Source organism: Macaca mulatta, chromosome 14 (assembly GCF_049350105.2).
Source record: "Macaca mulatta isolate MMU2019108-1 chromosome 14, T2T-MMU8v2.0, whole genome shotgun sequence".
Taxonomy (NCBI): Eukaryota; Metazoa; Chordata; class Mammalia; order Primates; family Cercopithecidae; genus Macaca; species Macaca mulatta.
This window is the reverse complement of record NC_133419.1, coordinates 6,821,319-7,041,903: the sequence shown is the minus strand read 5'-3', so window position 1 is coordinate 7,041,903 and position 220,585 is coordinate 6,821,319. Positions and strand designations below refer to the sequence as shown.

General features: G+C 55.5%; 16 protein-coding genes and 2 long non-coding RNA genes across 147 annotated transcripts; 7 read left to right on the top strand and 11 right to left on the bottom strand.

Annotated features, from left to right (window-relative positions):
* Positions 1 to 7,911: 7,911 nt before the first annotated feature.
* On the bottom strand, positions 7,912 to 9,922 carry POLD4 (DNA polymerase delta 4, accessory subunit). Of its 4 annotated transcripts, none has more exons than XR_013403244.1 (5): positions 9,669 to 9,922; positions 9,362 to 9,451; positions 9,060 to 9,171; positions 8,578 to 8,730; positions 7,912 to 8,383 (listed from the first exon to the last, which is right to left on the bottom strand). XR_013403244.1 is itself a non-coding variant. In NM_001266109.1 (4 exon segments), coding segments are annotated over 4 exon segments (324 nt in total). In that variant the 5' UTR covers positions 9,766 to 9,887; the 3' UTR covers positions 7,918 to 8,358.
* Positions 9,923 to 20,752: 10,830 nt separating this feature from the next.
* On the bottom strand, positions 20,753 to 30,765 carry CLCF1 (cardiotrophin like cytokine factor 1). Of its 4 annotated transcripts, none has more exons than XM_077962078.1 (3): positions 30,635 to 30,765; positions 24,060 to 24,226; positions 20,753 to 22,223 (listed from the first exon to the last, which is right to left on the bottom strand). In XM_077962078.1, exons 2-3 carry the CDS (start codon positions 24,210 to 24,212, stop codon positions 21,729 to 21,731), a joined length of 648 nt encoding a protein of 215 aa, XP_077818204.1. In that variant the 5' UTR covers positions 24,213 to 24,226; positions 30,635 to 30,765; the 3' UTR covers positions 20,753 to 21,728. The 4 variants fall into 4 exon arrangements, with proteins under 4 accessions (XP_077818204.1, XP_001106809.1, XP_077818203.1 ...); XM_001106809.5 differs by having other exon boundaries at positions 30,114 to 30,743; XM_077962077.1 differs by lacking the exon at positions 30,635 to 30,765 and adding an exon at positions 29,475 to 29,663.
* Positions 30,766 to 47,786: 17,021 nt separating this feature from the next.
* Positions 47,787 to 55,135, top strand: RAD9A (RAD9 checkpoint clamp component A). Of its 11 annotated transcripts, none has more exons than XM_015113587.3 (11): positions 47,787 to 48,462; positions 48,545 to 48,615; positions 49,035 to 49,163; positions 49,879 to 49,993; positions 50,074 to 50,173; positions 52,425 to 52,534; positions 52,623 to 52,732; positions 52,823 to 52,887; positions 52,977 to 53,114; positions 53,900 to 54,104; positions 54,182 to 55,135. In XM_015113587.3, the coding sequence occupies exons 1-11, from the start codon at positions 48,429 to 48,431 to the stop codon at positions 54,275 to 54,277; spliced, it is 1,173 nt and encodes a 390-aa protein (XP_014969073.2). In that variant the 5' UTR covers positions 47,787 to 48,428; the 3' UTR covers positions 54,278 to 55,135. The 11 variants fall into 11 exon arrangements, 5 of the variants coding, with proteins under 5 accessions (XP_014969073.2, XP_028689007.1, XP_028689005.1 ...); XR_013403507.1 differs by having other exon boundaries at positions 48,306 to 48,462; positions 49,921 to 49,993; positions 53,250 to 54,104; XR_013403506.1 differs by having other exon boundaries at positions 48,306 to 48,462; positions 53,250 to 54,104.
* Positions 54,905 to 58,533, bottom strand: PPP1CA (protein phosphatase 1 catalytic subunit alpha). 2 transcript variants are annotated; one of them, XM_002799468.4, is made up of 7 exons: positions 58,403 to 58,533; positions 57,745 to 57,876; positions 57,365 to 57,595; positions 56,233 to 56,337; positions 55,665 to 55,888; positions 55,447 to 55,581; positions 54,905 to 55,370 (listed from the first exon to the last, which is right to left on the bottom strand). In XM_002799468.4, exons 1-7 carry the CDS (start codon positions 58,455 to 58,457, stop codon positions 55,260 to 55,262), a joined length of 993 nt encoding a protein of 330 aa, XP_002799514.1. In that variant the 5' UTR covers positions 58,458 to 58,533; the 3' UTR covers positions 54,905 to 55,259. The 2 variants fall into 2 exon arrangements, with proteins under 2 accessions (XP_002799514.1, XP_077818190.1); XM_077962064.1 differs by lacking the exon at positions 57,745 to 57,876.
* A 287-nt stretch (positions 58,534 to 58,820) lies between these two features.
* On the top strand, positions 58,821 to 66,819 carry TBC1D10C (TBC1 domain family member 10C). Of its 12 annotated transcripts, none has more exons than XM_077960765.1 (10): positions 58,821 to 58,948; positions 60,827 to 61,062; positions 61,789 to 61,888; positions 62,152 to 62,259; positions 62,348 to 62,454; positions 62,656 to 62,770; positions 63,381 to 63,446; positions 63,581 to 63,770; positions 65,713 to 65,867; positions 66,143 to 66,819. In XM_077960765.1, exons 2-10 carry the CDS (start codon positions 60,911 to 60,913, stop codon positions 66,488 to 66,490), a joined length of 1,341 nt encoding a protein of 446 aa, XP_077816891.1. In that variant the 5' UTR covers positions 58,821 to 58,948; positions 60,827 to 60,910; the 3' UTR covers positions 66,491 to 66,819.
* Positions 66,820 to 71,984: 5,165 nt separating this feature from the next.
* CARNS1 (carnosine synthase 1) lies at positions 71,985 to 82,133 on the top strand. Of its 42 annotated transcripts, none has more exons than XM_028833166.2 (10): positions 71,985 to 72,373; positions 72,783 to 72,809; positions 74,143 to 74,284; positions 75,038 to 75,127; positions 75,363 to 75,850; positions 76,089 to 76,263; positions 76,355 to 76,440; positions 77,183 to 77,414; positions 77,519 to 77,799; positions 79,917 to 82,133. In XM_028833166.2, the coding sequence occupies exons 2-10, from the start codon at positions 72,807 to 72,809 to the stop codon at positions 81,141 to 81,143; spliced, it is 2,724 nt and encodes a 907-aa protein (XP_028688999.2). In that variant the 5' UTR covers positions 71,985 to 72,373; positions 72,783 to 72,806; the 3' UTR covers positions 81,144 to 82,133. The 42 variants fall into 42 exon arrangements, with proteins under 42 accessions (XP_028688999.2, XP_014969056.2, XP_077818142.1 ...); XM_015113570.3 differs by having other exon boundaries at positions 74,014 to 74,284; XM_077962016.1 differs by having other exon boundaries at positions 73,874 to 74,284.
* A 3,468-nt stretch (positions 82,134 to 85,601) lies between these two features.
* On the top strand, positions 85,602 to 92,883 carry RPS6KB2 (ribosomal protein S6 kinase B2). 2 transcript variants are annotated; one of them, XM_001117937.5, is made up of 15 exons: positions 85,602 to 85,736; positions 86,072 to 86,112; positions 86,210 to 86,330; positions 86,615 to 86,683; positions 88,812 to 88,959; positions 90,040 to 90,097; positions 90,177 to 90,277; positions 90,390 to 90,480; positions 90,564 to 90,654; positions 90,778 to 90,885; positions 91,432 to 91,494; positions 91,635 to 91,712; positions 91,814 to 91,921; positions 92,018 to 92,130; positions 92,425 to 92,883. In XM_001117937.5, the coding sequence occupies exons 1-15, from the start codon at positions 85,653 to 85,655 to the stop codon at positions 92,612 to 92,614; spliced, it is 1,464 nt and encodes a 487-aa protein (XP_001117937.3). In that variant the 5' UTR covers positions 85,602 to 85,652; the 3' UTR covers positions 92,615 to 92,883. The 2 variants fall into 2 exon arrangements, with proteins under 2 accessions (XP_001117937.3, XP_014969064.3); XM_015113578.3 differs by lacking the exon at positions 91,432 to 91,494.
* A 107-nt stretch (positions 92,884 to 92,990) lies between these two features.
* On the bottom strand, positions 92,991 to 95,385 carry PTPRCAP (protein tyrosine phosphatase receptor type C associated protein). Its single transcript, XM_002799466.4, has 2 exons — positions 95,125 to 95,385; positions 92,991 to 93,853 (listed from the first exon to the last, which is right to left on the bottom strand). Exons 1-2 carry the CDS (start codon positions 95,383 to 95,385, stop codon positions 93,236 to 93,238), a joined length of 879 nt encoding a protein of 292 aa, XP_002799512.3. The 3' UTR covers positions 92,991 to 93,235.
* CABP4 (calcium binding protein 4) lies at positions 95,348 to 118,170 on the top strand. 8 transcript variants are annotated; one of them, XM_077962066.1, is made up of 8 exons: positions 95,348 to 95,544; positions 110,411 to 110,443; positions 113,188 to 113,543; positions 113,942 to 113,972; positions 114,052 to 114,195; positions 115,639 to 115,748; positions 116,432 to 116,579; positions 116,692 to 118,170. In XM_077962066.1, exons 1-8 carry the CDS (start codon positions 95,475 to 95,477, stop codon positions 116,718 to 116,720), a joined length of 921 nt encoding a protein of 306 aa, XP_077818192.1. In that variant the 5' UTR covers positions 95,348 to 95,474; the 3' UTR covers positions 116,721 to 118,170. The 8 variants fall into 8 exon arrangements, with proteins under 8 accessions (XP_077818192.1, XP_077818191.1, XP_077818197.1 ...); XM_077962069.1 differs by lacking the exon at positions 95,348 to 95,544 and adding an exon at positions 109,881 to 110,174 and having other exon boundaries at positions 110,300 to 110,443; XM_077962072.1 differs by lacking the exon at positions 95,348 to 95,544 and adding an exon at positions 109,903 to 110,174 and having other exon boundaries at positions 110,300 to 110,443; positions 113,463 to 113,543.
* Positions 95,556 to 101,036, bottom strand: CORO1B (coronin 1B). Of its 8 annotated transcripts, none has more exons than XM_077962058.1 (12): positions 100,942 to 101,036; positions 100,362 to 100,566; positions 99,981 to 100,183; positions 99,518 to 99,640; positions 99,285 to 99,414; positions 98,891 to 99,072; positions 98,683 to 98,802; positions 97,859 to 97,963; positions 97,642 to 97,787; positions 97,307 to 97,364; positions 96,156 to 96,454; positions 95,556 to 96,048 (listed from the first exon to the last, which is right to left on the bottom strand). In XM_077962058.1, exons 3-12 carry the CDS (start codon positions 100,179 to 100,181, stop codon positions 96,042 to 96,044), a joined length of 1,371 nt encoding a protein of 456 aa, XP_077818184.1. In that variant the 5' UTR covers positions 100,182 to 100,183; positions 100,362 to 100,566; positions 100,942 to 101,036; the 3' UTR covers positions 95,556 to 96,041. The 8 variants fall into 8 exon arrangements, with proteins under 8 accessions (XP_077818184.1, XP_014969065.1, XP_014969066.1 ...); XM_015113579.3 differs by having other exon boundaries at positions 95,556 to 96,006; positions 96,176 to 96,454; XM_015113580.3 differs by having other exon boundaries at positions 95,556 to 96,006; positions 96,176 to 96,454; positions 100,362 to 100,551.
* GPR152 (G protein-coupled receptor 152) lies at positions 106,734 to 110,198 on the bottom strand. The gene has a single exon (XM_077962062.1). It carries the CDS (start codon positions 110,196 to 110,198, stop codon positions 108,741 to 108,743), a length of 1,458 nt encoding a protein of 485 aa, XP_077818188.1. The 3' UTR covers positions 106,734 to 108,740.
* A 228-nt stretch (positions 118,171 to 118,398) lies between the features above and the next one.
* On the bottom strand, positions 118,399 to 119,342 carry LOC144334093 (uncharacterized). The gene is made up of 2 exons (XR_013403516.1): positions 119,139 to 119,342; positions 118,399 to 118,817 (listed from the first exon to the last, which is right to left on the bottom strand). It is a non-coding gene; the product is annotated as an uncharacterized LOC144334093 (long non-coding RNA).
* Positions 119,343 to 123,062: 3,720 nt separating this feature from the next.
* TMEM134 (transmembrane protein 134) lies at positions 123,063 to 128,597 on the bottom strand. Of its 6 annotated transcripts, none has more exons than XR_003722456.2 (7): positions 128,362 to 128,597; positions 127,376 to 127,440; positions 126,854 to 126,943; positions 126,665 to 126,741; positions 123,789 to 124,517; positions 123,536 to 123,589; positions 123,063 to 123,407 (listed from the first exon to the last, which is right to left on the bottom strand). XR_003722456.2 is itself a non-coding variant. In XM_077962074.1 (7 exons), exons 1-7 carry the CDS (start codon positions 128,533 to 128,535, stop codon positions 123,325 to 123,327), a joined length of 774 nt encoding a protein of 257 aa, XP_077818200.1. In that variant the 5' UTR covers positions 128,536 to 128,597; the 3' UTR covers positions 123,063 to 123,324. The 6 variants fall into 6 exon arrangements, 5 of the variants coding, with proteins under 5 accessions (XP_077818200.1, XP_077818199.1, XP_014969052.2 ...); XM_077962074.1 differs by having other exon boundaries at positions 123,789 to 124,019; XM_077962073.1 differs by having other exon boundaries at positions 123,063 to 123,372; positions 123,789 to 124,019.
* Positions 128,598 to 141,514: 12,917 nt separating this feature from the next.
* AIP (aryl hydrocarbon receptor interacting protein) lies at positions 141,515 to 150,184 on the top strand. Of its 3 annotated transcripts, none has more exons than XM_015113521.3 (6): positions 141,515 to 141,746; positions 145,798 to 145,977; positions 148,349 to 148,537; positions 149,113 to 149,289; positions 149,387 to 149,520; positions 149,863 to 150,180. In XM_015113521.3, exons 1-6 carry the CDS (start codon positions 141,648 to 141,650, stop codon positions 149,933 to 149,935), a joined length of 852 nt encoding a protein of 283 aa, XP_014969007.2. In that variant the 5' UTR covers positions 141,515 to 141,647; the 3' UTR covers positions 149,936 to 150,180.
* PITPNM1 (phosphatidylinositol transfer protein membrane associated 1) lies at positions 150,151 to 165,507 on the bottom strand. Of its 33 annotated transcripts, none has more exons than XM_077961983.1 (25): positions 165,407 to 165,507; positions 163,331 to 163,449; positions 161,756 to 161,970; positions 161,544 to 161,665; positions 161,114 to 161,338; positions 159,347 to 159,673; positions 159,174 to 159,269; positions 158,983 to 159,090; positions 158,007 to 158,068; positions 157,663 to 157,913; positions 157,196 to 157,385; positions 156,980 to 157,087; positions 156,585 to 156,742; positions 156,294 to 156,499; positions 155,241 to 155,411; positions 154,485 to 154,649; positions 154,124 to 154,272; positions 153,893 to 154,003; positions 153,299 to 153,415; positions 152,977 to 153,125; positions 152,743 to 152,892; positions 152,465 to 152,648; positions 151,993 to 152,121; positions 151,092 to 151,351; positions 150,151 to 150,249 (listed from the first exon to the last, which is right to left on the bottom strand). In XM_077961983.1, the coding sequence occupies exons 2-25, from the start codon at positions 163,406 to 163,408 to the stop codon at positions 150,168 to 150,170; spliced, it is 3,813 nt and encodes a 1,270-aa protein (XP_077818109.1). In that variant the 5' UTR covers positions 163,409 to 163,449; positions 165,407 to 165,507; the 3' UTR covers positions 150,151 to 150,167. The 33 variants fall into 33 exon arrangements, 29 of the variants coding, with proteins under 29 accessions (XP_077818109.1, XP_077818108.1, XP_077818107.1 ...); XM_077961982.1 differs by lacking the exon at positions 165,407 to 165,507 and adding an exon at positions 164,427 to 164,602 and having other exon boundaries at positions 163,331 to 163,506; XM_077961981.1 differs by lacking the exon at positions 165,407 to 165,507 and adding an exon at positions 164,427 to 164,602.
* Positions 165,508 to 165,727: 220 nt separating this feature from the next.
* Positions 165,728 to 167,872, bottom strand: CDK2AP2 (cyclin dependent kinase 2 associated protein 2). Of its 5 annotated transcripts, none has more exons than XM_077960720.1 (4): positions 167,084 to 167,872; positions 166,826 to 166,923; positions 166,599 to 166,731; positions 165,728 to 166,245 (listed from the first exon to the last, which is right to left on the bottom strand). In XM_077960720.1, the coding sequence occupies exons 2-4, from the start codon at positions 166,838 to 166,840 to the stop codon at positions 166,178 to 166,180; spliced, it is 216 nt and encodes a 71-aa protein (XP_077816846.1). In that variant the 5' UTR covers positions 166,841 to 166,923; positions 167,084 to 167,872; the 3' UTR covers positions 165,728 to 166,177. The 5 variants fall into 5 exon arrangements, with proteins under 5 accessions (XP_077816846.1, XP_014969006.1, XP_077816845.1 ...); XM_015113520.3 differs by having other exon boundaries at positions 167,094 to 167,872; NM_001266586.1 differs by having other exon boundaries at positions 165,750 to 166,245; positions 167,235 to 167,781.
* An 11,333-nt stretch (positions 167,873 to 179,205) lies between these two features.
* Positions 179,206 to 183,796, bottom strand: CABP2 (calcium binding protein 2). Of its 3 annotated transcripts, none has more exons than XM_015113559.3 (7): positions 183,584 to 183,796; positions 182,840 to 183,014; positions 182,252 to 182,282; positions 181,351 to 181,485; positions 180,339 to 180,448; positions 180,081 to 180,228; positions 179,206 to 179,458 (listed from the first exon to the last, which is right to left on the bottom strand). In XM_015113559.3, the coding sequence occupies exons 1-7, from the start codon at positions 183,637 to 183,639 to the stop codon at positions 179,433 to 179,435; spliced, it is 681 nt and encodes a 226-aa protein (XP_014969045.3). In that variant the 5' UTR covers positions 183,640 to 183,796; the 3' UTR covers positions 179,206 to 179,432. The 3 variants fall into 3 exon arrangements, with proteins under 3 accessions (XP_014969045.3, XP_014969046.3, XP_077818102.1); XM_015113560.3 differs by having other exon boundaries at positions 182,844 to 183,014; XM_077961976.1 differs by lacking the exons at positions 182,252 to 182,282; positions 182,840 to 183,014; positions 183,584 to 183,796 and having other exon boundaries at positions 179,263 to 179,458; positions 181,321 to 181,615.
* Positions 183,797 to 205,493: 21,697 nt separating this feature from the next.
* Positions 205,494 to 208,916, top strand: LOC144334088 (uncharacterized). Its single transcript, XR_013403501.1, has 2 exons — positions 205,494 to 206,864; positions 208,299 to 208,916. It is a non-coding gene; the product is annotated as an uncharacterized LOC144334088 (long non-coding RNA).
* Positions 208,917 to 220,585: the final 11,669 nt, after the last annotated feature.

Genomic DNA, 220,585 nt, shown 5'->3' with positions numbered 1-220,585 from the left:
GGTGCATTTATAATTTTGATAAATAGTGCCAAATTAGCGTCCTTAGAGTTGTACAAGTGTATACTACAGCATTACGGGACTGGAATAGTCAGATCCTGGCCAGCCATTCTCCCGAGAGCATGTGGAGAAATGGGCTGGATGGCTCACTGCAATGATGAGCGTCTCTACTCTGCACCTCGGAGGACCTTGACTGAGCACTGCATGGCCAGCCCAGTGGAGGCACAGGCTTCAAAACAGGATATAAAAAGGGCCTGCTTCTGCAGTTGACAGCTTTGATGCCTTCCTCACTGAGAAGACCTTAGGAAAAGATGGCTCCTGCCATTAAGACCACACAACCCCTATGGAGAAGTGACTTAGAGCCCAAAGAGTTGCATTTACAACTCTCATACAAATGATTCTCATGCACTAGACAGGATCAAAAAGTAGGTGTGAGCAGGCTGGGCACGGTGGCTGACGCCTATAATGCCAGCACTTTGGGAGGCCGAGGTGGGCAGATCACCTGAGGTCAGGAGTTCGAGACCAGTCTGGCCAACATGGTGAAACCTTGTCTCTACTAAAAATATAAAATTAGCCGGGCATGGTGGCGCGTGCCTGTGATCCCAGCTACTCGGGAGGCTGAGGCAAGAGAATTGCTTGAACCCGGTAGGCAGAGGTTTCTGTGAACCAAGATGATGCCACTACACTCCAGCCTGGGTGACAGAGCAAGACTTCATCTCAAAGAAAAAAGAAAAAACAAAGTAGGTGTGAGTGAAGTGGGAAGGTTTGGTCAGCTTTTTTTTTTTTTTTTTTTTGACAGGGTCTTGGTGTGTTGCTCAGGCTGGAGTGCTGTGGTGGGAATATAGCTCACTGCAATTCAACTTTACGGGCTCAAGCGATCCTCCTGCCTCAGCCCCACTGAGTAGCTGGAGCCACAGGCGTGTGCCACCCCCAGCTAATTTTTATTTATTTATTTATTTATTTTTTGTAGAGACAGAATACCCCTTTGTTGCCCAGGCTGCTCTCAAACTCTTGGGCTCAAGTGATCCTCCTGCCTCAGCCTCCCAAAGTGCTAGGATTACAGGGGTGAGCCACTGTGACCAACCTCAGCCAGCTTTGAGGCTTACTATGTAGCCAACGTTGTGTTAGGTATACACCAACAGAGATAAAATATTCTCTAGCATTGGAAACAATGAAGCGTATTGTTGTGGCAATGTGACATGCTGTAATAAAACAAATAGGTTACCATGGGAAGCAGAGGGGAAATCCTTAACTCTTCAGGGAAGGCTGCACAGAGGGAAAAACATCCTTCAGTCAAGGGCAAGGCCTGCAGGCATAGGAACCATTGGTGCCTCTAGGTGAGGTGAAGGGGCATCCACGAGGTCAGGATGGAGGCTCACATCCCAGAGGGAGTTCCTAGGAGATGCCTTTTCCTTCAAGAGACAAAGGACCAAAGTTGGGCTCAAGAAGGACTCAGACCCCAACACATAGTCTACCATCACTTGTCCACCTTGTGACACCACTACTCATCCTTATATACTCAGCTGAAGGGTTGTCATAGGCCAGGCCCATTCCTGTCTTGCAGCATTGTTTGAAGTTCACCTCCGTGTCTGTTTTTTGTCTCCCTACTACAGTGAGCTCTTGGGGCTTAGGGCCTGGGGTTCTAATCATTTGCATCTGCCATGACTAGCACAAAGTTATGGTTTTCTAGCTTAGGACTCAGGTGGATAAACTGGAGACCTACCTGTGTGGAAAACTAGGAATCATTTTGAGAATCTCTCGAGTCCCAGAGGTGGCAGTAACCCAAATTGGCCTCAAGCTGGCACTGTTGTAGTTTTCTTCTGTTTCTAGACCAATTCAGAAACTATTCTTTCCTGTGTTGACTTTAGTTTCTTGGTAAATTAGCTCCTTAAACCTTCAAGCTACTAGTGAGTTTGTCTGAGGGTGGATAAATGTTGCCACACCTGAGTCAATAAAGAATGAATCAGCGTGGCCTTCATAGAGGGGTGTGGTACTGGTAGTTACCATGACAGCCAAAGACACTAGAGAGAACTACAAAACGGAGATAGAGGGAAGTGGGAAATGGAGGAATGGAATGAGGTCTAGTCCCCTCCATGCTTCCTGACAGTATCTTCCTTGATGTCTCTGCAGCATCGCACCAGTGACCTCTGGGACACTTGCTCTGCCTTGGTTCTCCTGCCACTCTGAGCACTCTTCCCCACTGGTTTGCTGGATCTTCTTCCACCATTTTCTAGAGCGAATTTTCCCAAGTGTGATGCTTGGTCTTCTCTTTGCCTGTCTCTCTTGAATCTTTCATCTGTGCGCATAGGTCAGTTCTATGCAGGTAATTTCCTTGTCCCCCAGATACCGCCCCTCCCATGATCTCTCTGCTGGACTTGAGCTCTGTTTCCATTTCCTACCAGGTGTTTCCATTTGGGTGTCCTGTAGTCATCTGAAACCAAGCATGTATAAAATTGAGCCTGTCTTCCCCCTCCCAGTTTCCATTTTTCTTCCCATGGCATCAGTATTCTCTCACCCACCCAAGCTCAAAACCTGAGTCATGGCCGGGCGTGGTGGCTCAAGCCTGTAATCCCAGCACTTTGGGAGGCCGAGGCGGGCGGATCACAAGGTCAGGAGATCGAGACCACGGTGAAACCCCGTCTCTACTAAAAATACAAAAAATTAGCCGGGCGCGGTTGTGGGCGCCTGTAGTCCCAGCTACTCGGGAGGCTGAGGCAGGAGAATGGCGTGAACCCGGGAGGCGGAGCTTGCAGTGAGCCGAGATCGCGCCACTGCACTCCAGCCTGGGCGACAGAGCGAGACTCCGTCTCAAAAAAAAAAAACAAAAAAAAAACCTGAGTCATATTTGACACGTCCTCCCCATTCTTCCCTTCCCAAATGCAAGTTTTGCAAACTTCCTTTGCAACATCTCTTATAGTTCTTTGTCCTTTTTTTTTTTTTTTTTTTTTTTTTTTGAGACGGAGTCTCGCTCTGTCACCCAGGCTGGAGTGCAGTGGCCGGATCTCAGCTCACTGCAAGCTCCGCCTCCCGGGTTCATGCCATTCTCCTGCCTCAGCCTCCCGAGTAGCTGGGACTACAGGCGCCTGCCACCTCGCCCGGCTAGTTTTTTGTATTTTTTAGTAGAGACGGGGTTTCACCGTGTTAACCAGGATGGTCTCGATCTCCTGACCTCGTGATCCGCCCGTCTCGGCCTCCCAAAGTGCTGGGATTACAGGCTTGAGCCACCGCGCCCGGCCTATTTTTTTATTTTTTTATTTTTTTTGAGATGGAGCTTCACTCTTGTTGCCCAGGCTGGAGTACAGTGGTATGATCTTGGCTTACTGCATCACTGCAACCTCCACCTCCTGGGTTCAAGTGATTCTCCTGCCTCAGCCTCCTGAGTAGCTGGGATTACAGGCATGTACCTCTATGCCTGGCTAATTTTGCATTTTTAATAGAGACAGGGTTTCACCATGTTGGTCAGGCTGATCTCAAACACCCAACCTCAGATGATCTGCCCACCTTGGCCTCCCAAAGTGCTGGGATTACAGGCGTGAACCATCGCTCCCAGCCAAATGCTAGTTTTGTATGAGTTTATGTGGAAACCTCTGTGGTATATACTTCACAGCTCTGCACATCTAGCCTGTGGCACACACATGATTCCCTCCTGCTTGCCTTTGTTCAGCTCATTCCCTTAGTCTAGAACACTATTCTCTGGCTGAGTGTGGCAGTTCACTCCTGTAAGCCCAGTACTTTAGCAGGCCAAGGCAGGAGGATTGTTTGGCCTCAGGAGTGTGAGACCAGCCTGGGCAACATAACAGGACTATCTCAGTGTATGACACGTGCCTGTAGTCCCAGCTACTTGGGAGACCAAGGCAGGAGGATAGCTTGAGCCTGGGAGTTTGAGGCTGCAGTGAGCCATGATTGCACCACTGTGCTCCAGCTTGGGCAACAGAGCAAGACCCTTTCTCAAAAATTATATATATATGTGTGTGTGTGTGTGTGTGTGTGTGTGTATATATATATATAATATATAATATATTATATATTATATATATTTTTTTACATATATAAAATATTATATATATATGCTTTTTAGTATTTCTGATGTGCCGTTCAAACTGAGTGAGGTGGTGGTAGATGTATCAGGGGTACTTGAAAGCAGCCATAGGCCACACGTGGCACATCTTCCTGGAGACTTCATTTTATTTAATTATAAATAATTTCACCTACTTTTAGCTACTCCAGGCTGGGCACAGTGTTTCACGCCTGTAATCCCAGCATTTTGGGAGGCTGAGGCGAGTGAATCACTTAAGGTCAGGAGTTCAAGACCAGCCTGACCAATGTGATGAAACCCCATCTCTACCAAAAATACAAAAATTAGCCAGGCATGGTGGTGGGTACCTCTAATCCCAGCTACTTGGGAGGCTGAGGCACGAGAATTGCTTGAACCCTGGAGGCAGAGGTTGCAGTGAGCCAAGATCATCCCACTACACTTCAGCCTGAGTGACAGAGTGAGACTCTGTGTACAAAAGAAGTACAGCTACTCCAGACATATGGAGTAGAATGCAAATTGGTGAAAGAAATGACTAAGAACATTCCGTGTGGTGCTGTCCCCTGCAGTGGGAAGTCTGCATTCGCCCTGCGGTGGAAGGTGGGAAGGTGAGAAACAGGGACCCCTGATTAGAAGGGGCTAGGTGCAGATGAGGTGCGGCAAGGGGAATACAATGCAGCGGGAGGGAAGTGGCAGTCCCTGTGCTCGAGGCTCCTGCAGCGGGTCCCTGTCACCTGTGGTGCTCTTTCCTTTCTGAGAACTCAGACAATTCAGTCTCTATACCACTCCTATGTTGCCTCAGGAAAGTACTTGTATTACATGGTTTTCTAACTTGCCACATATGTAGTCCTTATCTCCTCAACAACATTCTTATCCTCCAACATCTGGAGTGCAGGTGTGGGGTGAATTCAGGCCCTGGTGTTTACTGATTGAGCAAGGCACTTTTCCTCTCAGCCTTGGTTTCCTTATCTGTAAAACATGGATAGTACTTCCCTAATGAGATTGTTCTCAGGATTCAACTAGATAACATGTGTGCAGCATTTCACTTAGCAGATGGCATGGATAGGCACTTAGTAAACATCAGAGCCCTCCCAGCAGCGCCAGGCTCTTAGTAAATATCTGATTCTTGAATATTCCCATCCCCAAATATATCCCCCTACCTGAGACTCCTCTCATGTTCTCTGTCTCCCTTCCTGTCACAGTGCATGTGTCTACAGAAGGCCACCCTCTTTGCGTATCCTGGTTCCTGGCCCTCCTCACCCTCACAAAGATCTCACTCACACAACTGCCTTCTCATCTCCTGTAACCTCAGGTTCTCTCCCTACTGGATCTCTCAGACTACTTCTCTCTCTACACTCACTCCGGGGATCTCATCCACTGTTGCGGCTTTCAAGGCCATCTAAAAGATTCCCAAGTTTATATTTTAAACCTAGAATGCCTCAGAATCCGAGACTTACATATCCACTGCCTATACCCCGTGTCCCCTTGGAAGTGGCACAGATACTTCAGCATGTCTAAGATGGATCTCCAGATTCCCACCCCACCCTTCCCACAAGTTTTCCCATCTTAGTAATGAGAACTCTGTCCTTCCAGTCACCCAAACCAAAACCTTTGGAGTTATCCTTGGCTCCTGCCTCTTAAATCCCACAGTCCTATAGGCAAGTCCTGCCAGTCAGCTCTTCCTTCAAAATACAGAGTATACCTGGCCACTTCACCTCCTCATGCTGGTCCAGATCAAGCTCAACTCTCATGAGGCCAACTTCAGAGGCCTCCTGAGTGGTTTTGCTACCTCTGTTTTCCCCAGCTCCACAATCTTGTTTTCCACCAACAGAGTAATGTTTTCTAAACATCAGCTGACTCTGTCATTTATTGACCTCAAGCCCTCCAGTATCTTCCCCTCTCACTCAGAATCAAATCCAGATTTCTTATCATGGCCCTAGGGACCAGCCTGTTGCCTGTCTTCTCTCAATTCCCACTACCCTTCCTTGCTCCCTGGCCCCCAGCCTCACTGGCCTCCTCAGTGCCTTTCCTGGAACAGGCTGGAAACACTCCTCCCTCAGGGAGCTTCTCCTTGTTGCTCCTTCTGTCTGGAACACTCAGGTGCAGACCTTGCTCCCTTCCTTTCTTCAGGTCTCTGCTCAAATGCCACCTTAGCAGAGGGCCTTCCCTGACCAGTCTCTCTAACATAGCGCCCTGGCATCCTTGGACCCTTTCTGATCTCAACTCTGATTTTGCTTACTACTGACTGCTACCTGACATAATTAACTTACGTGTTTGTTTTTGTCCATCTCCTGACCATTAGTAACACCCCAAGGGGACCTTTGGTGCCTGGCACATAGTGAGTGCTCAGCAGCTGGGTGGGAGCTGTGGCATAGACTGGAAGAGCTTAATGCAAGTGGCCCCTGGTCACTGCACTGCCTCTTGCCTGCTGTGTGCTTTTGGACAACTTTACTTAACCTTTCTTAGTTTCAGTTCCCCTCTCGGTAAAACTTACCTGGAAGGTTTTTTAGGAGGATTCGAGATAATACATTTAAAGTACCCGAAACGTGATCAGTGCTCAGTAAGACAGGGGCTACACAGGCCACTTAGCTGCTCTCTAGGCCTGTTTCCAACAAGTTACTAGTGCTGCCTCCATCTGCCCCCAGGATGGAGGGCTGCTACAGTAGATGAAGGTAATGCTACAGAAGCAGTTACTGACTCTATTCTCCATGTCATACCCTGACCCCGGGTCTCCTGAGCATTGTTTCTGGCTCCAGCCAGTTCTCCATCCTCCAGCACCGTCAGTTTCTTTTTTCTTTTTTTTTTAAACAGAGTCTTGCTTAGTTGCCCAGGCTGGAGTGCAGTGGTGTGATCTCGGCTCACTGCAAGCTCCGCTTCCTGGGTTCATGCCATTCTTCTGCCTCAGCCTCTCAAGTAGCTGGGACTACAGGCGCCCGCCACCATGCCCGGCTAATTTTTTGTATTTTTAGTAGAGATGGGGTTTCACCGTGTTAGCCAGGATAGTCTCGATCTCTTGACCTCGTGATCCATCCGCCTTGGCCTCCCAAAGTGCTGGGATTACAGGCGTGAGCCACTGTGCCCAGCCTTTTTTTTTTTTTTTTTTTTTTTTTTTTTGAGGAGTCTCCCTCTGTCACCCAGGCTGGAGTGCAGTGGCACAGTATCAGCTCACTGCCAGCTCTGCCTCCCGGGTTCACACCATTCTCCTGCCTCAGCCTTCTGAGTAGCTGGAACTACAGGCGCTTGTCACCACACCCGGCTAATTTTTTGTATTTTTAGTAGAGACAGGGTTTCACCTTGTTAGCCATGATGGTCTCCATCTCTTGACCTCGTGATCCGCCCGCCTGGGCCTCCCAAAGTGCTGGAATTACAGGCGTGAGCCACCACGCCCAGCCATCAATTTCTTACCAAAGCCCCTCAGATGATGGCCATGTCTGAGCAGGTCCTGCAAGTTGAGACCCTCCCCAGCCCTGCTTTGATCAAGGTGGTCCCTGATGTGGGAAGCCAGAGGTGCTTGCTGGGAATGTATAGATATGTTTGGACTTCATGCGCCATGGACCCCAAAGGTCCTTCTCTGGCAAAGCACCCATGTTTGTGAAGTGGGCACTGCTTAGCAAGCCAGGTGGCTGGCGGGTCAGGTAGGTTTTCCCTGGCTGCTCCAGGAAGGTGAGTCGTGAGTAGTTTCCCTGTGGGCCACCAGGGGGCACCAGAGGTCGCTCAGCTCTTAGAGGACTTGATCCGTCTCTTAAGCTGTCTATGTCTTCTCCCTCTCAGGCCTAGGACTTTCTTGAAGGAAAAGAACTGTGGTGGTGGTTCTCCCATCTCCTAACTTGCTAGGGACTGCCAGTCAAAGCAGGGCCACAGTAAAGGACTGAAGGTCAGGATTCCAGGCTTAATATTCTTTATTGGTAAGCATTAGTGAACCCCTTGCCCTGGGAGCTCAGCCAGTCCTGCTCTGATTCCTAGCCATAGGTGGGACAGCATCTTTGCCTCATGGATCAACTGTCCACGTCTGGCTGTGCCTAACTTGCCACACCATGGGTCAGGGAGACAGGCAGCAGGTACTGGAAGGTGATGGCCAGGTCCTTTTCCCCAGTGACCACTCTCCATCTAGAAGCACTCTGCTTCAGCTGCACAGGCTCTTCCAGGGGGGCTCTGAGAGCCTGCTGGTTAGATGGAGGAGTTGAGCCTCTGACACCTCCAGGTTCTGCCTGCCAAGGGTTCCTCCGCAGCGGGGCTGAGCTGAGCAGGAGCAATGGGCTCTTGCTTCTGTCCTGAGATTCTTGGGTGAGGAGCAAGAGAGCCAAGGGCAGGAGGTCATACGTGGTGCCTCATAGGGGATAGAGATGCCAGAGGCTGTAGAAGATGGGGTGGGAGGGAGGGATATCCCAGAGAGAGAGAGAGAGAGAGAGAGAGAGAGAGAGAGAGAGAGGGAAAGGGTCAGTTGTTGAGTCCCTGGATCTGATTTCACCAGCTATTCTTGGCCATGCCCATAGTCCTTGGGAAACCCCTTGGTTCTAAATAGATAGTTCCTTGGTTCCTGGGTGTACCTTTGCCCCCGACTAGCTTGTGGAGGTAAGAATTATTGGCCGGGTGCGGTGGCTCATGCCTGTAATCCCAGCACTTTGGGAGGTCGAGGCGGGTGGATCACGAGGTCAGGAGATCAAGACCATCCTGGCTAACACAGTGAAACCCCATCTCTACTAAAAATACAAAAACAAAATTAGCCGGGCGTGGTGGCGGGCGCCTGTAGTCCCAGCTACTCGGGAGGCTGAGGCAGGAGAATGGCGTGAACCCGGGAGGCGGAGCTTGCAGTGAGCCAAGATCGCGCCACTACACTCCAGCCTGGGCGACAGAGCAAGACTCTGTGTCAAAAAAAAAAAGAATTATTACAGTAGCGTGTCCTCCTTCTTGCCTGTTCAGCAAGGCCCTTCAACCCTCCATCCATTTCTCCCTCAGGTCAGGACAGCAGGGTGACGGTGCCTGGAGAAGGCCCTGGCTCCCCTGAAAGCCCTCCCGGCCTGTCTCTGACCTGCACTGGAAGCGGGGGTCTCCGGGGTGGGTCTTCAGCACCTCCCACACCTCTGGGGGAGGCTCCAAGCCCATCTGCTTGGCCCGACACCAGCGCTGCAGCCGTGTGATCCCTGCCAGGGTAGGAAGAAGACTCTGGAGCCTTGTTGGGGATGGGGTAGAGTCTGAGCTGGAGAATGTGTGTGTTCAGGGGAGACAGTGCCTGAGGGTCAGAGTCACGCAAGCGCTTGGGTGACTTCAGAGACGTGTGGGTGACGGGACTGGCTGGGAGAGGCACCTCCGTGGGGCTGGGTGGGTTCTCACCGGTGCAGGGCCCGTACTGCCAGGCCAGGTCAAACTGCCTCAGCAGCTCCAGCTCCGCTTCCTCCTCGTCGCGGGGCTGGGGCTCCTCCCCTGCAATGACAGCTGCTCTTCAGTGCGAGGCTGGCCTCAGTCTCCTGCCCCTCACCTCCCAGCCTTCCTCACCACCCCTTTGCCTCTGCCACCCCGCAGCTAGACCTGGTGTCGGGAGGGGAGGACAGGCCACCTTTCCCCTTCCATCTGCCCCTCTGCCCACGTCCTCTAGGCCCCTCCGTGTCCACTCCTCCTGCCTCCCTCACACGTCAGAGACCTAGCTCGGATGCCAGCTCCCCCTTGCTGTGCCCAGCGGGCCCCTCCCTCCTCTTCACAACCGGGTAGGAATCAGTGATGAGCCGCTTCCGGCCCATGGCGGCCACCCAGGCAGGCAGAGGAAGGAGGCGACTGCGGGGAAGAGGAGAGACCGGCCAGTGGGCGCGAGAAAGACAGCTGCTGAGAGAGACAGACGGGGCCAGGCCAGCGGCAGGCAGACAAGATGACCCAGACAAACCGAGAGAGGAAGTCGCTGGGGTCCAGGGAGGGACGCCTCCCCCACCCCAACAAGGGCGCAAACAGGAAAGACTTCAGCCAATGGCAGGCCGCCTCTGTGGGGCGGGGCCCTGGCGCTAGCCAATGGTAGGCAGTGTAGGGTGAGGGGTGGGGCGGTGCCACAGCTGTGGGCTGCGGGAGGAGGGGCAGGCTGGGGCGGGGGACCTGTCAGGATGCCCCTACTTCACCACCTCCCCCGGCCCCCATTGGTCTGCTGTGGGTCCCGAGAGACTTGAAGAGAGTTATCCTCAGCCTCTCACTTCCCGTTTTCCCTTCCTAGGCAAATGTTCTTTTCAGCTTCGCTAATCCCCGTGGCCAGTTTGTAACTCCCTAGAGCCCAGCTGGAGCCTTCACTCGGTCCTTTGGCCCGCCCAGCGTTGTGGGGGCAGGTTTGGAGGTCTGAAGAGAGTTTGGTCTAATCCAGGCCCCTTCCCTGCTCCCACCCAACCCCCACCGGCCCCAGGAGACCTGGCTGGAGAAGCCCATGGGTTCTGAAACCTCCTTTCTCACAGTCTGTGCCCAAAGATGCTGCCCACTCTTAGTCCGAGTAAGTGTTTGCTGTTTTGGCTCTCCTGGGGTCCCAAGTCCTGCCTCACCCGCCCCACCAGTCAGGAAGATTCCATACTGGAAGGCAGAGCAAGGGTCTGGTTCCCCCACCACAATGGGTTTTGATCCCCAGTTCTTCATTGGCAAAATCTGCCCTCTCACAATAATGTTAATCTGAGCAGAAAATATTAACAGTAAACCTAACACTCATGTTGCACATACCATGTGCCAAGTACTGTTCTAAGCACTTTCCCACATATTAATTAAAAGAGATGTCAAAAAGTTTTTGAAAGTAGGAAGTATAGCTCAATGATTATCACTGCCGAGAGTCACAGGCATTGCAGGGCCCCAGTCGAACCACAGTCTGTCTTGGGCCCAGGAGCTCACTGTCACAAGGCAGACAGATGTACAGTTGTCAGTAAGAGGCTATAATTCCTACCAGAAGAGGAAAAGGGTGGGTCAGAGATTGGTTAGGACCACAGGGATGATTAGCATTGGAAGGCCTCCTGGAGGAGGTGGACTGCTGTAAACAATGTCTCTCAATTCTCCACCCATGACCTTTGTCCCTTGGGCTCCTGTCATCACTGACTCATCCATACTGCTGCCTCCCCCTCATCAACTTCCTGGCAGGAGGCAAAAGTACTGGCCAGTGGGAGTCTGGGAACCAGCACAGGGACCAGCCCAGCTCTAATCACCCTCCAGAGATCCCATCCGGTTCTTCCTTCCAGGGATACTGGGAGGGTGGGGCACAGACTCCTGGGCTGCCGCCTGCTCAGAAGCCTCTGCCGCCTCCTTTCCCTGCTCTGGGGTCTGGGTGCTCTGCACTGGAAGAGGGCTAAGCCACTGGTACTTGTGGGCACAAGGGAGGAAGCTGCTCTGGAGAGGAGACCACCAAAGGGGAAGTACAGGAGCAGGCCATGTCTTCAGGGTCCACGTCCTGCCTGGCTCCCCCCATCGGCGTCCTGGAGGAGGGCTGGTGGAGGAGGGAGCTTGTCAGGGCACTGCATGGAGCTGGAGGGCCCTTTCTGCTGTATTGTTTGGGCTGGGCCTATTCTAATCCCCCCATCTGCCTTGTGGACTAAGTGGGGCCCACATTCAGGGAGACAGTGTCCTTGCGGAGTTGGGGATGGAAGCAGGGAGGCCCTCTCTACCAGGGCTGGGGAGGGCCTAGGTGCTGAGTCCAGTCAGGCGCTGAGTATGCTAGGTAGGGATGGCATATAGGCTCTGGGGGATTGATTACCCCCTCCCCAGAGGGCCTCAGCAAGGGTTCCTGGGCTGTTTCTAGAGGTGTGTGGCACCCACCTCCTGAGTCCAAGCCCTGAGGGATAGGGAGCCATGGGTGGGGCAGACCCCTCCTCATTCCCAAGTCCCTCCTACCCCTGAAAGCTGATAGCCGTGGGGCCCTGCCACCGCCCAGGGAGCGTGAAATGGGGTGTGCTGCTGGGCAGCCACAGCAGCTCCTGCCGCCGCCTGGGACTATTGCCTTTTCTCCTTGGGTAGCCTCTGGCATCCTGAGCTACTCTGTAGATGTTGGCTGGGCTGTCCCCGCCAGCTTCCCCAGCTTTGCCTGGCTCAGGCACCCACCCAGCCTGGAAGATGTCTCCCTCAGCCTTCAGCTACCCCCAGACCCAATAAAAAGATTCAGAGTGGTCAGCTCAAGTGCAGGCACCCTAGGCCTGGCTTTCTGGCTTGGAGTTGAGGGAACTCTCTGCAAGCAGCATTGCTGTTCTCTCCTAAATGGCAGTGGGGTTGGGCCCCCAGGGAAGAGTTGGCACCTAGGGATTTTGGAACCATCCCTGTCCAACTGGCATTCCCTGACTCAGCACCTGGATTCCTAAGGTGCACAGCTGACTAGGCTGGACCTTGGCCTTTCCATCCTCAGGTCTTTTTCCTTCTTTGCTCTCCAACCCTATCCACCTTCTGTACCTTCTTGCCTAGAATCCCTTCCCCTACTCAGGCAGCATCCTGGCCTCATTCCCTAAACTGCTGTCCTGGAGCCTGTTCAGGCTTCAGGCTGGATGGCCAGGCCAGAGGTCTGGGTTGGGTGCTGAGTTCTCTCTCCCTGTGGGAATGTCCTGAGACCCTTATGTCAGCCCCGACACCCAGAGGCTGGTGATGAGACTAGTAGGAGTGACCTTTGCACCTCAGCCTGGTAATAATACCCAACACCCTTGCTTCAGGGCCAAGTCCAGAGTCCTGGGGGTCCAGGAGAGAAAAGAACTGAAACAGGAACCCAGCACCTTCCCAGGGAATGAGGCCCACCGCTGACTGCACTCAAGGGAAGAAGGATTAGGTCCGGCTTAGCTCAGACAATGTGGCAGGATGGGGGCCTCAGCACTGTGCCTGCATTCCCTTCCCCCTCCTCACCATGAGGTTTGTGGGGAGAGCAAGGTAGAGCTGGGAAGGTGGAGGCAGGTGGAGAGAGGGGAGCAGCTGCCTGGGGCCCAGTGGGCTGTGGGATGGATCCAGCTCTTCTTCCCTCTCGCCGGTACCCTCCTTCCTCAGGCCCTTGGGCTCTGCCACCTACCCTGAGCTGGAAGTCAGTCCCACTCAGGAGATTCTGGGCAGCCAGAATACCCCTGGCCCCGCCCCCAACATACTCACACCCCGTGGGCCCCATTCCTCACCCTGTGGGCCAGAATTCTTTTAGGCAGTCATTCCTGGCCCCTCACTACCCTCCCAGACACTCCCTCTTCTCCTGGTCCAGGTTCTCTGGCCTAATGTGCTTCCATGGCAGCAGCTTGAGGGCAGAGGAAGGAGTCTCTGGGTTTTTTTTTGTCACTGCTGTCTTCTGTCCTGCTCCTACCACCCTCCACACATCCTTCTGTAGTCACCTCCTCTTTCACTTTGGCCATCCAGGCTCTGGAGCAGTTCTGGGAAGACTTGAAAAGGGGCCTTCTGGCCATTCCTCACCTTGGCCACCAGGTGTCAGACTTTGCCCAGTTGGGTGGGAGGAAGGTTCTAGTTAACCATTTCCACCCCATCAGCCTGGCCTCAGAGAGAGATCTGGGCAAGTTGGGGAGGAGCCTAGAGCTGACTGCTGAACTGGCAAGGCTGAGGCACCCTGAAAGTTGAGACTGGAAAAAGAACTGGAACTCGGGCCCTACAGCTTTCTGCCAGATCGGCCTCACTGCCACTGCCCCCACACCACCCCATTGACAAGGGCTTTGTCCCCTGCTGGGAAGTTCAGGGGAGGCTGAGTCAGGGAGCTTGAGAATTGAGGGAACAAAGGCAGGGACAGTTGTAGCTCCACAGCAGAGGGGAAGCTGAGAGGGAGCTGCCCGTCGGAGTGCCCAGCCAGGACTGAGTCACTAGTCCTTGCCCTCTAGGTTAAGGGGAACAGAGGGCCTCCCTTTGCCTTTCCCCATTTGGGGTGGCTGTGGCAAGTGAGAGTGTGTGTGTACATGTGTGTGTAAGCTCAGTGCTTGAATGAGTCTCTCATATCATGAGGCAGCCTATAAGTCTTGGATGGTGGGTCAGTCTTTGCAAAAGTGGAAAACTGGCAAGGTCTGAGTATTTTACCATCTCCCATCAGAGCTTCCTCTAGCCCCACTTCCCCCAGAGGTTGCCCCTGCCCCAAGTGATAGTTCTCCATTTTATGCTCATTCTTTCAAACATAGGTGTGTTTCCAAGCACCCAAGATGATGACGAGATTTCTAATCCTTACATGCTATCTGGAGATGACGGAGAGGAGGGTCTTCTCTCGCCCACTCCCCCTATCCTTGTGGGGACATAAGGACTACTAGAGATAACGCACCCTCCACCCCTTGACATTTCAAGGTCTTAGAGTCTCATGTTAGCCTCTGGATACATGGGCCTCTGACTCTAAGGCCATACTTATGAGGTAGAACCTCGATAACTAACAAAACTCATCAAATCTCCTGAAGCAGTTCTGGATGGAAAACCAATGACTCACTCACAGAAAATGCTAATGCCCTATGATCTGCCAGGTGCTCCCTGTGCCATGGTGCTGGCGTTTTCACAAGATGCCTGTGGGACACAGTGCCAAAACACGAAGGAGCAGCTCACATCCCCTGTCACCATCATTAGGGGCTGTTTGAGAGAGTTCAAGAACTCACACTCTGAAGTGCCCTCTCATGGTGCTCTCGTCCCCCTCTCCCTCCACCACCAAGGGAGCCTTCTGCATCCTCAGCATTTGGGAACCCCAGCGCTGCCCGTTCAGGATTCTTCTCCTGGCCTATTCCCCTCCTCTGTTTCCCTCCACTGACCACTCTGCTCACACTGCCTGGCTCTGGCTCCCAGCCAATTCCAGTAGTTTCCAGCAGCCTAGAATCCCCCTTGATTCTCTGCCGTTCCTGCTTTGCCAATCCTCCGCCTTGGAAAATGCCCTCTTCTCCAGTCTGTCCCTCTCTCTGAAATGCTAAGGAATGTCACCGCCCATGGTGACAGGTCCACGGCAAAGGTGCCTGCTGATATCACCGGGTTCTATTTGGCTGCCCAGACACCCTTTGGCTCTCCTCTGGTTGTCTCCTTACTCCATTTGCCAAACCTCCCCATTTTTCTCCACCCGCCCCCTACTCAGCAATAACATGTTTAGATCACAACAACAACAAAACAAACAAAAGCTTTCTGTGATCTTGCTAACCTTTCTAGATGTTTTTGTTTGTTTGTTTGTTTGTTTGTTTGTTTTTGAGATGAAGGAAGTCTCGCTCTTGTCGCCCAGGCTGGAGTGCAGTGGTGGGATCTTGGCTCACTGCAGCCAGCTCTTCTGGGGCATCTGAGACTATTGATCAGCTCCTTCCTTCACCCAGGCTGGAGTGCAGTGGTGTGATCACAGCTCATTGCAGCCTCGACCTCCCAGGCTCAAGCGATACTCCTGCCTCAGCCTCCCTTGTAGCTGGGACCACAGGTGCGCCACCATGCCTGGCTAATTTTGTTTTGTTTTGTTTTTTGTTTGCTTGGGGTTTTTTGAGACAGAGTCTTGCTCTGTCAGCAGGCTGGAGTGCAATGGCGCAATCTCGGCTCACTGCAACCTCCGCCTCCTGGGTTCAAGCGATTCTCCTGCCTCACCTCCCTAGTAGCTGGGACTACAGGCGTGCGCCATCACATCCAACTGATTTTTGTAGTTTTAGTAGAGATGGGATTTCACCATGTTGGCCAGGATGGTCTCAATCTCCTGACCTCATGATCCGCCCACCTCGGCCTCCCAAAGTGCGCTGGAATTACAGGCCTGAGCCACTGCTCCTGGCCAATTTTTGTGTTTTTTATAGAGATAGGATTTCACCATTTTGACCAGGCTGGTCTTGAACTCCTGGGCTCAAGCGAGCCTCCTGCCTCACCTTCCCAAAGTGCTGGGATTATAGGTGTGAGCCACTGTGCCTGGCCTTTTCTGTCAATTTCCAAAACACTATTGTCTTGACACACTTTTAAAATTTTTCTCTAATATAGCAACCCTATTAACTGATGTCTTGACACTCTTTAAATCAGTTTAAGTCAAATTATCAAGGTTTGGCTGGGTGCAGTGGCTCACACCTATAATCCCAGCACTTTGGGAGGCCGAGGCAGGCAGATCACTTGAGATCAGGAGTTCAAGACCAGCCTGGACAACATGGTGAAACCCCATCTCTACTAAAAAAAATAAAAAAAATAAAAAGTCGGATGTGGCGATGCATGCCTATAATTCCAGCTACTCAGGAGGCTGAGGTGGGAGGATTGCTGGAACTGGGAAGCGGAGGTTGCAGTGAGCCAAGATCACACCACTGCACTCCAGCCTGGAGACAGAGCGGGACTCTGTCTCAAAAAAAAGAAAAAAAAATTATCAAGGTTTTACTGTGCCAGGCATTACACCAAAATGCTGTAGGGCTGGGCACAGTGGCTCACACCTATAATCCAAGCACTTTGGGAGCCCACATTGGGCAGATCAGATTGAGGTCAGGAGTTCAAGACCAGCATGGCCAATGTGGTGAAACCCCGTCTCTACTAAAAATCCAAAAATTAGCCAGGCATGGTGGTGGATGCATGTAATCCCAGCTACTTGATTGGCTGAGGCAGAAGAGTTTCTTTTTTTTTTTTTTTTTTTTTTTTTTTTTTTTTTTTTTTGAGACGGAGTCTCGCTCTGTCGCCCAGGCTGGAGTGCAGTGGCCGGATCTCAGCTCACTGCAAGCTCCGCCTCCCGGGTTCACGCCATTCTCCGGCCTCAGCCTCCCGAGTAGCTGGGACTACAGGCGCCCGCCACCTCGCCCGGCTAGTTTTTTGTATTTCTTAATAGAGACGGGGTTTCACCGTGTTAGCCAGGATGGTTTCGATCTCCTGACCTCGTGATCCGCCCGTCTCGGCCTCCCAAAGTGCTGGGATTACAGGCTTGAGCCACCGCGCCCGGCCGAAGAGTTTCTTGAACTTGGGAGGCGGAGATTGCAGTAAGCTGAGATGGTGCCACTGCACTCCAGCCTCGGTGACAGAACGAGACTCTGTCTCAAAAGAAAAAAACAATAAAACACTAAAATGCCGTAGTGATGCAAAGATGAATAAATCATGGGCCTTACCCTCAAGATGTTATTTGCTTGAAAAAGACAAATATGCCGGGCATAGTGGCTTACGCCTGTAATCCCAGAACTTTGGGAGGCCGAGGCGGGCAGATCACGAGATCAGGAGATTGAGACCACCCTGGCTAACATGGTGAAACCCTGTCTATACAAAAAATTAGCCGGGCACGATGGCGGGCACCTGTAGTCCTAGCTACTCGGGAGGCTGAGGCAGGAGAATGGCGTGAACCCGGGAGGCAGAGCTTGCAGTGAGCCAAGATCACGCCACTGCACTCCAGCCTGGGCGACAGAGTGAGACTCCATCTCAAAAAAACAAACAACAACAAAAAAGAAAAAGACAAATACACTTAACTATTTTTTTTTTTTTTTGAGACGGAGTCTCGCTCTGTCCCCGGGCTGGAGTGCAGTGGCCGGATCTCAGCTCACTGCAAGCTCCGCCTCCCGGGTTTACGCCATTCTCCTGCCTCAGCCTCCCGAGTAGCTGGGACTACAGGCGCCCGCCACGTCGCCCGGCTAGCTTTTTGTATTTTTTAGTAGAGACGGGGTTTCACCCTGTTAGCCAGGATGGTCTCGATCTCCTGACCTAGTGATCCGCCGGTCTCGGCCTCCCAAAGTGCTGGGATTACAGGCTTGAGCCACCGCGCCCGGCCTATTTTTTTTTTTTTTTGAGACAGTTCACTCTTGTTGCCCAGGCTGGAGTGCAATGGCACGATCTCGGCTTACCGCAACCTCTGCCTCCCAGGTTCAAGTGATTCTCCTGACTCAGTCTCCCTAGTAGCTGGGATTATAGGCATGTACCATCTCGCCTGGCTAATTTTGTATTTTTAGTAGAGACAGGGTTTCTCCATGTTGGTCATGCTGGTCTCGAACTCCCGATCTCAGGTGATCAGCCCGCCTTGGCCTCCCAAAGTGCTAGGATTACAGACATGAGCCACCACACCCGGCCACACTTAACTAACTCTTATTCTGCCCCATCTCCATCTATCTGAATTCTGCCCATCCTCCAAGATTGGTGTCAAATCCCACCGCATGCCTTTATGGAAAAGGTAACTATTGAGCACTTGCTGTGTGCTCTGCACTGGAAATACAGCTGTGGAAGTCAGCAAGAACTTCAGATGCCGTTTTCTCCCCTAATAGGGCTCACAGCCTAGAGGGCCTTCACCTAACTAGATGCAGTCTGTCTTTCCTAGTCTTCTGTAGTATTTTGCCTGGATCTTTCTGCATTTAATCGAATTCTGCCTTATATTCTACCATTTGCAGGGAAGGGTTTCTATTCGTTTTTCTAGATTGTTTTGTCCAACACACTCATTGAGCACCTTCTTTAGGATGGAGTCTAAGTTGGGTGCTGGTATAGTGAGACGAAGACTCAAAAGCTGCCCCCAAGAAACTCAACAGGATAGCACTGTGTAAGTTCTCTGATGATAGGACCTCCTCCTTACTTACCTCTGTATTCCTTATAGCCCCTACTTAATGCTTTGCATATCACAGGCCACAGCTTATTTCGACTATGTATGGAGACAGCCCTGATACCCTCTCCTTTCTATCTTGTTATACAGGGGGCAGGGCCTGCAGGTGCCCCTGGCCATGCCTGGGCAGATGTCTCGACCTGAGGAGCCTGGACCCCTCAGGGTGGGGCATGTTGCCTCTAACTTAGGCCAGATGACTCAGGGACATTTAGCAGAGCTGGCTTGCCTCACCCACAAGCAAGTCAGTAGCTCTTGCACCTACATTCTGACCTCTCCCTTTTCTAGTGGTTCTTGCACTTGCCGGCAGCTCTGTGTCTGCATCGCACAGATATGCCTGTGGCCCTTATTATTTCAGGTACATTGACCTTTTCTTCCCTAGTAGATTATAAGCTCTGTAAGGGCAGGAGCCAAATTAGGTTTTAGGCTTCTTTTGGCTTTTCTACACCAGTTAGCACAGTGACAGGCAGGTAATTAGGTCTTTAAAATATTTGTCAACTGATTGACATTGCCATCATTTCTTACTTTCTTCACTTAAGGTATTGTCTCCAGGAGGCCCTTATAAAATACTCATGTAGGATGTGAGGACGATCTGGCTGTGACATCTGTCACCCCATTGATCACCAGGGTTGATTCGGCTGATCTGGCTGGCTAGGCGGGTGTCCCCTTCCTCCCTCACCGCTCCATGTGCGTCCCTCCCAAAGCTGTGCGCTCGATCGAAGAGGACAACCATCCCTAATAGAGGAGGATCAGTCTTTAGTCAAGGGTATACTAGTAGCCTCACTCCCCTGCTAGAACCTCCAAACAAGCTCTCAAAGTTCATAAAATATCCATGTATTACCTGGGAGCTGTTCATCCATTGACTTACCCAGTGGTTCCTAACTAAAGTGTCATGACATGCTGCTACAGCCTAAGTAATCTGTAAGGACTACAGCTGCTGCTGCTACAGCCAAGCATCTGCCCTTTGTTGCTCCTGTTATCCTTTCCAGCATTCTTAGAAGGGCGTTTAATTATCCCCGCTTTACTGACAGGGAAACTGGTCACTCATAGGTTATGAGTCTGACGTTTGAGCTTAGGGCATCCTTTGAATAGCACCTATCCCATTCTCTCACAATCTGAGTTTTTCTTTTCTGGAATATGCTGTCTTACATTGGAGAGAAAGGAGTGGAGTTATAGCTAAGGACTGTGACTTGGTCACAGTCTGTTTCCCTCCTAAAGAGAGGAAGGGTGTTGAAGTGAGGGTCACTGCTCCTGAAGCCCCAGTGGACAGAGACAGGCAGGAGTCCTGGGGAAGCTGGGGAGTGAAGCCCAGGGGCTGACTGCTCAGGGTAGAGCACCAGAGAGGCAGATAAATAGCTTTGCTCATCACAAGGAGGCTGGGCCAGAGGGCAGAAATAGAAATTCAAGGTGGGAAGACAGACCTTTGATACCGTTAATGCAATCCAGGAAGGTAAGGTTGGCTGGGTGAGTGGCTCATGCCTGTAATCCCAGCACTTTGGGAAGCTGAGGCAGGTAGATCACCTGAGGTCAGGGATTCGAGACCAGCATGGCCAACATGGTGAAACCCCATCTCTACTAAAAAAAAAAAAATATCCTGGCATGGTGGCGCACCCCTGTAATCCCAGCAACTCAAGAATCACTTGAACCCAGGAGGTGGAGGTTGCAGTGAGCCAAGATCATGCCACTGCACTCCAGCCTGGACAACAGAGTGAGACTCTCAAAGAAAAACTGAGGCCAGGCGCGGTGGCTCACACCTGTAATCCCAGCACTTTGGGAGGCCGAGGCGGGCGGATCACGAGGTCAGGAGATCGAGACCATCCTGGCTAACACGGTGGTCTCTACTTAGCCAGGCGTGGTGGCAGGCGCTTGTAGTCACAGCTACTCGGGAGGCTGAGGCAGGAGAATGGCATGAACCTGGGAGGCAGAGCTTACAGTGAGCAGAGATTGTGCCACTGCACTCTAGCCTGGGCGACAGAACGAGACTCCGTCTCAAAAAAAAAAAAAAAAAAAAAAAAAAACCAACGAATCCCAGAAAGGTGAGGAAGACTGAGCAAAGGCTGGGTGAGGGAAACCTGGAGTAGACACAAGCTGTGTGGGAGGACTGAGGATCAAGGAGTTGGTGGTGGGAGCAGGAGTGGACAAGTCTGAGGTGCGCCCATCACCCCAGTGCGGGGAGGAAGAGCGCCTCTTCTCAGAGCTCTGTGCAGCTTCACCAGAGGCAAGCAGGGAGTGGGAGCCGGGGCGGCAAGAGAGTCTGATGAGCACCAGGAGGGTTGAGGCCGGGCAAAGAGACTAAGTTCTGGGGCAAGCATTTTATTTGTTAATACAAGAATAGAAATTCTGCAATAAATATCGTCTAATAAATAACATCTCCAAATAAATAAATATTAATACAACACACTTAGAGTCATGAGTGGGTGGGGCTGGGGGGGCAGGGCCTGGGGGAGCTGCCACCCCACACCCCAAAATGCTACTGCAATGTAAACTTTCAGGAAATCCTGTGGTGTGGCTATGGTTGCCCTCCCCAGCCTGGGCAACCCACAGATACCCTGGGAAAGGGGGCAGAGAGGAGGCACTGTAAAGCTGGAAGACAATTCGAGGCAAGGTCCTGATGCTCAGCTTGGCTTTTGTTTGCCACTCTGTGCTTTGGAGACTCCTGGGTCTGTTATGGTCTGTCCCTGCCCCTCTGCTTTCAGTATTTTCTCTTCTGGTTTATAGGGAACCTCCAATGCAGACCCCACCCCTGCACTGTTAATCTTATCTCTTTTTGTGTAGAATTGCCACCATGTTTGTTTCCTGAATTGGATGTATAGAGTGATTTGGGGGTAAGGGAGCAACACCCATTCAAGGAGAGTGGGGCAGCCAAAGGGCTTCACCCCAGAAAGTCATGTGTGGTGGTGGCCCCTCAACTCCTGCCTTCCAGGTGTGCCACCTGAGGGGCTGGGTGGGCATTGGCCAAGTGGTAAGCAAGAAGCAGGAGGCTATGAGAGCCTCTGCACCAACTTGAACCACTTCAGACTCCCTCGAGCATGACTTCCTGTAGAAACAGGACAGGGCAGGGCCTATTGCACCTCCTCCCCAGCTCAGTAGACCTTTGGGAGGTGGGGAGGAGACAAGGCTGATCACATCACACGCCCAGCCGGTCCAGGAGAGGGCCAGAAGCTCACAGCTTCTGTCTCCTGGCTCAACAGGTGTTGGCATACAGGGCTGGCTCTCCCAAAGTGGGTGCAGGGTTTGAAGGGGGAGCGAAGAGGAGGCGGCAAAGGTCAGAAGTCAGAAGCCGTGAGCCCCCAGGTGCAGGGTGACTGCAGCTGCTGGAGGCTGCATCTTCTTCTTGAGCCGGTTGAAGTCCTTGGCCGAGCGCCACAGCCAGGTCTGCAGCTCCTTCAGCAGCCAGAAGTCATCCATCTTTTGGAGGAAGTCACTGTGGGCAGGGCCAGGAGTCCAAGTGGGTTCAGTCCCAGGCAGCGGCTGGGGCAGTGGGTAGCCCAGAGCTGCCATGACGCCTGCAATGCTGCCCAGCAGGCCCTGGAGGCTGGTGCAGAAGTGGGCCAGGCTGCGGCGCAGCTCAGCAGTGGCAGCCTGACGGTTGAGGCCACGCAAGTAACACAGAAGGTGGCTGTAAGCCTCGTAGTTTTGGGTCAGCCGCAGTTTGTCATTGAGGCTTTGCCACACCTCCAAGTTAACAGTGGCCCTGGGCAGAGTCTCTGCCCCCAGGCGGGGAGGGTTGAAGTCAGGCTCGTTGAAAGGAGGGCCCAGGTAGTTCAGCTGTGAAAAGGAGAGGGTGATGGGGAAGGAGGAGGGCAGAGCAGCTGTCTCATCACCGAGGAGATACCTGCTCCCAAAGTTTCTATTTTTTGTGTCCCCTGACACTGGCCCTGTCTCCATGCTAGGCTTCTCTGTTCATGGCCTCCCTGAGTTTCTCCAATAAGGATATCATTTGTATGCAGATGACAGCTGAAGCAGTGGCGGTGATGAGCTCTCCAATGGAGAGGCGTAGAAAGAGGAGGAGGAGACGCAGGAGACGCTCAGGAAGGACGTGCTGATTGGCTTGGTGGGCAAACCTTGGGAAAGTGCCCGCTGTGGGGGCAGGACAGAGAAGAAGAGGAGCCTGGAGGAGCCAGGGGGCGAGGCTGGAGAGGTAGAAGGTGGCCCAGGAGAGTGCAGAGGCCAAGGAAGAGTTCGAGAAGGCAGCAGTGCTCAGCAGTGTGGCTGCAAAACAGACAGCAAGGAGAATGAGCCTTCAAAACACTGTCGGGCTTGGCAAGGAGGTGCCTGACGACCTTGGAGAGAACCACTGCTGGGGCCTGGAAGCCAGATTGCAGGGGGTTAAGAAGTGAGTGGGTGGAGAGGAAGTGGAGGCAGAGGGTGTAGACCACTCCTTCGAGAAATTTGGCAGAGAAAGCCAGGAGAGAAAAAGGGTCGGGAACTAGAGGGGGCAGTGGAATGAAGCAAAGGTTTTCTGCACAAGGAACAAGAGAGAGATGAGAGGGGCCCATTGGCACCAGAGTCCCATTTGCCACTGACATACCCGGGCCCACCAGCTGAGGGGCTGGGGAGAGACGGGTACTCACTAACACTCCGAAGGAAGGGTTCAGTTGAAAGGAGCTAGGCTGCAGAAGGAAGAAATGGAGGCAGTCTCATGAGTAGGACAGGAGGAAGGCTATGGAAGACAGCATGGTATAGGGAAGAAGGCAGAGCCCTTGCCAACCCTCGGGGGAGCGGCTGGGGCCCAGGGAAAGGGATGAGGGCGATGTGTAACTGGGAAAGAAGGGAGAAGCAAGGGGAGAGGCCTGGGATAGGCAAGGGCCCAGGGGGAGGTTCACACGCTGACAAGCACAGAGACAAACTAATTTCCTCGGTGTATCCTGGGGCTGGAGCCAGCTCCCCCGCCACCCTCCTCCCTTTTCTTTCCCTGGCTCCAGAGTAGAGTCTGGGATGTGGAAGAGGAACACGGGAAGAGGGGGCCGGTTCCCCATGGTCCTCGGCTCCTCCGACCCTCCTTCCTTCTCTCCTGGGCTCTCTGAACACCTCTGGACCACCCCCAAATCCTTATAGCATCACCTCCATCCACACCCTAAACCCCCTGCCACTACTGCCTGGGTTCCCTACAGTCCCCTTCCCCCATGACCCTCGTAGGAGGCCCAGCTAGAATGGGAGAGGCAGACGGAAGGGAGGCCCCTGGGTCCAGAGCAGCAGGGCCCCAGGTCTGGGGGTAGAGGCGAGCTGGAACGCAGGCATGGGAGGTGGGGCCCCTCCATCCCCACCCAACCCCGCCCGCGCAAGAGACACCACAACACGGTGTAAACAGAGGAGACTTCCCCGGCCCCCAGGGGGAGGCGGGCGGCTGGGCTGGCAGCCAGTGGGGCAATGGGCCAAGGCGGGTGCGAGGCCTGCCCACATGCCTAGTCCTGGGGCGAGGGATGGGGAGATGGGGGGGCCACCTAAGAGGGAAGGGCAGTAGATAAGCCAGACAGGGGGACTGGTGGGAGCCAAAGAGCCCCTCCTCACCCCATCATTTACCAGGACCCTCCACGATTAGGACTGTCTTCCCCCAACTCCTCACTCCTCCCCAACTCCCAGACTCCTACTCTGGATACTCACATAGGTCCCAGCCAAGCTGCGGAGTTGGTGCTCCAGGTAGCGGGTGAGGTCATAGGTTTTCTGGATGGAGGGGCCAGGCCCTGGGTCCCCTGTGCGATTGAGAGCTGGCACTGCAGGGAGGTGCCAGAGCACCGTGCACAGGCACGCTAACATCCCCCACGAGTCCCCTGTGGGCAGGATGGACGAGAAGCATGAGTGCGGCCCAGGCCCACACGGGGAAGCATCTGGCAGCCCCTCAGGTGTCTGTCCCCACCTTGGGCTGGAAGGTGGGTGAGGGTGGGACACCAGATGGGAGGCAGAGGGGATGGAGGAGGGAAAACACCCCTGGCAAGAGGGGAGAGAAAGAGAGGCGTGTGTGTGTTTGAGGATGAGGACTTGGCACGCCTAAGTATCTATCAGTAGATACTTGAGAGTATATCTGTGTGTCAGCTGAGAGAGTCTTTGGCATGTGTGCCACTGTGTGTGTGCCAACATATATGTGTGTGTACATGGAGGGACAGGGCCAGGCCTAGGGACTACAGGTCGACCTGCCTGTGTTCCAGTTGTACCATAGCTTCCTGCCACTCTCCCAGTCCCACTGCAGCTTGAGGGGAGTCACAGGGTGGGAGATAGCACATGTCAGAGCTGGCAGGCTGAGCAGTCAGCCCCAAGGGAGGAAGCAGGAGAGAGGCAGCCGCCAAGAACACAGTCGTCCATAAGAGGCAAGGTATAGGGTTAGACCACCAGGGTCGGGCTGCCTTATGGGGCTAGTTTTGGGTATATTCTAGGATGTGATTCCTGAGTGTGGGAAGCATAGGGTGGGGTTAGATTGAAGATTTAGTGCTCACTCTCAGGGAATGGTGGCAGTGTGGAGGTTCACACCATTCTTGGTGTTAGGTGGGGAAAAGTTGGACTTCAATGAGCCCTTTCCATCAGCCTGTGAGGGTGGGGACAGGAAGGGAGAGAGGTGCATTTGACGAGTCAGGCTTGTTGGCTGATGGCACTGCAGAGTTTGGACATCCCAGGATACCAGGAGTCCAGAGGCCAGGATTGGGTGCTGTAAAGAGTGACATGGATAGTGGGGAAATACGCTTTTCTGGGATTTTAAGTGAGGACCAAGGTGAGGATTGAGTGGACACTTTGGACTGGCAAAGGCAGTTAGGGTTTGGCTAGGATAGATATAATTGGCATTGGGCTAGGTTAGATTTAAGGACTGGGTTACTTTAAAAGTTTCAGATTAGTTTAGACTTGGGATTTGGTTGATTTAGTGTGGTTGAGGTTTGAGTCCAGCAGGGGATGTGGTGAGGTCTGGGCAGGCAGAAGGTGAGCTGGAGGGCTGTGACTTGGTCGGTTTAGATACCAGATGGGGCGCTGCTTATGTCATGAAGAGCAGGGCTAGTTTGGGTTTTCAGCTTGAATAGGTGTGAGGTCACGAGTGGTTTCTTTCCTTTATTTTTTTTTTTCCTTTTTTTTTTTTTTTTTTTGCTGCCACCTTCCCACCACTCCTATAGTTCATATTTTATACTCTCAGATTTTTCTATAATGACATAGGTTGCTTTGATAGGTAGAAATAACTTAAATAGATATAACACTTTGCCCATGGTTAGAATGGGATTTGAAGAAAGAATGAAGACTAGGTTAGGTTTAATCACAGCGCTGGGGCAGTTTTGGAGAAGGCTACTAACTAGGAAGGATGCAAGACTCCATTTGTATAAAACATCTCTTATGGAGGACAGGGGTCAGTGAGGACTTTGGCAGTGGCCCCCTGGTCAGTATGGACTCTTTCAGATGTGTGGCTGGCCAGCTTTACTGAGGGAGCATGGGGGTGGGGTACCACCAGTCACAGGGTCTTGGTTTGAGGCAAGTGTGAGTGTGTGTACACACGTGTATTTTAGGACAGAGAGTAGGGTCAGGCACTCAACTCCTCCCTAGGGAGACTGGCTCCCCCTTTCCTGTGCCCTCTGAGCCTGTGGCTTCCCCCTGGATGCTGCTTTCCTCACTCTTCCTTTCTATCCCCAGCTCTTGCCTGACTCAGTTCCTTTCTCCTCCCTGTTCCTCACATTCCAACACAACTCCAAGCCTGGGGATCTGGCAGTCACCTCTAGGATCCTATGGGTACAGAGTAGAATTAGTTTTGGAGATTGGAGACCTGCTGAATTGGGCAGCGGCCCTCCCAGCCTTGAGGTTGCTTTCAGCATCGAGTCTGGCTTCATTCAAAGTTAGCGGCAAGGCTGAGGGTCCCAACTGAAGCAGGAGCTGGGAGCTAGGCGTCCCTCTTTACCCACATGTTGACTGGAGTTCTAGGTTCTGCCTATGTCACGGCCAAGAGGTATAGTCAGGAACCCAGCTCGGGACTTATCCCTCTCCCATTCTGAGCCCTGTGGGACATCCCTAGGGGAGATCAGCTCCCTACACAGGGACAGCAGGGGGAGAAGCCTTTGGATAGACAAGAACTAAGTCATCTGGGCAGAAAAAACGGCTCATGAAATTAACCAGACGAGGCCGGTGTTTCCAGGAATATTTCAGTTCTGAGGTAACTGTCGTTGAGGCTGGGGGTGGGGGGAGCGGGCAGGGGAGAACAGAAGGATCCGACGGCCCACAGAGAGAACTAGAAAGAGGGAAGGGCTCTCAGGAATCCAGAGGGAGAAGAGGTTAGGAGAGGAGAAAGGGGGGTAGAAGGACAGGGCTCTGCCCCTGCTATGACAGCTTTCACTCTGGGCAAGCCGTGCCCATACCCGTGTCTCAGGCAGCAGGAGGAAAGCAGTGTGGGGTGAACACTTGTGGTGTAGTTGTGAGCTCAGGAACCCAGCACAGCTCGCCTGCCTCCTGAGGAGAGTGCATGGTGGGCTTCCTGGAGCCCTCATCCATCCTCCCTTAGGCTCATGGTGTGCAGGTAGACCCTGACCACTGGGGCTGTGTCCTGGGTCCCCCTCTCCCCCTCCCCACCAGTCCTGGCCCCCAGCCCGCCCCCGCCTCAGCTCTGCCTCTGGCTGCTGCCCACTGATTGTTTACATCCCCTCTTCTCTGTGTGTTTATAAATCTGGCTGAGCACGTGAGGAGCTAATGAGTGCAGCTCACGTTTCCTGCAGCAGCCCCCCACCCCCTATCCTGGCCCCCACCCGGCCAGCCCCTAATTCCATCCAGATCCCTGGGCCCTGGGAACCAAGGCCCTCCTCATGAAAACACACACACACACACACACACACTCTCTCTCTCTCTTTCTCTCTCTCTCTCTCTCTCTCTGCCCAAGGAAGTGACCAGCCACCCAGACAGCTGCACAGGCAGGCGCACCCGTGTGCACGTCTTTAGCCACTTTAGCCAGCTGCCCCTCAGTCCCTGGCCTGGACGCCCCCGGGCTGAGCTTTCCCAGTGAGGGTGAGAGTTCAGCCGTGCAGATGTACCAGGGTGGTTAGGGTGGTAGGACAAGTCAACGGGAGTCTTTGCACCTGGGACTATAAGAGCTAGGCTAAGAACTGTGAGCCCTAAATGTTGTAGCCAGGGAGGCACTGCAGGGCTCCAGAGGTGGGGCATAGTGGCCTCAGGCTGGACTGAATATGGGAGCCAGGAGGAAAGGCCAGACCAGGACCAGCGCTGGCTGCTGCGGTTGGAGGGGTCTGTTGAGAGGAATTGAGGGATGGAGTGGGTTAGGCAGAATAGGTGAGGAGTGGGTGAGGGATGGAGTAGGTGAGGTCCAGGCATTGTGACTGTAGGAAACTGCCCTAGGGGCGTGTCCTGACCTGCCTTCACAGGCAAAGGCCCACAGAAACCCATCATCCTTCTACCCTGTGGTCTGCTGCCTTCCCCTCTCTTACTTCCCTCCCTTCTGCCTTTTCCTTGGTTCCCTTTCCCCCAGGCCACTGAGAAGTGGCTTGGTGAGTGGGGACACATGGGCCTGGGAATTGGGAGACCTAGTTTTGCCACCAACCCCTTTGGTGACTGTGGGCTTGCACAGAGAGGTCACACTATGCATGCTCAGTTCCTCCCAGAGGAAACATGCAGGGCTTCATCTCTCCTCTCCTCTCCAGCATCCCCCTTCCTGCCCTTCTCTTCCAGCCTAAATGACAGAAGTCACTGAGGCCCAGGGGAAGAAGCTGAGGGTGGGCCAGCCCCCCTGCCTTATGAAGTCAGTAACCAAGCAAGCGAGACAGGAGTTGGGCTTTGGCTGGAGCGAGAGGGTTCCTGATTGTGCCGCAAGAGGGCCCTGGGTGTGCTCAGGGAGGCCAGTGAGGAGCCAGGGGGTAGCCCAGCAGCCCACTGAGAGCCAGAGGCAGGGGGAGCAGTGAAGGAGGAGTCCAGGGCAGTGGTGGGTGAGTTAGAAAGGGTGTTGTTATCAAGAGGGGTGCGGGAGGGGCTGGGGGAGAGTGCAGGAGCCAGGTGTGCACAAGAGGTGGGACGTGGGGAGGAATGTGAAGTGTCAGCCAGTGGCTGGTGTGCAGGGGTGGCACGCAGAAGTGTGACGGACAAGAGTGTGGGACTGTGAATGAAGGGGACAGGGAGCCATTGCACCCATCAGCAGTGTCACTTCTGGGGCTGCTGGGTGACAACTGCCATCTCTGCTTCCTCCCCTGGTGGAGTGTGTGGCTCCAGGGTAGTGAGGGTGTCTGAGCTGGCTGGAGTGCGTCTGGTCTGTTAGGGGAATATGTACTCCCGTCCTGTCCGGTGTGAGGGGCAACGTGTGCTCCCGAGCGGTAGCGGAGGTCAGTTGGGGGCAGTGAGAGCACAGAGGTGTCCCTGGATCAGGGTCAGAGAAGGAGGACCCGGCAGAGCAGTGTGCCCAGTGCCCCCCACCCCCAGCCTCTCTCCAGGGCTTAGCCTGTACCCGCCCGTCTCCCCTCCTCTCCTGGCAGCCCCTCACACCCCGGGGGGAGGGCCAGGCTGGGACCTGGGGGAACAGAGGTCCTCTGGGATTGGCAGGGGTCTGTAGGGAGGGCTCCAGCAGCCCTGCGCGGAGTTGTGGAAAGGAAAGCGGGTGGGGAGAGCAAGCATGAGAGGACTCTGGCGAGCCCCGGGGACTCCTTCGAAGGTTTCCTTCGAGGGGCTCGGCCGGAAAGCTGCACGGCGGCGGTCGCCAGCTGGCCCTCCCTCCCGGCGGTGACCTCTCGCTCCGGGACCCCTCCCGGCGCTGCGCCTTCCCTCTGTGTGGCCCCGGCGCCCCCGGCCCCGCCCCCTCCCGCTCCCGCCCGGTCGCTCCTTCCAGGCGGCGGGGGCGGGGGCGGGGTCCGGGGCACCCGGCTCCGGGCTCTGTCCGGCGCTGCCCTTTCCCGCGCGTCAATTCCCCTCCTGCCCGGGCTGAGCGGCTGCTCCCGCCGCTCCCTGGCCGGTGACAGACTTTTTCCTGCCGGGTCCGGCCCGGCTGCGCCCGCCCCCCGCCCAACAATAATCACTCCCAGGCCACGGTGGCCCGGGGGACTCGCAGCCGCCGTCCGCCGCCCCTACCTGCCGCCGGCTCCCCGGCCGTGGGCACCATGGAGGGTTCCGGCCGCGCGGCGCGCAGCTAGGAAGCCGCGAGTCCCGCGGCGCGGCTCGGCCTGTCCGGTCCGGCCCGGCCCAGCCAGGCTCGGCGCTGCCCTCCGCCCTCCTCTCCGCCGCCCGCCCTTCCTCCCGCCCGCTCTCCTACCCCTCCCGGCGGGCCGGGGAGGGAGAGCGGCGCGGCCCGAGGTGTCGGCCTCCCCTCGCCTCCCGCCGCCCGGCCTCGGGCTTCCCCGGCCTCCCTCCCTCTTCTTCTCCCAGCCCCTCCTCCCACCCGCAGCCTCGCTCCCCGCCTCGGACTCTCTGGCCCCAACTTGTGCGCGGGGCTCTGGGGCTGGGGCTCCAGGTTGCCGCCTCCCCAGGTCTGCTATCGTCCGGGCTCCCCGCCGCTCCCGGCTATCTCCTGGCCCCGCCGTGCGGACTCCAGGAATGCGGCGTCCCCGCCTGGCCCCTCTCGAGGGCGCCCAGCCGCGCCTCCCCCGGCTGGAGCCCAGCTCTGTGGCCCGGCCCCGGCGCGGGGCTCCCGGGGGTCAAGGCAGGACGGGAACCGGATCTCGTGGCTGCTCGGCGGGGCGGGGGCCGGGGCCTCGGCCGCCTGGCTCCTACCTGCTCGGAGGTCCATGGGGCTGGGGCCAGGCCGGCCGGGTGCGGCTCCTCTCCCGGAGGCTGGCGGAGTGGGAGGGCGAGCCGCGGCTCCGGCGAAGCTTTAATAATCCCATCCGCCAGGCCCACTCGCAGGTTTTTTTCGCTCGGTTTCGGGTTTTTTTTTTTTTTTTTTTTTTTTTCGGTGTGGGACATTCTGCAAACTTTTTTTTTTTTCTGACGTGTAAAGCTGTAACCACAAATTGTAGCGGCCCTCCCCGGGGTGGGGGTAGGAGGGGGGAGGAGGGAAGGGAGGGCTTCTGGGGCTCCCTCTCCCTCCCACAGCACCGAGGGGGGGGTGAGGTGAGGCGAGGCTGTGGCGGTACCACCCTGGGCCTCCTGGGGGAGGGGGCGGGGAGGCCATCAGTCCGTCTGAGGACTCCCGGGAGCCAGTGGACAGCGCCGACTTCGGGTGGGCTTCTCCCCTGGCGTTGGCCTGGGGACACTGCCCCCTGCCCGGTGCGGGGTCCCAGCTCCCACCCTACCTCTGCCTGTGCGGGGTCCCTGCTCCCACCCTACCTCTGCCTCCTCATCTCTAACCTTCCCTCCTCCTCACCCTTGAGTAAATGCAATGACACATTCTCCCAAATGCCAGCAAGCTGGCCTGGGAGCAAGTGATGGTGTTTTTCCTGCTGCCCTTTGTCTGGGCTGACCGCCCCCCTTGCCTATTGTCCCGCCGCTTGTCCCATTTCCAAAAGCTAGAGCTAAGCGAGGCGCTGGGGCTGGGGCAGGTGACTAACCAGCTCACAATGCCCCCTGCGGGGGAGGAAGAGGGCACCACAGGCCCACTGCCCGGCCCAGAGGCGAGAAGAGGCCACTTGGCGGGACTTTTTCCCTCAAGTTCACAAGGTTCTTCATTCTTCCTCCAGTGACCAGGGAGAATGCACATGGGTGGGGGATTTGTAATTCATTAATCAGCACGAGGCACCGGACCAGTTTCAACACCACAGGCTTCTTGGGTGACTCAGCGGGAATGCTCCGATTCAAGGCGATGGACCGCCTGAGCGTCCCCATTTGTGAAATGCTTCCCCATGAAGACGCCTGGCAATCTCCTTCCTTTGGGGTTTCGGGTTGTTGGTTTTTCCGGTGGTGAGGTGGGGGTGGCTTGGCAGTGAGGGCTCCCCCTCCTTCCCGCAGGCCTGGGTTGGGACTTGCTGGGCAGGATACCTGGGGGTATGCCTGGACCCTCCCAGAGGGGTCCGCTCCTCCCTCTCCAAGGGTGCCAGGGAGAACATGCTCAGTGAAGGCAGCTCTCACCCAGGGCTGGGGACTGCCCTGCTTCATGATTTTCCTGGGGGACAGTCATGTGGTCCCCAAGGCTTGGGTGCCCTATAACCACACCACCAATTAAATCACTGGGTAATAAGTTGCTTTTGTTGTTGTTTATTTATTGTTTCAAAGTGGGAGAGGCCAGTGGTGGGCCAGACCTGGAAGGTGATGCCTCTGCCTGGAGTGGCATCCGAGATTTGTCCCCCACTACTTCCTGGTGCCCCTGGAAGAAAGGGAGGGCACTCTGCCAGTCCAGCCCCCGCGCCTCCAGCCTGTGGCCTGGGCAGGCATCCTGATCATGGCCAGTGCTGGGTCCCGGGGCAGCTCTTCCCTTCTCTGTACTGTGAGCACTGAGCTGGGGGTGCGGGGGGGTGGGGAAGAAGTTTGTTTTCAATTACCTCACTGGAGTGGGACAGACTTTGTTGTTGGGTTTTTTTTCCCCTCTCTCTCCTTTCTTCCTTTTTTTCCCTAAACAAGGAGAAAAAGAGCTGGGAAAGGAGAGCTGGCTTGGGTTGGGGGGCAGGGGACTTTGAGGGACCTCAGTAGCAGCACTGATGAAAACTGCCTGGAGGGACCCTTGTGAAAAGTGCTTAGGGCCTCCCTCCGCCCCCTACCCCCAACCACTCTACCTCCTCCCTGCCCCCACCAGCCAGGACTCTGGAGTTTCAGTGACATTCCTGGTGGGTGAGCCCAGTGATTTCTTGATGCCCATGCCAAGGTCAAGAAGGCAGATGCCCATGGGTGCATGGCACTGAGGCCAGCCAGGAGGTCCCCCTAGCTCCTACCCTTTCAGAGGGAGGGGGCCAAGAAGGAGGGAGAAGGGGAGCAGCTTCAGCCTCTCCCTCCACCTCGCAGCCGCTCCTTGTGGAGTCTGCACAATGTGGTTTGGATTTGACTGAGCCCCTCAGCACCTTATAAAGCACCTTGCTGAGTCAGGGAGAAAGCAGCCCCAGTGTGGGGGGAGCGGAGGGGAGGGGTGCTGAAGAAAGAGGCGGGGGCAAGAGAAGAGGGGTGAGACCAGAGAAGGGACAAGACTGGGAAGGAAAGAGGAGACACAAAGAGGCAAATGGGTGGGAGTGGGAAAGAGGGGAGGAGGGAGCTGGGAGGAAGAGGGGGAAGCAGCAGATGGGGGAGAGGAAGAGACTGAAGCAGAAGGTGGGAGTGGACAACACCACCCCCAGCAGACATCCACCTGGGGCCGCCAGAAAGCACTGGTTTGCAGGAACTGAGGGCTGCAGCTCTGAAACAGGGACCCAGGCCAGGTGGGTACAGGGACAATTGACTTTACACACAGCCCCCCAGCCCCCAGTTTGTCTTTGAATCTTAATGTAGTGACCCCACGAGCTGGGAAAGTTGTGTTCTCCCTCTGCCTCTTGTCTGGACTTGCCTCCCTGCCCTCTCCCCTCACCTAGTGGGGGCCAAGCCTCTCCCTTCCCCTCCCCCACCTTCTGCACTGCCAAAGGAAAAGCAGCTCCATCTCCAAGCTGCCAGTGCCCCTCTGCCATGCCTGGGCAAAGGCAGCAGGCTGGGAGCTGCCAGTTGGGTTGGGTCGGGGGCTGGAATAAAGACGGTGCCTTTATCCTGCCAAGTCCCTAAATGGGGGTAGCTGCTAGGGTTTGGGGAAGAAGGAAGAGAGGAAAGAGCAGGAGTGGCCCCTCCAGGGTTTCCGTAGGATGGGGCAGGACAGGTGGCTGCCCTCTGATTTCCAGCTGGGGGACCTCGGGAAAGTTCCTGCTCCCCTGTGACTCTCAGAGAATCTTGTTAGGGGCCCTTCCAGTGCTGACAATCTGGGGTTGCTGGTGGGAGGGCAGAGCTTAGAGGAGACGCCAGTCCCCCCAGCTCCAGACAAGCATGGGAAAGAGAAGCGCTCCGTCTGCTCCAGGGGCACATTGTGCAGGCACTTTCTCAGTCTCTGCCAGGTCCTGTTAAGGACAGAGAGAGAGCAAGGAAAACCCATCCCTGCCTTTAGGAATTTCACAGTTGGGGCTTACATCTGTAATCCCAGCACTTTGGGAGGCCCAGGCAGGAGGATTGCTTGAGGAATTTGAGATGAACCTGGGCAACATAGAGACCCCCATCTCTACCAAAAATTTAAAACTTAGCCGGACATGGTGGTGCGTGCCTGTAGTCCCAGCTAATCAGGTGGCTGAGGCTGGAGGATTGCTTGAGCCCAAGAGTTTGAGGCTGCAGTGAGCTATGACCACTACACATGGTCTTTGTTGCCTGGGGCAACAGAGCAAGACCCTCTCTCAAAAGAAAAGGAAAGAATTCCAGTCTAGGGACACTCATTAAACTGTCTGACATCAGCCATAGGTGGCAGTGGGTACATTTAGGGCAAGGAGGATGGTGGGAGGAGAGCTTCCTGGAGGAGGTAGAGCTTTGGGGCAGAAATGTGGATGGACTGAGCTAGAAGGGCAGTGGCAACCACAGGCAAAGTGCCAAGGTAGCACCAGGTGCAGTCCAGGATTCCCTGCAGCGGGCACAGAGCTGCTCTGAGAGTCAGGAAACCTCCATTCCAATTGGCCAGTGTGACCTTGGGACAAGCCTGTCACCTCTCTGTGTGATGGGGTCTGACCACCTCTGCCCTCCTCTCCACAGGATGGTGGGAGTAGTCTGTGAGCTGATGAGGGGCCACTGGCTTGCTGCCTTCTCTGGCCTTTTAAAGATTCCAGGCCTCACCATCCACAGGGGGGTGTCAGGTCAGGCCCTCAAGAAATGTGGCTGGCTGGGGGCCAGAGCTGGCACCAGGTGATGACTGAGCTGCCCTCCAAGGGGTGAGGGTGAGTCAGTGTAGGCTCAGGGACTGGCCAGGGTCCCACCCTTCCTCCCCACATGGTGACATCCCCAAGGAAGGCTCTCCAGGTACCCAAAACACCATGTTGCACACAGCTGCACAGTTGGCACTGATGGGACCCTGGCCCAGGGAGTGTCCAGGTTCCTGAACTAGGGGAGTCTCTAGCTGGTCCCCTCTTGACAGTTGTGTTGGAGAAACCCACAGAGGTGAGTAGGGACACTCATTTATTCATTTGTTCACCAAACGTTCCCTAAGTTTTGGTGCTGGAGACACAGAGAGGAGCCCTAGGGGGTGGGTGGAGGGGCGGAGGCTGACCTGGGTGTTGGGAGGAGAGGCAGATGCCTGCTACAGTGACTCCTCCAGCCTACTGTGATGCTGGTATTTCTTACTAACATTTACTTTGCTGAAATACTAACAATAGTTTACGTGCACGCAGCTGTTCCCCACATCAGGCACAGTGCTAATGCTTTGCGTGGGCTATTTTATTTATTTATTTATTTATTTATTTATTTATTTATTTTTTTTTTTGAGATAGAGTCTCACTCTGTCGCCCAGGCTGGAGTACAGTGGCGCGATCTCAGCTCACTACAAGCTCTGCCTCCCGGGTTCACGCCATTCTCCTGCCTCAGCCTCCGGAGTAGCTGGAACTACAGGCGCCCGCCACCACGCCCGGCTAATTTTTTTTTTTTTTTTTTTTTTTGTATTTTTAGTAGAGATGGGGTTTCACCGTGTTAGCCAGGATGGTCTCGATCTCCTGACCTCATGATCCACCCACCTCGGCCTCCCAAAGTGCAGCGATTACAGGCGTGAGCCACTGCGCCCGGCCTAGTTTATTTCACCTTTGCAGTAACTCCGAGACAGGAGCTATCATTTCCCTATTTATACATGAGGAACCTGAGGCTTCATGAGACAAAGTCACTTGTCTGAGGTCACACAAGCCTGGAAGTGGTAGAACCAGGACTGGAACCCAGTACAATCCAACTTCAGCAACATGCTCTTTTAACTCCACCATGCAGGTGCCAGCCTGAGGAAGGGGGCCAGAGGCACATCTTGAAAAGAGAAGTCTGGGTGCTGGGAACAGACTTCAGCAATAGCAGGACTTGGCTGAGTGCCCCTGCCTATGAGGCGTCTAGCCTGGCACAGCTGGTCTCTTCAGGTCACTCAGATGTTGCTTGGGGTATAAAGAGAGTCATCCAGTGCCTGGAGAATCCTGGCCTGGAGCACAGGGAGACCTGGGTTTCCTCCCCACCACCGACCCCTTACATGAACTGGCAATGTGCAGCTGAGCCAGGCACTTCGCATCACCTTCCCACACTAGAGGGCTCAGCTAGAACTCTGGATTCCATTAGCAGGGAGTTGGGAATCCCGGAATGAGCATTAAACTGGGAGTTAGATGATCACCCCTGTCCCCGCCCCACCGCCACAGCAGAACAAGAGCAAGGGCTACCCTTTGCTTCCTGAGGGCAAAGTGAGCCCTAGATAGGTTCAGAGGTCCCACCCAGGACATCCCCTGGGATTCGGTGTCCCCAGGAGGAGGCCTTCCTTTCCGCTGCCTCGTGTGCACACCCTCCAGTGTACGTGTGCAGGCACCACTGGGGCCCCAAGGGCAGGAGGGGGAAGGAAAGGCAGGGTGTGTGTGTGTGTGTGTGTGTGTATGCACACACTTTCCCTTGCCCTCCAGTAGGCAGGAGCCCAGAGGCCCTGCCTCACCCTAAGCTGGCTGTGATGTCAGCGGAAACCCGGAGGCAGAGGGCCTCTTCTGACCTCAGCAATGGCCCTACCCTGCCCTGGGTCCCCACCCACACCTGACCCAGCTCAGGCTTCCCAAAGGACTCCCCCCAATACTTCCTGCTTCCCGGGGAAGCCAGAGAGAAGCTGAGAGGAACAGGGCCTTCTGCCTGTCCCTCTCCTGCCCTAGCTGGGCTCTGCCTCCTGATCTGCCAGGGTGTCTGGGTGATGGGTGTGTGGAGGGCAGGGCAGAAGGGATACCCCCAGGTGCTCCACTCCTCCCTCGCCCGCCAGGAGCTTTCCCCGCCGTTCTCCCAGGATGTTCCATTGCCCTGGCCAGCCCATGCCGCGGGCTCTGTGACTCCGTCTCCCCTGGCAGAGGAGTGGGGTTGCCTCTCCCTGGGCTGGAAGATCTTTATCCTGCCCTGCTGAGTCATGCCGGCTCCTCCCGAACTCTCCTCCCTCCTACCCCGCTGTCCTCCCCTCCGTCAGGCTTCTCCCAGCTTTCTCCAGACTGCCTGGGCTCCCCAGGGTCAAAGGATGGACACCACCTTCCCTGGGGCCATCCCAGTGATGGGAAGCCCCATCTCATGGGCCTGCCATTCCAGTACCACTGAGAGAGTGCCTGCTCTGCCTCCACCAGCTGTGTGACCCCCACCAAGTCTCTAACCCTCCACACCTCTGTTTTCTCCATGTAAAACTGAGTAAGGGACAACTGAGTGAATATAGGTCAAATTGCTGGCACTTAGAAGCAATCAATGACGTTTTATTTATTTACTTATTTATTTATTTATTTTTGAGACAGTCCAGGCTGGAGTGCAGTGGCATAATCATGGCTCACTACAGCCTTGACTTCCGAGGCTCAAGCGATCCTCCCACCTCAACCTCCTGCGTAGCTACAGATGGATGTCACCATGCCTGGCTAATTTTTTGTATTTCTTTTTTTTTTGAGACAGAGTCTTGCTCCGTTACCCAGGCTGGAGTGCAGTGGTGCAATCTCAGCTCACTGCAACCTCCACCTCCCAGGTTCAAGCGATTCTCCTGCCTCACCTTCCTGACTAGCTGGGATTACAGGCGCCTGCTAATTTTTGTATTTTTGATAGAGACGGGGTTTCCTCATGCTGGCCAGGCTGGTCACGAACTTCTGACCTCAAGTGATCTGCCTGCCTCGGCCTCCCAAAGTGCTGGGGTTATGGGCATGAGCCACCACTCCTGGCCAATGTTTTTGTATTTCCTTGTAGAAATAGGGTTTTGCCATGTAGCTCAGGCTGGTCTCAAACTCCTGATCTCAAGCAATCTGTCTGCTTCAGCCTCCCAAAGTGCTGGGATTACAGGTGTGAGTCACCTTGCCCAGCCAATAATGTTAAAGAATCTTGTTACCTGCCCCTCATACCGTATCCCTCTGTCTTTGCTAATGGTGTCCTCTCTATCCAAAATGCAGCTGCCCCTGGCGAACTCCCCATGGCTACTCATGTAGACCCTTTGTTCTTCTGCCTTCTTCCTGAAGCCTGTCACTATCACCCCCGCTCTGCTCCCCACCAGACTTCACTCTCCAGGGCCCTTGCTGCTCTCTACTTTGTGTTATGCGTGCTCTCTAGGGACCCGTCTCATCTCTCTCCTCTTTTGTTCCTGAGAGATTCTTGTGGGACTTCAGTGGGTTGAAGAGGGCTGGAGGTGGGAGGGTGGAATCTCAGGGCACAGTCAGCTCTGAAGGCATGAGAAAAACCAACCAGTCATGACCCAGCCCCGTGCTAGACTTTCAGGGTGTCTAGAAGACATGGGTGGTTTAGGTCTATGGAGAGTTCAACCACTTTTTTTTTTTTTTTTTTGAGACAGAGTCTTTTTCTGTCACCCAGGCTGGAATCCAGTGGCATGATCTCGGCTCAATGCAACCTCCCCCTCCCAGGTTCAAGCTATTCTCCCGCCTCAGCCTCCCAAGTAGCTGGGATATAGGCACCTGCCATCGTGCCCGGCTAATTTGAGCTCACCTCGCTTTCTAGCACCCCCAGCCATCTTTCTGAGGCCCACCTTATGGTCCTTAACAGAGCACTCTGTACATATTTCCATTTCAGCCTTTGGCTGTTGCAGAATTTCAAAATGAAACAGGAACTTAAGGAGATATACAAAGGGCTATAATGCAGAGAAAGGAGAGGTCAGAAGAGGGAGACGTTAGGGGAGACTTTGGAGATGTGGGAGGGAGAATTTGAGCGGCAAAAAAAGGGGGGCCACACCTGGCCTGGAACCAGGACAAGAGTTGGGGAGGAGCTGGCATTCAGACCCACGGAATCCCATCACCTCCCAAAAGCTTTTGGAAGTCCCTGCTATAATATGCCTTGCTGAACAGTGTGGACCTACAGAGAAACACAGCCTGCCTGCCAGGGACTCGGGAGCTGGTGGGAAAGAGGGCAACATAACTTTAATACCAACTAGAGATACGGGCGGCCTGCAGGAGGCTCAGTGCAGACAAGGGCACCTGAAGCAGGCCTCCTCCAGCTTCCAGCTCAGCAGGGAACTTGAGAAAGATCCCTTGATTCTTTAGTATCAGAAAGTCCAGATCTACCACTTATAAGTGACCTGCGTGGGCAACATAGCAAGATCCCCCCCAACTTCCCCCAAAAATTAGCCAGGCATGGTGGCACACACCTGTAGTCCTATCTACTCAGGAGGCTGAGGCGAGAGGATTGCTTGAGCCCAGGAGTTCAAGACTGCAGTGAGCTATTGAGCCACTGCACTCCAGCCTGGTTGACAGAGTGAGACCCTGTCTCCAAAAAAAAAAAAAAAGTGAGCCTCTTAGCCTCACCAGACCTCCAGGGTTCAGTGAGGCCCAGATGAGATAATAAAGCAAAAGGGCTTTGCAAGCTGCAGAGCTTAAGGAGATGGGAGAGACCTCTGATCTCCCCACAGTGTAGGCTGTCACTCCTGTTTACTGAGCTCTTCCCAATTCCCTGTCTCTGCAGTGAAGCATTTGAATATGGCACGCAATCTCACGTGGCCCTCCTGAGGCTGGTGCTGTTGTAGTTGCCATTTTACCATGGGTAAACTGAGGCACAGAGTTATATAACTTGTCCAAAGCACACAGGCAGGCAGCCTGGCTCTGGAGTACCCGGTTCTTAATTAGTAGCTCCCTCCCCACCTTGCCCCTAGTTCCCAAAAATCTCCTCCCTGCCCCTATCTCCCCTGTAATAGGCCTGTCTCAGCCTGGGAGTATGCCCTCTCTGTCCCCTTCTGTCCCACCCAGCAAAACATGAGCACAAAACTGCCTCCACAGAGGCCTGCCCCAGGTGGATCATCAAGGTTTCTGTTCCCGGAGCTGGCACTGGACATGGTGTCTGTCTCCCTCTGCTGGTCTCTTAGGGGACAGCCCAGCCAGGATGCTTTCCCTGAAGCTGGTGGCGCCTTTTCTCTCCCAAACAGTGGATTCTGAGTGTTGGAGAGGTTGAGGAAAGGCCAGGGACACAGGCCAGGCTCTAACTTATGGGACTCCACATTGCCTCTTGGGGTCCGTGTTGCCAGAAGCCTGCCTCCAACAGGAGTGCAAAGGGGGGTGCTAGGGAGACCAAGCCACCTCCCTGATGCCTGCCCTGGGGGACAGGCCTCAAAGAGCCTCCTTCCCCTTCTAACCCATGAATGGAGCCATCATCCATGGATGTATCTAAATCTTTTGTGAAGCTGTTTCTATTTCCAGCTGAGACGACATCTTGGGGTAATGAGTTCCATCAGTGTCCTCCCCTGCTGGGTGAAGCACACTGCCTTTGATTTGTCCTAAACTTACCTCACTTGCGCTCCAAGGGGGCCTGTAATTCCAGTGTGCCAGGTTTTGGTGAACACGCCTGAACTTCTCCCTTCCCATCCTCACTGTGGGTTTAAAAAAATTCATCCCATCTCCCCTCCACCTCCAGCCCTGCAGACTCAAAAGACCTGGTCCCTCATCTGTGCACAGTGCCTGGTAGTGTGGGCACATCCATTATCTCATGCCAGGCTCTAGCAGCTTGGGAGGAAGGCAAAGGCTCATATTCTCCTCTCGAGGCAGAGGCGCCGGAGGGCCCAGAATCATGGGGCCAGCACTTGGTGCTGCTGGAGGCAGCAGCAGTACCAGCAGCCTCTCTCCGGAGCCTCTTCCCAATGGGCTGACTCTTCTGATCATAACCAAGAGTCTTTTTTTTTTTTTTTTTTTTGAGACGGAGTCTCGCGCTGTGTCACCCAGGCTGGAGTGCAGTGGCGCGATCTCGGCTCACTGCAAGCTCCGCCTCCCAGGTTCACGCCATTCTCCTGCCTCAGCCTCCGAGTAGCTGGGACTACAGGCGCCCGCCACCGCGCCCGGCTAGTTTTTTGTATTTTTAGTAGAGACGGGGTTTCACCATGTTAGCCAGGATGGTCTCGATCTCCTGACCTCGTGATCCACCCGCCTCGGCCTCCCAAAGTGCTGGGATTACAGGCTTGAGCCACCGCGCCCGGCTTTTTTTTTTTTTTTTAGATGGAATCTTGCCCTGTTGCCCAGGCTGGGGAGTGCAGTGGTGAGATCTCTGCTCACTGTAGTCTCCATCTCCCGGGTTAAAGTGATTCTCCTGCTTCAGCCTCCTGAGTAGCTGGAATTACAGGTGTGTGCCACCACGCCCGGCTAATTTTTGTATTTTTTTTAGTAGAGACAGGGTTTTGCCATGTTGGCCAGGCTGTTCTTCAACTCCTGACCTCAAGCGATCCACCTACCTTGGCCTCCCAATGTGCTGGGATTACAGGTGTGAGCCACCATGCCCAGCCAAGAGTCTTCTGAATATTTTCCAGTTTCTGGACACCAGGCCTTTTCTCTGTAAGATTTCCTAGGGAGACTTTCCTCCTGGGTTCCTTGTGTAGATTCACCCTGGCTTTGTCCAAGCTGATGGTTTGTTTTGTCTCCAGTCCTGGCCCAAGGATACTGTGAGGATGACCCGAGCTGGAGGGGCAGGATGTAGCAATCATAGTCACAGCAGTGCTCACGGCAGATTCTAAGAGCTGCATAAACATTAAGTTACTCCTCACAACAGCCCTTTGAGGTGGAAGCAGGCTTGGAGAACATAAGCAACTTGTCCATGTTTGCACAACTTGTTTTTAAGTGATAGAGATTGCGGCTAGGCTGGATTCAGACCTACTCAGGCTGGCATCCACAACTGCATTCTCAGCCTCAACAGACAATCATGGGTTCAAGTCCTGAAACCTCTCTGAATTCCGTAATCTTCAGCCATTCAGAACAGACTTATTACACCACTGCTGTGTGCCAAACATCATTCTGATTTCCAGGAGAAATGCCAGGGAACAAGAAAGGCAGGAGCAGAGCTTGACTGGGGGGCTGGCAGCACTTGGAATGCCACAAACTCATTACAAGCAGGGCAGGTGCCCTGCCAGCTCAGTGTCCCCACAGCTCAGAGCTGCCTTGCCTGCCTGGTTACCCCCCAGTAACCATACAAATGCCAGTCCCTGTGTGTGCATGATGAGATGAAGACAAGCCCGAGTAAACTCCCAAACCCGAAATTCCTCTGCCCCTTCTGACTTTTAGTTACCCCGATCTGGCAAAATGCCAGCCATGAGTAATCCCGTCTGTGCTCCTGTGTCTGTAAGGAGGGCTGCATGGGGCATCCCATGGTGGGACGGAGCAGTGCCTGGTAAATGAGCCCCACCAATGGCTCCTCAGTAACTGTGCTTTCCTGGCCAACCCATGCTCTAACCTCACCCCTCTCAGACTGTTTCTTCCTCCAGGAAGCTCTCCCTCATGCCCTGACCAGGTCTTCCCAGGGATATATTCACATAGCCCACGTCATCATCATTCCTGATGCTTCTCAAAGGTGTAATTTCATATTTACTTTGATGATTCTTTGGCTAATCTCAGTCTTCCCCCACTAGACCCCAGTCCTCCCCAGCTCAGGAGACTGGACTCTGCAGAAGGTGCAGCTCCTCCAGCCACCCATACTTCTGCTCAGAGCCTTGGCACTGACCCTTCCCTCTACCACAGCGCTCCTTCCCAGACGTCTGCACTGTTCACTTCCTTGCCTCCTGCAGGTCTTTGTTCAAATGGCGACTTCTCAGTGAGGCCAACCTGTCCATGCTAGTTAGAATCGAAGCCCTTCTCCCCTGACACTCCTCTCTCCCTCTCTGGGTTTTCTTTTTTTCCATAACACCCACCACCTTCTTGCATACTATAGGGTTTTACTCTGTGCCCAGGCTGGAGTGCAGTGGTACGATCGCAGCTCACTGCAACCTCTGCCTCCCAGGTTCAAGGGATCCTCCCACCTCAGCCTCCTGAATAGCTGGGATTGCAGGCATATGCCACCATGCCTGGCTAATTTTTATATTTTTGGTAGAAACCTTGTTGCCTAGGCTGGTCTTGAACTCCTGGACTCAACCGATCTGCCCACACTGGTGTCTCAAAAGTGCTGGGATTATAAGTGTGAGCTACCGCATCTGGCCAGCATTTTTGTCCTGTACTCTCTTTCCTATAGTTAAAAAAGTGCATCCAGGATGTGTTGAATGAATATATGTTGAGTGAATGAATGAGCACCAGGGTCTCAAGCTTCTATTCCATATCTGCCCCCACACATTCGCACACACTTACATGCCCACCTGCTTATAGGAGGCCACCTCTAATGGGGTATGCCAAAGACCAAAAATTTGGTGTTTTTAAAAATTATTTTATTTTCTTCATTATAGTGACAGGGTCTCACTACATTGCCCAGGCTCATCTCTAACTCCTGGGTTCAAGCAATCCTCCCTCCTCAGCCTCCCAAAATGCTGAGATTACAGGTATGAGCCAGCATGCCCAACTAAAAATCTGGGGTTTGAAAGAATTCTGACTAAAAAATTAGCTGGGCATGGTGGCATACACCTGTAGTCCCAGCTACTCGGGAGGCTGAGGTAGGAGGATCACTGAGCCCAGGAGGTTGAGGCTGCAGGGCTGCAGTGAGCCAGGATCATGCCACTGCACTCCACCCCGGGTGACAGAATAAGGCCCTGTCACAAAAAAAGAAAGAAAGAAAGAAAGGAACGAAGAAAGGAGGGAGGGAGGGAGGGAGGGAGGGAAGGAGGGAGGGAGGGAGGGAGGGAGGGAGGGAGGGAGGGAGGAAGGGAGGAAGGAAGGAAGGAAGGAAGGAAGGAAGGAAGGAAGGAAGGAGAAAGCTCCTGAGAGAGCATCTCATTGAATGGCCCTCATTTTATTCAGGAAAAAACTGAGGCTCAGACAAGGGCCTGATGCCATCTGAGTGGGGCTGAAGCTGCATCCAGGTCCCTGACTTTGAGCACAGACCCCAGGTCCTCATACCTATCTCTCACCCACACACAGGGTTCCTGGTTCCTGGTTGCTCCCAGCTCCTTATCCCGCTGTGTGCCCCCTCTTCTGCACCTGAAGTGGGTTACTGGATATGCCAAATGTAGGCCTGGAAGGGATTCCTGGCCTCAGATTGGAAAGCTACCTTCCAGGGGCCAGAGGGTCGGGGGAGGTGCGACAGCCAATTATAGCTTCTCCCCCAAGCTGGGATGGATGAGAGGCGTAGGGGAGTCACGGGGCCCCTTCAGGATCACAGCATGTCAAGGTTAGAAGGGACCTCAGTGAGTACCTCCTACTCTCCCCAGCCCCCACCAACACATCATACAGATGAGGAAGCAGCCGAGACAGGGAGGGATTTGCACAAATCACACAGCGGGACAGGAACACATCCTACCACGGCTCCTGGCTTCCCACTCTAGCCTTCTTTCTCTTCTAAGCCTTTCAGAAAGTTCCGAGTTCTGACTTTTGGCAAGGGAGTGGGAGGGTAACTGAAAAATGCTCAATATGAGTCGAAAGACTGTATGTCGACCGGGGGCAGTGGCTCACACCTGCCCCTGGCTGATACAAAGGGCCGACATGGTTCCTGCCCTTGTGAGGTGGACAGACCAGTGGAGAAGACAGATGTAAAACGTATGAAAAAAAGCATATGTCTCCCTTCTCTTCTGCCTAGGGTCCTCAAGGCCATAGGACTCCATAACTCTACAGGTGTCAGGGGCAGAAACAGGACTATGTGAAGATTCACAGCCTCCCATTTCCTTGCCTTCAGGGAGCTTCAGCATCTACCCTTGTTCCAGGCGGCTGCTCAGGTAATGAGTACGAGGCAGAGGTGGGAAGGCTGTGCTGGTTTACACGTGGTGGGGGAGGGGTCCAGAGCACAGGATGAGGCTGAAACATGGGGACAACTATCAAGCAGGGAGAGATGGGACTGTGGGTGGAGTGCTAGAAGTTGAGTGTTTCTTTCAGCACTGTGCTAAGAGTGACTTAGAGACAGCTCAGCTGCACTTGGCTCATGCTAATTTATTTGTTTATTTTTCCATGCCCTTTGTCAACAGGAACGGTTTATAGATATTCACTCATTCATTTTTTGAGACGCAGCCTCACTCTGTCGCCCAGGCTGGAGTGCAGTGGTGTGATCTTGGCTCACTGCAAACTCCACCTCCTGGGTTCTAGCGATTCTCCTGCCTCAGCCTCCTGAGTAGCTGGGACTACAGGCACGTGCCACCATGCCTGGCTAATTTTTGTGTTATTAGTAGAGATGGGGTTTCACCATGTCAGCCAAGCTGGTCTTGAACTCCTGGTCTCAGGTGATCTACCTGCCCCGGCCTTCCAAAGTGCTGGGATTACAGGCATGAGCCATCGCACTTGGCCTTTTTTTTTTTTTTTTTTTTTTTTTTTTTTTTTTTGAGAAAGGGTCTGGCTCTCTTACCCAGGCGCTATCTTGGCTCACTGCAACCTCTACCTCCTGGGCTCAAGTGATCCACCCACCTCCGCCTCCCAAAGTGCTGGGATTAAAGGTATGTGCTGCTGCACCCAGCTGGTTTACACATTTTAAAATGTAACATCTATTTATTCATTTACTGAGTGCCAGACCCTGTGTGAGGTACATACAGCAACAAACAAAACAGATATGGATGCTGGGCACGGTGGCTCACGCCTATAATCCCAGCACTTTGGGAGGCTAAAGAAGGAGGACTGCCTGAGCCCAGGAGTTCAAGACCAGCCCGGGCAACAGAAGGAGACCTTGTCTCTAACAAAAATACAAAAAAAAAAAAAATTAGCTGGCTGTAGTGGCACGCGCCGGTAGCCCTGAGCTACTCGGGAGGTTGAGGTGGAAGGATCGCTTGAGCCTGGGAAGTTGAGGCTGCCGTGAACCATGATCGTGCCACTGCACTCCAGCCTGGGTGACAAAGCAAGACCCCATCTTAACAAACAAAACAAAACAGAACAAAACAAAACAAAGCCAAGGCCGGGTGCAGTGGCTCACGCCTGTAATCCCAGCACTTTGGAAGGCTGAGACGGGCAGATCAGTTAAGGTCAGGAGTTTGAGACCAGCCTGGCCAACATGGCTAAACCCCATCTCTAATAAAAATACAAAAATTAGCCAGGCGTGGTGGCACACGCCTGTATTCCCAGGTACTCGGGAGGCTGAGGCACAATAATTGCTTGAACCCCAGAGGCGGAGATTACAGTGAGCCAAGATCGCGCCACTGCACTCCAGCCTGGGTGACAGAGCGAGACTCTGTCTTCAGGAAAAAAAAAAAAAAAAACAAAACTAGATATAGTTCCTGCCCTTATGAGGCAGACACACTAGTGAGGAGGACACATGTTAAATAGGAAAACACAGGTACGAAATAATGTGATAAGTGCTGTGGCTAAAACAGGGCCTAGCTAGAGCGTACTGGGGTGCTGGTGGGGACAGAAAAGGCCTCACTGAGCCCGGAGGAAGAGAAGCACCACCACATTAGAAGGGGTAAGATGATGCCAAGTGGTGGGGACAGCTAAGGATGTGCTAAGATCCCCAGGTGGAAGAGGAAGTGGGGGGTTCAGGGAGCCCACACGGTTGGCATGGCTGTGCAGGTGATCAAGGGGAGGCAACAGGTGCAGAAATGGGTAGGGACGGCTCCTGCAGGTTCAGGGCAGAGTTTGGATTTTATGGCAACCACTTGGAGTGTGCAAACACAGGAGAGGCATGACACAATGGACATTTTAGGAGGGTCACTTTGCTGCTGTATGGAGAGTGGCCTGGTGGGGGCAGGGTGGAGGCAGGAGACCATTGAGAGCTGTTACAGTCATCCAGGTGAGAGGATGGTGACCTAGGCCCTGGAGATGGAAGAGGAGGGCAAAGCTGCCACCTGTTAAGTTACCACCTGTTTGGGAGGCAGAGTGGTCAGGACTTAACTGAAAGATTGTGTAGGGGTGAGGGCGAGCATGAGGTCAAGGATGACTCCCAGCATACTGAGCCGGATGCCCAGGGACAGGGGGCACTATTTCTATGGATCCCCTGGGAAGGGGAAGGGAAGAGTTACCTCCTCCCCCAGGACTCCACGGAAAGGGCCAGGGCTGGAGACCAGGGGAGCGGAAAGAGAGGGAGAAACAAAGTGTATGCATGTATCCAAATGTCAGCTGTACTCTCTCTATGTGTACAATTATTATGTATCAATTCAACTCATTTGAAAGTGGGTCTGGAGAGCAAGGGGTGCAGAGACAAATAAATCTTCTCCACTACCACAGGATCTGAGGGGCAAGGCACAGACAGGCCCTACGGGAACACAGGGATGCCCTGGGCCCTTCAAAGAACCACCAGAGCCTTGGTACTGTGGGGAGAATAGGGGTCAGTGAGTTTCTCTAGGACTCCCTTACATTTTACTCACCTGGACCTGGAGGCCCAGGAGAAGGGGAAGACCTTCCAGCTGATGCATCCCCACCTGGCACACAGTCTGGTTTTTTTTTTTTTGAGATGGAGTCTCGCTCTGTCGCCAGGCTGGAGTGCAGTGGCACGATCTCGGCTTACTGCAACCTCCACCTCCCGGGTTCAAGCAATTCTCCTGCCTCAGCCTCCAGAGTAGCTGGGACTACAGATGCTCGCCAACACGCCCGGCTAATTTTTGTACTTTTAGTAGAGAAGGGGTTTCACAATGTTGGCCAGAATGGTCTGGATCTCTTGACCTGGTGATCCGCCCGCCTCAGCCTCCCAAAGTGGTAGGATTATAGGCATAAGCCACCACGCCCGGCCAGTCTGAGGTCTTTTAAAAACACAGGCCCGGGCTGGGCGTGGTGGCCCATGCCTGTAATCCCAGCACTTTGGGAGGCCAAGGCGGGCAGATCACTTGAGGTCAGGAGTTCAAGACCAGCCTGGCCAACATGGCGAAACCCGTCTCTACTAAAAGTACACAAATTAGCTAGGCCTTGTGGCAGGCGCCTGTAATCCCAGCTACTTGGGAGGCTGAGGCAAGAGAATCGCTTGAACCTGGGAGGCGTGATCGTGCCACTGTACTCCAGCCTGGGCGACAGAACGAGACTCTATCTCAAAACAAACAAAAAAACCCCCCACACAAAAAAAGACCAAAAAAAAAAAAAAAAACCCAAAAAAAACCAGGCCGGATGCAGCGGCTCACGCCACTTTGAGAGGCCAAGGCGGAAAGATATCTTGAACCCTAGAGTTGAGACGGGCCTGAGCAACATGGCAAGACTCCGTCTCTACAAAAAAAAAAAAAAAAAGCCGGGCGTGGTGGGTGTGCCTGTGGTCCCAGATACTCAGGAGACTGAGGTGGGAGGATACCTTGAGCCCAGGAGTTCCAGGCGACAGTGAGCCGTGTTCGCGCCACTGCACTCCAGCCTGGGTGACAGAGCAAGAATATGTCTCGGGGAAAAAAAAAAAAAAAAAAAAAGGCACATAACCACGATCTACCCTCGTAAAACATTTCTAGAGCGTCCCAGCGGTGCCCCTCATCATCTGGCGGCCCCTAAGCCTCTCTGAGACTCACAGACCTACTCCCCTCTCCAGGGGGCGGAGCCCACACCGCTGAGCATTTACTCTTGTTCCTCCCTCTGCCAGGAGCACCGTTCTACCCCTTTCTGCCTGGAGAAGCTGCCGTTTTTCCTTCAAGGATCCTCGAAGCCAGAAGGAGCAGCCACCTCCCACTCCCAGCTGCTGCAAGCAAGCTGCTTTGACCTCTTTCTAGAGTTGGGGATTGCTGCTGGAGTTCGAGTCTCCGGCCCAGAGTGGGTGCGATGGTCTTGCTTGCACCGTGTATCCTCCGACAGACGCCCGGGAACTCTACTCAGTGGGTGACCCCAGAGAGCTCGCACCCACATTCGGACTCCGAGTCTAGCGCTCGGTCCACTGCACAGGAACCTCGCGCCCCAGAGCTGCGTCCTCTCTGCCCTTCGCGATCCGATGCGCGGCCCGCGGGACGCCCCGATCTCCAAGGGCGCTGAAGGCCGAGGCGTGCCTGGAGAGCCAGGAGCAGCTGACGGGCGCCGCGGGCCTCCCGGGTCACGTGACACCCGGGGCAACGTGCGCCGTCACGTGACGGCGGAGCCTGTGAACGTTTTTCTCACGTGACGGAGGCGCCTGCGTGTGGACCAATGGGGAGGCGGGGGAGGGGCTGGCAGGGGCGGTGCGCGGGAAGGACCCCGGGCTCTGAGGTCGCGGAGTGTGGGGTAGTGCTGGCCGCTGGCTGGGCGCTGGGGCAGCATGAAGTGCCTGGTCACGGGCGGCAACGTGAAGGGTGAGTGCGGGTCGGCCTGGCAGCGGCGGTGCAGGAGCCGCGGAGCCGCCAGCCTAACCCCCTTCCGCTCTCCTCCCCGCAGTGCTCGGCAAGGCCGTCCACTCCCTGTCCCGCATCGGGGACGAGCTCTACCTGGAACCCTTGGAGGACGGGGTGAGGGGCTGGGGTGTGGGGGGGCGGGTGGGACTCCAGCCGGGAGCGGGTAACCCGGACTCGAGTCTCGCCCCCACTAGGCGGGATGACCGCTGGCAGATTTGTCGGCAGAGTTTCAGTTTCTCAGCCTAGCGCCTGTCATCTTCCCAGGCCGGTGTGTGAATTGCAAGCTGGCCTCCTGTGAGCTCCCAGGGGGTAACGTGCCCTTAGAGAAACTCGGGGTAGGCCTGGGTGTGCGACCGCTCCTCTGCGGCAGCAGCCCCGAGGCCGACTCTGAAGGCTTCATGTGGAAGGAGGGTTTCAGCAGGTGGTGGCAGAGCGGGAGGACGATAGAGCAAGTGTGTGAGCAGAAGCAGCCGGAGGGCTGGGTCTGTGGCTGCCCCCTGACCACGTCCCTCTCCCTGCTCTTCGTGGCCCAGCTCTCCCTCCGGACGGTGAACTCCTCCCGCTCTGCCTATGCCTGCTTTCTCTTTGCTCCGCTCTTCTTCCAGCAATACCAGGCAGCAACCCCTGGTCAGGACCTGCTGCGCTGTAAGATCCTGATGAAGGTGAGGCCCTTCCCTCAGCAGTGGCACTGCCCCATCCCAGGAATCTCCACTAGCTGTGCCTCTGCCCTGGGGTACTCAGTAGATGCTAAGTGGGGAGAGAGACACGTGCAAGTCCAATCCATGCAAAACACAGGGAGGGCCTTGGTAAAAGCATCACAGCGGGGACCTGAGAGGGTGGTGAGGCTCAAGTTCGTCAAGAAAGGTAAGCAGGTCTTTTGGCCGGGTGCGGTGGCTCACACCTGTAATCCCAGCACTTTGGGAGGCTGAGGTGGGCAGATCATGAGGTCAGGAGTTCAAGACTACCCTGGCCAACATGGTGAAACCCCGTCTCTACTAAAAATACAAAAATTAGCCGGGTGTGGTGGTGGGGGCCTATAATCCCAGTTACTTGGGAGGCTGAGGCAGGAGAATTGCTTGAACCCGGGAGGCGGAGGTTGCAGTGAGCCAAGATCGCACCACTGCACTCCAGCCTGGGTGACAGAGCGAGACTCCATCTCAAATAAAAAAAAAAGAGAAAGGTAAGCAGGTCTTTCAAGGCATTGCAAGCATAAGGAAGAGCATGAATGAGGCCTAGAAGGATGCCAGTGTCCCGTGTGATGTGGGAGCCCTTTTCCCAGAGTTACAGGCTGGGCCCATGATTGGTGTGGGCCTACACGGGACAGGAGAGCTTGTTGCAGAGATGCGGTGCTAGGCTGAGGTGTCTTATCCCATTTAGTCCTTCCTGTCTGTCTTCCGCTCACTGGCGATGCTGGAGAAGACGGTGGAAAAATGCTGCATCTCCCTGAACGGCCGGAGCAGCCGCCTGGTGGTCCAGCTGCACTGCAAGTTCGGTGAGTGGGCAGCCGGACAGCCAAGGGGTGCCTCAGCAGGGAGGTCGGCGAGGCCCACTGAGACCCTATCGCCCATCCAGGGGTGCGGAAGACTCACAACCTGTCCTTCCAGGACTGTGAGTCCCTGCAGGCCGTCTTCGACCCAGCCTCGTGCCCCCACATGCTCCGCGCCCCAGCACGGTGAGCACACCCCTGCCCTCAGCTCAGCTCCAGGTCTCTCTCTTCCTTCTTTGGGGCCTCAAGGGTTGATTTAAGAAGGTATGTCCTTCATTTCCCTACAGAGTTTCTGTGAACCTCAAAGACATCCCATGGCCCGCTATGTGCTCAGGTCCTTACCTGGCTCTTTAAAGGCAGACGGTGGCATGGAGGAGGGGCAGGCGCCTCCTTGCTCCATTCTCCTCACTGTTAGGAGCCTTCGTTCTCCATCCCAAAGGTCTGACTTGACTTTCTGGCTGCTCAGACCCATTCCAATTCCTCCTCTAGGAAGCAGATTTCTGGCCTGCCACCAAATCTCTTGTCTGGCTTGAGTAACCTTGAAGGTCTTCCCTTAACCTGTGGCTCAGAGGCTCACACCCCTTCTCCGGCCTGGGCATCCTTCCAGAGGTGCTCCCCACTCAAGGGCAGCCTCTTTTCCTGACTGCCCAGGATCAAGGAGTCCCCAAGGCCAGGGCAGGAGGCTGGAGGGAAGGTTGTGGTTCAGGAGGGCTGCCTGAGTAATCAGCTGTGGGTGGAGCCATTCTGGGCAGTCCGAGCACTGGGGGCTGTCTGGGGCCAGGGAAACAGGGACTCCAGTGGAAGCAAAGGTCCCTGGCAAGGACCAGTTCAGAGAGGAGTGGGCTCTCCCCCTGTCCCTGTCCCACGCTGGACACTGCTTGTATTCAAGTGGCCCAAGGTCCTGCTTATTTCTCAGGGTGACTGAATGTCCCTTTGGGTCCTGACATCTGTTTCCCTAGGTTCTCTTGAGCCAGCACTGCTCAGAGCTCTTTTGGGTAGAGAGGGGGGCCAATTCCTTGGGCTGCATTTAGGGTTTTTTGGTTGGTTTTTTTTTGAGATGGAGTTTTGCTCTTGTTGCCCAGGCAGTGGCACGATCTAGGCTCACCACAACCTCCGCCTCCCGATTCAAGTGATTCTCCTGCCTCAGCCTACCAAGTAGCTGGGATTGTAGGCATGCGCCACCATGCCTGGCTAATTTTTTGTATTTTTAGTAGAGACAGGGTTTCTCTTTGTTGGTCAGGCTGGTCTTGAATTCCCAACCTCAGGTGATCTGCCCGCCTCAGCCTCCCAAAGTGCTGAGATTATGGGCGTGAGCCACCGCGCCCTTTTGTGTGTGTGTGTGTGAGATGGAGTCTCGCTCTGTCGCCCAGGCTGGAGTGCAGTGGCGGGATCTCGGCTCACTGCAAGCTCCGCCTCCCGGGTTCACGCCATTCTCCTGCCTCAGCCTCCCGAGTAGCTGGGAGTACAGGCGCCTGCCATCACGCCTGGCTAATTTTTTGTATTTTTAGTAGATGGGGTTTCACCATGTTAGCCAGGATGGTCTTGATCTCCTGACCTCGTGATCCGCCCGCCTCAGCCTCCCAAAGTGCTGGAATTACAGGCATGAGCCACCACACCTGGCCCCCAGTCTCTTTTTTTAAAAAATGAGCAGTCGTTTCTCTCATTTTGTTTGTTCTGAGACGGAGTCTTGCTCTGTCGCCCAGGCTGGAGTGCAGTGGTGCAATCTCAGCTCACTGCAATCTCCCCCTCCCAGGTTGAAGCAATTCTCCTGCCTCAGCCTCCCGAGTAGCTGGGATTACAGTTATGCACCACCATGCCTGGATAATTTTTGTATTTTTAGTAGAGACGAGGTTTCACCATGTTGGCCAAGCTGGTCTCGAACTCCTGACCTCAAATGATCCACTGCTTCGGCCTCCCAAAGTGCTCGGATTGCAGGCATGAGCCACTGCACCCAGCTACTCTGTTTTTTTTTTAATCCTTGTGCAGGAGCCTCGCTAATCTTTTGCATGCTGCAGTTTTAGCGGCTGAAGCGAGCGCTGTCTCATGAATGATTTCAAATATATGTAAAAGCAGAGGCAGCTCCCGTCCCCACTTGACTTGAAGCAAATTCCAGATGTGATCTCATCTGTATAGCAATGGGCATCCCTAGAGGATAAGGATTTCAGGGCTCTTTCTGAAGGCCGGGTTTGTAGGGCGGCATGAGTGCCATGTCCTGCCTCTGGGCCCTCTCCCTGCTCTGCATGGTCGGTACCACCTGCCAGGTTGGAGCAATCACTGCAACCAGCCCCTTCCTGCCACCTTATCTGGGCCTCGTCCACCGTGTGCTAGGCCTGCGCATATCCATGCGTGTGCATGTGTGACCCCCGCCTCAGGTCCTCTGCGAGCAAAGCCCTGGGCAGGGCCAAGCATTGGGGGTAATGCTCCGCCCCGTTCACAGGGTCTTGGGGGAGGCTGTTCTGCCCTTCCCTCCTGCGCTGGCTGAAGTGACGCTGGGCATTGGTCGTGGCCGCAGGGTCATCCTGCGCAGCTACCATGAGGAGGAGGCAGGTGAGGGAGCTGGACGTGACCTGGGACAGAGCAGAGCGGCAGGTGGGAGAGGGGTGGGGCCCAGGTTCCTCCTATTCTTCCCCAACAGACAGCACTGCCAAAGCCATGGTGACTGAGATGTGCCTTGGAGAGGAGGATTTCCAGCAGCTGCAGGCCCAGGAAGGGGTGGCCATCACTTTCTGCCTCAAGGAATTCCGGGTGAGGTTCCCCCCACGCACTTGCCGGTCCTGTCCTGCCTGCCCAGCTCAGCCCAACCCGGGGCCTCACCTGCTACCTCTTTCCTCTCAGGGGCTCCTGAGCTTTGCAGAGTCAGCAAACTTGAATCTTAGCATTCATTTTGATGCTCCAGGCAGGTAATTCCCAGCCTTGGGACAGGGAAGGGCTCTGGGATGCCAGGAGCTGAATGGGATGACCTAGCTTGGGACCCCCATCCCCTGCCCAGGCCTGCCATCTTCACCATCAAGGACTCTTTGCTGGATGGCCACTTTGTCTTGGCCACACTCTCAGACACCGACTCGCACTCCCAGGACCTGGGCTCCCCAGAGCGTCACCAGCCAGTGCCTCAGCTCCAGGCTCACAGGTGAGGGCACCTCCCCCAACTCCTCCTCTCCCCATGTCTGTGCACTCCAGCCTGAGACTGCAATTCCTAGCTTCTGCACCTCCCTGCAATGTGTTCTCTCCCGCTTCCCTCCTGTTCCTCCTCTCTCTCCATCAGGCCCCAGTCCCTACCCCTACAGTGCTCACAGCTGCCAGCCCTGCAGACTCAGCCTTCTTGGTCAGCTGTACTGAGACTCCTCCCACCCAGGGAAGCATCCCCAAGGCCCTGCCGGCTTCCTTCTCTGGCTGAGGCCTCCCCTCTGAGCCTCCTCCCAGGCCAAGGAGGGAAAGGGCTGCTGGGAGGCAGAAGCTGCCTGGGCTGGGGGAAGCAGGTGGCTGGAAGAGCAGGTGGGCTGGGGAGGATGGCCCAGTGCACTTTCAGCACAGGAAGCTGGGGCTGGCCCCCAGCCCAGCCTGTCCCCGGCCTCCTGTGCTCTCCAGCTCCTGTCCCCTGGGAAGGCGGGGGCTTGGGCCCCATGTGGCCCAGTTCACAGGGCTTGCTGTTCCTCTCCCCTAGCTGAGCTAAAGCAGCCGCCAGGATGCCTTCCTCAGGCCCCTACCTGAATTCTGATCAGACATTCCTGGCCCACCCCTTCCAGGAAGCCACCACTTAACCCCTGCATCCTCTCCTCTCCAGCCAAATCAGGAAGTCATAAAACCAAGAGATCTTCAGTGGTCAGGGGGCCCCGGAGCTCCCTTGGAGCCCTCTACGGTGGGGCCCTGCCTCTGCTCCCCATTTCCTCCCTGATACTCCGATTCTGCCTGCAGCATACCCCACCCAGACGACTTTGCCAATGACGACATTGACTCTTACATGATCGCCATGGAAACCACTATAGGCAATGAGGGCTCGCGGGTGCTGCCCTCCATTTCCCTTTCACCTGGCCCCCAGCACCCCGAGAGCCCTGGTCTCCACTCCGAGGAAGATGAGGCTGAGCCCAGTACAGTGCCTGGGACTCCCCCGCCCAAGAAGGTAGGGACTGGAGGTGGAGGCAGGGGCAGGAGGTGGGGAAGGCAGCAGCCTCCAGAACTCACTTGTTCTCTTTGCAGTTCCGCTCACTGTTCTTCGGCTCCATCCTGGCCCCTGTACGCTCCCCCCAGGGCCCCAGCCCTGTGCTGGCTGAAGACAGTGAGGGCGAAGGCTGAACCAAGAACCTGAAGCCTGTACCCAGAGGCCTTGGACTAGATGAAACCCCAGCCAGTAGAAGAGCTGGGTCTCAGCCCTGGGGATCAGAAAGGTGGGCTTGCTGGAGCTGAGCTGTTTCACTGCCTCTCGCAGGCCCCAGCTGGCTGTCACTGTAAAGCTGTCCCGCAGCAGTCAGGCCTGGGCCCTGTTATCTCCCCACAACCCCCAGCCAATCATGACTTTCCAGACCTGGCCCTGAACTACTGACGTTCCTACCTCTTATTTCCCATTGAGTCTCAGGCTATACTCCAGCTGGCCAAGGCTGGAAACCTGTCTCCCTCAGGCTCACCTTCCTAAGGAAAACATCACAGCAGGTGCTGCCGGCCCCTGATGATCCAGCTTCTCTGCCAATCATGACCTGACCTGTTCCTTCCTGAAGTCCTGGGCATGCATCTGGGACGCCCGTGGAGCTGACAGTTTTTCTTGCTTTCCTGATACTCTTTGGTGCCGACCTGGAATTCTAAGAGCCTCGGACCTGCGTGTGTGGCTAGGGTTGCCCTTGCTGGGGCCTGGTGCCCAGCCTCCCAAGTAGCTCTGTGCAGAAGAGCTGCCAGGCAGCGTCTTAGACGCGAGACGGAGGCCATGGCGAGAATCCAGCTTTGACCTTTATTCAAGAGACCAGATGGGTTGCCCCAGGATCCGGCTGCCAGCCCTGAGGCCAAGCACGGCTGGAGACCCACGACCTGGTCTGCCGTTGCCCTGAGCTGCAGCCTCAGCCCCAGGATCCTGCTCACAGCCACCGCTGATGCAGGCAGGAAGCAGCCCTGGGGGATTGGACGCTGCTATTGATTCATTAAAAAAAAAAAAAAAGAAAAATACACCAAGGCTCCATGTTCCCCGTGACAGGTGGGCCTGAGGGGCCGGGGTGACCCCCCCCAGCATGGCAGCATGATTTCTGTACAATCCATCCATCATCTGGGGCACAGGCGCGGGGCGTAGGGGCTATTTCTTGGCTTTGGCGGAATTGCGGGGTGGGGTGATGGGCCGGCCTCCAGGGTTCAGGCCACTGAACTGCCCGTACTTCCCCTTGTTCTTGTCGGCGGGCTTGAGGATCTAAAAGAGACAGGGTTGGTCAGGCTCATGGGGCTGAGCCACGGGGCCTAGTAGCTCCTTTCTTCCCCATACTCACCTGGAAGGAGCACATGAGGGTCTCGTCCACGCTCATCATGGCGCCAGCATTGTCAAACTCGCCACAGTAGTTGGGAGCTGAGAAAAGTGTCACCAGCTGCCGCTTGGCAAAGAACTCATAGCCATCTTCTACCACCTGGGTGAGGATCGGAGCAGTCAGTCCCAAGTGCAGGCAAGTCCCTCCCCTTCCCCCGCCACAGACGGGAGCCACCAGCCCACCTGGTGTGCTCGGCAGATGAGGTCCAAGTCATGCTTGTGGAGGAACTTGGCCACCACCTCGGCTCCAAAGGTAAAAGAGACGCCACGGTCGTTCTCGCCCCAGCCCTGCACGTCCTTGTCAGGGTCAGACCACAGCAGGTCACACAGCAGGCCCTGGTCAGGCACGTCTGTGGGCCGCATGATCCGCCGAATCTGCTCCATGGACTGCAGGTCCGGGGAGAGGCCTGGAGGGCCAGAAGGAAGGTCACTTCCTCAAACAAGGACATCCTTCCTCCAGGAAGCCTTGGCCAGTGAGCCTCACCTTTTCCACCACCCTCCTGGTCCCTCCACTGGTCTCCTGGGTGCCTAGGCAGGCAGAAGCCATCCCCTTCCCCTCAGCTTTTTCAAGTTCCCAAACAGGCACAAAGGCGCCCCTGGCCTCCGGAGCACAGAGCTCCTGGGAGAAAGGAGACAAGCCCGCCCCATGTAGGATGCACATCAAGGAAGTGAGTGCAGCCCAGCACAGGGGGGTATGGGAGACACTTCCTGAAAGGAGTGACTTCCCAGATGACAACTAAGGAGAGCTCACCTCCGTGGCAGCAAAAGATCTTTTCGTCCACTATGGCCGCAATGGGCAGGCAGTTGAAGCAGTCAGTGAACGTTTTCCACAGTTTGATGTTGTAGCGTCTCTTGCCTGCCCAGAGGGAGGTAGCTGTGAGGGGTCTGCCTGCTCCACCCTTAGCCGGGGTCTCTGGGCTATTCAGCCGCAGATGGGAGAGAGTCAGGCACCAATGCAAACCACCCCCACCCCTGCCGCCTGTCAGCCTTCCAGGAGTAATTCTAGTTACTTTTTATTTTAATTTGTAATTTAAACAAACAGGATCTGGGCAGGGCATGGTGGCTCACACCTGTAATCCCAGCACTTTGGGAGGCTGAAGCAGGCAGATCACCTGAGGTCAGAAGTTCAAGACCAGCCTGACCAACATGGAGAAACCCTGTCTCTACTAAAATACAAAAAAATTAGCCAGGCGTGGTGTCGCATGCCTGTAATCCCAGCTACTCGGGAGGCTGAGGCAGGAGAATCGCTTGAACCCGGGAGATGGAGGTTGTAGTGAACTGAGATCACACCACTGCACTCCAGCCTGGGCAACAAGAGCGAAACTCCGTCTCAAAAAAGTAAAGAAACAGGGTCTTGTTCAGTCACCCAGGCTGGAGTGCAGTGGCAAGATCATAGCTCACTGTAACTTGGAGCTTCTGAGTCCAAGTGATCTTCCCGCCTCAGCCTCCCACCAGAAGTAATTCTAAAGCACCCGAGTCCACTGGAAACTGAGTTCCAATCTGGACCAGCCTCAGGGTTGGCACTCCTTGCACGCCCCGGCCCACGAGCCGGGCCAAGTACAGGTCTGGTTTATCTCAGCTTCTGGACAGCAGAGCTCATCTGCAAACATCCTAAATGCTTAGTAGCAAATGTAGAGGGAACGTCACCAGGCAGGGCCCTGGGGGAAAGCACTAGAATACGGACAGTCCTTCAGTCAGCAACCATTCCCCAGACCCCATGCCAGGAGGGGCAGGGCAGGCACAAGAACGGACCTGGGCCCTGCCTTCGTGGAGTGCACAGTCTAGCAAGTGTCTGTCAGATATCAGGCCAATGTGAAGGTCCCACTGAATGACAAGGAGTGTGGTTCAGGACCCGGGCAGCCCCAGACGCTCAGACCACTCACACTCATCGTAGAAACCGTAGATGCGGTTGATGCTGGCGCACTCGTGGTTCCCACGGAGCAGGAAGAAGTTCTCGGGGTACTTGATCTTATAGGCCAGCAGCAGGCAGATGGTCTCCAAGGACTGCTTGCCCCTGTCCACATAGTCCCCCAGAAAGAGGTAGTTGCTCTCCGGAGGGAAACCGCCATACTCAAATAGTCGCAGAAGGTCATAGTACTGGCCGTGTATATCACCTGTGACCCAGGGAATCGGGTAAGCTAGATGCAGGGTCTAGACCTGAACCCAGGACCAGGACTGGGCTCAAGGGAGGAGGACTCCAGGAACTCTGTGGGGGCCAGTGCCACTTTCAGGAAAGCAAGGGGACCTGGGTCGGGGGGCTCACCGCAGATCTTGAGGGGTGCCTCCAGCTCCAGAAGAATGGGCTGGCTCAGGAAAATCTCCCGGGATTTCAGGCACAGGCCGCGGATCTCGTTCTCTGTCAGCTGTACATTCTTGCCAGGCCGCGAGCCCTGCACTGGGGGCGCAATGGGGTGTCAAGACCCGGGACCCTGACAGGTGGAGGGTGGGCGACACGGGTGGCCCCATGGATACCTCCGGGGGCGCCTAGGCCTCCTCGGCCGCTCCTTGCCCGCAGGCAGCTGTTGCTGCTGAGCCTCCCGGGACCTCGGCCTCAAGCCTCCCAAGGGAAGCCCCCAACTACCCTCAGCGCCTCGGGAGGCGACTGTCGTGCGCAGGGGGCTGCCACCCAAACACCTCACAGCGCAGGACCCCTTCCTGGACCGGGCTTCCCGGGTTTCTCCCTCGCCTCAAGAACCCAGGCAACCCGTGCGCCCCCGGCCCGGGAGAGGGGGCTGCTCCGCGCGTCGGAGCGGGCCCAGGACCTCTCAGGCGCGTCCGCGGGGGGGCGGCTGCGGCCACCGAACCTCGCGGCCCGTCCCCGCCCAGTCTAAGCTGGCCCCGGGGGCCCGCCCGCGCGCCACTTCCGGGCCCGGCAGGGGGCCCGGGAGCGGCGGACGCAGGCCTCCCCCGCCGCGACCAACCTTCTAGCAGGCGCCCGATGATCGAGTCAAGGTTGAGCTTCTCGCTATCGGACATGGCGGCGCCGCCGCTCCAGCCCAGCAGCTCCGGGCCCGCTCCTGCCTCCCGCCCTCCGGCAGCCTCCTTCCGGCCTGGCTCTCCTTCCGCCCGCCCCAGTCCGCCCCCGGCCCGCGGCCCCGCCTCCGGGCCTCCCGGGCCCGCCCCGCCCGGTCCCCCGCGCTCTAGCGCCCCCGCTGGACGTGAAGCGCCGCGGCCTGGGGGGCGGGGCCTTGGCGGCGGGGTCTGTCGGGGGCGCGTCCAACTGGTTACGCCCCAGAGGAGGCGCCCAGCCCGGTTCAGAGGATGTGGGGCCGGAAGAACTGTGGAAGTTGTTTTTCTCTTTCAAAAGCAGAACAGCCGTTCCCACCCCTGCCCTGGGTGGAGGGTGTTGTGAATATATTAATAACCGGCTGCTAGGCACTGAGGGTTAACTGCTCGAAGTGCAGGAAAGGAAACTGAGGCTCAAGAGATATGAACAGACTGGTGCAAGACCTGGACCTCGCATTCACGTACGACCCCCTTTTTCGTGGGTCTCCGTGGCCCCCAGGCGGCTGACCACACTCAAAGACAGCTACGGCTGAACTTCCAGCGCACTTTGGTCCTTGGGGCATGATAAATTAATATTTTCTTACAAGTCCCATAATTAGCTTTTATTTATTTATTTTTTTTGAGACAGAGTTTTGCTCTGTCGCCTAAGCTGGAGTGCAGTGGCGCGACTTTGGCTCACTGCAACATTCGCTTCCCAGGTTCAAGGGGTTCTCCTGCCTCAGCCTCTGGAGTAGCTGGGATTGCAGGCGCGCGCCACTGCGCCTGGTTTTTGTGTGTTTAGCAGAGGTGGGGTTTCGCCATATTGGCCCGGCTGGTCTTGAACTCCTAACCTCAAGTGATCCACTGGCCTCGACCTCCCAAAGTCCTGGGGGGGTTACAGGCGTGAGCCAACAAGCCTGGCCCCATAATTAGCTTTTGAGTAGCACAGTAATATTGCAGGGTGTGCACGTAAAAAGAATTACTATATGAGCAGACATGGCTGGGTGCAGTGGCTCACGCCTGTAATTCCAGCGCTTTGGGAGGCTGAGGTGGGAGGATCGTTTGAGGTCAGGAGTTCAAGACCAGCCTGGCCAACATGGTGAAACCCCATCTCTCTAAAAATACAAAAAGTTAGCTGGGCATGATGGCAGCCGCCTGTAATCTCAGCTATTGGGGAGGCTGAGGCAGGAGAATCACTTGAACCTGGGAGGCGGAGGTTGCAGTGGGCCAAGGCCCATTGCACCCCCTAGCCGAGGTGACAGTGTGAGACTCTGTCTCAAAGGAGCAGACGATAAATTAACCTTAATTCTTGTTGGAACCCTGAGTTGGGTGCTTTACATGCCAGTAACCTCAGAACTGGAGGTGGGCCTGCTGTGGCGGCTTAGGCCTGTAATTCCAGCACTTTGGGAGGCTGAGGTGGGATGGTCTCTTGCGTCCAGCCTGGGCAACACGGCGAAACCTCATCTCAACAAAAAAATACAAAAATTAGCTGGGCATGGTGGTGCACGCCTGCAGTCCCAGCTACTAGGGAGGCTGAGGCAGGAGGATCTCTTGAGACCAGGAGGTGGGGGTTGCAGTGAGCCCAGATCCTGCCATTACACTCCAGCCTGGGTGACAGAGCATGACCCTCAAGAAACAAACACAAAGGCCAGGCGCGGTGGTTCATGCCTGTAATCCCAGCACTTTGGGAGGCAGAGGTGGGTAGATCACCTGAGGTCAGGAGTTTGAGACCAGCCTGGCCAATGTGGCAAAACCCTGTCTCTACTAAAAATACAAAAAGTAGCCGGGCATGGTAGTGCATGTCTGTAGTTCCAGCTACTTGGAAGACTGAGGCAGGAGAATCACTTGAATCTGGGAGGTGGAGGTTGCAGTGAGCTGAGACCGTGCCACTGCACTCTAGCCTGGGCAACAGAGCAAGACTCTGTCTCAAAAGAAACAAACAAAAGAATTGGAGGTGGCCTGGCCTCTGTGTCTAAGAGGCCTGGGCCCTCCACACCCAGCACAGGAACTCAAGCCTTCAGTCACTGGGGCCATGGGGAGGGTGGGAGGAGCCCACAGCTCAGGGGCACTGGGGCAGGCAGGAAGAGCCTCAGAGAGGAAGGGGTGACACCCCCCACCCTTGGGAGGGGCCCCCAGCGGTTGCTGAAGCTGTGTGAGGAGGAGGAGGAAGTGAGAGGAGGAGGTGAGGTGCTGCAGGAGGTGAGCTGGGCTGGTGGAGACAGAGGCTGGGCCTGGGGCTGGGTCTCCGGACAGAGGCCTGGCTTTTCTGTCAGGGCAGGGCCTAGCCCCCGCCCCCATAAAAGAGGAGACATAGTTGGCTTGGTGAGATACCCTGAAACCTCCCCACTCTCACCCCGCAGCCAGGCCCCAGGCTGGCCGGGAGTGGCCCCTCACACTGGTTCTCCCCACTTTCTCTGCCTGTGGCATTGAAGGCCCCGGGCACCATGGCCCAGGCCCTGGGGGAGGACCTGGTGCAGCCTCCCGAGCTGCAGGATGACTCCAGCTCTTTGGGGTCCGACTCAGAGCTCAGTGGGCCTGGCCCATATCGCCAGGCCGACCGCTATGGATTCATTGGGGGCAGCTCGGCAGAGCCAGGGTAAGGGGGCAGGGTGAGGGATGGTGGGATGCTGGGACAGAGGACGGGGGCTGAGGGCTGAATTCTGGAGGGAGGCCGGGAGGGTCTGGTGGTAGGGATTGGGAGGGGGACTCAGCCAGTAGCACCCGTCCGCAGGCGCCAGGTGGAACACTAAGGTGGGAAGGGTCGGGGAGGCCTCTGTACATCTCTTACCCCCAGCCTCCGAGGGTTCGCACCCACCACTGGGGCAGAACATCCTTCCCCTTTGAACCTCTGGCTCAGGAATCCCAGATCCGAATCACAGACCCATACCTCCTCCTTCCCCCTTTCCCCAAGCTACAGACAGAAACACAAGTCCAGATATAGACAGAAACTTGCCCCAGGTCACACAGGAGATCAGACACAGACCCAGATTCAAACTCGGGACTCCGGGCTTCCAGTCCAGGGCTCTCTCCAGCCAGCTTCCCCTATGAATTGTGTCCCTGTCCTGGGTGACAGCCAATCAGCACCTCCCCCAACACACACCCACTCACCCCTTCAATCTCCTGCTTCTGCCCACATTGGGGCCACATCCTTTCCTGTCCCCATGACAAGCATTGGTGGCTCCTGGGTCACAGGTCACCCGACAGGGCTCCCAGAGATCCCTAGGGCCAGGAGCTGGGTTCACCTGGGTAGCCTGGAGGGTGGCAGTGTGGGCCCTGGGTAACAGCTGCCCAGCGCCTGGATACCTGTGCCATGCCTTCCCAGGCCGGGCCACCCGCCTGCAGACCTCATCCGCCAGCGGGAGATGAAGTGGGTGGAGATGACCTTGCACTGGGAGAAAACCATGTCCCGGCGGTACAAGAAGGTGAGGGGCAGGGCAGGGGCACTACTGGCCCCCAGCAGTACAAGAAGGTGAGGGGCAGGGCAGGGACCCCGTTGGCCTCCGTGGCTCATTCCTGTCTGCCTTGGCCCACATCTTGGCAAAATGTACTCACCCTGTGTCCCAGCACCTCCTGCCTTTGCTCCCTGCCACCCAAAGTGGGCCTCTGCCTGCTGATGAGTTGTGCCTGGGGCCTGCCAGTGGGAGCTATGGAGGCTGCCTAGTGGAGCCCTTGGCCTTGCCCACAGGTAAAGATGCAGTGCCGGAAAGGCATCCCGTCTGCCCTGCGTGCCCGGTGCTGGCCCCTGTTGTGCGGGGCCCATGTGTGCCAGAAGAACAGCCCTGGCACCTATCAGGTGAGGGAGTGGGCAGGGGCCCCAACTCCCCTACCCAGAGCCCCTCACCACACCAAACCCTCACACCCACCTTCCTGGCTACCCACAGGAGCTGGCAGAGGCCCCTGGAGACCCACAGTGGATGGAGACCATTGGCAGGGACCTGCACCGCCAGTTCCCCCTGCACGAGATGTTTGTGTCACCTCAGGGCCACGGGTACGAGGCCGGTGATACCCAGGGACCCCCAGCCCCACAAGCCCTGGGTGCTCCAGCCCACTTTCCCCAGCCCAGCTGTACAGTCTTGCATCTCAGGGGACCCAGCAAGGCCCAGGGAGGCTGAGACCTGGGCAGAGACCCCCAGAGGGTGGAGAAGGGGGTGCCTGCAGGACTGGCCCCTTATGGGGTCTTCCGGCACAGGCAGCAAGGGCTCCTGCAGGTGCTCAAGGCCTACACCCTGTATCGACCGGAGCAGGGCTACTGCCAGGCGCAGGGGCCTGTGGCTGCTGTGCTGCTCATGCACCTGCCCCCGGAGGTGAGTGACCTTGACCCCGCTCTGGGAACCCTAGTGACCTAGGCCCAGGGAACCCCATCCCCAGGAACTGCGGCCTCAGAAACCTGCGATCCTTGATTCCTGGACCCCGTCCTAGTGACCCAGGGCCTCATGACTGCCAGCCTCACAGACCTTCAAGCCTAATGACCTTGACTCCAGGAACCTGGGACCCTTGATCCCAACCTTGACCCCAGTCATCTAGGAATCTGGATATTATCACCTTGACCTCATGACTCCTGATTCTGAACTTGGGGACTGTGACCCCAACCCCAATGACCCCAGAAACCCAGGACTTGAACTTTGGGACACTCCCAATCCTTGGCCAGTGAACCCCAACCCTGTGACCTTCAAATCTAACACCATGAGCCCTGTGATTTCCAACACCCTAAACCCCTCAGCAGGCCCTGTCTTGGGCAGAGGGGGGTGCTTTTGGGAAGGGCTCCCAGGAACTGAGCAGGTTAGGAGTGGCCCTGAGTCCAGGCTCCTGTGGTGCCCAGGCCCTCCCCTTCACTCCTTTCCCCTGTCCTGACTTCCCCTCTGCGGTCCCTTCCTTGGTGGGCACTTACAGGCCTGTGCCCTGCCCCTTCCCCAGGAGGCCTTCTGGTGCCTGGTGCAGATCTGTGAGGTCTACCTCCCCGGCTACTACGGGCCCCACATGGTGAGGGGCTGGCATGGGGAATGGAGGAGGGAGGAGCAGGGGCCCGGTGAGTGGGTGGGGGTCTGGGGACTGAGGGAGGTTGAGCCTGAGCTCTGGGGGTGGCGGTGCTGGCCTGCTGACGGACGTGGCCACAGGAGGCTGTGCGGCTGGATGCCGAGGTGTTCATGGCCCTGCTGCGGCGGCTGCTCCCGCACGTACACAAGCACCTGCAGCAGGTGGGCGTCGGGCCCCTGCTCTACCTGCCCGAGTGGTTCCTGTGCCTCTTCGCCCGCTCCCTGCCCTTCCCCACAGTGCTGCGTGTCTGGGATGCCTTCCTCAGTGAGGGTGAGTGGGGCAGCCAGTGGCTGGGGCAGGAGCCTTGGGGTATGGGTGGGTAGGTAGCTCACCAGCCCCGGGGTTCCCTTTTTGAGCCTCAAATCACAGGACTGGGTGTACCAAAGGTGATGGCCTGGTGCCTGGTGGTACATCACCTATCACCCATCACCCAGGCACCGCCTGGTGCAGAGCTGGGCCAGAGAGGCTTCCAGGGGAGGCAGATGGGGCAGGAGCTGGGTGATCACAGCACATGGAGGCCTGAGTGTCTCAGGGACAGTAGGAGGCGTTTCTCCCCGGAGCCCGCAGGCACCTGCTGCGTGCTCACTGGCTCCGGACGTGGATCTGCAGCTGGGAATCAAGTGATCGAGACCTTCATTCTGGCGGGGGTGGGGATGGGTGGCGACAGTAACCAAATTCACACAAGATATTTATAGATTGTCAGAAGTGCCATGAAGAAAATAAAACTAGGGATGTGACAGAGTGTCAGGGGAGCGCAGGGGCGATGGGTGCATTTAAGCTCCTTCTGGCTGCTCTGTGCAGGAGAAGGACTCCCAGGGGTGCCTGTGGAGGCCTGGGGCCAGAGAGGCCACTGTCCCCAGGGGCCAGGCTACAGTCCATGAAGGAGGGAGGGCTTGGAGCCATGAAGCCAGAGAAGTGGAGGCTGGGGGCCAGGCCAAGAACAGGAGGGGAGTCGGAGCAGGGCCAAGCTGGACTCCCTGTGTCTTTGGGACTCCGCCTTGATACTGCCATCGGTAACCCACCTGCATTCTGTTCTATATGTGAGATCTGGAGGTTGCACCTTAAAACGTGGTAGAAATCAATCAGCATGCATACTGAATGCCTGTCGTGTGCTCGGCCGGCTTCCTGCCCTCCGCACAGTGGAGGACCATTGGCTGGCTTAGAGTTCTGGTCACAGGTGTCCAAGTCGCTATTCATGCGGTCACCTCCCAACCAGCCTCAGACCTCGAGAGCAGGGCTGGGCAGAGCTGGGCAGGGCCTGACCTGCCCGCCTGAGAGCAAACACTACACAGGCTCCCTTTATCAGAAGGACGATAGCATGAGTAGTGATTGTTTCTTGACAGTCACCATCATCACTCAACCTTGCCGGTCCCCTGGTGTCTCTTCTCAGATCAGAGGCTGCCAGGAAAGGATTCTGAGGCTCCAGGACTAGCCCAAGCTTGCATTGTGGGGAGTGCACCAAGTGCTATGCTCCTAGCTTAGGGGAGAGCAGTTCTGCCTAGGATCTTTCTAGAATCAGAGGGTCACAGATCCAAGCTGGAAAGGCCCTTAAAGGGCTCCACCTGACCTTTCCTCATGGAGATGAGCAAGCTGAGGCCCAGGGAGGGCTTGGTGTGAGGGCATCAGTAGCCCCGGGCTCCTGGCAGGAAGCTGGTGGCTTGGAGGGGTGGAGCCTTGGGGTGTGGGCAGGGAGCTAGCTCACCAGCTCCGGGGTTCCCTTTTGGAGCCTCGAGTCATAGGACCAGGTGTGCTGAAGGTGATAGTCCTGTGCCTGGTGGCACATCACCTGTCACCCGAATGCCGCCTGGGGTAGGAGCTGGGTGATCATAGCACATAGAGGCCTGACCGGCTCAGGGAGGGTAGGAGGTGCTCCTCCCTGGAGCCCACAGGCACTTGCTGGCTCCAGATGTGGATGGCATCTGAGCATCAAGTGATTGAGACCTTCATTCTGGCGGGGGTGGGGATGGGAGGTGACAGTAACCAAATTCACAAAATACTAACTCTTCCCCAAAGCATCTGTGGCTCTTGAGGCTGACTTGACCAGTGCAGTGGGCTGTGTCGCCCAAAATGCAACTCTACCCTCTGTCATTGTACCTGAACTAGGGGGGCAGAGCTGCAGGAGAGTGGCAGGCACATGGCTGAGGGCAGGTTTGGGTGCAGAACTGTGGAGGGGCAGGGCCGGCCTCCCAGTGAGTGAGCCTCCGGCCTGCAGGTGCCAAGGTACTGTTCCGTGTGGGGCTGACATTGGTGCGCCTGGCGCTGGGCACTGCAGAGCAACGAGGGGCCTGCCCTGGCCTCCTGGAGACACTCGGAGCCCTTCGAGCCATCCCCCCCGCGCAGCTGCAGGAGGAGGCCTTCATGTCACAGGTGGGTGCCCCCGCCTCTCCTCGGACTTGCCCAGCCCCTGCTGCATGGGGGAAACTGAGTCCCAGAGCAGGAACCCAAAGCGAGAACGGGGACTTAGTTCCTGTCCCCTGAGCTTCAGAGAACACGAAAACCCGAGGCTTCCAGTGGCTTTCTGTGGCTCCCCAGCGAGGCTGTCTGTCAGCCCCTCAGTCCTCAGCCACTTCCTGGGCTGGGGACCTCAGTTTCCTGTTCCTGCCTTGAGGCCGGGCAAATGCAGTACCAACTGCTCCCCACAGGTGCACAACGTGGTGCTGTCAGAGCGGGACCTGCAGCGGGAGATCAAGGCCCAGCTGGCCCAGCTGCCCGATTCTGCGCCGGGGCCCCCGCCCCGGCCACAGGTCCGCCTCGCTGGGGCCCAAGCCATCTTCGAGGCCCAGCAGCTGGCAGGGGCACGACGAGGCGCCAAGCCTGAGGTGCCCCGGATTGTGGTGCAGCCCCCAGAGGAGCCCAGACCACCACGGCGGAAACCCCAGACCCGCGGCAAGACTTTCCATGGGCTCCTGACTCGGGCCCGCGGCCCCCCCATCGAGGGGCCTCCCAGGCCCCAACGAGGCTCCACCTCCTTCCTGGACACCCGCTTCTGAGAGGACCATGGACTCAGTGTTCCCCAGTCTCAATTGCCTGATGGCTGATGCCAGCCCTGCAAATGGGCACCGCACTTTACTCTTGGGACTCGGCTTCCTTCCAGGCAAGGACCAGGCGGTGGGGGAGGAGGAGGTCCTCTGTGGTACATACTGGGTCAGACACTAGCATGGAGGAGGGTCACAGAGTGGGGCACCTGAGGACTCATGGAACCGTCCTGGTGCCCAGGCCCTCACAAGTACCAAAGCCGGCACCATAGGAGTCAGGGAAGGGGTTGGCTGGGTGAAGGGACCCCAGAGGGCTCCAGGAATAAAATCTTTTTGAACTTGGATCTTCGGATCTTCAGAGCCTTGGATGGCGCTGGATCAAATGCCCTCCTCCCAACCCCAGACAGACAGCCCCTTCCCCTCCTCCCTCACCTGCCCTTCCCAGCCCTGGCCTCTCCTGGTCCTGCCCTGGGGACACACTGAGGCTGCCCACTGGCAGCTGGGGAAGGTGTTTACATAAGTAAGAGCCAATTGAAAGTTACCCTGCCCTAGCGTCTGGGGACAGGAGTGGCTTTTGCACCTGCAGGAGGAGGGCGCCTCAGTGGATGGCGAGTCCAGGAGTTCTACCCCCTTTTCTGCCCTCCTTCCCCTCCCTCCAGGGTGGTTCAGAACTCGCTGGGATGGGGGACTCTAACCCAAGTCCTCCCCGCACCCATGGTCCTGGTCACATCTGTCAAAGGGACCCAGGCAAGAACAAAGGCCTAGTGTGCCGCGGACAAAGGAGAAAGGTCCTGCCAGCCCTCGCCCCTCCCTGATCCCTGTGTCTGCCCCCTCGGGACCGCCACCATGGAAACCCCCTCCCACACTCACTAATAGCCCCTGTGGGTGCCTAGGACTTGAGCCATCGCCAGGGCAACAGGGCTGGTTCCGACACAGGCGTGTGTCCCGCAGTGCCCGTTCCCAAGTGCCCGCCTCTCAATGGGGAACACGGCAGGACTCCACATGGATGGGAGGCATCTGCAGGCTCGGGCTCCACAGGTGGTCATTGGGTGGGGTGTCAGTGGAGTCACCTGTCGGACTCTGGGTTTGGAATGTTCTTGCGACAGGGCCACAGGCTGCATATATGTGGCAAGTGCCAGGTCCTGGGTCCTGGGCAGACCTGTCCTACTCCCAAGGAGCCTATCCCCTGGAATAGGGAATCATGGTGGCCCAGACCCTTATCTGTCATTTATCTGGGGGAAACTGAGGCTCAGGAGAAGCAGGAACTTGCAGAAAGCCTTACTATCCATGGCAGACCCAAGGTTTACCCCTGCCCCGACCACTGGCAGCTCCCTGCCAGGCAGCCCCCCTGGGAGTGCTGTCTCCTTCTCCTTCCCCACCCCACCCCCAATCCCGCACCAGCCTGTGTGTGTGGAGGAGGCAACAGTCGGACTCCTGTGCGTTAGAGAGCGCTCCAGAGCCTCCTCCGCCCACTCCTCCTCACCCCACCGGGGTGCCTGCAACTTAGTAATAGCCTCCTTACCTGTAGTTTACAAAACCCTTTCCCAGACACCCCCTGCCAGACCCTCTCTCTGCAGGTGGCCCCCGATATCCCTGTTAGAGACACAGAGGCTCAGTGAGGACAAGGACCTCACCCAGGCCCACAGTGAAAGGCAGAGCCGGCTGGAATGCAGAGGCAAGGCTCTGCGCTGTGTAGACTATGCCTTAGCCTTAGACGAGGAGTGTCTTGGAATCTCAGGCACTGTAGCAGGCAGGGTGGCCGGGGTCAGGGGGCACTTGTCCCTGAAGTCTACTTGGGAGCTCCCCACCCTCCACAGTTCAGCTCTTCGCCTGGGAGAATAAGGGAGCAAGGTGCAGCAGCCTCAGCCCTGGGCCGAGGGTCTGTCATGAGCCTGCGGGGGCACGATGGCAGTGGTTCACCCTGGACACAGACCCTAGGAGCAGGTGGTCTCCGGCAGGGCCCCTCTAGCTGGGGCTCAGTCACTGCCTTTCCTACGCAGAAGACTGTTTTCTGGGCAGCCCTTCTGTAGGTTTCCTTATCAGCCATCTGCATGGGAGCCCTAGCTCATGGGTCGGACAGAAGAGGACCAGTGCTCTCCCGGCGTGAACCCTCGCATCCATGCGTTCTCACAGGCTCTCCTCCGCAGGGCTGCGCCGGCCCCCACAGCACCTTTTTGACAGCTAAGGAAAGATGTGTCTCCTCCAGGCAACATGCAGCCTCACCAGAGTGCACGGTGTAGCAGAGTGGGGCATGACCTCTCACCCAGGTGCCTCTGTGCAGGGAGCAGCCGACACAAACATGCTCAGAGAACCTAGAAAGTCCCTACAGATCTGCCTGGAAAGGGGCTCAGAGAAGGGAAGCGAAGCATCGGAGGGCACGCAGTGTGTGGGGACAGGAGCTGGGAGGGCCCTGGCATGTCTGTCAGCCTGTCTCAGAGTGGGGCATGCAGACTGGACACGAGTCGGGGCATGCAAAGGAGTGGATGGGGGGCAAATGGGTACCTGCCATGGATCAGGGGGACCCACGGTCTCCATCTTGCACTGCCACCCACTTGAGGTTCCCTGAATTCCCACACTGTTCCAGGCTCCCAGAGGGGTCAGACTTGGACTCCCCGACATGGGAAAGGCCCTTTCTCCTTCTCTGAGCCTCAGTATTCTCCCGCGGATAATGGGATTATAATAGCCTCCACCCCAGCCTCAAGAGTGCTCTCCCAGCTCATGATGGTGATGATGACTGTTCAGTCCAGCTGCGCAGCAGCCAAAGCACTCCCTCTCCTCACCCCACCCCTACCTGACTTGGCTCCGCCTCAGGTGATGTCCAGGCTTTCCCGGCAGGGGCAGAGCAGAACCACCCTGCCCACCTGCCTGCCCCAAGTCCCAGGGCCCTGAGCTTGGGCTGCAGCTGCCCAACTCTGACTTTCCTCCGGCAAAAGCCAGTGCAGCCAGGGACCAGCCAGGGTGGCCTGGGAGAGGGCACACCACACAGCTCTCCGTGCGGGCATGCACATATTCTGGTAGAAGATCCCAGCTCTGCCTCTCACTAGCTGTGTGACCTTGGGCAAGTCACACGACCTCTCTGAGTCTCATAATTGCTCCCTTGCATGTGAAGTGTTAAGCCTGGGCTAAGTGTGCACTGTATCCCCATTTGAAAATGAGAAAACTGAGTCCCCGGGGCTGCAGAGCTTGTTAAATTTGTTGTTACGTGTCAAAAACTCATGCTCTTTGGATCACACCCAGGCCCCACCGTGGGACCCCATGGGCACTCAGGCCACCCAGGCAGCAAGGGATTGGGTCTCCTGGGGTGGCTGTACCTCATTCCTGGAGCCTGGGCCAGCTGCTGGGAGGGCTGCATGTGGGCCTGGAAGTTGTGTGGGGAATGTGGGCTGGGCTAGGCACCCTGGAGAAGCCATTTCCGCTCTCTGCCAACCCCTCCAGTGGTAGACAGGGATGTATCTGCACAGACTGCCCTGTTTATGTTGCAGAAAGGGTCCAACAGCTGTCATCTCTGTCCTTGATGTGTGTGGGCCCCTCAGTGCTCTCCCCCAGGCCAGGAGGCTCTCAAGGACAGCCAGGGCTCAATGTGTCCAGCTCCGAGACAGGTAGGGAGAGGGAATGACTGGGGACTGTGAGGGGGAGGAATCAGAGCCATGGGCTGCCCTGCCTGGGAGAGGGGAAGCAGCCCCATTCTAGGCTGGGGAGACTGAGCTTCAGATCACAAAGGGGAGGGGCCCAGGTCCCACAGCCAGAGCTAGGATTGAAACCCACTGGTAGGACACACTCCAGGAGAGGGTGTGAATCTTTGGCTGTGCTTCTGTGGGTGAACTGTGGCTGTGACCCAGGTCTCTTGGGGTAGCTTCTGTGGTTGTTTGGGTGGGTGCACTTGGGTGTGAGTATGTGTGTCTTGGGGAGATTATAGCTTCAACTCCGGGTGTGAAGTCGACCTAGGTGGGTGTTGATGAGCAGAGCAGATTTCTTTTCCTTTCTTTCTTTTCTTTTTTCTTTTTAAAGAGATGGGGGGCTGGGCACAGTGGCTCACACCTGTAATCCCAGCACTTTGGGAGGCTGAGGCGAGCAGATCACGAGGTCAGGAGATTGAGACCATCCTGGCCAACATGATGAAACCTCGCCTCCACTAAAAATACAAAAATTAGCTGGGTGGACTGGGCACAGTGGCTCATGCCTGTAATCCTAATGCTTTGGCAGGCTGAGGCAGGCGGATCACCTGAGGTCGGGAGTTCGAGACCAGCCTGACCAACATGGAGAAACCCTGTCTCTACTAAAAATAGAAAATTAGCCGGGTATGGTGGCGCATGCCTGTAATCCCAGCTACTCCAGCCTGGGCAACAAGAGCGAAACTCCTCCCCCCGACAAAAAAAAAGTAGCTGGGTGTGGTGGCTCGCACCTGTAGTCCCAGCTACTTGGGAGGCTGAGGCAGAAGAATCACTGGACCCGGGGAGGCGGAGGGTTGCAGTGAGCCAAAATCGTGCCACTGCACTCCAGCCTGGTGACAAAACAAGACTCTGTCTAAAAAAAAAAAAAAGGGATAGGGTCAAAAAAAGAGATAGGGTCTCGGCTGGGCACAGTGGCTCATACCTGTATTCTCAGGACATTGGGAGGCCGAGGCAGGCGGAGCACCTGAAGTCAGGAGTTCAAGACAAGCCTGGCCAACATGGCAAAACCCGGTCTCTACTAAACACACAAAAGTTAGCCAGGCATGGTGGCTTGTGCTTGTAATCCCAGCTACTCTGGAGGCTGAGATAGGAGAATCACTCGAGCCTGGGAGGTGGAGGTTGCAGTGAGCTGAGATCACGCCACTGCACTCCAGCCTGGGCGACACAGTGAAACTCTGTCTCACAAAAACAAAAACAAAAACAAAAACAAAAAAAAAGAGAGAGATAGAGATAGGGTCTCACTGTATTGCCAGGCTGGAGTGCAGTGGCACAACCAGGACTCACTGTGGTCTCGACCCCTGGGGCTCAGGTGATCTTCCCACCTCAGCCTCCCAAGTAGCTGGGATTATTACAGGCCCACACCACCTCAACAAGCTAGTTTTAAAATGTTTTTTTTTTTTTTTTTTTCTATGCTGCCCAGGCTGGTTGCAAACTCCTGGGTTCAAGCAATCCTCCTGCCACAGGCTCCCAAAGTTCTGGGATTATAGGCAGCCACCACACCAGAAGAGACTGGATCTTACAGACATCCTGGCCCCTGTGTGCAAGTCCACTGGGCCCAGAAGTGAGGAGGAGGCTGCACAGATGTGCAGAGACCCTGGCCCAGGAGGGCCTCTCTGGGAGAACGTGCAATAGGGCAGAGCGCTGGCGGCTGGGACAGAAAGCTGCAGGGCTGGGAGCTCCGGCCTCTCTCCAAAGGTAGAGCTCAGGGCTGTGTGCCCCAGGCTGCTCTCCCGGGCACACCACCCCTAAGGGCGGGCCCTTGTACCAGTCTCTGCCCGCTCCGGCTCTCCCCGCCCCTCCTTTCCATCTCTTCTCCACGGTGGCCTTCCTCTTTCTTCACAGCCCTAAGTCTGTGACCCCCGACGACAGTCCCTGTCCATCTGCACCTGGCCCTCTGTCGGGACTTCCTCTGTGTCTCTGAAGACCTCCGTCTCTCCTTGCCTGCTCCGTGCCCTCCTCCTGCCGGGTTCGTGTCCTGCCCCACGCCCCCAGGTCTGGGACGTTTTCGTGGCGGGTGGGGCAGGCACGTTCCTGGCGGGTCCCTATCGGTCCCTGTCGGTCCGTCCGCCCCGCGCCGCCCCCGCCGGGCACTGGGCATGCCCCGGGCGTTTCTATATAAAGCGGCGCCGCTTGGGCCCGGCGCTGTGCCACTGCCACCGCCGTCGCCGCTGCATCCCGCCCGGTCCGAGTCCGCCCACCACGCCCGCCCAGCCGCTACCGCCGCCAGGTACCCAGGCTCCGGCCCCGCCCCGGGAGAGCCAGGGAGGGGGGCGGCCGGGGCAGGAGTCGCGGGGACGAGAACCCCGCGCGCCCGCGCTCCGCGGCGGGACCCTCGACGCTACACTCCCCACCCCCGGGACCTGGCGCCCCCCACTCCCCCCGCACTGGAGGGGCAGAGCCGAGCCGGGACCCTAGGGCAGGAAGGACCTGTGAGCGCGTTGGGGCAGGAGCCACTCGGTCTGGGCAGCAGAAATCCCTCCCCATCTTCGGGGTGGGGGTGGGGCGGTCTTGGCCTTTCTCTGCAGGGACAGGTGTTGGCCACCTCTCCACTCCCAAAGTCTAGGGGCTGGAAGGCCAGGCAGGGACCTGGCTGCCCTGACTCCTTCGTCTCTCTGTCCCTCTGTCTCTGCCATCAGTCTTTCAGCCACTCCACCCACGAGATGGTGAGTCTCCTGCCGTCCCTCCCCCACAAGGCCCAAGTCCCTGGGCAGAGAGAGGGCCCAGAGGACAGCAGGCAGCACCCAGGACCTAAGCCTGGGGGTTGCCCCATGCAGAGAGCTTAGACCCACGACCAGCTCCCCCACCCCCACCCTGCAGCTGCATCCTGGGAGGTGGGCACTCTTAATGCCCTGTGACAGTCATTCATTCCACGGCCCCTCAGGGAGCTCACCTTCTACGAGAGGGCACAGAGGCTCTGGCCCTGGCAAACTGGGATTCAAGCCCAGGTGTGAGGCCTAGTCCTCTGCCATCTGGGCCACAGCACACCATCTCCCAACAACCAAGAGATTCTCTTCGTCCCAGCCTCATCAGCCCCCAGGGGATGGGACAGGGCAGGCACCAGGCAACAAGGCCCAAAGAGACCTCATAACTTGCTCAAGGTGGCTGAGCCTGTCCCCTGGAGGACAGACCCAGCAGGCAGGCCTGTCCAGGCGTGGGGACTGCAAAGAACAAGAATTCCATTCACACGGAGCCTCCCAGCAGCCCCATATGGGGTGCGCCAGCCTCAGAGAGGGGAGGGACATTAGGTTTCATCCAAAGAAAGCATTTCCATGACTCAAAATATCTGCAAAGAGGGGTCCCAGCCCTCCCCCTCCTAATGTCTAGCCCAGGGCTGGGCACACAGTAGGGCTTCAAGGCCTACGTGGGGATGACAGGGAATCACATTTAGGTGTCGGCACACTCCATGCTGGGTCATGAGAGAGAAATAAGCCACCCCAGAGTGATGGCTGGGTTCGTTCATTCACCTGCTCTTCGGTCAACAAACATTTACTGAGCAGTGGCTGTGTGCCAGGCACGGTTTAGGTGCTGGGGTTGCCTCCATGAACAAAACAAACAGAAAACTCTGCTGCTGTGAAGCAAGCTAAGGCGGAGCCCAGCGTGGGGGCACGGGGGGTGCTGGTCGGCAGGACACTGCTTCCTGCCATTCCTCCAGGGGCACCGCACAGAACAGTTTACAAAGCACTCCCACCATCGCGTTCCCATTAATGCGCCTTCACCCCCAACACAGGCCTTTCCTCTCCTAGTCCCCGGGACGGTGTCAGCCCTGAACACAGCCCAGGCTGGGAGAGTGGGGGGCTTACACCCTTGGGTGACTTAATGTGACCACTGGCCCATCCTGCCCAAGATCCACCACTTCTGCCCTCTCAGCTCTCCCTGGATCCATCTGGTCCCGAGTGGGATTGCCCACTGGGCTCCAAGGACCTGGAGGATGAGGGCCCCTGGGGAGGGGGCTCTGGCCTGCCACCCACAGGCTGCTTCCCTGGCTCCTGGCGCCAGGACGTGGGCCTGGACTGCAAGGGATCCCCCGAGGGGACCGAGGCCCGGGCCTGGACTGTCTACTACTACAGCCTCCTGCAGAGCTGTCTGCAGCAAGCTGGCCTTCCGGAGACCCAGGACCGCAGCCAGGCGCCCCGCACAGGTGCCCAAGGGCTCCCTGGAGGGGGGCACCCCTGGGGGCAGGGAGGGGCCCCCAGCCCAGTCTGCTTCCTCGTCCATGTCAAGGTCAGCCCCTTCCCCCAGGCTCTGGTTCGGTCTGAAGGCAGGAAAGGCACAGCTAGTTGGCCTAGGGTAGGCAAACATTGTTTGCAAGGGCATCTGGCACCAGTGAGGTCAAGGATTGGGCTCTCTGCCCTCACCCCCTCCCCAAAAAGACCCAGCCCTGGGATTGGGAAACTGTTGTGTGGCACTGAAGCTTCTAGAGAAAGGTCTTGGGAGCTGCGGCAGAGGCAGCTCAGCAGCTGAGACCCCCCCAGACTCCTCCCCTTCTGCCCCTCCCACGCCTGTTGTATATACAGATTTTGTGTGGACAGAGGGTTCGCAGGTAGAATACCTGAGAACCACAGACTCGGTCCCATTGTACAAACTGGGAAACAGGGGCTCGGAGGAACACTGACTCCTCCGAGGTGACACAGAAAGTCAGAGCTCAGGCTAGAACCCAGGTCTCCAGTCACCCAGCCTGCAGCCCTTCTGGAACAACTGCAGAAAGGGGGGAGCCCGTCTCACAGGGCAGGACTGGCGGGCACGTCCACTCCCTGTCTGTCCCCTGTCTCGTCCGATTCCTGGGAAAACTCTGGGGGCCCAGGGTGAGGCCATGGGTGTGGAGGTGGTGGAAGGTGGGCAGAGAGACAACAAGGGCGCCCCTGGTGAGCTGGGCCATGTTCTCTTTCCCGAGGCTGTCCTGGGGCGGAGGTGACCTTGTGCGTTCTGGGCTCCCCCAGCACCTTTCTGCCTGTGCTGCTGGAGGGTGGGGTCCAGAGCCCGGGTGAGTGTGTGCTCAAGTTTCCCCATCCCCTTCTACAGAAAGGGCAGCCCTGCCCTGGCCCAGCTACATCCCAAAATACCCGCCAACCCTGGCAACTGCCTGCATTCCACTGGAGCAGCTGCCATGCCGAGTGGGGTTGGGTTCTGGGATCAGCTGCCCCCACTCCGCTACCCAGGGGCCCGGGCATGGGCCATCAAGCCTTCCCTGGCCAGCCACTTGCCTTCTTTGCCCACAGGAAACATGCTCCTTTGCCTGTCCCCTGCTTGGTTGATGAAGGTGCCAGCACCTGGGCAGCCGGGTGAGGCAGCCCTGCTGGTCTCCAAGGCTGTGAGCTTCCACCCTGGGGGCCTGACATTCCTGGATGACTTTGTCCCCCCACGCCGTGCCACCTACTTTCTGGCAGGCCTGGGTCTGGGGCCCAGCCGGGGCCGAGAGGCAGCAGAGCTCGCCCGTGACCTGACCTGCCCCACAGGAGCTTCGGCTGAGCTGGCCCGGCTGCTGGAGGACCGGCTGCTGACAAGGCAGTTGCTGGCCCAGCAGGGTGGTGTGGCTGTGCCAGCGACCCTGGCATTCACTTACAAGCCGCCAGGGCTGCTGCGCGGAGGGGATTCCAGCCCAGGGCTACGGCTGGTGGAGCTGAGTGGCAAAGAGAGCCAAGAGACGCTGGTGAGAGAGGAAGTGGAGGCTTTTCTGCGCTCCGAGGCCCTGGGTGATGTCCTGCAGGTAACAGTCTCTTGTCCACCCCGAGGTCTGTACAGATGCCAGCAGGATGGGACCCAGGCACGGCTACCAAGTCTGGCTGGGAAGGTGTCCCTACCTCTTAGCCCTGCCACTGCCCCATCTCTAGGGCAATCCCCTGCCCTTCTGCCTCAGTTTACTCACCGGCTCCTGTGGTGGAAGCGCCCCACCCTGCAGTACCTGCGGTGGCGTCCAGGAGGCCTCTTTCCGCTCCTTGCTGCAGGTGGCTGTGAAGCTCAGTGGCTGGCGCTGGCGGGGGCGGCAGGCATTGCATCTGCACCCACGGGCAGAGCTGGGTGCAGTGGTGAACACAGTGCTGGCACTGCTGGAGAAGCTGGAGGAGGAGGAGAGTGTCCTGGTGGAGGCTGTGTACCCACCTGTCCAGCTGCCCTGCTCAGGTGAGAGTCACCTGGGCTGGCCAAGGGTGGGAGCTTGGTGTGGCCTTCTGGCCACTCTGTGCTGGCCTTAGACCTCCTTGTCTTCCCCCAGATGGTCCTTCACCTGGCCCTGGCCTGGCCGTGCGAATCTGTGCTGTGGTGTGTCGGACACAGGGTGATAGGCCACTGCTGAGCAAGGTGAGTGTGGCCCAGGCCCAGGTTGTGACCCTGCCTGCCACACCCCAGTCCAGTCCCAGTGGTTTGCCAAAGGCCCCTGAGCCGTCTCTGGGCAGAGAGGACAAAATCCTTAGAGGGATCGAAGTTGCCTCTGGGGAAACTACTGGGTCTGACCCGTCTTCACTTTCCTGCAACCCTTCCAGAACCCCTCCCACACCAAGAGCCCCTGCCCCTGTGCTCAGCCCCACGCTGGGTAGTACCAGGGCCCAGGGGGCTGAATTGTCTTTCCAGAGGGTCTTGCCCACCTAGAGGCTGACCCAGGGCTTCCTGATAAACCTCTAGTGCCTGGAGCCCTTCAGGAGGGGCCTCTAAGCTAGGGAGTTCAGGAAGGCTTTTAGGGACCCTACTGGGTACCCAGCTCTAGGCTACACTGAGAGGGAGAGATTCGACCCTGCCCTCAGGGAGCTCCAGTGGGGTAGGGGAGACGGGAGATGCTAGGACGGGGCACACCAGGGTGGCCCAGGCCCTCAGGGCTGCAGGAGCCATCCTGGAGCGGGACGCCAGCTGGGCCTGGAAGCCTGGGTAGAATCCCTGGAGGGGTCTGGGGACCAGATGGGGAGTGGCAGCAATTTAAGACATGCTGGAGGACGGGGCTTCTTGAATGTCCAGTGAGGGGTCTGGTCTGAATCTTGGCACAAGGGGGTGGGGGTGTGCATGGGGGGCAGGAGTGTGTGGGCCTCCCTCTGAGCCGCCCCCTGCCCAGGTGGTGTGCGGCGTGGGCCGCGGAGACCGGCCTCTACGGCACCACAACTCCCTGCCGAGGACGCTGGAGGTGGCGCTGGCCCAGTGCGGCCTGGGCGAGGAGGCGCAGGTGGCGGCCGTGCGGCAGCGCGTTAAGGCGGCGGCCGAGGCCGCGCTGACTGCCATGCTGGCTCTGGAGGCCGGCCTGAGTGCCGAGCAGCGCGGCGGGCGCCGGGCGCACACGGACTTCCTGGGTGAGTGACGGCGGCCGGGACGGGGGCCAGGGCCCGAAGCCGAAGGCCAGGGGCAGGAGGGCGGGGTCTGCCCGCGCTGAGCTCGCGTTCCCCGCCGGGCGCAGGCGTGGATTTCGCGCTGACAGCGGCCGGCGGCATGCTGACCCCCGTGGCCCTGGAGCTGAACGGCGGCCTGTGCCTGGAGGCGTGTGGCGCGCTCGAGGGGCTGTGGGCCGCGCCGCGGCTGGGGCCGGCAGCCGCCGAGGCGGCGGCCGCGCCGCTGGTGGAGACCATGCTACGGCGGTCGGCGCGCTGCCTCATGGAGGGCAAGCAGCTGCTGGTGGTCGGCGCGGGCGGCGTCAGCAAGAAGTTCGTGTGGGAAGCGGCGCGCGACTACGGGCTCCAGGTGGGCGGGGCTGAGCCCCAGGTCCTGGCCCGAGCGGTGGAGGCGGGACTCTGGGGCGGGGCCTGGAGCAAAGGGGCGCGCTTGGGGCGGGACCCCCCGCTCTAGGGGCGGTGCTTGGGCGGGGCATCCTGGCCCGGTACACGGAAGCCTGGGCGTAGGGGCGGGGTCCGCCGTCCTGAGAGAGTGAGGAGACTCCGCTAGTTCTGTGCCTGCCTGGAGTGAGAGGCCATGGGGAGAGGCAAGGAGTCCTCCGCAGAAAGAGGAGAGGAGCCCGGGTAGATGGGCTGGAGGAGGGACAGCGTTAGCGCCAGAGCGGGGGCCTTGAATGCCAGGCTAAGGAGCCTGGCTCTGTCCTGGGGAAAGGGCGGGCCCTTTGAGGTTGAATTCCTGACACTTGGCACACAGGACCCGCAGAGGGTGCTGGGGAGCCGCATACAGATCCTGAATCCAGTTCATAGCAGGCAGGTAGACTTTTATTTTGAGACAGGGTCTCACTCTGTTGACCAGACTGGAGTGCGGTGGTGCGATCACACCTCGACTTCCTGGGCTCAAGCAATCCTCCCACCTCAGCCCCGCTAATTTTTTTTATTTTTTATTTTATTTTATTTTTAATACCGAGTCTCACTCTGTCTCCCAGGCTGGAGTGGAATGGCACAATCTTGGCTCACTGCAACCTCCGCCTCCTGGGTTCAAGTGATTCTCGTGCCTCAGCCTCCTGAGTAACTAGGGTTACAGGCGTGCGACACCATGCCCAGCTAATTTTTGTATTTTTAGTAGAGACAGAGTTTCACCATGTTGGCCAGGCTAGTCTCGAACTCCTGACCTCAAGTGATCTGCCCGCCTTGGCCTCCCAAAGATCTGGGATTACAGGCGTGAGGCACCGCGCCCGGCCTGCCCGGCTAATTTCAGCATGAGCCACCGCGCCCAGCCTGCCCGGCTAATTTTTAAATTTTTTTTTTTTTTTTTTTTTTTTGAGACAGAGTCTCGCTGTGTCCCCCAGGCTGGAGTGCAGTGGCGCGATCTCGGCTCACTGCAAGCTTCGCCTCCTGGGTTCACACCATTCTCCTGCCTCAGCCTCCTGAGTAGCTGGGACTACAGGCACCCACTACTGCGCCTGGCTAATTTTTTGTATTTTTAGTAGAGATGGGGTTTCACCGTGGTCTCGATCTCCTGACCTTGTGATCCGCCCGCCTTGGCCTCCCAAAGTGCTGGAATTACAGGCGTGAGGCACCGCGCCTGGCCAATTTTTAAAATGTTTAGTAGAGACCGTATCTCACTCTGTTGTGCAGGGTGGTCTTGAACTCCTGAGCTTAAGCGATCCTCCTGCTTTGGCCTCCCGAAGTGCTGGGATTACAGGTGTGAGCCACCGCACCCGGCCAAGTAGACATTCTTATCCCCATTGAACAGATAAGCAAACAGGCTGTCTCAAGCTGGCCCTAATCTAGCAAAGTGGCTTCCTCTCCCCTCTCCCACCATGCAGCACCCCCTGGGGACACCACCTCTGTGTTCCCTGCCTTGCTCAGTGTTTTCTCCACTTGGAATGCCATACCACTGCTGAGGCTGTGTTACTTTGCAGAGAGCCGCCCTCCCACTCTCTTCAGTGGCTGCCTCTGCCCTGGGTTCCCCCAGCAGGCAGTAAGCTTTAGGGGCACGGGGCCCCACTGGATTCCTCCCAGTGTCAGAGCACTTGGGGTGAATGATGACCAAACCACTTGTCCCCAGCCCCAGCCCTGGTAGTTTCTCTGCAAGCCCCGGCCAGTGAGGCTGCCTGTGGGAAAGAGTCTGCCGTGCTCTCTCACACCCTCCTCTCTGTGCTGCAGCCCCTCCCACCCAGATCATGCCTTTTCCTCCTGCAGCCACCTGGCTGACTCTTATTCTTCAGCTCCCAGCTTAGGCATTGCCTCGTCTAGGATGCCTTCCCTCCCCTCCAGCCTGTATTAGATGTTGCACTTCTGCCTCTTCCATTTATTCAGTCAATCCTCAACACATATTTATTGAGCACCTAGTGTTTGTGCACTCGTATCCCCCGAAGACCTGGGCCATCCTAGGCCCCATCCTATCCCCCTAGCACCCAGTACTGGCTGACCTGGATATGCCCCGCCCTGTGGCTTCTGCAGCTGCACCTCGTGGAGTCAGACCCCAACCACTTTGCATCCCAGTTGGTACAGACCTTCATCCACTTTGACATGACCGAGCACCGGAGGGATGAGGAGAATGCACGGCTGCTGGCAGAGTTGGTGCGGGCTCGCGGCCTAAAGCTAGATGGCTGCTTCTCCTACTGGGACGACTGCCTGGTGCTCACAGCCCTGCTCTGCCAGGAGCTGGGTCTGCCCTGCAGCCCCCCAGCTGCCATGCGCCTGGCCAAGAAGAAAAGCCTCACCCAGCTGCACCTGTTGCGCCACCATGGCCCACCCTGGCCTGCGCCCTCCCTCCATGCTGTGCCCTGCTGCCCACTGGAGAGCGAGGCTGATGTGGAGAGGGCCGTGCACCAGGTACCCCTGCCAGGTGTCATGAAGCTGGAGTTCGGGGCAGGTGCAGTGGGCGTGCGGCTGGTAGAGGATGCGCCACAGTGCCATGAGCACTTTTCCCGGATTACCCGAGACTTGCAGGGCGAGGCCGACCACCCGGGCATTGGGCTGGGCTGGGGCAATGCCATGCTGCTGATGGAGTTTGTGGAGGGCACCGAGCACGATGTGGACCTGGTGTTGTTTGGTGGGCGGCTGCTGGCTGCCTTTGTCTCCGACAATGGCCCTACGAGGCTGCCTGGCTTCACTGAGACGGCGGCCTGCATGCCCACCGGGCTGGCATCAGAGCAGGAGGCACAGATGGTGCAGGCAGCCTTCCGCTGTTGCCTGGGCTGCGGGCTGCTCGATGGGGTCTTCAACGTGGAGCTCAAGCTGACCGGGGCTGGGCCTCGGCTTATCGAGATCAACCCCCGCATGGGTGGCTTCTACCTGCGTGATTGGATCCTGGAGCTCTATGGCGTGGACCTGCTGCTGGCTGCTGTTATGGTGGCCTGCGGCCTGCGTCCTGCCCTGCCCACCCGCCCACGTGCTCGTGGCCACCTGGTGGGCGTCATGTGCCTTGTGTCCCAGCACCTGCAGGCCCTGAGTTCCACTGCCAGCCGTGAGACCCTGCAGGCCCTGCACGACCGTGGCCTGCTACGCCTCAATCTGCTGGAGGAGGCCCTGGTGCCTGGGGAGTACGAGGAGCCCTACTGCAGTGTGGCCTGTGCCGGGTCCAGTCCCACCGAGGCCCGCCTCCGCCTGCTGGGCCTCTGCCAGGGCCTGGGCATTGACGGGCCCAGCTACCCTGTTGCTCACTTCCTGTCTCACTTCAAATAGCACTGGGGCCAGGGGGCAGGGAAGCAGTGCTGGGAGTAGGGACTGTGGTACCCTCTACTCCCTGGAGCTCTTCCTGCCTCTCTCCACATCGCCATGCCCCAGCCCCAGCCTGGCCTGCTGCAACGCCTAGGTCTGTTTCAGAGCAGCAGGGCAATTTTGACACCAAGGCATCCTGGACTCAAGGGCCTCTTGCCCTCCCAAACGCCCCAGTCCAGCCCAGAGCTTCCCCAGCATTCTAGACTTGGAGAAGTGACAATGACCGCACACACACACACCCCTCTGTCGCCAGCTCCCCAGGTGGGAGTGAGCCCAAACCCAGCCCCTCCTGTCCACCCCTCCAGGTCTCACTCTCTTCCTGCCACCTACAAGAGGAGAGGACCTGGCTGGGCCCCAAGCCTTGGACAAATCCTAGAAAAACCTGAGACTAGAACCCTTGTCTTTCTCTTACCCAAATTCTAGGATAGCTCTAGAGCCTGCTAAAAACTTGGCGGCATCCAACCTGCCTCATTCGGCCTGAGCAGTAGAGGCAGGTGGACTGTGGACAGAAGCAATCCTCTTTCCGCTCACCCCGGGCAGACAGTACTGCCTGCGTTCCCCCGATGAAAGGAAACAGGCTGAGAGAGGAAAAATGACTGCTCCAGCATTATACCACCGTGGAGGGTGGGTCACAGGACATGATGCAGGGTCCAGGTTTCTGTTTTGATCAAGTCTTACATGCCCATTCAGCTTCTAGGCCCCCCTCACCTCCCTGCCCTCATTCACGAGTGGCCCTGAGACATGTGAATGCCTCCCTCCTATGCATCACAAACCTTCTCCACGAAGCTTTGGTGCTTTGGCCTCCGGCACACCTAACTAGCATTGGCAAAGGAGTCTACATTCTCTTCCTCATTCAGGGAAGATGCTTTAAGAGCTCCTGCCTCTGTGCAGCACAGGAACTGGAGACAGCTCCCCAAGCATCCCTCCCCAAATAAAGGCTTATGTACTAGTGAAGTGTCTAGATAGGTTCTCTTGACTGGACAGCTCCTCCCAGGATCAGCTAGATAGGGGGTGGGGAAGGGGATTCAAGGGGATTGGGGATACTTGTAGCATCTGGAGCTAAGGGAAAACCACCCCACTGGCCTGGTGTCTGGGTTGCCCTGGGTTGCCAGGGGCCTGCCCTATACCCACATCAAGACCTGAACCTGAGGATCTCCTTTGGTAGAATTACAACCAAAGGGCCACATCCAACCAGATAACCCTCTGTGTGCCTGGAGACCCTTGAATTCTGTCCACCTCAGTTCATACCCAACCTCCCCTATGCAAACAGAATGCACACCTAGACAGCTTCCAACAATCAGAACTCACACCCAAGGCCTGGTCTGGCCCAAATTCACTTCCACACATTCCCATCCAACAAGAATCCATACCCAATCTTTTTTTTTTTTTTTTTTTTGAGACAGAGTTTCACTCTTGTTGCCCAGGCTGGGTGGAGTGCAGTGGCACAGTCACAGCTCACTGCAACCTCTGCCTCCAGGTTCAAGTGATTCTCCTGCCTCAGCCTCCCAAGTAGCTGGGATTACAGGCGCCCACCACCAGACCCGGCTAATTTTTGGTTTTTTAGTAGAGATGGGGTTTCATCATGTTGGCCAGACTAGTCTCGAATTCCTGACCTCAAGTGATCCACCCACCTCGACCTCCCAAAGTGCTGGGATTGCAGGTGTGAACCACTGCGCCCCGCCAAATCCATACCCAATCTAAAGTCACAGACCACGTGTCGCAGACCAGATTTACTGTGTTGAGTGTGTTCTTTCTTTCTTTTTCTCTTTTCTTTTCTTTTCTCTTTTCTTTTCTTTTCTTTTCGACGGAGTCTTACTCTGTTGCCCAGGCTGTAGTGCAGTGGCGTGATCTTGGCTCACTGCAACCTCTGCCTCCCAGGTTCAAGCGATTCTCCTGACTCAGCCTCCCAAGTAGCTGGGATTATAGGCATGTACCACCACGCCTGGCTAATTTTTGTATATGTGGTAGAGACGAGTTTCACCATGTTGGTCAGGCTGGTCTCGAACTCCTGACCTCAAGTGATCTGCCCGCCTCAGCCTCCCAAAGTGCTGGGATTGCAGGCATGAGCGACTCTGCCTGGCCTGTGTTCATTCTGTCAGCAGAGTTTTTGTTTTTTGCTGGGTGCAGTGGCTCATGCTTGTAATCACAGCACTTCAGGAGGCCAAGGTAGGAGGATCACTTGAGTCCAGGAGTTCAAGACCAGCCTCCTGGGCAACAAAACAAGACCTCCTCTCTAAAAAAGAAAGAAAAGGCCGGGCGCGGTGGCTCAAGCCTGTAATCCCAGCACTTTGGGAGGCCGAGACGGGCGAATCACGAGGTCAGGAGATCGAGACCATCCTGGCTAACACGGTGAAACCCCGTCTCTACTAAAAAATACAAAAAACTAGCCGGGCAAAGTGGCGGGCGCCTGTAGTCCCAGCTGCTCGGGAGGCTGAGGCAGGAGAATGGCTAAACCCGGGAGGCGGAGCTTGCAGTGAGCTGAGATCCGGCCACTGTACTCCAGCCTGGGCGACAGAGCGAGACTCCGTCTCAAAAAAAAAAAGAAAGAAAAAAAAGAAAGAAAGAAAGAAAGAAAGGAAAAGAAAACAGAAAAAAAAATTAGCCGGGTGTTTGGTTGTGGTGGCATGTGCCTGTCGTTCCAGCTACTTGGGATTGGAGGCGGGAGAATCACTGGAGCCCAAGAAGTCAAGGCTGCAATAAGCCATGATCTTGCCACTGCACTTCAGCCTGGGTGACAGCATAAGATCCTGTCTGGCCGGGCGCGGTGGCTCAAGCCTGTAATCCCAGCACTTTGGGAGGCCGAGGCGGGCGGATCACAAGGTCAGGAGATCGAGACCACAGTGAAACCCCGTCTCTACTAAAAATACAAAAAACTAGCCGGGCGCGGTGGCGGGCGCCTGTAGTCCCAGCTACTCAGGAGGCTGAGGCAGGAGAATGGCGGGAACCCGGGAGGCGGAGCTTGCAGTGAGCCGAGATGGCGCCACTGCACTCCAGCCTGGGCAACAGCGTGAGACTCCGTCTCAAAAAAAAAAAAAAGATCCTGTCTGAAAAACTAAACAAAAGAAAAAAACAGTAAAGTTTTGGGTTTTTTTGTTTTTTTTTTTTTAGTTTGTTTTTTTTTTTTGAGACGAAGTTTCGCTCTTGTTGTCCAGGCTGGAATACAATGGCGTGATGTTGGCTCACTGCAACCTCCGCTGCCAGGTTCAAGCTATTCGCCTGCCTCAGCCTTCCTGAGTAGCTGGGATTACAGGCATGCGCCACCATGCCCGGCTAATTTTGTGTTTTTAGTGGAGGCACAGTTCTCCATGTTGGTCAAGCTGGTCTGAGCCACCGCGCCTGGCCAAGTTTTGGGGTTTTATTTGTTTTGAGACTTGGTCTCACTCTATCGCCCAGGCTGGAGTGCAATGGCGCGATCTTGGCTCACTGCAACCTCCGCTGCCCGAGTTCAAGCGATTCTCCCACCTCAGCCTCCTCGGTAGCTGGGAGTACAGGTGCGTGCCATCACGCCTGTCTAATTTTTGTATTTATAGTAGAGGCAGAGTTTCATCAACTCTTGGCCTCAAGTGATCCACCCACCTCGGCCTCCCAAAGTGTTGAGATTACAGGTGTGAGCCACCGCCTCTGACCTTTTTGTTTTTTTGAGACAGGATCTCACTCTGTCACCAAGCCTGGAATGCGGTGGCACCATCATAGCTCACTGTAACCTTGAACTCCTGGCCTCAAGTGATCCTCCCTACTTGGCTTCCCAAAGTGTTACGATTACAGGCGTGAGGCATCGTGTCCGGCCTCAACAACGTTTTTTGAAGTGTCTATTCTGTACCAGGTGCCTAAATGTGCTTAACCTGACGAGGGAGTAAACGCCAACAAAATCTCATATTTACAGGTGTATCACTGACCCCCAAACCCTATTTAAGGCGGGAACCTGGCAACATAACCTGGCAGTGAGCTGGCCACTCCGATCTGTAATGCTCCGATCTGCAGGGTCCTCGAGCCAGAGGCACTTTGAGGAGACCCTGATGCCACTGTCTCCCTTTCAGGAGCGAACGGAAAGCAAGGCGACCTGCCTTTCATCACGCAGCCGGCCTGGCAGTACCCGGCTCCAACAGGGCTGGGGATTGTATTTACATTCACACCTGCATACACTTCCGACCCTGCCCCATCCAAACTCAAAACTCTCCGTAGAACCAAAACGGGCTCCCAGAGAGCCGTGCTGGGAAGACCAAGGGTCCTGCCGAGAGGATTCCGCAGGCTGAAGGCTGGGCGCCTCGCCACTCTAGGACTACAATTCCCGAGAGGCCTTGCGACGGACGCCATCTTTGTTCCTCACCAGGCTAAGCGATTTTGCGGAGGGGGAGTAAGACTTGCGTCATCGGCGCGCGCGGCCGCCGTCGCGGAGAGATGATGTTTAGGTCCGGGACTGTCAGTCGGTGCGCGGCCGGGTACGGGCCGAGGGGCCCGCGGGGCGGCGCCTCCATGGCGGCCGTGTTTGATTTGGATTTGGAGACGGAGGAAGGCAGCGAGGGCGAGGGCGAGGGCGAGCCAGAGCTCAGCTCCGCGGTGAGTGCCCCGCCCTGGCGCTACTGAATCTTGGAGCCGATCCTGTCACCCAGCCGAGGCCGGAGCAGCGGCTCCGCACGCCCGGAGCGGGCTCCGACCCTTTGCAGACCCAGATCCTTCTCAGATCCCGGCCTCACCCCGACCTCTCTTCCAGAACCCCAGCCTTTTCCCCCGATTCTCCTTTTCTTGCCCTCGGCTTCTTCCCAGTTCTTGCACATCCCATGCCAGCTGCCATGCCTGACACCCTTCTCTCCTGGGCCAACCAGTCCAACCTGAGCGGGAGCGGGGAGGTATCCTGGCACCTTCCTTGGCTCTTACCCCTCGGTTTCTCACAGGACGTGTGTCCCTTTGCCGAGTTGAGGGCAGCTGGCCTGGAGTGAGTGAGGGTCGTGTTGGGGGAGAGGGGAATGGAGTGGGGAAGGGGAACTGGGGAGCACTAGAGCCTTGTCCTCATTAACTCCTTGTGTCTGTAGGCCTGTGGGACACTATGAAGAGGTGGAGCTGACTGAGACCAGCGTGAACCTCTGCCCAGAGCGCATCGGGCCCCACTGCTTTGAGCTGCTGCGTGTGCTGGGCAAGGGGGGCTATGGCAAGGTAGGGGCGGGCGCACCCTCCTCCTGTCTCCCAGCCTCCATCTGCAGGCAGCAAAGCGTTCTCAAAACAAAGTAGACTTGTGAATCAGCAGGGCTTCTAAGGGGATTCAGAGCCAGAAACATAAAGGAGGGAAGGCCAAATCCTCTCCAATCGGACTTGAAATCTTCACTGCCCCACCCTTGGCAGGGCCTAGGCCTCCTGGTCCCAAAGCCAGAGCTTAGGGTGGGACTTCTTGAAGATAGGATGTGGAGAGGGAAGTTGATCCTGTCTCCCCTGCCCTACAGGTGTTCCAGGTGCGAAAGGTGCAAGGCACCAACTTGGGCAAAATATATGCCATGAAAGTCCTAAGGAAGGTGAGTCACTTGTTCAGCCAACGAATACTGTGTGACTGCCATTCCCAATGTGCTGTACCAGGCTTTGGGAAGACAGCAGGGAACACAGTGGAGGAGGGGCCCTGTCTTTGGCATTTACTTGTTTATTGTCTGTTGTGATGTGTATTGTCTTGCAGTAATTCTCAATGGGAGCAATTTTGACTCCCAGCAGACATTTGACAACATGTCTGTACACTGTTTTTTTTTTCCCTTGTTTTGAGAAGGAGTTTCGCCCTATCACCCAGGTTGGAGTGCAGTGGTGTGATCTTGGCTCACTGCCACCTCCGCCTCCCAGGTTCAAGTGATTCTTGTGCCTTAGCCTCCGGAGTAGCTGAGATTACAGGTGCCTGCCACCACACCCAGCTAATTTTTGTATTTTTTGTACAGGCGGGGTTTCACCAGGCTGGTCTCTAACTCCTAATCTCAAGTGATCCACCCGCCTTGGCCTCCAAAGTGCTGGGAGCTGGGATCACAGGCATGAGCCATCGCGCCTAGCCATTTTTTTTTTCTTTTGGGATAGAGTCTCGCTTTGTTGCCCAGACTGAAGTACAGTGGTGCACTCTCTGCTCACTGCAACCTCTGCCTCCCGGGTTCAAGGAATTATCTTACCTCAGCCTCCTGAGTAGCTGGGATTATAGGCGTGTGCCGCCACACCTGGCTAATCTTTGTATTTTTATTTATTTACTTATTTATTTTGAGACGGAGTCTCACTCTGTCTCCCAGGCTGGAGTGCAGTGGTGCGCTCTCAGCTCACTGCAACCTCCACCTCCCAGGTTGAAGTGATTCTCCTGCCTCAGCCTCCCGAGTAGCTGGGATTACAAGCATGAACCACCATGCCTGGCTAATTTTTTTTGTATTTTTAGTAGAGATGGGTTTTTGCCATGTTGGCCAGGCTGGTCTTGAACTCCTAACCTCAGGTGATCCACCCAGCTCGGCCTCCCAAAGTGCTAGGATTATAGCCATGAACCACTGTGCCTGGCCTAGTTTTTGTACTTTTTAGTGGAGACGGGGTTTCACCATGTTGGTCAGTCTGGTCTTGAACTCCTGACCTCAGGTGATTCGCCTGCCTCAGCCTGCCAAAGTGCTGGGATTACAGGTGTGATCCACTGTGCCTGGCATGGACACATTTTTGATTGTCAAGGCGAGAGAGGAGAGTTACTGGCACCCGGGGGGTGGAGGCCAGGGATGCTGCTGAACGTCCCACGGTGCACAGGGCAGCCTCCCACAACAAAGAATGACCTGGTCCCAGGTGTCAGTAGTGCCCAGGTTGAGAAACCCTGTGTTAGAGGATAAACCCATCCCTGGAAATGATGATGGCTGACAGCAGCAGAATTATGGAGAAATACAATGGAGTGACAGAGCATGGCAGCAGGTAACAGATGGATGGTCTGAGGAGCTCTGGATGCCCCCAGTTTTTTTCTTTTGAGACGGAATCTCGCTCTGTCTCCCAGGCTGGAGTGCAGTGACCGGATCTCAGCTCACTGCAAGCTCCGCCTCCTGGGTTTACGCCATTCTCCTGCCTCAGTCTCCCGAGTAGCTGGGACTACAGGCACCCGCCACCTCGCCCGGCTAATTTTTTGTGTTTTTTAGTAGAGACAGGGTTTCACCGTGTTAGCCAGGATGGTCTCGATCTCCTGACCTCGTGATCTGCCCATCTCGGCCTCCCAAAGTGCTGGGATTACGGCCTTGAGCCACTGCGCCCGGCCTTTTTTTTTTTTTTTTTTTTTTTTTTTTTGGGATAGTCTCAACCACATCAAACTGACTGACTTTGGACTCTGCAAGGAGTCGATCCATGAGGGCACCGTCACTCACACCCAGGCTGGAGTGCAGTGGCGGGATCTCAGCTCACTGCAACCTCTGTCCCTGGGTTCAAGCAATTCTCCTGCCTCAGCCTCCTTGGTAGCTGGGATTACAGGCGTGTACCATCGTACCCAGCTAATTTTTCTATTTTTAGTAGAGACGGGGTTTTGCCATGTTGGCCAGACTGGTCTCAAACTCCTGACTTCAGGTGATCCACCTGCCTCGGCCTCCCAGAGTGCTGGGATTACAGGTGTGAGCCACCGCGCCCAGCCTGGATGCCCTAGTTTCTAACCAATTCCTGTATCTCCAGGCCAAAATTGTGCGCAACGCCAAGGACACAGCACACACACGGGCTGAGCGGAACATTCTGGAGTCTGTGAAGCACCCCTTTATTGTGGAACTGGCCTATGCCTTCCAGACTGGTGGCAAACTCTACCTCATCCTTGAGTGCCTCAGTGGTATGAGTGTGGGCCCAGGCAGGGGTGTGTGGCGGGAGCAGGGAGCCAGCATAGGAAGCTCTGGGGGGAAGCTCTTGAGAGATGAGTCTGTGGGGGTTGTCTAGGGGCCCCCACTCTGTCCTACCCATCCACCCATCTATCCGTGCATCTGTCCCATCATTCATTCATTCATTCATTCAGCAAACGTCTGTCCAGCACCTACTGTGTCCCTCACATGTGTTGGGGGTGGATGGGCATGGTGGGAATTTGGGTAGAAGTCCAGAGGATGGTTGTGTCTCTTCCTACTCCCCTCCCTGTTTTGTTCTTCTCTCCTGTGTGCCCTGCATCCTGTCAAGTCCCCAGTCCAACTGGTTCATTCACTGTAGCGTCCTACTCTATCAGTCTACTCTCAGGGGCCTGGTGGGTTGGTCAGAGCACTTTTCTAAGTGGGCTGAGGCCTCCTGCTCACCTGCTTTCTAGTGTCTCCTCCTCGGACTGCTGAGGTCATAGAGCCTGGGGCTGCTCCCGGACCTTCTATTCAGTCCTGTGGCTTGCTGCCCAGATCAAGCCTCACCCCTAGGCCAGCTGACCCCTGCTGGCTGTGAGCAGTCTTGGCCTGCCTTTCCCTCGTTTGGGCCAGATGAACCCTGCGAGCTTCTGCCTCCATGCTCTACATTCGCTCTGTTCATCTCAGCATCCCCTTAAAGTCCCAGCAAACCGCACTTTCTCTGTTCTGTTGTGTTGGGATTCACTCTGTCTTCCCTGTCTCCTCTGCGAGATCTTTTGGGCTAAGCTCTTGGAGCTGTGGCCTGGGCCTGGCGTATTAGAGCTGTTGTGTACATGTCTGTCTCCCCAGTAGACTGAGCGTCCTGAGGGCAGTGGCTGGGTCTCTTCATCCTGTCCCCAGCTTCACCCAGCACAGGGCCAGGCACCGAGTAGGCGTCGGTAGATGTTTGCTGAATTGAATTGAATCCCCACGGCAGCTCTGTGAGGCAGGTAGGGCAGGAATTATGAGCCCCGCTTTCCCCAAGAAGAAATAGACTCAGAAAGTGTAAAGGGACTTGGACCCAGCATGTGGCTGCTGACGTGTTTGTGTGGCAGGTGGCGAGCTCTTCACGCATCTGGAGCGAGAGGGCATCTTCCTGGAAGATACAGCCTGGTGGGTGTTACTCCTCCACTTTCCTGAGGCCGCCGGGTCCCTGCCCTACTCCCGCCTTCACCCTGTCTTGTTTCTGCAGCTTCTACCTGGCCGAGATCACGCTGGCCTTGGGCCATCTCCACTCCCAGGGCATCATCTACCGGGACCTCAAGCCCGAGAACATCATGCTCAGCAGCCAGGGTGCGCCTGCGTGTGCGGGCAGCTGCCGGCGGGGTCTGCGATCTGTGGGGAGGCCGAGGAGCTCTGTGGGTGGGGTGGGGCCCTGGTCATGCCTCTCCACACTCTTCCTCAGGCCACATCAAACTGACTGACTTTGGACTCTGCAAGGAGTCGATCCATGAGGGCGCTGTCACTCACACCTTCTGCGGCACCATTGAGTACATGTAAGTGGCACCTGGCTGGCCCAGGGGTCGGGAGGACAGCCCGAAGGGGCATGGCCTGACTGACAGTTCCACCTGGACCCCAGGGCTCCTGAGATTCTGGTGCGCAGTGGCCACAACCGGGCTGTGGACTGGTGGAGCCTGGGGGCCCTGATGTACGACATGCTCACTGGATCGGCAAGTCCAGCCTCCTGGGAGGAGGAGGGGCAGGGGCAGGGGTGGGAGGAGCCCCCCTACTGGGGCAAGGGCAGGGCATGGTGGGAGGCCCACAAGGCTCCTCTCACCTTCCTCCTCCTCCAGCCCCCCTTCACTGCAGAGAACCGGAAGAAAACCATGGATAAGATCATCAAGGGCAAGCTGGCGCTGCCCCCCTACCTCACCCCAGATGCCCGGGACCTTGTCAAAAAGGTGGGACTCCTTTCTCTCTTCTCTGGGGCCCTGCCAGCCACTCAGCACGTGTTCTTGAGTCTCTCTGGGCTATGGGGAGGCCAGGGCCACCCTGCCCTGTGCAGTTTGCCTCTGGGAGTAAAAGGAGCCCCTCCCTTGAAGTCCGGGATTCAGCCCAGGTCTCAGCTCTGTCACAGACCAGCTGCTGCCCTAGCCCAGACCTTAGGCTGAGTCCTAACTGGGGACGTGCTTGTGATGAGCTGGCCACACTTCCATCAAAGACGAACATCAGAGGTGTTAGAGGGAGGCCGGGCAGCCACATGGGGAGTTGGTGCCTCACCAAAGCGCCCTGGGGCAATGCCAGGGCCCAGGAGCCTCTGCAAAGCCTTTGTGGAGAAGGTGGCTCCATTGACCAAAACTTGAAAGTCCCCAGGGTATCCACAGGTGGGAACCACACCCAAAGGCATTCTCTCCCATGTCACCTGACCCCCACTCCGGCTAGCCCTGGGACGTGGGGACACAGGAACAGTACTGCCCAGGCCCTCACCCTCTCTCCTGGTCCCACAGTTTCTGAAACGGAATCCCAGCCAGAGGATTGGGGGTGGTCCAGGGGATGCTGCTGATGTGCAGGTGGGTTTGGGGCCACCACCAGGGGTAGGGCTGAGTCTCCAAGGGTGCCAGGAATGGGGGTAGGGCCCCAGGGCAGAGGGAGTAACCAAGGAGGCAAGCAGGTGAGCTGTTAGTGGGTTCGGGGCATTCTCTACCCACAGAGGCATCCCTTTTTCCGGCACGTGAATTGGGACGACCTTCTGGCCCGGCGTGTGGACCCCCCTTTCAGGCCCTGTCTGGTGAGCAGCAGGCCCAGTGGCCGGTGGCCGGTGGTGGGTGGCAAGTGGAGAACCTGCATCTTGGTGCCCTCTGATCCCTCCCCTCTCTGGTCGGCCCACAGCAGTCGGAGGAGGACGTGAGCCAGTTTGATACCCGCTTCACACGGCAGACGCCGGTGGACAGTCCCGATGACACGGCCCTCAGTGAGAGTGCCAACCAGGCCTTCCTGGTGAGTGCGGGGGCCTGGGGACTGTGGGACCAGGGCAGGGATGGTGGCTAAGGATGGAAGTTACTGAGTGTCGCATGGCCCTGCCTCCGACCCCAGGGCTTCACGTACGTGGCGCCGTCTGTCCTGGACAGCATCAAGGAGGGCTTCTCCTTCCAGCCCAAGCTGCGCTCACCTAGGCGCCTCAACAGTAGCCCCCGGGCCCCCATCAGGTACTGAGGGATGTGGGGATGTGTGGCTGGGATAGGGACACTAGCAGGCAGGACGCCAGCTCCAGCCTTGGGTGCCTTGGCCACGTCTGTCAGCCAGTGTTGGCTTAGGTTGCTGTGTCTACGATGGGGACCTCAGTCCCTACCCCCCTTGCGGTCAGGCTGCCTAGGTGGGAGTTTGTGGAGCCCACGGCCTGTGTGCTTGGGCAGGTGGGAAAGTCTGCCTTCCTTGATCGAGTGCTGGGAGGCCCTGGCAGGGCCTAGGAAGCTCTTACTCTGCCTTGGTTTCCCCTGCAGCCCCCTCAAGTTCTCCCCCTTTGAGGGGTTTCGGCCCAGCCCCAGCCTGCCGGAGCCCATGGAGCCACCTCTACCTCCACTCCTGCCACCGCCGCCGCCACTGCCACCCTCAATCACCGCCCCTCTCCCCATCCGTCCCCCCTCAGGGACCAAGAAGTCCAAGAGGGGCCGTGGGCGTCCAGGACGCTAGGAAGCTGAGTGGGGTTGAGGGCAGCCCTTGAGCCCTATCCCTGCAGCTGTGAGGGCAGCAGGTCCCTGGGCCAGTGTCAGAGACCTGGGGGTGTGTCTGGGAGTGGGGTGTGAGTGCGTGCGAAAGTGTGCGCCTGCTGGGGCAGCTGTGCCCCTGAATCATGGGCATGGAGGGCTCCAGGCTACGACTGCTGGGGCCAGAGCGCTGCTGCCCACCATGCCCTGCGCTCAGCTAGCTGCTCCCGTGGAAGATTAAAGGGCTGAATCATGGCGCTGACCTGACTCTTTGCGCTGCACGCCTGGGGGCAGGGGTGGGTTGGATTGTGCCAGGGGGAGCCCCTGGTCCGGGAGGGAGGGGTCTCTGTAGGACCACAGGGTCACAGGCTGGAGGAGTTTTATTTCAAATGGTTGCCTGATGCCTGTGGGGTGGGGGTGGGGGTGGGGGTGGGGGTGGGGCCCTTCCCGTGGTGAGGGGGGTACACGTGGACTTGGGAACTGGTGGGGGGTGACGGTCTGAGGTGTGGTCATGTGGGGTGGGGGTCCAATCCAGCCATGGCATCTTGGGAAGCAGAGGTACAGGGAGTGAGTGGCCGTGGCAGAGATGGGACACCAAGACCAGCTGCTACAGTGCGGTGACATGGAGGCCCTGGCCCCCAGCTGCCCTGGCGCTGTCGTCCCAGGCCGCGCTGCCAGCAAAGGCGTGCAGGTCACTCAGCAGGGCCTCAGCACTGCCCCCTGCGCTTGCTGGTCCTGGGGAGCCAAGGACCAGGTCGCCCTCCGTGTCACTGTCTCTGGCTTCCTCAGCCCGCACGGGGACCTGCTCTGGGCTGGACGCCTCTCCACATAGCTGCTCGCCTTCCCCGGGGTCAGCCTGCAGGCCACCATCCGTGACGTGGTCATAGTCTGCGTCCTGCTCATCCTCCTGGCGCTCAAGATCATTGTCTGGGGACCCCAGCTCAGCTCGGGCCTGCAGCCAGCGGCCCGGGGGGCTGGCCCAGAGCAAGCGCCGTGTGCGGCCCCACAGTGCGGCACCCAGGCGGGCCGGGTGGTAGTAGCCCCCCGAGTCACGGCTGAGGCGGCGCCAGGCCAGTGCCAGGCCGGTGACCAGCAGCAAGAGCAGCAGCAGCAGCAGGACAACGGTGACAGAGCTGGAGCCCACGCTGTCCTCCGCGCTGCCACCTGAGCCCAAGGCCCCTGGCAGGGCCAGCAGCATCCCGAGCCCTACGGTGCAGGGCAGAGCCTGTGGGAGACAGGCAGGGGCTCAGAGGGCTCAGCACCTGGGATGGGGCCTGGTGCGGGGCAGGCTGGGTGATCAAGACCACTTTCCTTTTTTTCTCTTTGGGATCCTCTTGGGACAGCCAAGCAGAGAAGGCCAAGGCCTTATTTGGTCAACCAGGCTCTGGCCCTGTGAGATCAGCCCCCATTCCTCCAACCTCCTCCCTACCACTCGCCTCCCCCAACCGCTGCACAGAGCCACCTGCCTGGGGCCTTCGCACTGGCTGTTCCCTCTGCCCGGAAAGCTCCACCTCCTCCCACCCTCCCCTCCCCCAGGCTGCATGGCCTGCTCACTGTGCTCAAAGGTCACCCCAGTGAGGCTGAACCTGACCTTAACCTCTACCCTGATGTCTATCACTGCAGCCCACCCCGGCACCCCCTAGCACCACCTAGCACTCAGCGCCTTTTTCCTCTCATGCCACCTAATCAAGAGATAATTGTACTCATTTTTTATGTCTATTATCTACCCCCCACAATAAGCTGCTAGGAGAAGGGGGCTTTTTGGGTCAAGCATGTTAGTAGGTAGTCAGCGTGGGTGAAACATGTCTAGGCTGCCTGGGTGGGTGGGGGAGGAGATGGGAGGGAGGGAAAGAGGTTGCTAGTTGGTGTCAGGGCTCGCTCTCCCTGAGGCCTGGGATGGAGGATGGAGGATGGAGGATGGAGGGGCCTGGACCCTCCCCGAGGCAACTGCTCATCTTCTGCTTGGCCAGGTCCCCAAGCAGGGCTCCGGGAGGCCCCTCTTCCTCCCTCCCCACCACGGGGCTGCCCCAGCTGCAGGGTTTCCGTTCCACTCCCAGTCCCTGAGGGCCCCAGGCGTGCAGGGCCGGGGGGCTGGGGGAGGCGGGCGCAGCTGCCAGAGGAAGTCTGCGGTCGGAACAGGCTAGGTGGGGGGTGTCGGGGGAGGGGTGCTGAGGTGCAGCCAGCCTCCCCCAGCACCCCAGGCTGTCCACCCAGGTTCCAGGAATGCAAGTTCCCGCTCACAGGAAGACCAGGTGAGGGCCTTCCCCGGGCTCCTCAGGGGGGCCTGGTCCAGTGTGGGGTGCCGGGGGCCATGCCCGGAGTCCCAGAGAGCCCAGCTCAGGTGAGAGAAAGGTCCAGCCTCTGCCATACTTCTCTTAGGTCTCACCTCTTCCCCGGAGCCAGTGTGGGGCCCTCCTCAGCTCCACCGGCCCAGACAGTCCAGCCCCGACCGCCTGTGGCCCCCATCCCAAGAACCCGGGGGGTTCCGAGGCTCACCATTGGTCCACAGGCCCCTCCGCGCCGGGCACCCACCTCCAGCTCTGGCTGTGTTGAGCGAGAAGTGAGCTCAGTGCTCGTCTGCAGTGAAGGGTGGCCCGGGCTTCCGCTTCCTGCCCACATACCCCATCTGCCCCTCCCTGCTGCAGGACCCCTGGTCCACACCAGACCCTCCCCGGCCTTCCTGGAGGAGGCTGGGCTGCAGGGCCTGTCCTCCAAGGGAGAAGCAGCACCAACTTGAAGCTGGATGCAGCCTTGCATGTGTGCCCAGGTCCTCTGCCTCAGTTTCCCTGCCTGACAATCCAGGGGAGCAATGTCTATGGGGCTGCTCACTGCCCCCACACCAGCACATGGGTGACTCCTGCGACATCATCTGTCTCCAGGTTTCCAGACTTCTCAGCCCCACCCTTGCAGCGGCAGGTCAGCCCGGCTTTTAGAAAGAGAATTTTATTTGGAATGAAAATATAGAGCCCACCTTCCCGCCTCCTCTGGGGAGGGAGCAGAGGGCTGGGCAGTGGTCGGGGAAATGGTCCCTCAGAGGAGGAGGAGCTCGCCTGGGCATGGAAATCCTCCACAGGAACAGTGAAGAAAGCTGGGTGGTGGCTTCGGCCTCGGCCCGGGACAGGTCGGGGTGGGAACCGACCCCTGCGCTGCCTCAGAGGCCCTGGGCAGCCAGCCAGCCGGGTGCGACCCGCTGGCAGAAGCTGAGTGGGAAGGGGGCGGAGGAGGAGATGAAGGTGGCGCGTGGCTGTGGCCCTACGCATCCCCGTTCTCCATGCGGCCCAACTGCTCCTCCAGGCGGCAGATGCGCTCCCCCTGCTCCTTGACCAGCGCTCTCAGGGCCCGCAGCTCCTGCATCACCTCCTCCAGCTTCCCAGCCTCCTGTGGGGACATGAAGTGGGGGTAGGGGGTGGTGGTCAGGGGCTGCTAAGCCATAGCCCTCCCAAACCCACCACTACCCCAGCGAGGGAGAGCAAATGGCCCAGGCCCACACAGCAGGCCAGGACCACAGGAGGGGCTCCCAGCATCACCCCTGCCTGTGGGTGCATACCCCAGCTCTGGTCAGGCTGCCGCTGGGAGTGGCATCAGCAGCAGTGGTGGTGGCTGCAGGGGCCCCCAGGCGGGAGGAGCCCAGGGCCGCGGCGGGCCGGCTGTCAGACAACACGTTGCGCCGGCTAATCTTCAGGTCCCGCTGCTTGCTGGGCACGTAGGCCTCCCGCAGCGAGATGAGGATCGGGTCAGCGTCCCGCCCGCTCACCCACTCCTCAGCCTCCAGGGCTGCCTCGGGCCCGGCTGTGTCGGGGTACAGATCATCCTGGAAGAGGTCCGACTGGGCAGGGGGCCAGGACGTCAGGATCAGTTGGGAGGCCCCATAGGGTCCCCTCATCCCTGGGCCTCCAGGCTTGCACTCTGTTAACCCATTCTCCCATGGCCTGGCCCCAAGGGGCCTCTCGAAAGCTCCATTGTGGCCTTTCACTTCCCTTCTGGACGCCGCCAACAGCTCCCTCTGAAGCTTTCCCACCCTTCTGAGCAAGGCCCCTGTCACCACCTTCCCCTGCAGGCCACAGGCGCCACTGTGTGGCTTTGTGGGATTCTGGGGTCCATGGACTGTGAGCTCCTGGAGCAGGCCCTATCAGCTCAGCTCTCAGCTTCACTCCCCAAAATGTGCCTGGCATGTTGAAAGAGCAGTCGGCAAACGCTGGCCAGAGAATCATGGAAGCGTGTCCAAGGCTCTTGGTATCTGAGGCCAAGCCACATGTGGCCCGGTCCCCTCTTCATGGGATTCCCCACTGCGGCCAGACTCCGTGTTCCTCTCTCCATTCCCACCACCGTGCCCTTCGCCTGGCCTGCCCCCAGTGGATGGCGCCACCCTAGCTGTGCTATGGGTACTGCCTCCTTCAGGAAGATCTCTGGCTCCCACTCCCTCCCTGACTGCCTGGCATCCTTCTCCTGTGGCTCATCCAGGGCAGGGCCCCCACTCACCCTGTGTCTCATCCCCACTTGCCCCCTGACTGGCACAGCCCAACAGCTGGCTGGTACAAGGGCAAGCTGGCATCTGTCCAGCTCACTGCCCACAAACCATACTAGGTCATGTTCCGTTCACAGGCCTTGCCCTAGTCACAATTGCATGGCCCGCCTGCTGGAGAAAGGGGCAAATGAGCAGAGGGACAGGTGGCCTCACCTTTCTTGGCACAGTCATGACGATGGGCTCACACTTGCGCTCGTGAAGTTTGTAGAACCTGGGGATGCGAGGAGCAGCTGTGGGTGGAACACCCGCCCTCCCCACCGCCAGCTCTCCTGGCTCCCAGCATCCTTCACTTCCAGTCCTCACCCCAGGACCTCCACAGGCTGACCCCTAAGGCGGCTAGACCGCCACACAGGCTGCCTCGTGACAGTTCCCATGGCCCGCCGGGCCTCCCTGGCCCAAGGTTTCAGCCTGCTCCCGAGCAGCCTCCAGTGACCTGACCTCTTACCTTGGATGCCCCTGTCCCTGAGTGGCCTCGCTGGCCCTCTTACCGGGCAATCTCGCACTTGCTGACCTCCAGGCCCCGCTTGGGCATGCTGCCCATGCCCCGCTGGGGCTCCTTGCTGGTGAATGTGTTCAGGAAGTGGATGTAGGGGGGCTCCTCTGTGATCTCAAAGTACCGGATGCTGGAGTCGCCCTGTGTGGGGAGGGGGCTCAGCACCCGGGCATGCCTCTTCCCTGCCCCTCGCCAGCCCTGCCCAGCCCCACCTTGCCGCAGACGTAGACCACACTGGTGTCGGGGTCGTAGAAGGGCAGCAGGGCCCCGTTGCTCGAGTCCAGTTCCTGCAGGGCCATGGGTTCCTCGAGGTTTTCCTGGCACATTGGGGGCAGTCAGGCCAAGCAGAACCTCCTCGCCCCCTAATCCCAAACCAGGACGGGCCTTAGCTGGCCTCACTAAGGCCAGCCAGCACTGTCCCCTAAATGCAGGTGGGCCCTCTGCTGCCTCTATGCCTTTTCCCACATGACGACCCCCACCTGGCCCTCCTGGCTCCACTTTTTTCCCAGGGTCCCTCTTTTCCAGCTTCCTCCAGGCCTTAAGACTATGCCCAGGCTACTGAACAAGTGCTGAAACATACCCCACCGTGGGGAGCCTGGGGTGCCAGCAGCACCAGCCCCAGATCAAGGGGCCCTGGAGGTCACTGTGCAGAAGCAGAAAGGGCTGGGGGAGAGGACGCTTCAGGGCAGGGCCGGGAGGCTTGCTGGAGGAGGAGGCTTGCTGGAGGAGTGGGGAGCCCTGCATAGGCAGGGGGTGGTACAGGCAACCAAGGGAGAGAGAGGTTCTTTCGTTGGTATGAACATGGGCAAAGACACGGAGGCAGTGGGAGGCCACGGGGGAGTGGCGGGGCAGTTGGGCGAGCAGGGGGCAGGAGAGGAAAGGCTGACAGAGTCCCCAGCCCTGAGAGCCTCAAGTGCCAGGTAGAGAACCTAGGAACCACAGGCCTCTCCGGTGAACCATGCCTGCCTGGCCCAGGGCAGAGCTCTCCAGGGTGGGGCCCAAGTCTCAAGCTTGCCCCCTTAAGCTGGCCACTCACTGGGTCCCAGAGTGCCAGCTGCCGCTCACTCATTCGGCTGAAGCCCGTGGTGAACACCTTGCCATCTGCCAGGAAGATGGCTCGCATGGGCCGGGCCCCCTCATGAGCCTTCTCCCGCTCCTGTGGGGGGGACAGGCTGGTCAGTGCAGTGCCCTGCTCAAGGCCCTGGGCCTATTCACAGCCATCCTTGCCCTCTGAGGCCACATACTGCCATCAGGGTGCCCCGACGGGGGTCGATGACGCGCACGCTCTTGTCCTTGCACGCTGAGCAAAACAGGCTGCCGTTGCGGTTCCAGCTGACGTTGTAGATGAGGTCAGGGTGCAGGCTGTCCAGGCGGAACAGCTCCTCTGCTGTGCCCACGTTCCAGATGAGTACCACGTTGTCACAGCCTGGCAGGTGAGGGCTGTCAGCTCAGGCCAGGCGGGTGGCAGGAGGCCATTAGCTCACCAGGCCAAGGCCCACTCTGCCCACCACCCTGGGACAGACTGGGTCTCTCCAACTCTGAGGGCCTCAGCTTTCCCATCTGTCAGGTGGGCCCTGGAGGGGCTGCTGGGGTGTATGGAGAGGTCCGTGGGGGGACAAAACGGGGGGCGGTGCAGACCTGCACTAAGCAGCACGTTTCGGGCCGTGGGGTGCCAGGCGATGATGCCCACTCGCTTGGTGTGCCCCTCCAGTACCACCACCGGCTCTGTCAGTGGGGAGGTCAGCCCATTCTCTGGGATCTGCCACACCTGTGGTAGGGACAGGGCCACCAGGCTCAGTCCTCTGATGGCCCTACTGCTGGCCCCCTTGAGCCACGCCCAAGACCCTGGCCCAGCCAGTCCTGTGCCTCACCATGACCGTGCAGTCCTCCGAGCCGCTGGCTATGACTTCGTCATTGTGGGGACACCAGTCGATGTCCAGGACAGGTCCCGTGTGCCCACACACCGTCGGGTAGGCCTTGTCAATGCGGCCCGTCTGTGGGCACGAGGGGGCAGTCAGGGGGCTTCATCCCTCCCGGAGTCTTGGTCTTCCCTTCCATGGAGTGGGAATGACGTGCAAGTCCTGGCTCACAGGTGGCCCAGATGTGACTGTGCCCCACTCGCCAGGTGAGCAGGAAATGTTTGCTGCCTCTAATCCTGACTCTATGGCAACAGGCCACTCTCTATCTGTGCTAACACTTGGGGCAATAAATGTGGGTTATAACGCCTTCCCAGCAGTGTGAGAAATGGCAAGATGAGGGATTTGAGGTATGCAGAAAGGCCCAGCAGGGGTTGCCGAGGTGCCTCCTCTTCCCCCCAACCCTGACAGGACCCACCTTGCTTAGGGGTAGCACCAGAAAGGCACCCCCGCCACTGGCCTCCACAATCACTGCCAGGAACTTGGGGTTGACAGCGCAGAAGGTGCTGTCCCAGGTAACACGGGACACGCGAATGTCCTCATAGCACTGGTCGTTCTTGACCGGCTGCCCGAACACATGCCGGAATTTGCTCTGCCGGACCACTTTGCGGAAGGACATGTCTGCGGGACAGAGAGGCCGGGGTCAGCGCTGTGCAGCCTAACAACTCCAGCCCTCCCTAGGCTGCTGAAGGTGAGCCGAGAGGAGGCAACCGGGGGCCTGGCCACTGTAACCCTCCTGGGTCTCAGTTTCCCCAGTTACAGAATGGGGTCACAGGTGCAGAGCCTGGCCGCCTCTCACCCGGCAGGCAGTGATCTGAGGGGTAAATGCTCCGGCACCGATCACCGCTGAGTGCTGAGGGGCTTTGCAGGACGCAGGGCCCTTCCCTGGCTCTGGTGTGTGTGCGGGGCAGGAGGTGGGAGGTGCCGGAGTTGGAGAGCTCTCAGCTCTGCTGTAGGTCCCAGCCAGTCGGGAGCAGCCTCCTTCCTGCCTAGAGATTTGGAGGCTGGGTAATGGGGAGGAAGGAGAGAGGAGGCAGGAAAAGTCTCTCTACTGTGGGGCCAAGTGAGGCCCCAGTTCTGAGTCCCAGGGAATGTCCAGGGAGCCCCGGCATGACCCCCAGGAAGAGATGGGGGTCGGGACGCAGCTGCCGGCCGCGAAGCAACCCAGAGCGGCCTCGGAGCGGGGTCCAGGGTGAACCAGGAGCCCAACTTCCAGGGACCCCCGCCCAGGAGAGGAGAGGATGGGCAGCCAAGGGGAGTAGGACTGAGAGTGGGCGCAAGGGAGGGGAAAGGCTCCTGGGACCCGCGATCCCCGCTCAGCCCCCGCAGCCCCGCCCAGCCCGCGCCCGCGCCCCCAGCCCCGGCCCTGCCGCTCTTACCGGGGGCACCGGGGTAGCCGGGGGCTGCGGCACCGGCTTCGGGCGGCTCCGGATCCCGGCCTCTGGGAAGCAGGAAGCGGGATTCAGGAAGTGACAGAGGGACCGGGAGCGGGGGCGGGGACGGGGCAGGGGCTCGCGGGGGCGGGGCCGAGGTCACGCGCGGAGGGGCGGGGCGGGAGGCTGAGCGGCGCCGCCGGGGGCGGGGCCAGGGGAGCCCCGCCCCCAGGACCCGGTAGGGCGCCCCCCTCTGCAGCTCCTGGGGAAGAAGGGGGCGGGGCAGGACCGACGGCGGCCGCCGCAGAGGCGCCGCAGGTGCGGCTGCAGGCTTTCCGCGAACGCAAAGCCCTTTCGCGGTCCTGCTTCTCACAGTAGCATCCGCAGGAGTCTCCAGGATTCGGTGAGGCCCCGCCTTCCCGGCCCCCGACCGAACGCACGCCTCCAAAGGGCCCCATTACCGCCCCCAACAAATAAATGTAGAATCTACACGGACCGTGGATATGTTCACGTGACTCTTTTTAAGTTATAAAAGTTCATGCTCTTGGTTAACAATATAAAGAAAATAACAGCAGGTGTTGGGGTGGTTTTTTTTTGAGACAAGGTGTGTCACCCGGGCTGGAGTGCAGTGGCATGATCATGGCTCACTGCAGCCTCGACCTCCTAGGCTCAAGGGATCCTCCTGCCTCAGCCTCCCAATTAGCTGGGACTCCAGACACAAACTTAGCCACGCCTGGCTAAGTTTTCTTTTACCTTTTGTGGAGATGGGGTCTCTTGCTCTGTCACCCAGGCTGGTGTTTTTTTTTTTTTTTGTCTTGTTTTGTTTTGAGTCTGTCTCCCAGGCTGGAGTGCAATATCACGATCTCGGCTCACTGCAACCTCTGCCTCCCGGATTCAAGCAAGTCTCCTGCCTCAGCCTCCCGAGTAGCTGGGACTACAGGCACGCGCCACTATGTACAGCTAATTTTTTTTTTTTTTTTTTTTGAGACTCTTGCTCTCTTCCCAGGCTGGAGTGCAATGGCGCGATCTCGGCTCACTGCAACCTCCGCCTCCCGCATTCAAGCAATTCTACTGCCTCAGCCTCCCAAGTCGCTGGGATTACAGGTGCCTGCTACCATGCCCTGCTATTATTTTGTATTTTTATTAGAGATGGGGTTTCGCCAAGTTGGCCAGGCTGGTCTTGAACTCCTGACCTCAGGTGATCCACCTGCCTTGGTCTCCCAAACTGCTGGGATTACAGGCGTGAGCCACCGCGCCCAGCCCCCCAGGCTAGTCTTGAACTCCTGGGCTCAAGCAATCCTCCTGCCTCAGCCTCCCAAAGTGCTGGGATTACAGGTGTGAGCCACTGTGCCCATCGAGAAAACAGCAGTGTTTATGGAATGAGTGGAAGACCCAGGAGTCCCATTTTTCGGGGTAAACACCTGTGCATTCTGCCGAGCCTTCTTATTACAAGTCGAAAGGGGGCCATGGCCAGCAAGTCCCTTGCACCTTGCCTTCTTTTCTCCACCATCTCCCTTGGAGGCCTGGAAATCCATTCACAGGCCTCTGTCTTCCTCTAGCCAGCTCCTGTGACAAGGAGCCCAGACTAGCCTCTCCAGATCCACCCCATCCCATTCCACACGTGGAGTGTACCCCTGCTCCCTTAGGCCAGCGACTCTGGGGCACTGGCTACTTCCCTTATTCCTTCCTTGAGCATCCACTGCCCTGGCTGACCGATGGCACCGTCCCTTTCCTAGAAAGAGACGGGTGGAGGAGGAAGCGGGGGAAGAGCAGAAGCCACAGGAGCCTTGTCTCTGGCTGCAAGAAGCCCCCACTGTGTGTCTGAGAGTTACCTCGGGCTTGTCCCCCATCTCATTCCCATCACCACACCCCATTGAGGAAACAGGCACAGAGAGGTGCGGTGCCCGCCTGCTTGGGTCCAAAGCCCTTGCTTTTCCTACTGCTGTATAAACCCTGGGGCTGGAAGGATCTAGATCCCACCCACCTTCCTTCCCACCCCAAGACCTGGGCACATCCTGTTCTCTCCATCTGGAAACTCTTTCCTCAGATCCCAAAAAGTCTCCATTCCCCACTCAATCCAGGTCTCTGGTCAGATGTCACCTCCTCCTAGGGCTCTCACGGACCACTCCTCACCCAGCCACTCTCTGGGCCTTGCTTGTCCTGACTGCATTGTTCTTTTTTTTTGGAGACAGGGTCTTGCTCTGTTGCCCAGGCTGGAGTGCAGTGGCATGGTCCTAGCTCACTACCACCTCACACGCTGGGGCTCAGTCCTCCCACCTCAGCCTCCCAAGTAGCTAGGACTACAGGCACGCAGCACCTTGCCTAGCTAATTTTTATTTTTGTAGAGATGGAGGTCTCCTGTGTTGCCCAGGCTGGTTCCAAATTCCTGGCCTCAAAGGCCTCAAAAAATCCTCCTGCCTCAGCCTCCCAAAACTCTGGGATTACAGGTGTGAGCCACCACCCGGCCTGTGTTCTTCTGCGGCGCCGCCTGATGTGCATCAGGTGCTTATTGGTGTATGTGCTTTGTGTCAGCCTCCACCAGAATGTCAGCAAATCGAGGGGAAGGACTTTGCCTATCTTCCTACTGTATTCCCAGCACCTAGAACAAGACCCAACACTCGGTATGAGATCAAGTAATGTATGAGGAATGAATGAATGAGCAGCAACCCTGAATGTAGAATTGAACAATATTCATAATCACAACTCTCAGAATCAATGAAGGAGAGGGAAGGAAAGGCATTTCTCACCTGGAGAAGGAGTGAGTCTTCCAGACGGCAGCAGGAGACTGGCCCCCTGGGATGTGGTAGGCAGGAGGTGTGTGACTGGGCAATGTCTTTGGGCTGAGCCCACCTTCATGCTCATTTTCTCTAACACAAAATCCTCCTCCATGGGCCACTAGGAGAACTCTTTTTTTTTTTTTTTTGAGACAGAGTCTCGCTCTGTTGCCCAGGCTGGAGTGCAGTGGCGCGATCTCGGCTCACTGCAACGGAAACCACCTTTGCAAAACTGTGAGACAGTGAAAGAGATCTAACTTAACTGAATCCATCTTGCTTCTTTTTTTTTTTTTTTTTTTTTTTTTTGAGACGGAGTCTTGCTCTGTCGCCCAGGATGGAGTGCAGTGGCCGGATCTCAGCTCACTGCAAGCTCCGCCTCCCGGGTTTACGCCATTCTCCTGTCTCAGCCTCCCGGGTAGCTGGGACTACAGGTGCCTGCCACCTCGCCCAGCTAGTTTTTTTGTATTTTTTAGTAGAGACAGGGTTTCACTGTGTTAACCAGGATGGTGTCGATCTCCTGACCTCATGATCCGCCCGTCTCGGCCTCCCAAAGTGCTGGGATTACAGGCTTGAGCCACTGTGCCCAGCCTCCATCTTGCTTCTAATCTCTAAGCTGTCCTTGTTCATTTCTGGGTGTAGGTTGAACTAATTTTGGGAGAAACTTAGTTTATAAACAAAGACGGTAACAGCCCTTTCCCAAAGCAGACTTCCTCGTTGCCTGGGGACTAGATTGCCTTTGTAGGACTAACATTAGCCACAAGATTAGAAATTATGGTTTAGGGCCAGGTATGGTGGCTCACGCCTGTAATCCCAGCACTTTGGGAGGCCGAGGTGGGCGGACCACCTGAGGTCGAGAGTTTGAGATCACCCTGGCCAACATGATGAAACACAGTCTCTACTAAAAAATGCAAAATTAGCTGGGCGTGGTGTGCATGCCTGTAATCCCAGCTACTCAGGAGACTGAGGGAGGAGAATCGCTTGAACCCGGGTAGTGGAGGTTGTGGTGAGCTGAGATTGCGCCATTGCATTCCAGGCTGGGCAACAAGAGCAAAACTCCATCTCGAAAAAAAAGAAATTATGGTTCAGGAGTCAGGCAGCTGGAGACTACAAGATTCGGATCCTCCCTAAGCTGCTCCTAAGATCAGCGCTTGAGATATTTTGCAGACCCTGCACTTGATGGATCAGCTGGTACCACCCAGATCAATAAACTGTCTCCTCTGATCTTGTGGCCCCCACCCAGGAACTGCCTCAGTGCAAGATGACAGCTCTGACCCCCTGTGATTTCATCTCTGACCAATCAGCACTGCTGGTTCACTGGCTTCCCCCACCCACCAAGTTATCCTTACAAACTCTGCTCCCCAGATGCTCAAGGAGACCAATTTGAGTAAGAATAAAACTCCAGTCTCCCGCACAGCCGGCTCTGCATGAATTACTCTTTCTCTATTGCAATTCCCCTGTCTTAATGAATCAGCTCTGTCTAGGCAGCAGGCAAGGTGAACCCCTCGAGGGGGTTACACAACCTGTGTCTCCCGGGTTCAAGCAATTCTCCTGCCTCAGCCTCCCGAGTAACTGGCATTACAGGCATGCGCTACCACGCCCGGCTAATTTTTTGTATTTGTAGAGACGAGGTTTCACCATGTTGGCCAGGCTGGTCTTGAACTCCTGACCTCAGTTGATCCGCCTGCCTTGGCTTTCTAAAGTGCTGGGATCACAGGTGTGATCCACCGTGTCTGGCCTGAGAACTCTTCTTTATTCTGCAAAACCCTTCAGGCATTCCACCCCATCCTGTCCCACAGGTGGAGTCTGCCCCACCTCCCTCAGGCTGGCGGCTTTGGGGTACCAGCTACCTCGCTTATTCCTTTCTTGAGCATCCACTGCTCTGGCTGACCAAGGGTGATGGTCAGCACTGCTCTTTCTCCTGGATAGAAATCACCCATTATGGGTGGGATTCCCCTTGGGGTCCTTGGAAGTGGGGCTGGCCCACTCCCCAAGAGGTGGGGTTTGGAGTGTGGACCAGAGCTGAAGGCAAGCAGTTGGTGCTGAGGTTTTATTTCCCAATCTGCCTGCCATGCTGAAAAGGCTCTGGGAGCCCTGCCCAGGAAAAGGGAGAAGGGCACTGTGGAGTGCCCCAAGGGGGACCAGAGTCCAGGCCCTGAAGTTCAGAGTGTGGACTTCAATGGGATGGGGAGAGCAAGAGCTTCCCTTGTGGAACAGGAGGCAGTGCCGTGGTGGGGAGGCCTGGGGGGCAGGCAACCTGCCACTCAGGCGCTGGCCTGTGGCTCAGTATTGGTCCCAGGGCTGAGTGAGACCAGGGGGTGCCCACTGCTGTCATCAAATTAATGGCTGACGATCACGAACGCTTCATAGGGATTCACAGTCCTGCAAGATGGATTCCATTATTAAGACCCTCATTTTACAGATGAGGAAACTGAGTCCCAAAGAGGCTAAGAGCTTTGTGGAAGGTCACACAGCCTGTGGGTGGTGGAGCCAGGATTCAGACAACCCCTGATGGTCACCAGAGAGTGCACCTTTTTTTTTTTTTTTTTTTTTTTTTGAGATGGAATCTCGCTCTGTTGCCCAGGCTGGAGTGCAATAGTGCGATCTCGGTTCACTGCAAGCTCTGCCTCCCAGGTTCATGCCATTATCCTGCCTCAGCCTCCCGAGTAGCTGGGACTACAGGCGACCACCACCACGTCTGGCTAATTTTTTTGTATTTTTAGTAGAGAAGGAGTTTCACCGTGTTAGCCAGGATGGTCTTGATCTCCTGACCTCGTGATCTGCCCACCTCACCCTCCCAAAGTGCTGGGATTACAGGTGTGAGCCACCATGCCCGGCCAAGAGAGTGCACCCTTTTTTTTTTTTTTTTTGAGACGGAGTCTCGCTCTGTCGCCCGGGCTGGAGTGCAGTGGCGCGATCTCGGCTCACTGCAAGCTCTGCCTCCCGGGTTTACGCCATTCTCCTGCCTCAGCCTCCCGAGTAGCTGGAACTACAGGCGCCCGCCACCTCACCCGGCTAGTTTTTTTTTTTTTTTTTTTGTATTTTTTAGTAGAGACGGGGTTTCACCATGTTAGCCAGGATGGTCTCGATCTCTTGACCTCGTGATCCGCCCATCTCGGCCTCCCAAAATGCTGGGATTACAGGCTTGAGCCACCGCGCCCGGCGAGAGTGCACCCTTAACCCCACCCAGGTGGCTCCAGAATGGAAGGCTGGCCAGAAGGCATCTAGCTAGTGCCCAAGAAATACTGGATGAATGAATTCAATAAATTCATGCCTGGCCAGAAATCTCTCTCCCATGGGCCTCAGTGCCCAAAATTCCATCACTACGACTATGCTTCTGGTATCACCACCACCACCGCCCACGGCACTTCCCATCCCTGGGCTCAGTCAGTGATCAGAACTGCCAAGCCTGCAAGGGGAACATGATCACTCCATTTTACAGAGGAGAAAATGGGTTGAGACGAAGTTAGTAACCAGAACCCAGACCTGACTGTATCACCCTAGGCTGCCTGCACCGTCTGCTGCATTTGGAAAATGCAGGTGTCTCTGGGAAGGGTTGCACATCAGACATCATTGTCATTTATACCTGCTGGGAAGGGCATCTCAGTTGCTGAAGGTCACGATACTGAGCTAATGGGATAAGGGGGTATGACTGGAACACTGGGGGTCGGGAGAACGCAGGTGCGGTGGGTGCCAGGAGAGGATGATGGGTAGGAAAAGGGAAGTGGAGTGGGGGTTGGAAGATAAACCTTCAGCACTTCTAGTTTTTTCTGCAGCATCAGCAGCTTGAGAGGGAAGAACTGGTTCTGCCCTAGAGAGGCTATGTGACCTCTGGGAGCCTTTGCCCTTTATAGAACCACTGGTGCCCTGAGCTGTGTGTGCTTGGACAACTTCCCATCTGTGCACTTGGGCTCAGATAGAGGGAGGCTGCTATTCAGGCAGGATCGGGGCCCTCTGTACCTGCAGCCCCCACAGAGAATCTAGTGCTGCCCTCCACGGGAGGTGGGGAGCAGGCGGATGCTAATCGAACTTTTAAATAGAGCCAGACTTTGAAGTCCTCTGAGGCCCCCAAAGCACAGGGGCGGCCCTCTGATCTTAGGCCACCTGGGTGTCTGCAGCCCAGACTGGTCACAAGATCCCAGATGCCTGGGCCAGGTGGTGGCTCTCCCTGCTGCCTCCTCCATCCATCCCCAGCCTCTAAAGGGACATCCCTGTATGTGGATGAAGGAGAAGAAAGGCCAGTTTGCCAAGCCCCTCCGTGCACCAGGCTCTTGTGGGTGCCTTACACACTTTCTCATTTCATCCTCTCAATAGCCGATGACACGGGAGCTTGGAAGGTGAAGTTGCTCCTCCAGAGTCGCTCAGCTGGGACATGGCAGAGCTGGGTTTGAATCCAGGCTAGGCAGCTCTTGCCTCTTCTGGCGCCTTGCTGAGGGAGGCCCTGCCCCAGCCTCAGTGACTGTTGGGGGAAGGGGACTGGTGGACCAGGCTTGGCCATGCCAGGCCAGCTTGTGGGTCACCAGGGCCTCAGGCTCCTGCTTGGGGCTGGTGGCTCCTGTGAGGCCCTCTTCTCTGCAGGGACTTTTTTGTTTCACATCCTTGTGTCCAGGCCCAGAGGAGAAGAGGGAGGGAAGGACCAAGGGGAGGTCAGGTCAAGCCCGGGGAAAGTGCCCCCTGTTGTCCTGCAGGACTGAGGCCCAGGGGAGAGTTGTCAGCAGGGTCTGGGGTGTTGAGGGACAGAACCCTGTAAGACGCCATTAGCTGTGGTTCGGAGGCTGTTGGGCAACTGTGTGTGTGTTGGGAGCAACCATGGAAAAGGCTGGTGGCTGGGAGCAGGGGACGCTGACATGGAACTGCCTGCGACTTTTGGCTGGTTTGTTTCCCCTCCCTCAAGTCCTCCTTCCAGGCCCCAGGGACTCGGCAGGGTTTTTAAGGACAACGCCGTCCGCAGCTCCCCACCTGTCTGACTGGCTTGTTCCTCTGTCTCCCCTGTGCTCTCTCACCGCTCTCGTGGGCCTGGGCGTTCCTGGACTTTCACGTGGGGCCTGCACCCTGGGCCGTCTCTGGCGGGGTGCCACTGGGGCTTTCTCCTTCAGAGACAGGAGGTGTGGCTGGGTCCTCAGGGGCCCCTGGGGTGGGATGTGAGGATGGGGCTGGGGAGGCTTCATCACAGGGACTGGGCACACTGGCAGCGGCTTCAGGGGTCTGGACCTTAGTGTCTGACTGTGGCTGGGCCGTGAGGTTCAGCTGTGGCTGGGCCACAGAATCAGACTGTGGCTGGGCCATGGGGTTCAGCTGTGGCTGGGCCACGGGGTTCAGCTGTGGCTGGGCCACAGAATCAGACTGTGGCTGGGCCATGGGGTTCAGCTGTGGCTGGGCTGTGGGATCTGATCGTGGCTGGAGTATGGGGTTCACCTGAGGCTGGGCCACAGGATCCATCTGTGGTTGGGCCTCTGCCATCGGCTCTGGCAGAGTTGGACCCTGAGAATCCAGCTGGGTCTGTGGCTCAGCTGGCGTGAAGCTGCCCGGCCGCTCCTCGCAGAGAGCTGCCGCGAAGGACGAAAGCACAGAACGCAGCAGGGTCCGGAGGTCGGCACTGGCCATGAGGCAGAGGAAGGGGCTGAGGCAGCTGTTGAGCAGGATCAGGTAGTCGGAGTAGACCAGGGCTTCCCAGAGCAGGTAGCCGGAGTATATGTCCCACAGGAAGGCCAGGTAGAGCAGCTGGGCCAGCTGGTAGGGCAGCCTCAGGACCACGTAGGCCGACAGAATGGTCCTGGCCACACGGGCGAAGCCCTGGCAGGCTGCGGGCTGTTGTTGGCGGCGGCAGGTGCGACAGGCTGTGGCCTGGGTGAGCACATGGCAGACGAGCAGCAGGAGGAAAGGCAGGAAGCCCCCCAGGACCTCCAGCATCCGCAGCGACAGCTCCTCGCTGTCCCAGAAGTCCAGGCAGATGACCAGGTCGTACCACCAGACGGCGGCCTCAGGGAAGACCAGCCAGGGCACGCTGAAGAGTGTGGCCAGCACCCAGACCCCGGCGCAGACCCAGAGGGGCAGGCGGGCTGGGCGGTGCCCAGGGTACCAATGTGGGCACAGCGCCAGCAGGCAGCGGTCCAGGCTGAGGGCAGCCAGCAGGAAGAGGCCGGAGGAGTAGGACACGCCCCACAGGAAGTAGTAGAAGCGGCAGGCGGCTGTCCCCAGTGGCCAGTGCCCCCCATGCTGGATCTCCAGGATCTGGAAGGCCGCTGCTGCCAGGAACAAGAAGTCAGAGAGGGCCAGACTGAGCAGGAGCAGCGCCAGACGCGTGCCCGCTCCATGCCGGGCCTGGGAGCCAGCCAGCCACGCCATCAGCCCATTGGCTGGCAGCCCAAGGAGCAGCAGGGCCACCAGGAAGACCGTGTCCCAGCCACCCTGGGGGTAGAAGTCTTCATCATCAAGCTCCGTGCGGGGCCCGTGGCCGGTGGCACCCAGGTTGGCTTCCATAGTAGTGTGCATTTGGGGTCCCTGGAGTCCTGCTGGACACGGAGTGGGTGCCTGGTGAATCAGTGATGGTGTGAATGACTGAGTATGGGAGAGACGGTGCTGTGTGTCTCCAGGCAAGTCGCCATCCCTCCCTGCGCCATTGTCATCGCCTTGTGGATAGTTATCCTCTGCCACGGACTTGAAGTGGGTGACCTCATGGAGTCCTCATACAATCTACTTTACAGGCGAAGAGAGGAAAGTTCAGAGAATCAGTGAAGGTAGGAAGGGAGGTGCCAGGGCTCAACCCAGACTTTTCTTTCTTTTTTTTTGAGAGACAGGGCCTTGCTCTATTGCCCAGGATAGAGTGTAGTGGCACAGTCCCTGCAGTCTCCACCTCCTGGGCTCCAGCGACCCTCCCATCTCAGCCTCCCTAGTAGCTGGGACTACAGGTGTGCACCCACTACTCTTAAAATTTTTAGTAGAGACACAGTCTCACTATGTTGCCCAGGCTGGTCTTGAACTTGTGAGCTCAAGTGATCCTCCTACCTTGGCCTCCTAAAGTGTTGAGATTACAGGCGTGAGCCACTGTGTCCAGCCAGACTTAATCTTCTGCCATGTGGAATCCCACTGTGTCCGGGTAGACTAACCTGGAGGCTTTCAAACATTGTTTTTTTTTTTTTTTTTGAGACGGAGTCTCTGCCGTCCGGGCTGGAGTGCAGTGGCCGGATCTCAGCTCACTGCAAGCTCCGCCTCCCGGGTTTAGCCATTCTCCTGCCTCAGCCTCCCGAGTAGCTGGGACTACAGGCGCCCGCCACCTCGCCCGGCTAGTTTTTTGTATTTTTTAGTAGAGACGGGGTTTCACTGTGTTAGCCAGGATGGTCTCGATCTCCTGACCTCGTGATCCACCCGTCTCGGCCTCCCAAAGTGCTGGGATTACAGGCTTGAGCCACCGCGCCCGGCCTCAAACATTGTTAATGGTATGGAATTTTGTCTTCAAGTAAAGTATTCTAAGGCTGGGCACGGTGGCTCACACCTGTAATCCCAGCACTTTGGGAGGATCACCTGAGGTCGGGAGTTCAAGACCAGCCTGACCAACATGGACAAACCCCATCTCTACTAAAAATACAAAATTGGCTGGCCGTGGTGGCGCATGCCTGTAATCCCAGCTACTTAGGAGAATCGCTTGAACTTGGGAGGCAGAGGTTGCAGTGAGCCAAGATCGTGCCATTGTACTCCAGCCTGAGCAACAAAAGCAAAACTCCGTCTCAAATAAAAAAAAGATTCTAGTGGAACTCCTATATGAAGTAAAAGGGGGTGCTCAAATTAAAGGAGGGAAGACTACCCCCTACCCCCCTAGGGTTCCAGGGAACACAGTTTGAAGACCATTTGGTCTGCTCATCACAAGGCCCCTTTATACCTACTCTCCTGGGCTTCGAGTGTTTAGGATTACAAGAAGTGAGGGCTCTGGTTCCCATGGGCCCAGGGAACTCAAAGGTAGGGAGTCTGGGGCAGTGGGAACCCCTCCCCTCCAGCGAGTATCACTCATGGGCTCAGGATGAGGTCTGAGTCTCAGGACCCTGGCAGCCTGGGGCCAGGAGGGCCATCCTAGGAGCCCCTGGTGCCTCTCCAGCATCTTCCACCCCACCGTGACCCTCTCCTGCTTCCCACCGCTTGGGCAGGTGGTGACCGCTGTTTGTCTCCTGGAGCTGCTAAACGGAGAAGGGGAGGGGCTCTGCAGTGGGATGGTGGTGGGACGGTGAGGGTGAGGGGAATTGGGGGGCACCCAGACCTGGGATCCAAGAGGCCTGCAGCCCCACCCCGCCCTCCCCCACTGGCAGAGGGGATGGAGTTTCCTTTTGATGGCAACGAGAGCCCAGGTGGTGGTGCAGTCTGAGGAGGGAACAGATGCCCTGAAGGGCTGGCCCTGTCCATGGCCCATGGCTCCAGCCACTTGGCCTTTAGTTTGGTGCCCTCCACACTCCCAGGGTTCCTCCTCAGGCCGACCCCCTCTGCTGTCTCCATTCCCTACTGGATCAGAGCCCTGGGCACCCCCAGCCTGGGGCCCTGACCAGTGAGGGCTGGCTTACCTGGGAGACACAGGCCGATGGGTGGAAGGAGCAGGGCGTGCCTGCCTGCCCAGCGCTCCAGCTGTCCCCCCAGCCCTCACCGGGGCCTGCTGTGTGGCGCCTGGCGGCGCTAAGGCGGGTGGGCAGGAAACCCAAGCTGAGAGGACATCAATCATTCATGGGGCTGCTTGCCGGGAAACCCTAACCCTGGCCCAGTAGGGCCAAGTGACCAGCCAGACCCCCTCCCCCAGCCCTGATGGACCTGGACAGTCAGACCCTCCTCCTCAGGGCTTCTCCAGCCCAGGGCAGACTCTAAGACTCCAAGGTCCACCTCCTCCCACATCACCCGCCGTGCTCCTCAATACGGCATTCGAGGCATCTGTGATCTGGTCTCTTTCTCCATTTCACATGCCCTCTGCTCTGGCCAGGATGTCACCCATCGGGGGTCCCAGTGGGCCACTCGCTCATCCTTTCCCACCTCCCAGCTGTTGTCCACATGCCTCCTCCCTCCTGAGGTGCCTTCCCTGGTCCTCTCTGCTAACGAAGGCCTCCGCCCATGTCACAACTGGGCTGAGTCTCTGCACCCCGGCATTATTCCCCATGTTTTATAGATGGGGAAACTGAGGCCGGGAGGGGAATTTGCTGGCTCCCCCAGCTAGTAAGTGGCAGATCTGGCATCTGAGGCTCATGGCAGCCACCATGTCCTGGTGCCCCTTGCTTCTGACCAAGGACAGTTCTCTGGACCCATCTGGCTCTGCCCTGGCCAGTCCTGAGGCAGAGGACTGGGATTAGGGCTGAGGCTGCCTGCCTCACTTACCCTAATCCCCCTCAGAGCCCGATCCTAGGCTCTCACCTCTAAGAGTGGGGGTGCATAAGCAGCTTTATGGGTCCTGAAAGTCAAGGGTGCCCAGGGGTGATTGTCTCTGAGCCCTGTTATCCCTCCCCCATGGCCACAGAGCAGGCAAGGGGGCAGCACGGCCCAGACCCGGCCACTGGCCCTCAGAAGCCCCCTGCAGGGGTTGTGACTCCCAAGAGTGATGCAGAGGAGCCCCCGCTGACCAGGAAGAGGAGCAAGAAGGAGAGGGGGCTCCGAGGGTCTCGAAAGCGCACTGGCAGCTCTGGGGAGCAGTCAGGCCCCGAGGCCCCGGGGAGCAGCAATAACCCTCCGAGGACTGGAGAGGGCCCAGTGGGGGCACCCCCTGCATCCCCTGGGCCGGCCTCTTCTCGCCAGTCCCACCGACATCGTCCTGACTCCCGGCATGACGCTGCTCAGAGGATGTACGGGCCCCTGCTCAATCGAGTCTTCGGGAAGGTTAGGTGGGACCTGGGTTGGGCTGGGGGTCCTGGGGATGGGGCTGGAGACACACCCCTTGGGCTCAGCCCACCCTGCCCCTGGGAGGCCCTCTGCCTGTTCTGCCCCAGACTAAGCCTGGGCTGTGGGGCAGGGTTGCTGGGGTTTGGGGTAGGGTGGGTCTTAGGCCAGCGTGTGCGGTGGGCAGAGCCAGCATTCACACCAGGGCTCTGTGGGAGCTCCAGGCCCCAGGAGCACAAAAGGGAGCTTGCTCCTTCTGGGTCCCACGAGGCTTCAGCGTCCTTCTTCTACCCTGATGGGGCTGGGCCCTGCCCAGACCAACATGAGTAGGGGATGGAGGAGGAAGGATGACAGAGCCGTGGCTGACCCTGGGGACATCCTGGACTCTCCCTCTGCAGGACCGCGAGCTGGGCCCCGAGGAGCTAGACGGTGAGTGGCTCTTGCGGCTGGCAGGGGTGGGAGCTGTCCCTGAGTCTGGCTGCCTGGGCCTGACCTCCCTCCCCCACAGAACTTCAGGCCGCCTTTGAGGAGTTTGACACTGACCGTGACGGCTACATCAGCCACCGGGAACTGGGTGACTGCATGCGGACCCTGGGCTACATGCCCACTGAGATGGAGCTCCTGGAGGTCTCGCAGCACATCAAGATGCGCAGTCAGTGTGGGAGCCTGCCCACCTGGGCAGCCTGCATGGTTCAGGGGGTTACGAGGGGCTGGCAGGAGGTGGCCCTTGGGAGTCCATTGGGGTGCTGGTGGGAGTGAGGGAGTGTGGCGGTGTCCAGGCAGGGGCACCGGGTTCAAGCTCCTGCCTGTCTGTGTGGGAAGGCAGGCCAGCAAGTCAGTCTGGAGACCCAGGAGAGCCCCTTGGGGCTCAGGTTCAGGACCCTGGCTCGGGATGTCTGTTGCCATGGCCGCTGTACACATTTGCTCCTTCCACCCAAGCCCTTCCTGCCTCGCTGACCCAGAAGCCCCTGACTCAGTGATAGAGTTCTTTCCACTGGTATTAGTCACCTGGCACCCTTTCCTTCTCTCTCCCTGTGACCCTGCCTCAGCCCTGTGCCCTGGTGGCAGCTGCCTGAATTGGGGTTGCCCTGATGCGAGAGGACCCCAGCCACGCCTTGTGACTCAGTGTCTGATGGCAGGCACTGTGTGGTTCCCCTTCGCTGGTCTGTCCTCAGACAAATCTCGTATTCACTTCATTCCAGGACTCCGGCATTTTTTCCGTATAATTTCCAAAATGGGGATGTGATTTACAATTGAGGTGGACATTTAGTGTCATGCTTTTCTTTTTTTTTTTTTTTTTTTTTTTTTTTTGAGACGGAGTCTCGCTCTGTCACCCAGGCTGGAGTGCAGTGGCCGGATCTCAGCTCACTGCAAGCTCCGCCTCCTGGGTTTACGCCATTCTCCTGCCTCAGCCTCCCGAGTAGCTGGGACTACAGGCGCCCGCCACCTCGCCCGGCTAGTTTTTTGTATTTTTTAGTAGAGACGGGGTTTCACCGTGTTAACCAGGATGGTCTCGATCTCCCGACCTCGTGATCCGCCCGTCTCGGCCTCCCAAAGTGCTGGGATTACAGGCTTGAGCCACCGCGCCCGGCCTCATGCTTCTTTTCTATCCCCAAAGCAGTTGTGTGACCATGAGTGCTTTGTGTGACTGATGGCATCTTAGAACTGAGGCACAGACCGCATGCGTGTGTTCAGAAGTGGCATTTATTGCTGCCCACTGGGCTCCAGTACTTCATGGCCATGAACTTGAACCCCATGGAGTAGGCTCCTCGCCCCACTCCTAGGATGAGGGAGGGTCAGTAAGTCAGCCAGTGCCACGCACATCAGCAGCAGGGCCAAGACTTGCAGCGGGCACTATCTGGCTCCAAAGCCTAGTCTCTTCCTCGCACACTTGGGTTCTTTGCCAAGAGCAGCAGCAGCCCCGGCACCCCAGCAGCCAAGGACGGGGGCTCCGGCCTCTACTGCTGCAAGTGTGGACAGGGGTTTCTTCCTAGGTGCAGAGCCTGGGGGTGGGGGTGCCTGGCCTGTGGGATGTCCCTCCTTTGACTTCAGCCCTTATGCCCTCACCATTGTGACACTCTTCCTGGGTCCGCAGTGGGTGGCCGTGTGGACTTTGAGGAGTTTGTAGAACTGATAGGCCCAAAGCTGAGGGAGGAGACGGCGCATATGCTGGGGGTGCGAGAGCTGCGCATCGCCTTCCGAGAGGTGCGGAGTGTGGTGAGGTGGGCAGAGGGGGGCAGGGCTGGGTGGCATCCTTGCCGGCCTCTCACTCAGGTCTCAGCCTTGGGAAGGCCCAGAGCCCTGCAGGAGATGGGACTGGGGCCCAGGGATGGGTCAGAGAGGGTTCAGCTCACTCTCAGCTAGGGGATCCATCCAGGAGGACTTCCTGGAGCAGGAGGCAAACCACCTTGGTGTGGGAAGATGGGGAAGGTGTGCATGGGCAGAGATTGTGGGTGGGGGAGCATCTAGGTACAGGCAGTGGTAAGAGTGGAACTGGCTGGCCGGGTGCGGTGGCTCAAGCCTGTAATCCCAACACTTTGGGAGGCCAACATGGGCAGATCACCTGAGGTCAGGAGTTCGAGGTCAGCCTGGCTAACATGGCAAAACCCCATCTCTCTTAAAAATATAAAAATTAGCCGGGGGTTGTGGTGGGCACCGGTAATCCCAGCTACTCAGGAGGCGGAGGCAGGAGAATCACTTGAACCCTGGAGGCAGAGGTTGCAGTGAGCCGAGATCGCGTCACTGCACTCCAGCCTGGTGACAGAGCAAGACTCCATCTCAGAATAAATAAAATAAAAAAATAGATAAAATAAAAAATAGAAGAGTGGAGCTGGCTGCAGGCTGAGGCAGCTTTGGGTGGGAGGGGCTGAGCCTTGCCGGGACCTTAGTTTGACAGGGACAGGGATGGACGAATTACGGTAGCGGAGCTGCGGGAGGCTGTACCGGCTCTGCTCGGGGAGCCGCTGGCGGGTCCTGAGCTGGACGAGATGCTCCGAGAAGTGGACCTCAATGGGGATGGCACCGTAGACTTTGATGGTGAGTCTCCTTCCCAGAAAACCCTCCCGTCCTTCCAGGGCCCAGGCTGAGCCCAGCACCTCCTGGGATCCCTGACGTGGACTGGCCCAAGCCCTGCCCTTCTCTCCTGCAGAGTTTGTGATGATGCTTTCCCGCCACTGAGGCTCCAGGAGGGAATATCTGTTGCCCCTGCGGCCCCAGACACCGGCCGGACCCAGACTACAGCCCTCCCGCAGGAGCCTCCAGGATGAAGATCGAGGAGACCCAGCAGCCCCCAGACTTCTTCTGTCCCTGGAAACACCTGGCCTCGAGGTCTGCTTGTTATGTTACCCACCCATCCTCATCCTTACCTCCCCCTACTCAAGCTGCCTGGAGAAGACCTGCCCTCAGCTGTCCACCGTTCCTCAGTGTGAGCAAGATTTGGGTCTCTCCAGACCCCTGGGAGGTAGGGAGTTGCCTGGCACTGGTGGCATTCAGTGGGGACGCCCCAGTGGCATGATGAATGGAGAGGATGGCTGGACCCCTCCCACTACTTATATTTATAGGTTTTTTTTAATTGAATGAACTTGAGCCGGGTGTGGTGGCTCACACCTGTAATCCCAGCTGTTAGTGGGGCAGAAGTGGGAGGACAGCTTGAGTCCAGGAGTTTTGAGACCTGCCTGTGCAATATATTGAGACCCCCATTCTCCACAAAAAGGAAAAATAAAAGACAAAAAACAAACAAACAGGCCGGGCGCGGTGGCTCACGCCCGTAATCTCAGCACTTTGGGAGGCCGAGACGGGCGGATCACGAGGTCAGGAGATCAAGACCACCCTGGCTAACACGGTGAAACCCCGTCTCTACTAAAAACACAAAAATTAGCCGGGTGCGGTGGCGGGCACCTTAGTCCCAGCTACACGGGAGGCTGAGGCAGGAGAATGGCGTGAACCCAGGAGGCGGAGCTTGCAGTGAGTAGAGATTGCGCCACTGCACTCCAGCCTGGGTGATAGAGTGAGACTCCGTCTCAAAAAAAAAAAAAAAACCAAACAAACCCAAGCGTAAAAAAAGCGAGCTTGAAAGAAAGAAAGGGATGGCTCCATGTATCAAAGACAAAGAAATCGAAGCTGGGGTTGCAGAAGTGAGCTGACCCTGAGGGGTTTCAGATCCGCCTAGAGGCTTGGGCGCCTGGACTCCTATACCCATGAGTGACAGAAGAACTGTAGGAGTGTGGGGAGCAAGAAACAAACCCCCTGGATACATTTCAGGGTCTCCAAAGGCTAAGATATTAATCTGTCTGCACGGACCAGTTGGAGAAAGTGGCAAGGAACAGATGTTCAGGGCCGGGAGTGGAAACAGCTACCCTAAAGAGCCTGGAACTCCAGGGCCTGCCCTTCAAGCAGGAGTGTGGTCTCTCTCCAGGGTGTGAAAAGCTGAGAAAAACTGGAAAAAAACCCTGCTGCTCCCAAAGGGGAACTTGTGATAAAAACTACAGATTATCGGGCCAGGAGTGGTGGCTTACGCCTATAATCCTAGCACTTTGGGAGGCTGAGGCGGGTGAATCACCTGAGATCAGGAGTTCGAGGCCAGCCTGGCCAACATGGTGAAACCCCATCTCTACTAAAAATACAAAAATTAACCGGTCGAGGCAGCACTCAGCTACTCAGAGGCTGAGGCAGGAGAATCGCTTGAGCCTGGGAGGTGGAGCTGCAGTGAGTTGAGATCATGCCATTGCACCCCAGCCTGAGCAACACATCGAGACTCCGTCTCAAAAACAAAACAAAACAAAAAAAACCCTACAGATTATAAAAGTAAAGAAACCACCATGAAGGAGACGAGGCAGAGACAAAAACAAGAGGACTGGCATATCAGTGTACATAATACAACCGCCTAAGAGACCACAAGATACATGCAAATAAAAGAGGGCTAAAAGGAGAAGAGAGATTAACATGCAGTAATAGAATAGCATCAACAGAGAACCGGAAGATTTAAAAAGTAACCCAACAGGCCAGGTGTGTGGCTCATGCCTGGAATCCCAGCATTTTGGGAGGCCAAGGTGGGCGGGTTGCTTGAGCTCAGGAGTTCGAGACCAGCCTGGGCAATATGGTGAAACCCTGTCTCTACTAAAACTACAAAAATTAGATGGGCGTGGTTGTGCTTGCATCTGTGGTCCCAACTATTCTGCAGGCTGAGGTGAGAAGATCGCTTGAGCCCAGGAGGCAGAGGTTGCAGTGAGCGGAGATCACACCACTGCACTCCAGCATGGGTAACACACTGAGAATCTGTCTTTAAAAAAAAAAAAAATTATTTTTATTTTTTTTATTTTATTTATTTATTTTTTTGGCCGGGCGTGGTGGCTCACGCCTGTAATCCCAGCACTTTGGGAGGCTGAGGTGGGCGGATCACAAGGTCAGGAGATCGAGACCATGGTGAAACCCCATCTCTACTAAAAATAGAAAAAATTAGCCGGGCGCAGGGGCAGGCGCCTGTAGTCCCAGCTACTCGGGAGGCTGAGGCAGGAGAATGGCGTGAACCCGGGAGGTGGAGCTTGCAGTGAGCCGAGATTGCGCCACTGCACTCCAGCCTGGGCGACAGAGTGAGACTCCGTCTCAAAAAAAAAAAAAAAAAAGCCACGGCTTCTGTTAAAAAAAAGAAAAAAAAAGAAAAAAAAAGAAAAAAAGATATATAGGAATGAAAAAATAATGGATAAGCTAAACAGCAGATTAAACACAATTTAAAAATTAATGAAGAAGCTATATCTAAGAGGTCACTTATAATGTAACACTGAGAGACAAAAAGATGGAAAATATTAAAGGGTAGGTAAAAGTCACTAGAAGACTGGGTGTGGTGGCTCATGCCTGTAATCCCAGCATTTTGGGAGGCTAAGGCAGGAGGATCACTTGAGGCCAGGAGTTTGAGACCAGCCCGGTTAGCAGCAAGACCCTGACTCTTGTATTTTTTTTTTTTTTTTTTTTTAGTAGAGACAGGGTTTCACCATGTTGTCCAGGATGGTCTCAAACTCCTGACCTTGTGATTCACCTGCCTCAGCCTCCCAAAGTGCTGGGATTACAGGTGTGAGCCACTGCGCCCGGCCAGACCCTGACTCTTAAAAAAAAAAAAAAAAAGGCTGGGTGTGGTGTGTGGTGGCTCATGCTTGTAGTCCCAGCTATTCAGGAGGCTGAGGTGAGAGAATCACTTGAGCCCAGGAGTTGGAGGCTGCAGTGATCATGCCACTGCACTCCAGCCTTGGTGACAAAGCGAGACCCTGCTTCAAAGAAGAAGACAGATAAGTCCTTGGGAGTCTCAGGTGGAGGAAATATATAGAGAATGAGCGATAAGCAATAATCAAAGAGATAATGGCTGAAATTTTTCCATAAAGACTTCCACAGACTTCAAGTCCCCAGACTGAAGGAACAAACTGAAGCCAGAGTAGGGTAAATAAAAATAAATGTATATGCCGGGTGCGGTGGCTCACACCTGTAATCCCAGCACTTTGGGAGGCTGAGGTGGACGGATCATGAGGTCAGGAGATCAAGACCATCCTGGCTAACACGATGAAACCCCCTCTCTACTAAAAATACAAAAAATTAGCCAGGCGTGGTGGCGGGCACCTGTAGTCCCAGCTACTCGGGAGGCTGAGGCAGGACAATGGTGTGAACCCGGGAGGTGGAGCTTGCAGTGAGCCGAGATCTCGCCACTGCACTCTAGCCTGGGTGACAGAGCGAGACTCCATCTCAAAAATAAATAAATGAATGAATAAATAAATAAGCATATATCTGGATATATCCTATTGAAACTGCAGAATAAAAAAAGCAAATCTTATTAAAAAAAGAGCTGCTCACGCAACCTGCTGGCGAAGTTTATAGTGCAAAGTCAAGTTACCAACAAATGAGTGTGGCTATGTCGGAAATGTAATAAATAATAGTAAAACTTCATTTATTGACATGGAAATTTGAATATTATCTAATTTTATGTTATAAAATCTTATTATTTGACTTTTCTCCAACCGTTACAAAATATAAAAACCATTCTGTGGACTATACCTTGCTGATTCCTAATGCAGACTTCTAATGATGGAAATCACCACTTCTGAAATTGCTTTCTGTTAGGATTGTAGAATGAAGTCTGGTGAGGTGGCTCAGGGGTTGGAGACCAGCCTGGCCAACATAGTGAAAACCTGTCTCTACTAAAAATACAAAGATTAGCTGGGCATGGTGGCATGTGCCTGTATCTTAGCTACTGGGAAGGCTTGAGGCATGAGAATCGCTTCAACTGGGAGAGGATGCAGTGAACCGAGATTGTGCCACTGCACTCCAGCCTGGGAGACAGTGAGACTCGTCTCAAAAAAAAAAAAAAAGAAAAAAAAAAGAATGATAAGTTGTTAGTTGCGATTCTGTGTTAATTGCCATTTGTTCATATTCAATGATTTTTGTCATTTTTCCTTTTTCCTATGTTTGTTCTGATTATATTTATTGAAATGTAATTTTATGTCTAACCTGATAAACTGGGGGCTTGTATTCTGCATTTTTACTTTTTTTTGAGACAGAGTCTTGCTCTGTTGCCCAGGCTGGAGTGCAGTGGCGCAATCTCGGCTCACTGCAACCTCTGCCTCCCGGGTTCAAGCGATTCTCCTGCCTTAGCCTCCTGAGTAGCTGGGATTACAGGCGTGCGCCACCACACCCGGCTAATTTTTTTGTATTTTTCATAGAGATGGGGTTTCACCCTGTTGGTCAGGCTGGTCTCGAACTCCTGATCTCGTGATCCGCCTGCCCCGGCCTCCCAAAGTGCTGGGATTGCATGCATGAACCACCACGCCTGGCCTCTGTATGTTTATTTCATTTTTCTAGTTTTTAAAATTTTTGTTTTTATTTTTTTTTGAGATAGATCTCACTCTGTCTTCCAGGCTGGAGTACAGGGGTGCAATCATGGCTCACTGCAGCCTCCCAGGCTCAGTGATCCTTCCACCCCAGCTCCCCAAGTAGCTGGGACTATGGGCGCCCAACCATGCCTGGCTAATTTTTGTATTTTTTGTAGAGATGGGGTTTTGCCATGTTTCCCAGGTTGGTCTCGAACTCCTGGGCTCAAGTGATCCTCCCACCTTGGCCTCTCAAAGTGCTGGGATTACAGGCATGAGGCATCACACCCGGCTAGTTCTTCTTATGAAAGTACCGGACCATGATGGATTAGAAATAAAAACTGGTCCTTTACCACAGCTAGTTGGAAGACCACTGGTTTAGGAGTTCCTGCATCCAATGGGTACCCCCAAAGTGCCTTGAATGGGGGTTGAGGGTGGGAAGTCTGTGGGGCCTGGAAAGGTGGGAGCGACAGCAGGAGTCTGGGTGTCCATTCATCTAACTCAGAACCCTGAAGGCCCCGCTGTGTTGGGTGCTGCAGTGGTTCGTGGGACCCATGTTTCGGTGGGGGAGACAGACTGTGCGGGCAGGTGCACCAACAGGGCCTCCCAACTCTTGCTCACTCAGCCAGCCTCTTGGTTGGCTGGTAGGGGAAACCAGCTCAGTGCTGGTTTCCTTCTCCCTCCCCCACAGTGTCATGGGAAGAGCCCTGGGCCAGGGAGCTGGAGCCCAGGGTTATGTTTCTAATTCTACCTACCACCTGCTGGCTGTCCTTGGGCGAGTCAGTCCTCATCTGTAAAATGGGACTGAGGTAATGAAAATTATGAGATATAACCCGTGTTCACTGCTTAGCGCAGGGCCTAATGCCTTTTTTTTTTTTTTTTTAAATAGAGACGGGGTCTCACCATGTTATCCAGGTTGGTCTCGAACTCATGGGCTCAAGTGATCCTCCGACCTTGGCCTCTCAAAGTGCTAGGATTACAGGCTTGAGCCACTGCGCCCGGCCATCCTGGTGCCTTTTAACAACTTGGTAACTGGTAGCTACTATGATCTCAGATTTCAGGCTTCTCAAAGATTCTGTTTCTTGGTTCCTAAGATTCTGAAATGCTCTGATTTTCCAAAATTCTGAGATGGTTTGTTTCTAACATTCTGCATTTCCAAGTCTTTGATCACTGAGGGTGTCGGTCAGGCACGGCTTCCTATGCCCTCTGCCCCCAGGTTCTCCCAACCTCTGGGACTGGGAAGGAAGGCAGTGGGTGGAGGGGGCTGGGCCGCTGCCTTGGCATGGCCCACATTCAGGGCTGGCTGTGGCAGCCCAGGGCCCCAGAGCCAGGCTGGAACTAGGATACCAGCCTCCAGGTCCCAGGCCTGCGTCATCTCTGAGTGCTCTCGGCCAGGGCCACCAGACAGAGACGGGCTGGTTGAGTCATCCAAGGGCTGGGGGTGGGGCAGGCTGTTCTGGCTGCCTCCTGGCTGGCAAAGCAGGCTTTCTACTGCCAGCTCTGCCCCTAACATGCCCCGTACCTTTGGGCAAGCCTCAGCATCAGGGCTGCCACGCGTTCGGTGGTACTCGAAGCCCTTCAGCCTCAGGGTCAGTCCTTGGGAGGGGGGCTGTGGTCAGGCTGGTGGGCTGGGCTAGTGGTAGCAGGGCAAGAGGAGAGCAATTGCCTCTGGTGGAATTAACTACTCTTTTATTAGCACAAAATAATAGCAACCTAGCAGCCGCATGGCCCGAGAATAAGTTAAGGCACAGAGCAGGCGAGGGGCGGCTTTCCCAGGGCCAGGCCTGCATTCCCCAAACTTCCTGAGCAAACTCCCTAGGGGCTGGGGTTTTGAGGGCCCTGGAGGGCCTCTTCCCTTGAGATGAGGGGAACGGAACAGGGCGTGGGTCAGAGAGACGCCCACGTGGATGCAAGGAGTCCACGCTGCGCCGCGGTCACTTCTCGAAGTAGGGCAGGTAGAAGAACTGGAAGCCCCGGTGGCCCTTGACCGCGCAGTAGATGAAGATCACGTGATAGACTGTGGGGCGGGGCCTGTCAGCGCAGAGGCCCCTCCCCTTCCCACGACCCCGCCCTCAGTCCCGCTCCGCAGCCCCTCCCCTCCTCTCCCCGCGGCCCCGCCCCTTCCGCCTCGGTGCCCGCTCCCACCTCCAGGCACCAACAACAGGAAGCCCGGCACGAAGAAGATGGCGCTGGAGACACCTGCGGGAGGGACCACAGCCCGGTCAGGGCAAGGGGGCGGGGGCTGCGAGGCCTTCCGGGCTGCCGCTGACTGCCCGGGCAAGCCTCTCTCCCAGCTGAAAAGTGGCCGTGTACTGCCGGGAGGTGGGAGGGCTTGCCGTGGACCCGTGGACACAAGACAGGGGTGTCCTCTGCCTGTGGGGGCGGGAGGGTCGCTCACCTGGAGAGGGGGTCGCCTCCAGTCCCACGCCGACCAGGATCAGCACTGCACACAGACGGAGCCGCGGGGGTGGGGGCAGGAGCAGTGGTGAGGGCGGGGGCTCCCACCCCCAGCCCGGCTCAGCCCTAAGGAATGATGCCCCCCACCACCTGAGCTGAAGGTGCCCTAGGCAGAGACCCTCTCCAGGAAGCTCACCAAGCTCTGTTTCCAGAGCAAGGCACTGAGCAGGCCCTGGGAAGTGTGTGAAACTTGAGAGATTTTTATTTGCTCCTTGGGGTGGGCTTTTAGTCATTCAACAAACATTTATGGAACACCTACTGAGTGCCTGGTACTGGGAATTCCGCCCTGAAGGGCAGAAAAGGTCCCTGCCCTCATGACCCATCCTTAGTGGAGGAACCAATAAGAACCTGAAAGCTAACAGTACAGGTGATCGGGATATGGGAGGTAAGAAGAGGGCAGTGCAGGAGTCCTGGGTCCCCAGTTAGAAGAGGGATGGGGGAATGAGGAGCTGGACTTTGGGCTCTGCAACAAAGGGGGGTAGTGAGCCTGGGAGAATGGGGGGCCACCATCGACTGCTGTGTGCTTTGTGCATTGCCCCGACTACTTCTAAAAGGGTGGGCCAGGTGCGGTGGCTCATGCCTGTAATCTCAGTGCTTCAGGGAGCCAGGGCAGGAAGATTGAGGCCAGGAGTTCGAAGCCAGCCTGGGCAACATAGCAAGATTCCCATCTCTAAAAAAAAAAAAAAATTAGCCCAGTCCAGGCATGGTGGCTCATGGCTATAATCCTAGCACTTTGGGAGGCTCACTTGAGTTCAGGAGTTCAAGACCAGCCTAGGCAACATAGTGAGACCTTATCTGTTATTTTTTTTTTTTTTTTTTTGAGACGGAGTCTCGCTCTGTCGCCCAGGCTGGAGTGCAGTGGCCGGATCTTGGCTCACTGCAACCTCCGCCTCCCGGGTTTATGCCATTCTCCTGCCTCAGCCTCCCAAGTAGCTGGGACTACAGGCGCCCGCCACCGCGCCTGGCTAGTTTTTTTTGTATTTTTTTAGTAGAGACGGGGTTTCACCGTGTTAGCCAGGATGGTCTTGATCTCCTGACCTCGTGATCCGCCCGTCTCAGCCTCCCAAAGTGCTGGGATTACAGGCTTGAGCCACCACGCCCGGCCATCTCTATTATTATTATTATTATTATTTTATTAATTTTTTTTTTTGAGACGGAGTCTCGCTCTGTCTGTCGCCCAGGCTGGAGTGCAGTGGCGCCATCTCAGCTCACTGCAAGCTCCGCCTCCTGGGTTCACACCATTCTCCTGCCTCAGCCTCCCGATAGCTGGGACTACAGACACCCGCCACCACGCCCGGCTAATTTTCTGTATTTTTAGTAGAGACAGGGTTTCACCGTGTTAGCCAGGATGGTCTCGATCTCCTGACCTCGTGATCTGCCCACCTTGGCCTCCCAAAGTGCTGGGATTACAGGCGTGAGCCACTGTGCCTGGCCTCTATTATTATTTAAAAAAAAAAAAAATTTCCCTAGTCCCAGCTACTAGGGAGGTTCAGCTGGGCGGATGGCTTGAGTCCAAGCGTTTGAGGCTGCAGCGATCATACCACAGCACTCCAGCTTGGGCAACAGAACAAGACCCCATCTCTAAAAAAATAAAAAGGGCTGGGCATGGTGGCTTACGCCTGTAATACCAACACTTTGGGAAGCCAAGACGGGTGGATCACCTGAGACTAACATGGTGAAACCCCACCGCTACTAAAAAAATTCAAAAAATTAGCCAGGTGTGGTGGTGGGCACCTGCAATCCCAGCTACTCTGGAGGCTGAGGCATGAAAATTCCTTGAACCCAGGAGACGGAGGTTGCAGTGAGCTGAGATTGTGCCACTGCACTCCTGCCTGGGCGACAGAGCAAGACTCCTTCTCAAAAAAAAAAGGGGGGGGGTATAGGGTATGATGGGGGCTGGAACTCACTCCCTGCACCCTAGAAAGGCCCTCTAAGGAGCTCTGGTAGCCCCAGACTTGCCTTGCTGGGTTGAGAGGGGACAAATGAAAGAACTTGGCAGCACTACCAGGGCCGGTGTGCAGCGGTGCTGGGAAGTGGCAGCCCCCTCCCATGCACTCAAACACCCAGAGAGGAGGCCAGATTGTGTGCTGGGGGCCTGGCTGGCTGGGAAGCCTTGGCCTTCCTGGAGAAGTGGAGAGATGAGCCAGGGTAGCAGCCACAGTTGGTCCCTCCTTATGGGTCACTCGTGACCCCAACCCTGGATCCTTTCTGGGGACTCTGCCTCCTCTACCCCAAAGAACGAGGTGCCTGGGAGCCAGAGGACACCTGGTGTGAGATCTGCCTGCTCTGGACCAAAAGTTCCCCTATCTGAGCAATGGGTAGGAGAGGGGTGCTTGTCAGCGCCTAGATGCCAGATAAGGGGAAGTGCCAGGTGCCCTGCGGCTCTGCACTGGCTGGGAACTCGGCATCCCTGAGCCCCTACACGTGGCTCTTCTGGGCACCACCTCACTTGTAGGACTTCTGTAAGGTGGGAAAATAAAACTGCCCTGTACCTTGCCCAAAGTAGACACAGAATAAATGGTAGCTGCTACTCTTCTGTCCTCTAATGGATTAAACAGGTTAAATTTTTTAAAAAAGGAAAAGTCTCTGGAGTGATAAGCCAGGTTCCATTTTCAGCTATGTGTGATTTCCTGATTGTGTGCCCAGGTTGCAAGGCCTCTGTCTCCTCACCTGTAAACTGGGGCTGTGATGATGGCAGCCAGCTGCCCCCTCAGGATGCTGGGAGGCTCAGTGTCAAGGGGGAGGCAGAGCCTGAACAAAAGGAGGGCAGAGCCTCCCACGGGGCCCCTCTTGACTCCAACCCTCAGGGCCACTCACCCAGCCCCAGCAGCAGGAGCAGGAAGGAGGCCAGCACCACTCGACGGTTCTTCTGGATCAAAGGGTGTTGGGTCCAGCTGGGTGGCAGGAGAGCAGGATGAATGTGAAGGAGGTGGAGGAAGGGGGTGCAGGAGGCTGCAGGGGTAGAGCCAGGGCTGCTTGGCTGGGGGCTCAGGTGGGCAGGCTTACCTGCAGCAGGTGTTGTAGGAGCGCTGGGTGCCGCTGCTGATGGTGCTAAAGGACCACTGGGAGCTGCGGATGGAAGTTCGGCCGGAATCCCTGTAGGACAGGCGCTCAGTGAGGGGCAGGGAGGCAAGGATGGGGTCGCTTTGGGACAGAAGTCCTGATGAAGTACAGGGTGTGGTGCAGGGACTGGGGCTGGCCCCTTGCAGGACAGTGGACTCTGAGAGGCCTCGGTGGGTGAGGATGAATTTAGGGACTGGGGATGAGCTAGGGGTGTCTTTAGGACAGGTGACCTATATGAAGGTGGGGGCCAGACCAGACTAGGGGTTTCTGAAAGAGGTGAGTACAGCTGGGCACTAGGGTAGGGTGACCCTGCAGTGTAGGGGACCCTGTGAGGAAAGTGAGGGTCAGACTAGGAATCAATAGGACAGGATGGAAGTGAGTGAAGTGGGGTGGGCGACTGAGCAGGGTCCCTGGGGATAGGAGCTGGGGCTGGGGTACAGGGTTGGGTCCCCACCTGGCCCTAACCTGGTGCTGACTCCCCCATCCGGCTCCGGAGAGATCTGGGCTCCATCCTCATCGTTCTCCAGGTTCTGTTGCAGAACACAGGTCTCAGGAGGGTTGCTAGGCTGGGGCCCTTCCTCATCCCTTCCCAGGGAGAGAAAGCAGGCCTACACAACCATTTGCCTGGCCGCCTGGCAGCTGCTCACCTGGCCCTCCGCCCTCCCTGCAGAACGGGTTTGGTGAATCACAGAAACCAGGTAGGAGGGGGGTGGATGCCAGGGCTTTGGGGAGCAGGAGCCTGCACGGGTCCCAGGGAAAGGAGAGCTCCCAACTTTGGGAGTCAGGGTGGAGCCCTCATTCAGTGGCCTAGAATGGGAGCTTGGGAATTGGGGTGCCAGGGAAGGCCAGGCCCAGGGTTCCCAGGTTCAAGGTACAGGGATCTGGTCCAGGTCTCCAAGAAAAGCAGCCTAGGGTTGGTGGAGGTTTTCTGGGAAAATGGGGATTGATTTCTGGTTTAGTGGGAGCCAAAGGGTGGGCAAGGACTGGTCATGTCAGAGGGGCTCCAGCTCTTAGGGGTGATGGTGGAATTAGGGTGAGGGCTTTCAGAATAGAGAAAGGCGTGCGGGTTCCCATCAGCTTAGCTGGCCTGGGGCACAGGGGATGCTCCTGCGTGTGGGCAAGGTCTGGTTCAGATACAGAGGAGCTCCCCCAACCCAGCGGGGGCCAGGGGCGATACCCAGGATAAGTAGGGAATCGGCTGGGTTCCCCAGCTGGAGTTGAGGGATGAGCTCCTGGGCTGTGGACTCTTCCCGGCTGGCTGGGGCCCGGTATCGGAACTGGGAGGGCCTGGGCAGGGCTGTGGATTAAGAGTCACGTCCGGGGGTGGGGGGGCGGTCTCGCATTTCAGCTGGGGCCTCTAGGCAGATTCTCCCCCGAGTTGAGGCCTTTGGGGCCCGGCCTGGGGTCCCGTCCGGCCGGGGACAGGGGGTGAGGTGGGCCGGGCGGTTCACCTGGTAGCGCAGCCGGGACTGCTTGTCCTCGTCAGCCACCTCGAACCGGGCCCGACGCTCGAAGTGCAGCGGCCCAAAGCGCGCGACCCCGCTGGCCTCGGGCCCAGGGCCCGCGTCCTCCAGGGACAGCTCGAAGGCATCATCAATGCTGAACTGGGGCCGGGCGGCGCTCATGGCCCCGGCCCGCTCAGGCGCCGTGCGCCGCCGCCATCTGCGCCCACACGCCCAGCGTCGCCGCGGCCCCGCCCCCACATGCCCCGCCCCTCCGGCCCTGGCTCCGCCCCACACGCCGGCTCCGCCCCACACGCCGGCACCGCCCCCGTTCGCCCTAAGCAGGCCAGAGCTGCCGAGCGCCGAGCGGGCTGATGGGTGGGAGCCTCTTCAAGACTGCGCGTGCCTGGCCAGTGACGCCACTCAGTGGCCGCCATGGCGAGCGACAGCCGATGCCGGGCTCTGACACAGCCCCCAGACCTGTAGGTGGGGGCCTTGGGGGGGCTCCACGCCCCAACCTCCAGGTCCCTGACAGGGCCTTTTGCACCGCAGCGTGTTCCTCGAGTGCCAAGGAGACTCCTGGAAACTGTTTCCCCACCTTACTCACAACAGCCCTGAACCGCAGGGGTACTCTCCCCATTTTTGCAAATGTGGAAACCGAGGCTCAGAGAGCTTATGTGTCTTCCACTTCTCCAGTCCAGTCTTCACGCAGCAGCCGAAGTGATCTTTTAAAACGAATCTTTTTATCTCTGTGTTATTCTTAAATGAAACCTTTTTAAAAAATTATGCTACTGGCCGGGCTCGGTGGCTTACTCCTGTAATCCCAGCACTTTGGGAGGCCGAGGCGGGTGGATCACTTGAGGTCAGGAGTTCCAGACCAGCCTGGCCAACAGGCGAAGAAACCCTGTCTTTACTAAAAACACAAAAAGTAGCCGGGCGTGGTAGCGCATGCCTATAGTCCCAGCTACTTGGGAGGCTGAGGCAGAAGAATTGCTTGAACCCAGGAGGCAGATGTTGCAGTGGGCCGAGACTGAGCCACTGCACTCCAGCCTGGGCGACAGAGCAAGACTCCATCTCAAACAAAACAAAACAAAACAAACAAAAAATATTCCCTTGGTTTTCCATTGCACTTAGAATAAAATCTGAACTCTTGGCAGGGCATGTGGCTCACACTTGGGGAGGCCGAGGTGAGTGGATCACTTGAGGTCAGGAGTCCGAGACCAGCCTGGCCAACAGGGTGAAACCCAGTCTCTACTAAAAATACAAAAATTAACCGGGCACGGTGGCCTGTGCCTGTAATCCCAGCTACTTGGGAGGCTGAGGCAGGAGAATTGCTTGTACCCTGGAGGCAGAGGTTGCAGTGAGTGGAGATACCACTGCACTCCAGCCTGGGCAACAAAGCAAGACTCCGTCAAAAAAAAAAAAAAAAACCCATGGGGACTGGTGAGGGTGAGGGTGGAAGACAGCAGAAAGCAGAAGTGCTCTGTGAATTAGGTGGACCTGGGTTCAAATCCCCATTCTACCACTTGGAAGTATTTGGGACTTTGGCAAACCCCTCATTCATTTCTGCCACAAGTATTTATTAAACATCTACTCAGGGCCAAACACTGTTTTGGGTACTATAGATACAGTGGTGAATAAAACAGTGCAAAATGAGACAATTTCAAGTGCTGTGTGATGCAAAACTGACTTTAGATTCCGCCGTCAGATGACCTTTCCAAGAGGTGACATTTGAGCAGGAATGCCGATGATGAAGGAGCCAGTTCTGAGAAAAGCTATGTTCAGTGTTTTCCTGGCACCAGGGAACAGCACGTGCAAGGGCCAGGAGGTGGGAAGGAGCTTGGCCTGTGGAGGAAGAATGTGAGAAAGCCAGTGAGGCTGAGCAGCGAGGAAAGGGGAGGGGTGACCTGAGCCTGGGAGGAGTAGACGGGCCCGAGAGCCTTGAGAGCTTTGTGGACCTTAGTCAAGAGTTAAAATATTATTATTATTATTTTTGAGACGGAGTCTCGCTCTGTTGCCCAAGCTGGAGTGCAGTGGCGCGATCTCAGCTCACTGCAACCTCTGACTTCTAGGTTCAAGTGATTCTCCTGCCTCGGCCTCCCGAGGAGGCTGGAATTACAGGCATGAGCCACAGCGCCCTGCCTAACTTTTTGTTTTTCTTTTGAGACAGAGTCTCGCACTATCACCCGGGCTGGAGTGCAGTGGCAAGATTGCGGCTCGCTGCAACCTCCGCCTCCTGGATTCAAGTGATTCTCCTGCCTCAGCCTCCCGTGTAGCTAGGATTACAGGCGTGAGTCGGATTATAGGTATGAGCCACCACACCTGGCCTCCACGGTCATTTTATGGCCTCATATACAGAGCTGAGTCAAGTCTACTTCTCAGTTTGTTACACATCAACACTATGAACAAGGGCCCCCTCGAGTTATGTTAATTCACTTTCCCTCTTTCACTTCCCAGCTTCCTTCCTCTCCCCTGCCATCCATCAGACCCCATGTCAGCACGCTCAGTCGGCGTCCTTGAAGCCTGCCTGGCTCTGTACCATGCATGGCACTGTCTCCTACGTGGATGTGTTTGTGATTTTCATGCCTGATGTCATGCAGGAAATTCAATTCTGTTATTTACACGTTTACATTTTCGCTCTCGATGCTGTTTTCCACATGCATCTTGTTTGTTGTTTCTACAAGCTACATGCGTGTTATACCATGTTGAGTGTCTAGCACCTTTATGATCCACCTCACCTCCACAGTGTTGCACACTCAAACTGGCCTCAACCCCGCCATCACAGGCATCCCTGCAGTTAACATCTTCCTGCTGTCCCGTTATGGACTGTGGGAGAATTCCCCTTGGAGTGGGATTTCCAGGATAGAGTACACGCACTCATGACTTCACAAAGTACCACAGATGCTCTCCTGAGTGGCTGTGAGAGTTGACACTCGACCTGGAGGCTTCCGGTTCTCTCAGGACTTGGTACCATCCAACTTTTTAATGGCTTGCTGATCTGATGAATTTAAAGTGGTACCTCATGCTCCTCTGAGTTCTCTGATGGCTGGAGAGTTTGAGCCGCTCTTTGTGCCCTTGTCAGCCATTGGGATTCCCTCGTCTGTGAACTGGCTCTTCATATCTTTTGTCCTTCTTTTTGCTATTGGGTTTCTAGCCTTTTTTCTACTAATTTGCATATCTAATATCTAATCATTAATTCCTTGCTGGTTTATGACCTTGAACATATTTCCTATCTGTCTGTCTTTGTCTCCTTGTCTAACATGCTCTTTTTTTTTTTTTTTTTGAGACGGAGTCTCGCTCTGTCGCCCAGACTGGAGTGCAGTGGCCAGATCTCGGCTCACTGCAAGCTCCGCCTCCCGGGTTCACGCCATTCTCCTGCCTCAGCCTCCCGAGTAGCTGGGACTACTGGCGCCCGCCACCTCGCCCGGCTAGTTTTTTGTATTTTTTAGTAGAGATGGGGTTTCACCGTGTTAGCCAGGATGGTCTCGATCTCCTGACCTCGTGATCCACCTGTCTCGGCCACCCAAAGTGCTGGGATTACAGGCTTGAGCCACCACGCCCGGCCTAACATGCTCTTAGTTAAAGAATAATCACTCCTCAGGCCGGGTGCAGTGGCTCATGTCTGTAATCCCAGCACTGTGGGAAGCTGAGGCAGGAGGATCACTTGAGCCCAGGAATTCAAGATCAGCCTCAGCACAGCAAGGCTGATGCGGGGCAGGTGATCCCCAAAATTGGGGCTTAGCCCAAGAGAGTTTTTGACTTCACCTGGGAAAGAATTCAAGGGTGAGCTGGTGGTGTTAGACAGCACATCAAACTTTTGTAGTGTCGCTCTGTCGCCCAGGCTGGAGTGCAGTGGCACGATCTCGGCTCACTGCAAGCTCTGCCTCCCGGGTTCATGCCATTCTCCTGCCTCAGTCTCCCGAGTAGCTGGGACTACAGGCGCCCGCCACCTCGCCCAGCTAATTTTTTGTATTTTTAGTAGAGACGGGGTTTTACCGTGTTAGCCAGGATGGTCTCAGTCTCCTGACCTCGTGATCTGCCTGCCAAAGAGTCTAGAAATTCTTGAATTCTTGAATTCCCTTTAAGGCCTGACCTGTGTGGGTGGCTAAGGATTCTAGGGTTTGAATCAAGTTCTTCATGGTTGACTCGTGGTAAGCAGAGCCACCCAAGGGTGCCACTAGTCCTATTGCTGCCCTGATTCCCACCAAAATTAATCCTATTGCCACTTACTTCTGGTGTTCTTGGGTCTTATGGGGTTACAGACTGTGGCCTCTGGAGGGGCAAGAGCAGCTATTATACATTCACCTCTGTTCCAAGTTTTTTATTTTTATTTTTTAAGACAAAGTCTCAAAAAAATTAGCAGGGCGTGGTGGCGGGTGCCTGTGGTTCCAGCTACTCGGTAGGCTGAGGCCAGAGAATTGCTTGAACCAGAAGGCGGAGGTTACAGTGAGCCGAGATTGTGCCATTGCACTCCAGCCTGAACAACAGGGCAAGATTCCTTCTTTTTTTTTTTTTTTTTTTTGAGATGGAGTCTCACTCAGCCACCCAGGCTGGAGGGCAGTGGCGCGATCTCGGCTCACGGCAACCTCCGCCTCTGGAGTCCAAGTGATTCTCCCGTCTCAGCCTCCTGAGTAGCTGGGATTACAGGCACCCACCATCCCACCCGGTTAATTTTTGTATTTTGGTAGAGACGGGATTTCACCATGTTGGCTAGGCTGGTCTTGAACTCCTGACCTCAGGTGATTCGTCTGCCTCGGTCTCCCAAAGTGCTGGGATTATAGGTGTGAGCCACCTCCTGTAATTTTTTTTTTTTTTTTTGAGATGGAGTCTCGCGCTGTCACTCATGCTGGAGAACGGTTGCGTGATCTCGGCTCACTGCAACCTCCGCCTCCCGGGTTCAAGCAATTCTTCTGCCTCAGCCTCCTCAAAATTCTTTTTTTTTTTTTTTTTTTTTTGAGACGGAGTCTCACTCTGCCTCCCAGGCTGGAGTACAGTGGCCGGATCTCAGCTCACTGCAAGCTCCGCCTCCTGGGTTCACGCCATTCTCCTGCCTCAGCCTCGCGAGTAGCTGGGACTACAGGCGCCCGCCACCTCGCCCGGCTAGTTTTTTTTTTGTATTTTTTTAGTAGAGACGGGTTTCACCGTGTTAGCCAGGATGGTCTCGATCTCCTGACCTCATGATCCGCCCGTCTCGGTCTCCCAAAGTGCTGGGATTATAGGCTTGAGCCACCGCGCCCGGCCCAAAATTTTAAATAAGGATGGAATTTGACATTGCGCGACTCTGTTCACATGCCTTGGCCCTAGTCCCAGCCTTGCCTCTCTGTGTCTCAGTTTCCTCATCTGTCAGAGATAACAATAATGCTTTCCTCATAGCAGGCATCTGCTTAATTATAAATTAATTAAATGAGTTAATACACAGTAAAGAGCACAGCACAGTGCCTGGCACATATGAGCACTTGAGAAATGTTAGGTATTACTCTAATCAATTTTAAGATTCTTAACTCTATGGATTCCATCTTTGAATATGGTGCAAAGAGGGATTTAGATTTATTTTAATGTAGAGTTTTCACAGAGCTACCTACCAAACAACCAGTTCTTTTTTTTTTTTTTTTTTTTTTGAGACGGAGTCTCACTCTGTCGCCCAGGCTGGAGTGCAGTGGCCGGATCTCAGCTCCCTGCAAGCTCCGCCTCCCGGTTTTATGCCATTCTCCTGCCTCAGCCTCCCGAGTAGCTGGGACTACAGGCACCCACCACCTCGCCCGGCTAGTTTTTTTGTATTTTTTTTAGTAGAGACGGGGTTTCACCATGTTAGCCAGGATGGTCTCGATTTCCTGACCTTGTGATCTGCCTGTCTCGGCCTCCCAAAGTGCTGGGATTACAGGCTTGAGCCACCATGCCTGGCCTTTTTTTTTTTTTTTTTTTTTTAATAGAGTCTTGCTATGTTGCCCAGGCTGGAGTGCAGTGGCACAATCTCGGCTCATTACAACCTTTGCTTCTCAAGTCCTATCAATTCTCGTGCCTCAGTCTTTTTTTTTTTTTTTTTTTTTTGAGACGGAGTCTAGTTCTGTCGCCCAGGCGGAAGTGCAGTGGCGCGATCTCGGCTCACTGCAAGCACCACCTCCCGGGTTCACGCCATTCTCCTGGCTCAGCCTCCCTAGTAGCTGGGACTACAGGCGCCCACCACTGCGCCCAGCTAATTTTTTGTATTTTTAGTAGAGACGGGGTTTCACTGTGATCTCCATCTCCTGACCTCGTGATCCGCCCGCCTCAGCCTCCCAAAGTGCTGGGATTACAGGCGTGAGCCACCGCACCCGGCTCGTGCCTCAGTCTTTCGAGTAGCTGGGATTACAGGTGCCCGCCACCAAGCCCAGCTAATTTTTATATTTTTAGTACAGATGGGGTTTCAGCATGTTGGCCAGGCTGGTCTTGCACTCCTGACCTCATGTGATCTGTCTGCCTCAGCCTCCCAAAGTACTGGGATTAGGTGTGAGTCAGTACCCCTGTCCGGTCCAAACAACCAGTTCTTTTTCCCTCTGGACTGTGGTGCCATTTTTATCATACAGCACTTATAGAGCTGCCTACATATATATTGTTCTAAGCTCTCTTTTTGGTTCTTTGGCCCACTTCACTATTTCTCACCAGTATCTTACGCTTGTCATCATTATGGTTTTCAGTGTGGTTTAATGTGAGGACCCAGCCCCTTCTCCTTGGTCATCTTGTTCAAACTTGACCTAGCTTTTCATGGACCTTTATTCTTTATAGAAATGTTACAAAAATGTTTTCCAAGTTCTTAAAAAATCCTCCCAATTTCTATTCGGATTTCATTGAATTCACAGATTAATTTCAGAAGAAATCACATCTTTGTGTTAAGTTGTTCTGTTTATTAACAAGATATGTCACATCAGTTATTGAGATCTTTTTTGTTATAAAATTTTGTTGTTCAGGCCAGGCACAGTGGCTCATGCCTGTAATCCCAGCACTTTGGGAGGCCAGGGCAGGCGGATCACCTGAGGTCAGGAGTTCGAGACCACCCTAGCCAACATGGTGAAACCCTGTCTCTACTAAAAATACAAAAAATCAGCTAGGCATGGTGGTGGGCGCCTGTAGTCCAAGCTACTTGGGAAGCTGAGGCAGAAGAATCGCTTGAATCCTGGAGGCGGAGGTTGCAGTGAGCTGAGATTATGCCTGGCGACAGAGCAAGACTCCATCTCAAAAAAAAAAAAAATTTTGTTCAACAAGTTCTGAGTTGTGTTTATATTTCCTACTTCATGGGTTTTATTGATGTTGTGAATGATACTTTAGTCTCTTTTTTTTTTTTTTCTCTTTGAGATGGAGTCTCACTCTATCGTCCAGGCTGAAGCGAAGTGGTGTGATTTTGGCTCACTGCAGCCTCCGCCTTCCAGGTTCAAGCGATTCTCCTGCCTCAGCCTCCCGAGTAGCTGGGATTACAGGCATGTGCCACCACGCCTGGCTAATTTTTGTATTTTTAGTAGATATGAGGTTTGACCATGTTGGCCAAACTGGTCTTGAACTCCTGACCCCAAGTGATCCGCCTGCCTCAGCCTCCCAAAGTGCTGGGATTACAGGTGTGAGCCACCATGCCTGGTCCCTTATATTCTATTATAGTTTTCGTTTTTTTTTTTTTTTTTTTTTTTTTGAGATGGAATTTCGCTCTTTGTTGCCCAGGCTGGAGTACAGTGGCATTTAGCTCACTGCAACCTTCGCCTCCTGGATTCAAGCGATTCTCCTGTCTCAGCCTCCCAAGTAGCTGGGATTACAGGCACCTGCCACCACGCCTGGCTAATTTTTGTATTTTTAGTAGACACGGGGGTTTCACCATGTTGGCCAGGCTGGTCTTGAACCCCTGACCTCAGGCGACCTCAGGCCGCCCGCCTCGGCCTCTTAAACTGCTGGGATTACAGGTGTGAGCCACTGCGCCCGGCCGTTTTTTTTTTTCCCCCCTGTAACATTGCTGAACTCTGGGTTTTTTGTTTTGTTTCTGTTTTTGAGATAGAGTCTCACTCTGTCTCCCAGGGTGGAGTGCAGTGATCTGATCGTGGCTCATTGCAACCTCAGCCTCAGGGGCTCAAGGGATCCTCCTGCCTCCCAAGTAGCTAAAATCACGGCGTGTGCTACCATGCCCAACTACAGTTTTTAATTTATTTGTAGAGACGGGGTCTCCCTGTGTTGCTCAGGCTGGTCTCAAACTCCTGGCCTCGAGTAATCCTCCTGCCTTGGCCTCTAAAAGTGTTGGGATTATAGACATGAGCCACCATGCCTGGCCTTCTAATTTGTTAAAGTAGCCTGTAGATTATGTTGGATTTTCTATACCCATATAATCTGCCAACAATGACAGTTTACTTTCATTTTTTTTTCTTGGCTTATTGTTTTGGCCAGGACTTCTTTTTTAAAAAAAATTAAAATTCTTTTATTTTTTTGGATATAGGGTCTTGCTCTGTTGCCCAGGCTGGAGTGCAGTGGTGAGACCATAGCTCACTGCAGCCTCGACCTCCTAGGCTCAAGGGATCCTCCTGCCTCAGCCTCTTTAGTAGCTGGGACTACAGGCATGTGCCACTACGCGCAGCTAATTTTCTTTATTTTTTTTCTTTTTGTAAAGACAGGGTCTTGCTATCTCGCCCAAGCTGTTACTCCTGGGCTCAAGCGCTCCTCCTGCCTCAGCCTACCAAAGTGCTGGGATTCTAGGCAGGACTTCTAACACTTACTGAGCAGCGTCGTTGATAGAAAGCATCATTGCATCATTGCCTTATTCCTGATCTTCAAGAAACTGTGGATACTTATTCCATTATACTTAATTGTATGCAGCTTTTATCAGCCTGAGACAATTACTCTTTGTTCCTGTGAGTTTTTATCATAAATCGTCACAGAAGTTCATAAAATGCTTTTTCTGCATATTTTGAGATAACCATTTTCTCCTTTAGTTCACCGACATGGTGAATTGCAGTAATAGATGTTTATAATGTTGAACCATTCTTACATTCTTGGAATAAACTCTACTTGATCTTCATGCATTTTTTTGGAAAAAAAATTATTCTTCTTATTTTTATTTATTTTTTTTTTTGGGGAGTCTCACTCTGTCCCCCAGGCTGGAGTGCAATGGTGCAATCTCAGCTCACTGCAAGCTCCGCCTCCTGGGTTCACACCATTCTCCTGCCTCAGCCTCCTGAGTAGCTGGGACTACAGGTGCCCGCCACCACGCCCGGCTAATTTTTTTTGTATTTTTAGTAGAGATGGGGTTTCACCCTGTTAGCCAGGATGGTCTGTATCTCCTAACCTTGTGATCTGCCTGCCTCAGCCTCCCAAAGTGCTGGGATTACAGGCGTGAGCCACCGTGCCAGGCTTTTTTTTTTTTTTTGAGACAGAGCCTCGATCTGTCATCAGCCTGGAGTGCAGTGGCGCGATCTCGGCTCACCGTAACCTCCACTTCCCGGGTTCAAGCGATTCTCCTGCCTCAGTCTCCCTGAGTAGCTGGGATTGCAGGCGCCTGCCACCACTCCTGGCTAATTTTTATATTTTTAGTAGAGATGGGGTTTCACCATGTTGGTCAGGCTGGTCTTGATCTCTTCACCTCGTGATCCGCCCGCCTCTGCCTCCCAAAGTGCTGGGATTACAGGCGTGAGTCACCGTGCTAGGCCGGAAAAAAATTATTCTTAATTGTGGCAAAATACACATAACATAACATAAAATTTACCATCTCAACAGTTTTGAAGTATATACTCAGTGGCGTTAAGTATATGCACAGTTATGCAACCAATTTCCAGAACAGTTTCGTCTTTCAAAACGGAAACTCTACACTCATCAAAGAACAACTCTCTATTTCCCACCCCCCTTCCCCCAGCCCTTGGCAACCACCATTCTGCTTTCTGTCTTTTTTTTTTTGAGATGGAGTCTCGCTCTGTCACCCAGACTGGAGTGCAGTGGCACGATCTTGGCTCACTGCAACCTCTGCCTCCTGGGTTCAAGCTATTCTCCTGCCTCAGCCTCCTGAGTAGCTGGGATTACAGGCGCGTGCCACTATACCTGGCTAATTTTTGTATTTTTAGTAGAGATGGGTTTCTCCATGTTGGCCAGGCTGGTCTCAAACTCCTAACCTCAGGTGATCCGCCTGCCTTGGCCTCCGAAAGTGCTGGGATTACAGGTGTGAGCCATGGCCCTGGTTTCTGTCTTTATGAATCTGACTACTCTAGATACCTTACATAAGTGGAATAATACAGTATTTTCCTGTATGTGACTGATATTTCACTTAGCATATTGATTTTTTTTTTTTTTTGAGATGGGGTCTCACTCCATCACCCAGGCTGGAGTGCAGTGGTGCGATCTTGGCTTACTACATCCTCTATCTCCCGGGCTCAAGCGATCCTCCAGCCTCAGCCTCCTGAGTATCTGGGACCACAGGCGTGCACCACCACACCATCTAATTTTTGTATTTTTGGTAAAGATGGTATTTTGCTATGTTGTCCAGGCTGGTCTTGAACTTGTGAGCTCAAGGAGATCCAGGAGATACACCCACCTTGGCCTCCCAAAGTGCTGGGATTAGAGGCATTCACCACCACATCTGGCCCATATTGATGCATTTTTACATGACATTAGTGAATTCAATTAGCCTAGTATTTTATTTAGAATGTTTCATATCAGCTGGGCGCGGTGGCTCACGCCTGTAATCCCAACACTTTGGGAGGCCGAGGTGGGTGGATCTCCTTGAGCTCACAAGTTTGAGACCAGCCTGGCTACCATGGCAAAATGCTGTTTCTACTAAAAATACAAAAATTAGCTGGGCGTGGTGGTGCATGCCTGTAATCCCAGCTACTAGGGAGGCTGAGGCAGGATAATTGCTCGAACCCAGGGGGCGGAGGTTGCAGTGAGCTGAGATTGTGCCACTGCACTGCAACCTGGGCGACAGAGCGAGACTCTATCTCAAAAAAAAAAAAGTTTTATATCTATATCTATTAGTAAAATAGATGTATTTTTGTCTTATCTTGTGGTGTACTTACCTATTTTATTTAAGAAGATTAAACTAGCCTCATGTCTGTATAAGACTACTTGTTGCTTCAGCATTTGGTAGAACTTGGCCGGGTGCGATGGCTCACGTCTGTAATCCCAGCACTTTGGGAGGCCTAGGTGGGCGGATCACGAGGTCAAGAGATCTAGACCATCCTGGCCAACATGGTGAAACCCCGTCTCTACTAAAAATACAAAAATTAGCTGGGCGTGGTGGCACCCCTGTAGTCCAGCTACTCGGGAGGCTGAAGCACGAGAATCGCTTGAACCTGGGAGGTGGAGGTTGCAGTGCGCTGAGATTGTGCCACTGCACTCCAGCCTGGGTGACAGAGTGAGACTCCATCTTAAAACAACAACATTTGGTAGAACTTACCGGTAAAGTTTCTGTGTTGGTAGAAACAAACACTTTTCCCTTTCACCACAGAGGTCCTGTCAGAGGACCTCTTGGGAAATTAACCAGTACAAATATGTGAAGTGGCTGGGCACTGTGGCTCACACCTGTAATCCCATTGGTTTGGAAGGGTGAGGTGGGAGGGTCGCTGGAGGCCAGGATTTTGAGACCAGCATCATAGTGACTCCATCTCTACAAAAAATTTTTTTAAAAAATTATCTGGGTGTGGTGGCACGGGCCTGTGGTCCCAGCTACTCTGGAAGCTGAGGCAGGAGGGTCTTTTGAACCCAGGAGGTGGAGGCTGCAGTGAACAGTGATTTTACCACTGCACTCCAGCCTGGGGGACAAAGTGAGACCCTGTCTCTAAAGAAAAAATAACTAAGTAAATACATACATAAATAAATATGCATGTGAAGCCTTTAGCGCCTGGGTCGCATTAGAAAGACAATACTCCTTTACAGCGACGATGATGGTGATGACTGGAGGAGGGAGTGCAGAAAGCCCATGCCCCGCCTGTACTGGATTTGCTAAACCTCAGAAAAGGGAAGACGCTTACTGCTGTCATTCACGGCCAGTTTCTAAAGGCGCACAGAAGCGTTGTTTTAGGGCTGGGCGCGGGGGCTCAGGCCTGTAATCCCAGCACTTCAGGAGGCCGAGGAGGGTGGATCACGAGTCTAGGAGTTCAAGACCAGCCTGCGCCAGATGTTGAAACCCCATCTCTACTGAAAATACAAAAATTAGCCGGGCGTGGCAGCATGCCTGTAGTTCCAGCTATGCGGGAGGCTGAGGCAAGGAATTGCTTGAACCCGGGAGGCAGAGGTTGCAGTGAGCTGAGATCGCGCCACTGCACTCCAGCGTGGGTGACAGAGCGAGACTCAGTCTCAAAAAAAGAAAAAAAAGTTGTTTTAGCCCCAAAGTACCTCACTTCTCTTTTTTTTTGTTTAATTTTATTTTTTGTTTTGTTGAGACAGCATCTCGCTCTACTCCGTCTCAAAAAAAGAAAAAAAAAAGTTGTTTTAGCCCCAAAGTACCCCACTTCTCTTTTTTCTTTTCTTTTGTTGAATTTATTTTTTTGTTTTGTTTTGAGACAGCATCTCGCTCTGTCAGCTAGCCTGGAGTGCAGTGGCACGAACACGGCCCACTGCAGCCTCGAACTCCCGGGCTCAGGCGATCCTCTAGCCTCGGCCTCCCAAAGTGGTGGGGTTACAGGCATGAGCCACCGCGCCCGGCGCTAAAGCACGTAATTTCTATCATCCATCTATTATTCCCTAATATTAATTGGGCACTACTATGACTCATTTCCGACACCGCAATGGGCCCTCTTGGTCTCCTTGTCCACCTTTCTTTCCCTCTTCCTCTTTTTATTTTTTGAAAGAGAGAGATCCAGGATGCAAGAGTCCCGACAATCATACTAGATATGCGAAAGAAAAAAAGCCGGAAGAAAATACACAAAAATCATAACGCTTTGAGGGTGTGGCTTACGGGTGTTTTTTTTTCTTTTCATTTTCCTAACTCTGCAATGCTGTTATATTACATCCACAACTTCAAACACAGTGCCGCACGGCCGCAGTCCCAATCAATTCAGTGACACAATTGTTAGGGACGTCCTCTTCCCGCCCGGGGGGCGGACCCCGGCCCCGCCTCCTTGACAGGCTCAGGTCCCGCCCCGAGACAGTCCCAGGCTCCGCCCCCGAGCATACGCGCGCGCTCAGTCGCAGCGCAGAGAACCAATCACCAACCATTTCCACGCTCGGTCCCTTTTGGCTTCTGCCCTCAACCAAAATGGCGCTAGCTTGGAAGCTGCCGAGGTTCTAGGAGTTGCCGAAGCAAGTCCGGAAGCTACCGAGCGAGTCCGGAAGTTGCCGAAAGGGAGCAGCGGGGAAGGAGGATGGCGGATATCATCGCAAGACTCCGGGAGGACGGGATCCAAAAACGTGTGATACAGGAAGGCCGAGGAGAGCTCCCCGACTTTCAGGATGGGACCAAGGTTCGTGTCTACCCCTCCCCGCTCCCCCTCTGCGGCGTGGTGCGCATGCGAGGCGGGAGGAGGCCTTAGGCGAGAGGTTGCGCATGCCCAGAGGGCAGCGGCCAGTGACCCTACCGCTCACATGCAGAGCTCGACGCTGATTGGGCTGAATTTAAGTAGGGGTGAATTCGGACCTGTCTGCCCCGCCCCCTGGCTCGGCCTTGTAGCAGCATTGGTGGGGGAAGCCGTCAGTCATCACAAGCGGGTTGGGGTTGGGGGTTGATCTCAGTGCTTGGGCAGACACCACGCTGGAGGAAACCGAGGGCGGGGAGTGGTCCTAGGGCATCTGGATTTCAAGGCTTATGATCCTTTGTAGATGGAAGGGCCTTCCGAAAACACTTAGACCAACTGCCACTCTAAACATCCCGAGGCCCTGGGATGTGCAAAGCCGGAGAAAGGGCCCAGAGGTCAGGTCTCCCAGACAGGGACCCTTTGGCAGTCTTCCTGCTGCACTAGTGGCTTGTTTGGGACAGATGAGGGCTGGGAAGTAAAGAACCTCCCACTTGTCTCCTTTTTACCAGGCCCCCATATCCAGCCCCTCTGCCCCCTTCTCCCCCAACCTACAACTCCAGGCTTCCCTGCTTCTGCAGTTGCCTCCTCCCGGAGTGCTTTTCCAGTTGCTACTTGTCTGCAGAGTAGGAAACTTCCCAGGGGCAGCTCCTGTGCCCAGCAGAGCAGTCAGGCAGGACATGGACATTGAGCAAATGAGCACATGCCGCCTGGCCAGCCCTGTGCTGAATCGGGCAGCTAAGCATCCTAGCCCAGTACAGCATAAGTGCTCTGAGATTAGAGGGGAGCTGCATGGCTGGAGTGATCCGCTATATGAAAAGAGATCTTCTCAGGCCGGGCGCGGTGGCTCAAGCCTGTAATCCCAGCACTTTGGGAGGCCGAGACGGGCGGATCACGAGGTCAGGAGATCAAGACCATCCTGGCTAACACGGTGAAACCCCGTCTCTACTAAAAAAAAATACAAAAAAACTAGCCGGGCGCGGTGGCGGGCGCCTGTAGTCCCAGCTACTCGGGAGGCTGAGGCAGGAGAATGGCGTGAACCCGGGAGGCGGAGCTTGCAGTGAGCTGAGATCCGGCCACTGCACTCCAGCCTGGGCGGCAGAGCGAGACTCCGTCTCAAAAAAAAAAAAAAAAAAAAAAAAAGAAAAGAGATCTTCTCTAAGAAGAGACAGGATGTGTGGTGTGGGTTCATGCCCCCATGTACTGGGTGTTGGTGGTGAAAGAAGGGGCTGGCAAGGAAGATCCTGGATGGAACAGACACCAGAAGGAGAGATGTGAACAATGGCACCCCAAGATCAGGAACAGGTGGTGTTAAATAACCAATCCCCGCACTGATTGAATGCTCACTATTCAAGCATTGTGCTACATGCTTCACACGTTTATTTCCTACTCTGTGAGATAGGTACTGTTGTTGATTCCGTTTTACTGATGCGGAAACTGACTTCAGAGATGCAGCATGGTGCAGTTAAGAGCGTGGGCCAGTCTAACCATATCCTGTCGAGTGTTCAATCTTCAAACCTCTTTACTCCGCACCCACCCCCAGTGTTATCTCTAAAAACTCTCCCTGCCCAGATTACTCCCAGATGCAGCTCTCCAGTCATTACTTGTCTCTTAAACCTGACATACAGCTCTCTACTCACCATCTCCACCTGGAAGCCTGGTTGGCCACTCACACTTAACCTGCTCCACCTGAGGCTTCTCCGTGTCAGTTAGGGGAACCAACAACCTTCTCATTGTTCAGGGCAAAAACCTTAGTGTCTCTGTGGTCCTCCCAGTCTCGCATCCCACATCACATCCTCAATATCCAACCAGGATCTGAGTTCTCACCATTTCTGCCATCAGTGCTTGGGTCCAAGCCATCCTCATCTCCTGCCTGGGTTACTGCAGCAAACTAACTCTCCTCCTGCCTTTTTTGTCCCTCTGTGGTCTGTTCTTGTCCCAGCAGCAGAACCTATGCCAGATTCAATTCCTTTTCTGCTTGGAGCCACTCAGTGGCTTCCATCTCAGAGTAAAAAACAGAGGCCTCACCATAGCCTACAGGCCCTGTGAGGTCCACCCCTACTGACTTGGGTGAGCTCCCCTGCTGACCCCGTAGTGTACCCTGCCCCCTCCTTCACTCTGCTCCTCCATACTGGCCTTGCTGCTGTTGAACACATCATGCGTTTGAAAGGGGAAGTTCCCTTGTGCCCCTCGCAGGACGTGTGATGGGGAGTGGCTCGCCTCTTCAGTGCCCCGCTGCTCAAACCTCTGGGGAAGCATACAGATGGGCAGGCTGTGGGGCTCCGACCTCATGGCAGTGTCTCGGGGTGAATGTTTACAATTCTGTGTGTTCTAGGGTGCTCTTTTAGTTTGTGTATAGGCGGCTTATGTTAACCAGCTCAATTAGACCCCCTTCCTTATCACAAGGACAGAGGGCTTTCTGTAGCCTGGGGATTCTTGCCTTGATGTATCGGAGAATTAGATCACATGTGGGCTTGGAGAATGATTGCAAAGTGTTTTTCCGAGACAGAGTTTCACTCCTGTTGCCCAGGCTGGAGTGCAATGGCGCAATCTCGGCTCACTGCAACCTCTGCCTTCCAGGTTCAAGCAATTCTCCTGCCTCAGCCTCCCAAGTAGCTGAGATTACAGTTGCCCGACATCAGGCCCGGCTAAATTTTTTTAATGTTTTTAGTAGAGACAGGCTTTCACCATTTTGGCCAAGTTGGTTTCAAACACCTTTTCTTTTTTTTTTTCTTTTTGAGACAGAGTCTTGCTCTGTTGCCCAAGCTGGAGTGCAGTGGCATGATCTCAGTTCACTGCAACCTCCACCTTCCAGGTTCAGGTGATTCTAATGCCTCAGCCTCCCAAGTGGCTGGGATTACAGGCACCTGCCACCATGGCCAGCTAATTTTTGTATTTTTAGTAGAGACGGGTTTTTGCCAGGTTGACCAGGCTGGTCTCGAACTCCTGACCTCAGGTGATCCACCTGCCTTTGAGATGGTCTGCCCCTGGAGTTGGGCCACTTGGTGGCCCCAGCTCTCCTCTGACTGCCCCAGCCGAACTCCGCCTCTTCCTGCCAGTTGATGACCTGCCAGCGTGCAGGTGCCTGTCGGTGTGATCTGCTGCTGCTTGCTCCCCTGATGGCCTCTCAATGACCAGGTGCTCGTGTTGTCTTCTGCTGATGGGCTCCTCTAACATCTGACTGCCTGTGTCTGCCCGCTAGGGTCTTGGGTTTTTATAGGCACAGGATAGGGGTGTGGCAGGCCAGGGTGGTCTTGGGAAATGCAACATTTGGGCAGGAAATGCCTGTTCTGACCTAGGTCCGTGGGGGTGGAGCCCTACCCAGGGACCATGCCCTCCTCTACCCAGCACTTCCCTTCTCCCCTTCCATATTATTTAACAGGCCCACGCTCTTCCCTTCCCAGCACCTTTTTCAATATCACATTGTCACACTGCAAGGCTTTTTACACCTGCTGTTCTTTCGGCCTGGAAAGTTCCTATCCCAGGATCCACTTGGCTTGCTTTCTTCCTTACTCCCCCACCCGCAACTCTGTGTAATCCAGCCCTAACCCCCTTGCCCTACTGTTTCCCAAGCACGTGGCTTCACCTGCCATGACACATTGTTTTGTTTGACGCCCATCGCCTCCCTCTACAAGCGCCCTGTGAGCTCCAGGGGGCAGGGCCTTTTTTGTGTTTTGCTCACTGCCATGTTCTGGTGTCTAGCACAGAGCTTGGGCACATAGTAGGTGCTTAGTAAATATGTGTTGAGAGATGACTGGAGTCAGACTGCTTGGACTCTTGTTCCCACTCAGCCACCCACTAGCCGTGTGGCTTGGGCCTATTCCTCCCCTCCTTGTGACTTAGTTTTCTCACCAGCATGGGAGGATAAAACCAGGTGTAACATCAGGTGGTGTCCCTGGGGAAGCCCTGTCCCTTGTGCCGTCTGCAGGCCGGGGACTGGACTTGTCCTTGGGGGTCAGGGTGAGGGTTTGTGCCCTTGCCTGACCTCGCATGTGGCCCACAGGCCACGTTCCACTACCGGACGCTGCACAGTGACAACGAGGGCACCGTGCTGGACGACAGCCGGGTGCGTGGCAAGCCCATGGAGCTCATCATTGGCAAGAAGTTCAAGCTGCCTGTGTGGGAGACCATCGTGTGCACCATGCGAGAAGGGGAGATTGCCCAGTTCCTCTGTGACATCAAGGTGTCTGTCCTGCACCCGTCTGCGGTGGCTGTCCAGCCAAGCCCTATTCCCTATCCCCAGGGCTCCTCCTCCCTCCACCCTCTGCTAGACTGCCACCCACTGTTTCTTTCTTGTTTTTGAGACGGAGTCTCAATCTGTCGCCCAGGCCAGAGTGCAGTGGTACGCTCTCAGCACACTGCACCCTCCGCCTCCTGGGTTCAAGCAATTCTCCTGCCTCAGCCTCCCAAGTAGCTGGGATTACAAACACCCACCATGACGCCTAGCTAATTTTTGTATTTTTAGTAGATACGGGGTTTCACCATGTTGGCCAGGCTGGTCTTGAACTCCTGACCTGAGGTGATCCACCCGCCTTGGCCTCCCAAAGTGCTGGGATTATAGGCGTGAGCCACCATGCCTGGCCCACCCACTCTTTCCAGACCACCAGCCTGCTGATGGCGTCCTGGCCTCCATTCCGCCTTCCCCGATTAGCCAGACTGAGGCCAGGGGACTCATTCTCAAATGCAAACGACCTGTACATCCCTTTGTTTCAAACCTCTATGGCTCCTGGTCACTGTCAGGATAGAGCACAGTAAGTCCTCACTTTATGTCACTGATACGTTCTTGGAAACTGTGACTAAGAGAAAAAACATACACCAGGTGCTCAGCCACCATCATTTCTCTCAGCATAATTTTGTTAAAACATTGATGAGAAGAAAAATTGGTTTCGTTATGTATTGTTTCGCCTACAGTTTCCGAGAACCTACTTAGGACATTGAGGACTTAAACTGTATAAACTATAGCTGCTTACATAGCTTTTTGGGGCTGGCCCCTGCGGTCTCACCCTCTTACTCAACCTCCCTGCTTTTCCTTTCCATTCCCCTTCTTAGCCAAGATCTTCCCTCTTCCTTCAAAGCTTATTCCTGGGACACCACCTCTAGGAAGCCCTCCTTGACTGCTAGTGGTTGGCTCAACTCCCACCTTTGGGTCCTCCAACCCTCATGCCCTGCATGGCCAGGATTTGCTCTTCTGCCTTGTCCTAGGCTATTGCAGAGCAGGGATCTGGCCTGTTTACTTCTAGCTTTGGGATGCCCAGTGTGAGCCAGTCCAGAGCCAAGACTCAGGAAATACCCGCTGATGGCAACCCGGCAGTTAGCTCCTGTCCAGACAATAGGGCAGTGGGAGGAGTGGGGAGGAGTGGGGAGGACCTGGGTGGGAGGAATCTGGTTCTCACCAGCCGAGCAGCTTTGCCAAGCAAGAGATTAGAGGCTAGGTCTCCTATGCCTGTCTCCCTGTGGGTTTTTTTTTTTTTTTTTTCCTTTGGACGAAGTCTCACTCTGTTGCCCAGGCTGGAGTGCAGTGGTGCAATCTCAGCTCACTGCAACCACCATCTCCCGGGTTCAAGTGATTCTCTGCCTTAGCTTCCCAAGTAGCTGGGATTACAGGCGCCCACCATCATGCCTGGCTAATTTTTTTTTTCTTTTTTTTTTTGAGACGGAGTCTTGTAGAGTCTCGCTCTTTCCACCAGGCTGGAGTGCAGTGGCCAAATCTCAGCTCACTGCAAGCTCCGCCTCCCAGGTTCACACCATTCTCCTGCCTCAGCCTCCTGAGTAGCTGGGACTACAGACGCCCGCCACCTCGCCCGGCTAGTTTTTTGTATTTTTTAGTAGAGACGGGGTTTCATCGTGTTAGCCAGGATGGTCTTGATCTCCTGACCTCGTGATCCGCCCATCTCAGCCTCCCAAAGTGCTGGGATTACAGGCTTGAGCCACCACGCCCGGCCATGCCTGGCTAATTTTTGTATTTTAGTAGAGATGGGGTTTCACCATGTTGGTCAGGCTGGTCTTGAACTCCTGACCTCAGGTGATCTGCCCACCTTGGTCTCCCAAAGTGCTAGGATTATAGGTGTGAGCCACCACGTCTGGCCTCCCTGAGGGTTTTGAAGTGGCTGCCTTGGGCCCGGCTCTGAGGTAGGCCCTCAGTGAGGCAGGAGAAGGAGGAGCTGCTGGGAACAGAATGTGGGGGCCCTAGCACTTTGCATAGTCCAGCTTGTGGGCTTTATCCTCGGGAGGGAGAGGAGGTTAGAATTCTACTGGGCAGACAGGGGTTGATGGTAGGCATGTGTCTGTGGTGGGGTTGAGGATGGGGGTAGGCGCTCTGTTTGGTGGCCAGAGAACGTGGCAGAAGCTGGGGCTTCCTTGGGAAAGAGGGCTGAGTGACTGGAGGAGTCCTGAGTTAAAAGCCTCCTGCACTTTAACGGAGTAGGGGCCCCCTTGTTGTCCTCTGGGCCTTGGTGTTTGTTCTCAGATGGTGGTGGGGAAGGGGCTGGGTCTTGTGGACCCAGTGATCCGCCAGCCCACAGTGACAGAGCCCCAGCGTCCTTGCCTTCCTGCAGCACGTGGTCCTGTACCCGCTGGTGGCCAAGAGTCTCCGCAACATCGCGGCGGGCAAGGACCCCCTGGAGGGTCAGCGGCACTGCTGCGGTGTTGCACAGATGCATGAACACAGCTCCCTGGGCCACGGTGACCTGGACGCCCTGCAGCAGAACCCCCAGCCCCTCGTCTTCCACATGGAAATGCTGAAGGTAAGGGGCCGCTGAGCCTGGCCCCACCGCCCAGCCTCAGCGCGGTGCAGGCCTGTCCGCCCAGGGGTGATGGGATCCGTGGGTGGACTGCTGGGGGAGTGGACAGGGACAAGAAAACCTGTGCAGGACCCTTGGCAGTCCTCTGGGTCTCCTTTTCTCCTCCTTCATGTCTCAAATGTCACCTTCTCCAGGAAGCTGGCCCTGCCTACCCAGCCTCCTCGTTCTCTATCTTGGAGGAGCTCATTTCCTTTGTAGCCTCTGCCACGCCTTGAAGTCCCTGGGAATTCATGTGTTTCCTTGTCCATTTAGGAAATCTGCCATGGAGCATGATCTCTGCGAGGGAGGGCAGGGCTTTTCACCGTCTCGTTCACTGTTCTATTCTTAGCACTTGGCACAGTGCTGGGCACACAGGAGATGTGACATCGATGTTTATTGAATGCTTTTTAAGTGACAAGCAGCTCTGCTGCTGGTGTGTGATGTCTGGGGGTGCAGCCAGCCCAGATGTGGGTCAGATGTGTTGCTGAAGCAGCTGTGGTGTCCCCGGGCCCCGCTGTGATATGCCCTGTGCCCTGCAGGTGGAGAGCCCTGGCACATACCAGCAGGACCCATGGGCCATGACGGATGAAGAGAAGGCAAAGGCAGTGCCGCTTATCCACCAGGAGGGCAACCGGTTGTACCGCGAGGGGCATGTGAAGGAGGCTGCTGCCAAGTACTACGATGCCATTGCCTGCCTCAAGAACCTGCAGATGAAGGTGCTGCCCGGAGGCTGAGGGGGAGGATGGAGGGGGGTGTGAAGCCAGGGTGCCCAGGTCTACAGCTTCTCCCCGCTCCCTGCCCCTGTGCTTCCAGGAACAGCCTGGGTCCCCTGAATGGATCCAGCTGGACCAGCAGATCACGCCACTGCTGCTCAACTACTGCCAGTGCAAGCTGGTGGCCGAGGAGTACTACGAGGTGCTGGACCACTGCTCTTCCATCCTCAACAAGTACGACGGTGAGCACTGGGCACTGGGCTGCTGGGGGCTGCGAGTGGTCAGAGTGTGGCCTTTCTCCTGTCACTGCTGGGGCTCAAGACCTAGTCTTTCATACCCTCCATTCTGAGCTCCCACGGGGGCCTGACTAAATGCCCCTACTCGGCAGGGCCGTGGGTCCCCTTGTGCCAATGAAGCATGAATGGTGTATTGGGGGTGGGGCAGGGTGGCATCCTCAGGTCAGGGAGGGCTCTCTCCCCTGTGGGCCCATGGTGCCAGGAGACATGAGGGCAGGCAGCTGGCCAGGATCCCCCCTCATGCCCTTGCATGCCCACTGCCCACTGGCATCCCCTGCAGACAACATCAAGGCCTACTTCAAGCGGGGCAAGGCCCACGCGGCTGTGTGGAATGCCCAGGAGGCCCAGGCTGACTTTGCCAAAGTGCTGGAGCTGGACCCAGCCCTGGCACCCGTTGTGAGCCGAGAGCTGCGGGCCCTGGAGGCACGGATCCGGCAGAAGGACGAAGAGGACAAAGCCCGGTTCCGGGGGATCTTCTCCCATTGACAGGAGCACTCGGCCCTGCCTTATACCTGCCAAGCCCACCGCTGCAGCTGCCAGCCCTCCTGCCCCTGCTACGTCATGCTTCTGTGTATATAAAGGCCTTTATTTATCTCTCTCCGAGTCTGCCGAGCTGGTCCACTGGGAGAGCCGGGTCATCACCTGGCATTTCCTGGTACTTGGGTGGCTGTTGGGAGGCAAAGAATCAGGGTTCAAATGCTAGCCCCTCCACCTGCCATCTCTGAGGCTTCAGTGTCCCTGTTAGAGAAATTACGATGAGCTCTTTCACCAAGGAAGTGTCTCTCGTTGGCCAGGGCTAGGGCGCCCCAGGAGCCCCCAGTCTTAAGGGGGAGATGAAGTGGGTACAAGCCAGGTAGCTGGGTGCCTGAGGAAGGTGGTCTCCTGGTGCTGCCCTCCCCCTCCAGCCTCGGATCCCATGGTCTCCTGGCCTTGGTGTCTGGGGACAGGGTTTCCATGAGAAGCTACACTGGGGCTGAAGTGAGCTGGGTTGGGCTGGAGTGGGCTGACTGTCCAGAAAAAGGCGAGGGCCGAGCACTTCGTGAGATCTTTTGAGGCTCAGGCCCCCATCCCAACCTGCCTGTGACCTGGATGGCCCTGGGTGCGTGTTGGCCTCTCTGTGCACATCAGTGTCCCCTGTTGAACTGGAAACTGGGCTGGCTGCCCTGTGATGCCAGGCACGGGGTGAGTGGGTGGGAACTGGGCTGGCCGCCCTGTGATGCCAGGCACGGGGCGAGTGGGTTGGGTGCAGGTGGCGTTTATTTTCATGGATTTATACACACTGGAAAAGCCTCTGCGCCCACGCCCACGCCCTCCTCCCTCCCTCTGGCGCTGGGTCCCCTCATATGAAAGGGAAGTAACACCGAGGGGCACACGGAGATGTAGGGTGTGGGGCTGGGGGGGTCAGCGCTGGGGCCCCAAGTCTGGGTCCCCAGCCTCCCACATGCAGCCCCTCTGGCCCCTCGGCTGTGTCAATAAATAACCCAGGTCCAGGTGTGGTGTGGGCCTCACTCCTCGCTGTCCAGCTTCAGGCTGATGCTCCGCGCCTTGCCCCGTGCCAGGGTGGTGGGTGGTGTTCCTGGGCCCTCACGATCCACCTGGCTTGGACCTCTGGAGCGAAGCAGTTGGCTCTGTTTGCGCAGGAAGTCCACAGGGGCAGCCACACCATAGCTGCTTTTGCCCAAGGCAGCCCTTGGGGGTCCCGAGGAGGCATGCGAGTGCGAGCCCGCTTCCAGCTGGCCCAGATGGGCCACGTAGCCATCTGACAGGAACTGTGGGCAGAGGTGGGCAGCGATGAGGGGGTGCTGGCCAAGGGCCCACATGCTGCCCTCCACAGGCACCTGAGGCAGGCTGGGGGACTGGTGGCAGGCTTGGCACAGCCTAAGCTGAAGCCTTCTCAATAGATAGGACCCCAGGCTGGGAGCCAGGGCACCTCAGCTGTGCTCCTGGCTCTGCCCTTCTCTGGGCCTCAGTCTCCTCATCTGGAAAATGAGGTCTTAGAGGAAACATAACAGCAGCCAATGTTTAGCCAGCACTTGCTTTGTGCCCAGCCCTGTGCCTGCTGATGTGCAGTAAATGATGTGATCTTCATAAGCCGGCACGGGCAGTGCCATGATCATTTACATTTACAGACGGGAAACCGAGGCTCAGAAATGTCAGAGTGGAAACCCACGGCTGAGTGGAACCAGCGCCCAGGGTCTTGAGCACATTGCAGTGTGGGTCATCCCCTCTGGCTTGCCTGGCAGCTGGCAGCTCAAGCTGCTCATGGCCCTTGTCCTCAGAGGATCCCAGGTTCCCCGGAGGCCGGTTAGGCCGCCTCACAGCTTCCCCAGAGTCGGTGGTCCCTAAGGCCTGGGACTCAGGCCCCTGCTCCCTGGGGGGGTCCTGTTCCTGGCCTTCACTTGGCCCTCACCTGGCACTGCGCCTGTAGCTTCCGCACGGCACGGCCCACGATGTAGGTCTGGCTTGGGGACAGGCCCAGCGCTGCGTATACACCCACATCTTTGGGAGACCCATAACCGGCCACGATGTTCAGTTCTACCTGTGGCGGGAGATGCCAATCAGTCTCCCCGGGGCGGAGCCGTGCAGCTGGGGGCGGGGTCTGTTGGACTTCCCCAGATTGTTCTGGGGGTGGGTCCAGGCAGACTGAGGCGAGGACAGGTTGTAGTCCCATGGGGACGGGGCGGGACCAGCTGCATTTCCCTAGTTGCCCCTAAGTACACGGGGCCTCTCAAACTGCGGGGGCATGACCATAGGGGCCACTGCAGTCAGGCAGGGCCCGGGCCGTTCGGGTTGGGAACAGATGGGCCTCCGCTGATCCGGGGGTGGAGGGTCAGGGGAAGCAGGGGCGGGGACAGGACCCGGAGCCTCCGCAGCCGCCGCACCTCCTGCACCAGGCTCTGCAGAAACACTGCCTTCTGGCGCAGCGGGTCGTGGGTGAGGCCATCGCAGAAGGAGACGACGCCATGGGGGAAGTTGTGCTGCGACAGCCAGGCCACCACGCGGTGCTTCTGCATATCCGGCCGGCCTGTGACATACACGATCAGGTAGCCGGAGTCCTGCCAGTGCCTGTGGGGCAGGGGCAGCGGTCAGCTCCGCTGGCCAGGGGTGGGGTGCGGGTCACCCCGGTGAGATGAGTGGTGGTGGCGGTGGCGGCTCCTACCTGACCACATCCACGGCGCCAGCGCGCACCTTGGGGTCGCTGCCCATGATGGAGACGCTGGCGGTGAAGGAGCCGTCGATGCTGAAGACCACGGCCTCCGTGCCGCGGGCCACCACAGTCAGGCAGCATTCGGCGTAGGTGTGGTCGCCCCTGCGGCCCATGGGGCGGGGCGTGAGTGGCGCCGGGCGAGGCCTGGCGGAGCCCTCCCGCAGAGGCCCGGCCAGCTGCGCTCACCTGACCACCATGCGCACGGGGTAGACCCCGATGCCCAGGGCGCGCTCTGGGGGAACTGCGAAGGTGAGGCGGCCTGAGCTGTTGGTGACCTCGGTGCCAAAGTGGATCCACTTGCCCGACAGCGGCTGCGTCATGATGTAGACATCCACCTGGAGGGGAGAAGGGGCGGGAGGTCCATGGGGGCCCTGCGTGGAGGAGGGCAGAGGCTGGGCTGTCGTCGGGGATGGGTGGGTCTAGGGGCACAACCACCAGGGATCAGGAGCTGTTCCGAGGACAGGAGTTGGGGCCGTGGGACCAGGCGACAGGGCTTCTGGGTCCTGACCTTCTCTCCGGTGAGCGTGACGACGTCCAGGGGCCCATACATGAAGCGCCCGCTCAGCACCTGGGGGCGGCCCTCGCACACTACCGTGTCGCTCGCCCGGTGGTTGGAAGTGACGTTCTGGAGGGAGGAGAGGGCGTGAGTCCGCGGCCAGGAAAAGATGGGGATGCTTGGGGAGAGGAAGCGGGTGAGGATCTACGCGCAAACACCGGGGTCGGGGCCGGGAGGCGGCAGGGCTTTGAGGGAAAAGGCCAAGTCCAGGGGGCGCACTTTTGTGGACCCCGGCCTGAGAGCCTGGGTGTGGGCCGCGGCTCCAGGGGTAGCGCTGTGACAGGACGGGATGCAGTGGATGAGGCAGGTGCCGACCAGCGCAGATCCAGACCCTAGACCCGAACTAGCCTCAGAGCGGGGGAGGGGGCGGGGAGACCAGCTGTTCGCAGGGGCCGGGCTGGGGCAATGAGGTAGGGCCAGGACCCCAGGGGAGGGGTAGGACTGGGAGAGAGTTGGGTTGGCTAGGGCCCCAGGAGGCGGGGTGCTGGGGGGAGGGACAGGGCCTCTCTGGTGAGGGGGCGTGGGGGCAAGGGGCAGGGCACCTACCCGGATCTTGACCTGCGTGCGTTTTCGCTGCCACTTCTCCCTGGGGAAGGCCGGGCTGTAGATGGACGGCTCCTCGCATTCCGCCAGCTGTGGCCGCTCCTTCTCGATCACCTGCGCGGGACAGGGGGCGAGGCCTCTCTCTCTTAGGGGCGGGAGAGCTGCCCCTCCCCCGCCCCACAGCAGCCCATCCCCGTCCCATTCTCATCTCCCATTCCAAATTCCCAGGCCCACCTGGCGCAGGATGAACGCCACCACGTCGGCGGACTCCCAGTAGCTGGCGTGGAAGAGGTGGGGCAGCGTGACGGTGGGAAAGGCGGTGAGCGCCTCAGGGCAGTACAGCGAGTAGTCGATCCGCTTGGTCCCCCACCAGCGCTCCAGGACTGCACGGCCATGGCAGCGAGTCAGGATGGCCTCCTGCCCCACACCCATCTGCCTGGGCGCTGGGTGCTCTTCCCTCCCTCCTTTCCACCCAGCCTGCTCTTTGCCCAGTTCAGGCTGGGTGCTGGGGGAAAGGGTTTCTCAGCTGGGCTTTGGAGGTGGAATACAGGCCTCCCCGACCCCCAGGCTGGACTGCCTAGGCTGGCTGACTTACTCTTAACCACCTCACTGGTGGTGCTGGGGGCGGCTGGCTGGGCTGGGGGCTCAGTGGCCAATTCACTGCCCTTCCAGAAGGCACCGCTAGTAGAAGTGGGTGTCGAGGGCACCAACATCTCCAGTTCCTCCAGAAAGAGACTGGAGTGCGTCTGCAGAGTGTCAGCTGGGGGAGGGAGGGCAAGCTCAGCAGGGGCCTGCCCGGTGGCTCTCCCATCTTCTCACCCAGGGCTTCCCGCACCTCTGCCATCTTCCCTGCGGCCCCTCTGGTCAGGTCCTGGCTGAGGCTGCACTGTGGCATTCTCTCCTCTCAGCTGGGCACTTCTGCCAGAATGCCTCTTGCCACTGCCCCAAACACTACACACCTGTGCCCAGCACAGGCCTGCTTGACCCATACATACCTGGGCACAACCCCCAATACATGCCTGCAGCACACCCCCCAATACATGCCTGCAGCACACCCACCACAGATGCAGCAGTGCACACACGCTGGCTGCTCGAACGGCAGTGCACCAGAATCATGCTGCCAGGGAGCACCCTCTCTAGCTTGGCTAACCTCCCCCACCCAACTTCTGGGCCCAGGAGGTCAGAGGGTCCTGGGGATCCAGACCATCCCAGGGGGAAGGAGCTCCTGGTCCTGGGAGTGGTGGCCTGAGAGGTTTCCCATTGTGTGGGAGCCTCCTCATGCCTTCTGCTACCTCCTCCCTTCCTGTGGGTGCCCTCCTCCTTCTCCCCTTTATCTTGTCTGGGGGCGTACCCAGCAGCAGGGATGAGCCGTCTCCCAGGGGGAACTTCTGGTAGCGGGGCACAGTCAGTGGGGCGATGGCCTGGAACTTTGGGGCCAGCAGGGGCTCGAGGCGTGAGGCGCAGGGGTCAGCCGCATGGAAGAGGTTATAGATCTGCTCACAGGCTGGGCGCATCTGGGCCACTGGGTACCCAGAAGATAGAGAAAGATTGTGGGGTGGGAGTGTCAGCTGGGCACTCTGGGAAGTAGGGGGTGTGGGAGCAGCACCCTGATGTCCCGTATGACCCTGAGCCAGCACTTCCCAAACTGCACTCCCTGGGAAGTCAGTAGGGCCCTGCTTAAAGTGAGACAGGAGCCGGGCGCCTTGGCTCATGCCTGGAATCCTAGTACTGTGGGAGGCAGAAGCCGATGGATCAGTTGAGGTCAGGAGTTTGAGACCAGCCTGGCCAACATGGTGAAACCCCCATCTCCACTAAAAATACAAAAATTAGCTGGACTCAGTGGCTCACGCCTGGAATCCCAGCACTGTGGGAGGCAGAGGTGGGTGATTACCTGAGGTCAGGAGTTTGAGACCAGCCTGGCCAACATGGCAAAACCCCATCTCTACTAAAAAAAAATACAAAGATTAGTTGGGCATGGTGGCGGGTGCCTGTAATCCCAGCTGCTTGGGATGCTGAGGCAGGAGAATCACTTGAACCCGGGAGGTTGCAGCGAGCAAGATCAGGCCACTGGCACTCCAGCCTGGGTGACAGAGCGAGACTCCATCTCAAAAAAAAAAAAATGCTGAGAAGAGGGCAGAGGCTTCGATTTGCTGCCATGGTGCCCGCTGGACCCCTTCTAGTGCAGAACATCCCACAGGTGTGAAGCCCCTCCCAGTGGCTTTGGGAGACTCACCCTTGGCGAGTCCCTTCTTTCTGGGCCCCAGGTTCCCCTTCTGTAGCCAGGCCTTTGAATGACTACAGTGGGGAAGTTGCCCGTGCCTCGGGCGAGAGGGAAGGCCAGAGGAGGTGGGGAAAGAAGGGGCAGACAGAGACTAGAGGTGCCCCCACAGCCCCTAGGACTCACCCTCCAGGGCGGGCATCACGGTTTTGCGCAGAGCCAGCACCAGGCCCAGTGGGGAGCCGAAGAGGAAGAAGCCAGAAATCTTGAAGTCAAGGCGGGCAGTGCTGCTGGGGCCGTCAGGCGCCTCGGAACTGGCAGCGGGTGGGCAGGAGGCTGTGCTTGCCCGCCGGGGCTCCCCGGTGGAGGTGGTTGCAGGGGCTGCCTGAAGGCTGTGGGGGAGGAGGGATGCTCAGTGTTGCTGCCTCTCTAGTCCATCATGCACCCAGGGTAGGGGTGATGGGGCAGGGACGTCACCTGTTCTGAGAGCCCTCGGGCTCAGGACTGGCCATGTCACTGGGGATGCGCTGGGCAGGCAAGGCTGAGGGTTCTGGGCTGGCCCGACCCAGGCCTTCCACACCATCTGCCAGGGGGTCCCGCACTGGGCCAACCTCTGGAGAGAGCAGCTCATTGTTCTGGATGGAGCAGGGGACAGAAACATCTTCAGTCCTGGGGACCATTCAAATTCCACTTACTTAGAAGTGAGGAGTGAGGCTTGGGGGTTGGGCAGAGCAGAATTCCAGAGAAGACATGAACTGGTGGGGCAGCAGGGGGCCTGCCTGCTGGCAGAGGGGTCGCATTCCAGGGGGCAGAGACCTAGAGACGGAGAGGGCCTTCCCGCTCCTGAGGAGGCTGGGTTTGGCTATACTGACCATGCTCCCACGGCGGCTGCTGCCCCGACTCCCGGTGCCTGCGTTAGCACTGTGGCAGAGTGCATCAAAGCCCAGGATGCCACCAACACCGTCTCCAATCAGCACGACCTGTGTGGGAGCAGGGGCACCATCAGGAGAGGCCTTGTCCTCACCCAGGCCAGGCCACAATGGGGGCTGCAGTGGAGGGCAGCAGATGGACTGTCCCTAACCGCTGACCTGCCCACAGAAGCCAGCGCCCTCAGGTGAGCGCAGGAAGGCTGAGTAGGCCTGGTTGGTGCGGGCAATGACAGTGGCCACGGCGCCCTGGTAGCGGGAAGATGAGGTGGCCAGCAGTGGCAGGGCAGCCAGTGGAATGTGGTCTTGGGAGCGAGACAGGCTGTCACCATCGTGGCTGTAGGGGCTCAGGCTGCAGGAGGAGGAAATGTGGTGGGTGGGTGAAGGGCTTCCAGACCCACTCCTGCCATCCAAGTCCCCTGGGCCTGCTGGCAAGCCCTGGCTCTGTGGGTCCTTTGTGGGCAGTGTTAGCCCCAAGAGGCAACTGAAATGGAGCTATTCTCCAGAACAGGTCCAGCCATGCCAGTGACTGACCCAGGTGTCTGGCTTCCTGACCCCTTTCCCCCTCCCCCTGCCCCAAGGCCTCCCTGATCCTAGGAGTTCCCTGCCCTTCCACCCGTGGCTAGTACTTGGAGACAAGGGCGTAGGCGGCGGCACAGATGGGTGGACAGGGCACCAGTCGCAGCGCCACATGGCCCAAGGCCTCAGGGAAGTGGATGCGGGTGACGGCCTCGAAGGCAGAGCTCAGTGTCTGCACATCTGCTTGCTTGGAGTTGGCGTCTCCAGGGCCTGAGTCCAGGATGTTGCCGCTGTGCAGGATGAGGAAGAGGGCGTGGACTGCGCATGTCTCAGTCCCCAGGTCCCCGGCACCATCCGGGCCCTGGGGGGCACAATGGGGTGCAATGGGTGTCACAGCAGTGGCCAGGCCAGTGAGTAGAGGGAGCTTTGATATGGGGTGGCTGACCATACTCGCCTCTGAGTCCCTGGGTGCTTGGGCCCCATCCTCAATGCCTTTAGCTGCCTCGGCTCCAGGCTCTGTAGGGCAAGGAAGCCAGTGAGAGGGATAGAGAAGACCACTGGGATCCCCTCATCTGGCACTTCAGGCACCCAGTTCTGGCATCTGCCAGTCCCTACCTTCCTCCAAACTTCTCCTCCCACCAACTTTCCCAGGTCAGTTTGCATTTCCAGGCCTTTGCTCCTACTGGTCTTATTGCAGTCAGGGCTGCCTCTCTACACAATGCCTGTTTGCCTGGCAAACTTCTCTAACCCTGCCCTGTCCAATGTGGTAGCCATTAGCCACAAGTGGGTATTTAAATTTAAATGAATTAAAATATAATACATAAAATCTTCAGTTCCTCGGTCACACTAGCCCCATTTTCAGTGCCTGGGAGCCAGTGTGGCTAGTGGCTATCACCTTGGGCAGCATGGACCTAGAAGTTCTGCTGGACAGTGCTGGCCCAAGTCTTCCAAAGCCAGCATAGACATCACCTCTCATGTGAAGCATTCAGGGAATCCAAATTAATTCCTTCATTCTTTGTGTTGTGTCTGAATCGTGACTACATTCTAATCATCCATCCATCCATCCACCCACCCACCCACCCATCCATCCATCCATCCATCCATCCATCCATCCATTCAACCATCCATCCATCCACCCACCCATCCATCCACCCACCCACCCATCCATCCATTTATCCATCCATCCATCCATCCACCCACCTACCCACCCGCCCATCCATCCATCCACCCGCCCACCCATCCATCCACCCACCCACTCACCCAACCACCCATTCATCCATTTATCCACTTATCCATCCATCCATCCTTCATTATTCATCTGTGTATTTAATGAGCACCTCTTCAGATTGCCTCTCATCTTAAGATGCCATTAAACTTATGACCTGCTGTACATGGGTGCTGGGGGCCGGTGTCCTAGGTGGGATCTTTACCTGGCGTTCCCTCTGCCTCCATTGGGGAAGCAAAGGCGTCGATGAAGTCATTGGAGTTCCACTTGGTCATCTCCTTGGGGAAGACCTCCTCACTGTCCGAGAAGCCTTCTGAGGGGACAGGGGGCTGTGTCATGGGGTGGGAGGAGCTGCTTGGGGACATCCCCACTCCCAAAAAGGGCCTCGGTGCTGACCGTGGGCATCAAAGAACTCTTCCTCGGAGCTGTTCTCGGAGTCTCGGGCAATGTTCTGCATGCGCCACTCGGACAAGCTCTGGGGAGACACAGCCCCTGCCGGGCCGGCTCAGCCTCAGCCTGGGAGCCCAGCGGGGAGGGTTGCTCCTCCCATCCCTGTGTCCCAGCCTCACCTCCATGTTGGGATGAGTAGGAGGAACGGGAGGATGAGGACCACTGCTTCCCAAAGCTGGCATCGGGGGAGGCATCTGGGCCAGCGGGGGCCTCAGGCCCATCGGGGGTGCCAGTGTTGCTAGCCCCAGACCGGGCCTCGGTGCTTGGTTTCCCGGGGGGCTGGGCCTCAGACCCCTCACTGCCTGTGTTGCACTTGGCCATGCGCTGGGCCAGCATGCGAGCAGTCTCCTCTTCCAGTGCCCGAATGTCAGCCATGCTCAGTTCTGTCCACTCATCCTGCCAGCACCAGGCCTGGCGGTGGGCCCGCAGCATCACCCGACGTAGACCTGCAGGTGCCTAGGCATCGGAACTGTCCCCTCCCACTGCTTCCCTGGCACTGCCGCCACATGCCCAGCCTTGAGGTTGGGTAATGGCTCCCCTGGGGACACCACCCTCCCAGAGCCACAAAGTAGGGCAGGGCCAGTGCAGTCCAGGAATGGGAGTGGAAAGTGGGGCATTTGTCTTCCTGCCTGACTCCCCTCCGCCCACTGCCCTTCCTGTCTCTCCGCACACCCTAACTCTCAGCACCGTCCCCGCCCCATCACCCCGGAAGCAGGGACCGATGCTTGTTCTTGCTTTTGGCTGGCTTCCTGCTGACTTCTGAGGAATTAACAGTTAATTAAGTGTCTAACAGTTAATGAAATTGTTGATGGTTAATGAAGGTGTTAATAGTTAATGGAAGTGTTGGCACTCAATGACAGTTGTGGCGAAAGATGATACCCATTCTGGGATATTTTTATCTTAAGCAGAAGAATAAAGTTAGAAACTCTTAAATATCTAGGAAATAAGGTAATGATGGCTGAATGATAATTATAAACTTCTGTGAGGAGATATATCAGAATCTTAGTAGTGGCTATATGTGGGTGATTTTAATTTTCTTATTTGTGCTTTTTGGTATTTTTCCAAATGCAAGATACGGAGTCCTCATTATTCTATAAGCTGAATTTCCTCACCTGTAAAATGGGAATAATCATCGTCATTACCTGGTGGGGTGTTGTGGGTGTTAAGGGAGATCTTGCACAGAAAGTAATTAGCAAAGGGTCTGTGTGTTGCTCTCACTGTCAGTATTAGCTCTTCATATCTGACTCAACCTCCTCCTAATTTACTGAAGAGACATTTAAAGTGCAGAGATGGCCAGCGCCTTGCTGGAGGAACCATGGGTCAGTAGTGGGACAGAAGCCAGGCCGCTGGTCTCCCCAACTAGGGATCATCCCTCTGTGTGCAGATGACCTGGGCACTGAGGCAGGGCTGAGCTGCAGGCGTGGTGGAGTCAGGTTGAGGGGAGGTGTGGAACTGGGGCTCCTGAACACTAGGGCCAAAGGCTGGAACACTAGAAACTGGGAGTGGAGGGGGGGAATCCCAGAGAGAATGACATCAGAGTCACAGCCTCAGCCTGCACTCCTTAGCATGCTGCCAGTTAGAGCAGGTGACCTTCCTGAGCATCTCTAAGTCTCACCCAGCTCATAGGATGATGGAGAATCTTAGAATCTTAATGGAAGCAGCAGCATTTCTGAAAGTCAGAGTCAGCATGGACCTTGTAGCTCATATTACCAGCTTCCTGCTCTGTGGATGCCTGGCTAGGCTGTGCGGCCACCTCTGCCCTAGTGCTCCCCGCCTCAACTGGAAATGATGGCTTTCTGCTTCTGTGTCCCCAGTGGATGGGAGCATCCCTGGCCCTAAACATGGGCATGCTGGGTAAGCAGGACCTCCCGCGGCTGGGTGCTCACCTACATCGTGGATGAACTGCTCGATCTTGGCTTGCATGCCCCAGTAGCGGAACTCAACCTTGCACAGCTTATAGGCACACATAAGGGGCCCCGTTTGCGCCGCCGTCCGCGCCCAGTCATCAGCCAGTGGCCCTCGGCCCGTCTTGACCGAGCGGTACAGCCGGGGGTCCTCTTCTGCTTTGTACTCGCCTGGAGCCACTGCATCCCGCACGATGTCAATGGTGTCTGAGGGAGTTCAGCAAGCATTGAGCAGTGCCAGCCCCTTTGAGCCCCCGCTCCTGGCACCCTCTTGGGACTGGGTGACAGTTCCTGTCCTTTTGCAGATAGGACATGAGGCTTGGAGAGGGCTGGGACTTCTCAGAGGCTGCCCACTGAGGCAGCCAGGAGACTGAGAGGGGCGCCAGGGTCCCTCCATAGCTCCAGGCCTCACCCAGGATGCGCTGTCTCCTCTCGGCCCCACTCAGGTTGAAGACGTTTGGCTGCTGCCCCCCATCAGGCAAGTAATAGGTCTCAATTTCAATGGAGAATTTCTCCACAAAAGGGCAGGTGTACCTGGGCAGAAGGCATGGGTGAGGCTCACTGCCGTACCCACCAGGGCTGCTTCCCTCCTGGCCCCGGACCACGCCCACTTCACCCACTCACCGGGTTCGGGTGTAGGGGTAGGCATTCCAGGATTCCTCTTCTACCTGCAGGGCAGCCTTGGGCAGCAGTGCCCGGAACCAGCCTGGGATGTGGGAGCCCACGTGGTACACCTTGTGTGTGTACTGCCCGCTGCCCCCGGGCCCATCTGTGTAGGGCCGGTTGGCCAGGATCTCCACGCCGCTGCCCTCACCACTAGACTCCTCCCGGCTCTTTTTCTGTGGCCCAAGGGAGAGCAGAATAGGGAGCTCAGCCCCAGCTTAGCATCTGGGATCCCCAGCTTAGGCTGGTGTTCTGCGCAGTTCTGGGGCCCTGGTCCCAGTCTTTTCAACTCCCTGAAACCAGACACTGCCCCACCGAAGCTCCCTGGGATCGGAATCAGATGCAGCCCAGCCCTGCATGGGGTCTGCAACCCAGCACTCAATTCAGTCATTCAAGTATTCATTGAGTGTCTGCTCCACCCCAGGCAGTGTTTGGGATTCTATCAATTGAGATATATTGATGAATAGAACAAAGACACCTGTCCTCATGGAGCTTACATTCTAGTGGAAGAAGACAGACAAAAGGAAAAAGCAAATTATATGGTGTGTTAGAAGGCGCTAAGTGTTATGGGAAAAGAAAGCCTACAGTAGGGTACAGGTGATCAGGGTTGGGGGCAGCAGTTTTGATCTGATAGTCAGGGAAGGCCTTGCTAAGAACATAAAGTGACCATGGCTTGAACATGACTTTAAGGAGGTGAGGTGGGAGGAGGTGCTCAAGGCAGGGGGAAGCCAGTGCAGCCCTGAGGTGGGAGCGTACTGGATGTGCTGGCGGGTGGCAAGGAGGCCAGGGTGGCTGGCAAGGAAGAAGGGACAAAGAGAGGAAAAGGGGACCCTGGCCCCCTCCCTCTCTGGGAGGCCCAGGCCACCTCCCAATCCCAGCTCCTGCCACACCCCTCACAGCTTGAGAGCCCCCAGATCCTGCCTTCTATCGCTCTGGGGCTCAGATGGCCCTTTCAACCCCGAGGCAGGGTCCAGGCCCTCTTGCTTTATGAGACTCTGGTCCTGCTGTGCTGGGGAGAGATCTGGAGCAGACTCCCCGGGGCCCTGCACCAACCCGGCCACTGCTGAGGGCCTGCCCTGGCCAACTCTTCTCACTGCCCTACCCGAGAGCCCCCTCGCCCTCCGATCCATGCTGCCCTGTCCCTGCTCCAGGTTTGGCGCCTGGTCCTCACCCCATCTCCCTGAGCTCCAGGGGTGGCCAAGACTCTGCACCTCTCCAGACCCCCTCCCGCCCTCCTCGGCCGCGGAGGCCCCCCTCCTCATTCTTGCCGCCTCCTGGGCGCTTTTTCCTTCCCCGATGGGATTACAGATCCTGAGGAGGATTACAGGAGATCAGAGAAGGGCTGGGCACTTAGCGGGTGAGAAGCACCACTCGGCTCTCCTGCCCCTCTCCCCACAGCCCTTCCCCATCCCCACATCCGAAGGGGGCCTCTCTTGCCTCCTCCGGGCTCCCAGCCCGTCTCAGCCCCGTGGCAGGGCTGGCGGGGTTGGCGGGGCTCCACCCCTTGCCCGGGTGCCCTCTCCTTGCCGCCCTCACCTGGATCATGTAGAGCTGGGCCACCTGGTACTCGTCCAGGCTCATGGGCAGCAGAATGTGGTATTCCTTGATGAGCATCCTGAAGGCGCCTGGCGGGCCGCGCGCGGCCTCCGCTCCTCCTGGCGCAGGGCACGGCGCGGCAGTCAGTGCGGGGAGGCTGCGCGCGGCCCCGAGCCCTGCGCGCCGGCCGAGGTGCTCAGGCCACGGGACCCCATGCCCGGGCCCACCGCGGGGGAAGCAGAGGCGAGCCCAGCGACGCCGCCCGCGCTGCCGGGGCCCGGAACAGCAGCTAGGCTGAGCGCTGACCTCTTTTCCGCGCAGCCCCCGCCCCCCGCCCGCCCGTCGCCATGGCAACCGCGTGCTGACGCGGGCCCCCCGGAGCGCCAGGCTCCGGCCGGCGGGCGGGAGGGCCACCTTGCCTCTCCCGCTGCGACCGCGTCCTAACCCCGGGAAACGGCATCTCTCGGGGGCGCGCCCTCCGAAGCCCCGGGGCCCCTCCTTCCGGGCCCGCCTTCCGCGACCGGCCCCTTGGGGACCCGCCCCCTGCATCCCTTTCCCGGAGTCAGCGGGGTCCCAGGTCCCCCACTCTCAGACGTCCACCTAGAGCTTTGTTCCCCGAGTGTCTCTGCGCCGAGTGGCCCCGTGCGCCCAGCATCTCTGCCAGGGTTCCCCATGCCCTGCACCAGAACCTACCTTCGGGGACTAGGAATCCCCTCCGCCCTCCAGATCTGCCTTCTTCACCATGCAGGGCAGCCGGGTCCTCGACCTCCCCCTCCCAGCATCCTTCCTGGACCCCCGGCCCTCGCTGGCTCTCCACGCGCCTAGGCAGCCACCCCGTCCTCTTCTGGGGGGGTGAGCCCTCCTCAGGCTGAGGCCAGAGTGGCTCCACTTGGTATCCCACGGGCCCTGGCCCTGGAGACCCGCTCCGCCCACCTGCGCCCCAGACTGGCACCGAGGTTCCGCTGCAGGCACCCCTCCATCCCCCACTCGCACCCCGCGAGCAAGCGAGAGGCCCCGTTGTCCCCACTTCCCTCTGCTCGCCGGCGTCCCGGTCCCCTGCCGCGCTCTCGGCCCGCCTGCCGACGTCCCGGCTCACCTCTAGCTTGAGGCGGGCGCCCCTCACCCAGCCCGGGCAGGGCCGGCCGGCCCGTGGGTCGGAGCCCGGAGCGCCCCCAGCCCCGGCCTTGGGTTCCAGCGGTGGCCGGACCCTCCCGAGGCGCAGTGCCGGCCCATGGCCCCGACCTTCCTCTCGATCCGCCCGCCGGCGCCCCTGCCGTCCCTCCCCGCAGCCCGCCGCGTCACTGCGGCCGCCCCGCCCCTTTCCTGGGCCCGGCTGGCCCTCCCCACCCCGGCGGGGTCCGGGCAGCCCCGCCTGCAGCGGAGGAGGCGGGGAGGCAGGCCCCTGCCTTCCTTCCCCCGGGCAGTGGGAAAGAGGCCATTGCCTAAATTCTGGCACTTCTTAGTCCCTCAGTGCTGACTGGGGTCCCCAAAGACTCTTAGTTCCTATCTCCACCCTAGCCCAGCCCTCCTGTGTACAGTGACAAGGTGGAGTTTGATAAAGGAGGTCCCAGGCCCACTCTCCTCTTCTCACCCAGTCCTTAGATTTGGGACCCAGGGTAGAGGAAATGCCTCCCCACCAGTCTAGCCAGAAGCTGGCGGCTCTGACGTGCCTCCACCTAGGGCTGGGCTCCAGGGCCCCAGGCCTCTATGGTCACCCAGCTACACGCCCAGGCAGAAGCGGGTTGTCACTCTGAGTGGCTGGGCTAGTCCCTGCATGGGGCCACAAAGCCTCCCCCACCTCTGCCTTCCGGGTCCACAAGTCTGGTCACCCAGCCACCCGGAGTCTGGGCAAAGGCCTCATGAGGCACCGCAAGGCTGGGCTCATGGGATCCCACCCAGCCTGCTACAAGGTGCTGGGGTAGTGACAGCAGCACCCGGCCAGCCCCTCCCCTTGACTGTGAGGCCAAGGGCTGGAAGCAGCAGTGCCCGTTCTCTCTGAGGAGTCAGAGACCTTCAGGGCTGATTCAGAGGCTGGGGTGTTGTCAGGGCATTAGGGCGTTTGAGGGAGTGGCTTACGTGAACTGGCATTTCCATGCTGCCAGGCATCACCGCCAATCCAGAGGAAGCGCCCTCCAGGCCCAGGCTGCCCATAGCGCCAAGGGCTGTGGAAGCAGCCAGGCCCTGTGCTGCCCCCTGGTGGCACCACAGGAAGGCCCAGGGCTCTCAGCGCCACGGCTGGGGCGGAGAGGGCCCGGTTCCCACCTGAGGCTGATGGCCCACAGAGGCAAGTCAAACCCTGTTTAGTCACACCCTCCCCACTCCTAGTCTCCTCTTCCCCTTTCTCTGCCTGGCCCACCCAGGTTTAGCTGAAGAACCAGACCCAGAAAGGCTCAGAGCTGAGAGCACAACTCCAAATCATCTTTTATTAATATAAAAAGGGCATATTTAGCAAAAGACACACAGATAAAAGAGTCACTATGGCTCAGGACACAAGGCAGTGAGGTGCCAGGCCTGAGCCCCTGCTGGGGGAGAAGGAGGCTCGGGACAAAGTGGGAGAAGGGCTGGGAAGGGCTGAGCGGTGGGGACCACAGAAAGTTCCGGTGGGCAACACTGTTGGCAGGTCATGGGTGGGACTCATGGGGACCTCGCTGCTAACTCTTGTTGTGGGGGGATGTCCTTAGTGCTGCCACCTGGAGAGCCGCTCCTTGGTTCCTGGAGGGGACCCACCAAGGGACACAGGACAGGAAGCCCAGGATGGTTAGTGCAACTCGGGATGAAGGCCAGGGAGAAGCGGGTGCTCTGCAGTGGCCGGGAAAGGTCCAGACGCTGAGGCCGGGGCGCTTCCTGTTACGTGCGGGCGTTCCGCTCTGTCTCTGCCAGGCACTCTCTGACTAGGGCCCGAGCATGGATGATACCTGGTGGTGGGGTGGGGTCTCAGCAACCCTCCACAGCCCCACCCACTGCCCTCCAGAGGAGGACCCCTGCCTCCCCACTCCCTTTCCCCTTTCAGCAAGAGAAATTCCAAACTAATGACGGCTAGATGAGATTAGAGGTTTGGTTAATCCTCAAGGTTGCCCTGTAGAAGTACAAATTCCCAGGCTCTTCCCTGGAAATGGACGCAATTTCAATTCGATTCAAAACACCTCTCTGGGTAGTAATACTGGCCCTCCTCTAGGCTTGGCTCAGGTGGCCTCCGGATGTCTTTCTTTCCCTAATGGAAGATAGTCCAGTGTCGGTTTCCTAAGCAGGGCGGCCTGGCCTCACTTACCTCTCTTCAGGCGCTCCATGGCGCTCTTGCTGCCAGCATATGTGGGCCGGATCTCTTTGCCCATCTCCTCTATGACTGACAGCAGGTCCGTGTAGGTGCTCTGGGAGCCCTGGGCGCCGGGTGGCTTCATCGCCTATGTCAAAAGAGAACAGGGCAGTGAGCTCAGGCACCTGGCGGGGAGGGGGACTCCAGTCCCCATCCATAAGCAAGCCTTTGGCCCCACTCACCTGCACGTAGCCCATGGAAGGCGGTCCAAAGTCGTTAAACAGCGGTCTAAAAGGAGCGGCGGCTCCTGGCACTGAGCCCGACGGCGACGGGACGCTTCCTGCAGCAACAGGCGCGAGTAAGAGGTCAGCGCGGGGCAGGGACGCCGCCTCCCAGCTTTTCCAAGCCCAGGACCGGGTTCGCCCGATTCCCTCCAAAGGATGCTTCATTCCAGGCTGATCAACTTCAGGGACAAATCCCTCCCACTGCGCTCCACCTACAAGCCCTTACGTGACCACGCCCACTTCACAGGCCAGCAAACTGAGGCTCAGCGAGGGTAGGCGGCAAGCCCAGTATTGCAGAACTCAGGCCGTCTTCTCTTCGAGACCTCGACCGCCCGGCAGGCGAGCAGGGGTGGAGCTGGATCCTCACCTGTAGGGACCGGGGTGCCCGGCCCAGGGGTGCTGGAGCCAGGGGTGCTGCTGGGGGCAGGGGCGATGGGTTTGTAGGACATCCCCAACTCCTGGGCGCGGCGGACGCCAGCCGGCCGCTCCTCGGGGGTTGGCTGCCGGGCCGCTCAGCCGCGCTCTGATTGGCAAGCGGGCTGCACGCCCCTGGTAAATAGAGGTCTGGCCGGAAGGGCGAGCGGGCACGAATGCTCCCTCACTCCCGATTGGTGGGCGAAGATGTCACTCGAGCCTCCTTATTGGCCGAGACCTGCCCCAGCAGGTCGCAACCGCCGCCGATTGGCCTCCGCCTTCCGGACCTCGCACCTGTCTGCTCCGGATTGGGCGGTGGCCACCGCCCTCCGCAATTGGCGAGTTCGCGGCCCGGGCCGGCGCGCTTTCAATCCGATTAGTCCCCAGGCCCTAGAGGCGGGGCCTCGGGAACCCGGACCCGGGGCTGGGCCGCCGGTTCGCGCCGAGGGTGTCTTCCCGGGCGCGGGCGCCACCCTCGCGCCTCACTAGCGCTGCTTCAGACGTCTGCTCCGCTCTGCCCAGTTTCGGCCCAGCAGGGGTTGCTGTCGCCGCTGCCGTGGCCGCTGTCACCGCTGCCGTGCGCGCTTCTCTGCTCCGGGGGCCGAAGGACGCAGGGCTTTGACGTCCCGAGCCCCGCGCCCCACCCCGTGCGCTTTTACGTCACCTTTCACCGGTTCAACACCCTCTCCCCGATCTGCGCATGCGCCCGCCCGAGGCCTGCGTTTGTTCCCATGGCAACGGGCCCTTCATCTATGCCGCCGCGCACCGTTCTTCCTGAGGCTTGGCTTGTCCTCAGGTCCAAGGGCGACCTCAAGGACCCCTTTGCCCTCACCCCCAAGGCCCCGCGCCGCTGCCTCAGTTAGTGATAATGGCCGTAGGGCAAACAGGGATTACTTGTGTGCCGGGCCCCGGACCAAATTGGTCAAGAGCACAGACTGGAGCCAACCGCCTGGGTTCGAATCTCAGTACCACCCCCACTAGCGATTTCCCCCAGGCAAGTTTCTCACCTCAGTATGCCTCAGTTTCCCCATCCGTAAAATGGGGAAAATGACAATCTCATTGGGTTGTGTGGATTAAATGAATAGTCATAAAGAGCTTCCTGTCCCACTCCAGGGCCCCCATACCTTTCCACTCCACCACTCAGACCCCTCCCCTCAAATCTCATTCGCCATAAACTTAGACCTCAGACCCTCCTCCACTCACTAACCCTTTCTCCCAGGCTCCTTCCCCAAACTCAGACTTCTCTGGCCTTGTGTACCTTCATGCTCCCAGCTTTGTAGATCTTAATCTCCAGGACAGTCATTCATTCATTCATTCATTCATTCATTCATTCATCCATCCATCCAACAAACATGTTCTGGCCCGGCGCGGTGGCTCACGCCTGTAATCCCAGCACTTTGAGAGGCCGAGGCAGGCTGATCACGAGGTCAAGAGTTCGACCTCGTGATCGAACATGGTGAAACCCCTGTCTCTACTAAAAATACAAAAATTATCTGGGCGTGGTGGTGGGCACCTGTAATCCCAGCTATTCGGGAGGCTGAGGCAGGAGAATCGTTCAAACAGAAGTTGCAATGAGCCGAGATCGTGCCATTGCACTCCAGCCTGGGTGACAGGGCAAGTCTCCGTCTCAAACAAAAACAAAAACAAAACCCAAGAAACCACACAAAAACCATGTTCTGACTCCCTCCTCCATCTCATGCTTTGTACTGAACCCTGAGGTTAAAGAAATGAACAGGCCATGGCCTCTGTACTCAAGGAGGCCTTATTCTCTGAGACAGTGAAGCAACATCTTCCTTACATTGCAGTAAGTCAGTGGCCACAAGGGAGAACGGGACAGGGTTCATTGGAACTTAGAGGAAGGGCCTGCCGGGTGGCATCACAGAAATATCTCCAGAGCAGGTGGCATTCGAGTAGGTGAGGGTGGAAGCAGAGACCGAGGGGACACTCCAGGTAGAAGGACTGGCATGTGCAAAATCTTAGGAAATGGGAGAGCACAACATGTGCTTGAGAACCAGCCTTTTTCTTTCCTTTTTTTTCTGCCGGAGAGTTCACTGGGAAGTGGAGGTGGAGCCGTGGACATAACCGCAGGGGCAGGAAGGGCACCTTAGGTGACCTGGATGTAAGGAAGCTGAGTTGACCACGGAGTCCAGTGCTTCCCTAACTCCAGCCATTAGGAAAACTCCATCAGTTTTGCCATCTATTTAACATTTCCTTTTAATTAATTCACTTTTAAAAATCTTAAATGGAAAGGAAAAGGAATAATGTCCATTTAATCGTGTGCTCACTATTTATAGTTTTCTAATACATATTCAAACTGAACACTGTTGAAAAGGTGTTGATTAGGTCACCCAAGGACTTCTGCTCCTACCGGTGGCACTGAGGGTGCGTGCCAGAGAAATCTGCTGTGGATAGTAGGTGAAGAGGAGACACTGAAAGTTACACCTTCTTTGGGAACCACCAAGCCCCAACTCCCTCTGTTACAGGAAATGGGTCTGGATCCATATCCCACTAGAGGGTTCTTGGATCTTGCACAAGAAATAATTTAGGGGCCGGGCGCGGTGGCTCAAGCCTGTAATCCCAGCACTTCGGGAGGCCGAGACGGGCGGATCAAGAGGCCGGGAGATCGAGACCATCCTAACACGGTGAAACCCCGTCTCTACTAAAAAAATACAAAAAACTAGCCGGGCGAGGTGGCGGGCGCCTGTAGTCCCAGCTACTCGGGAGGCTGAGGCAGGAGAATGGCGGGAACCCGGGAGGCGGAGCGCTTGCAGTGAGCTGAGATCTGGCCACTGCGCTCCAGCCTGGGCGACAGAGCGAGACTCCGCCTCAAAAAAAAAAAAAAAAAAAAAAAAAAGAAATAATTCAGGGCGAGTCCACAGAGTAAAGTGAAAACAAGTTTATTAAGAAAGTAAAGGAATAAAAGAATGGCTACTCCGTAGACAGAGCAGCCCTAAGGGCTACTGGTTGCCCATTTTTCTGATTATTTCTTGATGATATGCTAAACAAGGGTTGGATTATTCATGCCTCCCCTTTTTAGATCATATAGGGTAACTTCCTGACATTGCCATGGCATCAGTTTACAGATGGGAGTGTAGCAGCGAGGACGACCAGAGGTCACTCTCATCACCATCTTGGTTTTGGTGGGTTTTAGCTGGCCTCTTTACTGCAACCTATTTTATCAGCACGGTATTTATGACCTGTGTCTTGTGCTGACCTCCTGTCTCATCCTATGACTTAGAATACCTTAACCATCTGCAGCCCAGTAGGTATCAGCCTCATTTTACCCAGCTCCTATTCAAGATGGAGTTGCTCTGGTTCAAACGCCTCTGACATTTCCACACCTTAGACCTTCCTACTTTCTCCACTGCCCATCATATTAGTCACTGCAGCCTTGACCTCCTGGGCTCAAACAATCCTCTTGCCTCAACCTCTCAAAGCGCTGGGATTACAGGCAAGAGCCACTGGCCTAATTCCACAAACAAAACAAAATGCCATAGACTGGGTGGCTTAAACAACTAAAATTTATTTTCTCATGGTTCTGGAGGCTGCAAGTTTGAGATCAGGATGCTAGCACAGTTGGTTTCTGGTGAGGGCTCTCTTCCTGGCTTGTAAATAGCCACCTTCTGGCTCTGTCTTCATATGTGCTCCTTGGTGCAGAGAGAAAGAACAAGCTTTCTAATATCTCTTCTTATAAGTGCATCAATCCTGGAAGCTGGGCAGGAGGTGCAAGACTGTAATCTCAGCTACTTGGGAGACTCATATGGAAGACTTGATTGAGCCTAGGAGTTTGACTCCAGCCTGGGCAACATAGTGAGATCCCACATCTAAAAAACAGAAGGGCCAGGCTTGGTGGCTAACTCCTGTAATCCCAGCGCACTGGGAAGCTGAGGTGGGAGGATTGCTTCAAGACCAGCCTGGGCAACATAGTGAGACCCTGTCTCTACAAAAAATACAAAAATTAGCTGGGTGTGCTGGCAGATGCCTGTAGTCCCAGTTACTTGGGAGGCTGTGGTGGGAGGATCGCTTGAGCCCAGGAGGTTGAGGCTGCAGTGAGCCTTGATTGTGCAACTGTACTCCAGCCTGGGCAACAGAGCAAGACCCTAGCTCAAAAAAAAAAAAGTGAAAAAACGAAAAAAAAGGACACTAATCCTATCAAATCAGAGCCCTACCCTTATGGCCTCATTTAACCTGAATTACTTCCTTAGAGGCCTATCTCCAAACACAGCCACACTAGGAGTTAGGCTTCAGCATATGAATTTTGGGGAGACACAAACAGTCCATAACACCTATGTTTGGGGGAAGGGATTTGCTTGGGAGGTGCCTGAGGAGTTTAATCTTGAATTTATTTATTTATTTATTTATTTATTTTTGAGACAGGGTCTTACCCTGTCACCCAGGTTTGAGTGCAGTGGTGCAAACATGGCTCACTGCAGTCTTGACCTCCTGGGCTCAAGGAATCCTCCTGCCTCAGCCTCCCAAAGTGCTGGGATTACAGGCGGGAGCCACTGGCTTGGCCCTACAGCAGGTTCAGATGTCCCTCCTCCTTGGAGCAGTGGGCTATGGCAGGAGGGGCACAGAGTTCTCTGAGAGGGGTGGGTGGTAACAACTGTGGCCTATCTTAGAGAGAGGACTCTGTCTAACTCGAGGGAAGGTAGCACAGGTTCCTTGGTACAATGCTTCAGGGGCTCCCCTCTGGTCTCAGCCCTCAGACCCAGAGCTCATCCCCTGGATTTTGCAGCCTTTAACCATTGCAACCTCCAAATCAGAAGTTGCAAAGTGGGGCCCACCCATCTATGGGCTAAATTCAGCCCATAGATGGGCTCTCGTTGGCTTGCCTAGTGAATTAAAACTTCATTTTAGTGACCAGCATTGTATTTCTATACAATCCTTTCAACTTTTTTCGTATGTTTGAAAGTTTTTTATTTTGATACGGTAGACTTGCTGTGTCGCCCAGGCTAGAGTGTAGTGCCTTGATCTTGGCTTACTGCAACCTCTGCCCCCTTGGGTTCAAGCGATTCTTGTGCTTCAGCCTCCGGAGTAGCTGGGACTACAGGCGTGTGCCACCACACCTGGCTAATTTTTGTATTTTTAGTAGAGATGGGGTTCGCCATGTTGGCCAGGATAGTCTTGAACTCCTGACCTCAGGTGATCCACCTGCCTTGGCTTCCAAAGTGTTGGGATTACAGGCGTGAGCCATAGCGACCAGCCAATTTATTTATTTATTTAGAGACGGAGTCTTGCTCTGTCACCCAGGCTGGAGTGCAGTGGCGAGATCTCGGCTCCCTACAACCTCAACCACCTGGGTTCAAGCGATTCACCTGCCTCAGCCCCCCGAGTAGCTGGGATTACAGGTGTGCACCACCACGCCTGGCTAATTTTTTTGTATTTTTGGTAGAGTCAGGTTTTCACTATGTTGGCCAGGCTGGTCTGGAACTCCTGATCTCAAGTGATCCACCCGCCTTGGCCTCCCAAAGTGCTGGGATTGCAGATGTGGAGCCACCATGCCAGGCCTGTTTGAAAAGTTTTGCAATAAAATGTTGAAAAATCAATGGATGGGCCAAGCACGGTAGCTCATGCCTGTAATCCCAGCACTTTGGGAGGCCGAGGTGGGTGGATCACGAGGTCAGGAGATCAAGACCATCCTGGCTAACACAGTGAAACCCTGTCTCTGCTAAAAATACAAGAAATTAGCCAGGCATGGTGGCACACGCCCATAGTCCCAGCTACTGGGGAGGCTGATGCAGGAGAATCTCTTAAACCTGGGAGGCGGAAGTTGCAGTGAGCCGAGATTGTGCCATTACACTCCAGTCTGGGTGACACAGCGAGACTCCGTCTCAAAAAAAAAAAAAAAAAAAAAAAGAATGAATGAACAAGGAGATACCGCTACATTCTTGTTAGAATGGCTACAATCTAAAACCTGACAATGTCAGTTGCTGGCAAGGGTGTGGAGCAGCAGAGACTTGCATTTACTGTGGGTAGGGATGCAGAATGGTACAGCCATTTCGGAAGATGGTTTGGTTGCTTCTTCCAAAAGTAAACATAGACTTACTCTATGATCCAGCAGTTGTGTTCCTGGGTGTTGACCCAACTGATTTGAAAATGTATGACCACACAAAAACATGTGCATGTTTATAGCAATTTTATAATCTCCAAAACTAGAAGCAATGAGATGCCCTTTAATAGATGAATGGGGTCGGGCGCGGTAGCTCATGCCTGGAATCCCAGCACTTTGGGAGGCCAAGGCAATTGGATCACCTGAGGCCAGGAGTTCGAGACCAGCCTGACCAACATGGTGAAACCCCTTCTCTACTAACAATACAAGAATTAGCTGGCCATGATGGTGGGTGCCTATAATCCCAGCTACTGGGGAGGCTGAGGCAGGAGAATCCCTTGAACCCAGGAGGCAGAGGTTGCAGTGAGCCGAGATTGCGCCACTGTACTCCAGCCTTGCTGACAAAGTGAGATGCCGTCTCAAAAAAAAAAAAAAAAAAAAAAAAAAAAAGGTGAATGGATAAACAAACTGACATATCCATACAATAGAATATTATTGGGCAATGAAAGGAAATCACCTATCTAGCCATGAAAAGACATCGATAAATCTTAAATGCATATTGCTAAATTAAAGAAGTCAGTCTGAACAAGTCACATACTGTATGATTCCAATTCTACGACATTCTAGAAAAGGGAAAACTATACAGAAGTTGAACAGACCATTGATTACTGGGGCCTGGGGTAGAGGGAGTAGGACTGAATAGGTGAGGCATAGGGGCATGAAACTCTTCTGTATAAGGAAACTTCTTGTTTTTTTGTGTGTGTTTTTTTGAGACAGAGTCTCACTCTGTCGCCCAGGCAGGAGTGCAGTGGCACAATCTCAGCTCACTGCAATTTCTGCCACTCGGGTTCAAGCGATTCTCCTTCCTCCGCCTCCCCAGTAGCTGGAACTACAAGTGCACGCCACCATGCCTAGCTAGTTTTTGTATTTTTAATAGAGATGGGGTTTCACCATGTTGGCCAGACTGGTCTCGAACTCCTGAACTCGTGGTCCACCTGCCTTGGCCTCCCAAAGTGCTGGGATTACAGGCATGAGCCACTGCGCCTGGCCAACTTTTTGTGTGTTTTTTTTGATTCAGGGTCTTGCTCTGTTGCCCAGACTGGAGTGCGGTGGTGTGATCGTGGCTCACTGCCGCGTCCAACTCCTGGGCTCATGCAATCCTCCTTCCTTGGCTTCCCAAAGTGGATTACAGGCGTGAGCCACGGTGCCCGGCTGAGTAAACTTTAATGTATGCAAATTTAAAAAAATTAATCTTGGAGGTCAGCGGATCCCAGGATGGAATGCAGAATGCAACCAAAGAAACTAGCTATATTACAAATGTATGCAACAACCTCACTGTAGGGGCTGGGGGAATAAGGTGCTGACCTAGAAATAAGGGAGTCTGTAAGACTAAATGCAAAAGGAACTGCACATAAGCACCGCACTGGAGTTGAAAAAGTGGTGTCCCACAGGAGTATGGGTTAACAGTTCCAAAACCACTGCACATGTAGCTGGAACTGAACAATGAAGTAAACAGAGGATGGATGATGGGGGTCACTGTTGGAATGAAAAGTTACAGATAAGCAAGTGGGGTGGCTAGAATGATCCATGTGGTAATGGACTGGAGTTGGAAGCATCAGGATGAACTCATGTGCGGCTTAACAGAGATTCAGTTGCTTACGTACAGGAACATTTATAAATGTCTGTATACACAGAATAGAATGCACACACACACATATCTCCTCATGTTATCAGCAGAGAAGACCTGGAAACAATTGTCCCTCCCTGCCCCACACCCACTAGCAACAAGCACCCAGTGTAGTGTCCAGATCTTGGTTTCTTTTCCTTTTCTTTTCTTTTCTTTTCTTTTCTTTTTTTCTTTTTTTTTTGAGATGCAGTCTCTCTCTGTCACCCAGGCTGGAGTGCAGTGGTGGGATTTTAGCTTACTGCAACCTCCATCTCCCGGGTTCAAGCCATTCTCCTGCTCTGGGGTGGGGCATGGTGCCTCCTGAGTAGCTGGGATTACAGGCACCTGCCACCACGCCCGGCTGACTTTTTGCATTTTTTAGTAGAGGCAGGGTTTCACCGTGTTGGTCAGGCTGGTCTTGAACTCCTGACCTCAAATGATTTGCCTGCCTTGGCCTCCCAGAGTCCTGGGATTACAGGTGTGAGCCACTGTGACCGGCCCCTGCCCCCATTTTTTTTTTTAAAGAGTGACAGGGCTTCGCTCTGTTGCCCAGGATGCAGTGTAGTGGACTGGGCACTCTCCTAGTTCACTGAAGCCTTGAACACCCAGGGACAAGTGATCTTCCTGTTTCAGCCTTCCAAGTAGCTGGAACTACAGGCGCACACTACTACACCTGGCTAATTTTTAAAATTTCTTTGTAGAGATGGGGTCTCACTATGTTGCCCAGGCTGGTCTTGAACTCCTGGGCTCAAGTGATCCTCCCACCTTGGTGTCTCAAAGTATAGGAATTACAGGCATTAGGCACAATGCCCCACCCCAGATCTTGGTGTCTAATACCATTCTCCACTAAAATGAACCAGGGCTCCTTGGAGAAATGACTGATTCTGGGACGGGGCAGGAAATATACCAAATAATCCTGGAGCAGCTTGTAGTGCCAAAACGTAAAAAGTGCTAAAAACAAACATACACAATGATGGGGACACAAAGCCAATTGAAAGACTTCCTATGGATTGATCGACCTATCTATCTATCTATCTATCTATCTATCTATCTATCTATCTATCTATCTATCTATCATCATCAATCATCTACCGAGATCTCCTATTGTTCTGTTTCTCTGGAGAACCCTGACTAATATATAGGGGACTCCGGGCATGTGGTATTGGGAAACCGTCTGTGCTATCTTCACAGTCATTCTGTAAGCCTACAGCTCTTTTGTTTGTTTGTTGTTTGTTTGTTTATTTATTTATTTATTTTGAGATGAATCTCACTCTGTTGCCCAGGCTGGAATTCAGTGACACAATCTTGGCTCACTGAAACCTCTGTCTCTCAAGTTCAAGCAATTCTCCTGCCTCAGTCTCCTGAGTAGCTGGGATTACAGGCGCCTGTCATTACGCCTGGATAATTTTTGTATTTTTGGTAGAGTCAGGGTTTCACCATGCTGGCCAGCTGATCTCAAACTCCTGACCTCAGGTGGTTCACCCGCCTCAGCCTCCCAAAGTGCTGAGATTACAGGCATGAGCCGCTGTACCTGGCCTAAATCAGAAGATCTTATAGCTTGCGGCTGCTCTGACTGGCAAGAGTCAGAGGAGTTGGGCAGCAGGTGCCCCCTGTAGCAGGGGCAGGGGTTCTGGACTCGCCGTAGTTTCAACCCTTCCCACTGTTCCTTCCCCAGCCCACTGCAGCCTCAATCTCACAGGCTTAAGGGATCCCCTGCTCCAGCTGCTGTCTGTTGGGAGGTGTGTGTGAGATTTGGGGGAGCTGGGAGCACTTCTTTTGCCAGCAGACACATTGCCCCGATTCAGACACTACACAGCCACTCCCAGTTCTCCAGCCACAGAGCCTGCCAGGCTGAGGCCTGGGGAGGTGGTGGGAGGCTGACCCTGAGTGGGGTTCTGATTTCCCTCTTCCTCATGGCCATCACTACCCCTCAGCCCCTGCAGCAGGGACAGACATCTTCTCAGGCAGCAATACCATCTGTACCAGCTGTGAGGGTGGTGGAAGGAAGGGTGGGAGTGTGGACCCTGGCTCCCAGAGAAGCCACTGAGCCTGGGGCAACTTATCCTTATCCCCAGTTCTGCCAGATTGGCAGAGGTGATTACCTAATTGAGGATTAAGGATTAATTGAGATCTGCCAGGAGAGTGGTGCTGAGGCCCCTGCAGCCAGCTCTAGCACCTCGGCATCCAGTCTCCAGAATGCACAGGGTGCATCTCCAGGCCGCCTGCCTGCTTTGCCCCAGGGCCATCTTGTTGGCAGGTGCCATGTGAGGACCAGGCACAGGCGCTGGGAGCTCTCACCCCTTCGTGACGAGGAAGGACCGGGCTTGTTTGCTCCCACCAGGCAGGAGCTGCAGATGAGGCCTGTGCCATAGCTAGAAGAGGCCGAGATCTGGCCTGGGCCTGTCCTGACCCTGAGGCGCCCTCCATAGTTGGCGCTGTGGTTTCAGAGTCCCCGGGCCTGGGTGCAAGTCCCACCGCCCTTCATCCTGACTGTGTGTGGCTTGATGCACAGGACTGGCCCTGTGTCCTCCTGGAGCCTCTGTGCAGGCAGCGGCCCTGGATTAACCTGGGGGTAATGGAAAGTCATGGCCAGGTCCTGAACAGGGGTGTGACAAAACGCAAGTGGCATTTTAGGAAGAATAACCTGGCAGTGTGTGGGGATAGAGGGCAGTGAGGCCACGTGGTCTCTAGCAGATCACTTAGACTTGGTGCTATTGTTTATGTTATTTTTAGTTAAAAAAGTGTTTTTTAGAGACATGGTTTTGTTCTGTTGCCCAGGCTGGAGTGCAGTGGTGCAATCATATAGTTCACTGCAGCCTCGACCTCCTGGGTTCGCGTGATCCTCCCACCTCAGCCTCCCAAGTAGCTGGGACTGCAGGCATGCACCACCAAACCTGGCTAATTTTTGCTTTATTTTTGTAGAGATGGGGTCTCGCTCTGTTGCCCAGGCTGGTTTCAAATTCCTGGCCTCAAAGTGCTGGAGTTGCATTCATGAGCCACTTCACACGGCCCTCGTGCTATGGCCTTGATGTTTGTGTCCCTCCAAAATGCATGTTGAAACTCAATCTCCAATGGAACAACAGTAAGGGGTGGGGCCTTCAGAAGATGATTGGACCACAAGGGCTCTGCCCTTATGGATGGGATTAGTGCCTTATAAAAGGGCTGGGGGTGGTGGTGGGGTGGGGGGAGTAGCCAGGCCCTCATGCCCTTCCTGCCTTTCTGCTACGTGAGGCATCCTCTGGAGGAAGCAGCTCAAGGCACCATCTTGGAAGCAGAGGCCTGGCCCTCTGCAGACACCCAACTGCCCGCACCTTGACCCTGGGCTTCCCAGCCTCCATAACTGTGAGCAATAAATTCACGCTGTTTATAAAATACCAGTCTAAGGTATGTTATTATGGCAGCAGGAACAGACGAGGGCACTCAGCCCGTCAATTTCTTCAATCTGGAAAATGGGGCCCTGAAGACTGGGGTATGCTATCAGTGTCCGGGGTCCTCCAGGGGGAAGATACTGAGATGGAGTTAGGGAGGAAGGTAAAGGGGGAGGAAGCAGGACTGGGCAGGCAAGCCTCTCATTCCACACTGATCTGTCTGCCTTGGCTGCCCCAAAGGGGAGCTCAGAGCAAAGACTGCCCATTAGAGGAGCCTTGCATTAGGGAGAAATGTCCAGGTCCTGGTTCCCCACGCTGTGCTCAGTTAGTGGCTGGGGGCTCCCTGGAGGAGTGAGGTGTCAGCCCAAAAGCTGAGGTGTCTCCTGAAGGGGCCAGTGGCTGAGCCCTTCTGCTAACTCACCCACTCTATCCTCTAAGTTGAACTGCACGTTCTTGAGGGGAGCTCTGAGCAGTGTGCCTCCAAGGCTACTGCAGGAAAAGTGACATCAAGCTTGGGAAAAGTCTTTCTGCGGTACTTTCTCCACGCTCAAATGTCATCATGGAGCTAGCAGGAGCTGTTCTCAGGATACACGGCAGGAAACGTGGAGGCCAACACACGCCTGAGCTCGGGACAAGAAGGCTCTGTTTACTGGCTAGGGATGTTTCCTGACGCTTGCTCTGGGCCGGGTCCAGGATCCAGAGAGGAAGAAGAGAGGGTCCCCATCTTCCTGAAGCTCACAATGGAAGGGATTTATGATCCAAGAGGACAGTCCCGGTCCTTGATTTTGGGGGCCAAATACTGGAGCCTCCAGGATGAGCAAGTGAGAGGCAAAAGCCATCTCCCCAGGCTTGGAGATATTTTACTGTCAGAGAGACAGAGACGAGGCCAGGCAGCTTTATTGGAGAAGTGGTGGTGGGGGTGAAGGCAGGCAAGGGCGCTGCACACAGGTGGGATGGGGAGGAGAGCGGTGTCCCTGCTGGAGGCGATGGGCTTCAAAGAACATGCTGGTGGGCAGAGGCTGTGGTCCTTGAGTCCTGTCTGCTGCCTCCAGCTTCTGTACAGGCTCACCGAGACATCATTCGCACAAACTCTGCCAGGACGAAGCCAGGGTTTTGGGTCTGTTCTCTGGACTGCACTAGGAGTGAGGACCATCTGCAGGCCTTGGGGCAGGTGGGAGTGTGGTTGAGGGGAGGGTCTTCAAGGGCATCCTCTGGATCTGATAGGGAATAGGTCTCAGGGCCAGGAAGAGGGGGCTTTGTCTTATGGGGGAAAAAACAAACCCTTGTAATGGAACTTGTTTTCCTTTTTGCTCTGACAGGTAGGAAGCTCAGGAGCAACTCTGGGCCTGCTTATGGGAATGCATTTCCACATAGTAATTTTCCTTGGCTTCTATTATTATTGAATCATTTTTCCCCTTTATGGAAATGCAGCGTAGAGGAAGAGCTGGGCTCTGGATCAGGCTGCCCAGATTCAAATCTTGGCTCCATCTACCTGCTTTTGCTTAGTGCCTAGGCTTTCCTGAGAATGGACTTTCTTCTCCTGCCTATGGGGATAACAATTCCTTCCTCTCGGGTTCTGCATGATGATTAACTAGGAGAGGACATTGGGGTGCGTGGCACAGGGTCTAGTGCACAGTGGTGATGCTTGCTGTGCGGTTTCTTATCTGCTAGGAGCCTTCCAAGGCGTGTGTTGCTACGTGCGGCAGGGGGTACCTTCGAAGTCGACCAGGCCGTCCCCATTGAGGTCCACGTCCTGGAGGATCTCCTCCACCTCCCGCTGGCTGAGGCGCTCCCCCAGCAGGGCCTTGAGGGCCGCCCGGAGCTCGCCCACGCTGATGCGGCCGTCCCCGTTGGTGTCGAACTGTGGCGGCGTTGGTCGTGGCGTCTGGTCACTGACAGTCATTCACACGCGCAGCCCCTCACTCACGGCAGACACGCAGCCCCGCCCGCCCTCAGCCCCAGTGGCCGCACCTCCCGGAAGGCGTCCCGCAGCTCCCGGACGCCGATCATGTCTGCAGTCTCTGCCAGCAGCTTGGGGCCCATCAGCTCCACGAAATCTTCAAAGTCCACCTTCCCGCCACCTGGAGGTCCCGTCCATTACAGACCCAGGGCACCAGAGACCCCTGCCCCGCCCCTGGCTCTCCCTCCTCTGCCCTCTGCCTTTCCTTCGTGAATGGATCCTTTCCTCCCTCTGCATCTGAAGCCTGGGTCATCTATATTTCCCAATGGGAATCGCCCTCCAAACAAGGCACAGATTTGGCCAAAGGTGAAAGGAAAACCACGCTCAAAACTTCTTGGGCGGGGCGCGGTGGCTCACGCCTGTAATGCCAGCACTTTGGGAGGCTGAGGCGGGCGAATCACCTGAGGTCAGGAGTTCCAGACCAGCCTGACCAACATGGTGAAACCCCGTCTCTACTAAAAATACAAAAATTAGCCGGGCGTGGTGGCGGGTGCCTGTAATCCCACCTACTCGGGAGGCTGAGGCAGGAGAATTGCTTGAACCCAGGAGGTGGAGGTTGCAGTGAGCTGAGATAGCGCCATTGTCACTCCTAAGTGACAGAGCAAGACCCCATCTCAAAAAAACAAAAAACAAAAACAAAAACAAGAAACCCAAAACAACAACAACAACAACAACAACAACAACAACAAAACCCCCCAAAAAACTTCTTGGAACTTTCCTTAATTTTCCTGAAGAGTTCGGTTGGGTTCAAGTCCTGGCTCCAAGGAACTTGCTGTGTGACCTTAGACAAGTCCCTTAACCATTCAGTTGCCTCATTTGCAGAATAGGAATCACAGTCCATGCTGTGCCCACCTCCTAGAGGCGGGTGAGATTCTCCAGGGGCAGAGAGCTTGCCTTGAGAATGACCAAGGTCATGGGCTCTGGGGATAGCCTGTGCAGTCACCTCTGTATCTGGGTTTGGCTTCCTGGGCCCAGCCAGGGCATCTGGAGGACTGGGGATGGGGACAGGCTCGAGGCACATACTGATTTGTTGTGAGATCTCGATGAGCTCCATCTCGGTGGGCATGTAGCCCAGGGTCCGCATGCAGGCACCCAGCTCCCGGCAGCCAATGTAGCCATCCCGGTCTCTGTCAAACTCCTGGAAGGCGACCTGCAGCTCTGCCAGGCAGGGTGGGGTCAGTCCTTCCCCCATATCCCCCTGATCCTGGCCTGGACCCACCTACCCTTCTCCCTTGGTCTAACCATCCCTCCTTCTGAACGTCAGATTCTCTTTGCTGCCTCAGGGCCTTTGAACATGCTGTTCCTGTTATTTGTTCTTTCAGCAAGTATTTGAAGAGTATCTACTATGTGCCAAGCTCTGCTCTAGGCACTGGGGATACAGCAGTGAAATTTTTCAAAAAGAAAGAAAGAAAGTGGGGGAAACAAATCATGACCGCTTGGAGATGTGGTCTTTTGTCACCTACTAAAGGAAGACATCCCTTTACATGTGGCCTCCCCAGCCCGTTTTTTCCTTTCCTGGAAAGCACGTTCACAATTTATACTTGTAGCCGACTAACTGACGTTGATCTCCAGAGGGTACAGGCCATATCTGCCTAGCTGGCCATGTTTCCCAGTGCTTAGCCAGGGCCAGGCACACAGTGGGCACCCAGGAAGTGTCAGCTGAATGAGCAAATATAAAAGAGGCCCTGTCACCTGCCTGGTGAGTGAGACCAAGAAATGACAGCTGGGTGGGGGTCTGTCATCCCCTCCCTGCTCAGGCTTGTCCCCATTTCCCTGAACCAGTGCCCTGTAGCCTTCTTGCCCCTACCTCCTCCTGGAAACACTGAGGCCCCCACCCAATGCCCCCCCAACCCTATGTCCCCACCCTATGCCCCCCCATGCCCACCTCCCCTCCAGGGAACCAGTTCCTTCTCCAACCCTTTACCTTCAATCTCCTCGGGCCGCAGCTCCCGGTCCTGAAGGGCACAGAGGGGTTAGGAATTCCCCGCTCCTCCTGATGGCTGTGCCCTTCCTTCTTGCTTCTCAGGGCTCCCCACCCAGCCCCACACTGCAACACGCACACGAAGGGCCTGTGTCTGTCTGACTGCTCAGCCCTGGTTCCCACCTAGTTCTGCTCACTGGCCTGGGCGACCAGGTGCCCCCTTCCCTGCTTCTGGCCTAGGTCACTCCTCGGGCCGTCCCCACCTACTCCGTCACCCTCTTCTGGGGCAGGGTGCTCCCTTTGCTGGTGGTGGATCTGGGGTTTGGGCAGAACCTCAGACTTGGTCCCGCCAGCCTCAATGTCACTGTTGATTTCTTCCGTTTCTGGGGTCATTGCGCTCTCCTCTCTCTGCACCCCCACCCCAGATCTGTGTGCCTTTGCTCTGATGTCCCCACTCAATCCTCTTCCCCCCAGCTCCAGGAGAGGCAAAGCGAGGGGCAAGGGCAGGTGGGCTGGCAGGTGAGGGGCAAGGGCAGGCAGGCTGGCGGGACAGGGGTAAGGGCAGGCAGGCTGGCAGGTGGGTGGCCGTACATACGAGTTGGGTGGCAGCAATGCTGGGCCGCAGGAAGATGCAGGCAGGCCCCACCAGGCTGTTGAGCACTGAGTAGCCCTGGATGCCTGGCCTGGGGGCCCCCTGCTCCTTGGGGCTGGAGCTGGGGCTGGGGCAGGAGCCCCTTGGTGGGGAGCCGAGCCACTGCCAGGGGTCCTGCAGCAGAGCCGGCCATGAGCTGGGGCAGTGGCCACCAAGCTCCGGGCCTGATGGCCCTCCCCACTCCTCTCACCAGCTGCTCCTGCCTTTGGAGCCCAGCACGGGACAGTAGGGAAGGGGCTGGGGGGTAGAGAGAGGACCCTCACCCGTGAGCACTTTAGGCAGAAAGGGTCCGTCCTCTAACTGTTCTATTGGGCAAACTGAGGACCAGAAAAGGCAAGAGACTTGGCCAAGGCCACTGAGAGAGCCAGCGGCAGAAAGGGACCTTGTGCCCAGCTCTGTCTCCTAGATGGAGGCTGGCTAGCAGAGAGTGGGGACCTGCAGCCAGGGTGGGGCAGCTGGATGGGCAGCTGGGGGATCTGGTGAGCCTGGCAGGGAAGACCCAGCAGTCTGTGGGAGCCAAGATCAGGGTGGCCAGAGGCTGTGACTTCCAGGAAAAAAAATCTCCACCTGGGGCAGTGGGCAGCCCCCAACCCCGCCCGGCCCTCACAGGGCTCTGCCCATCCCATCTGACCCTCAAGGTCCATTCCGGCCTCCTGGCCTGGGCTCTCCCCTGACCCTCCTACCTTAGGGCCCCGGCGCCGGGGCCTCTTGGCACAGTTCCCCATGGGCCCTGAACCATGCCAGGCCTGGAACCCCGGGGGTGGCCCAGGCTGGGCCTCAGCGGATGCTGCTGCCCGCGGACTCCTGCCAGCCCCCAGCTGCTCCCGGTGAGAGCCTGGGAGTACTGCCGGGGATTTTCCCGGGGTTTTGTGGGGAAGATCGGGGGCGGGTGGGCAGGCGGGGGACCTGGGCCCGGGGCTTGGGTCCTAATCCGGGATTATCTTTGAACGTCTCCGCTGCTGAGGGGGGCCACTTGGGCCCAAGGCCCCCTGGAGAGCACAGACGCCCCAGACTGCGTCCTGAGGGTCTTCCAGACACCCCTTCTCCAGCACCCTCCCCCAAGCCCTGCCTCTAATCTCTCCCAATCAGGGGAGGTTTAATGTCTTCAGAAGCAGGGCTGGGTCCCAGGAGGAGGAAGGCAGGCGCACAGTGTGCCAGGGTGGGCCGTGCCCTCCGAATGGCACAGATGCCGGTTAGTATGGACACGCAGGCCCTCCCACACTGCCTCTCAGAAAGAGGAAGCCACTTGGCCCAGCCCAGGAAGCTCCTGCCTCTCTCTGCCAGGACCCCAGCTGGGCCCTGGGCTCCTCACCTGGGGGGGGGCCCACTTGCTTGCCCTTGGCACCCCCTGCCTGGACTGGTGCCCCGCCCTTGGATGAGGAGCAGAAGGGAACCGCCTCGGTGTGTGGGCAGTGGCAGGGCTCGGCGAGGGCGGACATTGGGAAGGGAAGCCACCCCAGCCCTGACGACCTGAGAGACTCCCCCACTGGCCTCGGCCTCCAGGTCCCCTCCCTGGACTGAGTCCTGGGTCTGTCCTCTGGGGTCCCCGGTTGGGGTGTGGGGTCCCTGCTGTTCGCTCCTGGTCCCCTCACACCCCTGCCCGCATTACCTGCCCGTAGGCTGCCTGCACCTGGGCCTCGAGCTCCCGGAGGAGCGCTCGTCGCTGGGTGGCTGGTGGGCTGCCAGGGGCCCGGCTGGTTCCTGGAGTGCCCTCAGAGGGGTTGGGGTCTCCCGTTGGGAGGCTGCCCTCTGCTGGGTCCTGGGGCTGGGCCATGGAGATGAGGGCTTGGTACTTCCTCCTGGCTGAGGGACGCTGCTCCCCTCCGGCCTCCCCAGTCCTGTGGGAGAGTGGCCTTGTGGGCAGCTGCAGGTGTGGCCCAGGTCCCTGCTGCTCTTCTTTCTGTCCCTTCCTCCATAAACTGGGAGAACCCCATGTCCCCAGAGTCTCCCAGAGTCTCATATCCTCCCTAGCTCCCCGTGGCCCCTCGTGCGGCGCTGTCAGCCTGGTGAACCCCTCATGCTGGTCACAGACTGTGCCCGGGGCTCCACCGGATCACCCTTGCGGCCCCGGTGGCCGGCCCTCCCGCTTGCCTGTGGCTTCCTCCCCGCAGCCTTCTGCCTCCATCTCTGGCTCACGGGTCCCCTGCTGCCCCACACACCCTCCTTGCTCACTTTCCATCTCACCCCTGCCCCTCTCTGCCCCCTGTGCCTCTGTGCCTGTGTTGCCTGCAGCCCAGTCTCCATCCCCTCTGACCCGCCACCATCTCTCAGTCTGGGTCCAGTGGTGTCTCTGCCGTCTCTGACCCGCTCAGCCCGTCTCTCTAATGGCTCCTTCCCTCTGTTGCTGCAAGAACTTTCTTGCATTGGTCCGTCTTTCTGTCTGTCCTTCCTTGTTCTTCTTATTCTCCCCACCATCCCGCTCCCAGGAGAGCTCCCGAATTCTGGAAAGGCCTTCCCCACCTCCCCAGCCCAGAGCCCCAGGGTCCCTCTGTGCTGCCCACCTCCCTGCCTCCCTCCCTCCTCCCCAGTGTCCCTCTGTGCTAGCCCCTCTCTCCTCCCCAGGGTCTCCCTGCACTGCCAACCCTCCTCCCTCCTTCCCAGGGTCCCTCTGTGCTAGCCCCTCTCTCCTCCCCAGGGTCTCCCTGCACTGCCAACCCTCCTCCCTCCTCCCTCCTCCCCAGGGTCCCTCTGTGCTAGCCCCTCTCTTCTCCCCAGGCTCTCCCTGCACTGCCAACCCTCCTCCCTCCTCCCTCCTCCCCAGGGTCCCTCTGTGCTAGCCCCTCTCTTCTCCCCAGGCTCTCCCTGCACTGCCAACCCTCCTCCCTCCTCCCCAGGGTCCCCCTGTGCTAGCCCCTCTCTTCTCCCCAGGGTCTCCCTGCACTGCCAACCCTCCTCCCTCCTCCCCAGGGTCCCTCTGTACTGCACCCTGCCTCCCTCCCTCCTCCCCAGGGTCCCTCTGTACTGCCCACCTCCCTGCGTCCTGCCAGGACCTCCACCTGGTCCTGCTGACCTTCAACCTCTTGCTTCTCAAGGAAAACGGGTGGAGGTGAGCCGGGCAGCCCCTGCTGGCCTCTTAGGCTTCCTTGCCATGCCCCCAGCCCACTCCCCACCCAACTGCCCACTCTTCAACTCCCAGAATGAGGTCATCATCCTGCCCCAGTTCCATTCCAGGTCCCTCATGATTTATTCACCTGCCCCCCACACTGGCCTTTGTCCAAGGGAACCAGATCCCACTAGGTGCTGCCACCTGAGCTGGTGGCTCTGGCCTCTCTCGGCCACACACGGCCATCCATTCATGTATTCCCTCAGCAAACAGCTGATGCTGGCTGGGCCAGCTGCTGGGGCTATGTGACAGACCCCATCTGTGTAGAGAAGCCCACTCTCAGGCATGTCTAACCAGGAAAAGAGCCACCAGACATTCTCCAAGTGCTTGGGGTCATTGGCCCAGGCATCAGGGAGGCTTCATGGAGGAGGTGAGGGGATAAGGCAACGCTGCAGGCATTGCCTATTAATGTTTAACCTGTGCCTGGCCCTGGGTGAGAGCCAGGGTCCCTGGCAGGGATCAGCCTTGAACGTGGAGTGCCCCAGGAGCTGGAACCTGGCAGGTGTGTTGGATGGAGGCCCTTGGGAGGGAGGAAGGGGTTAGGGGCCTCTGGAGAGGATATGGGTGGCAGGAAGTCAGAGAAAATTTTAGAGAGGCTGAATCTGCAGCAAACATTTGTCCAGCACCTGCTTGCTCTGTACCTTCCTGGGTGCTGGAACCAGTCCCTACTTCCTGGAATGTTTCACCTGCTGGGAGATGCACATTCAGCAAACCAGAATGACAATGGCCAGGGAAGCGCAGGAAGGGCCAAAGTTGTCAGGAGGGAGGCCTTGGCCGGGTGTAGTGGCTCACACCTGTAATCCCAGCACCTTGGGAGGCCAAGGCAGGCGGATCATTTGAGGTCAGCCTGGTCAACGTGGCAAAACCCCGTCTCTACTAAAAATACAAAAATTAGCTGGCGCGGTGGCACATGCCTGTAATACCAGCTACTCGGGAGGCTGAGACATGAGAATCACTTGAACCTGGGAGGCAGAGGTTGCACTGAGCAGAGATCGTGCCACTGTACTCCAGCCTGGGTGACAGACTGAGACTCTGTCTCGGAAGGAAGGAAGGAAGGAAGGAAGGAAGGAAGGAAGGAAGGAAGGAAGGAGGGAGAAAGAAAGAGAAAGAGAGAAAGAGAGAAAGAAAGAGGAAGAAAGAAAGAGAGAAAGGAAAAAAAAAAGAGGGAGGCCTTGTTTGATGGGAGTTGAGGAACTGACATGCTAACCGCGAGCAGAGGATGATGGGAATGGCTGAGCAAAGGGAGGGGGTGGCCTCACAGACAGAGGAAAGCCTCCACATCTGAGGGCAGGCCGGGGTTGAGAGGTGAGTGGAAAGGCTGGTTGTGATCATTCCCATTGCCTCAACCTTCAATGTCCTTCAGTCCCACCTCTGCACACAGAGAGCAGGAGTGGCCTGGTCTCCCAGGTGGTAACATCTCTGGAAACATTCCTCGGAGACAGGAATTCTCCTCTGCAAGACCGTAGAAAGGGCCAGCAGGCCTGGGTTCCCCCATGCACACACTGTGTCACCCTGGGAAAGGTATGTCACCTCTTTGAGCCTCAGTTTTCTCATCTGAAAAGTGGAGGTTGACCTAACATCTGTCTCCCAGTACCACTGTGGAAATTAGATGACAGGACCTGGCAGGTTCCTGGCACATAGGAAGGTGCAGAATGTGGTGGGCACCACACGTGATGAATGATTCCATGTCTAAAGAACCATCTTTGAAAGTAGAAACTGGTGAGAAATGTATGTCCCAAAGTATAATCCAAAACAGTGGGGTCTGTAACCGCTCAGAGTATAGGGGGTAAAAGAGTTTTCTATCAGGGAGCAAAGGCCTTGTGTCTAAGTGGAGGAGAAAGCCTGGCTTGGAGATCCCCCTGGCTTGTGTTCAATCAGCAGCATCCTGGAGCACTCAGCTTGGTGCCCTCTACTTGCCCAACCTGACTTAGCTAAGCTGGAGTCCTGGCTCCAGTGTCCAGGATGGGTGGATCAGGGATTTGACTAATGGGTAGACAGAGGGAAGGATGGGTAGAAGGATGGTTGGTTGGGTAAAATGGGTGGTTGGATGGATGGGTGGATAATTTGATGAACTGGTGTTTAAATGGACAGATGGAAGGAAAGATGAATGGATGGACAGGAGGACAGATAGTTGGGTTAGTAGATGAGAAGTTGGATAGATGGACAGGTGAGTGGCTGGCTGGCTGGAAGGATGGGTAGGTGATCTGATGGGCTGGTGGTGCAATGGTTGGTAAATGGATGGGTGGATGATTGCATAGATAGTTGGTTAGGTAGATGGTTGGATAGATGGAGGGATGAATGGAAGATGGATGGATAGACAGGTGGCCAGTGATTGTATGGGTAAATGGATAGTTGGATGAATAGGTGGATAAATGGATAGGTGAATGTCTTGATGGACTGGCTATTGAATGTTTGATTGATGGGTGGATGGATGATTGGGTAGATGAGGTTTAGATGGATAGATAGATGGAAGTGAATAGATGGCTGAGAGGATAGACTGCTGGTGAAGGTCGTCTGTGTGTGTGTGTGTGTGTGTGTGTGTGTATGTGTGTTTTGAGACAGGATCTCACTCTGTCACCCAGGCTGGAGTGCAGTGGCACAATCATGGCTCGTGGCTTACTATAGCCTTGACCTCCTGGGCTTAAGCAATCTTTCTCTCAGTCTTCTGAGTAGCTGGCACTATAGGCATGTGGCACCATGCCCAGCCATCTTTTTTTTATTTATTGCAAAGATGACATCTTGTTATGCTTCCCAGGCTAGTCTTGAATTCCTGGCCTAGAGCAATCCTCCCGCCTTGGCGTCCCAAAGTATTGAGATTACAGGCATGAGCCAAGGCTCCCCACAAAGGTTCCATATTCTTCATTAAAAGAGTTCATTAGCGTACAGACTATATTCTGCCTATTTTGGTGTCTCGCATGGTGTCTAACCCATTCATTGCCTGGCATATACTAATCAATGCATGAATGAAGACTTGTGTCTATCTATCTCCCTCCATACTTTACTGTGATTCCTCTAATGGCAAAGATGATGGCTCCTTCTCCCCTGTTTTTCCCACAAGTCGAACCTAGAACGTGGTACCTGGTAAGCACTCCAAATAGAACCATGTTGAGAATCTACTTTGTAACCATCAGGTAAAGTAAAAAAGACAGACACTGACCACAGTGGGTAAGGATGTGGAGAAGTTGGAACCCTCAGTCTCTGCTGATGGGATTGTAAAATGGTGCAGCCACTTTGGAAAGGAATTTGGCAGTTCCTCAAAATGAGTTATCACATGACCCAGCAATTCCACTCTTAGGTATATATATAGTCAAGGGAACCAAAAACATAAGTTTGGGGCCAGGCAAACATAAGTTTGACTCATGCCTGTGATCCCAGCACTTTGGGAGGCCAAGGCAGGAGGATCACTTGAGGCCAGGAGTTCAATGCCAGCTTGGGCAATAAAGCAAGACCCCATCTTTACAATAAATATAAAAATTAGCCAGGCACATGATGATTGCCTATAGTCCCAGCCACTCAGGAGCTGTACTCCAGCCTGAGTGACAGAGCAAGACCCTATCTCTAAAACAAAACAAAACAGAACAAAACAAAAAAAATTCCTGTAAGTTCGCACAAAAACTTCTACAGAAATGTTCCTAAAAGCATTATTCATAGTAGACCAAAAAGTGAAATAACCTAAATGTCCATCAACTATGAATGAGCAAAGGCCAGGCACGGTGGCTCACGCCTGTGATCCCAACACTTTGGGAGACTGAGGCAGGTGGATAGCCTGAGGTCAGGGGTTCCAGAACAGCCTGACCAATATCGTGAAACCCCATCTCTACTAAAAATACAAAAATTAGCTGGACGTGGTGGTGCGCACCTGTAGTCCCAGCTACTTGGGAGGCTGAAGCAGGAGAATTGCTTGAACCCAGGAGGCAGAGGTTGCAGTGAGCCGACATTGCACCATCACACTCCAGCCTAGGAGACAGAGACTCCATCTCAAAAAACAAACAAACAAACAAAAAAAGCAAAAAAAAACAAAACCCCAAAAAACAAACTATGAATGAGTAAACAAGGGTGGTCTATCACTACAATGGAATATTACTTGGCCATAAAAAGAAATGAAGTGCTGACACATTCTACAGCATAGATGAACCTTGAAAACATTATGCTAAGTGACAAACAGACACAAGAGGACAAATACTGTGTGATTCCATTTATGTGAAATGTCCAGCATAGGCAAATCCATAGTGACAGAAAGTAGATTAGTGGTTGCCAGGGGCCGGGGGGAGGAGGAAAGAGGAGTGACTGCTAATGGGCATGGGGTGTCTTTTCGGCATGATGAACGTGTTCTGGAATTAGATAGGGTGATGATTGCACAACACTGAATATATGGAAAACTACAGAATGCAGGCTTTGCAAGGGTGAATCTTATATAACAATAAAGCTGTTTAGGCTGGACGCAGTGGTTTACAGCTGTAATCCCAGCACTTTGGAAGGCCAGGGTGGGCGGATTGTTTGGGCTCAGGAGTTCAAGACCAGCGTGGGCAACATGGTGAAACCCCGTCTCTACTAAAAATACAAAAATTAGCTGGGCATGGTTGCATGTGCCTGTAGCCCCAGCTACTCGGGAGGCTGAGGTGGGAGGATCGCTTGAGCCCAGGAGATGGAGGCTGCAGTGATCCAAGATCGTGCCACAGAACTCCAGCCTGGGTGACAATGCAAGACCTGGTCTCAAAACAAAACAAAATCTGTTAAAACCCACCAAAAAAGTGCTGATGTGCACATGCTGTGGAGGTGGGGGATGGACTGGGAAAAACTGTGCTTCTGGGAGGAAGAGGAGGCAGCCCCAGGGTAGCCACGGAGCTAGACCACAGGGAAGGCCCATGGAGCCAGAGGGCTGTGGGTAAAAGCAGCCACCCGGAACACCACAGCACCCTGGCGGCAAGCCATCTGGAGGTTCAGCCCGTCTGGTGGCGGGAGACGGGCAGCCCGCTGGACAACAAGGGGTCCTCTCGTTCTCTCAGGTCTGTGATGCTTCTGCACAAAGGAGGAGCGGGTGCTCCAGGCCAGAGCAGGTTCCTCTGAGCCTTGGTCTCCTCATCTGTATAATGGGAACAGGACTCCCTCCCTCCCAGATTGCGTGGAGATGAAATGAGATAATTTTCTATGAAAGCTCTTTGTAAGCTGCTACATGCTGGGCAGATGTTCCTCCAGCTGTGAGTCAGGGATGAGAGCCCAGCCCTGGCGCCACCTCCTCCTCCCCCCAGGCCCAGGCAGCTGGGAGCTCAAATGAGGAGGAGGGGAAGCGCGCCCAACCCTGAGCGCTCGGTGCAGGGGGTGCCCCTGTCAGGGAGATATTTTTATTTTTTTTCCCAGGCTTTGGGTGGGCGGTTCTGCACCTGGGAAGGACACCTTCTTTCCTCCTTATGGCTCTGAGCCTTCCGGGGGAGGGGCAGCCAGGAGGAGACCCGGACTGGGGGCCAGGTGAGCTTGCAAGGAGGCAGCACTGGGCTCCGCCTGGTGAGACGCAGCCCTCCCGGGTCCAGGAAGCCCCGCCCATCCCAGCCCCTGGCCAGCCGCATCTGAAGGCTGCATTTGCCTTCATACTCAGTCAAGAAATGGTTTGCAGACTATGTGGGGGAGAAAAAATAACCTTTTCCTCAACATTCATGAGTTGTTAGTTGGAATGGATCCCTGTAACAGAAGACCAAAAGAAAAAACAACAATCATGCAGGAGAAACCTCAGTGAAGAGTAACTCCAAACAGTGATGAGATTTCACTCTCATGGTGTCTTCAACAAACAGCAATACATTTTAGAGAAATGACAGGAAAAAAGAAAAAAGCAGCTTTAGGCTTCCAAGAGCGACTACTGTGGGAAGGTAAATCTATGGCAAGAAACGAATGGCGGGGAGTTTATTTGCAGGTTCTGAAAGCAGACAAGGAGGGTCTCCAGGGATTATAGGAATATTATCAACTTACATAATTGCGTGTTTTATAGCCTTCTGTCCTGCAGCCTGTTTTTCCCCAAACCCCGTGTGGCAAGTGGCCACCTTGTTGGTTGGAACCAGCTTCTGATAGACCCCAGCAACTTATAGAAGTGAACTTTCCTCACGACCATGCTAAAGTCTCCAGCCCGGAAGGAGCTATAGCTTCATGACCATAACATGGGGCCCATGTGCTGATGTTAGGGAGCCTCGGAGAGCCAGGGTGACACCATTTTTAAATCATGTCCATCTTGGTATTTTATTTATTAATTTGGAGATGGAGTCTTTCTCTGTGGCCCAGGCTGGAGTGCAGTGGCGTGATCTTGGTTCACTGCAACCTCTGCCTCCCAGGTTCAAGAGATTCTTCTGCTTCAGCCTCCCGAGTAGCTGAGATTACAGTTGCCTGGCACCACACCTGGCTAATTTTTGTATTCTTAGTAGAGACGGGGTTTCACTATGGCCAGGCTGGTGTCGAACTCCTGACCTCAAGTGATCTGCCTGCCTTGGCCTCCCAAAGTGCTGGGATTACAGGCATGAGCCACCACGCTGGCCGTTTTTGTTTTTGTTTTTAAATAGAGATGGGGTCTCACTGCATTGCCCAGGCTGGTCTCCAATCTATGGCATCCTGGACTCAAGCAATTCTCATGCCTTGGCCTCCCAAAGTGAAATCAAGACTATCAAGACATTGGCTGAGCACAGTGGCTCACGCCTGTAAACTCAGCACTTTGGGATAAATGTGCTTTGATAAAATAACACTTTAATAGAGTGTCAAGGATAGTTTTCTTCAAATCAATAAAATAATTTTTGTCATTCCGTCAGCCCATCTGCATGTAGGGACAGCTTAGTTTAGCCTTTGCATAGACAAGACATTATCTATCTATCTATCTATCTATCTATCTATCTATCTATCTATCTATCTATCTATCTATCTAACACTTAAAACAAAGACGGTGCATCCTTACTGTTGCTTTCTGAGGATGCCCTACCCTATAATGGAGTAGCTTTCAATAAACTCTTTCCTCACTGCACTCTTTGACTCATCTTGAATTCCTTCCTGCGTGAGATCCAAGAACCCTCTCTTGGGATCTGGATCAGAACCTCTTTTTCTGGTAGCATCTTCTGGTGACCACCACTAAGAGACTGATATGGTTTGGCTGTGTCCCCACCCAAATCTCATCTGGAATTGTAGTTCCCATAATCCCCACGTGTCATGGGAGGTTCCCAGTGGGAGGTAATTGAATCATAGGGGTGGTTATCTTCATGTTGTTCTCATGGTAGTGAGTGAGTTCTCACGAATCTGATGATTTTACAAGGGACTTTTCCCCCTTTTTGCTTGGCACTTCTCCTTGCTGCCACCATGTGAAGAAGGATATGTTTGCCTCCCCTTCCACCAAGATTGTAGGTTTCCTGACACCTCCCCAGCCATGCAGAATTGTGAGTCAATTAAACCTCTTTTCTTTATTAATTACCCAGTCTCAGGTGTGTCTTCATTAGCAGTGTGAGAACAGACAAGACCCTATGCCAAGGAAATTCAGTCTGTGCAGCACTAATTGGCCACCTCTGGAAAGTGGGGTCTGTCTTGGTGTCATATTAGGCAAGGCTAATATTTAAGTTAGAGTCCCAGTCCATGGGGTTGGAGTCCTTGCCTAAGGGGTTAGGGTCCTTGGGGCATCATAAAAATAGAAGGAGCCCTGCAAGACGTTTGCCAGTGTGTGCCGTGAACTAATCTACCTTGTCCCCTTTGCCAGGTGTGGGAAAGCTACAGTTCTTGTCATTTCCCAGCTTGTTGCCTTTACTTTACTGTGGACTTATGGCAGCCCTGCATGGCTGGTCCACAGGTTCACTCACCTCTGATTACCACTTCCAAAGCTGTTTCTCTCTTTTCTTTTCTGCCTGCTTTGAATCTGCTATTATTAGGCTACTGGTGTTGAGAGAAAACTTGCTGTTCAAGGTTACATGGAGATTTTGTTCGGGCTAAAATGTAAACATGAGAAATGCCTTTGAATCTGAAGGAAAAAAAGGTGAAAAGGGCTTTTTGAAAACCAAACTTCCGGCCAGGTGCAGTGGCTCACGCCTGTAATCCCAGCACTTTGGGAGGCCGAGGCGGGTGGATCACAAGGTCAGGAGATCGAGACCATGGTGAAACCCTGTCTCTACTAAAAATGCAAAAAATTAGCTGGGTGCGGTGGCAGGCACCTGTAGTCCCAGCTACTCAGGAGGCTGAGGCAGGAGAATGGCGTGAACCTGGGAGGCGGAGCTTGCAGTGAGCCGAGATCGCACCACCGCACTCCAGCCTGGGCAACAGAGCAAGACTCCATCTCAAACAAAACAAAACAAAACAAAACAAAACAAAAAACACTTCCATGAAGTCTGCTTTACCCAGAATGTTGGTCCACAGCTTTCTTTGGATAGCTGGTCAGATGTCTGAGTCATTCTCAGTTAAGAAAAGTTTATGATATGGGAAAATATGTTTCTACAGTTGTGGGATGGTTTTCTCTGTAAACTAACATGTGACAAACAGTTCAGGGTTTCTTGCTTCCTAAGTTCTTGGAGTCACGGATGAATGAGTGCTCTTTGTTGTCCCTTCCCTTTCCTTCATTGTCTCTTTTTGTGCTCAGCCTACTGAGCCCCAGGGGACACAGGGATGCTCGTGTTCCTTTATATTCCCTGGGGACTGGGGGTTATAGGCCCCCCCCCCACTCAGAGTTGTTGGATCCTGTGGGCTATGCCTGCCAGAGAGCCTGGAGTTGTAGGGTCCTCTGGCTTGGGTGCCACTCTGTTGCATGGGGCTTTTGGCCTTTATGGGTCCAGGGCTGCCATGTCGCCCTGTCAGATAAACTGAGGCTCAGAGGGATGTGTGCCAACATCTACTGATTCTCCATCCTCCTTGTCCCTTTTTTTGGCCACGTTTGCTGTCTGTGCCTCACTAGTGACACATGTCACCCTGCACTTCCATACCCTGGAGCTTACACCTAGCATTTCCCTTCTGGTCTTAATGATTTTCGTTCTTTGGGTTGTTTAATTTGGCATCTCTCTGCGTGGCACTGGAGGCCAAAAGCCTCCCAGGAACTAGTCTCATTGAGAAAAAGAGTAATTTTGTCCAATTCAGAAGTTATCTAAAAGTCAATTAAGGTCTTGAAGATTACTTGTGAAACAAAGTAGAAAGGAACAGTAAGTAAGGGAGAGAGAAGTGCAAAGAAAGTTATGGACACATAGATGTATTTTTGGTAAGGAAGATTATAAAGAAAAGATAATAATTTTGTATGAAAAAGGATCTTGTATGGTAAATTTTTGTCCTAAAGTAAAATGACTGATTATTTAGGAGGTTTAGGACAAGACAGAAAGTCCAAGCATGTTGTAGACGGTCTGTGTAAGTCATGATAAGCTTTGTGAAGGGGAATTTATGAAAGTGACTTTGGATGTAACTAAGTTGGTTATAATTAAAAGGAAATCATTTATAATAGTCCTTCTAAGATTGGTACCCTATGTTACAACAAGATTTTTTTTTTAAAACTATGGCTTTGCTCTCAATAAAATTGCAAGATATTTTACTTGTATTTTATAACCTATTTCTTTTGAAAACTCAGAATCATATCTCAGAAGTTCAACTTTTGCTATGTCTTGTTTTTTTCTCCTTGAGCAGGATAACTTGATTCTGTACTCTTGGCTTTTCTTGGTATGTCTAAGTTTCTAATGTAATCAGAAAACTTCTCACACTGTTTCTGAGAGTCAGGTATTCCCCTGCTATATGCATAGCTTTGAACACACTCTTCCTGTGTCCGGTTAAATTCAAACACTTTTTTTTATTGAGTTTGAATTCCAATTTTTGTAAATGGGCTTCCCAGAAGGAGAAGCAGTCACTGCAGAAGGGTTTTATTTGCTTTTTTGGTAGCTGGCTTAAGAAACAAGACTTTGGCTGGGCATGGTGGCTCACACCTGTAGCCCAGCACTTTGGGAGGCTGAGACAGGTGTATCCGAGGTTAGGAGTTCGAGACCAGCTTGGCCAATACGGTGAAACCCCATCTCTACTAAAACTAAAAAAAATTAGTTGGGTGTGGTGGTGCATGCCTGTAGTCCCAGCTACTTGGGAGGCTGAGGCAGAAGAATTGCCTGAACCTGGGAGGTAAAGGTTGCAGTGAGCTGAGATCACACCACTGCATTCCAGCCTGGGTGAGAGAGTGAGACTCCATCTCAAGAAAAAAAAAAAAGGAAACAATGTTTTATAATTCCTCTGCTGTCTTTATTAGGTTTTGGATTGCTAAAACCAATTCTGAGTTTTAAAAGGTTTTAGGTTTTATCCACTCTGTAATGCAGTGGTTACATGTTTTTGTTGCTGTTGTTGTTTTTTTTGAGACAGAGTTTGCTCTTGTTGCCCAAGCTGGAGTGCAATGGCATAATCTCGGCTCGCCACAACCTCCTCCTCCCAGGTTCAAGCGATTCTCCTGCCTCAGCCTCCTGAGTAGCTGGGATTACAGGCATGCACCACCACGCCTGGCTAATTTTTTGTATGTTTAGTAGAGACAGGGTTTCTCCATGTTGGTCAAGTTGGTCTTGAACTCCCAACCTCAGGTGATCTGCCCACCTCAGCCTCTCAAAGTGCTGGGATTACAGGCGTGGGCCACCATGCCTGGCCAGTTACATGATTTTTAATTACCACTTTGGTTAAATGAGTAACTATTTACTTAGCAATGACCTGTGCTTCTGTTTTGATCAAATGTTTTAGCCTTTTAACATCTTTAACAAACATCCTCAAAATCAAAATCCTGTTAAGTCCCTAACTTAGTTTTATTGCTGGGGCTTATTAAAGCTATAAAAGTTAATTGCTGCAAGGTTGTAGATTTTTTTTTTTTTTTTTTTTTTTTTGAGATGGAGTCTCACTCTGCCGCCCAGGCTGGAGTACAGTGGCCGGATCTTAGCTCACTGCAAGGTCCGCCTCCCATGCCATTCTCCTGCCTTAGCCTCCCGAGTAGCTGGGACTACAGGCGCCCGCCACCTCACCCAGGTAGTTTTTTGTATTTTTTTTAGTAGAGACGGGGTTTCACCGTGTTAGCCAGGATGGTCTCAATCTCCTGACCTCGTGATCCACCTGCCTCGGCCTCCCAAAGTGCTGGGATTACAGGCTTGAGCCACCGTGCCCGGCCAAGGTTGTAGATTTTTTTTAACACCTTCTAGTTAGACCATGAAGACCAGTATCACCACTTTCAGCCCCTTGAAAAAGGTCCTTATGAAGTGGTATTAACTAATCCTTGTACTGTTGAATTATAGGGCTTTGACTTCTGGGTATACACATCTCATCTAAAGAAGGCGTCAACTCCTGCCAAGTATCTGATGCCAAACTCAAGTTAGCCAAAGCCTTGTCTTTAGAACTGGGCAAAGGTGACAAAGTAAATTGCTCTCATGAAACACAGGAACAGGCCTGTATTCAAAAACATTAAGATCCATTTAATAACTTTTCCTCTATCTGGAACAATCTAATTTATTATATGCCTTGATGCTAAATAATTCAAATGTTTGGCTACTTGTGAACTTCCTTTCCTGCCATTCTCAAAACTAGGCAGGGCTGGCCAGGTGTGGTGGCTCACGCCTGTAATCCCAGCACTTTGGGAGGCTGAGATGGGAAGATCACTTGGGGCCAGGAGTTCAAGACCAGCCTGGTCAATATAGTGAGACCCCATCTCACTAAAAAAACAAAAAACAACTAGGCATGGTTTATGACCTTTTGTTTAAAATGTTGTTAATTTCTTATATTTTGTTTTACCTCCAGAATTTGAAATGATTCAATCCCTCCAGGCCCAGAGACTATCATATGAGATTGTAAAAGCTGATTTTGAGGGATAAAATTAGTTCAGACCCTCCAAATCAAAGATGGAAATTTCAGGGAATCACTAGCTGGGTACACCTGTCCAAGATTAAACTGGTTTTTGTTTGTTTGTTTTTCTGGAGTTTTGCTTTTGTTGCTGAGGCTGGACTGCAATGGCACAATCTCAGCTCACTGCAACATGAAGCTAATCAGGAACTAGTTCTCGGCTCACTGAAGTTAATCAAAGATTAAACTTCAGGGAATCACTAGCGGGGTACACCTGTCCAAGAATAAACCTGTTGTTTTTTTTGCCTTTTTTTTTTTTTTCTGGGGATGGAGTTTTGCTTTTGTTGCCCAGGCTGGAGTGCAATGGCACAATCTCAGCTCACTGCAACCTCTGCCTCCTGTGTTCAAACAATTCTCCTGCCTCAGCCTCCCGAGTAGCTGGGATTACAGGTGTGCACCACCTTCAAAGATGGGCACACAAATGCCTAAGCAGCTGAACAAAACGCTTGTGTTTTGTGTAATTAATTGCTACAAGCCAAGATTACAACGGCTCAATGCATGGAGTTTATAGCTAAGTTAATTTTATAACCTTGCATTTTGGCTTTTGAGTTTTGGCTCTTACATTGCTTAAAGGGGGTCCTAAAGTTGATGAATGCCTGCCCACCTCCATTCCCACCTGACCTAGAATGTTTAATTGACTATACATCTTTTGACTCTAAGTCTCTTGGCCATAGAAGTCCCACCAAGGGACATAATGGACCCAGGACAGGTAGCACACCACCCTGGCATCGATATGGGACAAAATAAAAGCTTGGCCAGGCCGGGTGTGGTAGCTCGCACCTGTAATCCCAGCACTTTGGGAGGCCAAGGCAGGCAGATCACCCGAGGTCAGGAGTTCGAGACCAACCTGGCCAACATGGTGAAACCAAGTCTGTACTAAAAATACAAAAATTAGCCAGACGTGGTGGCGTGCACCTGTAATCACTAGGGAGGCTGAGGCAGGATAATTGCTTGAACTCAGGAGGCAGAGGTTTCAGGGAGCCAAGATCGCACCATTGCACTCCAGCGTTGGTGACAGAGCAAGACTCTGTCTCAAAAATAAATAAATAAGAAATAATAAAAGCGTAGCTATTGATGCTGCCTCTGGCATACCTTGACGAAAAAGGGGATATGTACACTAAAGAAATAAATAAAACCCGAAAACCCTCAATAGAATGGACCCCTCTCTTGGTCAAAGGGAATTAAAAGAAACCTTTAAAAATGTAAAAATGACTGGGCATGGTGGCTCACGCCTGTAATCCCTGCACTTTGGAAGGCTGAGGTGGGTGGATCACGAGGTCAGGAGATCAAGACCATCCTGGCTAACACGGTGAAACCTCGTCTCTACTAAAAATACAAAAAAATTAGCTGGGCATGGTGGTGGGCACCTGTAGTCCCAGCTACTTGGGAGGCTGAGACAGGAGAATGGTGTGAACCCGGGAGGTGGAGCTTGCAGTGAGCCGAGATCATGCCACTGCACTTCAGCCTGGGTGACAGAGCGAGACCCCATCTCAAAAAAAAAAAAAGTAAAAATGTAGTTCAGGCCATGATGGGAAGCTGGGGTTCAGACTAGACTCGCTATACCTTTTTCCCTTGGAATTCAGGCACAGCTGACCAGCATTAACATTAAAACAGAGATTGGCCGGGCGCGGTGGCTCAAGCCTGTAATCCCAGCACTTTGGGAGGCCGAGACGGGCGGATCACGAGGTCAGGAGATCGAGACCATCCTGGCTAACACGGTGAAACCCCGTCTCTACTAAAAAAAAAATACAAAAAACTAGCAGGGCGAGGTGGCGGGCGCCTGTAGTCCCAGCTACTCGGGAGGCTGAGGCAGGAGAATGGCGTAAAAACCCGGGAGGCGGAGCTTGCAGTGAGCTGAGATCCGGCCACTACACTCCAGCCTGGGCGACAGAGCCAGACTCCGTCTCAAAAAAAAAAAAAAAAAAAAAACAGAGATTATAAGACTGACAGAACAGATTCTATGGAAATAAGGTATCAAATTATAAACAGGATCTAGGACCATGCCAGGCAAGGGTTAAGTTTCTATCCCAAGGCAAACAGAGTCATATATTCCATGCATGTTTGTTCAATATACATGTGTCAGGACCACCTCCATAGACATTCATAACTTCCCTGTTCAATCATGAGGCCTCATCTTACTAAAAACTTAGAAAGAAGGTGCTAGGAGTGGTGGCTCATGCCTGTAATCCCAGCACTTTGGGAGGCCGAGGCAGGCGGATCACTTGAGGTCAGGAGTTTGAGACCAGCCTGGCCAACATGGTGAAACCCTGTCTCTACTAAAAATGCAAAAATTAGCTGGGTGTGGTGGCACGCGCCTGTAATCCCAGCTACTCGGGAGGCTGAAGCATGAGAATCATGTGAACCCGGAAGGTGGAGGTTGCAGTGAGTTGAGATCAAGCCACTACACTTCAGCCTGGGTGACAGAGCAAGACTCCATCTCAAAAACAAGACAAAACAAAACAAAACAAAACAAAACAAAACAAAACAAAACAAAAAACCTTGGAAAGAAGGATTCCTCAAAGATCAGTTACAACCAAAATGGAGGGTCCCCTATTAGGTATTGTTAAACACTCCCTCTGCTGTTCAACTTCAGGGAATCACTGGCTGAGTACACCTGTCCAAGATGAAGCCTGTTTTTGTTTGTTTGTTTGTTTGTTTTTGTTGTTTTGGGGATGGAGTTTCACTCTTGTTGCCCAGGCTGAAGTGCAATGGCACAGTGTCAGCTCACTGCAACCTCTGCCTCCTGGGTTCAAGCGATTCTCCTGCCTCAGCCTCCCGAGTAGCTGGGATTACAAGTGCACACCACTACATGCGGCTAATTTTTGTATTTTTAGTAGAAACAGGGTTTCACCATGTTGGCCAGGCTGATCTTAAACTGCTGACTTCAGGTGATCCACCCGCCTCAGCCTCCCAAAGTGCTGGGATTACAGGAGTGAGCCACTGCACCCGGCAGATTAAACCTGTTTCTTATGAGTCCCCACAGGTACCTGAGAAAGACACCGCCACCTACACTTAAGGTCGGGTCTAGAAGATCTAAAGAAATAAACAGGTAAGTAACATCCTTAGTCCCTCCTACTTAACAACTCCCATCCCATACAGGTTTGCACCCCCAAGAGATACCTATGGCTATGTGGTCACCCATTTAATCAACCTACAAACAACTTGTCTCTTATTTGGGATCATGAAACCCATAGTTACCAGTGTATTGATAATGTTTTGTTCGGGGGTCAATGTACACTGGGACAAGCAAAGCCCTCAATATAAAATTACATAACATCACTGACCCGAGATCTAAGCAGGCAATTTGCTTTATATTGGCTGGGGTTGGGGTTGCCATCAGCTTAATGGGCCCTTGGGAAAAATTTGCCTATCACCAGGCACCTCTTCAAAATTTTGCTTCTTCATTCTACACAGTCTCATAAAACAGGGGACACTTTAGATTAATCAATACTCTCCCTTGATTCCCTCAAATATGTAGTAAAGGATAATAGATTAGCACTAGATTACTTACTGCTTGAACAAGGGGCAGTGTGCACTATAATAAAAAATCTGACTGGGTGTGATGGCTCACACCTGTAATCCTAGCACCTTGGGAGGCCAAGGCAGGTGGATCACTTGAGGTCAGGAGTTCAAGACTAGCCTGGTCAACATGGTGAAACCCCATCTCTGCTAAAAATTCAAAATTAGCCAGGCATGGTGGCGCATGCCTGTAATCTCAGCTACTTGGAAGGCTGAGGCAGGAGAATTGCTTGAACCCAGGAAGTGGAGGTTGCAGTGAGCCAAGATCGCACCATTGCACTCCAGCTTGCACAACAACAGTGAAACTCCATCTCAAATAATAAATAAATAAATCAATAAATAAACTTCCTGCACTTATGTAAACGCCTCAGGTCAGATAGAAGAAGATATACAGAATATATATGAACAAGCTGCCTGGTTGCATAAATATAACAAAGGCACCATTCCAGCTATCTGGTCAATCATTAAAATTGCCCTCTGGAGGGCCGGGCGCGGTGGCTCAAGCCTGTAATCCCAGCACTTTGGGAGGCCGAGGCGGGTGGATCACAAGGTCAGGAGATCGAGACTATCCTGGCTAACATGGTGAAACCCCGTCTCTACTAAAAATACAAAAAACTAGCCGGGCGTGGTGGCGGGCGCCTGTAGTCCCAGCTACTTGGGAGGCTGAGGCGGGCGAATGGCGTGAACCCGGGAGGCGGAGCTTGCAGTGAGCCAAGATCACGCCACTGCACTCCAGCCTGGGAGACACAGCGAGACTCCGTCTCAAAAAAAAAAAAAAAAAAAAATTGCCCTCTGGAGTCTCACTTGGTTTTTGCCCTTCCTAGGGCCTTTGGTAGCTTATCTTGTTATTACTCATCTTTGGCCCTTTCTTGTTTAACCCCTTGGTAAAGTTCATGTCTTCTGTTAATAGATTACGACAGTTCCACATAAAGATGATGCTGGCACAAGGCTTCTGACCCATTCCATCTTTGAGCCAGGAAATAAACACATCCTGCCTTTAGGCCCCGTAAATCAGGCATCCAGAGACTTTTCCTCCTCCAATACTAGGAGGTCCACGTGAATGAGGACCTCTCCTGGCTCCTTAGAGGCCAACTGCAAACCCTTATGAGAGAATCCTGTTGCAAAGATCAAAACCCCCCATCAGCACGAAGAAGTTTCAGAGAACCATCTTCACTCTTCTCTCCTTTAGATTCAGGGTTCTCTCATAAGTAGGTAGGGTAAATGCTAGGGAAGCAGGAGCCTGGGAGAGCCCGAGTGACACCATTTTAAAATTAAATCCGTCTTAAAACTAGCAAGGCACGGCCAGGCGTGGTGGCTCACACCTGTAATCCCAGCACTTTGGGAGGCCAAGGTGGTCGGATCACAAACTGAGGAGATCGAGACCATCCTGGCTAACATGGTGAAATCCCATCTCTACTAAAAATACAAAAAATTAGCTGGGCATGGTGGCGAGTGCCTGTAGTCTCAGTTACTCGGGAGACTGAGGCAGGAGAATGGTGTGAACCCAAGAGGTGGAGCTTGCAGTAAGCCGAGATCCTGCCACTGCACTCCAGCCTGGGTGACAGAGCAAGACTCCATCTCAAAAAAAAAAAAAAAAAAAATTACTAGCAAGGCACTTTCCACACTAGTCATGACCCATGGTTCTAAGATGCTTACAGCTAAGGAATTGGCTTGGTACTGTCTGCAAGAACACATTCCTGCAGCCACAAAAAGTCCAGACGTCCCAATACCTGTAACAACATATGCTTTCAAGATAGTTATGCTTTGATGCACTCACACACTAAAATGTCAAGGATAGTTTTCTTTAAATCAATAAAATAATACATTTTGTCGTGCTGTCAGCCCACTCACACTTAGGCACAACTTAGTTTAGTCTTTGCATAGATAAGATTCCTATATAAGAAGAACTTAAAGCAAATATGGTGCATCCTTCCTCTTGCTTTCTGAGGACGCCCTACTCTGTAATGGAGTGGCTTTCAATAGGCTCTGTCTTCTCACTGCACCCTGTGACTCGCCTTGAATTCCTCCCTGCGCGAGGTCCAAGAACCCTCTCTTGGGATCTGGATGTGGACCGCTTTTTCTGGGAACATAGGCATAATGACTCACTGCGTCTGCGCAGCTGGGACCTCTCCTCTGCATGTCATCATGCCCCCTCTCCCCTCTCCATCACGCCAGAAAACCCTCCTGTCACTTTCCTGTGGGGAGATGCTGCTTTGGAGAATCCTGTCTGTGTTCTCCTTACTTATACCGAGTAATACAACCCCTGTTCATCTAAACCTGCGTTCTTGAAGTCGTTCGTTACTCGCCAGGTGAAAGAACTGCAGTTTTTCTCTGGTAACACATCCTTGGAGCTGAGAATCTAGAGTTGTCTTTAATTAAGGAGAATTTACATCCTGCCTTTAGGCAGGAGAGGAGAAGGATAGGTAGCGCTCTTTCTCTGTTCGTTGCTTCTTTTTATTTTTACTTTTCCTTTTTGAGTCAGAGTCTCACTCTGGAGTCCAGTGGCCCGATCTCAGCTTACTGCAACCTCTGCCTCCCAGGTTCAGGTGACTCTCTGCCTCAGCATCCCAAGTAGCTGGGATTACAGGCATGAGCCACCACACCCAGCTAATTTTTGTATTTTATTTATTTATTTATTATTATTATTTTTTGAGATGGAGTTTCACTCTTGTTGCCCAGGCTGGAGTGTAATGGTGCGATCTCGGCTCACTGCAACATCACCTCCCGAGTTCAAGAGATTCTCCTGCCTCAGCCTCCCAAGTAGCCTCCCAAGCAGCTGGTGGCACCTGCCACCACGCCCAGCTAATTTTCATATTTTTAGTAGAGATGAGGTTTTGCCATGTTGGCCAGGCTGGTCTTGAACTCCTGACATCAGATGATCCACCCGTATGGGCCCCCCAAAGTGCTGGGATTACAGGCGTGAGCCACCGCGCCCAGTCAATTTTTGTATTTTTATTAGAGATGGGTTTCACCATGTTGGCCAGGCTGGTCTCGAACTCCTGATCTCAGGTGATCTGCCCACCTCAGCCTCCCAAAGTGCTGGGATTACAGGCGTGAGCCATGGTACCTGGCTTGTTGGCTCTTTCTTAATTGCCTTCAGCTCAATAATTTATGTCAAAGAGGCATATTTGGGGGTGACAAATTCTGGTTTTCTTCAACTACAAGTCCTCAAAGAGGAAAGAACAAGAGTGGAGCAGCACAGGCTCCTGGAGCCAGACCTGGGTTCAAATCCTGTTCACTAGCTGTGTGACCTTGGGCATATCATTTAACCTTTCTGTGCCTCAATTTCCTCTTCTACAAAATGAAGATGAGCTGGGTGTGGTGGCTCACGCCTGTAATCCCAGCACTTTGGGAGACCCAGGCAGGTGGATCACCTGAGGTCAGGGGTTCGAGACCAGCCTGGCCAACACAACCCTGTCTCTACTAAAAATATGAAAATTAGCTGTCACCTGTAATCCCAGCGACTCGGGAGTCTGAGGCAGCAGAATCGCTTGAACCCAGGAGGCAGAAGTTGCAGTGAGCAGAGATCACACCACTGCACTCCAGCCTGGACGACAGAGCAAGACTCTGTCTCAAAAAATAAAGGCAGGGTGCGGTGGTTCACACCTGTAATCCCACCACTTTGGGAGGTCGAGGCAGGCAGATTACCTGAGGTCGGGAGTTTGAGAACAGCCTGACCAACATGGAGAAACTCCGTCTCTACTAAAAATACAAAAAATTAGCCAGACATGGTGGCGCATGCCTGTAATCTCAGCTGCTCAGGAGGCTGAGGCAGGAGAATCGCTTGAACATGGGAGGCGGAGGTTGCGGTGAGCCGAGATTGCGCCATTGCACTCCAGCCTGGGCAACAAGAGCGAAACTCCATCTCAATAAATAAATAAATAAATAAATAAAATAAAAATGAAAATGAGCCTTAGGGTTGTTATACATGTAAAGCCCTCAACCTATTATTCAGGCCCTAAGAGTTTTTTGTTATTATCATCACAGAGAGAGGATGTGTAAATGGGTATGTCTATTTATTGGAACTGCATTCATCCATACAATAAGCATTTTTGAGCACCTACGGTGCACTGGTGCTGGGGACCCAGGAATGCGCGAAGTCTTCAGTCCTGGCCCTCTGTGTGGTTTGGGGGTGGGCATGGGAGTGCGTCAATGTGTGATGTTAGGTGTGGGTGCCTCTTGCAAAGCTACTGCCCTGCAGGCTGGGTACATCCATGCAGATGGGCAGGTGGCCCTTTCCCGGCCCTGTCCTCATCACGCCCGACGTCTCCTTGCCCTGACCTGCTCCCTGACTTGGCACATTCCTGGGGTGGGGCCGGGAGGGCTGTGGGGGCAGGGCAGAACAGTGAGTAGGAGGCCTCTGGGCGCCTCCCCACTTCCTGCTGCGCTTCCACTTCACTGCCTGCGGGTCAGTAGGGTCTGGACCGGGTAGGAGGCGGGGCCCAGGCTGAGTCATCAGTTTAACCCAGTCTCTGGGGTCTGACCCCCTGGGCTGCCTGCCCCTGGGCTCCTTAGCTCCAGCGATGGGCGAAGCTCTTTCACGGTCTTCATCCTCTTGTCTGTCTCTCCTAGCGCCGCCCTACACCATCGTCCACTTCCCGACCCGAGGTACAGCCCCAGCTCCTTCAGGAGGACGAAGGGCACACGCCACCGCCGGGCCGCTGAGCCCCCTCCCTGCGCCAGGGCTGGGGCCGGAGGAGAGGGGGCGTGGCCAGGGCCGGAGGGGCGGGGGTTGTGGGGGTGGGGCCTGGACCTGCCTTTCCCGTGTCTTCAGCCCCACGGAGTGATGTTTCGAAGGTGGCAGGAATCTGGCCCAGGGAAATTCTACCTCTTCTTTAGCGAACTTGGGGGTTCTAGGAAAGCCCAGGGTCCCAGGAGGGTGTGGCAACCATGGAAGAGTGTAAAGTAACCCTGGGTGCTGCCAAGGCGCAGCCCACCCCAACTTCCGGAGGCAGCTGCATTCTGTCCCTCGTGGGGCTGAGTTATCTGCTCCTCTCTCCAAGGCACTGTTGGGGCCATGGTCCCCTCTCCAAGAGGCACCCAAGCTAGGGTTTCTGTCCTGTCTCCGTGTCCTGCCCCCCACCCTTCTCGTCCCGTCCCAGGTTGCTGTGAGGATGGGTCTCTCCCTGTCCCCACATTCCCGTCCTGTCCACTCCCCCTGCCCCAGGACGCCCCGAGGCCATGGCCTGCTGCTGGCAGGTCAGGGCTAGAGTTGGAAGGAGGTGGTGACCAAGGGGATGAGGCTGCAGGTCCCACTCGAGGCCTCCTGTGTGAGTGACCCTATCAAGAAGGGGCTGGGCCGTAGGGGTCAGGACTAGAGTGGAGGGCAACTGAACTCAATGCCCCTCATGGAGCCGTGCCACCCCCAGCTGGGCTTTGCCCTCCTCCTGTGAACAGGAGTGGTCCCAGTTGAGGGTGTGCAGTGAGCTGTGCACCTCCCAAGTACCAGGAAGGATACCTCACCCTGTACCAGTCCAGTGCTATCCTGCGTCACCTTGGCTGCACCTTTGGTGAGTCCTGAGGCCTGGGGTGGCCCAGTTCAGAAAGGTACCTGACAGTTGCTTGGGGCCTGAGCTGCTGCACCTGCAGCCACCAAAGTCCTGCCCAGCTGAGAGGCAGGAAGGTGCAGGGCCTGCATTCCAGAAGGACTCGGGGCTGTGGGGCTGGGGCTGTGGGTGCACATGAGCAGGGCAGGGGCTGTGCGGCTGGGCTAGCCCCCAACCAGGCAGCACCAGGTGGAGTCGCTGCGGCCATCTCCTAGACAACAGCTTACAGGAGTTTGGGTGCAGGCCAGAGGCCACTTTGGGTGGGGCCAGGGGCTTCCAAAAAGACCTTCCTGTCCATTTCTTCCCACTCTGGTCGTACCTAAATCTAGAAAGCCCCCACACAAGGGTGGCAGGAGCCTGGCTCAGGAAGATGCTGTCTCCCCTTCGGCCAGGTTGAGGGTCCAGGAAAGTCTGGGGTCCCAGGAGGGCATAGCAACCAGGAATGGGGGTGCAGAGGAACAGGGGGAGCAGCCAAGGTACAGGCCCATCCCAACTTCTGCAGGACCCAGGAGAGAGAGCAGAGGAGAACACCCTCGTTGGGGTCTGCCACCTCTTTATGCCCTCATGTCCAAGTTCTCTTCTGGTCCCCACAAAAAGTCAGACTCGGGCCTAGGAAGACACAGAGCAGAGGCTTGGTCCTCTCTTTGGGGAGACAGATCTGGGGGGTGGGGGGGCTTGGCATGTTTTGGGCAGGGAATTCCTGAGTGCCAGGGATCCAGGGTGTGGCCCCAAAGACAGGCATGGGCCTACGGCCTTTTCACCTTGTGGAGGTGGGAGTAGCAGAGGCTAGGAGAGAAGGCCCTCCAAAGCCAGGGTCACAGAGAGGTCCTGGAGGCCCAGGTCTGACGCCTGTGGGCTTTGTGGGGAGAGGACAGAATCTCAGCCCACTGCCTGGCTGCTGACTAGGGCTCTACGACAAAGACCAGTGGGAGGAAGCACTGGTGGACACAGTGAATGACGGGGTGGAGGACCGTCATGGGCGGGCACTGCAGCCGCCTTATCCACCAGGGTTCTGAGTGAGCCCGGATGCGGCTGGTACTCTGGGACAGTGTGGTCAGGGGCAGGATGTCACCCTGGTCAGTCTCACCGCACACCTCCAACGGGAGTCACTCCTGTTCACAGGAGGAGGGCAAAGCCCAGGGTGTTTGGGAGCTGCCAGGCACCTGAAGCCTTTTGAGACCCTCTAGCCCAGAACCAGGGTTGACAGGCATTCATCATGGGCGACCAGGTGAGCGCTGGCTCCAGCCCCTCCCAGATCATTGTAGGTCCATTTCTTAGAAGGGCAAACTGAGGCCCAGAGTGGGCCAGTTCACTGCAGCAGAAGCAGCCAGGGTTCTGGCTCCTGAAGCTGCTCTCTCGTGACGCGGCTCAAGCTCCCTCATACCCCCTGCCCTGCAGGTTTCCTTCACCGACCACAACCTGCTGGACTTGCTGCTGGCCCACCAGGTCCTGGTGAGGCAGGAGAAGAGGGTCTGGAGGCAGGGAACCTAAGGCTGTTTCACGCCAACTTCCTAGAACTAAATTGAAAGGAAAACTCTCCAGCCTAAGTAACAAAAGGACCGGATGCTACTCCATTTGACGTTTTCTGCACAGCAGATGGGAAATTGGTGGTCCCCAACAAATCAGACTGGTTGTGAGTGGAGTCTTCGTTTGCAACTTTGTAACTTCACTCCAGCCTATGAATGGTTGCTGTCCACAACCAGACTGATTGCGGGTGAAGTCTTCGTTTTCATATAACTTTGTAACATAACCCTAGCAAACGTTTCATCCAATCAGATGTTGGCACAGGAATGTGACCTTTGTAACTTCACGTCCTCTGATTGGCTGCTTTCTGCAACCAATCAGATTGTGGGCTACCACTTCGTTTACATGAGGTGAGCATGAAGTGACCAATGGGAAACTTCTAGAGGGTATTTGGACCCAAGAAGATTCTGTATCCCGGCCCTTGAGCTGCTGCTGGGCCCACTATCACGCTGTGGATTGTACTTTTGTTTTCAGTAAATCCCTGCTTTTAGGTCGGGCGTAGTGGCTCACTCCTGTAATCCCAGCACTCTGAGAGGCCAAAGCGGGTGGATCACCTGAGGTCGGGAGTTTGAGACCAGCTGGCCAACATGGAGAAACCCCGCCTCTACTAAACAGACACACACACACACACACACACACACACACACACACACAGAGCTGAGTGTGGTGGCACACGGCGGTGATCCCAGCTACTCGGGAGGCTGAAGCACAGGAATCACTTGAACTTGGGAGGCAGAGATTGTGTTAAGCAGAGATCACGCCACTGCACTCCAGCCTGGGTGACAGAGCAAGACACCATCTCAAAAAAAAAAAAAAAAAAATCCCTGCTTTCATTCTTTTGTTGCTTCATTCTTTCTTTGCTTTGCTGGGCGTTTTGTCCAATTCTTGGTTCAAAACACCATGAGCCTGGACAACTTGCAGTCACAACCCTCTACCAGTGACACTGGTGCCCGGCCATCTGGGTACGCTCCCCCTGCTCTCAGCCTAAGTGGCACGCCTCAGCGCCTGGCCTAAGCTTTCCCCTGAGTATGGGAACTGCCCCATCTTTGGAGGCTACAAGATGTGAGCCCACTTAGCCTCCCCACAGGAGCAGGCTTGCCCTTGGGAATCAATAAAAGCAATGAGAGGAAAGCTGTGCTGAGGTCACTGAGGGGCTGGGTGGACAAGGGACCCTCTACTCCATCCCAGGCTGCCTGGGAATGACTCAGGCATAGGCAGGACCGGAGGCTACAGATGACCCTCCCAGGGGTTGAGTGGACAGGGGCCCTGGTGACCTTGGCGGAGGCCTTGTCTGCTGGATGAAGGAGTGGGAGTTGACTCTCAGGGCACTAGGGAGCCACTGCAGGCTTTGGAGCAGAGACGGTGACTTTTAGGAATCAGAGCCTGTGACAGCTCAGGAGGCCTTGGGCACTACCTAACTCAACACCTAATAGATAGGGAAACTGAGACCTAGAGAGGGGAATGGACCACCTAGGTTCACTAAGCAAGTGGGTAGATGGGCCGAGTTGGTGTGCTGGGTCCTAAGCTCCCAGGCTGGAGGCCTGGCTGCCCCTCAAAGGAGCCTCTGCCTGACTGAGATGCTTAGCAGAGGCTCCATGGGGAGGGGTCTTATGCACCTTGGATTTGAGAGGCTGACTGGTAGTTCTGTCTCTGGTGAAGGAAAGCTAACCCCTTTTGGGAGGCATGCTCCAGGAAGAACCCCCTCCCAGTCCCCAAGAAGAAAGTGCTGCAGACCCATCATCTCAGTGAAATCCTGAGGCTTCCGTGGCCCGGAAGACAGACTGCTGCCTGAGGGGGGCGCTGTTCCGGTGGGTGTTGTAACCCTGCCCCAAGGAGCCTGCCAGGAAGGGCCCAGGGCCTGCAGCCTGTGGCCTGTGAGCCTCCTAGGTGCCCCGAGCATTCAGGAGGGCGTGTTCAGCTTCCAGCCTCACCTGGGCCAGGGCTTGGAGTATGCTTGGGATGCCCTGGTGCCTGAGGGCAGGCAGCCCTACCTGGCATGGGGAGGGCTGGACTCCTCGGACCACAGTGGTTCACTGTGCCACAGAGCAGGCCTGGGGGACACTCGAGCATCCTGCAGGTTCCAGAGCAGCAGGAGGACAGGAGTTGCTCTTTTCAAAGCTTCCCACAGGAGCTGGATGCAGTGGCTCCCACTTGCAGTTCCAGCTACTCAGAGGCTGAGGTGGGAGGATTGCTTGAGCCCAGGAGGTAAAGGCTGCAGTGAGCTATGATTGTACCCCTGAACTCCAGCCTGGGCAAAAGAGCGAGAGCCCATCTCTAAAAGTATTTTTTATTTTATTTTTTGAGACAGTCTCGCTCTATCACCCAGGCTGGAGTGTAATGGTATGATCTCGGCTCACTGCAACCTCCGCCCCCCGGGTTCAAGTGAGCCTCATGCCTCAGCCTCCCAAGTAGCTGGGATTACAGGTGCATGCCACCACACCTGGCTAATTTTTGTATTTTTAGAAGAGATGGGGTTTGGCCATGGTGGCCAGGCTGACCTCGAACTCCTGACCTCAAGTGATCCACCCGCCTTGGCCTCCCAAAGTGCTGGGATTACAGGCATGAGCCACTGTGCCTGGCTAAAAATATCTTTAAAGGAAAGCTTCCTGTAGACAATCACTTTCACACTCTTCAGGGTGACTGCGCTGGGCATTTTGACTGTGTAGCTCTGAGACTGCAAGAAGTCGGAAGGAGAGGCTCCCTGTGGCCAGGAAAAAGGACTGGGCCTGTGTCTGGGTGCCTCAGGACTGGCATGAGGCCACATGTGTGAGCTAGTGCTGCAAGGTGTGGAAGTGACCAGATGGTCATTGGTGAGAGGCTGGGAGCCTCTCTAGCTGGAAAGTTGACAGGTGACACCCAGGACATGTGGTTGGGACTCCCTAGCAGCATATGGGAGGGAGGAGGGTAAGCTTCCTCCAGGCAATGTCCCAAGCACTTGACATATATTAACTCATTTAATCAGCAGAAAAAATCCACCTGGTGGATGCTATTATTATCTCCATTTTATTTTTTTAATTTTGTTTTTTTTGAGACAGAGTCTTGCTCTGTCACCCAGGCTGGGGTGAAGTGGCGCGATCTTGGCTCACCGCAACCTCCCCCTCCTGAATTCAAGAGATTCTCCTGCCTAGGCCTCCAGAGTAGCTGAAATGACAGGGGCCTGCCACCACACCCAGCTAAAGTTTGTATTTTTAGTAGAGATGGGGTTTCACTATTTTGGCCAGGGTGGTCTCCAACTCATGACCTCAAGTGATCTGCCTGCTTCAGCCTCCCAAAGTGCTGGGATTACAGGGGTGAGCCACCATGCCCACCTATTATCTCCATTTTAGAGATGAGGAAACAGAGACACAGAGAGGTAAAGTAACTGCCCAAGTTCACATAGCTGGTCAGAGGCTGACCCAGGATTTGAGCTAAGGCTTTCTGGCTCCACGCCTGTGCTTGAATCACCTCTGCCACAGGTGGGGGCTGAAGCTGCTGGGTTTTTTCTTTTCTTTTTTTTTTTTTTTGGTGGTGGTTGTTGTTTTTTGTTTTATTCTTAAATTCTGACACAGAGTGACTGCAGGAAGCCGGTAACTCTGTTTACTCCCCCTCATTATATGGGGGACAGGAAGCCCAAGAGAAAAGCTCGGCTTCAGCCAATCAGGATGGGGGTGGGAGGGGGACCAGCTTTGGTTTGAAGGTTGGAACATTTGGAACTAGTGGCTGGATTTGCTCCCTGGCTGGGGAGGAGGGACATGCAGGTTACAGATAAAAAGCTGCTGTTCTCAGCTGGAGCCTCTGGCCCTGGCCAGCTGCTGTTCAGGAGCAGGCAGAAGAGGCAGATCCAGGGGGCTGGCATCCGTTCACCCAGGGGTTTGCCCTTTGGTAGTAGCCCTGGGACTGAGAGGTCTGTGGTACCAGCATGGGGAGGAGGGCTAAGGGGTGTAGAGAGTGACCCCGGACCTCAGGGGCAAAACGTGAGGATGCTTGCAGGCCTTGGCATCAGGTCTCAGCCCACAGGTCTGGTCCCCAGTTGCACCATCCGGGCAGGGCAGCTGCAGGAATTTGGCTCCATCCCTCCCTGCCCCTCCCCCTGCCTCCCCTGCTTGTTCCCTGCTTGGCCAAGGTCCCAGTTGGCTGTGGCTCAGACTCGGGCTCCATTTCTCTCCACCCTCATAAGTGGCCTGAGAACCCTTCCTAGCCCTGCTTGGGGACCTGCAGCTAGATATTGGGGCTCATGACTGCCTTTAGCCAGCTGTGTGACCTTGGAAAAGTGGTCAGCCTTCTCTGGGTCTGTTTCTTTTTGTTTGTTTCCAGACAAGGTCTTGCTCTGTCACCCAGGCTGAAATGTGGTGGTGTAATCACGGCTCACTATAGCTTTGACCTCCTGGACTCAAGTGATCCTCCTCCCTCAGCCTCTGGAGGAACTGGAACTACAGGCGTGCACCACCATGCTTGGCTATCTTTTTAAATTTTTTTGTAGAAAGTGGGAAGGTCTCCCTGTGTTGCTCAGGCTGGTCTTGAACTCCTGGGCTCAAGTGATCCTCCTACTTCACCTTTTCAAAGTACTGGGATTAAGCTGTGAGCATCTGTGCCTGTGGGCCTGTTTCTTCCTCCAACAGCCGAATCCATCACAAAGTGCCATCCTGTTACCACATACCTCCTACGTGTCAGACACTTGGCAGGTCCGCAGACACCCATTTTACTGATGAAAAAACTGAGGTCAGAACTGGAATTTGTACCCAGGAGGCTGATTACCAAGCCTTCATCCTGTCCCAAACAACCTCAGAAAATACTCTTAAAAGTGCTCTGGCTGGGTGCAGTGGCTGGCTCACGCCTGTAATCCCAGCACTTTGGGAGGCTGAGGCAGTATGTCACCAGAGGTCAGGAGTTCAAGACCAGCCTGGCCAACATGGCGAAACCTTTTCTCTACTAAAAAAGTACAAAAATTAGAGGGATGTGGTGGTGGGCGCCTGTAATCCCAGCTACTCAGGAGGCTGAGGCAGGAGGATCACTTAAACCCGGGAGGTGGAGGTTGCAGTGAGCCAAGATCACGCCACTGCACTCTAATCTAGCCTGGGCGACAGAACGAGACTCCGTTTAAAAAAAAAACAGTCCGGGCGCGGTGGCTCAAGCCTGTAATCCCAGCACTTTGGGAGGCCGAGATGGGCGGATCACGAGGTCAGGAGATCGAGACCATCCTGGCTAACATGGTGAAACCCCGTCTCTACTAAAAAATACAAAAAAAAAAAAAACTAGCCGGGCGCGGTGGCGGGCGCCTGTAGTCCCAGCTACTCCGGAGGCTGAGGCAGGAGAATGGCGTGAACCCGGGAGGCGGAGCTTGCAGTGAGCTGAGATCCGGCCACTGCACTCCAGCCTGGGCGGCAGAGCGAGACTCCGTCTCAAAAAAAACAAAAAACAAAAACAAAAACAAAAACACACACACACACAAAAAACCCTCTGGATGAAGTGGCCGGAAGTGGTTATTTAAAAATTTAATATTAGTTAAATGTTAACTATCCTGACTGAAATTAAGTTGAAGCCCCAGGAATTTCAGAAGCAAAAGCAGGGTCACGCACACCTCTGGCCCATTTTGCAGTTTGCCTTCACAGCCAGCACAGTGGGAAGCCAGCTGTGAAATATGTGGGGTCAAGTCGGGGTGCTGAAGCACAGCCGGAAGTCTCGTCTCCCTGCACCTGCAGAGACGGTTCCCTCCGGGAACTGCTGGGCGTTTTTCTGGGAGTCGTTTTTGGCGATGAAACCACGCTTGAACTCCAGACCTCCCCGCTGGAAGACTTTGGACAGGGTCAGGGTGGGACCTTTGCATTTCCAGATGGGATTTTCTGCTGCAAACAAGGTCAGGAACATGGCCCTGGATGATGCAGACGTGAGTGTTGTTTGCTTCCCCTTAAACTTAACGTCATGAGCCTTGTCCTTCCTTAGAAGCAGCATCCAGGACAGAAAATACGATACAAGCCTTGGCCCACCTGCTTGGAGTGCCTGTCACAGGCTCCTGGCTTAAAGTGTGTCCCACCTTAAAATGAGAAGATGGTGACCTCTCGGAGGTTCAGGCTCAGTAGGTTTAAGTCTTCAGGTAGCACCAGCAACTAGGCCACTCCTGTGGAGGACTGCCATTGCCAGAGTTTGAAGCAGTTGCTTTTTCCTGCTATTCCAAAAATAGGACAACTGCGACCTTTAGCTTATAAATCCAGCCAAAGCAACAGTTGCACACATAACTGGGATGGCCACTCAGCTCTCTTCCTCTAACCCCTGGCCCAGCGTCCCCTGCTGGTACCAGGCCCTGCTCCCTAGATGCAGGGATGGACCCAAACCCTGCCAATCAAAGAGCTTCAGCTCCAGCAACAGCAATTGGTCCAGCGGGGAGAGCACGTGAGCAGAGTTAGGCTTATCAGAGTCCTGCCTGGCCCATCCCAAACACAGCTGGCTGTGGGCCAGGAGCTCCCTCTGAGATGGGAGCTTCTATTCAGGTCAAGAAGCTGTGAGAAGGTGAATTCAGAGTGGACTGTGATGTTGGTTACAGCTGAGAGAGTGGAGCAGGTGTGTGTGTGTGAAAGAGAGAGAGAGAGAGAGAGAGAGAGAGAGAGGTGGCGGTGCAGTTTTTAGGTGCCTGGTTCCATTCCGTGAGAGTCCAGTTCCACTTTCCCTGTTTAGGTCATGTGGAGCCCATAAATGCCTCCCTTTTGGAGTTGAGTTTCTGTACTTTCAGCTGAAAGAGATTTCGACAGGTTCAAAATGTGTCCACAAATCCTTTGACGATTTCTCCCTCAAAATTTGGAACCTGGCCAGGGCGTTGGCTCACACCTGTAAACCCAGCACTTCGGGAGGCCAAAGCAGGAGGATCTCTTGAGCTCAGGAGTTCAAGACCATCCTGGACAACATAACGAGGCCCCATCTCTAGAAACAATTAAAAAACAAAATTAGTCAAGTGTGGTGGCATGCACCTGTAGTCCCAGTACTCTGGAGACTGAGGCAGGAGGACCACTTGAGCCTGTCTGGGAGGTTGAGGCTTCAGTGAGCCGTGATCGTACCACTGCACAGCCTGGGTGACAGAGGGAAACCATGTCTCCGCACTCAAAAAAAGAAGAAAAGTAAACCCAATTTCCTACCCCTTGAGTACAGGCTGGACTTAGTGCATGGAAGTGATGGTGCACGACTTCCAAGACTAGATCATAAAAGACATTGTAGCTTCCATCTTGCTCTCCTCAATCACATGCTCTGGGGAAGCCAGCTGCCATGTCATGAGGACACCCAAGCAGCCCTGTGGCGGTCCAGGTGGTGAGGACCTGAGGCGTTCTGACAAAGCCAGAACTACATCACTCTCCATGTGAGTGCACCAGTATGAAAACGGATCGGGCAGCTCCACGTAAGCCCCAGGTACCATCTTCATGGCCACCTCATTAGAGACCCCAGCAGAAACCCCTAGCTAAAGCACTCCCAAATTTGTGACTCAGAAACGAATATAATAAATGCGTGTTGTTTTAAGCGGCTAAGCTTTAGGGTAATTTGCTATGCAGCAACAGATAAGTAATACAGAGTTCAAACCAAGCCGATGCCATCAAGTCTCAGTAACAGAGGTGAGTGGCTTACGAGGCTCACCAGACAAGGCAGATGCTGAGATTTCACGAGCCGTTTTCCAGAGTCCAATTTTTTGGGTTGAGGTTTGCAGTTGTTTCTGAGTTCTCTTGGCAAAGGTGTTTGTCAGTGTCTGGGATAAAGGCACATCCTTCAGACAGGAGTCTTTCCTGTGATGGTCCCTGATTCCTGATTGTGAGTCTGTGTGGCTGCAGCTTATTCACGCTGGAGAGGAAGGAAGGAGCAGTGTGTAAGAGAGCAGGTGCTGGGCTTGGCTTCAGGTCCCAACTCTGCCCCTGACCTTGAGCTAGATGCCTAAATGAGATAATGCATCCAAAACATTTATCTCAGTGTCTGGAACACAGTAGGTGCTCAATAAATGGCTGAAAACATATTTTGTAAAAAACCAGCTTCAGCTGGGCATGGTGGCTCACACCTGTAATCCCAGCACTTTGGGAGGCTGAGACGGGTGGATCAGTTGAGGTCAGGAATTTGAGACCAGCCTGGCCAACATGGCGAAACCCTGTCTCTACTAAAAATACAAAAATTAGCTTGGCATAGTGGCGCACGTCTGTAGTCCCAGATACTCAGATACAGGCGTGAGCTACCTTGCCCAGTCCCCAGTATTTTTTTATTTTTATTTTTGAGATGGAGTCTTGCTTTGTCTACTAGGCTGGAGTCCCGGCGCAGTGGCTCACGCCTGTAATCCCAACCCTTTGGGAGGCCGAGGCGGTTGGATCACCTGAGGTCAGGAGTTCAAGACCAGCCTGGCCAACATGGTGAAACCCCGTCTCTACTAAAAATACCAAAAACTTAGCCAGCTGTGGTGGTGGGCGCCTGTAATCTCAGCTACTGGAGAGGCTGAGGCAGAGAATTGCTTGAACCTGGGAGGCAGAAGTTGCAGTGAGCCAAGATCATGCCACTGAACTCCAGACTGGGCAACAGAGCGAGACTCTGTCTCAAAAGAAAGAAAAGAAAATGGGGACATGTAGGTTGAGGGATGCAAAGTAGCAAATCTGTCGGATGAACAAATTCAGTGATCTCATGCACAGCATGAGGACTATGGTTAGTAATAGTATATGGTACACAGAATTCTTGGTAAATGAGTAGATTAGAGCTGCTCTTGCCACAAGGGGGAAAATATGGATAACAGTAAGATGAGGGATACATTCATTTGTCCCACTAGAGTAACCATTTACTATATACATGTATCTTATAACATCATGTCGTATACCTTAATTATATATTAAAATTTATTCTTTTGGCCGGGCATGGTGGCTCATGCCTGTAATCCCAGCACTTTGTGAGGCCAAGGAGGGTGGATCGAGAGGTCAGGAGATCGAGACCATCCTGGCTAACAGGGTGAAACCCCATCTCTACTAAAAATACAAAAAATTAGCCAGGCGTGGTGGCGGGCGCCTGTAGTCCCAGCTACTCAGGAGGCTGAGGCAGGAGAATGGCGTGAACCCGGAAGGTGGAGCTTGCAGTGAGCGGAGATCGTGCCATTGCACTCCAGCCTGGGTGACAGAGCGAGACTCCGTCTCAAACAACAACAACTATATATATATATATATATTTATATATTTATTTATTTATTTATTTATTTATTTATTTATTTTGAGATGAAGTTTCACTCTTGTTGCCCAGACTGGAGTCCAGTGGCACAATCTCGGCTCACCACAATCGGCTTGTGAGCCACCATGCCCAGCCTATGTGTCCCCATTTTCTCACCATACCCAGCCCCAACCCTGGTAGTGTTGGGGGTAGTGTTGGGCCCCAAACACTATTTGATTCTCTATCTCTCTACATTTGACTTTTTAAAAAAGTTTCCACATATAAGTGAGATCATGAAATATCTGTCTTTCTGTGTCTGGCTTGTTTCACTTAGCACAATGTTCTCCAGGTCCATCCATATTGTGGAAATAGCAGGAGCTCGTACTATTTATTTATTTATTTGTTTGTTTGTTTATTTATATTTATTTTGAGACAGAGTCTCGCTCTGTTGCCCAGGCTGGAGTGCAGTGACGTGATCTTGGCTCACTGCAAACTCTGCCTGTCAGGTTCAAGTGATTCTCCTGCCTCAGCCTCCTGAGTAGCTGGGACTACAGGCGCCTGCCACCATGCCCAACTAATTTTTGTACTTTTAGTAGAGGCGGAGTTTCACCACATTGACCAGGCTGGTCTTGAACTCCTGACCTCAGGTGATCCATCCACCTCGGTTTCCCAAAGTGCTGGGATTCCAGGCGTGAGCCACTGTGCTCAGCTGGAGCACATCCTTTCAAAAGGCTGAATAATATTCCATTGTGTGTATGTACCCGTCTCCTTGTCCATTCATCCACTGGGCTCCTAGGTGGTTTCCATGTCTTGTCTATTGTGAACGATGCTGCAATAAACATGGGCTTATAAAGGTCTTTATGTGCTTATAAAGGTCTTTTGGTGACACATACGCTCTTTCCCTTGAGCTTTGTATTAGTTTCCCTCAGAGAAACGGACCCAATGGGATGTGTGTGGAGAGAGAGAGGGGGAGGCAGAGACAGAGAGAGGGAGAGGCAGAGACAGAGAGAGGGGGAGGCAGAGACAGAGAGAGGGAGAGGCAGAGACAGAGAGGGGGAGGCAGAGACAGAGAGGGGGAGGCAGAGACAGAGAGGGGGAGGCAGAGACAGAGAGGGGGGAGGCAGAGACAGAGAGAGGGGGAGGCAGAGACAGAGAGGGGGAGGCAGAGACAGAGAGAGGGGGAGGCAGAGACAGAGAGAGGGGGAGGCAGAGACAGAGAGAGGGGGAGGCAGAGACAGAGAGGGGGAGGCAGAGACAGAGAGGGGGAGGCAGAGACAGAGAGGGGGGAGGCAGAGACAGAGAGAGGGGGAGGCAGAGACAGAGAGGGGGAGGCAGAGACAGAGAGAGGGGGAGGCAGAGACAGAGAGAGGGGGAGGCAGAGACAGAGAGAGGGGGAGGCAGAGACAGAGAGGGGGAGGCAGAGACAGAGAGAGGGGGAGGCAGAGACAGAGAGAGGGGGAGGCAGAGACAGAGAGAGGGGGAGGCAGAGACAGAGAGGGGGAGGCAGAGACAGAGAGAGGGGGAGGCAGAGACAGAGAGAGGGGGAGGCAGAGACAGAGAGAGGGGGAGGCAGAGACAGAGAGGGGGAGGCAGAGGCAGAGAGGGGGAGGCAGAGACAGAGAGAGGGGGAGGCAGAGACAGAGAGAGGGGGAGGCAGAGACAGAGAGGGGGAGGCAGAGGCAGAGAGAGGGGGAGGCAGAGACAGAGAGGGGGAGGCAGAGACAGAGAGGGGGAGGCAGAGACAGAGAGGGGGAGGCAGAGACAGAGAGAGGGGGAGGCAGAGACAGAGAGGGGGAGGCAGAGACAGAGAGAGGGGGAGGCAGAGACAGAGAGAGGGGGAGGCAGAGACAGAGAGAGGGGGAGGCAGAGACAGAGAGAGGGGGAGGCAGAGACAGAGAGAGGCTCCAAGGAATTGACTTATGTGCTTGGTGGAGGCTGGGTATGTTCAAAAAAGTCCAATGCTGCAGGATAGGCTGGCAGGCTGGAGACCCCGGGAAGAGGTGATGCTGTGGCTCGAGGCTGAGAGCCGTCTCTGCAGAATTCCTTCCTGTTCAGAGAACCTCAGTCGTCTCTCTGAAGGCCCTCAGCTGATTAGATGAGGCCCACCCCCATTATGGAGAGTCATCCGCTTCACTCAAAATCTACTGATTTGTCAATCTCATCTAAAAAATGCCTTCACAGAAACATCTAGAATAATGTTTGACCAAATACTTGGGTGTTGGGGCCTGACCAGGTTAACACATAAAATCACCCATGACTAGTATATACCTTGGAAGTTTTATAGCTGATAGTTTTTCAGCGTGGCTGAACAGTTAACAGTCCCTCCATCTGCAGTGTGAAGAAGTTCCATTTGCTCTCACTCCTGTTGACAGTTGGAATTGTTGTTGTTGTTGTTGTTTTGTTTTGATTTTTGTTTTGAAACGGAGTCTCTGTTGCCCAGACTAGAGTGCAGTGGTGCGATCTCCGTTCATTGCAACCTCCACCTCCCGGGTTCAAGCAATTCTCTGCCTCAGCTTCCTGGTAGCTGGGATTACAGGTGCGTGCCACCATGCCCAGCTAATTTTTGTAGTTTTAGTACAGACGGTTTCACCATCTTGGCCAGGGTGGTCTTGAACTCCTGACCTCGTGATCCACCTGCCTCAGCCTCCCAAAGTGCTGGGATCACAGGTGTGAGCCACCGCACCTGGCCTGACAGTTGGAATTGTTAATGTGCTGTGTGCGGTGGTATTTCACTGTGGCTTTAATATACATTTCTGGCCGGGTATGGTGGCTCATGCCTGTAATCCCAGCACTTTGGAAGGCTGAGGCAGGCAGATCACCTAAGGTCAGGAGTTGGAGACAAGCCTGGCCAACATGGTGAAACCCTGTCTCTACTAAAAATACACAAATTAGCCGAGCATAGTGGCACATGCCTATAATCCCAGCTACCTGGGAGGCTGAGGCAGGAGAATCACTTGAACTCTGGAGGTGGAGATTGCAGTAAGCAGAGATCACACCACTGCTCTCCAGCCTTGGTGACAGAGTGAAACTCCATCTCA

What these genes read in the sequence shown, in the direction of transcription:
- CDK2AP2 (XM_077960718.1), bottom strand. Translation starts at nt 167,032, where the DNA reads ATGAAGCATCCTTTGGAGGGAATCGGGCGAACCCGGTCCTGGGCTTGG. An exon ending in CTTCCATGGGCTACGTGCAG is followed by an intron (nt 166,732 to 166,825) that starts GTGAGTGGGGCC and finishes CTTTTGACATAG; the next exon opens with GCGATGAAGCCACCCGGCGC. An exon ending in CATGGAGCGCCTGAAGAGAG is followed by an intron (nt 166,246 to 166,598) that starts GTAAGTGAGGCC and finishes CCCCACCACCAG; the next exon opens with GTATCATCCATGCTCGGGCC.
- AIP (XM_077960759.1), top strand. Translation starts at nt 142,088, where the DNA reads ATGATCCTTTGTAGATGGAAGGGCCTTCCGAAAACACTTAGACCAACT. An exon ending in AGTTCCTCTGTGACATCAAG is followed by an intron (nt 145,978 to 148,348) that starts GTGTCTGTCCTG and finishes GCCTTCCTGCAG; the next exon opens with CACGTGGTCCTGTACCCGCT. An exon ending in TCCACATGGAAATGCTGAAG is followed by an intron (nt 148,538 to 149,112) that starts GTAAGGGGCCGC and finishes TGTGCCCTGCAG; the next exon opens with GTGGAGAGCCCTGGCACATA.
- GPR152 (XM_077962062.1), bottom strand. Translation starts at nt 110,198, where the DNA reads ATGCACACTACTATGGAAGCCAACCTGGGTGCCACCGGCCACGGGCCC.
- CORO1B (XM_015113579.3), bottom strand. Translation starts at nt 100,181, where the DNA reads ATGTCCTTCCGCAAAGTGGTCCGGCAGAGCAAATTCCGGCATGTGTTC. An exon ending in CGGAGGACTGCACGGTCATG is followed by an intron (nt 99,415 to 99,517) that starts GTGAGGCACAGG and finishes TCCCTACCACAG; the next exon opens with GTGTGGCAGATCCCAGAGAA. An exon ending in AAACGTGCTGCTTAGTGCAG is followed by an intron (nt 99,073 to 99,284) that starts GTCTGCACCGCC and finishes CTCACCTGCCAG; the next exon opens with GCTGTGACAACGTGGTACTC.
- PPP1CA (XM_002799468.4), bottom strand. Translation starts at nt 58,457, where the DNA reads ATGTCCGATAGCGAGAAGCTCAACCTTGACTCGATCATCGGGCGCCTG. An exon ending in CATCGGGCGCCTGCTAGAAG is followed by an intron (nt 57,877 to 58,402) that starts GTTGGTCGCGGC and finishes TTGCGCCCCCAG; the next exon opens with TGCAGGGCTCGCGGCCTGGC. An exon ending in CCCTCATGTGCTCCTTCCAG is followed by an intron (nt 55,371 to 55,446) that starts GTGAGTATGGGG and finishes TGTCTCTTTTAG; the next exon opens with ATCCTCAAGCCCGCCGACAA.
- POLD4 (XM_015113522.3), bottom strand. Translation starts at nt 9,765, where the DNA reads ATGGGCCGGAAGCGGCTCATCACTGATTCCTACCCGGTTGTGAAGAGG. An exon ending in GGAGCTGGCATCCGAGCTAG is followed by an intron (nt 9,452 to 9,668) that starts GTCTCTGACGTG and finishes CTGTCATTGCAG; the next exon opens with GGGAGGAGCCCCAGCCCCGC. An exon ending in GCAGTACGGGCCCTGCACCG is followed by an intron (nt 8,384 to 9,361) that starts GTGAGAACCCAC and finishes CATCTTCTACAG; the next exon opens with CCTCTGGCATCTCTATCCCC.
- CABP2 (XM_015113559.3), bottom strand. Translation starts at nt 183,639, where the DNA reads ATGGTTCAGGGCCCATGGGGAACTGTGCCAAGAGGCCCCGGCGCCGGG. An exon ending in GCGGCCCGAGGAGATTGAAG is followed by an intron (nt 181,486 to 182,251) that starts GTAAAGGGTTGG and finishes CCTGCCTGGCAG; the next exon opens with AGCTGCAGGTCGCCTTCCAG. An exon ending in CGGCCTGGTCGACTTCGAAG is followed by an intron (nt 179,459 to 180,080) that starts GTACCCCCTGCC and finishes TCGTCCTGGCAG; the next exon opens with AGTTTGTGCGAATGATGTCT.
- TBC1D10C (XM_077960761.1), top strand. Translation starts at nt 60,911, where the DNA reads ATGGCCCAGGCCCTGGGGGAGGACCTGGTGCAGCCTCCCGAGCTGCAG. An exon ending in ACAGCCCTGGCACCTATCAG is followed by an intron (nt 62,260 to 62,347) that starts GTGAGGGAGTGG and finishes GGCTACCCACAG; the next exon opens with GAGCTGGCAGAGGCCCCTGG. An exon ending in GTGTCACCTCAGGGCCACGG is followed by an intron (nt 62,455 to 62,655) that starts GTACGAGGCCGG and finishes CTTCCGGCACAG; the next exon opens with GCAGCAAGGGCTCCTGCAGG.
- PITPNM1 (XM_077961978.1), bottom strand. Translation starts at nt 163,408, where the DNA reads ATGCTCATCAAGGAATACCACATTCTGCTGCCCATGAGCCTGGACGAG. An exon ending in CGTGATGCCCGCCCTGGAGG is followed by an intron (nt 155,412 to 156,293) that starts GTGAGTCCTAGG and finishes CTGGGTACCCAG; the next exon opens with TGGCCCAGATGCGCCCAGCC. An exon ending in AGCTACAGGCGCAGTGCCAG is followed by an intron (nt 151,352 to 151,992) that starts GTGAGGGCCAAG and finishes CTCTGCCCACAG; the next exon opens with TTCCTGTCAGATGGCTACGT.
- PTPRCAP (XM_002799466.4), bottom strand. Translation starts at nt 95,385, where the DNA reads ATGCAAGGCTGCATCCAGCTTCAAGTTGGTGCTGCTTCTCCCTTGGAG. An exon ending in GAGGGGCCTGTGGACCAATG is followed by an intron (nt 93,854 to 95,124) that starts GTGAGCCTCGGA and finishes TGTCTCCCACAG; the next exon opens with GCTCTGCCCTGCACCGTAGG.
- TMEM134 (XM_077962073.1), bottom strand. Translation starts at nt 128,535, where the DNA reads ATGAGCGCCGCCCGGCCCCAGTTCAGCATTGATGATGCCTTCGAGCTG. An exon ending in GATGGGGGAGTCAGCACCAG is followed by an intron (nt 126,944 to 127,375) that starts GTTAGGGCCAGG and finishes CCTGTCCTACAG; the next exon opens with GGATTCCGGCCGAACTTCCA. An exon ending in TCCTACAACACCTGCTGCAG is followed by an intron (nt 126,742 to 126,853) that starts GTAAGCCTGCCC and finishes CCTGCCACCCAG; the next exon opens with CTGGACCCAACACCCTTTGA.
- CLCF1 (XM_077962077.1), bottom strand. Translation starts at nt 29,505, where the DNA reads ATGGTGCCCACGGCCGGGGAGCCGGCGGCAG. An exon ending in GGCCGGGGAGCCGGCGGCAG is followed by an intron (nt 24,227 to 29,474) that starts GTAGGGGCGGCG and finishes TCCTGCCCACAG; the next exon opens with GGGACTCGTGGGGGATGTTA. An exon ending in GCAGCTTGGCTGGGACCTAT is followed by an intron (nt 22,224 to 24,059) that starts GTGAGTATCCAG and finishes TCCTTTTCACAG; the next exon opens with CTGAACTACCTGGGCCCTCC.
- CABP4 (XM_077962066.1), top strand. Translation starts at nt 95,475, where the DNA reads ATGGGTGACTCCTGCGACATCATCTGTCTCCAGGTTTCCAGACTTCTC. An exon ending in CCCCACCCTTGCAGCGGCAG is followed by an intron (nt 95,545 to 110,410) that starts GTCAGCCCGGCT and finishes TCTACTTTACAG; the next exon opens with GCGAAGAGAGGAAAGTTCAG. An exon ending in TCAATCGAGTCTTCGGGAAG is followed by an intron (nt 113,544 to 113,941) that starts GTTAGGTGGGAC and finishes CTCCCTCTGCAG; the next exon opens with GACCGCGAGCTGGGCCCCGA.
- RAD9A (XM_015113586.3), top strand. Translation starts at nt 48,900, where the DNA reads ATGTGGAAGGAGGGTTTCAGCAGGTGGTGGCAGAGCGGGAGGACGATA. An exon ending in CCAGCTGCACTGCAAGTTCG is followed by an intron (nt 49,994 to 50,073) that starts GTGAGTGGGCAG and finishes TCGCCCATCCAG; the next exon opens with GGGTGCGGAAGACTCACAAC. An exon ending in ATGCTCCGCGCCCCAGCACG is followed by an intron (nt 50,174 to 52,424) that starts GTGAGCACACCC and finishes CCCCGTTCACAG; the next exon opens with GGTCTTGGGGGAGGCTGTTC.
- RPS6KB2 (XM_001117937.5), top strand. Translation starts at nt 85,653, where the DNA reads ATGGCGGCCGTGTTTGATTTGGATTTGGAGACGGAGGAAGGCAGCGAG. An exon ending in GCAAGGGGGGCTATGGCAAG is followed by an intron (nt 86,331 to 86,614) that starts GTAGGGGCGGGC and finishes CCTGCCCTACAG; the next exon opens with GTGTTCCAGGTGCGAAAGGT. An exon ending in CATCATGCTCAGCAGCCAGG is followed by an intron (nt 90,278 to 90,389) that starts GTGCGCCTGCGT and finishes ACTCTTCCTCAG; the next exon opens with GCCACATCAAACTGACTGAC.
- CARNS1 (XM_015113571.3), top strand. Translation starts at nt 72,243, where the DNA reads ATGCCCCGGGCGTTTCTATATAAAGCGGCGCCGCTTGGGCCCGGCGCT. An exon ending in CCCTGGGTGATGTCCTGCAG is followed by an intron (nt 75,851 to 76,088) that starts GTAACAGTCTCT and finishes TCCTTGCTGCAG; the next exon opens with GTGGCTGTGAAGCTCAGTGG. An exon ending in CGCGCGACTACGGGCTCCAG is followed by an intron (nt 77,800 to 79,916) that starts GTGGGCGGGGCT and finishes TGGCTTCTGCAG; the next exon opens with CTGCACCTCGTGGAGTCAGA.